At 35.7% G+C, this 237,526-nt stretch overlaps 14 protein-coding genes, 1 non-coding gene and 3 pseudogenes across 32 annotated transcripts; 11 read left to right on the top strand and 7 right to left on the bottom strand.

The window, feature by feature from the left end:
- Positions 1-10,813: 10,813 nt before the first annotated feature.
- Positions 10,814-18,630, top strand: LOC115959878 (homeobox-leucine zipper protein ROC2-like). 2 transcript variants are annotated; one of them, XM_031078516.1, is made up of 10 exons: positions 10,814-11,034; positions 14,189-14,370; positions 14,482-14,838; positions 15,801-15,914; positions 16,026-16,238; positions 16,389-16,566; positions 17,307-17,554; positions 17,659-17,769; positions 17,851-18,194; positions 18,395-18,630. In XM_031078516.1, the coding sequence occupies exons 2-9, from the start codon at positions 14,314-14,316 to the stop codon at positions 18,166-18,168; spliced, it is 1,596 nt and encodes a 531-aa protein (XP_030934376.1). In that variant the 5' UTR covers positions 10,814-11,034; positions 14,189-14,313; the 3' UTR covers positions 18,169-18,194; positions 18,395-18,630. The 2 variants fall into 2 exon arrangements, with proteins under 2 accessions (XP_030934376.1, XP_030934377.1); XM_031078517.1 differs by lacking the exon at positions 14,189-14,370 and having other exon boundaries at positions 10,815-11,034.
- Positions 18,631-42,173: 23,543 nt separating this feature from the next.
- On the top strand, positions 42,174-64,015 carry LOC115959637 (probable inactive histone-lysine N-methyltransferase SUVR2). Of its 6 annotated transcripts, XR_004084946.1 has the most exons (13): positions 42,174-42,348; positions 42,942-43,003; positions 44,552-44,786; positions 44,882-44,917; positions 45,020-45,581; positions 54,942-55,180; positions 55,385-56,215; positions 56,438-56,700; positions 58,105-58,171; positions 58,284-58,334; positions 58,954-59,050; positions 61,922-62,089; positions 62,559-64,015. XR_004084946.1 is itself a non-coding variant. In XM_031078102.1 (12 exons), the coding sequence occupies exons 3-12, from the start codon at positions 44,604-44,606 to the stop codon at positions 62,585-62,587; spliced, it is 2,358 nt and encodes a 785-aa protein (XP_030933962.1). In that variant the 5' UTR covers positions 42,175-42,348; positions 42,942-43,003; positions 44,552-44,603; the 3' UTR covers positions 62,588-64,015. The 6 variants fall into 6 exon arrangements, 3 of the variants coding, with proteins under 3 accessions (XP_030933961.1, XP_030933963.1, XP_030933962.1); XR_004084945.1 differs by having other exon boundaries at positions 44,587-44,786; positions 54,942-56,215; XR_004084944.1 differs by having other exon boundaries at positions 54,942-56,215.
- An 899-nt stretch (positions 64,016-64,914) lies between these two features.
- LOC115959636 (glutathionyl-hydroquinone reductase YqjG) lies at positions 64,915-67,773 on the bottom strand. The gene is made up of 3 exons (XM_031078100.1): positions 66,841-67,773; positions 66,218-66,467; positions 64,915-65,331 (listed from the first exon to the last, which is right to left on the bottom strand). Exons 1-3 carry the CDS (start codon positions 67,620-67,622, stop codon positions 65,143-65,145), a joined length of 1,221 nt encoding a protein of 406 aa, XP_030933960.1. The 5' UTR covers positions 67,623-67,773; the 3' UTR covers positions 64,915-65,142.
- Positions 67,774-71,176: 3,403 nt separating this feature from the next.
- LOC115959635 (60S ribosomal protein L23) lies at positions 71,177-73,212 on the top strand. 2 transcript variants are annotated; one of them, XM_031078098.1, is made up of 4 exons: positions 71,177-71,287; positions 71,395-71,679; positions 72,678-72,719; positions 72,917-73,212. In XM_031078098.1, the coding sequence occupies exons 1-4, from the start codon at positions 71,275-71,277 to the stop codon at positions 72,997-72,999; spliced, it is 423 nt and encodes a 140-aa protein (XP_030933958.1). In that variant the 5' UTR covers positions 71,177-71,274; the 3' UTR covers positions 73,000-73,212. The 2 variants fall into 2 exon arrangements, with proteins under 2 accessions (XP_030933958.1, XP_030933959.1); XM_031078099.1 differs by lacking the exons at positions 72,678-72,719; positions 72,917-73,212 and adding an exon at positions 71,746-71,801 and having other exon boundaries at positions 71,395-71,700.
- Positions 71,815-71,962, top strand: LOC115962384. The gene has a single exon (XR_004085424.1). It is a non-coding gene; the product is annotated as a small nucleolar RNA snoR137 (small nucleolar RNA).
- A 6,993-nt stretch (positions 73,213-80,205) lies between the features above and the next one.
- On the top strand, positions 80,206-103,980 carry LOC115960658. Of its 5 annotated transcripts, none has more exons than XM_031079614.1 (14): positions 80,206-80,476; positions 81,223-81,321; positions 81,410-81,879; positions 83,070-83,271; positions 85,733-85,903; positions 88,260-88,360; positions 89,115-89,183; positions 89,296-89,336; positions 90,682-90,781; positions 90,860-91,006; positions 91,559-92,548; positions 93,390-93,507; positions 94,304-94,414; positions 103,059-103,980. In XM_031079614.1, exons 1-9 carry the CDS (start codon positions 80,309-80,311, stop codon positions 90,762-90,764), a joined length of 1,404 nt encoding a protein of 467 aa, XP_030935474.1. In that variant the 5' UTR covers positions 80,206-80,308; the 3' UTR covers positions 90,765-90,781; positions 90,860-91,006; positions 91,559-92,548; positions 93,390-93,507; positions 94,304-94,414; positions 103,059-103,980. The 5 variants fall into 5 exon arrangements, with proteins under 5 accessions (XP_030935474.1, XP_030935473.1, XP_030935472.1 ...); XM_031079613.1 differs by having other exon boundaries at positions 91,547-92,548; XM_031079612.1 differs by having other exon boundaries at positions 90,860-92,548; positions 103,071-103,980.
- Positions 103,981-106,349: 2,369 nt separating this feature from the next.
- Positions 106,350-109,091, top strand: LOC115960722 (acid phosphatase 1-like). Its single transcript, XM_031079700.1, has 3 exons — positions 106,350-107,034; positions 107,856-108,065; positions 108,701-109,091. The coding sequence occupies exons 1-3, from the start codon at positions 106,649-106,651 to the stop codon at positions 108,876-108,878; spliced, it is 774 nt and encodes a 257-aa protein (XP_030935560.1). The 5' UTR covers positions 106,350-106,648; the 3' UTR covers positions 108,879-109,091.
- A 12,345-nt stretch (positions 109,092-121,436) lies between these two features.
- Positions 121,437-133,194, top strand: LOC115959415 (protein PHOSPHATE STARVATION RESPONSE 1-like). 3 transcript variants are annotated; one of them, XM_031077789.1, is made up of 9 exons: positions 121,437-121,797; positions 126,178-126,256; positions 127,462-128,095; positions 128,198-128,408; positions 128,492-128,568; positions 128,684-128,723; positions 129,841-129,895; positions 131,542-131,611; positions 132,425-133,194. In XM_031077789.1, exons 3-9 carry the CDS (start codon positions 127,469-127,471, stop codon positions 132,785-132,787), a joined length of 1,443 nt encoding a protein of 480 aa, XP_030933649.1. In that variant the 5' UTR covers positions 121,437-121,797; positions 126,178-126,256; positions 127,462-127,468; the 3' UTR covers positions 132,788-133,194. The 3 variants fall into 3 exon arrangements, with proteins under 3 accessions (XP_030933649.1, XP_030933650.1, XP_030933651.1); XM_031077790.1 differs by lacking the exon at positions 121,437-121,797 and adding an exon at positions 121,869-121,928; XM_031077791.1 differs by lacking the exon at positions 121,437-121,797 and adding an exon at positions 122,609-122,924.
- Positions 133,195-138,723: 5,529 nt separating this feature from the next.
- Positions 138,724-144,768, top strand: LOC115959649 (cellulose synthase A catalytic subunit 4 [UDP-forming]). The gene is made up of 12 exons (XM_031078126.1): positions 138,724-138,920; positions 139,013-139,211; positions 139,315-139,430; positions 140,051-140,108; positions 140,207-140,357; positions 140,890-141,502; positions 141,606-141,743; positions 141,893-142,018; positions 142,113-142,325; positions 142,442-142,951; positions 143,224-143,574; positions 143,941-144,768. The coding sequence occupies exons 1-12, from the start codon at positions 138,840-138,842 to the stop codon at positions 144,520-144,522; spliced, it is 3,138 nt and encodes a 1,045-aa protein (XP_030933986.1). The 5' UTR covers positions 138,724-138,839; the 3' UTR covers positions 144,523-144,768.
- An 11,176-nt stretch (positions 144,769-155,944) lies between these two features.
- Positions 155,945-161,500, bottom strand: LOC115961749 (probable leucine-rich repeat receptor-like protein kinase At1g35710). The gene is made up of 2 exons (XM_031080673.1): positions 158,275-161,500; positions 155,945-156,622 (listed from the first exon to the last, which is right to left on the bottom strand). Exons 1-2 carry the CDS (start codon positions 161,498-161,500, stop codon positions 156,240-156,242), a joined length of 3,609 nt encoding a protein of 1,202 aa, XP_030936533.1. The 3' UTR covers positions 155,945-156,239.
- A 9,378-nt stretch (positions 161,501-170,878) lies between these two features.
- Positions 170,879-173,384, top strand: LOC115961748. Its single transcript, XM_031080672.1, has 4 exons — positions 170,879-171,062; positions 171,138-171,246; positions 171,810-172,450; positions 173,377-173,384. The coding sequence occupies exons 1-4, from the start codon at positions 170,879-170,881 to the stop codon at positions 173,382-173,384; spliced, it is 942 nt and encodes a 313-aa protein (XP_030936532.1).
- Positions 173,385-179,729: 6,345 nt separating this feature from the next.
- On the top strand, positions 179,730-182,102 carry LOC115960441. Its single transcript, XM_031079348.1, has 2 exons — positions 179,730-180,972; positions 181,675-182,102. Exons 1-2 carry the CDS (start codon positions 179,779-179,781, stop codon positions 181,699-181,701), a joined length of 1,221 nt encoding a protein of 406 aa, XP_030935208.1. The 5' UTR covers positions 179,730-179,778; the 3' UTR covers positions 181,702-182,102.
- A 1,028-nt stretch (positions 182,103-183,130) lies between these two features.
- LOC115960437 (MDIS1-interacting receptor like kinase 2-like) lies at positions 183,131-187,179 on the bottom strand. The gene is made up of 2 exons (XM_031079344.1): positions 183,903-187,179; positions 183,131-183,686 (listed from the first exon to the last, which is right to left on the bottom strand). Exons 1-2 carry the CDS (start codon positions 187,123-187,125, stop codon positions 183,304-183,306), a joined length of 3,606 nt encoding a protein of 1,201 aa, XP_030935204.1. The 5' UTR covers positions 187,126-187,179; the 3' UTR covers positions 183,131-183,303.
- Positions 187,180-201,462: 14,283 nt separating this feature from the next.
- LOC115960439 lies at positions 201,463-213,682 on the top strand. Of its 3 annotated transcripts, XM_031079347.1 has the most exons (3): positions 201,463-202,592; positions 212,374-212,597; positions 213,320-213,682. In XM_031079347.1, exons 1-3 carry the CDS (start codon positions 201,623-201,625, stop codon positions 213,332-213,334), a joined length of 1,209 nt encoding a protein of 402 aa, XP_030935207.1. In that variant the 5' UTR covers positions 201,463-201,622; the 3' UTR covers positions 213,335-213,682. The 3 variants fall into 3 exon arrangements, with proteins under 3 accessions (XP_030935207.1, XP_030935205.1, XP_030935206.1); XM_031079345.1 differs by lacking the exon at positions 213,320-213,682 and having other exon boundaries at positions 212,374-213,011; XM_031079346.1 differs by lacking the exons at positions 212,374-212,597; positions 213,320-213,682 and adding an exon at positions 203,534-204,225 and having other exon boundaries at positions 201,463-202,816.
- On the bottom strand, positions 201,751-209,260 carry LOC115960438 (annotated as a pseudogene). Its single transcript, XR_004085182.1, has 2 exons — positions 205,544-209,260; positions 201,751-205,327 (listed from the first exon to the last, which is right to left on the bottom strand). The product of XR_004085182.1 is annotated as a probable leucine-rich repeat receptor-like protein kinase At1g35710 (transcript).
- A 1,167-nt stretch (positions 213,683-214,849) lies between the features above and the next one.
- On the bottom strand, positions 214,850-217,304 carry LOC115961747 (annotated as a pseudogene).
- A 2,448-nt stretch (positions 217,305-219,752) lies between these two features.
- LOC115959187 (MDIS1-interacting receptor like kinase 2-like) lies at positions 219,753-224,017 on the bottom strand. 2 transcript variants are annotated; one of them, XM_031077501.1, is made up of 2 exons: positions 220,731-224,017; positions 219,753-220,473 (listed from the first exon to the last, which is right to left on the bottom strand). In XM_031077501.1, exons 1-2 carry the CDS (start codon positions 223,978-223,980, stop codon positions 220,091-220,093), a joined length of 3,633 nt encoding a protein of 1,210 aa, XP_030933361.1. In that variant the 5' UTR covers positions 223,981-224,017; the 3' UTR covers positions 219,753-220,090. The 2 variants fall into 2 exon arrangements, with proteins under 2 accessions (XP_030933361.1, XP_030933362.1); XM_031077502.1 differs by having other exon boundaries at positions 219,753-220,446.
- Positions 224,018-226,292: 2,275 nt separating this feature from the next.
- LOC115961746 lies at positions 226,293-226,808 on the bottom strand (annotated as a pseudogene).
- Positions 226,809-237,526: the final 10,718 nt, after the last annotated feature.

The following is a 237,526-nucleotide window of genomic DNA, read 5'->3' as shown; positions in this document are numbered from 1 at the left end:
AAATGCCACATCACCCATGACACATCAGCATATAAATTTAAAAAATTAATTTATTAATTTTAACAAAATTTAAAAACATAAAAACAAAATTTAAAACAATAAAATCAAATGCCTATGAACACAAGAACATAAACCCAGAAAATCAAACCAAGAACACGAATTCAAAATTAAACCCATTGAAAGACCAATGCTGAAAGCCCATAAGTTTTTCTCGTTCTTCCCCAAAGATTCATAGCCAAAATCATAAAATCCAAGAAAACCCAGAAATCTCAAACACTCAAAAACCCAGAAACCCAAAAACTCAAACAAAACCCAGTTTATTTCAAACAATCAACAATAAAATCAACCGACCTGGCCAGCTCAGCTCATTGAATCAAACAAACACACAAACCCAGAAAAACCCAGAAAAACCCAGCCAATTCGGCTCACAACAACAGCAAGCCCAACCAATCCATAACAGATCTAAACTCAAATCAGCTATCATAGATCCCACAACTCCAACAGATTCAACATTGTGAGACAAAGAGAGAGAGGTGCTGTTATCTTTAATGCTTGGCTTGTCTGAATTCGGAACCACCGACGACGAAGAAGAAGACGAACAACAAGCCCCCGTAATCTGGATTTGATTTTTTTTTGTTTTTCTGGTTTCATTTTTTGGGTTTGGGTATTTGATTTTTGGGTTTGATTTTCTGGGTTTGGGTATTTGTTCTAGCCGTCACTCTTCTCGATCTCGTCAAGTGCAATATGCACGTTCGATTCTTCTAGATCCCTCGCTCTCTTCCGTTTTCAGCTTCCGTGTTAAAGCTTTTCTCCATGGGTCTTTGGCCATGGATCGGCCATGAGAGGAGAGAGAGCTCGGGTATGAGCCATGAGAGAAGAGAGTTTGAGATGGAAGAGAGAGTTTGAGATGAGAGAATAGTGTGTGGCTGTGTAGTTTGAGTTTGAGATGAGAGAATAGAGTTTGAGTTTGAGATGAAAGTGTGTGGCCGGTTTGAGTTTGGTGTGCTCAGGTTTGGATCTTATGTTAATTTTTTGGGTTTTAAAATTTTTGGGTTGGTGTTCTTTGTTCAAGAAATTTTCAGATCTTAATTCATGTATTTTTATGTTTTAAATTTTGTTAAAATTAATAAATTAATTTTTTAAATTTATATGCTGTTGTGTCATGGGTGATGTGGCATTTTTAATAATATTTTATTCCTCCGGCTGCCACCTCAGCTATTTCCATCGGTTGACTGATGGAAAGGACCAAAATGGAACGCGTTAATTGGTTTAGGGACTAAAAGTGGAAAAAATAAAATGTAGGGATTAAAATGGAAAAAAGCCAAAATGTAGGGACTAAAAGTGCATTTACGCCTAAAAAGTAAAACCACTGCCTTCAAGCAGCAGATAACACATAGGATGCTATGCCATTATTCTACAGCTACAACATCACAAACTATGACTGCAAAATGGGGATAGGAAAGGAATGCCACTATGGAAATACAGAGAGGTTCTAGAATGCTGAGGTAGTTCTGTTCAGTATGAAATTGGCTATATATGTGTAATTGATCAATCAAGTGAATCATATACACCAACAAAAAAAAAAAAAAAAATCTATATGCACATCCATGATTTCCCAGAATGTGTAAAAGTTAGATCAGATAAATAGTATGTAAAAATATATTGATTTCGCAAAAGAACTAAAAAAAATATAGGTACCGAGAACATGAATGAAGTAAATATTATTGAAACCAACCGTAATAAAAAATACAAAAAAAAAAAAAACATGCAGCAAGAAGCAGTGATTTTGGCAGACAGAAACCCAAGAGGAGTATGATTCTAAGCCAAAAACATGCAACAAGAACCTTCAAATCTATATCATCATCCACTTCAGATCTATATCATCATCCACAATCATCCACATTTTCAATTGACCCAAATCAATTTACACACCAACACTTCAAATCTATATCATCATCCACAATCAACTTGCAAATATTAACAAAGAAAAAACATATTAGAGGTAATAAAGTACCAAACGACGGCGACGGCAACGAGGCACAAAGTGAGCTGCGACGGTGATGAGGGAGAGAGGCAGAGATGAGCGTGAGAGAGTGAGTTGCGATCTGGGCTGAGCTGCGACAGTGACGAGGGAGAGAGGCAGAGACGAGAGAGTGATTGAGACTTTGAGAGAGTGAGGAAGAGATCTGGGTAGAGCTGCAACAGTGCAACGAGGAGGAGGGAGAGACAAGAGAGTGATTGAGACTTTGAGAGAGTGAGGAAGAGATCGAACAAGGGTGGAACGACGGCGATCTGGGCTGAGCTGCGACAGTGCAATGACGATGAGGGATAGAGGCAGAGATGAGAGAGTGATTGAGAGAGTGAGGGTTTCGGAGTGATTGAGATTTGAGAGAGGGTTTCAGAGTAAGGAAGACTGGAAGAGGCCGAGAGTGATTTTTGAGAGAGGGTTTAAAAAAAAAAAAGGTGGAACGACGTCGTATAGGAGGGGAAAAAAAAGGGTGGATGACGTCGTTTATAAGGCTGAAACAATGCAACTGTTCAAACCGTGTGAACCGGCCACAGTTCACAGAACTGGACGGTCAGACCGCGGTCCAGACTAGTCCATGCTTTTTTTGCATGGAATGGTTCCTTACCCTAAATGGACCGTGAAACTGAATGGTTCACGGGTTTCCCGGTCGGACCGTACGATCCGGTCCGGGTTTAACAACCTTGTAATACGCTCTTTCAAACCAAGAATCACAATGTGAAATTATTACATTTTACTGTAGAGTCTATAATTGTCTTATTGGAAACAGTTTATCTAGTTTTTTGTTGAAAACTTTTTACTAAAAAAATGCTAAAGTATACTTGTACCTTAATAAAATTTGAAAAAGTGAGATAATGCGGAAAAAAAAATGAAGTTTTAAAAAGTAATACATAAAAGTTAAGAGCTAAAAGCTAAGTTTATAAGTTGATGCCAAATTGCTAGCTCATAGAGGCATTCAAGTTTGCTGAACTTGTAGTCTATGTTCAGGGATTTCCTTGGTGCAACAAAATTTCTGGTTAAATTGTGGCTTCCCTAGTCCACTTATTGATTTCTCTAAACCAAATCTTACAGATAAGTATTCTCTTCCTAAAATCCTTTTGGAGTGTCTTTCTGATTGGAACATTGATTTGAAGTTGAATGCTCGAAAATGTGTTAAAACACAAGAGCTTGTTCAGACCCCCAAATAAAAGATTACGGCTAGATTGCTTTTACTCTAACTTATCTAAGTGCGGAACAAGAGTAAATAAAGCGCAATAAACCAACAAAACTATTCTAGTGCATAAGCATGAATAACAAGCATTAAAAGTAAAGTACAAGAGTAAGGGAATAGAGAATGCAAATACAAGATAACACACTGATGTGTTATCGAAAGGGAAACAGAAGTACTCGGCATAAAACCTCTCTACCGCCCTCCAAGCGGTAATCGATCCACTAGACAATGAGTTAGGATACATGGGTTAGCAGGAGACCCTCCAAGCCTAATCTACCCGATGTATCTAAGCCCTCCAAGCTCCTACTCCAACAAGACTTCTCGGAATCGTGTCTTGTCTAGCTCTCAAAATCCCGCAACAAGCTCTATGTTGCATCTGTCATTCTTAGCTTCTTCCAATACTTTCCAGCAGCACCAAAACCTCACTTAACACTCTGAAAGGGTGTGGTAAGTGTTTGGGTTTGGGTTATCAACCTCTCAAGGATATAGAAATGGAGAGGTAGGAATTGAGGAAAATCCATAAGCAAATATGTAGAGATATGTGGGTATAACAATCTTTAACTCTCAAGGTTTGTGGCTAGGGTTTTCTCTCTAAAGTACTCCTCAACATCTGTGGGTAATGTGGGTATATATAGTATGAGTAGAGAAAGTGTGTATTAGATAACACAGTCTGGCAAAACAGAATGTTTCACAAGTGTCTTGCGGGAAGGCCTTACCCGCGAGCTACTCGTGAAACACAGCTGTCTCCATCTGTCCTGACTCTTCGCATTGCAGTCATGTACAGGGCACTTGCATCATTTCGCAGGATGCTTAGTCGCGAGCTACTCACGAAAACTCTTCTATCTTCAATTGCTTGAGTCTTCACACTCTCTCTCTCTCTATCACACAACCCTTACAATTAAATCCCACAATAAATACAAGGTACAAAAGATTGAATAAAATTACAATCAAATTTGGCATGAAATTAAAACCAACAAAACATATAGTTATAAATTACAACTTTACAGAAGTTATCTGCCATAACTGTAGATAGTGCTTACAACAATGATGGCATGATGGAACTTGTTTTGAATAAGCTTCAAGCTAGTTCACTTATTTTAGGTGGAAAATTGTTGCATGTGCGTTATGTAGCACATATTCTGAATTTGGTTGTTCAAGAGGGTTTGATGTAATTGGTGATGATATTGAGAAGGTTCGAAGTAGTGTATATTTTTGGACACAATCGCCAAAAAGAGCCGAAATTTTTGAAAAAATATCTCGCCAATCACATATTGCAAGTACTAAGATTAGTACTTGATTATAGGACTCATTGGAACTCTACATATTTGATACTTTCAACTGCTTTGATTTATAAAGATGTATTTCCCCATATATTGTGTTGTGAGCTTCAATATCAATCTGCTCCAACTAATAGGGATTGGGAGGTAGCATAAATTGTTTGTGAGAAGTTGGGTTACTTTCATAAAGTTACTGAGTTGTTTTCTAGTACTACCTACCCTACGGCTAATCATTATTTTCCTTCGGTCTTTCGGTTGAAGATGGAATTAAGTAAGTGGCTTTCAAGTGAAGACGAGTTGGTTAAGAAAATGGCAGCAAATATGTCAGCTAAATTTGATAAATATTGGAGTGACGTTCATGATATCATGAGTTTGGCTTGTTTTAGATCCAAGATATAAATTGATGTTACTGACATTTTATTTTAATAAAATGCATGGTAGTAAGGCTAACAAAGAAATTGACAAGGTTAAGAACCTTCTTTTTGAGTTATTTGCGGAGTATGACATAGAAAACATTAATAGAGGAGTCGTTTATTCTCAAGCTTCATCTTCTACATCTATATCAAGTGCTGCACATGAACATGATGATACAATGAGGAATTATGATTTGTTTGTTAGTAATGCGACTACTAACATAGGCCAAAGGAGTAGGGATATTATATTGGAGTTTGAACTTTATACTAGTGAGAAAGTGGCACCTAGAACTGAACAATTTGATGTTTTGGGTTGATGGAAGCGTAATGGTAGTAAGTATCCTACTTTGCAAAGCATTGCAAGGGATATTTTGGCTATTCCTATGACAACAGTTGCCTCAAAGTCGGCTCTTAGCACTAGCAGGAGATTGTTGAGTCAACACCATAGCCGTCTTCATCATGATACCTTAGAAGCATTGATGTGCAGGCAAAATTGGTTATGGAGCGAACTTAAAGGTGTACCAAAAGATGCTACCATTCAAAACGTTCTTGATGATTATGAAGAAAATGAAATGGAGGAAAGTCATGCCATGGAGCTTTCAGACTAATGGACAGGTATTATTATCCTTGATTATCCTTGATTTTGGTCCATGTTTGGAAACTGGTACTTTAGTTTAGGTACAGTTATAATGATATGCATTTTATGGGGTTCCTGGTTGTATTGTGGCATTTTGTTAGTGCTTCTTACATAAAGATGTAAATAGAAATGTTGTGTTTATCAAATATTTAATACTCATGAATATATATTAGATCAGCATCTTTCTTTCCAATTTTTTTCTTTATTGTATTAGTTACCCTCCATTTGATTCTGTTGGATCCTACTCACCATCTAGCATCAAAATGACTTCCCACTGAGAGGCAATTGTCTACTTATGCTATTGATTAGTGTCTAGGCACTGCAATGTCTATTGCTTGAAGTTGACCCAATATGGTCTATAGATATTTAATTTGCCACTCTATAGATTTCACTATATGATCCACCATTCCTTGTTCTGTTTCTTGTCCTATCAGATATTTCATCTCCTCTTTGTATATGTTTAAACAAACCTTTTCGCATATTGTTGAAGCATCACCATATTGCGATCAAAAATAAATAATGGGTGGATATCAACTTCTGGATAGTTTTCCATTTCTATTTTCCCTTTACATTGGAACTCATCTCCTGCTTACGATAAATTGATTAATTTATATGACATTGATGATTATTTATGTTTGTTTTGATAGGTCTTGCGCTGTTAGTTGATGTTCCAAGGGATAAGAACATTACTAGTATGTTCTCTCTGCTTTAATTGAGATTGATTTTACTTTGCTATGTGCAGGCAATTGGTATGCTGGGTTTGTTAGTTGGCCAATGGGTTTGTGTATGTGAATATGAAACAATATTTTGGTATTGTGATTTTTTTGTGTATGTGTTTATTGTGTTGTATCACTATGTGTGTGTGTACGTGAAGTTTACAAAGATGAGATATTGTGGAATTTATATTGTGTATTCAAGCAAGAAAATGGAAAGTGTCCTGGGTAGTGTGTTGTTACTTTTGTTTTCTCTACTACCTTTTTTTTAGAGCTCTTTCTGGTGTTTGACTAAGGATGATGTCTGGTGTTCTCTGCTCTCTTATTTTTCTTGGTGTTCCCTTCCTTTATTGTTTCTTGCGTAGTGTTTGTTCTTTTTAATATTATTTATGTTTGTTTTGACAAGTCTTGCGCTATTAGAGTTCATGATGAGTGATTTTTCACCTATTCCATTTGTTTTTATAAATATGTGCAGGTAGCTGCTAGAGGGGAGGAGGGCATGACGCTCTTTTTTGTCCGCTGCAATCCAAACTGTGGCCATCGGTGGAGAGATTGAGAATCTAAGTTTTGATGATAGTAGTATTCTTTGATGAGAGTATGTCATATAGAGTTTAGAAGACTTTTTATTACTGATCCAAGGACCTTCATGTTAGTTGAAAACATGTTTTCAATATTTGTTGTTTTTCAAATAGTTTTATATACCATGGTCACTAGTTGAGTGTCGACATATGTTTTGATATGCTACTTTATTTTTTGGTGACCAAAATCTCCACCAATTTCTTGGTCATACTTGATACTTAATACATGGTAATGCTGATGAGTTTTATTTTGGATTATATTTCATTGGTAAATTGAAATATTATGTGTATTCTAGTTTGTTTCGAGCTGAGTGATATATATTTTCAACTTTTTAAAGATAAATTTATTAGTTATTTTTTAGTTAAAATGTTTTGGATTAAAAAAAAAAATTAAATGGGTATCGGGTTGGGTATGGATATTCATGGATAATAAATCCGGGTAGATATCGGGTATGGATGCTAATGGGTATTGCTATCCAGGTATCCATGGACAAATATTTCGGGTAGGGTATGGGTATACCTGATTCATACCCTACCTATGGTCATCCCTAGTTTGTGTTGTAACTCCACATTCCCAAAACCCTCTTTCTCTTGGAGTTCTTTTTTCACTTTTGTCATTTGAATCTTTGGTTAAAACATATAACAATTTTGATTTCCAGCAGCTTAATCCCAATCCTCCGCTTCATTTATTAGAGGTTAAGAGTGGAGCACTTGAATACTGCCTTATCATTTCACCAAAGTGCTTGGGTCTACTAGAGGTGTAACAAGAGTCAGTTGGGTCAAGTAAGTTTTGATTGGTTTAAAGTTCAAACTCAACACTGATATAGGGCAAAGCTAGGATTTTTTGTTCAGGGGCTAAATTGCGGTACTAATATATTAGACTAAAGTCAAAACAAATTATCGCACACATGCGTAAACACACACATATAAAATTTAATATTTTAATACTAGAGTATATCATAATTTATAAGTATATTGTATCAAAAATATGAACTTTAACATATGTACATTCAAGAGATAATTTGGTAGGAGAATTTATCATCTTTTAAATTCTAATGAGTATATAAAAGTTATCTAGTTTGATATTAGACATATACAGAAAATGAAATTAAGAAAACAAAAACTACCTTGTTTATATAACTACTAGACCATTGATGAAGTCTTTATTTTTAAGAGCATTATTGACTAACTCAAATATTTGGGGGGCTAACTCTTATTTTTGTAGTTAAATCTTTAAAGTTTTTAATAATTATACATAAACTAAAAGAAATTTTTGCTATAGCTCTGCCATTGCACTGGATCCTCCATGAGCAACCCAGGGCGGACGGCTAAAGGAGCATTGTCAAGAACCATTGTGGCAAATGGATGAGCCATTGGCTTCGGTACCTGTATCCTAGCTAAACTATGGGCATCTAGGGATGGGATCTCACTTTGTTTACAATTACTAGTACGACTTTGTCACCCAGAAGTAGAATTGTATGCTAAATTAGTTATGGGATTTCTTACTCAAAATCCTAGCCACTCAAACTCCTTTCCAACACTTACTGATGTTTGCAGGGTTCTCCTCAAATAGGATTCCTCAAACAAGGGTGAAACATTACTTTAGGGAAACTTAACGGCTGCGCAAATGCTTTGGCAAGGAGGGCAGCGAAGTTACTAGAAGATTTTGTTCTTTTTTAATTTTCGTCCTATTGATGTTTTGTCATTTATATTTTTAAATCAAGATGCCATGGTAATGGCCTAATGGCCACTTATGATAGGCTAATACATGCAAGAGTAATGCTAGGGAGCAGGACACAACCCTTCTCATACCCCAAAATCACACTTTAGTAAAAAGGTTAATTCTAGATTAGATTTCAACATTTTTACATGAGTCCACCACATATATTTGAAAATGCTAAAATCTAATTAAGAGTTGACACATAAATATGGCGTGAATTTTGGGTGTGGGAAGGGGTGTGTCCCTAGCATTACTCTATTACTATGCAATTGTTTTCTTGTGTTTTTAACAATGATTTTCTTTTTTGTGTCGACGGGAATTGAACCCAAGTGTTCGAATTGATAAAGTTTTTGACTAATCTCCAGCAAGTATTTTTGCCCAAGGGGCCTCATGCCCGTTGGCTAATCTCCAACACAATTGAGTTGGATGCATTGAGTGTTGTACATCCCCAACAAGCAAACAAAGCATATATATCGTGAAGTCAACCAATATGCTGATGCATTGGCTAAAACAGGGTTGAGCTCTAGTAGTTCTTTTCATGGATGGAGCCATTCATTGACTAGGGGGGGCAGTGGCCCCCCTTAATTTTTTTAAAAATAATATAATTATATAATTATATATTTAGGTACTAATTTTAGCAACTTCGTTCAATAAAATTACATTTTGTCCCTCTTATTGATCATTATAAGAGAAATGCTATAGTTGCAAATTTTTTTACAACATTTTTACAGACTATTGAGATTGCCAATTTTTACTGGCTTGCATCAAGATCCACTACTTACATCGCTTTTTTACTTATTAATAATCACTAATCACAACAAAAATTTGTAAAAAAATTTGTAGATCTAGTATTTTCCTCCTCTTAAAGTCCATGAAAAAATTTATAGATCTAAAAATCTAAAAAAAAAAAAATATGAGCCCAAAATATTATCCCAACAACAAAAATTACCAATAGGCAATAGCAAAGCTAAAAAAAAAAATTGAGACTAATCAACCGATTTTACCAAAAACAAACAACTTAACCCTTAAAGAAACTTTAAACAAAATAATTTTATCATTACCAACAAAAGACACACTCTACACACACATAAAAAAAATAATAATAATAAAAGAAAACCTTTGCCGACTAAGCAATAGAGCCAAAAGGGTTTCTGCATATAACTAACAATAAAACCGTCCCCCCTAACTCAAAGTCCTGACTCCGTTCCTAGTTCTTTTGTTGTATTGATAGAACCACGACCAAAATGGCCAAATGGCCATAAAATTCTAACTATATAGTTAGTAGTTCTGGTTACTAAACTATATTATTTACTAGCATCTCGAGTCTAAAAGACTCCATTTTGGCCTATAAATCGAGTCTTTGAGACTCGATTTCCATGATCTGATGTGGCACTTTTTTCCTACTTGGAATTTGAGTTTATAAGGCTCGATTTATAAACCAAAAAAATTTAAAAAAATTCTAACTCTCAAGTCTCTCGTACAAGCCAAAATACACAAAAAAATTTTAAGAAATCCAGAAACACAACAATCAGATCAAAGGGAGAGAGAATAAGATCAGATCGGAGAGGCGACCTGCCCAGAACATATTAGAGAAGAACTCAGAGAAAAAAAAAAAAAAAAACAGAGAGAGAGAGAGAAGAACCCAGGCCAGAAACAGAGAGAAGAACCCAGGCCGCGCCGCTTGCCATGCGAGACCCACGTCGTGCGCGACCTAGGCCAGGCCGCGCATGGCGTGGGTCTCGCACGGCGAGCGGCGCGGCCTGGGTTCTTCTCTGTTTCTGGCCTGGGTACTCTCTGTTTCTGGTTTTTTTTTTTTTTTTTCTCTGGGTTCTTCTGGATCTGGGTTCTTGTTTGACCTTTATAAGGTTTGTAAATCGAGTCTTAAAGACTCGATTTTCATGTGGTCACCACGTGGAAAAATATGCTACATCAGAAATGATTAGACCATAAAAATCGAGTCTCTGACACTCGATTTATAGGCCAAAATCGAATTTTTTAGACTCGAGATAGTAGTAAATAATATAGTTTAGTAACTAGAACTACTAACTATATAGTTAGAATTTTATGGCCATTTGGACATTTTGGCCTAGAACCACCATCTAACTTCTACAGATTCGTTAATTCCCAGTCTATGCTAAATCCCCTCCCCCTAGGCTATATATTAGAGAACACATCACGCGAGTATCACGTGAAACCCAGTAGTCCCAAAACTATATATATATATATATATATATATATATATATAGGCCTGGAGTGGAGAAGGAGAAACGCAAGTAACAAGCAGAAAACTGAAAGGGCACTCGGCGGGAAGTAAAACCCACTCTCTACTCTCTTCTACAAACACAAGAAGATAAAGAGACCAAACCCCAAAAAACCCAATTCTCTCCAAAAACCCATTTCACTCTCTAGAGACTGTTTGTTTTGTCAGAAATCTCAGGGAAATTCAGATTGAACAGTTCAGTGAGTACTCAATATTCTTTTATTCCTTTTCAATATCTTTTTTTTTTTTTTTTTTAATTTCCATATATCTCTGTGTATTTGTCTATTGTTCATTTTTTTTTCTTTGAAAATATTTGTACCCACTTCTTTGCACCAGTTGATGATTCTTGAAGTTTCTGATTGAGTTCTTGCATCTCTGATTTTTTGTTTGTATTCAAGATAGACTCTAGTCAATGCTTTAGTTTGATTTTTAGGTTAGGGTTTTCATGCTGGGCCTTCTTGTTCTCAATTTATCCTTTGATCAAGAATTCTGCTTCTACTCCTTGCTTTAAGTATCAGTATTAGGTTTGATTTTAATTTTAATTTCAATTTTAATTTTAATTTTTAATTTTTTTATTTTTAATTTTTTTTATAAAAAAATCCCAAGGTTTATCAAAACTGCTACTATGCGTTGCTTTGAGTATTGGGTTAGATTTTTTTATTTTGTTAATTTCTTTCTCTATGATTAAACTTTGTTTGTTGGTTTATTTTGCTCTTAAGGAATTGGGGCAGTGGATGTTTGTCTAGGTTTCCAATTAAGCCTTAGCTTCTTTATAAAATTTTTTGTCATGAAAACAGCTTCTTCTGATTAATGGGTTGGGGACTTAGAGTGTAAACAATGGTTTTAATTCTAAGTAAAGATTCTTGAAGATTTGTGTTTCCTAAATGTGCGTGCGTGTTTGAGTGTTTGCTTGCATGTTTATGTCTCTTTGCACAAATTTATTTTAATTTTTGTGAATTAGTTTCAATTGTTGATGATTTACTGTGAAGCAAATGCTTTGTAGTTAGGAAATATTTGAATACCCCGACCATAGGATGCAACCTAGGAAGTATGGACATGGACACGACAATACAAGCAATTTCTAAAAAATTGTAAAACAACACGGTGGGTATGACACTAGCATGACACAGGTAGGACACCCCAAATGAAGTGTGTGTGCTTCCTAGGACAACCCTCCTTAGAAGTGAAGAAGATCTTTCTCTGCTTTCCGGTTTGCAATAAAGCTCACTTTGATGTTCTGTTCTTGGATTCAACACTTCTCAATTTAAAATTTTCTACTTTTTCTCTTTTTGCGTTGTTTCTCCATAATATTGAAGAAATCTGCACGGACATTTAGTTTGAAGTGCTAAACTAATTGGTATAATAAGTTAATTTTCCTGTTTGGTGTAGCTGCCTATATTTACAAATAATTTTTCTTTATACCATAAGAAGAAATTGAATGGTTTGAGGTAATTTAGACTCCCTACCAATGAAAAATAAATTTTCATCTTGACCAAGGCTCATACCAATGTTTCCTTTTACATATATCAAGAAGTATCATATGGGCTTCCGTTATTTGCTTCCCACAGCCCACATTTCAAGTGTCACAAACCACAAAATTATGTATCATTATTGTCATGATTTGTAGTGCAAATTACATTGAAATCATTTCATAAAGCATTATTGAATATTTATAAGGTTATTCTATTTAGATCTTTTTCAATTTGGAACGAGATTACAGTTTAGTGCAAAAATATTTTTCCATCCATATATCAAGTCCATACCTCGTGGTTTTAAAATGACCCTGTTCTTTTTTCGTACTGCTCTATCAGAAAAATTTGGCCTATTTGTGCCCCCCAAGTTTTCAGTTCATAAAAGCTTACTTCAAGGAAGTAGTTAAATGCAACATTTGATGGTGGAGATCTAATAATCTATGATGGAAGTAGAAGGGTACAATAAGTGCTCAATTGGAAATTACCTTCTTTATATGAATGGCGGGTACATTCATCAACAGGTGTAAGCTTTTACACCTATCCAAACATTAAAAGGTGTAAGCTGTTTACAATTTGATGGAACTTATAATATGTGTAAGCTGAATGGAGAATACATGCGTCTTCAGTCCCTAGAAGTCAGGATAAGTTTTAGGTAGATTGTATTGGGATCCAAGCTCTCTCCAATCATTTGAATACTGTTTACAGGAATTTTTTTCTTTCTTCTTCTTCTTCATTATTAGGGTAAATGACATCACACCCCCAAATGATCAAAATAATTAACACTGCCCCCAAAGAAATTTAAAAAAGAGGGTGACAATGTCAATTATTGAAAGTTGAGTATAGCAATTCTTCTTCTTCTTCAATGACATCATACCCCCAAATGATCAAAAATAATTAAACCTACCCCCAAATTAATTCAAAAAAGAGGGTGGGGTTTCAATTATTTTTATCATTTGGGGGTGGAGTGTCATTTCTTGAAAGTTGGATATAGCAAGTTTAATTTCACTACACCTCAGATGTGTCAGTGTAACTTACCCTTATTATTATCATTTTTACAGGAAAAGTTTAACTTGTTGAAATTGATTAGTATCTTCTGTCCATTTTTGTTAATTTGAGAAAGTATTAGTTAAATTTGCTCAAGATTGACAAAAATCTGGTGAGATCTACCATTTTTAGCTATGATAGGAAGGATAACAGTTTTATTTTTCTCTCCATGTCATTGTATCTGTATATTCTTTTTCCATCACATGAATGGTTCGGCTTAATTTCAATGCATTAACCATAAAGTTACTGTTGTTGCAATATAAGATAGTGAATTCCATTAAGTTTAATTTTCTCAATGCTTCGAATTGAGTTCCATAAAGAAAAATCTCAATGCTTCACATGTCCTGTATCAAACAACAGTTGCTCCTATAAGTAATTTGCGGCATTGTGTTTGAGTTTTCCAAAGCCTAGACTAATCACCTGGTTAATCCTACCAAATTTCAGTTTGATGTTCCTCAAAAAGTAACCAAATCCTTGTATGGTTTATATATTAGAGGACTATAAATGCAATGCTTGTGTTGATTCTTCTATTATAAGAATCAACATTACAACTGCTACAGATCTGATCTCTAAGAAATTGGTCTTTGATTGGGCTTGAGGTAGTACCTTCACTTACATAATACTTGGTTGTTGAATTAGGTGTTCTGAAAGATGAATTACCTTAATTCCAAGATAGATGGACCAAAAGTTAGGGTCTATGCAGACCTCAATTGCCAATATAGGAACTTTTACTTTCTTAGTTTTATTATTAATAGTTATAAAAAAAGTAGCTTTTATGATTAATGTGGTATTATAGCTAATTATTATATTCATTGTTTACATTTCATTGTTGTCAAAGAGCTGCGGGGGGGTCAAAGTTCAGGGGAGGAGGTTGAGTCAGAAAACCGGTTACACAAGACAAATTTGTCAGAGCATGAAAAATTTAATAGTCGAAGTCATAATTACAGGAAACTACATATTAGAATGGAAGATTCTGACCAATGCTCCGGAACTAAGGCTGCAGGCAACACCAGAGAACTAGTCTGAGCAAACCGCATTTAACTTTTCTTTTTAATTACAGCCCATTTGTCTAGCTTACTGTGATTCGTATGCCATAGTAATAGTAACATGTAAGTTCTACTTATGTGCCAGGATCTTGCACTATCTTCCCTTGACATTTCTTCAAAGCCTGCTAAACTTCCTACGTCTAAGCTTCTGCATCCAGTTCAAGCACCCATGGCTAATCATTCTGACAGTAATTCTGTGGAGAGTAAGTTCCTAAAACTGCAAGAGGCAAATAACATCTCCAAGGCAGCTTACAAGGAAATCATGGGTATGGCTTTAGAAGCAAACACTTGGGTTGTTGGTACTCCAGCATTAGGTACAATTGAGGAATTCCAACAGATATTTAAGACTTTGCCTCCACCCGGAATGAGAGTCGAATGTTCGGTTGAGACTGCAATTCTTCCAATTGCCCCTGAGAACTTGGTTTCTGTCTTGATGGATGTGGTGAGATTTCTTAACACTAGCATTGAAATACTTGGAACTGGGCATAACCTGTCTGCCAAACATGAATGGTGACTAGTGGGATCTACTTTCGTCATGAATGTTCTTGTTATTTTTTTCTGACTTGCATACCTTTTTTTTATGCCTCTTAACCATGCTAGAGACATCCTTAGAAATCTGAACTAGAAAATACTGTGTTGGTCTATCCCAATGCACCATCTTTATGCTTTAAAAAGGTAGTTTTACTGAAGAAAGAAAGGGTTAAGGATCACTTATATTTCTTGTCTGTAATGTATGGTTTCTGGAAACTTGACAGCTTGTTGATGAGAGGTACTGCAGATGGAAAGCAAATAATGAACTGTTATATCTTTGTTTTTGTGTGAATGATGGACATGGCCATCTGCATTTAAGGAACTGCATGAATTATGCTGGTAAAGGTGATCAGGCAATCAGAAAGGGAAATTAAAGAGGGTCTATATTATCTGTATTATCTGCAGTTTAATAAGTGGCCTCTTAATTCAGATGCACTATGTCAGTCAAATCTTACATAATTGAGTAATATAGAAAAACCATAACTGAGTTTTGCATTGCGATGGTGAGGTCTAGCTTTTAACTTGAACCATTCATATATGACCTCAATTATTACTGCCTATAGCATGGCAGAATGGGATAACCTTTTATTCTACCTGTTTATGATTTATCCAAGGAAGAGTCTACTCAATCTTATCAAAGTTCCTATGAAGTTTAACTCCTAATGGACTGAAAAGATTATCCCAATGAAATGATTTGTGAAATTCTCAATATACTACTTGAAAGCATATCTGAGCACGTAATGCCATGCCATGTTACTTTATATTTGGTTAGGGAAAATGAACACCCGCTAAAGGATTGAATTTGTTCATCTTTCTTCTTTTCCCCCTATACATGTTTCATTTTTGCTGCCTTTTTTTTTTTCCTGTTTTAAGGATAGATGGGGTTCAACCTTGTCCCGCATTGCCCATTTTGGATCTAGCCATTTGCCAACTGGTGTTTTGCAGCAGTTGAGTCGTGCTGATGAAACAATCACGAAGATAGTAATGGTAAGATTTGGGGGGCTCTCATTTGGAGATTACCATGCTTGATTACCTTTTTGTTTCCTTACCGGTTATAGGTCAATTCTACCCTACTAGTACTTATTATCCTTATTGTAGGTGAATGCTGAATTTCAATTGCCCACACCACTTGTGCCAACAAGGAAATTCTGTTTCCTTAGATGCCTACGAAAGATCGTGGAAGATATATGGGCCATTGTTGATGTATCGAATGATTATTTCCACCATGGACCTTCAGATTCTAAATTGGAAGTAAAGTGTCGGCGAAGGCCATCTGGGGTGATAATCAGGAGGCATGACGAGTACTCTGAGGTTAGTGTAAAGGCAAACGATCCACAAAAAATTATGTTTATTAAAAACTTCATTTAAGAGGATATAGAAGGATTCTTATTACTGCCCTGGTTATTTTTAATATTCTTAATGATTTGTTTTCTCAAATTCTGGGTCTCTATCCTAGTGCAGGTTATATGGCTTGAGAATGTGGAAGTGAATGAGCACCAAGTCCAAGAAAATATATACTCATCAATAATTAACTCGAACCTTGCATTCTGTGCAAAGCGCTGTGTTAGGACATTGTTGCAGAAGTTAAAGCGAAATAATAGTAGATTTCTCAATCTTAGGATGCCAGTGGACCAGCAAGGTATGACATTTATAATTTATCCATAACCTTTACATGTTAGTGCCATTTTTAGGCGAGGATAGTGTAAGTAGTAAAATTGGTTATGCTGTCCAATAATGGCGTCACCAATATAACTCGTATGCTGATTTTTTTAAACCTATCCACTCATGACTCAAGATACGTTTGGAGATTAATGCCTTTCTACAGGCCAAATCCACCCAATCCATTCGATGGGATGTTGTCCTTTGCTGTGCCAATTCTCATTATGCATGAGAAACCTGACTTTCCCTCAAGTTTTAGTTTTATGTGAGTGAAATGATTAAATCTAATGATATGCACATCTGGTCATATGTTTCCTCTTGCTGTTAATGTAATGTTCATTGTCATTTTAATCAAAACTTTGAGCTTTTTAACTCACTGTTCATTTTTTACTGGCAGTTTTGGTTTAAAAGTTAAATAACTACTGAGGTGATTACGTAATGAAAGTTATGGAATTCTCATACCATGGCTGTGATGTTTACTTTTTTTTCCCAATGTCGTCTTCATTTACAACATAAAAGCTAGAGCTTGGAATCATCATTATAAAAGTTAGTATCATAAATGATTCTCAAATTTTGTGGGGTTGATAAATGTTCAAAGGTCAATATATCTAATGCATGTTGAGATACTATATAGCAGGGTTGGATGCTTTTTTATGTTCCACAAATTTTATGATTTAACGAGAACATGAAGAACTTATAATATTATTATGAGTTTTGCAGCTCGTGCATATTTGCTGAATTTAACTGAGTATATGGAGAAGAATTTCTTGGAATGCATTAATGAGGCTCCTAACAGAAGGAAATGGGATATTCTGTCTGATGGAGAAGTAAGGGTTTTGAAGGATGTGACCATGAATCATGTTGAAACACAGGGCTCAAGTAATTACATCGCCTTGACTAGCTTCCGTATTCAAGCACAACCATTCTTAGTTGTTCAATTTCTTCTCAAAAATAATGTCAAATTACAGGTTGATTGCTGTCAAAACAACTCTGCCAAGTTACTCTGTTAGTGTGTTAATTTGCTAATCTATCAATATAGACTGCTTAGTGTTTACATATTGGTTTGTTGCAGTGGCCAAGCCTTCTGGAAGAGCCTGAAGAAGTGATTAAGCTTGCCTCAGAAGATTATAATAACTGCATCACTTTACATAAGAATGTAGATTTACAGAATGATTTCACAAAGGTGATAATGTGATTTCACTGATTTACTTGTCGGTGGGTGCATGATCTTTTGCTTATATGAAATGTTGTTTTGATGTGACAGAATCACGACTATTTGTTACAAGAGGCTTCATGGGATGAATTTTGTTACTTCATCATATCATCACCAATGACCCAAGCAGCTACTAATGCACTTTTTGTTGGAGGATGTATATATGATCACTTAAAGCCTTCAGGGTTTGCCATATTGCCTGATGGATCTGCGGGCCTACTATCTGATTCGTGCTTAGTAACCATTGCCATGCAACAAGAGCTTGCTGTCCTGGAATCTGGTCAAGCCATTCAGTCCATGAACTTTATCATCAATGACATCGTTGAAGAGATATATGAAGCAATGCCTAGTAGACTGCTAACGAGTTAAATCACTTAATGCTTCAGATACACTATGTAAGAGATTAGTTGAAATCAAAATTACTTTGGTCATGACTCGACTGAATCTTTTTTACTGTCTTGCAATTCACATGTACCATCAAATTGCAGGGTCTCAATTACTGATGGTCTTGCTATTATGTAGTCATTTTCTTGTGAAAATATAGTAGCACTCATATCGTGATCTATTGTTCTAATTTTTTGTATCTATTTTGCAGTCACAAGGGGGAGAAGCATCAAGTTAGACTTTGAAATTGACTAATCTTGGAAGCCATAATGGTTCTTGTATAGTCTACGATTTGTTCTGTATGCGCTTCCTAAACCTCATTTGTTCAGCATAGAATTTTAATTCATTAGAAATGAAGTTTGTATGATACTGGTCATTCAGTTTTGACATGATTGACATGTTACTATGAATCTTATAGAGGATCGAAATTTAGTTCCCAGTTATCCATGTACCTGCGGCTCGTGATTAAGAAGATTAAATAGGAATTGACGTCTGATAGGTTTTTAGATAGTCACACCTCCAGGGAGTTGAACCCGCATTCTTCCCATTGGGGAGAAGTGGAAAAGTACCATCTGAATCAAACGGTTCAGTACATTTTATTTTTACCTGTGGCCTTTAGCTGCCTCTCTAGTAGGGGAGTAACTTCTGAAAACTTTAGTTTTATTGAATTATGGGGCAAATTCAATGACTATTGTACTTCATAGAGGTTATGGAATTAAGGTACAAAATGCAGCTTGCATGGGACCTTTGAAAAAGAGAGAAGAAAAAGAACTATTCATGTAGTTAAATATTTTGCAGCCTTTTATCTTGGTGACTGTCGTTTACTTTGGCTGCCATCCTTTCAAAGAATGTATTCTAAATTTTAAACCAAATAGTCATGAAAATGAAGAGCGGTTGCAGGTGTCAAGGGATGGTAACCTATTATAATTTGCGTAGGTCTGCCCAAGCACCAGGTTGAAAACAACGTCAAATTATGGCATCAAATTGTGACTTGCATATAGGGGCGGTAATTTTTACCAATATCCATGAACCCATCCATTACCTACTTTATTTGAATAAGTCTTAATCCAATCCATTTAAATATTTGAGTTAAATGGGTAAAGACTCATTAGGTTATTTAATTAGATGGGTCTAAATGAATAAATCCACTAATATCCACTAAACCCATCTACAATTTAAAATTAAATAAACCTACAAATACCCAACGCCGCATTCCATGAAGAACTTAGTGAGGAAGAGATCATCAGCCAACAGCCTCTCCTTGAACCCATCGAACTGCATCAACCACCGCAACACTGGCGACTTCTCCAGCTCCAAAAACCTCGACACCACCGCGCTGGGGACTCTCCTTGCCTCGATTGTCACCGTCAAGTCGTAGGGCAAATTCTTCAACGACCTCCCAGCCTCCACCAGCACCATTAAAGCCTCCTTTTTGTTCTTGTCCTCCGCCAACGACCCCTAATCACCTCCTCCTCCTCCTCCGTCGTTGTTTCCATTGTTGTTGGTGATGTCATTGTCTCCGTCGAGGAATGATACAGCGTCGTTTGCAATGGAGAAAGTGGTGAGTAGGTGGCGGTAGGGGTTGTTGTTGTGGTGGTGGAGAGAGAGGGAAGTGGGTGAGAGAGAGAGAGAGAGAGAGAGAGACGGATGTGGAAGGAAGTGGGTGGCGGTGAAGAGGAAGAGAGAAATGGACGGCGAGGATAGGGTTTGGAGAGAGAAGTGTTAGATGATGAGGGAGTGATGAAGCAAAATATCTGAAAGTGTAGGGGGTATTTGGGTCATTTTGGCTATTTAAGGGGATTTTGGTAATTCTAGAAGTCAATAGGGTATTCAACTAGTTGTAGAAGTATTTGGATCATATTGGATTAAATGGACGAGTTACTAATTAAATGGGTTGAGCGGGTAATGAATAATTAATTTATATATAAACAGGTCATAAATGGGTAAATGAGTAATTACACACCCAACTCATTTATGACCTAACCCATTTATAACTCAACCCGCCCATTTGCCACCCCTACTTGCATAAGGTCCAATTTGTACTTTCATAGCGAGTACCATAAGGCCCATAACTTAAAATGGAGGAACGTTGTAATGAGTACTGACAATAGTAAATGGTTTGCATATGAGAGAAGGATTGGCAGTTTTGGCAAGAGTGAATGGTTTGTTTGCATCTTTCTTTCTTCTTCTTCTTTTTTAATTATTATTTTTTGTATAAGAATAAACGATAGCTACATTTTTTTTTTTTTTGGTTAAATAGACGATAGCATTAAAAAAACTAAACTGAAAAGTCAGTACAGAGTCTGTTGAAATAGACCCCATTACAATCATCTTCTAAGGCCTTAAACAAGTCCACAGGCGGACTAGAAAACAAAATAAACTCAGCCCCCAAAGTTCAGCAACAAAGCTATTTGTTGATCCAATATGCCTGGTGTAGCCCGCAACCCAGTTGCCATGTTCCTCTCTAATGATGCCCCCATAGCCAACCCGCTCCATACAACTCATAGACGACCCATCTGTGTTCAATTTCTTCCACCCTGCTAGAGGCTTCTCCCACCTGATTCTTCTATTTATTTTTTGGACAGGATTCCTAGGTGAACACACATAATACAGAAATTCCAACGTTTGATTATAGATATCTGAAGGCAGACTTGGATTTGGACCTTTTCTTTTGAAAACATACAAATTCCTGCTTTTCCACAGACTCCACACACCAAAGTTGAAGGTAATACGCCACGATGGCTTCCCTTGAATGTAGCTGTTGCTTACTTTCCCATTAGCCTGAAGCCATTCCTGCAGATTGCTCCTCCAAAATTCTCTATTTGTTTCCTTCACTCCCAACTGAATCCATACTTGTTTGGCTCTAAGACAGTCTCTAAGAGCATGCAAGATGGTTTCAGGTTCCCTTTGACAAATGGGACACACTTCATCAACCACAATTCCTCTTTTAGCAAGGCAAAACTTGACACCTATACTATTGTGTACACACTTCCATAAGAAAGTTTTAATTTTAGGTAATGTCTCAGATTTCCAAATCCAGCTAGCGTTAATGGGATGCATAGTATCAGCCTCCCTAGCAAGTGAATAAGCACTCTTTAGATCAAACATACCTCTAGGATTACTTGCCCACGCTAGCTTATCCCTTCCTCCACCAACTATAGACATAGGAATAGCTTGAATGATCGACTTAATTTCAATAGGAAGATCAAAGGAGATTCGGTTCCAATCCCAACCTGCATCTGTCAGTAGGTCTTTTACCTCCCATTGACTTGCTTCACGGGTTAGTGAGCCGTGGATCATCTGGCGCAGAGGGTCTTTGCGAGTCCAATTACCCAGCCAAAAGTTGAGTTTATTGCCCTTATCAATCACCCACATACTACCTTTGTTAAAGGTCTCCCTTCCCCTTTTAATGGCTCTCCAAATTTGAGAACAAGGCAACTGATCTGAATTGGCTGCATTGATTCCTCTATTGCTGCAGTACTTTCGTTTAAGAACTTGAGCCTATAATGCATCTTCTTCTGTGTGGAGTCTCCAATTCAACTTAGCAAGAAGTGCAGTATTTCTGCCCTTTGCCTCTTGTAAACCCAGCCCACCTTCCTCTTTAGGCTTTGTAACTTTTTGCCACCTGACCCAATGAACTTTCTTCGACATCTCCGAAGAGCCCAATAGAAAGTTTCTATTAACCCGATCAATGCCATCCAATTTTCTTCCTAGTAGATAAGTGCCTTACATAACATAAGATGGGATGGATACCAATGACGCTTGAATTAAGACAGTCCGATCAGCTAAGGAGAGCATATTTGCTTTCCACCCCGCTAGCTTTTGTTTGACCCTCTCCAAAATGTAATTGAAATCATGGGAGGATGTACCCGAGTGCTTAATGGGAAATCCAAGGTACTTACCAAGTGAAGGAGTGGATGCAAACCCAAGGATATCGCACAATGACTCCCTTGTATCTCTATCCACATTTGGAGAAAAAAAAAAGCTCTTAACTTAGTGATACTCACTGATTGCCCTGACATGTTGCAAAAATCATCAAGGACATCTCTGATTGTGAAGCAATTCAGCCCATCTGCTTTCCCAAATAACATTAAATCATCCGCAAAAAACAAATGCGAAAGGCAGGATCACTTTGGGATGCCTTAACAGGTTGCCACATCTTTGCCTCACATTTTTCTAGGATAAGCTAACTGAGGTAATCCATACAAAGGATAAATAAATACGGGGACAAAGGGTCTCCTTGCCTAATCCCCCTTGATGGATAAACCGAGTCTAAGGCTTCACCGTTGACCAAAATTGAGAAAGTAGGGTCTAATCCTCCTTAAGTCATACACTCATCCCTTCTTGGCTGCGCAACAGAAGCTAACTTATATGAGCAGCTAAAAATTACAATTTAATCTAACCCATGTTGGAGAGAACTCATAGTCATAGGTGTGTCACTCGCTAGCACCATTTAACATCGTCCATGAGTAGACCCCCAATGCAGAACTTAAGAGTAAGATAGGGGAATCAACCTCTTGCATAATCTGGCAGGCGAATACCAAGTTCTTTAGTGTATTAATTGTTAGGCTCTCTCACCATAGCCACAGCCTTGCCTTGTATAGCATCTCCACCCCCATGCATAAATATAATCTTCTTACAAACTAGTGTTGCCACTGCCACCACATCACCTATTAGAGCCACAAATTAACACCACCTGCTCTGCCTTCCAATCACGAACTCCCTTAATTATTAGCAACAGATCCTGAAGAATATCTTAGGGTGAGGAGTTGAAGCTTTACGCTATGTTTCTTAAACCAACTCTGAGAATAAGAGATTTAGATTCAGTGACCTTTAACAGATCGGACCCAACAAAACTGGCATCCCACACTTCACCTTTGAAAAAGAGATTCAGAAGGGCAACTACACAGTACACACTACTTTCTCAATAGTCGCATGTGTAAAAGGGAAATCTCTTTTTTTTGGGTGGTCAAACAAGAATGTTTTTGTGGCAAAATTTGTTGTACACTAACTTTTTGGAAAAATTTTAGGTTAATAGCATGCGTTTTGTAAGGTTGAATTTAATCAACCATTTTGTTGGCTTTATTCCGTGCCAAATTTGCTTGTAATTTAGCATTTAGAAACTCTGTATTTAGGTGAGAATCATGTAAGGGTAATGTGTGAAAAAGTGTGAAGAAAAGCTCAAGATTGTGCACTCAACAAGGGACTCACAACTGGATCTTACGGCTTGCAAGTTGCCAAAGGATGCACACAAGTGAAGCATGCAGAAGAGCTGAACAGTCACGCCAGTTGGAGCACTACAGGACAAAAAGTCTAGTCTAGCCATTCAATTAACTCACAGCTTGGACTCGCGACTCAGTCAAGTCATGAGGCCAAGTCGCCAGTCCACTCTGTTTGGGAAAAACTGACTCTTCGCATTCAATACACACACCAAGTATAAATACCCCTTATACCCACGAAATGTAGAAAACTTCCAGAGAGAATTTTGAGAGAGAAACCCTAGAGAAAAACAAGATTGACTCATCCACAATCTTCATCCTTTGATTCTCCAAATTCCTCTACTTTCACCCTCTCCATTGTTAAATCCTTAAGAGGTACATTAGCCAAAACATTTTCTCACCATGCCCATATCTGTGAGGAGGCTTTTTGGTGCTTGGGAAGCAATTAGGAAGGGACCAATTGACATTGGTTGATGCTATAGGTTATAGCGGTATCTAGTAAGCTAAAGATAACAAAGGTTCGGCGTAACCTCGTTGGAGTAAGAAGCTTGAAGGGCTTAGGTACACTGGGTAGATTAGGCTTGGAGGGTCTTCTGCTATTCATGTATCCCAACTTCATTATTTAGTAGATTATTGACCGCTTGGAGGGCAGCAAAAAGGTTTTACGCTAAGGACTTCGGTTTCCTCTTCGATAACACATCGCTGTGTTGTCCTTGTGTTTGCATCTATCTTCCCTTAATCTTTGCCATTTAATTTCTGCTGTGGTTGTGATTTTATTTGGTTTAGATTGTTTTATCAATTCTGTTTTAACTTATGTTCATGTTCCGCACATATATTGTTTGATAATAAGCTTGAATCGGTAATTTGTAAATTGGGGGTCTAAATGTTCAAAGTGTTTTATACACTAATTGAACATTCACGTTTGAACTTATTTAGTTATGTAAACTGTTTTTGGAACTCAAGTTTGGCAAACTTCAGTTCCAACCCAAAATCGCCTTTACTAAACTCAAGGTCCAACTAGTATAACTCTGACGTGGTATTTAAAAATAAATAAATAAATAAACCACGTGGAACTTAAGTTTAGCAAACTTGAGTTCCATGCCATTAAAAAAATTTACCCAGATGGAACTCAAGTTTGCTAAACTCGAGTTCCATGCAGTAAAAAATTTAGTAAACTCGAGTACCAAGCGGGTAAGTTTTTTTTGAATGGAACTCAACTATAGTAAAATCGAGTTCCAATTAATTTCACACCTACCCCATTTGTCTTAGTTTTTAACTCACAAATCACTCATAACTCTCATAGATGCATAACTCTCAAAGATGGTGTCTGTCCCAACTCTCTCCCACGCCCAAAACTCTCTTGGTTTACTTCACAACCAGCAACTTTCATTTAACATTCTACAAAATTAAAAGCTTCCTTCTTCTTCAATTGTAGGTAAATATCTGAACCTTTGAAAAAAAAAAAAAATTGTTAGACCAGGTTAATATAATTAAGTTTTCATTTGGTAGATATATATACACATACCACTTTTATAGTGTTTATGAGTAATGTATTGTTTGTAATTTTTTTTTTTTTTTTTTTTTTTTTTTTGTATTTGTATTTGCATTTGTAATTGGTTGTTATTTGTTCTTTGTAATGGCTTGTTCTTTGCAATATGTAATGGGTTTTTCTTTGTAATGGGTTGTTATTTGTAATGTGTTTGGGTAATATGTTATTATTTACAATGTGTTGTTATTTGTAATGGATTGTTATTTGTAAGGTGTAACAAGTTTTTATTTTTAAAAGTTAGTGACCATATAAAAATTTGCTTGAGTATAAAAATTCGAATATTTATATTTACTTGAAGACAATATCTTATATTTGCTTGGTTGATCATATAATGCTATCTTCAATAAAAATTTGCTTGGAAATTTCAAAAATATTATCTCCAATGTTATATTTGGTGAACCATACAATGTTATTTTTACTTGGCGGACCATACAATATTTATTTTATATTTGCTTGGAGATAATAAAATTTCAATTGTTTATAATTGTTTGGTGGACTACACAATGTTATCTTTATATTTGCTTGGAGACAATATTTTATAGTTCATATCAGATAAAAGTGTTATATTTGTCACTGACTTTTATTAAACTTGTTTGACTTTAAATAGACTTGTAGTGAGCTCAACTGATTTATATATATATTATGGTGGGGAGCCCCATAGTGATGTGATTCATAGAGTGATGTATGAAGGGCCTGGTAAAAAGTTAAAGATTATTAAGCTAAAAAGGCGGCGGGAGATCAATTTGAAGAAGTTGAAAAATAAAATTATAAAAGAGCTGGATTTGGACCGTCGGTTTCATGACATAAAAATTATATATCGTGCTCCTCATGTAGTTTTCAATGACTACATTGTCTTCACACCTATTGAAATAAAAGGAAACAAGCATGTTAAGATTATGTTTGACAGGATAAACTCTACGTCCAGTTAAAAGCTACTGAGTTGTATATAAGTGTGGAGCCTCGTACAAAAGTTAGTGGTGAAGATGTGCAACAAACAACTTTGGAGGGTGGTGGAGGGGAAGAATTAGAATCATTACATGCGGATGGTCATCCGACTCTTACCCCATGCACCACAATAGGGGGTTATACACTACCATGTCACGAGACACCAACTCCAATGGAGGTTTGCGAATCTAGTTATCAACAGGAATGTATTCAATCTCTAGGGGAGGAAGACGAAGGCAATGTTGATCATGGTAGAGATGAGTATGAAGAGATGATTGGGAGAGATGACTTCTATGAGTATGTTGATCACTATGAAAATTCTGACAAATTCATAATGATGTTGTGGATGATCAAGATGATGATGCTATGGAGTTTCATGATGTATAGGCGATCAGATAGGTGTGCAACATGTTGCGAATAAAGTCCCTACCTACAAAGCTCATGGCCTGTCATTCCATGCAAACACTTGGGATAATATAGTTGATCCTTCAAATGTTGCGATACCATTTTCATCAAGTTGTGTGCAGAGAATGAATTTTAGCAAAGGGTTGATTTTCCCTAATAAAGAGGCGGTGAGGCAGGCATTAATAGTGTACTCTATGGACAATAACAAGAGTTATATAACCAAGTGGTCCAACCAGCAGAGATTGTGTGTGAAGTGCGTAAACGAGTCATGTGCATGGAAAGTCTGAGCATTCTCGCAACAAAAACTTAACGGACTATGGCCATCACAGTATACAGTGGTCATCACATTTATCCATCAATTGGGGTGAACAAAGATGGTAGAATGATGGATTCGAATTTTCTTACCAAAGAACTTCATAAATATGTACTTGAAGATCACACTTGCAAGTGAGCATACTGATGAACTTGCATCTCATTGGCATCCAAAGGCAGCGATTGTGCAATTCAGTCAACTAGCGCATTTATTTGAATCCTTTGACCATCTAGCATGGTTTTATTTTCATCTGGAATTTGAATTCCAAGCATTTCAGCACACACAGTTTTCCAAGTTCTTTTAGTGGTCCCTCAAGTTTCAAAGAATCATAATTAGTCCATCAAGTTTTAAAACTGAGTTGTATCAATCATTTTACTAACTGTTATTAGTTCTGTTATTTATGTGGCTAACGGAACAATAACTTAACATTTTTTTTTTAATGATGTGGTGTTTTTTTATTAAAAAATAACAAAATAAATTTACACAAAAGAAATTCACAAACCAATACCAAATTAAAACCAGTATTGCTACTAATTCACAATCCCACGGTTCCAAAAAGAAAAAAAAAATTGGGAATCTTATTTTGATTCCCAGTTCTTCTTCATTAATTTCCATTGATTTCCAAGGCACCTTGCTCGGAATCAAACCAGCATCAATCGTAACTTCATTTTCAGGTAGAGGATTAAATGGTTTGGACCCGAATATTCTCAAACCCGACATGATTGCGCCTGGTGAGAACATACTAGCCGGGGTGGATCGACACAATTGGCCTGACTGGATTAGACTCCAATACCCGAAGGACTGAGGTCAATATACACTTTGGTACTTCAATGGCTTGTCCTCATGTAAGTGGCATGGCAGACTTGCTTATGGAATACACACGGTCTGAGTGTAGCCCGTTATCATAACCTGGACAAACTAGTTATTGAAAATTCAAATAACCGACAAAGCAGCAAAATAGCTAGATAATGAATAAATTCGTTTATAATAAACCAAAATTCCTAATTCACAACGTTGAATTTGAAATACCTACCAAGCTCGTAGGTCTTCTTGAAAAATACTCAGCCAAACAAATACAAGCAAAATTGTGCATATTTTTATTAAAAAAAAAAACCACAAATTTTTTTCTTTGATCAGGCGGCACCCAAGTTACCCTTGAGAATTGCGCAATCGGTGATGATAGCTTTCTTATGTCCCATACAGAAACATCAAATAGTGATCTAGATGACTAGCCACTGTAGCAACGGTCTAGAAACATCAAACAGTAAGTCAATCTTGTCACCAGCAAGTGGTTAGGGCTTGGGTCCCCACCGATGGCAGGTCAGTCCCTTTCTCTCTTATGGGTGGGTTTGTGGTTTTTTTTTTTAGAACCATGGGTTTGTGAATCAGTGGCAATACTGGTTTTAATTTGGTATTGATTTGTGAATTTCTTACATGTAAATTTATTTTGTAATTTTTAATAAAAAAATGCCAGATCATAAAAAAATGTCAAGTCATTGTTCCGTTCGCCACATAAATAACACCACTAACATGGTTAGTAAAAGGACTAATGCAACTCAATTTTAAAACTTGAGGGACTAATTGTGCTCTCTTGAAACTTGAGGGACCAATTGCACATATAGAGTAAATTTGAGGGACGAACATTGTAGTTTCGTTTTTTTTTTTTTTTTTTAAGAAAATAAATTAATTTTCTAACTTCTCTTATTTAACTTGCTATGAGATAGAGTTATTTTCCAAAAAAAATTTAATGGAAAACAATCTTTAAAAATAAACCATATTTTTTCTGTTAACTAAAGATAGTTTTCCTTTGACTTATTTTTTATTATACTACTAAACACTGGAAAATACGGAAAACTATCTTTACATAAAGTTTTCTATCGAAACAAACAGAGCGTAAAGGTTATTAGTATAAATTACACCTATATGCGCATTACTCGTCAATTCTAGTGATAATGCCAAATAAATGGCACTGTTAATTTTTTATATATATATATATATATATATCTGTGGGGCCCAAATGATTTACGGGCCGGGCCCATCTACCTGGGGAAAATCCGAAGGCCCAAGCTGAGGAGGGCTATGGCCCAAGCTCGACAAAATAGCCTGTGGATATCGCCGAGGACGGCTCAGTCCTCGGCAGACCCAAAGTCCCCCCCTGAAGGAAGGGTAAAAACGGAATAGGACCGAAACCAGGACGAAAGATCTAAAATATCCAGGGAAAGCTGCTCTTACTGCCATTCAATGCTCTGAACCTGACAGAGCCGCAGTCTTTGGCTTTTACAACCACCCCCAACGACTTTGAATATGGGTTGATGGGACAAGTATCAATTTTGGAAAGGTTGACCTTATACGTGGACGAAGGACAATGAACGCAGGCGAATATAAAAGGAAAAAGGGGTAACCTAAAGAAGGGGGTTGGGAAAAATGGCCAAAAACCAGAGCCACCCAGTCCACCTCCAGGAGAAAGACTCCAGGGGTGAAGGAAAACCGAAACTTGTATGAATACCACAAAAAGCCCACCGCCTGTCGACCAAGGCCTAGCCTTCCAAACCCACGCTCTACAAATGATATTGTTAGGGGCCTTTTCACGTGCAAACCCGACACTGTTACGGTCCGCCACGAATCGCGTCCTTACAATTGGCGCCGTCTGTGGGAAAGGCTTGTGTGTTGATATAGGAAGTGGGTCGATAGAGTTTCTTCGATATATCTAACCGTTGGTTATAGAGTTCTAGTATAAAGTTCTGTTAGGGACTGCGTTTCTTGACGAGGGGCTTGGTAACGTTAACCGTATGGATAAACTCTAGGGGCTTGGCTGAGGAGCTAACTCCCCTAAAGCCAAGATCCCACACAAAGAGAAAACTAGGTTTTGGACAGAACCAAGGCATTGCATAGTCCACCGGACTCAAGCCTCTGGGGAAACCAAGTACCTGGATGTGGAAAACTAGGTTTTGGACAGAACCAAAGCATTACATAGTCCTCGGACTCAAGCCTCTGGGGAAACCAACTACCTGGATGTGGAAAACTAGGTTTTGGACAGAACCAAGGCATTGCATAGTCCTCGGACTCCTCGGACTCAAGCCTCTGGGGAAACCAACTACCTGGATGTGGAAAACTAGGTTTTGGACAGAACCAAGGCATTGCATAGTCCACGGACTCAAGCCTCTGGGGAAACCAACTACCTGGATGTGGAAAACTAGGTTTTGGACAGAACCAAGGCATTGCATAGTCCTCGGACTCAAGCCTCTGGGGAAACCAACTACCTGGATGTGGAAAACTAGGTTTTGGACAGAACCAAGGCACTGCATAGTCCTCGGACTCAAGCCTCTGGGGAAACCAACTACCTGGATGTGGAAAACTAGGTTTTGGACAGAACCAAGGCACTGCATAGTCCTCGGACTCAAGCCTCTGGGGAAACCAACTACCTGGATGGGGAACCAACTATTTAAAAAAAAAAACTATGGCACATAAACCTCAAAATCCATCCGAAGAGAGCTCCGCGTTAACAGATGGGTTAATACCTTGATTGCGTGGATTCTTCGGTCTACCCCCTGATCCCCCAATATCAAAGGGGTTGATGCGATACGGCGCAACATATTATCCAAAAGCACAACCAAAGCCCCTCGCTACTCGGCTACCCTCTCGGACGAATTACTTAGAGTTTATCGTACTCGGACATCGCTCTAGCACGCATCGCGCAGCACTCAGCCGTTATCCCGGTTAGTTCCAGGAGTTTAATTTATTGATGATTAATCTTGTTATGCTTGATAATATTTGTAAGTCTAAACTAGTAGGAATCTGTGTTAAGGCGTTTCTCTGCCTAGAATATCATTAAGGGCAAGCTCATATTTAATATTCATGCATAAAGTAGTGGTTACGGAGAAGAAAGATATGTATAGAAAAATAGACACATATTTTATTAAGACAAAGAAACGGTACAGTGTACAATGGAAAGTTGAAACAAAGCCTACATCGAAACCAACTACGTAAATAACGAAGAATACAAGAGAGTGAAGATAAAGCCGAGGAGGTAACACAGAGGAGAAGTTGACTACTGCCTCGAGACCTTATTCCTCCTCAGTACTTTTGCACGCCCATAACACAGGCAGCAAAAGAACCCAACTTGGGGCCTGCACCGATGAAGAAAAGGTGCAGGGAACCTGACCTCAGGCTAACACCATCTACAGAAAAGGTGCAGGGAAACGGAGAACAGCCCCAGTGAAGGAAGAGAGGAAGAAGTAGAGACACTTAGTCCCTGCCTCGATCCTGACTCCCAACACACTAGAGCCATACTAGGTATGCTCATAGGAGAGCGGTTGGTACTGATGATGGGTGTTCTCGACTCAGTCACGCCGAAAGTTTGACGTAACGAGTCCCTGCTTCGGATTTTGACTGAAAGAAGGGTGAGGTTGATTTTGAGTCTTCGCCATCCCTGTCCCGATCGAGCCATAATGAGCTTTATTGGAACATGGCGTTTATGGGAGGGGTTTGGCTCCTGCATCACTCGTTGTTATGATAAAGTGTACAACGATTTAGTTTGTGAACCAGTGGGTAAAATGAACCCTAGGGGAGGCCAAATATTTCAAATCTCAGAAAGATGAGAGGGAGTTCTTTACAAAAAACAATAACCTCCACTTTTCCTTCTTATACTGAGGGTGGAGCGGGAGACATATAATAGGTTCAAATATCCAAAGGAATCTGCCAACACAAACATGCCGATTCCGTTTCTCCACCCCATCAAAACAAACCGCCGAATTAAAGCAGCCTCATAAATAGTGGTCATTAAAAGCACATTTTGGAATACCCAAACGATAAGAGCGCATCAAGCGCGAAATCAAAAAGTTGCCTCATAGACCGGCGCATTTCTTGGACAGATGAGGAGCCGCCAGCATTATTAAAAGGCCAAGTTGATTGGGCCGTAGGAAGAGGTTTGGCATCACCAAAACCCCTCTTTCCGACCAAGAGGTTGGACAGCCGGGTTTTGAGGGCCTATTGTGGGGCCCAAATGATTTACGGGCCAGGCCCATCTACCTGGGGAAAATCCGAAGGCCCAAGCCGAGGAGGGCTATGGCCCAAGCTCGACAAAATAGCCTGTGGATATCGCCGAGGACGGCTCAGTCCTCGGCAGACCCAAAGTCCCCCCCTGAAGGAAGGGTAAAAACGGAATAGGACCGAAACCAGGACGAAAGATCTAAAATATCCAGGGAAAGCTGCTCTTACTGCCATTCAATGCTCTGAACCTGACAGAGCCGCGGTCTTTGGCTTTTACAACCACCCCCAACGACTTTGAATATGGGTTGATGGGACAAGTATCAATTTTGGAAAGGTTGACCTTATACGTGGACGAAGGACAATGAACGCAGGCGAATATAAAAGGAAAAAGGGGTAACCTAAAGAAGGGGGTTGGGAAAAATGGCCAAAAACCAGAGCCACCCAGCCCACCTCCAGGAGAAAGACTCTAGGGGTGAAGGAAAACCGAAACTTGTATGAATACCACAAAAAGCCCACCGCCTGTCGACCAAGGCCTAGCCTTCCAAACCCACGCTCTACAAATGATATTGTTAGGGGCCTTTTCACGTGCGAACCCGACACTGTAACGGTCCGCCACGAATCGCGTCCTTACAATATATATATATATTATTATTATTATTTTTATTTAGTCAACAATTTTTGCAATTTTTTTCAATCTATCTAAAATTTCTAAATTTATATAAAAAAATAAAAGAATATATACATAATGAAATAATTTGACTTTTGACCTCTTAATATTGGGTTATTTAAATTTTGGAGGCTTTTAAACTCTATTCTCTATATTTAAAACCTCAATTAGAACTTGTCGTATCATATTTCCTTTAAATGGTAAAATAGATAATTCCATACTTTTATGTACAAATATAATATAATGGATAAATTTTAGCTACAAACTTGGTTAACTTCCACTAAAAATATTAACATTGTTATTGTAGGGACACGATTATTCACGACCCAAGAATGACATTGGACTCGTATATAAAGGGTCCGAACAATATAATTTGTAGAGTGTGGGGGCTCGAAAGGCTTGATCTTGGTCACTGGACAGCGGTCTGGTCGTGGTTTTTATGGAAGCTCATACGAAGGTGGGCCTGGCGTGAATGACAAAACCTTTCTTCAGTGCGACCTATGGGGTTTTTATCCTCGAACCCCGTCCGAGGAGCTTAGTGTTCTTCTCATTCTCCCTTTTTTAGGACTTCTCCCTCTGGGGGATCCCCCTCTCCCTTGGTTCTTCTTCCCTTTTATACTAGTAGTTACTTTCATTTCAATGTCCACGTGTAAGTTTCACTTTTTGGGATGGAGACTTGTCTTATCAGCCCATACCTAAAATGGTTGGGAGTAGACGTAAAAGTTGAATAGCATGGTGAAGAGCATGGGCCTGTCAGACGCAGAGTTCTTTATTACAATATTAGCAGCTTTTTCACTTATCCTGTCCCTACATTAAGCTCGTCCTTTTTCTTTGGGTGTCTGATGGGATGCTGAGCGTGAGATCATCCTCGGCTACATCCTTGGGCCTTTTTGGGGCTTTCATTATGCGTCCTCGGCAATAGGTCTCCTCAGCTTGGATCTTGGGCCCTAATGTAAAGTGGGCCAGGACCACAAATTCCCCGGCCCCACAATAGCCCCTCAAAATCCTACTGCCCGACCTCGTGGTTGGGGAGGAGGGTTTTGGTGATGTTAGGCCCAAACCATGGCTTGCCCAGCTCTGCACTTCATTAATGTCGGGGTTTCTTCATTTGCATGGGAGGCGCGTCGGATAATGAGACATCCCTCTAGATTTACTCACGCGGCGTCCTCAACGTTTCAGTGCTCGAGGCGCGCCATTAATATGTCCCCTTCACGAGGCTATCCAAACTTTATGGTTGCAGACGGCGTTGGGAGTTGAGCAAAATCCGTCTCGTCTGTAACATTTCTTGGGAACCTGCGTAGATTAAATGTCTCCAACTTGCCTTCTATATAAGAAGCAAGATAGGAGGTTACTCCCTTCACGTACAAAATCCTTTGGCCCCTTCAAATTCTCAATCCTTCAACTGTGCTCCTAGTCTTCGTCTCCAGTGCAATCAAGCCTTAGAGTAATATGTTTGAAGCATGAGTGGGGGTGAAGGAACCACACCCGCTCCAGAAGCACTGGGTCTCTCCGAGTCTTAGGATGGCATGGTCTGGGCAGGGAAAGCAGAGACTCAAGGCAGCTCTTCGCTTTCACAAGATGGGAGCGATTCCTCCGCCTCTTTCAATTAAAATCCGAAGCAGGTACTGGTCGTGTCAGATTTTTGATGCGACAGCAGTGGGATTTTCTGTCATCAGCTCCATCCGCTCTATCGCGAGCGCTGCTAATAGGGAGGCTCATCAACTTCCTGTGTGGCCACCTACAAATACCCAGCTCCCTGCACCTTTTCTTCAAAAGTGCTAATCCCACGTTAAGTTCTTTTGCTGCCTGAGTTAGGGGCACATAAAAGTATTGAGAAAGGGTTTCCTTAGACAACATTTTGGAACTGCTGCATCTTTCTTCTCTGCAGCTCTTCTTCTGCTTCTCCTTTGTATCTTTTATCTTTGCTTATGTAGTTAGCTTTTAGTATAGGCTTACTTAAGCTCCTTCATTGTACGTTGTACATTGTACTAGTTATTTGTCTTAATAAAAGATGATTCTATTTCATTCTAAATATTGTTCTTTTCTACAGTAATTACTTTGTGGATGGATGTATTTCATGTGTATTTTTATTTAACGACACTCGGGGCAAGAAACCTTGTAACAAAAAGCTATTAATTTGAACCTATTGAGACTATCAAATATAATAACACCAACCCACAGCAGATCAAACTTATCAGACTAATCGAGATAACAGCTGAGTGCTTTGTAATGCGCGTGAGGTAGTCGCCCGAGAATGAGAAACCCAAAATAAACCATCCGAGAGGGTTGTCGAGCAGTGAGGAACTTTGGCCGTGTTTTTGATAACATCTGGCCTCTGATCCGAGGACTGAGGTATGATTGTACCGGGCCCTAACACATTCGCAGTAGTTCCCTCGGTATTGACGATCCGAGGGCAGACCTGGACTTTCATTCGGTCTAGGGATTAACCCAATTATTAATGGGTAACCCCTCCATGGGACAGAGTCAGGGGACCATATATCGTCCGGGTTGGGACCATATATCGTCCGGGTTGTGTCCAAAACTCAGTATTTTTCTTCTAAGTAGTTGGTTTTCCCATAGGCTTGAGTCCGAGGACCATACAAGGCTTTGGTTCAGTCCAAAACTTGTAATTTTTCTTTTAAGTAGTTGGTTTCCCCATAGGCTTGAGTCCAAGGACCATTCAAGGCCTTGGTTCTGTCCTAAACCTGTATTTTTTCTTTTAAGTAGTTGGTTTCCCCATAGGCTTGAGTCCGAGGACCATACAAGGCCTTGGTTCTGTCCAAAACTTGTAGTTTTTCTTTTAAGTAGTTGGTTTCCCCATAGGCTTGAGTCCGAGGACCATACAAGGCCTTGAATCTGTCCAAAACTTGTAGTTTTTCTTTTAAGTAGTTGGTTTCCCCATAGGCTTGAGTCCGAGGACCATACAAGGCCTTGGTTCTGTCCAAAACTTGTATTTTTCTTTTAAGTAGTTGGTTTCCCCATAGGCTTGAGTCCGAGGACCATACAAGGCCTTGGTTCTGTCCAAAACTGTAGTTTTTCTTTTAAGTAGTTGGTTTCCCCATAGGCTTGAGTCCGAGGACCATACAAGGCCTTGGATCTGTCCAAAACTTGTAATTTTTCTTTTAAGTAGTTGGTTTCCCCATAGGCTTGAGTCCGAGGACCATACAAGGCCTTGGTTCTGTCCAAAACTTGTAATTTTTCTTTTAAGTAGTTGGTTTCCCCATAGGCTTGAGTCCGAGGACCATACAAGGCCTTGGTTCTGTCCAAAACTTGTATTTTTCTTTTAAGTAGTTGGTTTGTCCAAGGACCATTCAAGGGTTCTGTCCTCCTAAACCTGTGTTTTTTTCTTTTAAGTAGTTGGTTTCCCCATAGGCTTGAGTCCGAGGACCATACAAGGCCTTGGTTCTGTCCAAAACTTGTATTTTTCTTTTAAGTAGTTGGTTTCCCCATAGGCTTAAGTCCGAGGACCATACAAGGCCTTGGTTCTGTCCAAAACTTGTAATTTTTCTTTTAAGTAGTTGGTTTCCCCATAGGCTTGAGTCCGAGGACCATACAAGGCCTTGGTTCTGTCCAAAACTTGTATTTTTTCTTTTAAGTAGTTGGTTTCCCCATAGGCTTGAGTCCGAGGACCATACAAGGCCTTGGATCTGTCCAAAACTTGTATTTTTCTTTTAAGTAGTTGGTTTCCCCATAGGCTTGAGTCCGAGGACCATACAAGGCCTTGGTTCTGTCCAAAACTTGTAATTTTTCTTTTAAGTAGTTGGTTTCCCCATAGGCTTGAGTCCGAGGACCATACAAGGCCTTGGTTCTGTCCAAAACTTGTAGTTTTTCTTTTAAGTAGTTGGTTTTCCCAATAGACTTTTGAGTCCGAGGACCATACAATACTTGGTTTTCTGTCCAAAACTTGTAGTTTTTCTTTTAAGTAGTTGGTTTCCCCACAGGCTTGAGTCCGAGGACCATACAAGGCCTTGGTTCTGTCCAAAACTTGTAGTTTTTCTTTTAAGTAGTTGGTTTCCCCATAAGCTTGAGTCCGAGGACCATACAAGGCCTTGGTTCTGTCCAAAACTTGTAGTTTTTCTTTTTAGTAGTTGGTTTCCCCACAGGCTTGAGTCCGAGGACCATACAAGGCCTTGGTTCTGTCCAAAACTTGTAATTTTTCTTTTAAGTAGTTGGTTTCCCCATAGGCTTGAGTCCGAGGACCATACAAGACCTTGGTTCTGTCCAAAACTTGTAGTTTTTTTTTTAGTAGTTTCCCCATAGGCTTGAGTCCGAGGACCATACAAGGCCTTGGTTCTGTCCAAAACTGTAGTTTTTCTTTTAAGTAGTTGGTTTTCCCCATAGGCTTGAGTCCGAGGACCATACAAGGCCTTGGTTTTGTCCAAAACTTGTAGTTTTTCTTTTAAGTAGTTGGTTTTCCCATAGCTTGAGTCCGAGGACCATACAATACCTTGGTTCTGTCCAAAACTTGTAGTTTTTCTTTTAAGTAGTTGGTTTCCCCATAGGCTTGAGTCCGAGGACCATACAAGGCCTTGGTTCTGTCCAAAACTTGTAGTTTTTCTTTTAAGTAGTTGGTTTCCCCATAGACTTGAGTTCGAGGACCATACAAGGTCTTGGTTCTGTCCAAAACTTGTAGTTTTTCTTTTAAGTAGTTGGTTTCCCCATAGGCTTGAGTCCGAAGACCATACAAGGCCTTGGTTCTGTCCAAAACTTGTAATTTTTCTTTTAAGTAGTTGGTTTCCCCATAGGCTTGAGTCCGAGGATCATACAAGGCCTTGGTTCTGTCCAAAACTTGTAGTTTTTCTTATAAGTAGTTGGTTTCCCCATAAGCTTGAGTCAGAGGACCATACAAGGCCTTAGTTCTGTCCAAAACTTGTATTTTTTTCCTTTATATCGTTTTTTTTTTTCGAAGATTAGCCCCTCAACAAAGGTGGGGGGCGTTAGCTTGGTGTTGGAAGCCCTTAAAGCTGCCCGTGCCATTGACACTGCGAGACGTAGCCCCTAGCGGAAATTTATGTCGGGACAACAACAGCGCGTTGCTGGAAATGGAGGAGTTTTCGTAGACCCTTGTTTGACAGAGGCTTGACTTCACCACCACCTGTGCCAACGCGCCAGCCTTCCCACAGATGGCGCCAATTGTAGGGACACGATTATTCACGACCCAAGAATGACATTGGGCTCATATGTAAAGGGTCTGAACAATATAATTTGTAGAGTGTGGGGGCTCGAAAGGTTTGACCTTGGTCACTGGACAGCGGTCTGGTCGTGGTTTTTATGGAAACTCATACGAAGGTGGGCCTGGCGTGAATGACAAAACCTTTCTTCAGTGCAACTTATGGGGTTTTTGTCCTCGAACCCCGTCCGAGGAGCTTAGTGTTCTTCTCATTCTCCCATTTTTAGGACTTCTCCCTCTGGGGGATCCCCCTTTCCCTTGGTTCTTCTTCCCTTTTATACTAGTAGTTACTTTCCTTTCAATGTCCACGTGTAAGTTTCACTTTCTGGGATGGAGACTTGCCCTATCAGCCCATACCTAAAGTGGTTGGGAGTAGACGTAAAAGTTGAATAGCATGGTGAAGAGTATGGGCCTGTCCGACGCAGAGTTCTTTATTACAGTATTGGCAGCTTTTTCACTTGTCCTGTCCCTGCATTAAGCTCGTCCTTTTTCTTTGGGTGTCTGATGGGATGCTGAGCGTGAGATCGTCCTCGGCCACATCCTTGGGCCTTTTTGGGGCTTTCATTATGCGTCCTCGGCAATAGGTCTCCTCGGCTTGGATCTTGGGCCCTAATGTAAAGTGGGCCGGGACCACAAATTCCCTGGCCCCACAGTTATATATTTTTAAAATCTAATTGTTGAATTGTGTGTTTTTTTTTATATTCTTAACACGCATGTCAAATTTCGTGTCAATTAAATGTTATTTACTATTCGATCAATAAACTTATTGCTTATGCATAGTTTTAGACTAAAACTTGAAATTTAAACATTTGATTAATGATTTAGATATTAATTTTTAATCTTCTAAAAATTTTGCAAGCATGGAGATATAAGAACAAAATATAATATAATGGTGGATTTCTTAAAACTCACATGTTTTTTTTTTTTAGAAGACTTAAACTCAAATCTAATAAAAGATATTGTGAGGTTGAATTTTATCAACCATTTTGTTGGCTTTATTTCATACCAAATTTGCTTGTGTTTTAGCAATTAGTAACCCTGTATTTAAGTGGGAATCATGTAAAGTTATGAGTGAGAGAGTATGAAGAAATGCTCAAGATTGTGCAAGAATGCAAAGACTCACGGCTAGGACTCGTGGCTGGCTCGCGACTGGCAAGCCGCCAAAGCTGGCACACGTGTGAAGCATGCAGGGGAGTTGAAGAGTCATGCCAGCTGTTGCACTACAGGACAACAGTCCCAAGTTGGCCAGGCCGTTAGCTCGCGACTTGAACTCGTGACTCAGTCCAGTTGCGAGGCCAAGTCGCCAGACCACCCTGTTTGGGAAAAACTGACTCTTCACATTCCTTTCTCGCCCCACTATATATAGACCCTTATACCCACGAAATATAGAGAGTTTCCAGAGAGAATTTTGAGAGAGAAACCTTAGAGAAAAACAAGATTGATTCATCCACAATCTACACATAGAGACTATTCAAATTCTTCTACTCTCTTCCTCTTCATTGTTACATCATTGAGAGGTATATTACCAAAACATTTTCTCACTATACCCATATCTATGAGAAGGCCATTTGGTGCTTTGGGAAGCAGTTAATAAGGGACCAATTTTATATTGGTCGATGCTATGGTCAAGTAGCGGAATTTGGTAAGCTAAAGAAGAAATAGGTTCGGCGTAACCTCGTTGGAGTAGGAACTTGGAAGGTTTAGGTACACTGGGTAGATTAGGCTTGGAGGGTCTTATGTTGTTCATGTATTTCAACTACATTCTTTAGTGGATTATTTACCGCTTGGAGGGCGGCGGAGAGGTTTTACGCCGAGGGCTTTGGTTTCCTCTTTGATAACACATCGTTGTGTTGTCCTTGTGTTTGCATCTCTCTTCCTTTAATCTTTGTCATTTGATTTCTGCTATGGATGTGATTTTATTTGGTTTAGATTGTTTATCAATTCTGTATCAAGCTTATGTTCTTATTCCGCATATTAATTGTTTGATATTAAGCTTAAATTGATAATTTGTTTATTGGGGGTTTAAATGTTCATAGTGTTTTATACACTTATTGAACTTTCACAACAAAATTTGTAACTAAACTTTGTCTCAATATAAATGGTTACTAAAAATTACCATAATTAATTCTTTAAAAATCATAATTATTAAATTTCATATTTAAACTAAAAATAAAAGAGAGAGAAACATTATTTTATTAAAGTGAAACTCGACAGTTTTATCTTCGGGCTCACTAAAATTCAATCCCCCAGAATGGTGACAAAATTTTGGGGGGGGGGGGGGGGGAGAGAAGGGGGCCGCTTCAATTTTGGCTTTATTATTTTTAACTTAATTTTGGTTTTTATTTTTCTTATAAGATATTTAAAAGAAAAAAAAAATTATCTACTAGAAATATGAGAGAAAATGTATACAATTTACAGTTTTTGTACACTCATTTTTATTTTCAACCAAATAAAAGAGCTTTTTTACACTTCACTTTTACACCCTTCTAATCAAACAAAATGAAGGAAAACTAAGATTATGTTTGGTAACAATTTTTATTTTCTATTTTCAAAATTTTGTTTTTGATAATATAAAGAAAAAAACAATTTTCTTGTATTTTTGAAATAAAAAACATGTTTGGTTAGTTGAAATTAAAAAGATAGTTTTTTGAAAAAAAATAAATAGAAAATACTAAAATATGTTGTTACTAGGATTTGAACTTTAATGCTAATTCATTAAATGAGACAGATTCATTAAATCAAATGCGTGTTTTCATTGACTTTTGAAAATTAGAGACTGAAAACAGTCTTTTGCATGTTTTCAGTTTTTTTCACAAATTGAGTTTTAAGAAAAAATTTTGTTTTTTGTCCATTTTGGGTTGTCAAACAAGTTTTTTAGTCTCAAAAATAAAAAATTACTTTTGGAAGCAGAAAAATAAGGGGAAAAAACAGTTATCAAACATACCCTAAATTTTTTTTTTCCTATTCTCTTACTTTTCCATCTCTAACCAGATGGGTCTTTAATTAAATCTATGTCTAAAGAAAGTTATTATAAGTTTTAGAGCCAATAGTCAAAAGTCTTATATTTCAATGGGTATATCTTAGTGTAGCAATATAAACATCCTTGTTCAAATCTTTTTACTATTAGAGCACGCGCATCAATGAGTATATAATAGAAAACTTTTGCTCAAAAACTACCCACATTAGTCCATCTACAACACTATATATTTACAGTTTTGTTACAGTAATTGTGTATAGACGACAACTGTAACTTTGTATTTTAATTTCCTAATATTTTTTCTCTCACCTCTCCCATCAAATTCTCTCTCTCTTCCCTGAATCTATTCCTTCTATATCTCCTCTTGATTAATAGCAACATGCTAAGCAAATCATCAAAATCTAGATCCCAAACTCATTAAACACATATATAAATCCATATGAATCATCAAATCCAGATTGCGAAGAAAAAGAAGCAGCAACGAAAAAGAAGCAGCAGAGTAACGATTATGACTAAGACAGAGGTGAGAGGCGAGACAGGTTTAGGATGAGAGGAAAGAGAGACTAAATGAAAATAATAATAAAAAAGAATAAAATTATTATTTAAATAAAATTTAGTATATAATAATTAATTTGATGTGATTGTTTTTGAAAAGTGATTGTATAAAATAAAAAAATAAATTTTTATGTTAAAATAGACAAATTTTTTTTACACAAATTAATACAAATGTTCTTACTTATTGAGTTATCAAAAATCTCAAAGGCCTATAATTTTAGAGAAAACAATAGTCTTAAGAAGTTTTTCTTCCTAATTATTGATATGATTTATTGCAATAGATTCAAAATAAAAATAGAAGTATGAAGTATAAACTATGAAAGTAATAATCATAAAAAACAAAAAAAAAACATGAAAAGTAATAATTCCCCCTATTTAAGGAAATGTAACGGTTCTCAAAAGGATTCCCGAAGGGACTGTTCACTGTTGTCTCTGTGCCTTATTAAACTTTATTTACTCTTTGAAAGCCCATTCTATCACCAATTCCCACGCACTCACTCAAAGCCCGTTGCCTCTAATTCCGATGCACCACTCTCGCACAACGCGCGTACAATAACGCGCCTTCCTGCATCACGCACAATCCAAAAATTTTAAAACTTGAAAGGGTGTCGTTAACGGATGCTGTACAGTACCCGTTAATGTGATAAAATTTAAAATAAATTATTCACTTTTTTTAGAAATGTGAAAAAAACTAAATATGTATTAAATGTGTGTCGGTTTAAATGGAGAAAATCAAATCATTTTGTGATAAAATACAGCTAAAAAATAAAATTTTGACAATTTTCTATGCAGGTAGCAATCACAAACATAGCTGAAAAATAAAACTTTGACAATTTCCTATGCAGGTGGAAAATTGCCACCTGCATAGAAAATTGCCAAAGTTTTATTATTAAGTTCTGTTTTATCATAAAATGATTTGACTTTTTCCATCTAAATTGACACACATTTAATACATATTCAATTTTTTTCATATTAAAAAAAAAGAAAGTGAATAATTTATTTTAAATTTTATAACTTTAACGGGTGCTGTACACCCGTTAACAGCTCCCCTAAGCTAGTTCATTTCCCATTTGAAAAAATCATTAACAGGCTCTTTCTCCAACATCTCCGATCAGTGCTCAACACGCGCTTCCAAGGCGCGTGACATATATTCTGATTCTCCCCTGGACGCAAATAGAAAATACTAAAATAATCTCAATGGGGGCTTCTCTCAGCTGAGAGTCCTTGAGTGTGACACTGTAGTCTCTCTATTTCTCACTTTCGCTCGCTCTCTCAAAAATCAAAAAAGACCAAAAATTTCCTCTTTTCTGGTGCCCTAATGTCTCTGCACAACAAAAAACCCTTTCAGAAACTCTCACTCTCTCCCTAAAATGCTGGTAAACTTTTTTGCTTCCAAAATATTTCACATTCTTAAAGCTATTTTTTTGTTTTCAATTTCTTTCACACAAGAAATTAAAGGTTTTCTTTTTTTTTTTTTTCAAAAAATGCTTCCAAATTTTTTAAAAGTGTTGTTTGTTTCCGTACAATTTGGTTCTTTCTAGGTTTTTCTTGCAGCTTTAGCTGTTTTTGATTTTTTGTTTGAAAATGTTTGTGTTTGTTTCCATACCATCGGTCTTGTTTGGTCCTTTTTCCAGGTTTTCTTGCTGACTGCATTTCTGTCTCTGTTTGGTTGCTGAGAAAATGTACCCAAAGAACACAAATTTGTTACACTTGTTGTTTCTAAAGCTTCATTGTGTGTGTGTGTGTGTGCATCTCTCTCTCTCTCTGTGGGTTTTACGGTAATTTATTTATTTATTTTTTGTGGTGAAAACGTTTGTGTTTATTTCCCTACGATCACGTTGTTTGGTTGCTGAGAAAATGTTTCAAAAGAAAACAAAATTGTTACTCTAGTTTTTGTTATTTTTCACAAGAATGTATTATACTTGTTGTTTTTAAGCTTAATTAATATTTTTCTCTTTGTGGGTTTTAGGGTAATTTTCAGGTGGTGATGGCTTGAGATCAAGGATCAAACTTGGAGAGGATTTGGGTTTGGTAAGAATATTCTTAATTTGATATAGTTCTTTTTGCATGTTACTTTTTTTGAGTGTATGTTTGTGTGAATAATCTTCCAAAAGCGATGTTGGTTAATTTATTACCCCAAATTAAGTGCTTTTTGCACCTTTGTAATTGTGATTTTATGAATTACGTACCCACGTTAAACTAATTTTTTAGTTAATTTCTTTTATGGTGAGGTTTAGAAGCTGTGATAAAGATCAACCATCCTCTTCTTTTCTTTTGGTTAAAATATTGTTTTCGTTCCTGAAGTTTGAATGAATTTTGTTTTTACTTTAAACTATTGAAAATGTTTCACTCTCTGTCTTAAAACTTTAAAAAGTATATTTTTGTTGTTGCTATTTTCGCCCCTAAATTATTGAAAAAGGCTCTTTACAAAGTTTAGGGACAGAAAAAGAAAACTTTATGCCAACTTTAGGGACAAAAAAATATTTTAGCCTTTTATTTATTTATAAGTTTTATTATTCAATTGTTTTAAAAGTTGGGGAGGGGGGAGTCGAGCCTTGGTTCTTCCCATACAGGAGACCAAGTAAAGAAGTATTGTATGTTATGGATTGTGTTTCACGTATTTATTTCTAATTCAAAATGTGAAATTGCTAGTGTTTTCTTCTTTTCTTTAGTTAGCTATGCAACTGATTTCTAGTGAATTAAGAGGGAGTTTTTTAGTTGCTGTGGAGTATGAAAGTGATGAAAGGTCATGAATACAGAAAGACTTTGAAGTGATACGAAATTCATATTTATCAAGTTCGGAATAATCAAATCTCTCTGTTGCGTGGTGGTTTCCTTAAAAGCATTGGGAAATGACAAGTGCACCGTGCACATGCAGCATTTATTTGCTGAGAACAAATTGAGAAATACATATTGATGTTTGGTTTTTGTTACCTTGGAAAGCCATTGCAAAACAAACTAATAAATATAAATTGATATTTCTTTAAGTGAAACTGGCACGCTTTGGCCAAGGCAATGGTAAACAATTCTAGTTTATGTAAAGACAGACCCCAATCAACTATAAATTGATATTTGGTGTTTTCCAACTTGAAAAGATATTTTTCCTGAGTTGATATCTTGTGATTGATCCCATTTTAAGAATGTTATCTTGATGCTTTTTTGATAAGTAAGAATGTTATCTTTGACTAGAACATGTAGAATGAGAAAATAAGATGATTTTTAATAAATACTATTTTTGGGTCTTGACATGTCTCAAGGATGATGCATTTTAGGGTCAATATTAAATCTACTTCTCTAAAGGGGCAAAATATACTGTATTTTCTTTCAGTTGGTACTCTTTCCCTTTTTTTGTGTGTGTTTTATTCTGTTTTCTCTATGGTTATTTCCTTGTTTCACTTTCAGTATCTTGACAAGTGTTTAAAACAGAGTTTCTGTTTTCTTCTCCACCATAGCAATTTAATTTTACTTTTACCAATAACCCAAAAAAAAAAAAAAAAAAAAACTTTTGAAAAAATTTTTGGACTTGTTTTTAGGATGCTTTTTCCCCCTCCCCATACTCATATACTTTGGAAAATTTAGGTGTATTTGGCATTTGTCTATCTCTGGTATAATAGCTGGTGGATGATCATCAATGGCTCCAAATCCAAAAGTTGCAGCGGCCTTTCGTGCTATGAAGGATATTGGAGTTAAAGAAGATAAAGTTAAACCAGTATTAAAAAAACTTCTAAAATTGTATGATAAAAACTGGCAACTTATTGAAGAAGAAAATTATAGAGTTCTTGCAGATGCTGTATTTGAAGAGGATGAAAATGAGGTACAATTCTCACTTAGAATTTAGTTGGGTCTATTTTAACCTTATTTTTCTTTCTCTCACATGTATGCTTATCTAACGTTGATCCTATCAATCAGGCTGTGGAGAAGAGGAAGATATGTAACAATGCTGATGTATGTAACTCATTTTTATTCCTTGCAATGATGTTGTTTATTTTGGGTTGTCTACTCATTTTTTTGCTCATATCTGCTAACCTGCCTACTTCCCTTTAACAGGAGGATGATTTGGAGGAAGAAACTCAGGTGCATGATGAACCTGAACGTCCTCTAAAGAGGTTGCGCTTAAGAAGCCAAAGTCAGGTTTCACCTCCAGTGAATGCCAGCAACCATAGTGCGGGTACAAGTTCGTTTAAAAGGCCTAAAGTGGAGGAGGATGAACTACCCAAAACTTGTTTGCAGCAGCAGCCTCAACCAATCTCACCCCATCAACCAATCTCTCCCCGTCAACCAATCTCACCTCATCATCAACCAATCTCACCCCGTCAACCAATCTCACCTCATCATCAACCAATCTCACCCCAACGTGGTATTATTAACAAGGGCAAGCAACCTCTCATACCTCAAGTTGCTTCTCTAGGGAAAAGACCTATGTCTGAGAGAGCATCTCATGCTGTGCGCATTAAAGAGCCAACTGTTGAGCCAGGCATTGTTCTTTTGCCCAAGCAGAAGGCTCCTGATATTCATGCATTGATAACGCCAAAAGATGAGCCCTTTACTGATGATACATATAATAATGATGTGTCACGCTATGAGGTTCCTATTGCAGTGATCCATCCAGGTGCATCTCCATTCCCCTGGATGAATATTTCTTTTTTTTTTCTTGCCATTTTGTTAGAATGAGTATGACATCTCAGTGGCAATGTTTTTAACTGTGAGCATATATAATGACATTGTGTCTTATCTTATGCATCCCTATAGATAGTTGGAAACTGGAGCTGTAAATTTGATGACATTATAGATTGGTGTTATATACTTAATGGCTTAGTTGCATTACAGCGAGCCTACAATGAGTAGCCTGAAATTTTGAATGCTTTGATTCCACTGCAGCAATTTCCATAGATGTGTGGCTAATGTGATTAGACGCATCAACTCATTAATGCGGTAAATTTGTACGAGCTATATATGCAAACTTTCTAGCCCTATCTTGAGTGTGCATTTTTATAAGCTTATAAGCTTTCTTAAAGCCTCGATATTTTGCCTAGCTACAACTGCACTTTTACACTGTTTATTTTTTAAGCCAAATAAGCCAATGAACAATTTAGCTATGCCAAACGGACTTGCCAAAGTTATTGAAAAAGTGGGGAAAATGGGATAGTTCTCTCTCTCTCTCTATATATATATATATATTTTCAAATTACCATAATTAAGACTTAACAGAGGCAGCTGCATATGTCATTTGTGTTTGTTAATTTTGATGCATATATGCATGCACTTTTCTCTTTGTTTGGTTGTTGTTGTTGTTGTTCCCTTCCCCTTAGGCTAACGTGGCCACCATGCAGCCCCCCCCTACCCTTCTCACCACCACCTCCCTCCCTGCCACACAGCCTTCACCCTTCCCTCCTCTGCTCCCCTCTCTACCACTGCCTCACAACCAGTCATCTCCTCAATTCCCTGGGTTCTTTCCTTTACCGTTTCCATCACCTTTTGGTTTTTTGCCATACCACCCTTTATGCCCACCTCTTACTTCTTCACTGCCCACCCCATCCTCCTCGGTCCTGCCGTTACATCAACCTTTAGTGCCTACACCAACCACTACCTTTTCACCCACACCTCCTCCCAACTTTGTCCCTCTCCCCAACTCAGCTCTCAAACCTTCTCCCCAGGTCAGGGGGGGCAGTAAAGGTTATTTTCGCATTGACTCCAAATCCTTTTCATTCTCCTTTGACGGAGGAAGGGCTGACTCTTATGCTATACACGAAAGTCGTCGGAATATTAAAAATTCCGTTTGGCTGAGTCGTAAGGGTTTGAAATGGATTCTCTCTTGTTTTGCCGATATCCGTGATTGGGTTCCAGGTAAGGAATTGTTTTATAAACGATATAGAGATAACAATAAGTTTTGTGAATTCCGGGGAAGGTCGAATAAGGCTGGTATTTTTGTGGACATTGCTGTGTTCTTTGGTGGAACTCGACGTGGTTGTGTTATGGTTCTTGCGAGTTCAAACCGGGCTGGGTGGTGTTTGTTTTCAAAAGAATTAGATAGTTTTCTATCTGGTTCTAACACTACTCAGGTGGAAGGGAGGAATTCCGTTGGAGATGATGGTGGTGGTCCGTCGGCTGGTGGTGGCCAGGATGGAAAGAAACTGATCAAAACTGGCAACCAGCGGAAATTAAGGAATTTTGAAAATTCTAGTGCTATTTTGGGACATAACGTGCTCAAGGGTGAAACGGTGGTGACAGTTTCTAACAAAAATGGCAAACCCACGCGTGATTTCTTGTTTAAGTTGACTACTGACATTTTGGCGCTGAAAGTGTCTGTACCTGAAGGGGGTAAAAGAGTGGTGTCTTGGTTGAACCCACAGAATTCTCTTAAGCCCATTAAAAGTGGGAACCCAGTAGGCAAAAGAGTTGTTTCATGGACGGACCCAGTGAAATCACAATGGCCTACGGTAGTGGGGCCTGTGGTTTCTCAGACCCAAACCCAAGCCCAAGCCCAAGCCCATGCCCATGTCCAAGCTCGAGCCCAAGCCCACTTAGCTTACCCATTTGTTAAAACCCATTTAGAGGCAATCTTAGATCCAAATGGGTTGAACGAGTCTCTGGTTTGCGATAACGGCATGAGTGGGTCAGGCGGGACCTCGACGGCACTTGGGGTAGCGGCGATGGAGCCGATGGTGGTTCCGGAGGTGCCGGCGGTGGTTCCTGAGGCTATGACGGTGATTCCCGAGGTTCCGACGGTGGCTCCCGAAGCTCCGACGGTGGTTTCTGAGGTTCCGTTGAGGGCTGAAAGTATTTCTTGCCCTGTCCCGGAGGTTCTCGCCCCAGTCTCGGTGGCTTCCCATTCTGATCGGGTGGCGGTGAGGCAGATTGGGGAAGACCAGAGGCAAAAAGTGGACTTAACCAGTCCTGGGCAGCTCGAAGGAATGGAGATGGGTCCACACCCGGTGGTGTTGTCGATGGATACCATCTCTGTAAGTGGTAATCCTCTCCATCGGCAACAGTGGATGGTGTCCAATCAGTTTTCTCCACTGAACCATTTGGGTAGGGAGGGGGACCCTTGGTCTGAGGAGGTGGACGAAGTTCTTTCGGAGGTCCAAAGCCTAAGTGACATTGAGGGGTGTGACTCCCAAACAGGTATGTCAGCGTCGGTAGTTGTGAATGCCGACGGTTTGCGCATTTGTGAATCTGAGGGGCTTAGTGGGGCTGTTACCAGAGGTTTGGGTAATGGGGAGAACAACAGCAGTCCACTAGAGTGTGTTCCGTTGGCTTGTTGGGTCCCTAGAGTGGCGGAGGAAGGTGAGATTGTTGCATCAGAGGCGGAACACTCAAAATGGGTGTCTACAATGATGAAGAGCTTCTGCAAAATGGTGGGCTTTCCTATTGTTAAACATGAGGCTCAGTGTGTGGCTTTATTTCGATTATTAGAGCAGGAGTGTCTTGAGGTAGTCCAAGAAGGTTGTTTTAGGCGACCTGATAAAGCTGGACAGAAAGGTCTTAGGGAATTGCGGGGTTTGTTTTCTTCAGTAAATTGTGAAAGGACTTACTCTCGGAACAGAGGTTTGTCATCTGGTTCAGGGGCTATTGGTAGTTATCAATGTCCTTAAGACTTCTTTCTTGGAATGTTAGGGGGTTAAATAACCCCCAGAAGAGGGAGGTGTGTAAGAATCTTTTGAAGGAATGGAGATGTGATGTTGTTTGTTTGCAAGAAACTAAACTTGCTTCTTTAAATTCTGCTCTTGTGCGGAGCTTATGGGGTAGTCCCTTCATTGATTGGGCGGTTCTGGATGCGGTTCAAACATCTGGGGGGGTTGTGCTGATTTGGGATAAACGGGTGGTCGAAAAAATTGATATTTCTATTGGTCAGTTCTCTGTTAGTGTTCTTCTTAGGGGAGTTTTGGACGGTTTTGAATGGGTCTGCACTGGTCTTTATGGTCCTAATGCTGATCACAATAGGGCTGCTTTGTGGGTGGAGCTGTCCAGGGTTCGTGTTAGGTGGAACACAGCTTGGTTTTTATTTGGTGATTTTAACATTATTAGATACCCTTGTGAGAGGCTTGGTTGTGAGTCTTTTAGCCCAGCCATGTTTGCATTCTCGGACTTTATTGAGAGCAATTATCTAGTGGATTTACCATTGGATGGGGCTGCTTTCACCTGGTTTAGAGATGCTGAGTCGCAAGCTATGTCCCGTATTGACAGGACTCTAGTATCTGTGGATTGGGTGGATCATTTCGGGAATGTGTCACAAAGGGTGCTCCCTCGTGTTATTTCTGATCATTGTCCGCTTTTGGTAGAAGCTGGGGGAGTGGGTAAGGGGCGATGTGCTTTTAAGTTTGAGAATATGTGGCTCAAAGTTGAGGGTTTTGTGGAGAGAGTTAAACATTGGTGGGAGGGGTATAGCTTTATGGGCTCCCCAAGTTTCGTCCTAGCTCAAAAATTAAAGTCTCTTAAAGAAGACCTTAAGAAGTGGAATAAGGAGGATTTTGGAGATTTGGCCTTTAGGAAGAAGTGTTTGCTGTCTGAATTATTGGGGCTTGATGCTAAGGAAGAATTGTTGGGCCTCTCAAATGAGGAAGCATCCCGCCGTACTCAGGTTAAAGGAGATATTGCAGCTGTAGCTGCTTTAGAAGAGACTTTTTGGAGACAAAAGTCTCGGGCTTTGTATGTGAAGGAGGGAGATAACAACACCCGGTTCTTTCATAGATTAGCGAACTCTCATAGAAGAGCTAATCACATTAAAAGCATCGAGGTTGATGGTGTCTTATATGAGGATGGGTCATCTGTTCAAGCTCAAGTGGTTCAGTTCTATCAAAACCTATACACTGAGACAGATACATGGCGTCCAACTGTGGATGGACTAGATTTTGCTTGCATTGGAGAGGATGAGAGGATGTCCTTGGAGAAGGAGTTCTCTAAAGAAGAGGTTACCCAGGTTTTGATGGAGATGGAGGGGGATAAAGCTCCAGGTCCAGATGGCTTCACTATGGCTTTTTTTCAAAAATGTTGGAGTGTGGTGGAGGTGGATGTCATGGCTGTTTTTAAGCACTTTCATAGGTATTCAGTGTTTGAACGTTCTTTAAATGCCTCGTTTCTCACTCTAATCCCCAAGAAAAATAATGCTTTTGATGTTAAGGACTTTCGGCCTATTAGTTTGGTTGGGAGTGTGTACAAGCTGCTGTCTAAGGTGTTGGCAAATAGATTGAAGGTGGTGCTAGATAGTCTCATCTCTGAGTCTCAAAATGCTTTCGTTGGTGGGAGACAAATTTTGGATTCAGTGCTTATTGCTAATGAGTGCCTAGACAGCAGATTGAAGAGCCATGTTCCCAGGGTGGTTTGCAAATTAGACATTGAGAAAGCCTATGATCATGTGAATTGGGATGCATTGTTCTATCTGTTGGATAGGATGGGTTTTGGGGTGAAATGGAGGGGATGGATTAAGGCTTGTATAAGTACGGTTCGCTTCTCTATTATTGTGAATGGTTCTCCGGTAGGCTTTTTTGGAAGCTCTCGTGGGTTGAGACAAGGTGATCCATTGTCCCCTCTTCTCTTCCTTCTTGTTATGGAGGTTCTTTGTAGGATTTTGAAGAAAACTGAGGATCGTGGTTTGCTTCGTGGTTTTCATGTGGGGCCATCTAACTCTATAGGGGTACGCATTTCACACTTGCTGTTCGCAGATGATACCATATTGTTTTGTGATGCTTCTAGAGAACAGCTGTTATCTATTAGGCTGGCTTTGACTTGTTTCCAAGCATTTACTGGTTTGAAAGTTAATGTGGGGAAGAGTGAGATTGTTCCGGTGGGGGAGGTTGGAAATGTAGATGCTTTGGCTTCCATTCTTCGCTGTAGGGTGGGTAGTCTGCCTATGAAATACTTGGGAATGCCGTTGGGAACCCCATTCAAAACAGCATCTGTGTGGAATCCTATTTTGGAGAGGATGGAGAAGAAACTTTCTAGTTGGAAGCGTCTTTATTTATCGAAGGGGGGGAGACTTACCCTGGTGAAGAGTACTCTTTCTTGCCTTCCTACATACTATCTATCTTTATTTGTCATCCCTGTAGCTGTGGCTGATAGATTGGAGTGGATTCAGAGAAATTTTTTATGGGGAACTTCTGAGGAGTGTTTTAAATATTCTTTGGTGGCTTGGGAGAAGGTGTGTTTTCCGTTAGAGACAGGTGGTTTGGGGATCAGGAAGTTAGTGCATTTCAATAAAGCCTTGTTAGGGAAATGGTTATGGAGGTTTGGTCGAGAAGAAACTCGTCTTTGGAGAAGGGTTATTGCATACAAATATGGAGAGGGTCAAGGGGGGTGGACTACTAATTTATGCAGAAGGGCTCACGGATGCGGTTTGTGGCGTGGTATTCATGATGGTTGGGAGAGTTTCTCCAAAAATGTGGCCTTAGTGGTGGGTGATGGCACTCGTATTCTTTTCTGGCATGATAAATGGGTTGGAGATTACTCACTAAAAAGGCTCTATCCTCAGTTGTATGTGTGTTCTAATGATAAAGAAGCTTGCATCTCGGATGTAGTATGCTACCAGGAGGATGGTAATGTTAGAATTTGGAATTTGAGATTTCATAGGGATTTTCATGAAAGGGAATTAGAGGATGCCTACTCTTTCCTTGAGTGCATTCAACCTCGAATCCCTAGGGGAGGTGGGAGTGACACTTCTCATTGGTGTCTCAAAGGGAATGGCAAATTTGATACCAGGTCCTATTATAATACCATTAGGGGTGCAGTTGTATCCATTTTTCCGTGGAAGGGTGTTTGGAAAGCTAAAATTCCTAAGAGGGTCACTTTTTTTGTGTGGACAGCGGTTCATGGGCAGATCCTTACATTGGATAATCTTATGCTTAGGGGTCGCATTTTGGTGAATTGGTGTTGTTTGTGTCATCGGAATGAGGAAACGGTGGATCATCTTCTCCTCCACTGTCCTATAGCTCACTCTTTGTGGGTTTATATGTTTCAAATCTTTGGGACGCAATGGGTCATGCCAGGTTCTGTGGAAAGTTTGGTGTATTGTTGGAGTTTTTGGCTGGGAAAATTTAATTCAGACATTTGGAATATGGTTCCTGGCTGTTTGATGTGAATTGTTTGGACGGAAAGAAATCGGCGCTCTTTTGAGGATACCGAGAAATCCTTGGTTCAGTTACAAGCGCTATGCCAAAAGACTTTATTTGATTGGGCTAGATGTTGGGGCTTCTCAGATTGTTCCACTATCTTGGAGTTTATTTCGTCTCTTAGTATTGCTCATTAAGTTTATTTTTGTTGTTTGGTGCTGTTTGTTTGTTTGTTGCTGTTTGTTTGTTTGTAGCATTTCTTTGTGTTCACCATCATGAACACCTTGTACTTGCTTTCTTCTATTTTTCAGTTTGATTAATAAAATTCTTATTACTTATCAAAAAAAAAGTATTGAATCTTATGATACATTTTAGTGTTTGGACTATTTTAAACTTGAATGTATCCATTATTTGTATCATGTTTTCTTTCTAGTGTCTATATGTTCAATTGTTCTTTGAACATAAGGAGATTAGATATTACTATTACAATAAGCTATGGCTCAACTAGCACTTCTTTCACCTATAATAGTGGTATGGAGGGAGAGATTGTGGGTTCAAGACCCATAAAAAAATTGTTTAGCTCAAATGGCACCTCCTCCTCTTATAAGAGCAAGGTGGAGTGTGAGATAAGATCTATGGATACAAAGCCACTGGGTTTAATTACTATTTACTTAATACCTTGGTTGAGTTTCACTCATATCTCAACTTGAGGTTCTCAACAAGGTATTGATCTTCCCATAATGAGTTTCTACTTGATTTATATAAATAGTTTTTATGATTATATTTATCTTTTTGTGTATTTAATTGATAGTAGGCTCCGCTCTCATCATCCACAGTTTTGAACATATTGTTTAGTGGGTTTCACTTCCATCATCCACACTTCCTGAAACAAAATCAGAGGGCTTAGCCTGCCGATATTGATTTGTGACAACTCTGGGCGACTTCTTCCGAAGCTTGGCTTATAGTTTTTTTGGGTCTGTATATGTGTGAATTTGATTGACATAACATGAATTAGGCGTGAAGTTTGTTACAGAATAAAACACAACTTTACCTAAGAAGATAGTGACAGAAAACTTCACCCCCTCTGCCCCTTTCCCATGTCCTGCATGATTTATTTTTCTCCTTTTGTTCCTGGGTCTTCATTAGACCCTTCATGAGTGGTCTATATTGGTGACATCTCGTTTCTGGAAAAGATACTTAAGTTGATGGGACCTTACTTTAAGCTGTTCATAATTTCTTATTATCCTTTATGTTTTGTTGCAACCTTCGCTATTTTATTGTTGCATTTCAAAAATTAAATTCGAGAAGCTTTATGTTATTTTTGATTCAATACTGCTACCTTATTTTTTCCATTATTATTGGTCACTCTTCTCCATTAAGATAGTTTTCTACCCTGTAGATTTGGGCTACACAAGCTTCTACAACTAGAATTAGAGAAGCCTGCCATTATCGGTTTGTGACAATACTGAGCCACTTCTACCAAAGTTTGGTATTTAGTGTTTTTTGGTCTGTATGTGTGAATTTGTTTGACATATCATGAATTAGGCATGAAGTTTGATACAGAATCAAACACATGATTTCAGCCTAAGAAGATAGTGATAGCAAAATCCACCCTTCCCCTTCCCATGTTTTTGCGTGATCTATTTTTCTCCTTTTGTTCCTAAGGCCTTCATTAAAAACCCCTTATGAGTGGTCTATATTGATGACATCTCATTACTGAAAAAGGAAATTAAGTTTATGGGATCTGGCTTTAAGCTGTTCATCATTTCTTATTAAAATTTTATGTTTTGTGGCAACTTTTGCTATTTTATTGTTACATTTAAAATAAATAAAAAAATTGATGGCAAGCTTTTTGTCATTTTTTATTCAGTGTACAAACTTATTTTTCTCAATTATTATTGGTCAACCTTCTCTATTTGGATAGTTTATTACCCTGTAGGTCTGGGCCACTTGAGCTTCTACAACTAAGTTAATCTGATTTGATTAATGGGCTTTACATATGGTGGTGACATAGTGATTTTTGGACAAACATGCATGCGTGCTTTCATTCTATGTATAAAAAGTGACAATATTGGTCTAGTTAGGTAATCAAAGTGATGCTGCAACCATAGCATGCATGGTTAGAGAATAAATATCCCATTTGGAAGCTTATGATTAAGTGAAACCTAAAAATAAGTGCCTATGTAGCTAAATGGGTTATGAGTATTTTATTTTACGTTTTTTTGGTTATTCTAGAGTCAAGGATATTTTAGTACTTTTGAAATTATTAGCTATGGGCCATGGTTGTGGGCCTTGGATTTTAATTATTAATATAGTTTTTGGGTCTTTATGTGTGGGCTTTTCTGGTCAAAGTAGAAGTCTTGATTGCTATTAGGAGAAGTTAAGATTTAGGGGGCTATATGAGTGTCTTATTTTGTTCGAATAAGAAGTTGATCTATAAAGTATGGTTTTTTGAGTATTAAGACAAGTAGGACTTATTTTATTTTTTCTCCCTTTTTCTTCTCTTCTTGATGTACTGTTCATGTGCACTATTCACATGTACTGTTCATGTTCTCTATACACACATATACTGTTTACAGACCATGTAGGAATTCAATTTTTCAGTTTCTTCTTACTTTTGTTTAACCCTAAATTACATATATGTTTTTTCCCTATGAAATCCTTCTTTTAAGTAATTAACCCTAGATCCATAAATCCTCTGTAACCTTAACCCACCACAAGCACACTAGACAAAGTCTTATTAGATTTATCATGCTTTGGTTTGCTTCTAATGGTTGGATCAATAATAATCTGAGTAATATGAACCGTGAATGAGACATGTAAATGACAGCTAAGCATTGAAATAAAAGGCTTGGTGCTGTTGGATGAATTCTGTTGGATATTAAAAGTGCAATTCATACTCTACTAACAGGTTGTTTTTCTTACAGATCCCTCGAGCAAGTTAGGTGCTTCAGTTGGGAATGATACAGTTGAAAAACAAGGTTGTCCAGAAATTCCAGCATCCCAATGCTTAAATGAAGGAAATTCTAGCGTCCCAGGTAAGTTGGGTTCTTCAGTTGATGGTATTCTAGCTTCATCCAGTGAGAGGGAAACCAACTGCAAGCTTTCAACTGTCCCGGAGGAATCTCCTGCTAATTTGGAGATTGGCTCCTCGCCCACAGGAGAGGTAAAAATTTCTCTGAGCTGCAACTCCACTCTTGGAAGGCCAGATTTCCATTTGCCTAGTCGAGATGAGGTTATAAAACTGATGGAGGATAAATGTTTGCGGACATATAAAATCATTGACCCAAATTTTTCTGTCGTGAATCTGTTGAACGATATGTGTGCGTGCTTCTTGCAATTGGCAACTGATTCCACTGATGAATCGCAGGAAGGATCACTAAATATAATTCCGACCCTGGATGTATTGAAGAAATCTTCTGTGCGGGATTCTTTGGGGATTGGAGGCAATGAACAAAGTTTGTGCACTCCATCCTGTACTCCAAATGGATCAGCCAATGTTCAATGCTCTGCTGCAGTGTCTCCCCCAAGAGTTCCATCATCTTTGAATGGACCTGGTAGCGACATACAAGCCAGTAAGAAGATGAATGTGAATGGTGGTGCTGAAAGTGAAAGTGAAAAGGAATCTGAAAACAATCAATTAACAAATTCGTGTAGTTTGGTGGTTGTCCCACAATTTCAAATAACTCCTAGTGATGTCAGGTCTATATATGATGCTAATGACCTAACAAAAGGAGAAGAAAGGGTCAACATTTCATGGGTCAATGAAATCAACAATGACTGTCTACCAGCCTTTATGTATATACCTCAAAACCTTGTTTTTGAGAATGCTCATGTCAACTTCACACTCTCTCATATCAGAGATGAGGATTGTTGTATGGCTTGTTTGGGTGATTGCCTTTCCTTATCCACACCTTGTCCCTGTGCAAATGAAACTGGAGGCCAGTTTGCATACACAAAAGACGGCCTTCTTAGGGAAGAATTCTTGGAAGAGTGCATCTCCATGACTCGTGACCCGCAAAGACAACAGCACTTGTATTGTAGAGAATGCCCAATTCGAAGACTGAGGAATGATGACTGTTTAGAACCATGCAAAGGTCACTTAAGGAGGAAATTTATCAATGAATGCTGGAGCAAATGCGGCTGCAGTAGAAACTGTGGAAATCGAGTGGTTCAGCGTGGCATTACATGCAAGTTGCAGGTGGGGAATTGTGGCTTAGTTTTTTCCACTAGAATTTGAAGTTACACTGTTATTTTTCTATGCTAATGTTGTAATAATCATTTGTATTTGTATGATCTTTGTGTAGATATTTGTATCTCATTATTCTTAATCTTTGCTCTTGGAATGCCCTATAATTGCTCATGGAATACCACCTAATTCTTTAATATGCAGCTTCCATGATTATTTCTTTCTGTATTTCAGGTGTTTTGCACTTCTGAAGGTAAAGGGTGGGGTCTCCGAACGCTAGAGGACCTTCCAAAAGGTGCATTTGTGTGTGAGTATGTCGGAGAAATACTAACCAACACTGAGTTGTTTGAGAGGAACACAGAGAGTAAGAAAAGTGGGAAACATACCTACTCGGTGCTATTAGATGCAGACTGGGGTTCAGGGGTTCTAAAGAATGAAGAAGCTCTCTGTTTGGATGCAACATATTTTGGCAATGTTGCTAGATTCATTAACCATAGGTATATGCTTAAACCTCAACCACACTGTGGCCTCTCTCTATCTATTTGTATATTTCTGTTTATTTTTTTGTTAATACTAAACTTTACATACTTCATTTAATTAGTTCAGTGAAGGTGCTGCTATGAATGCACCCATGAATTAGGTACCTGGCTTGTCTGTGCTTGTTTTGAAATATTAAATGAGAATCCTTATTTATTATTTTTGTGGTACTTTATTATTCACAATCAGAAAAGATGCAGTAGACAAGCTCCCTTCTCCCATCAGAAGAGCATGAATATTGAAATTTTTTTTTTTTGAATGAATAAGAATTCCTCAAATACTTAATTCCTTGCACCAAGATATTGTCAGAACTTTCTGTAGATAAAATGCAATATGTGTGTGTGTATATATATATATATTTATAGGGGTCAGCACCCAATGATAATTTATATTAATATAACAGATATTATGGTATGGCATAATAAAAGCAGGCTGTGCTGATAACACAGAAGAGGACCTGGCTGTCCCCTGGAAAAGTTGAGTGGACCTGAGAGTTTTTGAGGGTGTCTCCTGAGTTCTAGGATTCTTACACTAAGAAGACTATTTGACCATGACATAGAGCTGACAGTTGAAGATTTCCATCTGAAAATGGCTCCATTTGAACTGTCACAGGAAGCATAGTAGCTGAAGGGACTAATTAAAATGCTCCTTCCTTCCTCCCTTGGCAGCATAGTATCTTGTGCAGAGGACACATTAATGATCAATGGATAGCAGAAATTTTTTTTGATTGAATGATGTACGACCCGATATAAGACAGCATATGAGAAGACTGCATGCTATCCTGTCCACTTTGTGTGTGTGTGTGTGAGTCAACTGTCTTGTCTACTTTATTAAAATAAATTAATATTTATCCTTTCTAGAGCTGTTAACTTGTTGGCAAGGGTGGTTACTAATTCAGCATATAGAAATTTGGAGGGTGGTTCCCCACTTTTTAATGAGGTGTCTTTGGACGGAAAGGAATGCTCGCTGCTTTGAGGGGGATGTGAGAGGACTATTCTGGATCTGAAACTGTTTTCCAAATCTTTGTATGAGTGGATGCTAGCTATAGGCGAATCTTCCTTTTCTGCTCTTAAATTTTCTTGATCATTGTACTTAAGAACTTTATTTTAATGTACAAATAGTACACTCCATGTACTTGGCTATGAGTTTTTATTTAATAAACATTGTTACTTATCAAAAATAAATAAATACTGTTACTTATCAGAAAATATTCTTATTTATCCAAAAAAAAGAATTCATGCTATCTTTTTGAAATTGATGGTGGCAAATTGTGGCTTGTTCCTTTACTAGCTAGACAAATGCTTTACCAGGTTATAAAAATTCATTTTCAGAATATCTGATCATTTTGTTCTCCATTTCACTAGGTGTTGGGATGCAAACTTGATTGAGATCCCTGTTAAAGTGGAGACCCCGGATCTTACCTACTACCATGTATGGAATCTCTGAAACTTTTATTTGCATCTAATGCGATGCCCTTGCTTGGTGATAGGAGACTCAATTTTGTATTGTAGCAAGTCTAATGGAGTATTTTTTTCTTGTGTAGCTTGCTTTCTTCACAACAAGAATGGTTGCTGCGTTGGAAGAGCTCACTTGGGTGAGTAGGTTTTTGATCAATACAATATTGCTCATGGTCTACATGATATGCTTTTACTTATTAAAAAATATAACACGATTTGGTTTAGATTTTTGTAGCACATGTTCTTTTATATTGCCACTAAATGAAGGACATCGGCATAGTATTTCAGTTTTTAAGAGCTCATGGTTGAAACAAAATTATGTTTCATGCATGTACGAGATGTGTCATAGCACTTACATTGCCACCAAATGGACATTGACATAGTATATTGGTTTTAAGAGCTTACAATTGAAACAAAATTATGTTTTATGTATGGTATGAGATGTGTATTTTCATGTTCCTCTTACTGTTTGGGTTTAGGTTAGAAAAGCAACCCAACAATGTCTACAAGCCTTTGACTTTTTATGTTTTGGTGCATGTGCTTGCATACATTAGTTTGACATTCAGTCATGCAACATGGTCCTGGTTTTCTCTTTGGATATGTAGATTCAGTGGTATTGTTCTATCTGGTGATTTGAACTAATTTCATACTAGTATAAATAATAAACCAACCTTGAGCTTATCTTATGTATGCAATAAATCCATGGGTAATCTTTATTTGCCCTCTATTGAGTTGCTATACATGATGTGTCTGCAGGATTATAGCATTTACCTTGACGACGATGGTCAACCTGTCAAGGCATTCCAATGCCTATGTGGTAGCAAGCACTGCATTAACATGAAGCGTTCAATTAGTAAGCATATTTCATCAATTTTCTGATACAAGCTGTTTGTTTATCCTTCTTTTTGGAAACACCTACTTATTGACAGTTGTTTTTTTCTTCTTAACGATTTCACACACTTGTAGTAGCTTTAGTTCATTGCTTGTGATTCTAAGATACTTTGTATGTTTCTGCAATGTTATTATATGCAATGTTGCCTTTTATTTTTCTTAAGCGTTTGCTAGGATTTACAATGAAGTATTGGATGTTAAGTCTCAGAAATAACCTTGCCAAAAAAATATAGTTTCGGTTATTCACTAAATAGCATGTGTTGATTAGGATCTTGGTTGAGAATCACTGATTAAAAAATAAAAAAGGATCTTGGTTGAGAGTCAGTACTTCTCAACATATATATGCCTTTGTTTTGAAATTATTATTGGATAGGAAACTTTAATGTGGAAGCTGTGGTTTTAATCAGAGAGAGAATGGTGAACCTAGTATTTTCTTGTGAAATGTGTGTGCATATTCTGAATATAAATTCTACCATATTGAGTTCTACCATAGATACTGTTGGCACATTATGGTTTTGGCCCTTATAGAGTATTCTTATAAGTAGCTTACTCCTCTGGAAAATGTGCTTGGTGGTCTTTTGGCTTCAATGTTCAGTGTTGTTTTTTTCACCTATCACCAAAAAAAAATCAGCGTTTTCTCCCTATACTTTTTCAGCTCCTTTCGTCCATTTCCTTTTAAATTTCCCTTTACTATGCCCGTGCGATGCATGGGTTCATAAAACAACCCTGAATGTGACATCATTAGTAGTCCACCGGCGACCACACGATACTGTTTGATTGAGCTTGGAGATTGTGGGCAACAGTTCTTTGATCTCATGGGAGTTGTTTTTGGCATGCTCAAAGTGATTTGGAACTTTGAAGGGTCATTTGGTATCAAAGCCCATACATCTAGGCTTGTGTGTAGTTGAGGAGTTGTATTCCTAGTCTGCGTGTCCAAACAGCCAAAGCCACATCCAAGCAGGTCCTGGTTGGCCCAAATTAGCATAAGACAGCCCAGGTCCTTGATTCAATTATTTGCTGAAACTTTATTTTAGTGAACCATAGTAATATTAGAGACAACCCACATTTGATGGTCTTTTAGACCCATATATTTTCTCTAATTGGTTACATGCGACGGACTAATTCTTTGAACAAATAGGTTTATCAGATAATAAGAAGGTTGGGTTTGTCACAATGAAGCTCATAGGTACAGCTAAAAATACAGGTACGGAATTAAGAACCTTCTACAACTGGACAAGTCTACCAAAAAAGATTGGTAAAAACTGAAAGGGAAACTTAAAAGAGATATATTTATCCCAATACTATCAAGAGAAATATCTACCGTAATCTCATTCGGATGAATTTCTAGACTGAATAAACAATCTATGGCAAGGGAGAACAAACAGTTAGTAGCACAATTTGAAGAAGACTATTGCTTGTGTAGATTCTAGTTCCAATTCTTAGTCTGCCATTAAGCAAACCTTATAAAATATAGCAAAAAGCCTTTCAAAACTTGTCTGCATGGTTTGAACAAATTAGTACCCAACTTGCGTCATTGGAATTGCTGAGAATGACCTAGAGAAACGAAGGCGAAGCTTCCCACATGAGAGACAATAATGTTGAGCCACCAAAAGATAGTGATAGGAGGTGCACATGTGAAAAATGAGTTTGATCGATCCTCCTTGGTGCATAAAGTGGAAAAACTCGATACAATCATGTTTTTGTGAATCAAGATAAGATCCTCACTAATTGATTTTATTATTTTGGATAAATTTAATGATATGGTGGAACAGAAAACTTCTTTGTTCTTAATGCTGCCAAAAGTGTTTCAAGAGTTGTTATCCTTCAGCACTTCAACACTCGAGAGCAAATTTTGAGAAAACTAGAAGAGAATGATGCTGGAAGCACAAAGACAGTTTTACTTCAATACATTTTTATATAACTTTAGATGTCAATTGTATTTTTATTGGTCTAGTGGATTTTAGAAAGGTCTTGTTAGTTAATAAAGTTATTAGTATTTGTTATATTCCCAAGAGTCAAGGGTATTTTTGTAATTCAATAACTGAGCTTTCCTAAGTCAATTAGAATTAGGGCTTAGTTCTAATAATCTATATAAGCACCCTATTGTACTCCAATGGGAGATAGTTAAACAATTTGCTTGAGTGATAAAATTTATTGTAGTTCTTCTTTGATAGCTTGGTACTGATTACTAGGTTCTGTTTTCTCTTGTTTGGTGTCGATCCAAAGCAATACTAAAGGCTTTTTGGAAGGAGAGAAACTTCAGAATTGGAAGTTATCACTTATATATTACACCCTTATATATTTTGTAAAGGAGAGACTACCAAATAGACATCAGAAACTAGGTTATTTATAACTGTTTCACATGTCATTGTTGATAATGGGAGCATCGTAGCTGGGAGATTGATTCCAAAGTTGCCTTTGGTTGGCAGTTACCAGTAAGACATTGACTAGACTTCAGATTTTGGAAGTTAGGACTTATATATTACATGCTTATATATTCTAAGGAGAGACTGTCAGATAGACGTCAGATAAAACTAAGTTAGTTATAAGTGTTCCACATGTCATTGTTGATAGTGGGAGCAACATAGCAGGGAGATTAATTCCAAAGTTGCCTTTGGTTGGTAGTCATTGACCAAGAAAAAATGAATGTTGCAGAATAGATTTGAGACAATCACTTATTACTCAAAATTTTCTTTTCCTCTGCCTTTAGCCAGATTTTAAATGGATTTTAGTTTTGTTAATCTGCCAAGCTCTATGCAGGCTAGTGTATGGATTGGTGTATATTGTCTCTACTGTCGAAGATTTCATTCTCCAAAAATTCTCCCTTTTGCAGTATGCTCTTATTACATGGGGAGAACCAGGAGTGCCATAGGGGATCATAGCTCATGATTTAAATTTGGTATCCTTAGTGCTCTCCCAAAAATTAGGCAACCCTTTTTCATACTAAACGTTAACGCATGGACCTGCTTATCATGTTATAATGCAAGTTATTAATTAGCAGGTAATTTTTTAATTAGGAAATTGCACGCATGCCCAATCTGTTTTTGAGTCCATAACATCTCTCCATTTTGTTATTATGGAAGGAGGAAGTGGCATTTAGTTAGTGCTCATTGAATTGCAAAATTGAAATAAATGTCATTACTATTTTATAAAAAATTTCTTATATTTAGAGTATATAATATGCTTTCAAGGATGGGCACCAAATAGGGTTTTGGGCATTCTTGACAATGTGGATGATTAGTGGGGATCCATATGATCATTATTTGTGTATTTTTTAAGAATGTGATATTATTTAATAATAAAAAATAGAGTATGAAACACTATAGAGTTATAATAAGTGCAATAAGGAAAGCCATCAAAATTTCTTAAATGGTTTTGTCAAATATGGCCAATATTTGCTTTGATTCATGATTATCCTGGTAACCGTTGCTACTGCTGTTGCTAATGATCATGTTCACATCTTCACACAGGAACTAGATCTGCATCAATTGCAAGATAAACAGTGGGGATGCTCTATCTGCTATCTTTTTTTGTTGTAATTGCCTTCTGCTCTGTAGAAGAAAAAATGATGAAGCAGATTTTAGAGAACTGAATTGCTCCCCTCCGACCATGCTGTCTAGTGGCTGAGTATCAGGGTGCTGGTTACCTCGTTTTGTTGAACACGGGGTTAAATGCAAAGCCTTACATTTAACCCAACTGTTTTGTAGATAGAGGTGGTCCAGGGTTGTCAGCCATCTAGGCAATCTTGCTGCTAGTGCTAACTCTCAGGCTATTGCACTGCTGAAACGATATGGCTTTATAATTTTTGTCTGGTTGCTGCTTTGGATGGGTTAGAAATGTTTAGGATTTGTTCCATGATCCTTGTATAACGTGATGCAAAATATGGAAAGAGGGGGGAAGATGTTGCATTGTTGCCTGCGTTCGTTTCAATATGCCCTGGCCTTTGACATGATGTTTGATTTATGCCAATCTCTAGAGCTGATTTCAGTGGCTGATATTTTATTTATGATTTTCCTTTATCCTTATTACAAAATGGGCATCTACTAAATTTACCACTTATAAACAAATGTCTATATTACAAAAAGACTTATCTAAATTTTTTACTGTAAATTTTCCTGGAAATAGCTATCTTAACTGGCTGTTCCGAAGAACCAAAGTGTTCTCTAACTTCAATGGCTGTTCCGAAGAACCAAAAGTGTTCTCTAACTTCAATGAGGTGGTGCAACACGTGATAGATGAGGAGCGTAATTTGGATCTCTTTGCATTGGTGTGCTCGACTGTTTGGTATAGAAGGGACGAAATTAGGCTCAAGCATTCAGTTTATCCGATTTCTCAAATGCTACTGCAAGCTTCTCAAGCTCTTCAAGACTTCCTTCATGCGCTCCCTCCTGCTCAGCCATCAGTAACTTCTCCTAGGGTCAGATGGATCCCTTCACCAGCTTCCTCCTTAAAAGTAAATTTTGATGGTGCTCTGTTCAAGGACATTAATGCAGCAGGTGTGGGGGTGGTCGTTCGTGATCATCGGGGGCTGGTTCTAGCCTCATGGGCAGAAAATGTTTGCCTCACCCCGACCTCAGATGATGTTGAAGCAATGGCTGCTGCTAAAGCTATAACTTTTGCCTTTAGTTAGGACTGTCATCAGTTGTTGAGGGAGATTCCGAAATTATCATTAAAGCTTTGAGGAGTGAAGATGAGTCGTTTGCTACCCTTGGACACTTAATTTCTACTGCAAATTGTCTATGGATGCCTTTTGTTCTATCTCTTTCTCATACTTGTAGATTATGCAATTTTTAGCTCATAGCTTAGCAAAACATTTGAGACATGTTAGTGATTTTTCAGTGTGGATGAAGGATATTCCTCCACATATTGATGATGTACTTTTAATTGATTTTGTCTGATTTCTTTCTAATAAAAGTTTGTGGTTTTTCTTAAAAAGCTTAAAACAAAGCTACGAAGTATATAAACCTTTTGATACAAAAATAAGTCCTAAATTAATTGATTGGAAGGGTTTCAAAACGATGGCTCCTAAATGATCTAACATAAGGTCAAAGTAGAGATCCAAGCCATATAACCCTTCAAGCTTTAGAAGAAAAATCTGAGCTTCAGAAGAAAATTCTGTAATTTATGGATAATAGGATTCATAAATGGATAAACGATTTTCCTCATCAATAAAACGAATGGAAAAAATTTGCAAGATTGAGTTTTTTAATCTCAAGAAATATCATTAAACAAGAAGATGAAGCTGATTGTAGTTCTACAAAAGAACCTATAGGCTATTGCTATGAAAATGTAAAAATTCCTATAATCATGGATTCTTGGGAAACCACACAAAAGGAGCCATTACTCACTTAGAATCACAAAGATTGGCAACATGCATAAAAAAATGCTCTTTTTTTTTTAATTATAACTCAACTAGTAAAGTCTCTACTGATTATATAAGAGATCTGGGGTTCAATCTCTGCCTACATCAAAAACTGATTGGTGTCTTAATCAAATGATAAAGAGCTATTATAAGGAACGGATGCTATTGATTGAAACTCTTTCAAAAAAAAAAATTTTAGAGTAATTTTAGGAATGCTATAAATTTTGTTATTATAATAAGCCTTAAAAACTGATGCTTTATTAATCATATAAAAGTAGTCTTCATTTATTATGTTGTTGAAGTCCACCTATCATATTTATTGTCAATTTGTAGTAGATTCAACATTTTCCTCTATTATGTTAGTAATTTAGTATTCAGCACTATCCCCATTAATTGTGACCAATCAGACAATCTAGCAGAGAAGTAGCACTGCCGCGAAGGAGAAACTTTAGACAATGCTACTATATGCAAAAGAGGACATGCTTTATTAAAAATTTATGGTTTTGTGTTTTTTGATATGTACAAAAATGGGGGTTTGAAAAATGAAGGCTACATGGCTGTTGTAGTATGATTTGATGATGGAAAGAATGAAGGTGATACAAGAAATTACGTATAACTGAATACCAACAACATTATAATGAACTCTGTCCGAACTTGGAACTAGCTTCTATGAAACTTGAACCTATGTATATTTACTGAACCTGTACATATTTACTCTCTGTCGACGACAATGATTCTCTGTTATGAGGCCTGGAGAGGGCCTCATGCTCACAACCTGAAGGCATGACAGGTTGAATGCTGCCTGGATTCAGAGGAAAAAGTGTTTTGTAGTAACCATCCATAATTGCTGTAAAATTGCAAGTTGCTGCAACCTTAGGAATCTGACAGGAAATAGACATGCACCACTTAGCATACGGCAGAATTAAGTCATTAACTTCTAAGAGGTAACATACTTTTAATAAATTTTTGGTAGCTTGTATAAACAATGAACTCTTTGTTTTTAAAAAAAAATAAACGCTCCCACATGAGTATGCAAAAACTAGTGTTTGCAAATATGGTAGATGTGCCAGGCTTAGTGAGCAATCAAAGCAATACAAAGTTACAAACCAGATCAGATCATAAATAACTATTGATATATGTTAGCAGATATATATGTAAAAAGAATGCTGTTTACAAGCAAATGACAACTTATGTCTGCAACAAAAGGGATAAATAATGCATGATTTGGTAAAGCACGAATGCTGCTAGTGTGTAAATTTCTACTTGCTTTGTCCATCATTGATACTGAAAGTAGATTGCCATTTTTAGATGGTATGTTAAAGAAATTGTTTACTATATTCTATAACTATATTGACACGAAATGTTGCACAACTATACAACTATTGAGGTGGCATGTTATGGTTGGTGCATAATAAAAATGATGTCAATGATCACATGCAAAAGTGATACTAATTTGTACCAATCACAACTTGCTGCTTTAAGAAATTGTGTTCCTAACATTTATTCTTTCACCATATCACCTCTCCACCTCATAATTCCCAGTAGTTGTTATTCCAGTTTCCAAAGCACTAAGAATCCTCATTTGTCACCAACTTCTAAGCGCGCACACACATAAAAGTTTTTAAAGAAATATTCACATTTTTTTAACCCATCACAGTACCCAATTAGTCAAAGGATTCATACCATCGAACCACAACAGAGCACAATAGCTCTCATTAGCAATATCAACTAACAAGCAAGCAGGCCCTGAGAAAGAGTGAAGAGTACCTGGTAAAGGTCACGCATATAGGCATGAAGATTGGAATACTCAAGTAGCTTCTTCTTGGTGCACTTGAACAGAACGTTATACACAAGATCGAACCGAATCAAAGTGGTAAACAGGCATATATCTGCAAGGGTGAGTGTACCTCCACATAAGTAGCGAGACCTACCCAAGTGATCATCTAACTTGTCCAATGTACTGAACAGTTCACTCACTGCTGTATCATATGCCCCTTGACTTTGAGCAAATCCACATCTGCCAAATGCAATACCAATATCATGGCATTCATATACAAGAGCACTTAAACATCTCATAAGATTCATTCTATTCCTACCACTTTTTTGCTCAATAGGATAGGAATTCAACATATGGGGTTGTTCCAAGATGATTACAAAACAAAAGAACTAGTTGAGCTCACTGGACATATTCCTAGTACAGATTACGTGTCAGTGGCATGCAAGAAGTTCAAAAAATAATCAGAACACAATATTTTACACCATTCACAATTATTGAATGGATGACTTTGAGCAGTGGAAAAAAAAAGTGATGGGTCCATGTAAAAGGCAATATTAAATTACAAATAAAGCCAACATGACCCAAATAATCTAAGATGAATAAAAAAAATTACCTATAAACTCCATTGTTAACATTGGGATAAATTACACGATTCCACTCCTCGATCCTTCCCTTCAATTCCAATGGTGAGAGGTCCAAACCCGGATTACTTGCCAACCCATTTAATCCAGAATTGAAAAATTCAATAATATCATAACTCTCATTGCACACAACTTCTTTATTCTGCACATCCCAAAGCATTGGCACTGTGGTCCTTCCACTGTACCCACCTCTCCTAAGCCCGTAAACCTCTCTCAAATTTTTGCACCCATTTGCACTATCCTTACCCGGGACAAGGATATCCTTGTCCAGGCCAGGGATTGAACTAGACTTAAATTCCCAGGAGCCGTCTTGGCCTGGAGAGGCTATTGAGACAGGAATGGTTTCTTCGAGGCCTTTAAGGTTTCGGACTATGAGGGTCCTGTGGGCCCATGGGCAAGGTAGGGCCACGTAGAGGTGGAGGTTTTGGCGGGAAAACTGGGTAGTTGCCACGTGGCGAAATTTGGAGGTGGGTCTAGAGTAACTGCCGGAGGGATCGGAGGGGGCTAGCTGGGACATCATGAGCTGCCACGTGGAGTGCCATGCTGTACGGACGGTGGAGATTAAGAGGCCAGGAGGGAGAGATGGGCCCCAGAGGAGTTTTGGGAGGGAGGTGAGAAGGGAAGAAGGGTTTGGGGGTTTTGGGGTTTGGTTGTTGTTGTTGTTGAGGGACATTCTAGGGCTGACGTGGCATGGGGTTGTGTGTGTTGGTGGAATAATGGGGAGGTGGGAGATGAGGAGCAAAGAGTTGGGCATGTTTTGAAATTTGATGGATTGATATGATATGGGACTTGTTGGGGGTTCTTCACTTTTGCTGCTTTGTCACCTTAGTTGCAGTGGACTAGTGGAGTGACTAGTGTTTGTTTAGTTGATGACTTGCTGCAACATATTGGAAAAGAAAACAGTGGCAGTGGGAGAGAATTTTTGGTTATTCTCATTTCTAGGCAGCACCTTATATATTTTATTTTCTTAATGTAAAATAAAATTTCTTAGAGGTGACAATTTTTACAATGGTTGAATCAAAATTGTGAATTGTTAAGATTAAATCAAAATGAAATACTTTCCTTACTTTATCCTACCCTATTAGCTTAGGAGTCCTTAGAAAGGGATAGATAGTCTCGTGGCTCAGTTTCGCAAAAACTTCTACAATATCCATAGGAGTGTAGGCATGATCAATCACATTTAGAAAACCGATGGTTGGTGGTGATTCTTAAAAATTAAATAAGTAAAAAGACTCACTCACATGCACATTACCCTAGTGTCACAAATGCACACATGTCACCAAGTTAAAACTCGTAAAGGAATTAGGGGGCAAGTGGGTCTTGCGTTGAAGAGATCAAAATCCGATGTCCATAGCATTTTTGTAATATTTTACATTTTTATTACCATTTTCCTTCTCTCTCTTTCTCTCTCACGCGCGCATTAGGTTGCAGTGCTTGGACAAGTAAGTTGTAATGACCAAACCACTACAACATTGTGAAGCGCCGCAATAACATAGGCTTGACTTGTTGGAGCATCGCGACTTGTGCATCAATCTTGAGAACCATCATGCCTCATGCCACCATTCTCTCTCTCTCTCTCTCTCTCTCTCTCTCTCTCTCTCTCTCGGAAAAACCTCTCAATTGGATATGGGTTTTTTGTCCTTGATGTTTGATTTGGAGTATTAGGTTGTTCTGGTTAATTTAGTGTTATTTCTTTTAATTTTTATTTTAAATAAGCAGTTGTGGGTTAGGGATATGTAGAAAACAAACATTAAAAAATATTATTAAACAAGTTTTAAAGGCTAGAAAATACTAAAAAAACGTTTTTGATAACAATTTCTCAAGACACTTAAAAAACAAAACGCAAAACTGAAAGCACATACCAAATAGACTCTTTAACTTTCTGTTGCTAAAGGATTTGTACCAAAAGGAGGGAATGAAATGAAAAGAATAATTTTAAAATATTTATTCATTTTCTTGTTTGAGAGTTTTAATTGAGGGAATTGAAAACTCATTCTCTTATTTAGGAGTTTAAGTGAGAGAGAATTAAATGGGTAAAGGGAATACTCATTTCTCTCATTTTCCTTTAAAAGCTCAAATTTCCATTCTCTTCAAAATTGGGAGGAATGGAAGGGAATGAATTAAGTTTAATGAATTTTTCATTAGGAGGAATGGAAGAAAATGAATTAATTTCAATGAATTTTTCATTAAAACTCTTAAAGACTCCTATACATTCAGCATTTTAGCTTTTAATTTTAAAATAGGAATATAACTATAATAGTAATATTGTTATTAAATAATTTCATTCCATTCATTCTATATAATTCTCAAACAAGGTTATTTACATTCCATTTCTTTATTTTAAAAAATTAAAACAAGATTAATTTTATTAAATTAATTTATTTTCCATTACTTTGCATAACTCAAATACATTCCATTCCTTTATGATTCACTCATTCCATTCTTTTACGAACTTCTAAGCGAAGGCTAAGTTTTGCTAATTTTCAAAAATAAATAGATAAATGATACTACATAAGTGTCCGTTTGATAATAGTTTTTTGTTGAAAGTAATATAGATAAAGTCACTAAAGCTAAATTTTTTTTTTTTTAAAAAAAGGGCAAAAACATTCGATCTATTTATTTTAAAACATTAAAACATTACTTCTAGTCAATTAATTTATTTTCCATTACTTTACATAACTCAAATTCTATCCATTCCTTTATAATTCACTCATTCCATTCTTTTATGAGATTCTAAGTGAAGACAAAGTTTTGCTAATTTTCATAAATAAATAAATAAATGGTACTACATAAGTGTACATTTGAGAATAATTTTTTGCTAAAAGTACTATAGATAAAATTATTAAAGCTAAAAAAAATAAAAATGACAAATTACAACTTACTCACTTGTGATTTGATCGAAATTTAAGTGGTCTACCTATAGTTTGAAATTTGACATTATACCTACTTGAGGTTTGATAGAAATTTACGTTGCCCACTTGGGGATTAAAATCTCATGATGCAAGTATTCCATTAGATTATTTTTGATCTTATATTTTTATGTTTTTTGAGAAGAGAGACATAAAAGTGAATAAAAATTACATATTTAGCAATGTTTTTAACTGAGGTGAATTATGAAACTCTAACTGAGCAAATCTCATATGCGTAAAATGTCAAATTTCAAACCATAGATAAATAACTTAAATTTCGACTAAGGCTGTGTTTGGTTCATGTAAAATATTTTCTGGAAAATAAATATTTTCCAGAAATGCTATTTTCGGGAAAGGAAAATATTTTAAAGTGTTTGGTTGCATTTCAAAAAATGTTTTGAAAAATATTTTCTGGTGTTTGGTTGTATTCTTGAAAATACCATATAAAACACATTTTCTACTTGTTGCTCACATTTTCTCACATTTTCTCAGCTGCCAAACAAATATATAATAATATCATTCCTCAATACAGAAACACAAAAGAAACAAAACCCAGAAAAAAAATTCATCAAATTTGGTCATTCCTCAATACAGAAACACAAAAGAAACAAAACCTAGAAAAAAAATTCATCAAATCAAATCATTCCTCAATACAGAAACACAAAAGAAACAAAACCCAGAAAAAAAAATTCATCAAATCCGGTCAAATTGAGAGAAGAAGGAAGAGAGAGAGGCGACTGGGTTCGATCTAGAGGCGAGATTGTGCAGTGGAGACGAAGGCGAGATCGCGTGGCGGAGGCGAGATCGAGCGACGTTGGAGTCGATTTTTGCTTGATCGGCGCGGTGCTGCGATGGACGAGATCGGTGCGATCTAGTGTGATCGACGAGACCAGTGGAGGGTGGGTCGTCGGACTGGAGCTCGGTTTGTGGTCGACGAACTGGAGCTCAGTCTGAGGAGTGATCTGGGCTCTCTCTCTCTCTCTCTCTCTCTCTTTGCGCGTGAGTCTGGAAATGATTTGAAGTGAAAATTTTGACTGAAACCAATTTCCGGGTCAAACCAATTAAAACACACGGTCAACTGAAAATATTTTCCGGAAAATTTATTTTCCATGCGCAACCAAACACCCGCATTTACGGAAAAACATTTTCAGAAGTGATTTGAAACCAAAACAAACACAGCCTAAACAACAAATGGGTCGGTTGTAATTTGTTCAAAATAAAATTAGAAGACTCGTATCGGACCTGTAAAAAAAGAGACAACAAACTGACTTATTATCAAGATCCAAACACACAAAAGTTTGTGCGGATCTTTTCATTCAAAAAAAAAAAACCAAACCCATAAGAGTGTGGTTTTTAAGTAGAACAGGCTAGAACACATATCCAAACACCCCCGCTAAGCCAACCCAAACCCTAGTAGCCGTCAGACACGCCTCTCCCATATATAACCACCTTATTCTCCCAAAACACACACACAGAACGAGACACAGGCGATCAACCATGTCGAAGCGAGGTAACAATCATCTCACTCTTCTCATTTCTGATTTTCCATCACTTTCTCACCAACCAAACACCATTCCCTCACTCCCTATCTAAAACCCATATGAAAAATCAATGCAGGTAGGGGAGGATCGGCCGGGAACAAGTTCAGGATGTCACTGGGTCTTCCCGTGGCAGCAACTGTGAACTGCGCAGACAACACTGGTGCTAAGAATCTCTACATCATATCCGTCAAAGGGATCAAAGGTAGGCTCAATCGCTTGCCTTCAGCTTGCGTTGGTGACATGGTCATGGCCACTGTCAAGAAAGGCAAGCCTGATTTGCGTAAGAAGGTTCTTCCTGCTGTCATTGTTCGCCAGCGCAAACCTTGGCGCCGAAAGGACGGTGTTTTCATGTACTTCGAAGGTATTAATGATATCATGTTTGGTTTTTGTTGTTATTATTATTATTTTTTTTTTTATATATACCCAGGTTTCTTATTTGACAACAAGAGAGTTTACGAGTTGAACTAACTGGAACCCATGATTGGTTTTTATTGTTGTTGCTTCTAGGCTTGTTAAAATGAGTGGCCAAATAAATTGTTGGTCATTTGTTGTTTGTTAGAAGCATAAATTGATAGTTATGTGCCAGCATTTAACAGCATGATGTTCATCTCTTTGCATTGTGTTACCTGTCTTCTGGTAAATCTGATTTCTAATTGAAGGCCTCTACGGCCTTGATTTTAGAGTGTATATTTTTTTTATCTTCATCCATTTTGTGAGATCTAGACTTTATGAATTCCACATTAGGTGTTCAGATATTGTTGCAATCAGGGGAAAAAAAGTAATTCTAAATTCTATAGAGCTTCATTTGGCCCATTATCTACAAAGGGAGGTTTAACAATAAGTCTAGGGACACACCCAACTATGTTTTATGTGCCAAGTTGTGAAGGACGTGTCCATAGCATTGTTGTTAATCTAAATACAAAAGAGCTAGGCGAATGACCTTTAGTTCAATTGGCAATCTTATCAAATACCAAAGAAAAAGGATGTTCCAACAACTGAAAGGCTTGAGTTGGTTTTGAACCGTGTATTCCTGATGCTGGATTCAATGGTGAGGCTATTGTATGATTCAGGTTTCAGTGCTACATTTTTTATGTAGCCCTGCATTTCTGTATTGCCAAGCCGGGGCAATTTAAACTATTGCCTGGGAAACTTGATTAGGATCATAATGGGTTCCTAATCTACTAATATTGATCTATGTTAGGCTAGGTTTTGTTGGTTGCTATTGTCGATTACTGTTAGAAAGGCCTTTGCTATGGACATTTCTTTTTTACTTCAGTTCGTACATACTAAATTCATATTTGTGTACTTTTTACACACATGAACCTTCAGTTACTGAGTTTTAGTTTGCTGTTCTTTCAGATAATGCTGGTGTCATTGTGAACCCCAAGGGAGAAATGAAAGGTATTACCATCTCTGATATGTGATTATATAACATGTTGTATTCTGAAGTGCTGTATGCAAACCATTAAATTATTCATTCAATATTTCAGAAACATAAGAATCATACGGATTTTTGTCACTTCTTGTAGTTCTAGTTTTTGTTAACATTTTATGGAGCAATTGATTATAATATGAATTGGTGGTTGTGGTTATTGCAGGTTCTGCTATCACCGGTCCAATTGGGAAAGAATGTGCTGATCTGTGGCCAAGAATTGCCAGTGCTGCCAATGCTATTGTCTAAAAGTGAATTCTGTGCTCTTGGTGGTTGTAGGATTCTAATTTGGTATTTGGGAGTTTTGCCTAGCTTATATAATCATTTCCTTGTTTTATGGACATGTGATGAGATAGTTTGTCTTTTCTCATAATGAGAGCTGTTAGTGTTATTGCACTATTTCTATTTATGCAAATTTTTCATGGTGGTGCTAATTTAATTATATCATTTGCCTTTAGTTAAGCAAGTTGTGAATGCCATATTCTTTTGATTGTGCTGGACAGAAGCAGCTGATTTTGCCTTATGGTTTGACTAACTAAGCTGTGAATGGCTTCAGTTGTATGAATGTGGTCAAGGAAGGTCATTCAGAGTTTCTTCAGGACCCGATTTATATTCTCATCAACATGGCCAATTGTGGCACAGATTTGTTTTATAGTCTCATAATGCATCCAGACCTATTTTATATCCTTTTAGTGCATAAAGTTTGGAAGAGTTGCATGGATGTTCTCTCAATTCGAATCTAGATTCGAAGTCTCCTCCCGCCTTGGACAAAGGAGGGGGGAATTACATAAAGATTGTTAATGGAAATGGTTTGTAATTGTCAGTTAAATTGTAATGAATTTCCAAACCATCTTCGTTAATCTATTGTGGTGGAATTGTTGATAAAACTTTTTATTGTTTCATGGAAAATTATTAGATGTTCTTGGGTACCATGACGTGATATTGTCGTGCCATTCACAAGTTGCTATTCTCTCGCTATTATGCTGGAGTATTGAATGGTTATTTGTGACTCACTTGGGTTAATCACTTGAATTTACGGCAATCAATTTAATGACTTGAATTTACGGTAATCAATTTCTCATTCTAAGCCACTTTAACAATCAATACACTAAAATATCTACTACGTCAAAGCTTTCATATTGTCTTTTTTCAAACACTCAGTAATCACCTAGTTGAACAAGGACCATATCTAAGTGATTAGTGGCTTCACGTAAGGCTATTGAAGGAAGATTGTTTTGGTTGAGGAAGGAGAAGAAGTGATTTGGGAGAATAAATCCAGATACCTTTTTTCTCTTTCGGTTGGAAAATGATGTTAGAAGCTGTGTTGTTTAAACTTTAAAGAGTTTAGAGATGGTAAAAATTTTCCGGCTTGCTCCACTCAGCACATTATTTTGTGGCCCTAAGAGCACCCACACTAGATGTGGGATATGTGCCAAATGCTAAATATTTGGCATATATCCCACACCAAACCCAATTTTAGCCCATTTAGTAGATGTGGGATATTGTTTTTTTTTTTTTTGCAACATTGAACAGTACAGTGGCAAATTTGCCACGGTACGGAAGATATGTGGTATATTATTTGTTATTTGTTTATTGTGTTAATGAGTAGTAAATATTATTTTAATGTGTAGTAAATATTATTTTAATGTATAGAATTGAATTATAAAACATCTGATAAATGGAATGTTGTAAAATGATGTAGTCAAATAATAAAGTAGACATTTGATGTGATAAAATGACATAATTTTTAGAACATCTGCTACGGATGCTCTAAAGAGGAGATAATTTGGCACGTTATAATTAATTTTTTAAAACACTTTTTTTAGCACTTCAATATTATATTATCATATTCTAAGCACATTTTTTTAAAACTTTTTTATCACCACCTCCCCCTTATTTCTATCTCATTAAACCACCTAATAGGAATAACAAAATACCTCCATATTGTGCCTCACCCTGACTTACTTTGCTTGGATTTTTTCCATACAAAAAATGGGATGGGACACCCATGATTTAATTCTTATATCATCTTGTTATTCCTGTTTAATGTTATTTATTATCAAATCTTAAATGGAGTAAGTCGATTCTTTTGTTAAAGTTAGAGACAAAAATGATGAAAACTAATTGTTGACTAATTTTGTCAATCGATATAAGAATAAAGAGATTAAATTGAATTTTAGTGAAAAAAAATAAGAAACTATTGATATTCATGAGACTTTTGGTTGAGATAAAAATAAGCAACAATGCTACAATCACGGTAAATTTCGCAATTTTTCTCCACAACTTATCTAGTAAAGTGTTACCATTGACACACCACCTTAAAAAATGTTGTAAAATTTATTTTGAGATTTAATTATTTATTTTTGAGATGAATTTGCCGTGAGATTAGGGGCTGTTTGGTACGTGTGTTTAAATAATAATTTTTAATTTTTTTTGAAAATACGTATAAATAAAAAATTGTATAAAAATACATTTAATCTATATCATATTATATATAATAAAAGTTGGGCTTAGATGTTGTGGTTGCGCCAAGTGGCAGCACTAAACTGAAGAAATTTTGTTAGATTTTTAGATTTTAAAAAGAAAAAATGGATATAATTTTTTTTCTTATCTTCTTCTTCTAAAATTTTTAAGTTGATAAAAATATTAATTTAATTACAAACCAAACTCTTTTCTTCATCTATTTCTTCTTAATTTGATTAAAATCCAATATCTTCATCTTTATCTAATCCTTTTTTCTTTTTCTTTTTTCATTTAAATTACTACACCTATTGCTACACGTAAAATATTTTTAAAAAAAAGTGATATTTAATTGAGTTAATGGGATTATTTTTCACACCTCATTAAGTTGAATCCAAGAGAAATTGAGTTAAACTAAAACTCTAAGTCCACTAAATGGATATAATTTTTTTTTCTTATCTTCTTCTCCTATTATTTCTAAGTTGATAAAAATCTTAATTTAACTACAATCCAAATTCTTTTCTTTATCTCTATTTCTTTTTAATTTGATTACAATCCAAAATCTTCATCTTCATCTATTCTTTTTTCTTTTTCTTTTTTTTCATTTAAATTACTACACCTATTGCTACACGTATATATAAATAAATAACTAAAACAACAACATGATATTTAATTTTATTTTTTACACCTCCACCAATTAAGTTTGAATCGAAGAGAAATTGAGTTAAACTAAAACTGTACTAAGTCTACTTTACTCTACTATTTAAGAATGCTAAAATCAATCAATAAAAATTCAAAATTAAGTGAACAAGAATTGTAGAAGGAAGGATCTGACGGCTTTTTCCATGAGAATAGCTATATTTTTTCTTCTATCCTTTTTGCACAACTTTAGCACATCATCAGAGAATACATCTCTAATTCTGAGGTATGGATAGTGAGATTTTCTTTGGTAGTTCACTCCCAGTTCCTTTGTTTAATAGTTCCCCATCTTTAATACCTATTTTCCATCTTATATCTGGTTTTCTAATTTTGGTTCAGGAGCGAAGTGTGGATCCAACTGATTTAATTTCATTCCTATTAGAGCTTAGCTTTCATGTCACCGATGAGGTATTAGATATACCTTGATATTCCTTTATATATATATATATATATATAATTACAATTTTACTACTAATAGCTTTTAGAAATTTAAAACTTATCATAATTTTTAAAAATATTTTTACTATTTTTTTATTAGATTTGATTATATTATAAAAATTTATATGTAATTTTTTTATTAAGCCGTGCATCGCACGGGCATAATACTAGTATATATAAAAAACTGAAGCCTCTGCTAGCTCCACAATTTTTCACATCATCTTTTTTTTTTAAAAAAATTCTTTTTAACGATTTATTATATTAGAATTTATTAATTTAGAACCCCAACCCAATCAACTCCCCCTTCAGCCTTCACGTCACCTCCTCCTTCTTCTTCTTCTTCTTTTTTTTTTTTTTTTTTTTTTTTTTTTTTTAATTATTTATTATTAAATTATAACGATTTATTATATTAGAATTTATTAATTTAGAACCCCACCCCAATCAACTCTCCTTCAGCCTTCACGTCACCTTCTTCTTCTTCTTTTTTTTATTTTTATTTTTTTAAAATTCTTTTTAATAATTTATTATTATATTAGAATTTATTAATTTAGAACCCTAATACAAGTATAGTAGTATACAACTCCCTTCGGTCTTCACGTCTAAAACAACCTCTCTGTTTCCTAATATACGCTGGCACCCAAAACTCAGATCCTCCTGCTGCCGCCGCCACCATGGATCACCGCCACTGCATCGATTTCTTTTTGCCTTTCCATCGTCGTTCAATCCAGCCCATCATATTCTAGGTCGGCAAATTATTTTGAGGTAATTAAAACATGTTTTTTACTTTGCGTAATTTCTATATATTGCTCTCTCTCTATCCGCTTCAATTGTTCATGGAATTTTGTTAGTTTGTGGCTGTGGGTTGCTTTGAATTTAAGTTTTTTTTTTTTTTTTCATGGAATTTTGTTGGTTTGTGGCTGTGGGTTGCTTTGGATTTAAGTTTTTTTGTTTTTTTTTTTTTTTCTTTGCAGATTTCCACGTTTTCTTCTTCTTCCTTTGTTGTCAAAACTATGGCAAAGAAGAATCATGAAATTTTTGTTATTAGATTTTTATTTTTCCTTTTTTTTTGTATGCAATTTTTATTGGATTTTTGTTTTTTTGGGATTCTTCTATTTGGTTTTAATTCTGGGTTTGTTTTAGTTGATATATAGTGTTTTTCTCATCTTCATTTTACATTGGTTTGGATTTTCTTTTTCCCTTTTTTTTTTGGTTATGCAATTTTTATTGGATTTTTGGTTTCCTAGGATTCTTCTATTTGATTTCAATTATGGGTTTGTTTTGGTTTGATATATACTGTTATTGTCATCTTCATTTACATTGGTTTTCCCTTTTTATAAATTATTATAATCTTTGGGTCTTCATATATGATAGCCTATGGAATGTTATGTTGGGGTTGCCGCTATTTTGGATTCCGTGGGAATTTTTTTTGAAGGTTGGGGTTGGTTAGTATAGTTGCTTGAGATTGTTGAACATGTGTTTGATAGAATGCTCAGGTGTTTGTTCTCAGATTCATTTGTAATATGCCTTTTATTCTCTGTTTAAAAGAATTCAACTACAAGAAATTACAAAAGGTTATGGTTTGATATATAGAGTTATTGTCGTCTTCATTTACATTGGTTTTCCCTTTTTATAAATTATTATAATATATGGGTTGTCTTATATGATAGCCTACGAAGTGTTATGTTGGGGCTGTCACTATTTTGGATTCTGTGGGAATCTTTTTTGAAGATTGGGGTTGGTTAGTATAGTTGTTTAAGAGTTATATAACTCAGGTATATATGATTATGCAAGATGGGCATGGTATTAGATATTATAAATTTGAGGGAGAGATTCAGAAAGAGGCTTGAGAGAGACTTAACAAATAGCAAGCTTTAATGAATAATGGGTTCTCTCCATGGTTGAGGGCTGAGATAGGGGTGTCAAATGTATAACCATACACAATAATAATTGGGCTTCAACATTGTATCCTTTGCAAAGAAAGCATAATAGTTACTATGAAATTGTAGTTACTGCTCCTAAACCGCTAGATCTGACTTGAGTTCTAGAACTTGTATTTTATTTAGATTATTGTACAATGTTACTTATGGTTTGTGGTTTATCAAATTGTTTCTCATTTTATATGCATATAAATCTATCAACAGTTGTTTGCTATATGCATGGTATGTTTGATTAAATGCCTCAAAAAGATTGTATTATGTGACACAAATGAGGCAAATTTTGGTTTTCTTTAAAGATTGTTGACATAATTATTGTTCTTTTTTTGACTGATTTGAGTTGCAATATAATATTAACTTTGTGCTAGCATATTTTAGTTGCTATGACAACATGGTCTTTAGAAATCAGCTATCTTTAACGTTTTCATTGTCCCCTTCCCATTGCTTGCATTTCATTTGAACTGACATGCTATGGTTTTTGAAAGTTTTTGAGCACTATGCTTAGTCCTAAGATTGGCCTTAAGTTGAGGTTTTGTATTAGTTGCCTTGAGCTTCCCTTAAGTCTCAAGGGACTGCTTTTCTACTTCTATACTTTTTTACTTAATGCATAATGGGTTCTCTCCATGATTGCCTCTTTTGAATGTTTGAGTTTCATAAATTGTGCTTCACTTGGGAGAAAAAAAGTTTTTTGTTTAGTACTTAATGGTTGTTTGCCTTATACATGTTCATAATATTTTGTTATGGTACAAATTTATTCTGTCTTATTTTGAACTGTTAAGTTGGGTAAAACAAAATGGGCATGCCATGGAGATGGAGGTTGGCTATTATGGTCAAATCAAAACCAAAGGCATGTGGAAGAAACTTTGAAGTTAGTAGTGGATTTGGTGCAAACAACCTATACACTTGCTATGGAACATATGGAAGCTTAGAGAAATAATCAGTCTAGATAGCCTGTTGAAGAGTGTACATGGCCTCCTATAGGTTCATGTTACAAGGTAAATTTTACCATCAAGAAATTGCAAAACAATAGATGGTGTGGCTTGAAGGTACAATGATAGTGGAAGTCAATGTATAGGAGCTTTATGTGCAAGAATAGTAGAAGGAAATGATGTTAGACTACTTGGTTCTTCTATTAGGAATATATTTTTCTCTTATGGCCTTCCTTGAACAAACAGACCAATAGCGAAGATAGCATGTGAAGCAAAGAATTGGTTGGGTTGGCTAGACAATGATGTATTGGATGGAGGAGCGCCCTCCATGTATTAAGACTCTACTAAACAGTGATGTACCTACTCAATGAAAAAAAAAAAAAAAAACCAAATGTATTTGTAGCATTTTCCAATGGAATTTCTTGCTTCCTTTCGGCATTTTTACATTTTTTTCTACAGAAAGCTGTGCTATTACCCTAGTCCATTAAAAATCACTACTCATGTTTTAGTTTTAAAGTTGTAATATCTATTGGACAATATAGTATTTTGTGTTTCAACGTATTAATATTGTTCTTTTTTTAAAACAACAAAAAAAATTGTTATATTTGAATGATATCTTGAATAATCACTAAATATATATAGTATATTATTAATGTCAACTCTTATTCATAAGCATTTCATTTAATTATATAAGTTATTCCAACTAAAATAAAATGAAATGAAGATTTGAAATAATATTTTAAACTACCATAAATAAATATTCAATATAAACTAAAATTAATAAATTTTTCTTTTTTAAAATCTAATTTTCAATAATTTTCTGTGCATCGCACGAATTAGTGACTAGTATTGTTTAAAAACTGAAAAGATGTGTTTAACGCATGTACCAAACTTCCTAGACTTTTTGAAAATAATAAACTCTTTTTTTTTTTTTGAGCGGGAAAACCAGGAATGCCACCAAAGACACTAATGAATTTCCTCTATTATGAATTCTCTCTTTTACTTGAAAATATATTTTCTTTCTCGACTACTTTGCTTTACTTTCCAAGGGAGTTTTCTTTCACGGTGAAAGTGCTTTCCCGGTCGTCAAAGAAAAAGATGGGGTGGGTGCACCCTGATATAAGCTTGGAGGAAATGGTGAAACTGACAAAAGGGTTTGTAGATATACTGATTCTAGCATCTGGGTATCAGTCTTCTGGTCGTATTGCCCACTGGGACGCCCAAAACATCAAGAAAATCTTCCACTGGGGCCTCTTCTTCGAAAATGTCAGTAAACTTCCTCTCTTTAATTGTGTGTGTGGTTGGGGATTATCCGTTTATGTTATTGGATTATTGGTTTCATGGGATTTTATTAAGATTCTCTTAAGTGTTGAGATTTTGATGATTAAGCATATGTTTGATGTTTTGAAATGATTTTGTTCCTAGCACATGTTAATTTCGTAGGAAAATGTAATCCACATCATTTTTGTTCTTTTGTTGAGCCAATTTCTATGGTTCTACATAATGATTGTTGTCCCATTTTTCAAAATTTAACTTTTGGCAAGATGGTTAACTGACTCCTTATTTTATTTTAGATTTGTATCTGTGCTGTTCTATGGATTTTCCACAAGTCCTTTGAAGATAAAAAAAAAAAAGGATACCCAAGTTTGCACCGAAGATTTCAATCAGTTGATGATAATTGATATAGTATTCAGAAGTCTCATCTGTATGTCATGCCCCTTTTGATTTTTGAAACCCTTTTTGTTTTGTTAATGGGATACCTTAATCGATTGCTGTTTTTTAGGGTACATTTTGTTTGTTGTGTTGGTCATGGGGTTGAATGCTGTTTTTCACTAACAAATGTGTTCACATTTGTTATATCTTTGCAATTGAACTTTATATTTGGTTTTGCTTTTTATACAAGGATATGAGTCAGTTCTTTGTTTTTATCTGGCTTTGCATAATTTTTTTTTTTTTTCTAGAAATAATGTCTAGGTGTTCTTAACAATCCAAAAAAAAAAAAAAATGTCTAGGTGTTTAGCCGTTTGAGTGGCTCAGATGCTTACCAAGACTCGGTGGAGGAACTTGATGCAGCTCTATCTGAAATGACTTCTGATGCGTCTTTCCCTCAGGTTGTGGATAGTGTTTTGTTTATGTACCTTGATTTTAAAATTAATTATTACTTCTAACAAATTCTACGTGATTGCTTTGTTATATAAGGGTCTTGCACATTTATCATCTACTACTCTTGCTAAGGCGCGTGGATATGTATTAGAACATCTTATCCATACTTTGCCTTTGAGGGTTGCACATCTCAGAGAGTTTCTGACTGCAGTTATTGAGATGGAGCTTGATGAGCTATTAGAAACGGAGCATGATTGCCTAAATGCATATCTGAAGAAATTGACTCTGCAGAATAGGTCACTTATTTCAGTTCCAGATGAGAAGGATTTTTTGAAGGATTCAGTTATTTCATCTCGGGAAATGGCTCCAATTAAGAAGAATGAAAAAAGCATTGGTGATGATCTTACAAAGTATGCTCTGCAAGAGATTTTGAAGAGGAAGTGTGCAGTGTCTTGCATATCAGCAGTAGAGACAGGCTTAGATATTATTTTGAACACCATAAGACATAACAGTGAGTCTGACAATAAGTTACTCAATGAACAGCTAAAGCATGAAAAAGCTCCAACGTAAGTTGTATCTTTGTTGTTTATAAGTAAGGAATGAAAAAGCTCCAACATAGTAAACATTTTGTTGTTGTCGTTGTTGCTATGAAGTCTACAAAATGTCATAAAATTTTATATGGTTCAGGTGCCTAGTTACTTATTAATCAATGTGATTATTGCAAGTGTCAATTCATTAGACAAAAAGTCAATTTTCTGTTCTGCATCAAATAAATTCTTAAATAACCACTTTAAAGAAAGATTTTGCTTTGCTGTATCTTCATCCCCCCATTCCCCCCCCCCCCCCCCCTCTCTCCTTTTCTTCTTGAGGTTTTCATAGATGAAGATTTTTGATTGGAGTTTAATATGTTTGCAGTTGATCTGGTTGTAACAAATGTTTACTTATGTATTGGATCTTGGTTTAGCAGGGCAGAACCCTATGCATAATCAGAAATTTCTGGGCTGTCATTAAAAAATAAATGTTCAGATATAGCTACTGTTGCATTTGCTATTCATGGACATATTGAATGTAGATCATGCTTATTCTCATTAATATCACTGAATGTTGGCTATGGGTACTATTTTCTAGGCATAAAAGGTGATAAAATCTATGCTTCTACTGTTGCCACCATCATCTGTCCTGAGAAAATAAATTTCAATGTTTACTTGTTTCTTGGTTTTTGCATCATAAGACCTAGTTTTCCTCAATGATAGACACTAATAGCATAGTTGATGCTGAACTCAGAGATGTTATATGTTTGTTTCCATTATATTTACCATTTTCTGAGAATGCTAAAACCCTTGATTCACTTGGGAGCTCATTGACCTGCCATTTTAGCAGTTTTGACTCAGAGTTGTGTTTATATTCATTTTTGAGAAAAAACAGTAACTACTGAATATAACCAGACAAAGGTTTAGAGACTGAATATGGCACATAGTGCAACCTTAATATGGCATTATTCTTTCAGACAAAGGTTTAGAGACTGAATCACTGATACAAAAGAAATTGGCTCTTTAAGTTCCGATGATTAGTATAATGGCCAATTCTATTTCAGACTAATGTGAGTTTTATTTTATTTTTCTGGTGTGCTAACCAACTTCTCTACTGGTATGCAGTTTGTTGAATTTTTTCATGAAAATTGAACTCGAATGAGGATAAATTTTAGGATTAATTGTTGCTTGGCCTGAATGAATGTATTTGGCCTTTTTCTCCCCAGGAATGTAGAACCATTACTGGAGTTTATCACATGGAATCACTGGAAATCAAGAAATCTCTCATATTTTCTTGATAAGAGAACTGTTAGATTAGTCTCAGGTGCCAGCTTGATATTTTCTGCTCCTAAGGTTCAGTGGATACAAGTTTTTCAGGGACTGAATGTTTCAGCCAAAAGCAGTGATAATGGTTTTAGTGAAACAATTGTAAGTCGGTTAATTTCAATAAATAAATTACAGTAACATATTTGCCATAGTTTAATGAATATTTGTTAAAAGGTTTATTTTTTGTCTTCATATTGTTTGCAACTTTGCATGATTTTTATTTTTATTTTTTTATAGGTAATAAAAATATCTTATTAAAAAGAATTGAAAATTGAACAAAGAATCTAAGGGGTACACCGGTCACATACCCTTAGTTCAAATAAAATTACACAAACAAATTTTATAAAGTAATGGAGGGTAGAAGGTCTATTTGGCTCTACAGATGTCCAGTGAACAAGTGAAGTTATAAATTGCAAGTGAATCTTAGGGGTAGAGGCTACTTTTGTCTTAAAAAATTCTCCTATTATGCTCCCTCCAATCAAACCTCATTAAACTTCTTGGAACCGCATTCCATAGTCCATACCCTATGTCTGAATGATTTTGGTTGCCGTCGCCATACTTGTAACATTTCTTACACTGTCATAGGCACGACCCAAGTTACTCCAAAAGGTTGTAAGATGAAGTTCCATAACCCCATTGCCAGAGGACAATGTCACAACAAATGATCTATACTTTCTTCACTATTTTCACACAACTCATTTATTCTCCAACATTATGCCACTTTTCACTAATTTATACTTTCCCCCATGTTGCAGCCCACACAAAAAAAAGCAACCATGCTCAGGATTTTAACCTGCCAAATAGCTTTCCAGGGGAAATCCAAGTAGCCTGTCTCTCAACACCTTGTAAAAAGACCTGACACTAAAGCATCTGTCAACTCCTTACCTAGGCTCCAAAGCATTCTATCCTCCTCATCTGTATGAATCCATATTGAGTGAAAATGCCCAAGCACAAGCACAAGCACAAGCACATAAACATATATGTATGCTTGATATGTAGATGCACCAGAAAGCACAATGGACTTCTCAATATATTGCATGGCTGAGGAAAGAAAGAATCTAGAAATGATTCTAAAATTGCTAATCATCGACACCAATGAGCTCTAGCTCAAATGGTATCTCCTCTCCTTGTAAGAGTAAGGTGCAGGGTGAGGTTGTGGGTTCAAAACCCATTGGGTACGTTTGCAACTTACCAATATAAAACAAAAAAGAAAAAAAAAATTGAAGTATGGGTAATTGTGGTGCTTGTCTTTTGAGGTTCCTATACCTCTACAAGTCTCATTTTTGCTTGCACAATCATACTTCAATTTATTACTAGCAATCATGTAAATTTGCTCACAGATGCATCTAGGTACAATTGGTCCCTAGGTTGGCTTTTAAGGCTGCACAATTAGGTACCTTAGGGTGCATGCGTTTTGAGCTTCCTATAAGACATGAAAAAAGTTACTATTCTACAGGTTTTCATCCGTTATGTATTAGTGATCAAAGTAGTCAGCTACAGTACAAACTATCTTCATTTAGGTTTATTAGGAACGAGAACATTAAATTCTCTGTCTCTGTCTCTCTCTCTCTCTCACCTTTATGTTTGATGCTAATCTATAATGCTGTGATGGATTCTGTGATCTATGAGTTATTAGAGAGAGCAAAAGTGTTTAAACTTTAAATGCTAAGTGCTTACCTTACTATTAGAAAAGTATGGAACCCTATTTTTGAAGTGTTGCTCCTGGCCTAAGTTATGGGAATCAAGCCATATCTTGAAGTTTTATGTTTCAATTTCAGTGCATTGGAATGGAAAATATTTTCGTTCGACATAATCACATAATAAACTTTAAAGTTTACATCAGTGTCAAATAGAATCCTGAAATTTTAATTGCATCAATGTTTACCCTGTAGTTTTAAAATTCTTTCAGTTTAGACCCTTAGCAAGTCTTTGTCTTTGTTAACTAGAAGGGGGAAAAAAACCCAGGTAATACTTGAGACGTATCTGGGCAATAAAATTTTTTCATGTGAATGTTAAACAGTGTTTTGAAAACGATGTAAGAAAAACCGCTAATTGATGGATCTCCATTATACTATGTGTATTTGTTAGGATCTTTTACACAGGAGTGCATCGTTTTATGATCTTTTTTGGTGTCAAAGGACACCTATGATCTACATGGAAGTAATTTTAATCCTAAATAGGGCCCTAGGTATTTTCTAGGTTTCTTTTACTTTTAGTTACTACAACTAAGGGTTCAAAGTGTAATATTTTTGAAACTATGGGGTAAAACATTGTTGTAATTGAAAATTTAGAATTAATTCTGCAGCTAAGGTCAATCTGTGGGGTTTTTCATCTATGTACCCCTTGCTTAAGATATCAAACCTTTCTCTTAGATATGAACTGAGTTTGATTAATTAAAATATTTTTTGGTTCCTTGTGGGACGGCCAAGCTTAATTTTGGTCATATATGGTTTTATATGAACAGTTTGTTTCAAGACTTATTAAATGGATTGAACCTTCAAGAGAATATTTTTCAGAAAGTGATTTCCTTATTATATGTATACATGTTTTTTTCTTGAACCAGGAGCTCTTGTTACTTGGATGCATTGCAAGCAGATGGAATTGTCTAATTGAACATTTCATGCATGTTTCGTATTATTCCCTTGCTATCTCAGAGCAATATCATGAGTTGTGCAGTTTAGTTTTTGGAAGATCTCAAAGTCTTAATTCTACAGATGAAGCAATGATTTCAAAGGTAACTGTTATACTTAAATCTTAAGTCTGAAAATTGAAATTGAAAATAATAAAGCACATGCCTGTGTAGTCTGCTGATTCTTATTGAAAGTGTTTCCAGGAATGTATTTGCATTTTTTGATAAATCTAATCTTGTTGTGGCATTTTACATTTACTTCTATCTTCAATTCATTTTCTTTATAAGAGGCCTTCTATATGAAGGATTGGCCTTACTTGGCATATTCTTCCAACTTCCCTCAACTTTAAGTTTGATCTGAGAAAATATGCTGAACAAGACTGATGAATCCTTTCATTTCTCTGCTAATTTTCCAATCATTAGATACCTTTTCTGCTATTAAATCTTATGATGTTCAAGAATATGAGAAGAATTTGTTGGATTCAATGTTACAGATTCATTAGCTTATTTGTTACTTTAAGATTGATGAACTTTAGTTTGGATATTGTTGACACTTTTACTTCACTGCCTAAGGCATAAATTTATCATCATAAGGTATTAGGTAGAGCTAAGAAGCATTGACATGCTGGGGACACTTGCATGTGTGTCTTCAAAGTGTTGGGAGGAAAAAGCGCGCGCACACACACACACATATATTAAATTCCTGTTATTTTAGATATGTTTTTAAATATGTATATATTTTTAATTTTTTAAAAGATCCTATGATTTTAAAGATTTTGATAGTTGTTATTTATTTTGAAAACTTAAAATAATAATAAAATATGCTTAAAAATAAATAAAATATACCAAAAGATATTAGGGTAAATTCCATTAACATACCTTGAGGTTTCGGTTAATGCCAATTATGTCCAAGACATTTCAAAACTGATCAATTTGGTTCCTAAACCCAACTTGGTCCCTAAGACAATTGAGAAAAATGATTAATGGGCCTAACAATGTTTAGGGATTGAGTTGGTTTTAGGGACCAAATTGGTCAGTTTTGGAATGTCTTGGACTTGGCTGGCATTAGCCCAAACCTTAGGATATGTTAATGGAATTTACCCTATATATTAATTGTCATATCCCCACTATGTTGTGGCTTAATTTTTCAAGAATTGATATGTTCCATCCCATGTCATGTCATGTCCATGTTGCTTCTTAGTTCTTAGAGATAGAGTGGTTTCGAATAAATTTTTATATTAACATGCATGTTTCATGTGTATTGTTTATAGGCACTGTTCACAGATGGTAGAGAAATTGAAATTCTGCTCCTTAGCTTTTTTTAACTCTAAATCAAATATTTTCTCTTACGTACTAAAACCTTAAACCTCATGTACTTTACCCATCAAATAGCCATAAAAAACTCATCAAACACTAGCCATTTTTAAGCCCTAAATCCTAGATCTACGAATTCTCCTAAACCTTAGCCCACCTGAGGTTTTGGTGGCTAATGTTGGAGGCCTGCATGGCTGAATCCTTGCTTATGGCAGGCGTCACAGTCACCTCAGGTGAATATTGTGCTGCATCTGCAATTGCAAAGATTTTATATGATCAAAAGAAAAAAAAGTCTATGCCTGAAGAAATATGTATACCACCATACCAAATATTACAACCATCAAGATTTTTTCTTTGACGTAGCATACTCGTTTCAAGGGATGTCCCTTTTTCTTTCTTCTTTTCTGTTGTGTGTGGGTACCCTCATGTCATTTGGATATAAACGATATTTATTGGCTATATTTTGGTTATTTTATTTGACTGAAAATTGTTCCATTTTAAAAAATAGCCTGCGAGTCACGTCTTTCTTTCCTACTAGATTAATGTAATATCTCAAATTGTGTTGATTTTTTGGACAGTGATGGTGTTATTGGCTGTGTACTAGGTTGATTTGGATTGTAATTAGGCCTTTTTGGGATATAGCATAGGTGTGGCTGACGCATTTGTTGGGTCAGAATAATTAAACTCTTTAACAGTTGAAAGTTATTTGAGGGAAATGTTGGCATTTCTAAATGCAGATCATCATGATTTGCATCCTGCACTAATTTCAATATGAAATCATTTGAGTCAATTTGTACTTTGTTCTTCTCAGTCAATGCTGTAATCATCCAGCTTCAAGATCAACTTTTTTCTTTGCTTATGTTTACTCTTAGTGTGTGTTTGGATATCGCTTATTTTGTTCAAAACTGAAAACAATAAAAAAATAATAAAAAGGTTACTGTAGAGGCGTGGGTTACTGTTCATTGGCCTAAATGCACTGTTCATGTCCCATGAACAGTGCAAGAGGCGCTGAGCTAAAAAAAAAAAAAAACGTAAAAACGCAAACGCAGCAGACATGAGTCGTATCCAAACGGAGCTTTATTGTTTTAGCAGTCCAAAAAGGGCCACTGTTTGACTGTTTATTGTTGATTTTGGTGTTTTAAACCAGGAAAGTAGCATTCTTGAGTATCTGACTGGAGTGCTGGGTGGTCAACTACATCAACTATGGAAATTATCCCCTGCCCTTGCAGCAGCTGCAATTCCATCCTGGTATTCCAATGATTGTTCTTTGTAATTAATGCATGAAAGATGAAATTTGTATCGGTTCATTTTATTTTCACAGGGATTGGATTGAAACGAGATAGATTTCAATAATTTTTACTAAGGACCTAATGTTTAATGCATGGTTAATCACAATTTCAATCCTAAATTTTTGGTTGCATTTGTAATGTGCACCCAAAACTACAAAATTTTACATGAAGCATCCGAACATGAGATTAATTTGCATTTTTCACCTCATTGTCCAAATAAATGTCTAAATTAACAGATGAGTGGGTTGTTATCCATCTTAAACTACAAAAATTCTACAATCAACATGCTGGTCACTGATATGTTACATTAGACACTAATTTAGATGGTGGATGAACCTTGCAAATTAATTGAAAATTAGGATGTTGATTGCAAAAACAGTTTAAAGTGTACATTGTAAGTGCCCTCATATTTTAGGGGAAATAGGTGGGTGGGGTCAGTTTCCCATAGGTTTTACTGGTTAGAGGTGAGTTCAAAGGGCTCTTCTTTAGAAAGGTTCCCTATGTTATAAATAAAAAAAAGTTTAGGGGAAATAGTTGCAATTGATTGTTGGGTAATTGTAGTGGCATCTCCATATTTGACTAGTTCAGTTTCCATGAGATTTAGATGCCTTTTTCAAAATCAGCTTTGGAAACTTATGTTAAAACATTATATATTTTTTTTCAGTTGACTTTTTTTTTTTTTTTTGGCATCATATGATGGCAAAACTTTGCAGGTCACCATTTTTAAGGTTGTATTTGAGCGAAATTGAGACTCAGTTCAAAGGAAAATTTTCAATGACAAGGTTTTGTATTAGTTTCTTCTTTTCCCTCAGTAATGTGTTTCCACATATTTGATACTTGTGAAACAATACTTCCGTTTACAAATTAGAAATTTGCATTTATTCTGTTATGCAGATGCTGCAATTGTTCTAAAGATACGGAGGAACACAAGGACTGTGAGTATACTTAATCAATAACACCCACCTTTTCTTTTTTCCACCGCTTCTGTGTGGTACATACAGAGAAATCTGGGCATCCTCTGTAGATTTATCTTAGTGACGTAGAACAATGAGATTTGATACCAAAATTTCATGCAGGACAAAACCAAAACTGATGCAACACGGGAATTGAATAACATAAATAAGGAAAAATAACCTAGGATTTAGCACCTAGGCTTGCTTGGAATTGGCACCAAAAAAGGGAAAACAAAACATAGGAATCAACATTTAGGGTTGGCTGAAATCAGCATCAGATTATTGGAAAAGTTTCAATCGAAATTTTATTGAACAAGAAAACTATGAACTTTCTCCATTGGAGTACAATAGTGTGCTTATGTAGACTACTATGATACTCTAATTCTAACTGGCTTAGGAAATCCCAATTGCTGAATTACAAATAACCTCTGCTTTAGGAAATAAAATAAAATACTAATAACCTAATTTACTAAAACGACCTAACATAAAATCCAATTGACTTCTAAATTAAATATAACTATTTTAATATATATATGTCATCGTGCTTCATGCATCACTTAGTTTAGGATTCTGTGATTAGTATCTATAAATTGAACACCTCAGTATGTGATTTAATGCAAGGACATTGTGAAATAATCAGTAGATTTATCTTAAGATCGGTAGGCTATTCAGTATTCAGTAGATTTTTTGGACATTGTGATAAATATAACAAGTGGACTCGATGAGACACTTTGTGCTCATGGACACTTTTTCCATTCGATACATGGACACTTCTGTTGTTTGATAGTTACTTTGCCTGCACATCTTTTGCATACATATATGAAAATTAAGTTGAAATTGAGTCACAATATTGTTACTTTTAATAACATTTTTCTCATTCTGCCGTGTACTTGAACCAGTTGAACCTTGCCCAGTGAACTAGTGGAAATTGTCTGAATAGACCCTGGATTCTAGCTCGTGTGCACATGCGGAGAAAATAATGCATCTCTAATATTTTCGTACTCATTATTATTCCCATAAGTTTTCTATTCACTACGCCATGTGCTTTGGTGGTATAATTTATAAAAAGGGTGTAGCCAGTGTACAATACTTATATTTTTGCGGGTCTGGAAGAGGTGATTGGTAGGCAGCTTCACCCCCAATTGTTTTTGGAGAGGCTGATACCTAGACTCAAATCCACGACCTGTGGCTTTTGGTGTAAGACTAAGGCCTGACATTTTTTGGTAGTATAATTTATAAATGACTATATTCCATGTTCAAGTTTCAGATCAAAAAGCGTAATTTATTGCTAAAAGTATACAAGAAATTAAATTTCATTTCTTCTCAGGTGAACTTGCTGAGAGAATTTGGTGCCTCTACATCTTTCATGTACTGGGCCCTCATCTAAAGCATGATGCCAGTAGTGCTTGATAGTTGGCTAGATTACTGTAAGAACCTGTATTTTGTTTTTGAGTACTCTTTCTCGGGCCTTTTTGCTAATATTTTTTAATGCAAATTATTTGCAGTGCTCAAAATGTCCATATGGAGATGAGGTGACTTTCCTTTGGAGGATACAGATCAACAAAAGGGAAAAAAAAAAAAAAATTTTAAATTGCGTAATAAAGATACCCCATGCAATCTAAATGCAATGCGTAGGAAGGGATGTGTTTCTGGTATGTCGAACTTGAACTTGTTTAAATATCATGAATATGAATAGCTTACTAAACTTTTTATTTGTGTTTTATTTCAATCTCATGTTGAAATCGTTTTGATAAATATTTGCTTAAGTGGTTTGAATTCTGTATGCTAAATTTAATATATGTTTCAGTGATTCTAATTTTGTTACTTCCCTCATATTCATTCCATGTGCAGTAGTGATTTGCCTCTGTGTGTTTGGTAGGTAGAAAGGATTTTGTGTTGAATTACTATTTAGAGGAAGGTCATGTTTGTCTGTCGTGCATGTATGTGTGAAAAATCAATTCTATTTTATGCCTAACATTTCTTGTTCTGTATCTACTACTATCCTTAGATAAGATCTGTATATATTTCTTATTAATTTTTTTTTTATTCATTTTAATGCATCAGTTATCACTCTCTTCCAACGTTTTTCCTTTTACTTCGCATATTTTGTGGGCCTTCTTTATAAAAAAAGCATGACCAAACTTTCCATGCAAAAAGCCATAAAGTTAGAAAAAACTGATGTGTTTAAGCAGGCTATTTCATAGGTAATTTAGATATGGACGGTGTGATGATTTACGTAAGGAAGACCTCATCCTACTGCTTTAGTGCTTTTTCTTTGGTGACTCTTCTGGGGAAAGTTTACCATATCTTTGAGTAAAATAGAAGAAAAGATCACAAAAAACAAACAGTGCCAACTTTTTTTAAGGCTATCTATTCAAAAAAGTGCTCAATCACCACTACTGATGCTACATCACTAAAGCCAAGTCTTCAACACTCTCTCTCTAAGCTGGGGCCGTTTCTGACTGGGGAAAAGCTAAGTTGGATGGATAGATGATGATAAAGGGTCCTTTCTCTAATGGAATGGTGACATGTATGATGCAATGCTTGCTATTAAAAGTTGACAGTTACAAGTTGGAAGTGTAATCTTTATGTTTTCTCTGGAGTATAAGACTCTTGGTGCTTCACTACCTCTAGTTCTAGCAATACAAGCCCTCATTGAAATTAGTGGGAATTTGGAGCTAAAATGAAAATATCAACCATGTGTAGCTTCAGGAGAATGCAGTTCTGGAAGTTGAGGAAGAGAATTGCAAGTGCTGGGTCTGGATTCAGACTTTTGAGTGGCAAAACAAGAGCACCATTGGATTGTTGCCATGGATCATATGTGTTGAGGCAGTTGGTTTGGAAGTTCAAGTCACAGTGGAAGCAAGCTTTGAATCAGCAAAGGAGCAGTGCACAGTACAGCTATGATCTTCACAGCTATTCTCTGAACTTTGATGATGGTTTGCCTCATGGTTTCAGATGACTCTTCTTTTTCCCTTTTAAATAAGTAATAGATTACTTGCCCACAACAAGCAATAAACTGTTCCAAATTTTTTTTTTTAAAATTGTTTCAGAGGCCATTTGAGGCATATACTGTGCACAATGTTTGATTGAAGATATTGGAATAATATGTGAATAAAAGAATTCTTAAAGTTATGCAAGTTTGTTATCATGGCAGATTGTTAAACACCAACCTGTATCTTTTATAGCACCAGGTAAATTCTTTCATAAATTTTGAAGTACTTTAATTTATTCATGGAATTTTTCTTTATTTCTTCTTTATGTTTTAAAGTAGGCAAAGAAAAAAAAACACAGGATTTTTTGACAGTCTTCAAAATTTGCCCATTGTAGTTCTCTTCTTTGAAATGGATGCATACTTTCTTTCTTAAGTTTTCAATTTATTTTATTTCCAATTGTCATTTTATTTTTCCGATCACAAATTATTTGCAACTTCGCTGGCAAGAATGACTTATAAATAGTAACAAAAAAGTGTAGAGTCTAAACAAAATGTCTTTGTCCTATTTTTAAATGAACTCTTCTGCACTTCTAAGCCACAGCTTTGTAATAAACATCCTAAATTCTTTCCCAAGTGACAAAATTTCGTCAGTGCTGAATTGTGAATAAAATTTCGAAGTTGCAAATTCCATTACTACAGAGAGAGAGAGAGAGAGAGAGAGAGAGCGAGCATAATGTTACCCCTATGAAGAGATCAATCTTCCTTTCCCTTTTTTCTTTTTTAGGGGGATGGAAAAAGAGATTATCCATAAGAGAAAGAACAATCTTTCTTCAGCCTCACTCTTAAAAAAAAGAGAGTATCTTATATTCTTATTATGCGACATGGACCAAATGGATCATGGAACAAATCGTTGAAATCGCATAGACTAATGGACTCTTGAAGGAAGATTTCTCAGTCCATCTGATTGAGATTTCTAATAAGAGACTTTGGATTGTTTTTGTAATAAATCAATATATATATATATATATATATATATTTATATTTTCCATCAATTTTTGGTATTTATATATATATATATTTATATATTTTTTTAATTTTAGTGTAACAGGTTGACCATCAAAACATACTGATGCAGTATTAAAGCTCCACCAAATGCATCGCAGAAATCAGTTTTAGACTACTAGAAGTCAGTTAGTTTGCTAAAATTGGAATTGACAGGTAATCTAACTTGATACGATTTAGTTTTATATTTTATGTTGTTATCTTTTTTATTCACATTGGTTGTTAAATGTTATATTATTGCATTATAAAGATAGTATATAAAAATATAATATTATTTTATTACGTAGCATAACTAAAATAATATGGTGTTTATTGCTATACATTTCATTTTTATTATTTTATTCTCATCATATTTTATTCAACATTTAAATTTAGCAACATCCTCCATATCATAACTAAAAGCTGAAGCGTAGTATTTAATGTTGCTACGCTTCCATTGAGCCACGTCAGCAGCTATGTCATTATCAATTTTTTTTCAATTTTTTTATACAATTTTTTAACATTTAAAGTGAATTAAAAACTCTATTATATTACAATTATATTACAATCAAAATATCATATTTAATTTATCTTATTTTTAATTATTCTTATTTATTATTAAATTTTCAATTCCATTTTAACTTTTCATATCCCCACTACTCTCTACCTTAACTTTCTTCAACCTTTCTCATTCCATTTCAACTTTTCATATCCCCACTACTCTCAATATTAATATTATTCTATCTTTTTATCTTCCTTTATTTTTGACTCTTCTTATTCTTATCCTCATACTATAAAATTGTCATTCTCCCTCTTATTCCATGCATAATTTCTATTTTTCCACACATAAAAGCCCCCCCTCTCTCTCTCTCTCTCTCTATATATATATATATATTTATATTTTCCTTCAATTTTTGGTATTTATATATATATATATATATTTATATATATTTTTTAAATTTTAGTGTAACAGGTTGACCATCAAAACATACTGATGCAGTATTGAAAGCTCCACCAAATGCATCGCAGAAATCAGTTTTAGACTACTAGAAGTCAGTTAGTTTGCTAAAATTGGAATTGACAGGTAATCCAGCTTGATACGATTTAGTTTTATATTTTATGTTGTTATCTTTTTTATTCACATTGGTTGTTAAATGTTATATTATTGCATTATAAAGATAGTATATAAAAATATAATATTATTTTATTACGTAGCATAACTAAAATAATATGGTGTTTATTGTTATACATTTCATTTTTATTATTTTATTCTCATCATATTTTATTCAACATTTAAATTTAGCAACATCCTCCATATCATAATTATTTATATTTTGTCTCATTTTTTTTAAAATTAAACGTATAATATTTTATTCAATAAATAAAAATTGTTCTTATAAAGTCTTCCCATGAAATGTTACAATGCATCAATGGAAAAATGAAATACAAAACAAATATCAATTTAGAAACACTCAATTTAAAAAAAAAAGAAAAAAAGAAAAGAAAAAAGAAAAAACAATTTTCTTATAAAGTATTCCCATAAAAAGTTACAATGCATTAATAGAAAAAGAGAATACAAAAAACATGCTATTTTAGAAACACTAAATTTATAATAATAATTGAGGGGCCAGAGAATTTATGACCCCGGCCCACTTTACATGAGGGCCCAAGACCCGAGCTGAGGAGAGGCATTGCCGAGGACATACAATGAAAGCCCAAATGACTTAGGGATATAGCCGATGACGATTTTGTCCTCGGCATCCCAGAGTGCTCCTAAAAGAAAGGACTAGCACAGTGTAAGAGCGGCCCACGTAAAAGGCTGCCAATACTGTAATTAAGTACTCTATACCTGATAGGTCCATGCTCTTCACCATGCTCTTCAGCTTTTATAACCACCCCCAACCACTTTGGGTATGGGCTGAAAAGACAGGTATCAGACCTAAAAAGCGAAATCTACACGTGGACGTATAAGAGAAGGGAAAGACTAGTATAAAAGAGAGGGAAACAGCCAAGAAAAAGGGGGGGACAGATCATCTCCCAAACCATTTAGCCCGACAAAAGGGGAGAATAATTAGAATATGAAACTCCTCGGACGAGGTCTAAGGACCGGAGCCACTCAAGTCGTGTTGGAAAAGAGTCTTGTTAACCATGAAAACTATGACTAACCACTGTCCGGTGACCAAGGCCTAACTTTTCAGCTCACACTCTACAAATTTTATTATTTGGGCCTTTAACGTACGAATCCAATACCAGTTTGGGGTCGTTACGAATTGAGTCCTTACAATAATAATAATAATAATAATAATAATAACTAGTCGCTAACCTGTGCGATGCACGGGAAATGTATTGAGTACAATATATAATTTAATCTTTGTTTATTTTACTACAACACCAAAATTGAATTTGTAAAATAAAATCATATAGCTAAAACATTTGTTAACAGCTATACGTTTCAGACATTTATTAAACTATATTATTATTATTATTATTATTATCAACTTAACAGTATTTTAATATATGATACCAACATGCTTCAAGAAAATGTCCAACACTGAAAACAATTTCGAAAACAAACTCAACTAAACAGTTTGATGAATAAATATATTACAATCTATAATATAAGCCAAGAAATAAACTTTGAAACCAATATGAACAAAATCCACGTCAAATAAAACCATTTCGATCATTAAGAATATGACTCACTAAAGTCATGAAAAACACAGGATTCATTACAAAAGAAAAAAAAAAAATGAAGCATCTTTAGTCTTTATAGATTTTGCCTAAGTACCCAGATACGATGACACATACTCACAAAAATCATTAAAGAAAGAATCAAAGAACATACACAACATGTACATACGCTATGAAAGTAAAAATAAGAAAAACAAAAGAGACGTAAACACGGACAATTAAAGAAAAAATATAGGAAAAAAAAGTTAGGAATAGAAATATAAGATAAAGATGGGTTACCCTCAAAAAGAATAATCCATGGATATTCATTGAAATCTTCTAGATAATTTCTGATAATAGAAAAAATAAAACCCAAAAGTTATGATGTTAAAACTTCCAAAAGGCCAAAAAAAAAAAAAATTAAAAAAAAATCAGAAGATTCAAAGCTTCAAAAGTATTGAAATAAAACATATATATATATATATAATTACGCAATAGAGAAATACAATAGAAAGAAGGGAATCCATGATTATAGCTTTTCTACTATTGAAATTGGCCAGACAATTAAATGTATTGCAAAAAATGAACTTAAAAATTCATATGTAAACCAAACAATTAGAAGATTTTGAGCCAAGAATTTATTAAAACAAAACAAAAATTATGTGACTACACAATGGAGAAATATAATAAACAAAAAAAATATGTCTACACAACATAGAAATATTAGAGAAATATGAGTTACCTTTTAAATGTTAAAATTCAAAATATTAAAACTTTTAAAAGGTTAAAAAAATTTGAAGATTTAATTAAAAGATTCAGGCCCAGCAATTAAATAAACAAAACAACAATTGACAAACTTATAAGAAAAAGCAACAAATCTATAATTTTTATTGAACAAATCAAATAACTCTAACTTGATGCATTGACCGAAGAAGGAGAGGAGTCCAATACATAAGTGGAATATGTGAATTGTGAAGCATGAGCCGCCCTAAAAAAAAATCTTAAAGAAAATTAAGTTTTAAGGAGAAAATTGGGTTGCGGCAAAAATAAGTTTTTGGGACTTAAGTTTTCTACGCAAGCAATTCTTAAATAGGAGAAAGTAGAGGCGGTGGGAGAGTGTCCTTATTTGGCTAGAAGTCTAATTTGCATTGGAAAAAGAAAACAGTGATGAGGTGGAAAATTTAATTTAATTTAAATATTGTGCTGACGTGGAAAATTGTGGGAGTTTCAAAAGTTTCGGTTTTATATATATATATAGATAATATCAAACCAAACATATCATAAAATAATAAACTAATAGTTATGGATGTACTAACTTCATGGCAGCAAAATGGAGTAAAATAAAAATAAAAATAAATGTTACAATATGCATATTTAGTACATTAGAATTATCATCAAATTTGGGAAAACAATAGGATGTTAACAAAGAGGGAGAGAAAGAGATTAGTAAAAGAAATCAAATGTCAATTAAATAAATTAATTAGTAACCGTTAATTGGAAAACAATGAGACCGACGGCTAAAGGAGTAAAAAATTAATTAAAGATGACCCTACGAATGTTATATAAACTTTACAATGCAAATAAATAAATCGTTAAATTCACTTAATTAAATCATATAATCAACAATTAAATAAAATCATACAAAATTTAAACTTGAAACTAATCAAACTCTAATCTAGAAAATCATATTTATTATCAAAACTAAAAGGAAAACGTTCTTTAGTAATAATAGAAATATATAAGAAATAAAGATGAAAATTTTCAAAATCTTTTTTTTTTGACATTTCATTTAACATTATTTATAAATAATAAAATATATAAAAAAGTCCTTAAATGTTTATATTCTTCACACACCATGACTTTTAAAATCTAATGAAAAGTTTGAAGAATTTAACTCTCATTTAATGCCTCTATTATGAAAATCAATAGCCAGTAAAATATGATAATAGTAAGAAACATTATAAATGAGAACGTGAAAAAACTAATTAGCCACTATTATTGTAGAATAGATGTTTTTTTTTTATGCATCTAAGAAAATGAACTGTATAGGGTTTACTTATTAAGGTATATATAAAGATTCACGTTAAAAAAATATGTAAAGGTTTTTTGAAAAAAAAAAGTAGATGTAAGGTTTTTATTAACTTAAAAGACAATGAAAAACTAATTTTTAATTACTACAACCGTCGCTACTCTATAAATCACACACAACACTATATTCAATATCCTAAACAACATAGTTAGGCCATTTTGGATATACACTACTGTGGGGCCAGAGAATTTGTGACCCCGGCCCACTTTGCATTAGAGCCCAAGGCTTGAGTCGAGGAGAGATATTGCCGAGGACATATAATGAAAGTCCAAATGGTCTAGATGTAGCCGAGGACGATTCTGTCCTCGGCATCTCGAAGCACTCCTAGAAAAAAGGGCGAGTACGGTATAGGAGTGGTTCAAAGGAATAGCTAAACACCTCCGCATTGATGGGGAAAGGACCCCTGAATAGTGTGGCGAAAAAGGACAAGGGAAAGGCTGCCATTACTGCAATTAAAGTACTCTGCGCCTGACAGAGCAATACTTTTCAGTTTTTACAACCACCCCCAACCACTTTGGGTATGGGCTGATAGGACAAGTATCAGCCTCAGAAAGCTGAGCCTACACGTGGACGTTAGGGAGAGGGTAAAGGCTAGTATAAAAGGAGAAGGAAGCAATCTAGAAAAGGGGGCTGGGAAAAAAGGCCAAGAACCAGAGCCTCCCAGTCCATGCCGAGGAGAAAGACTTCTTGGGCAAGCACGGTTCACCTTTGTGCGATTACTCTGAACACCATGACTAATCACTGTCTGGTGACCAAGGCCTAGCCTTTCAGCCCACTCTCTACAAATTTATTGTTTGGGCCTTTAACGTTCGAACCCAATAAACCCATTTGGGGTCGTTACAAATTGAGTCCTTACAATTGGCGCCATCTGTGGGAAAGGCTTGTGCGTTGGCACAGGCGGTGGTAGGATCAAGCCCCTGTTAAACAAGGGTCTGCGAAAGCCCCTCCATCATTTCCAGCAGCCCGCCGTTGTTGCCCTAATATAAAGTTCCACTAGGGGCTACGCTTCGAAGCGTCAGTGGCACGGGCAGTTCTAGGGGCTTCCAACATCAAGTCAACACCCCACACCTTGGTCGAGGGGCTAATCTCGAAACTACTTTAAAGAAAAATATAAGTTTTGGACAGAACCAAGGTACTACATGGTCTTCGGACTCAAACCTATGGGGAAACCAACTACTTAAAGAAAATCCAAATTTTGGACAGAACGAAGGTCTTGCATGGTCCTCGGATTCAAACCTATGGGGAAACCAACTACTTAAAGAAAATTCAAGTTTTGGACAGAATCAAGGTCTTGCATGATCCTCGGACTCAAACCTATGGGGAAACCAACTACTTAAAGAAAATCCAAGTTTTGGATAGAACCAAGGTATTGCATGGTCCTCGGACTCAAACCTATGGAGAAACCAACTACTTAAAGAAAATCCAAGTTTTGGACAGAACCAAGGTCTTGCATGGTCCTCGGACTTAAACCTATGGGGAAACCAACTACTAAAAGAAAATCCAAGTTTTGGACAGAATCAAGGTATTCCATGGTCCTCGGACTCAAATTTATAGGGAAACTAATTACTTAAAGAAAATCCAAGTTTTGGACAGAACCAAGGTCTTGCATGGTTCTAGGACTCAAACTTATGGGAAAACCAACTACTTAAAGAAAATCCAAGTTTTGGACAGAACCAAGGTATTGCATGGTTCTCGGACTCAAACCTATGGGGAAACCAACTACTTAAAGAAAATCCAAGTTTTGGACAGAACCAAGGTCTTGCATGGTTCTCGGACTCAAACCTATGGGGAAACCAACTACTTAAAGAAAATTCAAGTTTTGGACAGAACCAAGGTATTGCATGGTCCTCGGACTCAAACCTATGGGGAAACCAATTACTTAAAGAAAATCCAAGTTTTGGACAGAACCAAGGTATTGCATGGTCCTCGGACTCAAACCTATGGAGAAACCAACTACTTAAAGAAAATCTAAGTTTTGGACAGAACCAAGGTATTGTATGGTCCTCGGACTCAAACCTACGGGGAAACCAATTACTTAAGAAAAAATCTAAGTTTTGGACAGAACTAAGGTCTTGCATGGTCCTCGGACTCAAACCTATGGGGAAACTAGTCACTAGAAAATGGCTTAAGTCCTAGACAGAATGGAAATCCCGCGCTGTCCTCAGATCCCCAACTCTAAGGAAACTAATGTAACCATGTGTTTAGACCCGGTACAGTCATATCTCGGTCCTCGGACCGGATGCCAAAAAAGGTTAGGGCTATGAATGTTGTCAGGAACATGGCAAAGCACCCTAATGCTCGGTGACTCTCTCTCGGGTAGTTCATTTTAGGTTACCCATCCTCGGATGATCACCCCATATGCAATACAGAGCATTCAGCTGTTATTTCAGTTAGTCTTATATGGTTAACCTATTTTAGGTTGGCATTATTGTGCCCGTTAGTTTTAATAAGTTCAAAGTGATAGCTCTTTGTTAACAAGGGTTCGACCCTAAGTATTGTTCAAAAGAAAAGGACACCAGCACATCTACTCACAAAATAATTATTGCAGAAGAGAAAGAACACGTAAAATGGGATAAAATCATCTTTTATTAGATAAAGAAATAGTACAACGTACAATAAGGGGCTTAAACAAGTCTATACTAGAAGCTAACTACAGAAGCAAAAAGAAAAGCAAAAAGAAAAAGATATAGGGGAACGATAAATCCTTCAAATGTGATGAAAGAGAAGAAGAAGCAAAGGCGCCTGGGTGGCACCAGTGATGGAAGAGAAGAAGAAGTGGAAGCATCTAGGTGGCACCGGAGATGGAAGAGAGGAAGAAGCGGGGATGCCTAATCCCCATACTAGCTCTGACTCCCATCAAGCAAGTGTCGTATTAGCAGCACTCGAGAGAGAGTGGATGGTACCGACGATGAGAAATCTCAATGCTGTTGCACCAAAAATCTGATGCGACCTCCACTTGCTTTGGATTTTGGCTGAAGGAAGAAAAGGCTCCTTTCCTGCCTTATCAAGGGGAAGAAATGTCTTGAGTCTTTATCTCCCTTGCCCTGACCGGGCCATCTTGAGTCTCTGGGAAACCCAATGTTTCTGGAAAGGGTGTGGTCCCTTCATCCCCATACTGGCCTTGACCATATCACTCCCAAGGGCTCAGTCACACTGGTAATGGGGACTATGCGCACAACTGGAGGGTTAGGGATTTGAAAGGCTTAAAGGGACTACAGCTAAAGAAAATGACCCCCCACCGTGCTTCTTATATGGGAGGCAAGCCTGGTGGCATTTAATCTGTACAAATCTCCAAGAAAAGTTACAAACGAGATAAGTCTCGCTCAACTCCCAACGCCGTCTTCAACCGTTGGATTTGCGTCGCCTCGTAAAGAAAACTTATTAAAAACGCGCCTCGTACACCGAAACGGTAGGAACGCGACATGAGTAAAACTAAAGGAATGTCTCATAATCAGGAGCATGTCCTAGGCAAATGAAGAGGCACCGGCATTGATGAAGGACAAGGTTGGGCAGGCCGTTACATAAGCCCAACATCACCAAAACCTTCCTCTCCGTCCGAGGGGCCGGACAGCAGGATTTTGAGGGGCTATTGTGGAGCCAGAGAATTTGTGACCCCGGCCCACTTTGCATTAGGGCTCAAGGCCCGAGCCGAGGAGAGACATTACCGAGGACATATAATGAAAGTCCAAATGGCCTAGATGTAGCCGAGGACGATTCTGTCCTCGGCATCTCAAAGCACTCCTAGAAAAAAGGGCGAGTATGGTATAGGAGTGGTTCAAAGGAATAGCTAAACACCTCCGCATTGATGGGGAAAGGACCCCTGAACAGTGTGGCGACCAAGGACAAGGGAAAGACTGCCATTACTGCAATTAAAGTATTCTGTGCCTGACAGAGCAATACTTTTCAGTTTTTACAACCACCCCCAACCACTTTGGGTATGGGCTGATAGGACAAGTATCAGCCCCAGAAAGCTGAGCCTACACGTGGACGTTAGGGAGAGGGTAAAGGTTAGTATAAAAGGAGAAGGAAGCAATCTAGAAAGGGGGGCTGGAAAAAAAGGCCAAGAACCAGAGCCTCCTAGTCCATGCCGAGGAGAAAGACTTCTTAGGCAAGCACGGTTCACCTTTGTGCGATTACTCTGAACACCATGACTAACCACTGTCCGGTGACCAAGGCCTAGCTTTTCAGCCCACTCTCTACAAATTTATTGTTTGGGCCTTTAACCTTCGAACCCAATAAACCCATTTGGAGTCGTTACAAATTGAGTCCTTACAACCACCATATTCAACTTATAAATTACAACCCAAATCAATCATACAATTACACAATCAAAACATGAACATGTAACATGTATTACCTTCTGAATTATTGCTTGGAATTTTCACAATTATTGAAAGAGAATCTCCAAATTTAATTTTTAGAAAACATCAAGACAAGGTGAATTTTATTCTTTTTAACTTCCATAGAAAAAAAAATATTACGCACATTATTTCAACCCTTATGGAAAAGAAGGTTTACATGTAGCATGCAAAATGTGTTTAATTGACTTAGAGATGTAAAAATTAGTCAACCAACTATGGTAGAATTAAGGTTTCAAATTTTAAATAAAACAATTCTACAATAATAAAAAATTATTTTGTGATAAATATGATTATGAAATGCATTACTTTTCATTAAATTAGTTCAAATTACAAAATAATAATAATAATAATAATAATGAGTTTAAATTACAAAATCAATTCTATTTTATGCCTAACATTTCTTGTTCTGTATCTACTATCCTTAGATAAGATCTGTATACATTTCTTATTAATTTTTTATTATTCATTTTAATGCATCAGTTATCACTCTCTTCCCACGTTTTTCCTTTTACTTTGCATATTTTGTGGGCCTTCTTTATAAAAAAAGCATGACCAAACTTTCCATGCAAAAAGCCATAAAGTTAAAAAAAACTGATGCGTTTAAGCAGGCTATTTCATAGGTAAGATATGGACGGTGTGATGATTTACGTAAGGAAGACCTCATCCTACTGTTTAGTGACTCTTCTGGGGAAAGTTTACCATATCTTTGAGTAAAATAGAAGAAAAGATCACAAAAAACAAACAGTGCCAACTTTTTTTAAGGCTATCTATTCAAAAAAGTGCTCAATCACCCCTACTGATGCTACATAACTAAAGCCAAGTCTTCAACACTCTCTCTCTAAGCTGGGGCCGTTTCTGACTGGGGAAAAGCTAAGCTGGATGGATAGATGATGATAAAGGGTCCTTTCTCTAATGGAATGGTGACATGTATGATGCAATGCTTGCTAATAAAAGTTGAAACTTACAAGTTGGAAGTGTAATCTTTATGTTTTCTCTGGAGTATAAGACTCTTGGTGCTTCACTACCTCTAGTTCTAGCAATACAAGCCCTCATTGAAATTGGTGGGAATTTGGAGCTAAAATGAGAATATCAACCATGTGTAGCTTCAGGAGAATGCAGTTCTGGAAGTTGAGGAAGAGAATTGCAAGTGCTGGGTCTGGATTCACACTTTTGAGTGGCAAAACAAGAGCACCATTGGATTGTTGCCATGGATCATATGTGTTGAGGCAGTTGGTTTGGAAGTTCAAGTCACAGTGGAAGCAAGCTTTGAATCAGCAAAGGAGCAGTGCACAGTACAGCTATGATCTTCACAGCTATTCTCTGAACTTTGATGATGGTTCGCCTCATGGTTTCAGATGACTCTTCTTTTACCCTTTTAAATAAGTAATAGATTACTTGCCCACAACAAGCAATAAATTGTTCCAAGTCTTTTTTTTAAATTGTTTCAGAGGCCATTTGAGGCACATACTGTACACAGTGTTTGATTGAAGATATTGGAATAATATGTGAATAAAAGAATTCTTAAAGTTATGCAAGTTTGTTATCATGGCAGATTGTTAAACACCAACCTGTATCTTTTATAGCACCAGGTAAATTCTTTCATAAATTTTGAAGTACTTTAATTTATTCATGGAATTTTTCTTTATTTCTTCTTTATGTTTTAAAGAAGGCAAAGAAAAAAAAACACAGGATTTTTTGACAGTCTTCAAAATTTGCCCATTGTAGTTCTCTTCTTTGAAATGGGTGCATACTTTCTTTCTTAAGTTTTCAATTTATTTTATTTCCAATTGTCAATTTGTCATTTTATTTTTCCGATCACAAATTATTTGCAACTTCGCTGGCAAGAATGACTTATAAATAGTAACAAAAAAGTGTAGAGTCTAAATAAAATTAATTTCTTTGTCCTATTTTTTAAAAGAACTCTTCTGCATTTCTAAGCCACAGCTTTGTAATAAACACCCTAAATTCTTTCCCAAGTGACAAAATTTCGTCAGTGCTGAGTTGTGAATAAAATTTCGAAGTTGCAAATTCTATTACTACACAGAGAGAGAGAGAGAGAGAGAGAGAGAGAGAGGGAGAGTGAGCTTAATGTTACCCCTATGAAGGTTGAATTTAGTGTCAAGTTTCTGATATTCCCTTTAAGATACCTTACCGGGTTATCCATATGCATGTTCTTTTTATTAAAAGAGATCAATCTTCCTTTCTCTTTTTTCTTTTTTAGGGGGATGGAAAAAGAGATTATCCATAAGAGAAAGAACAATCTTTCTTCAGCCTCAATCTTAAAAAAAAGAGAGTATCTTATATTCTTATTATGCGACATGGACCAAATGGATCATGGAACAAATCGTTGAAATCGCATGGACTAATGGACTCTTGAAGGAAGATTTCTCAGTCCATCTGATTATGATTTCTAATAAGAGACTTTGGATTGTTTTTGTAATAAATTTAAATATTCACATCATTAGGCTGGAATGGAAGTTGCTTTTATTTTTTGTTAGGTAAGTCCGGTGTTTCTTGAAAAATCTAGGTTTTCTTATATACTAGATTTTATTAATTTGACCATTCTCATTTTTTTTTTCTCTCTCAAAAACTATAGTTTAACAAAAACAGTGATTCTTGGGATTTTAGATTATTCCTAGGAATAATGTTTCTCAAGGATTAAAGCTAACATTTTCGGTCATGATTTTTTTGGGTTGGTGCGGTTGTTAATCTTCTCTCTTACAAAAGAAGAGAGGAATAAATAAAAAGATAAAACAAATATCATTCAATTCGAGACGAGTTTCATGGTTGGCATCTCTACTACTCCAAGTGTCTTTTCTTTTTGGGGTCCTCCACGATCCATAGGCATATCTTCTTCTTTTTTTTGAAAATCATAGGCATATCTTTCTTGTCGACCAAATGATGACTGCAATAATGCAACCCACTAGTAACAACTGTGGATTTGAAATTGACCCAAAACCATATTCATATCTGACTCCTGATGTGACAAAAATATCCCTCTTGAGGGAAGTTCATAAATGAGTAATGACAGTGGAAAAACTTGTACCAGTGTATGTAGAAGCCTTGACCTAACTACGTAGAATTATGTATAACCCACAAAAAAAAAAAAAAAAAAAAACCTTTAGTTTAATTTAGAAGAAAAACCAAGATTAATTTTTTTTTTTTTTTTTTTTGATTCCGACCTCTTCGTGTATTTGATTATTCTCTCAACTTAATGTTATTACAAAAAGAAATCATTCGGAGGTGACCCTAAGATGGGAAAAAGATTATGAATTTAAGATCTCATGAATATTATGAGATATTAGGAACTACTTAGCTAACTCTTGGGTTGTTTTTGTTTTTTTTTTATAACATATAATTTAGGCATTTAAAAATTGATATTGGACTCTTCTCAACAGCTAGAGTGACTGTTCATCCATGGCATGTCTTGTATCAGTTTCCATTATGGGCCAAAATCAACGTTGTGGGCCCTCCTTTGCTTGTAATCCTTAAACCTTTGCTTGTTATTAACATTTAGTGTTGAGGGACCTCCACGTGAAGCCCACAATGACTCCTTAAACGGAACAGCTTATAGTCTTAGATCGAACATCAAAGTCAATAGGCATGCTATTGCTAATAACTTGATAAGAACACCCGAATCTACGCACAATTTCCCGACTTGTTAACATATGCAATTCTCAATGACTGATAAAAACAAAAAATAGTGAATTTAAGAAAATAGGAGCTGGTAAAAAGTATCTATCACTTATAATCGCACACATTAACATATTGTGAAATTGAATGTATAATTGAGTGACATTCTTGCCTGTTAGTTTATACTTCCCACCAGAAAAAATTTAAAAAACAAAACAAAAGCTTAAACCCAAGTGTGGAGACTGTACAAAGATGACAATATGAGTTTGCCTTTTGTCATGGCACATAAAAAGTATAAAACAAAACAAAAATTAGACATAAGCACATGGGTAACAAGACAACAATTAAGAGTTGTAAAGCACGAGTTTGCCTTTTGTCTACTAGTCCATTATTATGTATTTCATTTAATAAATTAGTTTACTACAACTCCAATTCAATCAATTACCCGTGATTTTCGAAAACAGGCCATGACACCATGTCCCACTCTTGATCTCCTTTATCATGAACCCTCACTCACACTCCAAATAGTTGCATCAATTTTTTGCCTCTGCCTTGCTTTGTGAGAATGCAAATGGGAAAACTCCTAGGATTCCTACTACTCTCTTCAACCCTCTTCATTGGCTTAGTGGCTGCAGATTGGAACATTTTGAACCAAAAAAGAAAAAATGGGGTTGGATCTAGCTTGAAGAATTACTGTGAGAGTTGGAGGATCAATGTTGAGCTAAATAACATAAGGGGATTTGAAGTTGTACCCCAAGAATGCGTGGAGTACATCCAGAAATATATGACATCTTCACAATATAAAGCTGACTCTGAGAGGGCAATTGAAGAGGTCACCCTCTACCTAACCAGTTGTTGCAGTTTGAATGGTGATGGTAAAGATGCATGGATTTTTGATGTTGATAATACCCTTTTGTCGACGGTGCCTTACTTCAAGAAACATGGTTTCGGGTAAGTCCAAACTCATCTCATATGATTCATGGTACATTTTGATAGATCATATGGGAAACTTTTATGATTATTGTGTTTTTAATTAGGACTCTCCAAGTAAGTGCATTGACAAATTAAGGTCTGTTAATTTCAAATCTAGAAAGTGTCAGATCAGACAGTTTACCTTAAATAGAAATGCGTTTCTAATAAATTGTGTAATTTCTTACTTTAAATAGATATGGTGTTCTAAGAAATTGTACCCCTTTTTTATGCACTGCTATTATCTTGGCTTTGTTTTTCTAAAGTGAGGATGAAACGAGTCTAAGCAATGTATTGACATAACAAAATTCACTATATATATATATATATATATTTTAACAATTGTTGAGGCAAAAGATTATGATTTATGTATGATAAAGTGGTGTTACACTAATTAAAATCTATCACCTCAATAAATAGTGAAAAAGTAGTGAAATTTATTATGTCTGAACTAATTTTCTGCTCTATTTTGGTACAATGTAGAGAATTTTATTTATTTATTTTGTATTTGATTCATTTGTGAGGAATGATCCCCCCTAATTTAGGGCTGCATATTTATTTGACTGACTTGAACAAAATTGGGCCTCATTTTAATTTTCTAATTAAGGTCCGTTCAAAAGCGTTAGACTAAAGTGCTCAAATAAATTTATTTCACAATTTGTTGAAGTATCACATTAATGAGAAGTAAAACTTGCCACCTAAGCCAGTTGTGAATGCTCTTTCTTTTTACCAGTTGTGAATACATTAGTATGTTTTAGTTTTTTAAAAGACTAATTGATTTGGTGTTATAAAACTCAAATTAGGGGAAAGAAGTTGAATGCAACCTCTTTGGAAGCATGGATGAGAGAAAGTAAGGCACCAGCTCTTGAGCACACACACAAGCTCTTCCATGAGATCAAAGACAGAGGGCTTAAGATCTTCTTGATTTCTTCAAGGAAGGAAACTCTCAGGTCTTTCACGGTTGATAACCTCATCAAGGTTGGGTACCATGGATGGACAAGTCTTATGCTAAGGTATGTTCATCCTCTACAATGTTTGTAATCTCTTCTTAAATTTTCTCTCCCCTTCGTTGCTTCCACATGAACTCAGCCATGGCTTTAAAATGAACAATATAATTAACACACATTTTGTACATGATTTTTTTTTTCTTCTGTTTAATAATGCTTTACTGAACCAAATTTTATGAAAACTTAAAAAGTTCTCAGTATCAAGAAGATGTTAAGAAAATTCAGTGTGTTAGTCACATACAACCTAAATCATAATTATTCTGAAATAAGGGCAATATTTTACAGTGATATATAACTGTATGCTACATTATTTTATTAGAGAACTTTTCCATTGAATATTAATCCATTATTTAAAAAAAAGGCTGGTCGACATCTTTAATAAATATTTTCAATTAAAGATTAAAAAAAAATTGCCATTTTTTAAAAATTTTATAATTTAATAGTTATAACAATAGAAAAAGGGAGATCCGGACTCTGGATATCTCAATTGGAATCATGAGATCAATTGAGTTATAATTCTCTTAGCAACTTTTTTCCATTCTACCTTAAGAACAAAGGAAAAAAAAAAGGGTTGGAATAAAATTAGTCGATAAAAGCCAGACTGTATCCTAAAAAAGTATATCTACCAACTATAAATACAGGGGTCTTGAAGATGAAGTACTGGAAGTGCAAAGATACAAATCAAAAGCAAGGCAACATTTGATTAATGAAGGGTACCGCATATGGGGAATTATCGGAGACCAGTGGAGCAGTTTTGAGGGGCCTCCGAGTGCAAAAAGAACATTCAAACTACCCAATTCCATTTACTATCTAGCGTAGAAGTCTCAAGCTCATCATGTTCATTCAAGTGCAAGCTATTGTTGTTCTTCTAGACTGTCTCTTATAGAATAAATTTCTTTACCCCATCCTGCACCTTCCTCTTTGTTCAAGGCTATGAATATATATGAAGCATTTACTTTGGTAATGCAATGTTGTGGATGTTGTGGCTCCAACTTAAGCTTTAAAATTTGACAATGAACATCTTTTGAACAACAAATGATAGTCATACTTTTTCTAGTCTAATTTTCTCTGATTTCTAATGAATCACTATCGTCCGATCATAAAAAGGTCAAATTTCATTGTAAAAACTTATTAATTAAGGCATGAGAGCATAGCTTTGAAAGTCATCGTAGTTACTCTTGTTGCTAAAAGTTCTTTTGTGATCATGCCTTCATAAATATTCAATTAACGAGGCAATGATCCCAACTTGGCCATCTAACATGATATTGACAGGTTGGGTTGTGTTAGTTGAGATCATTGCCTCATTAATTGATCCATGCACAAATTTAAACCCAACTCAACTTGATCCATGCACAAATTTAATGCAATACATTAAAAGTTAATTTTGCAGTGCTTGTGATTAATTTTTTAATGAAAATTTTAGTTTAACATAAAATTTTATTTATAGAAGAAATTATTTTAAATTCACTTCATGAAAAAGTAGGTCACACATGATTAAGTTTTATTAAAATATTTAGTTTAGAATAAAATTCAATAAAAGAAAATATTTTAGAATGAAAAATGCTAAAATTACTACAAATTTTATTACATAAAACTTACAAGTTGATGTGATAATGAATACGATTGGTGAGTTTTAACTACCTATAAAATGTAGGGAGTAGGGTACAGTTAAAAAGTGTCGAAGTGCATTTGTTAACGTTGTGTTTTTTTTATTGCAATCATCAACTTTTTTTGGGAGTTGCACGACATTTAATTCAATGAATATTTGTTAATTTGCTTTTGTTATTTTTCAATATGGTGAGATCACTTGCTTTTTCCTTAATGAGTGCAATCGAGCACCCATTCACATGTTCAATAAAATGAATGTTTGATTTTTCTTTTAGTTTATTTTTGGAGATTGATAATTGTAAGCTTTAGAATATATATACTATTTCGTTATCATACTGTTCTCTCTTCTGTGACGCAAGAAAAAGGAAACAACCCAAACATCCTAAAAACAACATAACAACCCCAATCTTTACCCACAAATAAAGAAATGAAACGTACCATTGAGAAAATCCTGTTTTGGTGCCTTCTGGGAGATTGTTTTAGGTGTTTTAGTCCCTTCTTTATTATAGTTGTTCTTATCACATCAATTTCAACAGAAAAAAATTACCAATGTGCTACACCGGATTTTATGTTGTACTTATCATCATTATTGTATTTATCTACTTGCTAAAACCACAATTTTTTTTTTGGTGGGGGCCACAACCTTTTATAAAAATTCAAAATAACTCACACGAGAAGGTAGTAATTGATTTGTACCCATTGATCAAAGTTTGAATTAGAAAATTCTATTTATTTTTAGATAAACTGCAAACTTCTATATTTAATTATTCATAGACTAGGCACAACATTGGCTTGATACATTTTAAGCATAATACAATGACTTTAACCGAAACTTTTTATTTTTTATTTTCATATTTAAACTTAGGATTGAGGACCTGAAGGCTTTAAATTAAACCAACCAAATACATGCGACTGTCCATGCCTTAAAGAAACCCCAATAATTAGTAGAAATTCCTTACATTTTATATATTCTCCAATCCCACAAGCACAATTAGTGGTTAAATTAAATACCCTCACATAGAGAGGACCAAAAGCAAAAGCGAGAAAAACCAAGTGGCTATTTTGAGAGTAGGCCGGGTAGGCTAGGCCCAATGTTAACATGTTTTGTTCGTCTAGTCATTTTCTTGCAAGTGAACTTGCTTTATCCCCTACCACCATAATATTACAGTTAGATTGAATAATTTTGTTTAATATATCTAATTATGATTGTTCTTAATTATACTTGTGTATATGCGGAAAATATGAATGAATATCTTATAATAAGTTGTTAATCATTAAGGCTCTTTTGGATATACACCACTGTAAGTTTCTTTAAAAAACCTTATCCCCTCTCCTCATGTGTGTGTGTTAAAAAATACTTAGTGATGATCGTAAGAAATCGGTGGGCTGGATGCTCTGGGTTTCAATGATCAAAAAGGCCTGAAAAGAAAAAGAAGCAATCAAAGGTGACCAGGGAGAATCGTCTAAGAACCCTTCGATGGTAAAGTCAATATTTCTCTCAAATTCTGGAATTCCATTCTCTTTGGAATTGTTTGAAAAAGACTTACCTTATTTTGGCGTAGATGAGTGCTTATATAGTATACACTTGAAGCGGTTACCAGTCTAATAACTTTCCCTATCATTGAGGAGGTCGAAAGGTTCGGAGTTAACTTCCACAATTGCCATGGAAGTTATATTTTTTGATTTTATTTTCTGTTACAATCATTGGAAGTGGTCCGTAGTAATGAACCTCGATTTTTACTTGTGTTCCAAGATAGGAATGTGTAGGTCGTCCAAGACATGTATAGAAAAACATGCTCGGAATGTATGGAGGTCATCCAAACATCTTTTTGGATGGACGACCTTGTCAGGGATGAGTGTTCTCTCCAGTCCATTTTTCTATTCTTTCCCTGGACGACTATCATGGATGAGCTTGGAGTTGGGCCCATTTTATAATACACCATCACTTAGTATTCTCCAAAAAAAAAAAAAAAGTTGTTGATCATTAAAACAAATTTATCCATTAATAAACAAATGCTTAAAGGTTTCTCCACCAAAAAAAAAAAAAAAAAAAAAAAAAAAAAAAAAAAAAAAAAAACTTAAAGAGTGAGTGTTTAAAGTGAATCACATGAAACATGCTTTTATAAATATGAGAATTCATTTGAAAAAAAAAAAAAAATCTAATTCACACCCTGCATGATATTAGGATCTCGATCTCCATTTGAAATAAATTCATTTCATAGTTCAAGTTAATATTAAAATTCTTAAGCTATATCAAATACCAAATCATTTAAAATTTTAAATTATGTGACCCTCAAATCGAAGAAATAAAATGTTAACACTTTAAAATAGACTCTTAAAATGGAAATAATCATGTTCCCTCTACATGATACTCCAGAATCGAAGAAATAAAATATTAATCGTGAAATAGATTCTTAAAATGGAAGTAATCATGTTCCCTCTATGTGAAAATCTCAAATCGAAGTAATAAAATATTAATCGTTAAACCTTACTTCCCACCGATTGTGCCAACTTATTGAAGTGGAACTCCATCATGTGTTGCAATCGGCTACCAATCATTTCCAAACTCGTTGTAGTTATGAGATATTTTGGGTTATTCTTATTTATTTATTTTTGGAACAAAGTTCATGTAACAAACTTCAATCTTGTCAAAGGCCTTGTAATTGAATTGACATCTCTCCATGCACAAAGTGCTTGGGGATCTAGGGAGGAAAGGGTTCTAGTTGTGAGATTAGTAGCATATTGTAATTATTTCTCAAAAAAAAAAAAAAAAAAAAAACTTCAATCTTAAAAACCCAAATAAAAAAAGAAAAAAGGAAAAAGGGGAAGGGCTAATCGGATTGAACCTAATCTTATCATATTGAAAGTTCAAGATATGATGCAATTTGGAAAGAACATTTATTCGGACTTGACCTAACCAATTGTCCAGCCAGATGAGAGTGTGGTTTTGTCATATGAAAAGTCAGTTTCTATGCAACTTAGATTGTAGACGTTGTTCTCTAATCCAACATATACATGCATCAATTCGTGTGGGTATATATCATATATGGCATCCTATATGATTCCAAAGCTATTGCCATCTCTTTTTAGAAGAATTAGAATCAAAATCTATTTTACCCTTTAAGAAAATATTTCAACGGCTGTACTGTTCAAAAAGTCAGTTGAGATTGTCATATAAGAATCTGAGGTTTTAAGATAACTCTTTCACATTGTTGATGTGCTAAGAGCATTCTTATTAGGTGTGTCAAATGTCAAATATTTGGCATTTGGCACACCAAACACCAAAAAATTTTTCACATGAGATGTTCTATATGCCATAATATTTAGCACATATGAACAGTACCATTCTATCTTTGAAACGGTACGGACAAATATGCTAAAAAAAAAAAAATAGTTTTTTATTCTTTTTCTTTCTCTTCATTTATGACTTTCTTTCTTCTCTCTCTTTCTTTTTCTTCTTTCTTTCTCCACCTCTCACTCTCACTTCATCTTTTCACTTCTCTTCATTTTTTTTCTTCTTCTTTCTTCTCCAGAACCTCCACCTCCACCTCCACCTCTCCCTTTTTCTTTCTTTTTTTCCCCCTTTTTCTTTTTTCTATCACTTTCTCTGCACCTTCTCTCTCTCTCTCTCTCTTTTTTTCCCATTGTCACTCTCCCTCTCTGTCTTTTTTTTTTTTTCATCTGCCTAAGCCATTGCCACTGAGATTAGCCTCGCCGTGGAGTTTAGCCTCACCAATGAGGCCGTCGCCATGGAGATCTCTTATTTTGATCTCCCTTTTTTTTTTTTTTTTTTTTTTGGTTTTTTTTCACCTTCGGTTGTGGATTCCATGTGATTGTGATTATGGGTGAGTTGGTTCTTTTTAAAGCTCTTTTTTCTCATTTCTCTTTATATATTGGGTTGTATAAATGGAGTTGATTCATCTCTTCATTTTTTTAATTTATTTTTGGGATTGTTTTGTGTTGATTTTGGGGATTTTTTTTTAAAAGTAGTATTGGGTGGTGGTGGCGACTGGTGGATTTTTGTTGGTGGTGGTGGGTTATACCTGTGGGTGGTGGCGGCGGGCTGTGCTATGTATGGTGGTGGGTTTGTTATTGGTTGTGTTTGTGTATGGAGTTGGTTTTTATTTTGTATTTTTTATATTGATGGTTTTTTTAATGTTATTTTAATATTTTTATATATTATTTTAATGTTTAGAATCAAAGAATAGAACATGTGATGAATGATATATTGTAAAATAATGTGGTAAAATAATAAAATAGGCTTTTGGTGTGTCAAAATGACATTTTTTATAGAAGAGCTGATGGTAATGCTCTAATTTTTGAGGTGATATGTGTACACACAAATTTCGTAATGATAAATCACATCGCGAAATAGAGTAATAAATAATCAATTTATATTGATTTATATGAAAGTGAGCACAACTCTTTGTATGACTCTTTATAATGAAAGAATACAATAAACTCCTTTGATTCGATTTCCACAGTATTTTTCGATCCAAAGGACTATGAAACTTGATCTTGAATCATGCTTTGATGTCTCCAAATTGGAAGTGTGATTGGATGTATTTGATTTGAGGTCGAGGGGCTATTGGCTTGATCTCGAACTAAATCAAATGGAAGTTGAAGGAAAATCTTTACTTTGATTTAAAAAAGTAAGAATGAACCTTGATTTTGAAGGAGAAAGAGTGCTCTTATTGGACTTAGAGGTGACTCTCTATTTTGACAGAGTGTCAGTAGGATTTTCTCTCGAAGTTTTTGTAATTTTTCTCATATGAGAAGCCTCTATTTATAGGCGACTCAATGGTTTTAATTTTGAATTTTCTCTTAGCATTTATTGAGAATTAATTACAAATTTTGATTTTGAAGGAGCAAGAGCTCTCTTTTTGGACTTAGAGGCGACTCTCTATTTTGGTGAAGTGTTAGTAGAGTTTTCTCTCTAGGTTTCTGTCATTTTTCTTATATGAGAACCCTCTATTTAAAGGAGACTCAATGGTCTTTAATTAGGAATTTTCTCCAACATTATTAAGAGCTAATTACAAATTTTGAATTTAATTTTGATCTTGCATTTAATAAGAACATTCCACGTGCATCTTTTCTTCTGACCACATGACTTTCTTTATTTGAAGTTGCCACATGGCTTGGAAACATGTAATTTTATGTGAGACGTGGTAATTCAAAGATTTGACACTTGGTTTGATTTCATTTGCTGATTGTGCATTGTTAATGCATTATCAATTGAAAATTAATTTGATCACAAGTATTTGATCATGATCAATCGAAAGGTAGTGAATACATCATAAAATTTTGATGTCTACAATATGCATTATCATCGAATACCTATTTCTATTGTTAAATAATTATCATTACAATATACAAAACGTGCCCTAAAAGATTGTGGAAAGAAAAGAAAAGAAAAAGGTAAGAAGAAAAGGAGTTATGGGTTAATTATCATACTAAATTTTTTTAATATGACATTATTATTGAACTTTTTGTAGAGAAAGAAAATTTCTAGCCTATCACAAGCTATCACATCATATCATTGAGTTCACACGATATCATTAATTACAAAGTGCTACATACTACTAGTGGGTTCCATTGCCAATATTTAGAGACTAACATAAATTTGCCAAGTATCACTGAACAAAAGCATAAAAAACATGCAAAAGCCAATCACATATTGACACATATTGGCAATGACACAAGCATGCCAATTGAGTTTTGACTTGTGCCATCTTGAAAATTAAGACATTTCGACCAATCAAATGATGCTGTGTCTTGGAGAAAAAGTCTTAAAACTCCTCCATTCAAATTGTGACATATGACATCAATCAAATTCCACCATGTGTTGTTGCCAAATTAGTAGTGCTCCTTAGGGAAGGGGACATGCTTGGTCTCCCTAATCAAGTTGGATCGATGAGCAGGATGAAGGGGTAGCATGTGGGGGCATCTTACTCCATATGATGCTCCAAGGCCATGACAGAGTGGGGCCATGGTGGGTAGAGTTGGTTTTGAGGATAGGCAGCAGCAGGTGGTGTTAACCTTATTTGGTGGAGCATGGTAATGGTGGCTTGTTGGCTGGTTGCTTGTGTGTGGGCTTGGTGGCTTGTGTATAAGGCAGGGCTGGGCTGTTATGATGATTAGATGTTGTGTGCAAAGTATTAGGTTAGTAGGTGCTGGGTGATGCATGGACAGATGCTAGTGGGCTGATGATAGTTACTTGGTGTGCTGCATATGGACATGCTATGTGGGTTGTATTGTTGATAGGGGAAGACGTACGCATGGGCCAAGCCTCTTAAAACATGGGAAACATGCTCTGTGGGCTGAAGTGTGATGGGCAGAAGCCCTATGATTTGTTAAGACATGGGCTGTGAAGGTACTGTATGTGCACGAGCAATTATTAGGTAGTTACCAAGCAGTTTTTAGTTTTCTTGATGATTATACTTGTTGTGTAGGGGGTTGAAAATGTGAAGAGTAGACCAAGACAATATCAGTTGAAGGTGTCCTAAATTATACCATAAGTGGTAGAATGTCTAAGACCAGGCAATTACAAGGCAGTAACTACAATAACAGTTATTTATGTGTATATGACCCTAAGGCTATTGGGGGTGTCAACAGCAGAGTGTATTTTACCTTAGAGAAAATTCTGAAGTAAACACATAAATTATGTGATTGGAAGATTTAGAAATAAGCTTTATTAATAAAACTCTCTTTGGTTGATAATATTTATCAATTAATCCAACAATATAGTCTAGAAAATAATAATTTTGCTAGAAAACCCAAGAACATCGCATACCCTAGAGACAATACTATGGCAAAAGTAGTATCTAACAAGATTACCACGTTTTGCTAGAGAGAATATAAAACCCTATTCTAACAATAAGAAGATTCAAGGATAGACTTATGAAGAATTAGAAATTAAATATCAATCTAACAAAATAATTATAAAAAGAGTACAACTAATTTCAATAATCAAAACGTGAAAAACATGCTTGGATTAAATAGTGGACAACTTACAACATTGGGGATTCACCCTAACCCTAGCTTAGGTTCTTAAGCTTTAATAGAAAATAAAAACTCTAAAAAAATGATGAAAAATAAGGTTTCCCAGTTGCCAAAAACATGGCTGTCCTTGTATCCCTTTAATCTATATATAAAATAATAGGTGAAGCAGAGAGAGTATGAAATTGAATTCCAAATTAGAACTCTAATTTTGTGCCATGTGTCTAGAATCTGAAATTGAAGTTGAATTTTGCATCATGTGGCTAAATGTATGTGGACTCATTCTCATTAAAACCACTTCTATGTATCGGGTCAAGTGAGTTACTGTGCTAATTAAGTTTTTTCTTGATTTTGTAGTCAAACGTGAAAAGCAAAGAGATTAATATCGATGATAAGAACTTGGTTTAGGTACATTGCATAATTTCCAAAAAGATAGCAAAGCCAGAGTTTGCATCTTTGTTATAAATCGCTTACAAAGTTTGCATCTTTACATTTGCACTGAGTTTCGGGTTAAAGTGCTTTCTTCTTAGTTCTGACACTGAGTTTTGTTTACTATTCACTTACAAAGTTTGCATCTTTACATTTGTTATAAATTGCTAATATGTGATTAGATGCACATTATGTCTAAAATTCACTATCCTTATATTTGGCTTTTTGTTTAGGTTTGGCACCTATAACAATAAAGAAAGCACTGCTGTGGATCGATGGATGATGCTTTTTGCAAGCTGCAAAGGAAATTAGTGATCAATGGAATCTCACGCGAATTTGAGAGGACCCAGCTGTAGATGTCTAGATGGCAGATGTGAGTCACTATGTTTTTAAAATGTTCAGTGAAGGTAAAAGTTATGAACAATGTAAATTTTCCGGAGAAAGATTTATTATTCTATATTTACGCAAGTTTGGTCGCCTTCTTGGAGTGGATCACTCCACCCTGTCTTTCTACTGGAATTTTTTATTTAGATTGTTACAATTTAATTCGAAATTTTATTTGAATTTTCCTATTGTTGTTACTATCATATATTATCATTCCAATTGTTCAATTAGAATCTGAAATTGGAGTCCAATTTTACTATACACGTGTACAATCTAATTATTTTTAATTTTGCTGTCATGTGCAGAAGCCAATGAGATGAAATTAATAACACATTAAACACTCATGCTTTGGGAATCGGTAGTACCAATCTAAATCCATTGGACTTGCTTCGTGATAATACAACTATGAAGGATGTATAAAAACACGCACAAACCCCTCTCTCTATAAAAAGATATTGGAGAGAATTTCTTTTATCAGCCATGGAACTTCAGAGGTTTTTTCTTCACACAAATGCCCATCATGTTACAAAATGACCCATCGTAAAATTACAAAATGAGTACAACTCTGAGGGTTTTTTTTTTTTTTTTAATTAAAAATTTTTTAAGCTGCGAAAATTTCAATCACCAATAGAGATTGAAGATTCAAAAGCGTGAATGGATCTTTTGGATAAACATTGTCACCAAGGTTCATCTTTCTATGTAAAATATATATACTGCTAAGTTTTGTTAATGAAATTTTCTGCTTAATAATATGAATTTAGACTTAACTGAGCCTTTTAAACATGAATAAACTCATGATTAATAATATATCCATTCTCGTGCGGTAGCACGGGGCTACATACTAGTTGATAATAAAGAGAGTGAAATTTAATTGGGTTGATATCTATTGGGGGAGAACGAGGGAGATTGGGTGGAGATTCAAGGAGGAGAAAGGAAAAGAGAGAAGAGATAATAATTTTTTTTTGGGGGTTAAAATTTTCTTTTTACTTATCTATTTTAAAATAATGTGACATGTTTTAATTAGATTAAAGGATTTTTTTTATTTTATATATTTTGATTAGAATACAAATCACACTCTTTAAGTTTGGGATGATTTTAATTTTAGTCCTTATGTAACATTTAATTGTAATGTTATTAACAAAAATGAATAAAATGATGATATTCAAAATAGTGTCAAAGATTAAGAACTAAAATTAAAATCACCCCAAACTATAGTCAAATGTAAATAAGCAAATCCTATAATTTCTAGATTTCGTTATATAAATAAATCAATGACAATTATATATATATGCCATTTTTTTTATTTATAAGATATATTAGTTTACCTTAATTAACTTAATTTTAAATGAAGAGAAAAGAAAAAAAAATCAATTTCCATTATGGTAAAATATAAAATATATTTGTACATGTATATATAATGTTGGCACAATTACTTTTTATAATATAATGAAAATATTAATTATTTTGACAAGAATTTGATCTCAAGTCCAACTTTGCATTTCAGAAAAAAGAAAAAAGAAAAAAAAAAGGTTCAACTTTACAAGTAGGGATGGAAAAAATATTTGGCCTTGCCCTACTTAGTCCCATGCAGATTTTTCTAGTATTTATAATATTCAAAACCCTAAAATACATGCTCCCAAAAAGGAAAATATAAAATGTCAATTCATGTTTTTCAACTGTGTGTCAACTTCCAAATCGATTTTGGCCTTGAAAATAGCAGCTTTTGAAGTTTTGGTAAATTGCAAAGTTTTAGATCATCGAGTACTATTTCCGTAGTTGCAAGAATCAAGTCAATTTGATATCGGGGTAAAAAGATATGACCAAAATACCAAAATTGGTCATAATATTTTCATGTCAAGATGTTTTCCATCTTTGGCTTAAACGGATTTCACATATTCGTCCTAAAAAATAGTTGCATATTATTTCATATATTTTTATTAAAACCCATTAATAACATACGTGTTAAAAAAATTAACATCATACATTTAAAGGATTTTTTTTTTAAAAAAATGTTTTACTTTTCCCATAATTTTTATCTCATTATCAAATAAATTTTATTGTCATGTATTTTTCTTTCCTTTACATTAAGAACGATACTATAAATATTTTAATAATAAAATTTTATATATCGTAGTATTTTTTTTTAAAATAATATATATTATAGTTAAAAGATGTAAGGGTATGTTTTGATCCCTAAGCCCACAGGGTGAAAGGATTTAGGCCCAAAGAGCCAAATACAATGAATTTGTAGAGAATGGGTTAGAAAATTAGGCTTTAAGGAGTTGGACAACAATTACAGTAGGTCCAGATGATAAGAAATCAAAGATAAACTGGTTTTATTCAAAGAAAATTGTCCTTGGCACAATTCGAGGAGATCAGTTCTTGTATATATTTCTTTTGAATTTGATTACAAGTCTAGCTCCTGTTGTTACAGTATTTTTCCCTTAATTCCTTGATCCCCTTCCCTCAGAATCTTCTTTCTCTTTTATACTATCTTCCTTCTTTCATCTCCACCCTCCACGTGTAGACTAGGTCATTGGTGTTGATCCTTGTCCCATTAGCACCTTCCTGAAGTCTCTGGGAGTAGCTGTAAAACTGAAAATTACTGTTCAGGTATCACTTCTACATTAATGCAGCCAGAGAGTTAACTGCAAAGCATTCAATGCGGTGGTAGCAGCATTCTCTTAGATATTTCATAGCTTCTCTTTGTCCTGTGCTTTTATGATGTGTATCCTTATTAATAGAATCTCCCAAAACGTTGCTCTGGATGGTAGACCACACCTTCTGACTTTTGCTTTGCTTAGTCGAGGAGGCATTCCTCCTCGGCCCACCTTCCCAAACCTTTTCAGTCGTAGTTTGCTTGTGGAGTTTTGACTCTTACGTCTTCACTATCATTTATCTATCCTCGGACCACTGAGCGTCCTCGGACAAGGCCCACAGCCTAATATGCATTCTTGGGCCCTTTATTCCTACAAAAGAGATTTTAATAAAGCAAAGGCATAGTCTCAAATTTTATATAATAATATTTTGAGTGTTATATAAATAATGTTAATATATTGAAATATTTGTGTGGACCTTTTATGTAATATTATTCACCCAAATAATATAAATAAAATTTTATTCATTATTTCACTAATAATGTATTATTTATTTATTTATTTTTTATATAGATAGTTTCAACTTATGACGTATACTCCTAATGAACCTAATCGATTTTTAGTGTAGGCAGAGATTGAACCCAAATTATGGTGTTTGCTCTTTTATTATCAGACTAAGACACCTATCAGTTTTTAGTGTAAACAGAGATTGAATCCCAGATTTTTTTTTTTAACCATTAGAGATTTTATCAGCTGAGTTAACTAGAACCCACCACTAATAATGTCTATTAATTTGTAACGATTGTAAGTAGAAACAACGATTGTTTTTTCTTGATTATGCTTACGTTTTTGTTAAATTTTTTACTTCTACCAAATATTTAAAACAACAATACTTTTTTTCTCCAAAAAAAAAAAAAAAACAATACTTTTGAGTTTCCATGCATAACAATAATAATAATAATAATAATAATAATACTAATTATAGAAAAAAAATCTTTTAAAAAGAGAGTGAGCACACGAGCCTATTATTGATTATATTAAAAATCAACTGGCGTCTTAACCAAATAATGACCAACAATTATTTTAGATTAAACATTATACCTTGAAATTCTGTGTCTACATGAGGTCTTGGAAAGTCCAAAATGTCACATCTTGACATGTGTCCAGCCAAAATTCCCATGGACCATGTTTATTGTGTGAGAAGCAAAGACCCAAAAAAAAAGCCGCAGAAGAGAAAAATCCAATGTACAATTTGACCCCTCAGTGCCCTTGTTAGCTTTATAAGCAAATGAGAGAACATTTTTCTAATCAGATGGTGCAAAGGGCAACTCCTAAGCCCCACGTGCACCCCATCAGATATTTCATCGCCCACCAATCACAAACCTCCAAATGTAGGACCCACACCAATACTATTCCTTGACACTATTCACACGCGCTGTAATGGCGCGTGGTCTATCCACTGTTCCCTTATATTGTAGAGGCGAGTGGCCAATACTATAGGCCCCAAAGAGACAGAGAGAGACAGAGAGAGAGAGCTAAGCGCACTCGTCAGTCGTCACCATTCACTTCTTCCTTTCGAGCACGCCGGTGACGGAACTTAAAAACACCCGCCTGTCACTACAGCACTATCTCCATCGCGCTCAGCAAAAAATTTTCTTCATTTTCGATTCGATTCTGAGACTTTCGCTATCAATCTTTTCGAGCTATCTATGAATTTTTAGGTACGAATTCGATATACCCATTTGATCATTTTGTTCAAATTATGCATTTTTTTTTTGGGGTTAAATTTGAATTTTATGTTGGTGGGTACTGTATAATTTGGGATACCCATTTGGAGTTTATTTCCAGTTTGGTATGTATATATATATTTTTTTCAATCTGTGGGGTGCAAATTGAATTGGGTTCTCTCTCTTTAGTCTTTTCCGTGGATATTTGATGTTGTTTTGGTTTTTTGATACATGTAATGGCGTATTAGCTCTATAATTTTGATGCATATGTATTGGTTTGTTATGTGGGGATTGATTTGCATGTGGGGTAGTGTCTATTTTTTGTGAATTTCAGGTTGTTGGTGGAATTTGGTGTAGTGGTGATATTTGATTCTTGGAGCCAGTTACCACTTATTTTGTTAGTTTTTCTTTTGGTTGGTTGACGTATCTATGGTAGCTTATGATAGAGCTAAGGGTGGCCCTGTTAAAAGTAAGTGGTGATAGCTTTTGTGAATGATTAAGTTGAGGGATTGGCTGGATAAGGTGGAATGTTTGACTAGATGTTATGTTTGACCTACCAGAAATTTGTGAATTGGGGTGGGGTGGCTAACCTGAATAGTGCTTTACCTATTTATATATATATATATAGACTGGCTAGTGCTTTAATGATGATCTATAATATGAAGTTTTGGTTGTATATGTTTAGGAAGTGTGATATCATATCATTGTCTTTTGCTCATGGATTAGTGTTAGTGAATAGAATGTAATAGCATGTTACAGCTTTACTAGGGTTGCCAGTCTTGAGATTTTTATGTGAACCATTTCATGTAAAGCCAGCTTTAATGGCTTTGCTTGGTGTTATATACAAAGCTGATTCTGGAAATGGCATTGGTAATATACTGTTGCAGCACTAGAATCATTGATACGGTACCTCATCCAATACAAGGAAATCACTTCATTTTATTCCCCTTTTAGATAATCCAAATGAATCAATATGTGTAACTTATACTTCAAGGATCAATGGAGTAGTCCTAAGTATTCTTTGTTCAGGAAAAGGTGTTATTGTCCTCGAGATAGGTTTTAGTTAGTGCAGACATTGATTTTGTGGCAGAATTAGCACTTTGCAAGACTTGCCAAATAAGGTAGCTGCTGTTCTCTACAATTTTCCATCAAGAAGTTTTATAATGAAAATTCCTATTTTATCCTCTATTTTCTTATTTGTAGGTCTTGGGAGATTTGAGTAAGATGATAATGATTATTGAATATGTAGTGCTGTGATGGTTGTTTGATGCATTGTCATGATTGTTCTAATTTTCTGATCTGGGTTTTGCTGTTTTAACCGTGGTTAAATCCTCCATGGTTAATGTACAGTATTATGACAGTTGACCTTTATTCTTGTTGCATTATGTGCAAGGTACATTAATTAAAGAAATCATGAAAATATTTTGAACTTCAATTTGTTCAGTGCGTTATATTAACTTATTCCCACCTGTTTCTCACCATATTGGGGTGATTCTTTTGCTTTTTCTCCAAGAAATGGAGGAGTTCTTGGATAATGCTTCCTTGTGATAAATGTTTGAGACTAATGATGAAGGTAAATGTTACCTACTAGGTGGAAGAAGATTTTATTTGACTATTTTGCATTTTTCAAGGCCTAAGGACTTGGTGAATATAAAATGTGATCCTTCATTGGAGTAAGCAAAACTGATTGTGGCAAGGCTAAGGCAACTCCGTATGGATTATTTATTATTACCCTAGATATCATAGTTTGGCATGCTTGGGTTCCTTCTATTAGGGCATGGTTGATTTGGGATTAGTGTCTTATTAAATGTCCTGCATCCTGAGCTTTTCATTAGGCTATTATCCATTTGAGAAAAGCTTGAATGCAACCTTCATTAATCTCATTCCAAAAAACTGCAGTAGTAGAAGTTAGGGACTTTTGGCCTATTAGTCTTGTTGGGGGTTTATAAAATAATTGCTAAAGTTTTGGCTACTCAACTACACACGGTCATGGGAGATATAATTTCAGCTTCAAGAATGCTTTTGTTCTAAATAGGCAGATTCTCGACCCTGTACTTAGTGCTGATGAATGCCTTGACAATAGATTGAAGATTGGTCTACTAGGGTTACCTTGTAAACTAGATATTGAGAAGGCTTTTTACCATGTAAACTAGGGCTTTCTTCTAAATTTGCTAGAGCGTAGTGGTTTCTCTAATAAGTGGAGGAGATGGATTTTCTTTTGTCTATCTATTGTTTGTTTTTCCATTCTTATTAATGGTTCTCCATGTTGTTTTTTCGAGAGCTCCAGAGGGTTAAGACAAGGCGATCCTTTGTCTCCTTTGTTATTTGTTTTGGTCATGGAAGCTCTTGGAAGAATGTTGGATAAAGCTGTCTATGAAGGTCGCATGTTAGGTTTTCGTGTGGGTGATTTAGAGGGAAGATCTTTGGTGGTGTCTCATCTCGTTTTTGCTGATGACACTCTAATTTTTTGTGATGATGACCTTGATTAGATTTTGATTCTTTGTATGATGCCTATTTGGTTTGAGACTGTTTCTGGTCTAAAAATAAATTTGGGTAAGTCAGAATTGGTACATGTGGGAGTGGTTCATAATATTGAGTTATTGTTGAATGTCCTTGGCTGTAAGCAAGGTACTTTCCTAAGGAAATATTTGGGTCTTATTTTGGGTGCAAAATTCAAGGATAAGACAATATGGAACCCGATTCTAGAGAAGGTGGAAAGGAGTTTAGTGGGATGGAAACATTCGTACTTATCCAAGGAAGGTAGAGTCAATTTAATTAAAAGTAATCTATCAAATCTACCTACTTATTTTCTCTCTTTATTTCCTATCCTTGCTTTTGTGGCTAACCAAATTTCAAAACTTCAATGGAATTTCTTATAGGTGGTCTAGGGGATGAACCCTAGAGGTGAAATATGGATGTGTATGGGGTGGCTGGTGTATTGGTTCAGTTTCTGGTCCCTATGATGTTAGTTTGTGGAAACATATTATACAGGGATGGTCTTCTTTGTTTCATTATATTCTATATGAAATTGGTGATGGTTGAGGGTGAAGTTTTGGCGAGACTGATGGTGTGGGGAGACCCTTCTTGCTGTTAGTTATCCAGAATTATTTAGAATTTGCCAAGATAAGGAGACACGTGTGGTTGAGCTTATAAAGTTCACTAATGTGGTCCTTCATTGGGATGTAAGTTTCTTTAGGGTTGCTAATGATTGGGAATTGGAGGTTGTGTCGAGCTTCATGGATACCATATATGTTTTTTCTGTAAGGGGGATTGGGGAGGATGAAATGAGCTGGAAACCAGATAGAAATAAGGGGTTTATGGTTAGTGCTTATTATTGTCTTTTAGTGGGCTCTAATGATTTCAGTTTCCCTTGGAAAAGCATATGGAAGCAGAAGATCTGTTCTCGAGTGGCTTTCTTTGTCTGGAATGTTGCTTTAGGGAAATGTCTGATGATTGACAATTTAAGAAAAAGGAAGGTTTGGATTTTGGATTGGTGTTATTTGTGCAAGTGTAATGGTGAATTGGTTGACCTTTTTTTACTTCATTGTCCAGTGGATTTCTGGTCTATGGTTTTGGGTTTATTTGGAGTAAGTTGGGTTATGCCAATCAATTGTGGGGCTCCTTGCTTGCAGGCAAGGTCGGTTTGGTCGTCATCGAAATGGTCATATATGGATGCTTCTTCCCCATTGTTTGATGTGGTGCCTTTGGAGGGAAATAAATAGTAGGTGTTTGAAGATAATGAGAAATCCATATCAGACCTCAAGTTAATTTTCTTTTGAACCTTATTGTATTGGTTGTCTGCTTTACGAAACCAATCATTTTCTTCTTTTCTTGATTTATGTAATTTTTGTACTTGATTTGTTGACCCCTTTACACTCCCTATGTACTAGGGCATCCCGTTTTTTATATCAATAAATTTTATTACTTAACAAAAAATATACGAAGGATCATCAAGCCTGCTTGGTGAAGTGACTAAAGTCTGTCCTAGAATATTCATGAGTGCCAGAATCTGATCTAGAGTTTAAACTTCAAACCAAACACATTTGTTCATGTGAGATGATGAGGTGTATGATAATTAATTTTCTTTCCACTCATAGTTTCATGGGAGCTGATCTCATATATATTGTTTATGTACGTATCTCTGTATATTTTTAGGTTTGTACATATGTATATTGTTTATGTATGTATCTCTGTATATTTTTATGTACGTACATATGTATTTATATAATCCTGGGGTTGTATGTGAATTATGTGATTGTGCCTTATTTAGGTTTCATGGAAAGCTTCTCATCTTCTTCTCCACCAAGAAATACTTGTTACAGCATGCTTCCATTTGGTTAGAAGTTTACATTAATGTTGTACTTCTGTTTGCAGATGTAAAACTTGATGTCATTTTCGTTGGTGTGGATATTGAGAACAAGCAACCAGGGTGGTTTCTGTAGCTTTTCAGTTGGTGAGTATTAATAGCGTAATAGGGTGGACAGCCCATACTAAGTTAATAGTGTAAAAGTTAATCTATCTAATATAATATATAAAAGTTGAAGCTTAGAGAAAGTGTAGCCCTAGCATTCTTAGATTTGTATGCCACATGACTAGGCTAATAATACACCATTGTGCTAGCTTAATTAATAATACAGTTATTTTAAATAATAAATACTAACACCAAACTAAAAGAAAATCATATATGTATTAATTGTAATATTCCACTACCAACATAATCTAAAACAAAGTTTAACAAAAAACAACAGAAAATAATATCTACTTTGACTTCTATAAATTAAAAAAAAAAAAAAAAATGAGAGACCTGAAAATCAGAAGATACTAAAACCCAATAAACAGCCTATACTGAAGGAAATTTTGTTACAAATTCCATATGAAATCACTACAAATTGTAGTAAACCACCCAAATTGGAGATATATCCAAGTGTCAAATTTATTAATAGGTGTTTATAATTTTATAGAATTAAAAAGCATCTTACATTTTTAATTGATTTCATGGAATTTTACACCCTTAACAACTGAAAAATATGTAGGTGCTTGTTTTGAGTTTGATTCACATTTTAGGGCTAGCATTTTTTTGCAAAAACACATCAACAAATTCAACAATAGGGAAAAGAAACAACTTTAATTGGATATGACGTATTATAGAAATGGACTATTCTGATTCAGATTATGTATATAAACAATTGATAGTCACTGTGAAAGTTCAACAACAGAATTCAGATTTTGTGAACAAGAGACAATAACATGTATGTTTTGTTTATATAGTTTGCAAGTGATTAAAGCATGAAGAGAGAGAGAGAGAGAGAGAGAGAGAGAGAGAGAGAGAGAGAGAGAGAGTTTTAGATGGGTCTTCATTCTTATAATCAATACTTATTTGCAATTTATATTGTAAATTTGTACTAGGTACAATTTATGCTGTTATAAAACTAAAGAAATTTACAATTCAATTCAGTAAAATATATGAAAACTTGATTAATGAAATTAACTAATCTTTTTCTACATTTTTTTATATATAAAAAGTAATTACAATGAAAATTCAATTAAATATAACCAAATTTTTTCCTGTAAAAGAAAAATAAATAAATGTACTGAAGCAAAGTGTGGTTATAAGCTGGTTGATTTAATAACTGACACACTCTTTCTTTTCTGATTTAAGAAAAAAATGGAGGCACGCCCTGCCTTATCCTTTCAAAGTTCAGGTGCAAAGCAGCTTAGTAGCATGGGGATGTCTGGAGCACTGTCTTCATCTTTACCAGTACTTCCAACCCCTTTGGAAGAAACATATCCCAAATTACCGGACTCTCAACAGGTTTCCATGGAAAGAGAACTTGTAACAAGGCCTCTCAACCATGCAAGTCATTTATCCTCCAACAGTAGCGTAGTTGGTCACATGTTTTCATCATCCTCAGGATTTTCAACAGATCTTCATTACTCATCTCTTTCAACCCATGAAAAGCATTCAAGACACAGTCCTTTTATTTCTCAGTCATCAACTAATGCGGGATCTTTGCCAATAACACATTCTTCGGGATCTCTCCAATCTACAGCATCAGATTATGCCAAAGAAAACAGTGCTTCCTGGCAAACTGATTCACTTTCAAGTTTTCTTGATTTTCCTGTAAATACCCCTATCGAGAATAGTCAGGTAGAAAGCAGTAGTTGTAATGCTGCACTAGCATCTGAGGAATTTACTAAATGGGCTGACCAGCTAATCGCCGATGACGATGCTTTAGCTTCTAATTGGAATGAGCTTCTTGGTGACACCAGTGTTACAGATTTGGAACCAAAGGTTTGGTCCTTGTAAGATGTCATGATTAATATTAGTCCATTAGTAAAAATGGGTAGCTTTTAGTATGATTAATTATGAAACATTTTGGGTTTGTTTCTTTAGATGGTATTCCCGGTGTCCAAATCATCTCCAAATTTTCAAGCACACCAGTCCCAAGTTCCTCTGCAGCTTCCTGCTACTTCTGGAGAAATTCGTGCTGTTGCTAACCCCACTTCCTTGGCAAATAGTGCCCCAGCCAAGCCACGCATGCGTTGGACACCAGAACTTCATGAAGCCTTTGTGGAGGCTGTCAATCTCCTTGGTGGTAGTGAACGTATGTAACTCTCATGCCCTAACTGTGGTCTTTGCCTTAAGTATGAAAGTTTCTCATCAATTTATTTATTGCTCATTTTACAGGCGCTACTCCAAAGGGTGTGCTGAAGCTCATGAAAGTTGATGGGTTGACCATCTATCATGTGAAAAGCCATTTGCAGGTATTTATGCTTGACTTCTTTTAACTTTAGATTAGCTTTCTACTGAAATACTGTGTGAGCATGCATTTGCGTGTGTTCTTACTTTTAACTGGAGATCTTGCTCCATGAACTGCAGAAATATAGGACAGCCAGATACAGGCCAGAGTCGTCAGAAGGTATATAATAAGTACCCGTGTGTCTGTGTGCGTGAGTGCGTATGTGCGGCATGTGTGTGTACAGGCACACTCAATGCATGTATCTGTTCTTTTTTTGGATATATTTGTTATGCCTTCTTTATTCCTTGCTCTATCAAATCCTTTCTGTTTGTATGTTTTCCTTTGCTGGGAAGAACAGGGGTGAGATGATAACTTCAATATATTAGCTCCTTTCTGATTGAATGTTTTCTTTTGCTGGGAAGAAGGTGGCTGGGATGTTTAAGTACGCATTTTGGCCTCCCAATTAACTCTAAATCAAATTTCATCTCTTTCTTTTATAAGTGTAAGGTGGAGCGAGAGGTCTTGGTTTCAAGACCTACTGACTGCATGTATGCCTTACCAGTAATACTAGTAGTAAAAAAAAGTATTCATTTTGCCCTCTGTTTATGTTTTCATGGAAATTTAAGATTCTAAAGGTAGGAAATGTTTTAGGAAGAGGCTTTTTAAAAACTTTTTTTACCTGAATGTCTGTGTTATGTCATTGGTGCTTCTGCATATTGTGAAAGAAAAGACAAGACAGAAAGTAGTGTAATTTTTGACAGAATTGGTCATCCCAAATATGCAATGGGACTTATTTTTAACATCTGGAGAATTATAAATTTGTAATTAGCATTTTGGCAGAATATTGTGTACTTTAGCTCTAGATGGTGTGGGCTTAAGTACCATTCCCAAAATCTTATGTCATTCTCTTTGTAGTTTGTTATGTTCAGTTACCATCAAATGAACAAGTCTTACTCATTTCTCAACTCAACCCAACTAATTCTTAAATCCCAATTAAATAGGGTCAGTCTCTTAATTGTTTCCCACTCACATTGAAATGTTTCTCACTCCATTTTTTTTTTTTTTGTGTGGGAGTAACACATATTGACTTCTGTCAATGAAGGCACTGTCTTTGATTAAAACAAGCAGCTATAAATATCTTCTTACTAATCCTTTCTGGCTTTGTTGGTTTTCCCTAGCTTTGGCTTATGCTAGTTTATCGCAGATGTTTTTGGCACAGAGATGATGACTTGTTTTACTATTTACATATTAGATGTAAAGGATTTAATATAATGGCTTGTTAAATTTCAATATGCAGGATCATCAGAGAAAAAATTGTCTCCAATTGAAGAAATGTCTCTTGACTTGAAAACGTAAGTCAATTTATTAAAACCTGGAAATTCTATTTTATCATGTGGTATGTTACCTTTATTCTTGGGCTTGGAGTATTGCTTAATCTAGTCTAGTTTGAGAAATTTATTGCAACATGTAAGTACACCTTGGATTGCTTTATACTACTTACTATGTTAATAGGCATTTTGCAATTAGATGAGACACTGCAATGGTATTACTTGGAAATTCTCATTTTTATAGGATTTTTTAAGTAAGTAATAAAAACTTCTATTAAAAGATAACATAATGTATACGTCCTTTTTTTTTAGGAAATGGTGAAATTCAAAATATTTTAGGCTGCAAACCTTTAAGACATCTAAGGCTCTGCTAATAGTAAACATTGACCTAGAACCCTAAGATGATGGATCTAGAAATTGACAATGATCAAATGTAGTTATACTGTTCATATTACTTATGAAAAGTATTTATTTAAAAAGCACAAAAAAGGAGGGTGCAACTGTAGTAAATGGAAACTATACAAAAGAGCCAAAAAGAAAGAAAAAACAAGAAAAGACAAGGTACAAGAGTTTTATAGAGATTTAAGAAGAATTTCAATTGTACTGAAAAATGTCCTTTCCCTCAAAAGTGTGCCTAGTCCTTTCTCTCCAAAGAGTCCACATTAAGCACAAAGGGATTGACCTTCAAATTTCTTCACTAGTATGCTTTCCAAAATACCCCTTCCAACATGATCAATGATCCACTACTGAGCCCGGCATCACCCAACTTTCCCCAAAGAGGCTTAGCCCTACTGTCCACATCTCTAGAGCTATTGAACAATGAAGAAACACATACAACACCAATCCCTCAGAACTATGTCATGTCTCCATAAATTATCAGTTAGAATTTTCTCCAAAGCTGTGATCCAAGTGAAGAATGCAATCCCCAGGCAGAGCTTTTACCCTCCATATGCTTCTCTAAGGTCATTCCTTGATCACAACACCTTGTAATAGCCTTTGACCCGAAAACCCTTCATTTTTGAAGGAAGCCAAACCATTCTATCTACTCCATCCTGTCTGAGTCTGATAGAATATAAATCCTTCAAGAAATTATCCAATGATTCAACTTTCCAATCTTGAATTACTCTTAGGAATGAAAGATACCAATGAGTACTTTCGTTAGCCCTCTCCATGTAATCTATCACTCTTTGTTGCATGTCTGTCTGTCTCTAGCAATCAGAGGTAGTTTTTATACCAATTCATGTTATGCTTTAAGTTGTGTCATCAATAAGTTTTCATAAATTTTCTTCAGTGATTCTACTTTTTGGTTAGGGTAAGATTGCATGTTCAATTACACTAGCTAGCTGTGGCACTTTTTCAGACTGAAGTCAGCCATAGCTGAACTTGCTTGTAACTTCTACTGCAACTTTAGCCCCTTGAACGTGTTCTGAGCAGTCACTATTGGCAATCATTCATGATTGTTCTCTCCTGCCAATTAACCTTAAAATAGTTGGTTGATCAAACTATGTAAACAAGTGAAACAGCTTTACAAAAAAGGATTCAAAAAATCCACAAAAAGTGGCTTTGTGAGCCAGACAGATGGTTATGGGCTACCATGATGGGTTAAGATCTGTAAAATTATTATGCTCAATTTATTTTGATATCTGAACTATGTTCTGTTTGGATAACAGGGGTATTGAGATTACTGAAGCTCTGCGAATGCAGATGGAAGTTCAGAAAAGGCTGCACGAACAGCTTGAGGTATGAAATATTTCCTGAGAAAAGGATTTTATTTTCAATTTATATTGGAAATCTGTTTCCTGTTTAGGTCAGCTTTACTTTGCCTTTGCAGCCATCTATGGCAGTGTGAAAAAAGTGACATGGTACGAGAGATCTTCTTATGCCCCTGTTTAGCACTGTTGGCATTGCTCAACATGGTTGGAGCATGTGACCTTTAAATATAAAATATATATTTTTTCTTTTATCTAAGTGGTCTCCTTTCTACTAAATTATACAGGAATTGCACCTCATTGTTGTTTTCCAATATACTTAATTCCTGGTTTTCTGTATCTGTAGTTTGTGGTGTAATATTATATCTCTAACTTCTGAGCAGATTCAAAGAAATCTACAATTGCGAGTAGAAGAACAAAGAAGGTATCTGGGGTTAGTGTTGACACTAGGTAATCTGTGTATCAGGGGTATATTAGATTGCTGGGACTTGTTGGCACTGGGAAATACTAATTTAACTGACCTGGGAAAAGTTGCTGCTGCATTGTTTGTTTAGAAATTAGGTCTCTTTGCAACATTTAGTTTGCAATTTTACTGGCCACTGCTATAATTTTGGTTGCTGGATTGCTTTTGCTCGTTGAATTAAGGATGAAAGCATAAGGTGTTCTTGTGAACATTCATAACTACAAATATTTCAGGTTGTGCTGTGCATGTGCAGACATATGTATCTCAGCTTTAGTCCCCTCCCCCACCTTTTATTATTATTATTATTTTTCTTCCTTATATTGCTGGTTTGCTGTATCTGTAGTTTCTGGTTTAATATCGATATCTCTAACTCCTGAGCAGATTCAAAGGAATCTACAATTGCGAATAGAAGAACAGGGACGGTATCTCCAAAAGATGTTTGAGAAGCAATGCAAGTCTGGTGTTGACAAGCTGAAGACATCAGCAACCACTTTGGAGAACCCCTCAACTCCATCATTGGATACAGTCCAAGAGTCCCCTGCCAAAAGTGAACTGGATGCCTCTCAGGTAGACCATGGTAAAACAGGAACTGATCCAGTCAATGCCAACACTGCATTGGAAGAAAGTTCACAGGAGCTGGGTGGAAAGCATAAGGTATCTGAAGCCAACGATCCAGAGAACTACGAGCCAGATGCTTGTGAGTCTAGTTCCCAACCCTCAAAGCGTCCAAGAACAGAGGAGTAAATTACATTGTCTGCCAAATCTGCATTGGACTGACAAGGCCATAGTGATTATTGGAAGAGTTCATTGTTTGAGTGAGAGACATAGCTGACCGATGGATAGAGCTTTGGACTGGGATCTCTCGTCTTTTTATTATCATATATTCTCAAGGATGATTAGCGTTTGAAGTTGAGTTTTGATCATAATGTTCTTCAACCTTCTTAATTGCACTCTTTGAGTTAAGCGAGGATGAGGATGCATAAAGAATTGTTGAGAGAACCCCGGCTAATTATGCCTGCATAGGACTCTATTTGTAGTAAAAAGACATTATCCTTAATTTTAAGCTGTCAACAATCATGTTACTGCCAAACAATATATATCTCATGATTTATACCACAATGCTCGGTGGCGTGTTCATTTTGACCAGTCAATCATTCAAGGCTTTCTTATTTTCAGAAGATGTAGTTTTTGCTTAATCAACATAAGATGTGGGTTCAGATATGCAAGCATGGATGCCATACAAACCATTTAGTCTATAAGCAAGTCGTTGTGTAATTAGGGTGGACAAATCGACTAAATTGGTTAAGGCACTAGCCACTTTAAAGATAGAAAATGATCGACCAACCTATTTCATCATACAATATATGTAGCTTTAAAGAGACATTTGTTAGTGTTGAACAAGTTTAGAAGGTGTAAATTTTTTTTTTTTTGGGTTGAGAAAAAGAGGGTGTCAGGCTTCTCATTGACTCATTGGCATTTCACTATCATGATAAGAACTGCAATAGTAAAAAATGTGGAATGTTTGCACTCAGTACAAATCTAATGAAACAGACACGAATATTTAAAGTGGTTTCCAAATGGAGAACCGGTGCCTCACATAAGTGACGTGAATTGAGATGCTTAATGCATTAATGTAAAAAGAAAGAATGATGCATTATGGTCTCTGAATCATAGTAGTTCTGTCTGGTCTCATTCTGGAATGGATGGAATCCAGTGGTTATGGTGAAAAAGATGAGTTTGTATGAATTACTAAAATCCAGTGGTTATGGATTGGTGTTAGGGATATTAGAAATTTTATTACATAGAACTTACAAATTGACAGGTTATCAATTCAAACATTCACTTATTATGTGGTTGAAGCTCACAAATCATATTTATTGCCACGTTAGTTTTTAAGTTTCTTGAAGTGAAATTTGTAGTACTTTTAGCATTTACTACTTTTAGATTTTGATTGAGTTGTAATCTGAAATTAGATCTCATGAAGATCTTAGATTAGTGGGTTTGACCCCGTAATATACTCTTTTTTATGCCTATGTTTTTATACCTTTGAATCATGTGTATATGTAGTACGGTCATAAATATTATCAATTTTTTTGATGTGTCAATGTCTCACATTTTAATTTTTTGAACCTGGTCATAACTTGTAGAAAGAAAGATTTGTTTTATTTTTTCAAACAAAACATTGTACGTATGAAATATGATCTAAATATTGTTTACAGGATACTTGGTATACTCGATTAATATCAATGGAATAAATTTGATATTCTTGGACCTCTCTAACATTTTTAGGCTGTCAAAGGAAAAAAAGAAAATGCTTAAATTTCCAGTGGATGGGTTGCCTCCATTTGAAATATGAGTGTGCTAATCCCAACTCCATGACCTGATTGCTTTACACTAGAGTCTGCAAAAATGCTTTAATAGATTTGTGAGATTGGAAGCGGAATCAGTAGGCCTAAGCTGTTTCAGCGAATGAAAGTGCTCTCCTTCAAGGGAATAAGATAAGGTGCCTTGCTAAGTTGAAGCACTTTCCTACTGGAAGGAACTCGTTGATAATGAGTTGCTCTACACTACAGTAATAAGAAGTACTCTTTCTTAGTTGAATTTCCTCCCAATATATGACACTATATATAATAGCTTTTTGAGTAGCAGAGGAGGATATCATTATAAAATGGACTCTTCCATGTGGCTTTGAATATACTCTCACCCATCAAATTAATCAACGCTGTGAGCATATCAGCTTCCATGGTTTAATTTTCACCTCCTTGCTCGAAGGACAGTTATTTGCCCCAATGTAAATGTTTTATAGGGCTCCAAAAAAACATAAAATAAAATAGAGCTCTCTAATGAAAATTGGAGATTATTTTGGTCACCCAAACGTACACAAAAATGAAGTTTTGTTGTGGTTTTCATGGTTGTTGATAGGTTCTTGTCCCATGATGTTGATGTTTCTCTTTCTTCTTTGCTTTTAATTTCAGTTCTTTTCAAGAAGCATATATTCTTTTTAATTTTAAAAAGAAACCTTTTGGAAATATCAGATTTGGGTGGAGTATATTGTTACTAGCAAACTTCTGGCCGGTTGGTTCAGATAAGGTGAGTTCAGATTCGACTTCTTTGAATATATGTCAAATTAATTGGGTACGAGTTAGAATTGAAATGGGTTGCAAAACTTATAACCGTTACTCTTATCATTGTTTGGCATGGTCGGGTTAGAATTGAAATGGGTTGCAAAACTTATAACCGTTACTCTTATCATTGTTTGGCATGGTCGGGTCAAATGACTCAAATCTAGTATAGCTTGTATTTTTTTTTTTTTGTTTCACATACAAAAGATTTAAATAAGCAATAAAAAAGTAGAGCATATATTTTGTTGTCTTCCGTTTAATACAAACAAGAGAACAAAGAAACCAAAACACTAAAAAAAAAAAAATAATAATAATAATAATAATAATACATAAATTCTTAAATTTGTGCTTAATTTGTTAGTATAATATTTTCACAAAAGAATAAATGAAAAACCGGATGTTGTAGACCAAATATCAACCTTAGATGCCGTTGTTGTAATATATAAAACATTAAATAAAGTTATAAGAGTAAGAATCAATATTTCAAATTTTATCTAAAAAGGCAATCATGGTAGGATTATGGATATGTTACGTAGAACAGTATTTGTTTAGTCCAAGTAATTTATCTAGAAATAATTAATGCTATAGACATACTACAGATATTCTTATTAAAAAAAATGTGATATTTAATTTTTTCTAATAGTTAATTCCCATAACGATTTTTAGTGGTTTTATGTAATAAATATGACTGAAGAAAGCATTGATTTAAAAGTCGAAAGCAAATAAAACAAACAAGTAATTGAGGCTTCTTGCTACCGTTTAATTTGTTTGCACAAATTTTCTTTCTTTTTGTTGGAAAAGTTAAGGAATAAATAAATAAATAAATAAATATATATATATATATTGTGGGGCCGGGGAACTTATGATTCGACCCACGCTCTATTAGGACTCAGGGCCCATGCCGAGGAGGGTGTGTGCCGAGGACGAATGGTGAAAGGCCGAGGTGTCAAAGGGAACAGCTGATGACGACCTTATCCTCGGCACTCCAGGACTTCAAGGGGAAGTGCAACTTCTCGACGAAGGCCGCCCCTAAAAAGCTCCCTGAAGGAGATACGAGTGGAGTGGCACCCACGTGGGGGCACGGTGCAAAACTGGTTCAGGGCCCATGCCGAGGAGGGTGTGTGCCGAGGACGAATGGTGAAAGGCCGAGGTGTCAAAGGGAACAGCTGAGGACGACCTTATCCTCGGCACTCCAGGACTTCAAGGGGAAGTGCAACTTCTCGACGAAGGCCGCCCCCAAAAAGCTCCCTGAAGGAGATACGAGTGGAGTGGGACCCACGTGGGGGCACGGTGCAAAACTGGTTCAGGGTAAATATGTCCCCTCCACATTAAATGCACTCGCCAGCGTCCTGACCATGTTAATGAGAAAAGACTCCTGGACAGGGTGACTTCGATCATCGCAACTAACAGAAAGCAAGGAGGGACAGCTGATGGGACAGGTACAAAAGCAAGCACCTGCCTGACTAACAAGTGGAGGGCTAAGATCGACCAGGAAGGGCTATATAATGAGAAGGTTAATGCGCCAAAAAAGGAGGCTGGGAAAAATGGCCAAAAACCAGAGCCTCCCAGCCCGCCTCCTGAATAAAAACTTCCAAGGCGAACACGATTTAACTATGTATGACCACCACGGAAAACCACTGTCTTGTGACCAAGGCCTAGCCTTTCAAACCCACGCTCTACAAATGATATTGTTTAAGCCTTTTTACATACGAATCCAACACTGTTACGGGTCGTTACAAATCGTGTCCTTACATATATATATATAAAAGAAAAATAAGGTATGAGTGGAAACAAACACATAAAGTGTGCGTTTGACTCCAGCTTAAAATGCCAGCTTATTTTACTATTCAGTTTATTTTTCTACTATTTATGTGTCCAACTGCACTTTTTGATACTATTCATGGCTCTTATTATACTATTTTAGCTAATTTTTACTTTTATCTATAGTACTTTTAGCAAAAAGTTTTCAGTTTTAGCAAAATAAGCGGATCCCAAACAGATCTGATGGGTGCTTTGAATGAAAAAAAATACCTCCATAGTCAATGCTAAATGCAACGATATTTTGAAGGTTGATTAGGGATTGACAAATTTACGGCTGCTAAGCGAGAGTATGAGACTGATGAGGTGAATGAATTGTGCACGGTGTTGATGAAGGGAGATTAGCCTTCACCAGATTTAGATAAAAAAGAAAATTGAGAAGGGTGAAGAGGTGAAGAAAGTGAGAATTTAGAGAATGAAATATTTGATAGTCTAAACTTGTGAAACAAACAAAACCAGACTGAAATAAGAAAACGATTTTTTTTTTTTTTTTTGGCGCAAGAAACATGTCGACTCAACTTGACCCGCCCTATTCTCAGGCCGGTTCGAGTTAAATAGTTCTTTTACAAGTCTAAAAAATACTTCCATAGACTTTTAATCCTCTAATTTTTGGCAGTTTATCATCTAGGTCTAATTTCGCAAGATCTACACGCTCTTCCTTAGATGCAAAAGCAAACACTTTGCTTTATTGAAAATGTAACTACAAATATTTCAAAAATTATATATATATATATATATATATATGACGGGTAGCGATAAAATGCTAGTTCATATTGCAAACCGTCCAAACCAATGACGAATAAAAGTATGGACGAGTGTAAACGTATTAATCCTAGATAGCATTTAATGACCAAATGATGAATGAACGCACAGTCGTAACAGCCATCCAATTCTGTGCATTCAATGGCCGTTACGAATATTAAAGGGTTGGGATTAAGTGATCATTATTGAGCCATTAATCCTCCTGCTTAGGTGCAATGTAAGGAAATGCCAACATATTGGATATTTACTTGCACAAAGGCTATATAAAGCTAGGTAAGTGATTCACAATAAACACACAAATTTATAGATTACTGATTTCTAAAGAGTTTAAGTTAATTTAAGTATCGGAGGGTCCTTGATAAGCCCCAAACCAGTGTCATTATCTACTCAATGTTTTCTGTCATATAGGATCTCAAGGTCGTCCATCGCACTGACGATGAATATATTGATGAGGTGAAATCGTGTTTTATCAAATATTCTTTGTTGGAAACATGACAAGATAGTTATAAGATTTTTGGCATTTTTTATTTCTAAAAATACATGATATTTGAACCAAAATCATCTATTTTATAACTAATGTAAGCATAAACATACATACATACATATATATATATATATATATATATCAATTCATACTGTATTTTTTTTCATATTATTTACGGAATCATTTTTTTGTTTTTGTTTTTTCAAGTTGAAGCTAGGCCGTCCCTCAAAAAAAAAATAAAAATGTTGAAGCTAGGCCATAATGTGAAATGGGGTTGGTGACACATGCAAGGTGTGCATATATATAAAATAGTATACAGTTGTTGGTTTGTGTCAGAAGAGGTTAGCTTAGCGTCAGCCTTAAACGCCTTTGAATCCAAGCTAGCTATGCTGCATATGCATATTTGACACCGCAAGCAAACCAAACTATGCCCTCCTACCTATCGCTCGCTAACGTCTCTAATACTCAAACATACGACTTCCCAACTCACAGTTGGTAGAGCAACACTATTTTCGAACTCAACAGTACTTGCACCCAATAGCTTTTATAATACCTCATTCCCCTCCTCTCTTCTCACTCGCTCTCATTACTCTCTTTCATTTTGCTTGCCATGGCTTCCAACACCATGGCTGGTGGCTTAGTTACTGGTTCTAACACCCGAAATGAAGTCAATGTTTTGCATGGTGACGAGGTATCTCCTCTAAAACTCTCTTTTGTGTTAAAGTTACTCTTAAAAGTTTTAGCTGTTAGGAAACAGTGTAACAATTCACTTTTATATGGCAGCAACGGCCTCCAACTCGTCAGTCCGTGTCAAAAGTTTGTCGAGTTTGTGGTGACGAGATTGGATACAAGGAAGATGGTACGTTGTTTGTGGCGTGTCATCTGTGTGGATTCCCGGTTTGTCGTCCTTGTTATGACTATGAAAGAAGTGAAGGGAACCAGTGCTGTCCTCAGTGCAACACTCGCTATAAGCGTCAAAAGGGTTAGCTTATCATGCTCTAATTTAGTCTCGTTTTTATATAAACATCATGTTTTCAATGAGAATGGGATTCATTACATAATGTTTACTGGTTTTCTCTCTCCAGGATGTCCTAGAGTTGCTGGAGACGAGGAAAACTTTGATGCAGATGATTCTGATGATGAATTTCAGATTAAGAGTCGCCCTGATGACTCGGATAAGCACCACGCCATTAACCATTCGGTAATTTCATATAAATTTCAAGCTATATACTAATTCATGTTGTGGGATAAATAAGATTTATAGTTGTCTTTGAAATAGAGAGCCTATAAGTTGGGCCAATGTGATGATCTGTAGCTATTTTCCATGCTGCAGAAGATAGGCCAAAAGCTGGTGTTTTCCCCTCTAATATTTAAAACCTTTCAATACATCAATTATCTATTTAAACTGGTAATACATAGGTACAGTTACTTGGATTCCTCAATTGAATTCAACAAATAAAGAAAAAATAATTTTATTCTTTTCAAGAACAATTAAAATCAATCACGCGGTTTATTGGTTAATACAACAATATTATTGAATTCAATTGGGAGAAACCAAACTACAATATTGTACCTAAATTTTACCTTTTAACTATAACACAATGAAAAAAGAAAAGAAATGAGTAATATTGGCTAACAAATTATATACGCGGGCTTTAATGGCTCAACAACCAAGTTTCTTTCTCTTTAAAATAGATCTCAAAGATAAAAAAAATTAAGAAATTAAGTCATTTATGGTCCATTTTCATCATACATTCAAAAATAAGAGTGAACTCAAACGGTAGGGAAGGACTCTTAAGGTCAAAGTGATGAATTTTGCAGGAAAATGGGGACTATAATCATCCGCAGTGGCATCCTACTGGTTCGTTTGCTGGAAGTGGTAGGTGATCTTTCAACATGTTTCAGTTTTTCATTTTCAAGGGATTAATTTGTTTCTTCTATTTATTGATTGATCTATGTTTTTTGGATGGGGCATAGTTACTGGAAAGGATTTTGAAGGTGATAGGGAGGCCTACACTAGCGCAGAATGGAAAGAGAGAGTAGAGAAGTGGAAAGTTAGGCAAGAAAAGAAAGGTTTAGTAAGCAAAGATGATGGAAATAATGATCAAGGAGATGATGACGAGTACCTGTAAGTGGTTTATGTTTTCTCCTCAATTTTGTTGGCCTTCAATTCTAAGACACCATATCTTAAAAATATGCTAGCCATTCCATTTTTTTAACCTCTCCAATCATGCTATGCACACAATAACCTGCTAAATCATTTTTGAACAACTAACACAAATGTTTTCCTTTGCCTTGAAGAAAAAATTATTGCTATTTAAGTTAGTTTACCCTCCACAGCAATTTCTACTCATCCCACAATGAAATGCTTATTGTATTGAGAAATTTTATATTTTGAAGTAGATGGTTACTATAAATTTTATTGTATAAACTTGAAAAAATTAATGTGTCAACTTTTGAACATATTACTTAAAAGGTAATTCATGGATCTTTTTATTATGTTGTTGGTGTTACACCTATCACACTTATTACCAACAAGTTTTCAAGCATTTATTTGTGGTAAAATTGGAAGTACTTCTAATGTTTTTCTGTTTGGAACTATGCACCAACTTAAACACTTTCCTTTATCGACAAAAACTTAAAACACTTTCCTTTTACAGTTTGGCTGAAGCCAGGCAACCATTGTGGCGAAAAATTCCAATCTCCTCAAGCAAAATCAATCCATATCGCATAGTCATTGTCATCCGGCTTGTGGTTCTTGCTTTTTTTCTCCGCTTTCGAATTTTAACTCCAGCATATGATGCTTATCCCTTATGGCTCATCTCAGTAATTTGCGAGATATGGTTTGCCTTCTCTTGGATACTTGATCAATTCCCTAAATGGTTCCCCATCACCCGGGAAACATACTTAGACCGCCTGTCCTTGAGGTTTGAGCGTGAGGGAGAACCAAACAAATTAGCCCCAGTTGATTTCTATGTCAGTACTGTTGACCCCCTCAAGGAACCACCAATCATAACAGCAAACACAGTTCTTTCCATCTTGGCTGTCGATTACCCTGTCGATAAAGTGAGCTGCTATGTATCAGATGATGGTGCATCCATGCTACTTTTCGATTCACTAGCAGAAACTGCTGAGTTTGCAAGAAGATGGGTTCCATTTTGCAAGAAGTATAGCATTGAGCCCAGGGCCCCTGAGTTCTACTTCAATCAGAAGATTGACTACTTGAAAGATAAGGTTCTGCCCACTTTTGTAAAGGATCGCAGAGCCATGAAAGTAAGCAAACAGATCAAAAACAAATATTTCTCTGTATAAAATTTTTTCAACAGTTCCCCAACAACCAAATGAGGCCTAAGTGAATGCTTGTGATGTATTGCAGAGAGAGTATGAAGAGTTCAAAGTAAGGATTAATGCATTGGTGTCAAAGGCTACAAAGAAACCAGAAGAAGGATGGGTGATGCAGGATGGTACCCCATGGCCTGGGAACAACACTCGTGATCATCCCGGCATGCTTCAGGTTTTCCACCCTCCCTACTCTGTTTTTATCAGATGAACTATATGTTATCATATGTGACTCTTTAAGTCCTAATTGACTCTTAGCGTCTGTCTGGATTTTGGGTTGAGTTGCTGTTAAAAATGCTTGTGGAAATGCTACTTTCTTTGCAGGTATATCTTGGAAGTGAGGGTGCACTAGATGTGGAAGGTAAGGAGTTACCACGGCTAGTGTATGTTTCCCGTGAGAAACGTCCTGGCTATCAACACCACAAGAAAGCTGGTGCCATGAATGCTCTGGTGAGTATATCTTGAAATTCAAACAATTTTAAACTGAGTCCAATTGGGATAACTACTAAATTTTATAACTTGGCTCCCCAAAAATTATCAATAGGTTCGAGTTTCTGCAGTGCTTACCAATGCACCTTTCATGTTGAATCTGGATTGTGATCACTACATCAACAATAGCAAGGCTGTAAGGGAAGCCATGTGCTTCTTGATGGATCCCCAACTGGGAAAGAAACTATGTTATGTCCAGTTTCCTCAAAGATTCGATGGTATTGATCGTCATGATAGATACGCCAATCGCAATATTGTGTTCTTCGATGTAAGTAATACAAATTATAAAGATTTTGTCATCTCAAAATTGATTATCATTACTAATCTGCATCAAAATTTGTGCAAATGACTCAGACTAATGCTTTCAATGTTATGTGGTTACAGATCAACATGAAAGGCCTAGATGGCATTCAAGGCCCGGTATATGTTGGCACTGGATGTGTCTTCAACAGGCAGGCATTGTACGGCTATGATCCTCCAGCATCTGAGAAGCGGCCAAAGATGACATGTGACTGCTTGCCTTCATGGTGCTGCTGCTGTTGTTCTGGTTCAAGGAAGAAGTCAAAGAAGAAAGGTGAAAGAAGCCTGCTTGGGGGACTCTACACCAAGAAGAAGAAAATGGGAGGGAAGAGCTATGTGAGGAAAGGGTCTGGATCTATGTTTGATCTTGAAGAGATTGAAGAAGGGCTTGAAGGCTATGATGAGTTGGAGAAATCATCACTCATGTCTCAAAAGAACTTTGAGAAAAGGTTTGGACAATCACCAGTTTTTATTGCTTCCACTCTTATGGAAAATGGCGGCCTTCCTGAAGGGACTAATCAGGCGTCACTTGTTAAGGAGGCCATTCATGTTATCAGTTGTGGGTATGAAGAGAAAACTGAATGGGGCAAAGAGGTGAGTAGCTCCTAAATCCCCTATATTTGGATTCAAAGGTTCCTAATAAATTTACCTCCCCTCAATTTACCCTTTCTATTTTTAACGACCCAAATATACCAGAGAAGTGCCAAAAGAATTTGGACAATTTTCTAGAATTTCAGCATTATGGTATTTGGTTTAACAAATAGTAAGGTTGGTAAAACCAGAAATTTGAAATTAATAGCATGATTAAAAACAACTATATGGCTTGTAAGATTGATTACACACAATGACGAATTTTCCTATTACAGATTGGGTGGATATATGGTTCGGTCACAGAAGATATTTTGACAGGCTTCAAAATGCACTGCAGAGGATGGAAATCAGTGTACTGCATGCCAAAGAGACCTGCATTCAAGGGATCAGCTCCAATAAATCTATCAGATCGTTTACACCAAGTTCTTCGATGGGCTCTTGGCTCTGTCGAAATTTTCCTTAGTCGCCATTGCCCACTATGGTATGCTTATGGAGGAAAGTTGAAATGGCTAGAAAGGCTGGCTTACACTAACACCATTGTTTACCCATTCACTTCCATTCCTCTACTTGCATACTGCACCATTCCAGCTGTCTGTCTTCTTACTGGAAAATTCATCATTCCCACGGTAAGCATGCTAAAATTTGTTTCAGCAATGACAATTATGAAGGAATGATTTCTAGGCATTTTGAGCATAACAAGCAATATGCTAATCAATCACCTTGATCCATAAAAAAACTGCTTGGCCTTCAATTTTTTTGTGGACAATGTTAGAAGAAATATTCGAATGGGTGAATCTAGACATCGAAGAAAAGTATCTTCTACGGATTAAATATGCTGTTAGTTAAACTGGAACACTGAAATAGGCCTTTGGAATTTATTCCCCCCATATTGGATGTCATTAAAAAAAGTTGCACACTAACATATACCAATTCTGATGCAAAACATTTTAGCCACAGAAGCTCTAATCAGATTCTTATTATTTGATCTGCAGCTGACCAATCTTGCTAGCGTATGGTTCTTGGCTCTTTTCCTGTCCATCATTTTCACTGGTGTGCTTGAGCTCAGATGGAGCGGCGTTAGCATTGAGGACTGGTGGCGTAACGAGCAATTCTGGGTGATTGGTGGAGTGTCAGCTCACCTTTTTGCTGTATTCCAAGGCCTCCTCAAGGTCCTTGCTGGAGTTGACACCAACTTCACCGTGACATCAAAGCAAGCTGATGATGATGATTTTGGGGAGCTCTACCTCTTCAAGTGGACCACCCTTCTAATTATACCAACCACTCTTATAATCATTAACATGGTGGGAGTCGTGGCTGGAATTTCAGATGCTATTAACAATGGCTATGGCTCATGGGGTCCATTATTTGGGAAGCTATTTTTTGCCTTCTGGGTCATTGTTCATCTTTATCCTTTCCTCAAAGGTTTGATGGGAAGGCAAAACAGGACTCCTACCATAGTAGTCCTTTGGTCCGTACTTCTTGCATCAATTTTCTCACTGGTTTGGGTTCGAATTGATCCTTTCCTGCCTAAGCAAACCGGCCCTGTCCTTAAACAATGTGGGGTGGATTGCTAAACAGTCTTTTGGTCACCTTTGCCTTCAATCGTTCTCATTATAGGTTTCTGGCTTTATGACACCTTTCGATTGTTTGTTTGTTCAAATATTCATATGCTTCCAAGCATAGTGTGATGTGTATAGTCATGAGAGAGAGAGAGAGAGAGAGAGAGAGAGAGAGATTTTGATGCTAAATGCCAAAGGGGGGGGGGGGGTACTTTCAATATGTACAATTGAAAACTATATACGAAACACTGAGATATTACATATATGTTTGTGCATTGCATCTAACAATGTCTTCTGGTTATAAACTACCTCCCACATACATATATATATATATATATATATAGATAGATAGATAGAGGACATAACTTAGGTATAATACTTATTTAACATGTTTCTAGGATTTTTTAATTCAAATAACATGTTCACAATGCTCTTAGATTAGGGTTTATCACCTTAGACACCCATATTCACTATGTTTTAATTTCAATCATTTTACTCCATGTTTGCAAGCTTAGAATAGGGTTTTCACCATGCCTATCATGAGTGCTTGTTTTAATTACACATGATTGGATGCTATAACTGTTATTCAATGATGTGAGAATTGTCACCAAAGTCTAGAAGACTGTTTTAACCAGGCAGGGTGGGTGTCTAAAACCTTTCCATCTTGTAACCTAGTCTCTGAACTTAGATTAAGGGTTAGTAGATTATACTTTTCTTTGTACTTTTCAATCTCTAGATTGTAATTAAGAAACAAAGCCATATACTTTTCTTAGATTGTATCTAAAACTAAAGCCATGTAATTTTTTGGTTATTTTCATGAGATGTACAATTTCAATTCATCAATAAAGAGAAGTATTATTTTCAATTTTAGTTTATTATTGTCCCTATTAAAACAAGTGGTGACTCCATTGTAAACCTCACAAACATTTTGGGGATTTCATTTGTAATGACCCACATTTACGCTAGCCATATTTGCACTATATTCCAAAATGACTAGTCTAGTTACATTTGACACTCCTCGTAATCACTTATATACCCAAGATCCACCTAATAAACACCCACTGCTGGACTCAACCCACACCTACAACACAACACATACTCATACAATCCAATCTAATCACATCCACAAAATTTGGGGTATCACAATCTTCCCCATTTAAATTCTTGTGTCCTCATCGAGCCCCACATTGTGATGTTGTGCCTCTGAGCCACATGACATTATTAGGTTGCCACATGACATTATTTGGGGTACTAATGCCTTAAAATCCTATTGTATGACATTACCTATTACATTAACATGAATATTTGAACATAATTTTATAAGTCCATGAGATGCATAGTGTGTGATTTAGGCATGGAGATATGATTTGTATGCAGAAAATCAAAATCAAACTTCCTTGTAAACTCAGAATCATAGTTCATAGAGGTGATGAAATTGAGTTTTTTATCTGCGAAGACTCAGCTAAGATGATTTATCTTAGTCATGAAAGTAGAGACTTCTAGTTGATATGTTGGTCTGTCTTAAATGTGTAAGACACATAGAGCTGGATAGCTATGAGATTTCTTATTCTATTAACAACTACCATACGTATAATTAATCTCATGACTTCTATTTTTATAAACTCTTAATCTTGAGAGGATTATAAACCTAATCATGAAATGTAGGTTGTTTTGTTATATTAGGAGTCAGATCCTAATATAACGGTAAAATCTAAATCTTTCCACTTGTTTAACAACATGGGGACCAATAACTTCACTTATTATCCATAGACCAATCCTTGAGGATGCCTAAAGCTGCAATAAGGCCCTCCTATCAAATCTAACAAAACCAAATTTCAAGCATCTTGTTCTACCCATGAAATCCTAACTTCAAGTTAAAAGCCCATATTCAGCAACTAAAGAGTTACAACATTATGAGGTCTTGGGGTGAACATAATGACATTAAAGAGTCTTCACCCTTTTCCTTACCACGGCTATCAAATCTCCTTCTTGTTGTATATGAAAAATAATTTCAAACTTAATGTATTGTGTATATTTTTCAACCCTTTGTTGTTTAGCTCCTTGATTTCCCTCTTGTAATGCACCACTAGCTGAATATTGGAATTTTGGGCTTCACTCTCTCAATTTAATCATATTATAAAGAACCTAAGAGGAGTTTTAGGCTAAATTTACCTATTTTTTGGCAATTTCAAAATTTTCCTCGACAATAGTCACCCAGTGATGATTTGTATCAAGAAGTTTTATTTTCATTTATTTTTTTATACCTCATAAATGAGATAATATCATGTAATAAATTAAAAAAAAAATACGTCACACCATCCAAAGGTCATGCATTCAAGTTTGTTTGGCCCTTGTAGACACCTCATTTGTACCCCTTACGACTTGAGCCCCCGTTTTCCAATAATGATATCACTAGATGGGTCTAGGACTGATCTAGGCCTAGCCAAAGGAACTCTTTAGTTGAAGGATTTTTTGGGAGAGAAAAATTTTACATAAACCCTAAGCATAAGTATGCAACCTCAAGTATGAGTACGCAGCCTTGAGCATGTGTATGCATATACTTAAGTCATGCGTATGTAGCCTTGAGCATGCATACGCATTAAAGCTATGTAAGGAAAGTTTTTTTTATTATTTTTTATTTTTTTTATGGAAAATGCAACAGAGCTAATTCCATATCGCATGGTAAAAGCCCTTCCCCTTCTCTCTGAACACTATTAAAAGGTTTCAAGTTTCCCTGTTCCTAAAACACACAAAATCTACTCCAAAAAAGTGATTCGCAAGAAAATTTTTACTTCAAAAAGCATCATAAACTAAAGTTTCTTGGTTGAGATCTATTTCAAGTTTAAGCCTTCTAGTTAAGCTTACTAACCTTTTGGTTTTTGTCTTGATAGATTGACTGAGGGGAGTGGTTAAAATCAATGCTCCAAGAGCTCTTGTGTTTAAGGTAAGGGTCTAACCTAATCTCTTTCATTTTATTGTTTTCATTTCCTATTTTGATTGCTTTGATAATCTTCTATGTAGTGTAGGTTTATTGTTGTATAATTAGGAGCATGCCAGGAGTAGAATAGATGTAGTTTCTATGCTGCCTACTGTGTGTTTTTGGGTAGGGATACATATGCATGCTTCTACATGCGCACACATGTTCAAACCAAAAACCTAGATTTGTTTGTTCTTTGATTTTTTTTTTTTTAATTAGCTTTTATGCATGTTTAGGTTTTGTATAGTTTAGTTTAAGTTTATTTAGTTCAGTATGTAGTAGTTTAATATGTTTTACATGCTTTGATTCATTAGATTAGAAATTATAGTTTATATGTTCTTGAATGCTTGGATGAATACATGAACATGCATTTGAATATGGTCATGCATTGATGCATAGATGTTGAGGTGTTGTGATATAGTGAGGTAAGTCATACATTATAAAATGATTATACATGCCCGCTTGATGATGAACATAATGAACATGATGTGCTTAACGAACTTGATAAGCATGATTGATTAATGCAATGAATGTTTGCTGCCTTTGGATAATGAGATGCTTGCTACCATGTGAGCATGTAATACGGATGATAGCATGTGACAATGATATGAGATGTTAGATGAATGTTAAGGATAATGTATGTCATACGATGATAAACGAATGCTAGGTTGTATGCTAGATGCATGGTAGGATAAATTTTACTCTGTGTGTGGGTATAGGATGTGTATTAGGAGACTCATTAATAGAATTAGGATGTTGAACACAATAAGTGGACGCCGACCCACGAGTTGCATGGAGTTGGGTGTCTAACATCTTTTCATCCCCATACCTAAATCCCGAACATGTGCTCTGGTAAAATCAGTCCTTTTATGAAGGGCACTATATTTATGGTTTCTAGACTTAATCTAGGTGGCAGCTCCATTTTTCACCTTTCACCTGGTCCACTCAACCAAGACATACTCCCTCATCGTGGGCGCTTGCACTCACATCCCTCATATCATTCCTAAATTGTTCAACAAATTTAGAATTCTTTAATATACAATCCATGTTTCCCATAATCACAAATTAAGGGATTTTTTTTTTCATAAGGCACACTATTCAAGCACTTAGGAGAGAGTGGTTAGGAAACTATCAATGTTGATTTTCATGACAATTACATTCATAGTTTTCATAATTACTTAAGAATTATTGTCTAAAAAATCATGCAAACAATTATGGAAAATTCAAGAAAAGAAAAACAACATATTTTGCACACAAAGAATCCCACAATATTCATAATTAATTCAATGTGTCTCATAATTTCTGATGAAGCCAGAAATTGACCTCGTCAGTATGTTCCTCGTCAGTGCTGGACGAGCTACGATACCTGTTATTAAGAAAAGAAGAGCAAGGAAACTTCACCAGCGTGGTGCCAGTGGAGAACACTCCAATGCTTAAGTCAGCTTATGGCTCTCAATAGATAGTATAATTGTTGTTTTCTGAGTTTTTCATGAAAAAACCTTACCCTGGTTCCATTGCCTTTTATAGTTTGCTTTTGGGCGAGCCGTTTATGCTTGTTAATGCTCCTCTAGGCGTTTTTCTCTTGAATGAAATGCAGCATTTAATGGCAATGAAGTTTCTGTTTAATGTGTAATGAGTGACCGTTGGCTCATCATTGCTTCTGTAATCGTTCCGGCGCATTTACCTGTTGTCAGCTGGCATGATGGAATTAACTCCTGATTTTAATACGCATAGGCTCGTCTTGTTCATACAAACGACCTTTCTTTGTTTCTCTCGTCCCCGACTTAGATGCAGTTGTGGTCATCCTTACATTGGACAACCTTTAATTGATACTCGTCAGTTGCCCCCTCATTCCTTTGTCGTCAAGACTTTGGACGATCATAGGAATGTGACCAGTTGTGACGGTTTGTATCTTCCCGATTCCCAAAACTTCGCTTCTGTCTTAAATGCGAAACGACTGCTTCACAAGAAAGAACCACGTGTCTATTCTCTATTCGTGGCGTGTGCGAAATTGCCTTGATTTTGGCATGCTTTAATTTCAGTTTTTTCTTTTTTAGGAAAACTATTTCTCTTCCTCCGCCTTATTTGGTTTGAACTTCAAAGCACTGAGAAACTTCTATACTTCTGTTGAGGACCAAAATTTCACAAGAAAGCCCATTCCATGAAAAGTAAAGAAAGACCATGGGTCTTAACAAAAGAAGGCTTAATTCATGAAGTTCTTTGGCTTAATTCATGAAGTTCTTCCGCCCTATTTGGTTTGAACTTCAAAGCACTGAGAAACTTCTATACTTTTGTTGAGGACCAAAATATCACAAGAAAGCCCATTCCATGAAAAGTAAGGAAAGACTATGGGTCTTAACAAAAGAAGGCTTAATTCATGAAGTTAAGAAGGATCATGAAGGCCCAGAGAGAGCCAAGGAGTAAGAATTCGTCCCATATCCTTGAGATTATTCAAAATATCACTTAGCCTCCAAAGAAACATATGCCAAAAGCATGCACACATCAGATATCATTCTCTCCCACAAAATCCTCTTCACTTGACTATCTTGGAAGGCAATGCCCAAGCAAAACAACTTGGACTTGAGTTCCAAATCTCAAGTCTTGTGCAAAAGCACTAAATCTATGAGAATTGGAGCCAGGATCCTCGTGGCTGATTCATTCTCATGAAATTCATTTACATATATGTATATGCATTAAAATGTATATCTTAATCTAAGAAACTAACGATTATTTGAAGATATGTGTATTGTATAGTGTGTTCTTATGTAGGACCTATAAAGGTAAAGGGAAAGGACAAAAAACTCTATTGCATAATTAGCATGGAGAAAGATTGTATAGTTCAGAGAATCAGCATTTTGGGATTACAGGCCTAGTACGTTCTGGGTACCATGACAGTACATCCGGGGTACCACGACAGTATGTTCGGCGTACCAAGTGAATGAACTCTTTTAAATGTTTACACTATAAAAGATAAGCCTTAAATATTCTATTTCAATCTCTTTCTCATTGTGAATATTATGAATAATTATTTTACTTGTTTCGTAAGAGTAAATGGTCATTTTATGACACTAAAACACTTATAATGGTATTTTATTGCTTAGGAGGAATCACCTTTTCGTCTTGAGGAGCTTTATGTGACTTGTGCACAATTTGATTTGTAATTAGCCCCATTTAGTTGTGGTGAACCAAGCCCAGTCCACCAAAACAACAAGTAAAGGGCCCAGGATCCTTGTTTTTACTTGGGCCTAGGTATTGTCCAAAAAAGGACCCACACAACTTCAAATCTTCATAGTAAGGTCTCTTTTCTTTATGTTTTGATGGTTAGTTTTGAATTCTTTAGCCAAGAGTGCCCCTCGGTTTCCTTCTTCTTTGCTAGGTTAGAGGTTTCCCTTGAGTACTCCATTGGTCGGTGTCCTCATGTTGGTTTGTTTGTGTCGCATTCTACTAGTGACTATTAGAATTCCATATAATAATGACATCTGAAAAGTCTGGGCTAATGGAGAGACACATAGTAAAGTTGGAAATAGAGTAACCCCTGCATTTAAAGAGATGCTTAATAAATGTCAATTGGTAAATAAAAAAAATAAAAAATAAAAAAATGAAAATAAACGATGATGTGGCATTGATGTGGCTTAACTGGAGTGTAGCAACAATAAATGCTACGTTTCAGCTTTTAGATATATATAGATATAAACTAGCATATAACCCGCGCAATGTGCAAGATACTTTAATTCTTATTCATGGTAGAATATGCAAAAGTAATAATAATAAAATATTCTATTTTTAGGAAATTGCTATTTTTCACTAAGTGTTTAATCCTACCAATATCATTCTCTAATAATGTAAACATGTATCATAAAAACTCCATGATAGCTCCTTAAGCCAACTAATCATAAATATGATATTATAAAAATCTTAGGATGACTCTATAGATGATTAATAAAAAAACTAAATACTTTTGTCAAAAAAGAAAAAGACAAAAAGAAAAAAAAAAAAAACTTCCCTATTATTATTATTATTTTTTATAAACTTCCTTTTTTTTAGGAGATTATAAAATCCCTCTGAATTTGTGTTTATGCATGAAATATATTCAAATGAAACATAATGAGGAAAATACAAAACACCACTTCACCATTATAGGGTTCTTACTGTAACTCCCCAATTTACATTGCAAAGAGGACAATTCATTCCAAGAATACAAAGTCAAACAAAATATATATTATGAGGTAGGGGGGAGAAAAAAAGAGACCCCTTAAAGCCAATCCTTATTTTGTATTTGCACTGATTGAAACTAAAAATTGGTCCCCCAAGATCAAATGTCCAAGCCTATGTAAGTGCAAAGGAAGTGGCTATGGTAGGTGTAAGGACACGATTCGTAACGACCCGAAATAGTGTTGGGTTCGTACGTAAAAAGGCCCAAACAATATCATTTGTAGAGCGTGGGTTTGAAAGGCTAGGCCTTGGTCACCAAACGGTGGGTTTTTCGTGGTGTTCATACATGATTAAGTCATTTTCGCCCTAGGAGTCTTTCTCCTGGAGGCGGGCTGGGAGGCTCTGGTTTTTGGCCATTTTTCTCAGCCTCTTCTCTGGATTGCTTACTTTTCCTTTTATACTAGCCTGTGTTCCTTATCCTTCGTCCACGTGTAGGATTGGCATTCCAAGACTGATACTTGTCCCATCAGCCCATACCCAGAGTGGTTGGGGGTGGTTGTAAAAGCTGGAGAGTATGGCTCTGTTAGGTGCAGAGTATTGAATGGCAGTGAGGGCAGCTTTCCCTGGTCGTTATACTTTCCAGCGTACCCTTTTCTATTGACACAGATATTTTAGATTTTTTCCCAAGCTATTTTCTATACCATTTTTGCCATTCCTTCCTGTGAGGTCTCGGACATGCCGAGGACTGAATCGTCCTCGGCTGTGTCCCAAGGCTATTTTGTACTTGTATTACCGATCCTGGGCTATAACCTTTCTCGGCTCGGGCCTTAGACCCCAATGAATAAATGGGTCAGGGCCACAAACTATTGGGCCCCACAATAGCCCCTCAAAATCCTGCTGTCCGACCTCTTGGTTGGAGAGGAGGATTTTGGTAACGCCAAGCCTCTATTATGGCTCGTTTAACTCTGTCTTTCATTAATGCTGGTGTCTCTTCATCTACCCAGGAAACATACCGGACTACGAGACATTCCTATGAATTCATTCACAATGCGTCCCCGTCGTTTGATTATCCAAAACGCGCCTTTAATGACTTCCATTTACGAGACTATTTAAATTCGACGGTTTGTTGACGATGTAGGGAAGTGGAACGGGTACATTCTCATTTACAAATTTTCTTGGAAATCTGAACAGATTAAATACCCTCCGTTTTGCCCTTCATAAAAGAAGAAAAGCAGGAGGCTATTTCTCTTGTACAGAGACCCTTTTCATCCTTCTGAAATCTGAAACCCTTAGTCTCCTTTAGAGTTTACTTTACTCGCTAGTTACACTTTAAATTGTGATACGTTCGAGATAGGAGTAAGTAATGAGGGAACCATACCCCTCACAGAAACACCATATTCTTATGAAACTCAAAATGGCTCGGTCAGGGTAGGGATGGCGGAGACTCAAGATCATTTTTACCTTCCTTTCAGCCAAAATCCGAAGCAGGGGCTCGTCACGTCAAACTTTCGGCGCGACTGAGTTGGGGTCACCCATTATCAGTACCAGCCGCTCTCTCATGAGTATAGCTAACATGGCACCAGCGTGTTAGGAGTCAGGATTGACGCAGGGACTAAGTGCCCCTGCTTCTTCCTCTCTTCGTTCATTGGTGCTTCCTTTTGCCTCTCTTTCTTCTTTTTTTCACCACCAGATCCATCCTGGTGTTTTTCCTTCTCCATCCTGGTGTTCTTCTCCTCCTTCTTTCTCTTCATCTTCTCTTTCTTTTTTTGAAGAAGGTCCTCCTCTCAATATGGGAGCTACTGGGGCAGAGTTTGGAAGGATTTCGGAGACGAGTTTAAAAAGACATCTGACTGTTTATTTGTCATATGTTGTTTTTGTTTTTGTTTTTGTTTTTTTTTTTTTTTTTTTTTTTTTTTTTTTTTTTTTTTTTTTTTTTTTTTTTTTGTTTTTGTAACCCACCTTCTATATAGGCTTGTTTAAGCCATTCTTTGTACGTTGTAATACCCCTTTATATTAATAAAAGTCGTTATTGCTTTATTTCATATGTTCTATCTCTTTATTTCTGAAATGGTTATGCCGTGAATAGATATACTATCTTGTGAGTTCTTTTTATTTTTACACTTTGACCGACGTTTAAGACCGAAATCTCAGTTAATAAAAAGATCTTACTCTATGTTTATTGAAACTATCTGACTTAATAATACTGAATCGAACAAATGATACTTAGGGCTGAAACCCATATTAAGAAGAAAAAGACAGGATATTATGATGAGTTTATTGGGGCGGTCTGGCACAATACCACCGACCTGAGAGCACAATACTTAGGGTCGAAATCCCTTATCAAGGAAAAAGGCACTATTATGAACTTACAAGTGCTGTTCGGCACAATAATACCGACTTGAACAAATGATACTTAGGGTCAAAACTCTTGCTAAGGAAAAGATATTATCATGAATTTAATAGAGTTGTCTGGCACAATAATGCCGACCTGAGAAAACAACACTTACCCTAAAATAGCCGAGATGACAACTGAATGCTCGGTGCGGTGTAGGAGGTAATCATCCGAAGACATATAACCCAAAAATGAACAGCCCCTCCAGGTTGCTGAGTAATAGGGTGTTTCACCATCTTCCTAACAACTTTCATAGCCTTAACCTTTTTCTGGTATTTGAGCCGAGGATTGAGCAACTTAAAATTTTTATTTAGTAGCCGACCTTTCCATAGGTTTGAGTCCGAGGACCATGCAATACCTTGGTTCTGTCCAAAACTCAGTTTTTCTTCCAAGTAGTTGGTTTCCCCATAGGTTTGAGTTCGAGGACCATGCAATATCTTGGTTCTGTCCAAAACTCAGTTTTTCTTCCAAGTAGTTGGTTTCCCAATAGGTTTGAGTCCGAGGACCATGCAATACCTTGGTTCTGTCCAAAACTCAGTTTTTCTTTCAAGTAGTTGGTTTCCCCATAGGTTTGAGTCCGAGGACCGTGCAATACCTTGGTTCTGTCCAAAACTTGATTTTGATAAGTAGTCGGGGGAAATAACCCCTCGGCTATGGCATGAGACCTTGGTTTTGAGGGAATTAGCTCCTCGGCCGAGCCCCTAGAACCATCTGTGCGGCTGACGCTACAAAGCGTAGCCCCTAGTAAAGAAACATAGCCCCTAGTGGAACTTTACGCTAGAACACAACAATTGGCCGCTAGAAATGACAAGGGAACTGTCTCGACCTACCGCCTATGCCAACACACAAGCCGTTCCCACAGACAGCGCCAATTGTAAGGACACGATTCGTAACGACCCGTAACAGTGTTGGGTTCGTACGTAAAAAGGCCCAAACAATATCATTTGTAGAGCGTGGGTTTGAAAGGCTAGGCCTTGGTCACCAAACGGTGGGTTTTTCATGGTGTTCATACATGAATAAGTCATTTTCGCCCTAGGAGTCTTTTTCCTGGAGGCGGGCTGGGAGGCTCTGGTTTTTAGCCATTTTTCCCAGCCTCTTCTCTAGATTGCTTACTTTTCCTTTTATACTAGCCTGTGTTCCTTATCCTTCGTCCACGTGTAGGATCGGCATTTCAAGACTGATACTTGTCCCATCAGCCCATACCTAGAGTGGTTGGGGGTGGTTGTAAAAGCTGGAGAGTATGGCTCTGTCAGGTGCAGAGTATTGAATGGCAGTAAGGGCAGCTTTCCCTGGTCGCTATACTTTCCAGCGTACCCTTTTCTATTGACACAGATATTTTAGATTTTTTCCCAAGCTGTTTTCTATACCATTTTTGCCCTTCCTTCCTGTGAGATCTCGGACATGCCGAGGACTGAATTGTCCTCGGCTGTGTCCCAAGGCTATTTTGTACTTGTATTACCGATCCTGGGCTATAACCCTTCTTGGCTCGGGCCTTAAATCCCAATGAATAAATGGGCCAGGGCCACAAACTATTGGGCCCCACAGTAGGCCTAACCATGTCTTCCATTATAGAATTTTCTCAATACCAATCAATAAAAGATAAGAGCTGGTACCAATAGAAATCTGCATTGCCTTGCTCTTTGCTTGAGCCGTGTACATTTGGTTTTCAATTTCTTGATGCTTCCTACCATTGTCTTTTTCCATCAACTCCTATTTCATTAGGATCTTGATAATATTTACACTTTTCTTAGTTTCATCAGTATTCATTTTCTTATCTGTCTCTACCTTTTTTCAACTACTCTTTGGCTCTAAGTAGCAAAGACAATGGAGAAAAAGAAAAAGGTTTTCTGGTACAAGTGAATTTAGGTTATGACATGTATTGTATATATACTGAATCAGATTGTGTACAAGAAATATTATCTAAGAAGTATACATGTGAATACATATATTAGGAATCAAGATTGCCCTCACTAGTGCTCAATTTGTGGTCAGCCCCACATATTATTAAAAAACTTAAAAAAAAAAAAGAAAAAAGAAAAAAGGCTTATTGTACTAGGGACCTCAAGGTACAACATTCTCATTTACTAGTTCCTATCTAGAACTAGAAGCTAGAATGGGATTAAACATCTTGAACAATCCATTCCAGGCCTGGCAGTACCTCATCCATCCACTAATCAGTGATCACTACTCTAGCTTTGATTCCAATTTGTACTATTTCTGATGCCCTGTAAGCTTGCTAATCGTTATATTGTCGAATTGGTAGGACAGGCAAGCTTGGGTTTGAGCTGATAGTTCTTGTGCCAGAAAACGCATGGTGGGTCGTGCCTCTGGAGTGTCACGCACACATGCTAAGGCTATGGTCACTACAAACACCACCTCCTCTGCTGTTTGGCCTGTGGGTGGTGGGAGTCTTTGGTCTAGAACATCCTTTAAAAGAAATTCTGTAGTGTCTGAAACTGGTGTTGCTGTTCTCGACTTTAATGACAAGGAAGATAGGATCTCCCTAGGGTGCCTTCCCATCATAACTTCCAATGTCACCACCCCAAAGCTATAAACGTCACATTTATCTGTTAATCGCATTGTAAGCGCAAGCTCTGCACATTCATAAAAACAAATTCAATCCCATAATGAAACGTTGCCATCTAAAACATCTATGATACTAATCAAAGTTAACAAATGAAAGAAGAAAGAAATACATTTGAAACTAATCAAGGTTAACAAGTGAACATGGAAAGACAAGCATTTGGCAAAAGGATGAAAAAAAAAATGCATCTATATATTTCTAAAAGTTAAAGCATAGCGTTTATTGTTATTACGCTTTAGTTAAGCCACATCAGCGTCCACATTATTATCTTTTTTTTTTTTTTTTTTTTTTTTCCAATTTTTCTATAATTGTTTTTAACATTTATTTTTTTTAATATTTACACTTCTCCAACCTTTCTCCCTCCCTTACCGTTTCATCTTCCTACTACTTCTCCAACCTTTCTTTCTTCCTTACTTTTTCATCTCCTCACTACTCTCTAAATAAATTTCATTCTTTCTCTTTCCCTTCATCTTCCTTTATTTTTTGTCTTTTCTTATTCATACTTTCTTACTATAAATTTGTCGCTATCTTTTCCATTCTATGTATAGTTTTCTCTCACAACAAAAAAGTTCTCTCTCTCTCTCTCTCTCTCTCTCAATTTTTTGTGGATTTTTTTTTCTTGTATATTTGCTTTAGGTTGATAATTTTTTATATTTTTTAAAACTTTACTTTGGGTTAATGCGATTTAGTTTTGTTTATTTATTTATTATTAAATATTATCTTATTGCGTTATAGAGAATTGAATATAGCATATAAAAATATAATATTATTCTATTACATAGTATGATTTGGATAATTTGATATTTATTGTAAATTGATATTTCTTCTATTACATAGCATGATTTTTTATAGTACTAAATTTAAATGTTAAACTATGAGACTTTACTAATTTTTGTATATTCTTTAATCCTTTGTGGTGGACAAAGTACTCTTAATAATTGTATTAAAAGCACATTATAATGCCATTTATTTAGAGAAAAGTAAAAGTTAACCAAACGAAAATAATCGGATGGGTGAGAAATTTTAGCTTTTGCAATTTTTTATTTATTTATTTTATTATTATTATTATTTTATAACAATGCATATATTGAAATTTAATTATTAGATTTTGCAAATAATTGTTTATTTGATAATATGCTTTGGGTGGATGAAATTACAACAAATTGTTTTCCTAATTGGTCCAATTAATCATTGTTAAGTTTTATTAATTTTCTTATTTACATTTTCAGTGTTTTGGATTGTAGGTAGAAAAAAATAAGGTTTGAGAAAGTTTGTTTAAAACTAAAAGAATAATTTCCAAATTTTATATTCTTTTTAATGATTCACAAAATGTTATAAATAAATTTTATTAAAAAATGAATATTTTCATTAACTTGCCTTTTGAATTTCTGGGAAAAATTGTATTGTTTTCATTTTGATATGACAACATTTATATTTATAATTTATGATTGTTCCTATATTATATTTATGATTATTCCTATAATAAATAAAAATATGATTATGAAATACATTATTCTTTATTAAATTAGTTTAAATTATAAAAAAAAAATTTAATAAAACTACCATAAAATAATTATCATGCTCATGGCAGGTTTGTGGCTAGTACTAATGAGAAGCCTTCTTTTCTTTTCGGAACATGTAGAAGTTAGATTGTTAGCTTACCTGGAGCCATGTAGCCGTAAGACCCAGCAATTTTCGTCCAGTTACTCGTATCTGGGTTCAACAATCTTGCAACGCCAAAATCTGAGAGTCGTGGCTCGAACTCAGACTCGAGCAATATGTTATTCACAGTTATGTCTCGGTGCACAATTGGTGTAGAGCAATCATGGTGCAAGTAAGCAACTGCATGAGCCACACCTTGCACAATTCTCACCCTTGTGTCCCAGTTCAGCTCCGCTTTCCCTTCCAACCCATACAATGCATTTCCCAAACTGCCTCTCTCTACATATTCATAGACCAAGTACATGTACCCCCTCATGGAACAAAACCCATAAAGCTTAATGATATTCCGGTGCCTAACTTCTGTCAACACACGAATCTCAGTCTCAAAACTCTGGCGATTGACTGCTGTTATGTCAGTGGAGTCTGACATGTTGAGCCTTTTAACAGCGACAATTTGACCTGTTGGCAATGCTGCTCTGTAAACGGTTCCAAATCCACCATTTCCAATACAGTACTTCTCATTGAAGTCCTCAGTGGCCTTCACAATATCCCCGAATGTGAATTCACCTTCTCTTACCCATATCAAGGACTCAGAGCTGACATGGGACTCTCCAATTCTTCTGTTTTCTTCATAGTGAAATTTAGTTTTACGGTAAATTATTATGAATCCAGCAACAATATTTGCAAGCAATAAGAGGCCACAAACCGGAATGAGGACAGCAATTAGTAGTGTATTTGAATGCTTTTGCTTTGTGAAATCTGTGTAACAAGTACTTAGTTTTGCTGCATTTCGACACAAACCTGAGTTTCCAATGTAAGCTTTTGCAGGTGCTTTTTCGAAAACTTTAGCAGTTGGGATTTGACCTGTTAACTTGTTATAAGAAAAATCAATAGAGGTGGAGATTAGACTAACCATGCTGATAAATGATGCGGGGATTTCCCCTGAGAGCAGGTTATGTGAAATGTTAAGGCTCTCCAAACGTGTAAGCTTTGCAAGGTTTGAAGGAATCATTCCTGAGAGTAAATTGCTGCTGAGGTCTAACAAGATGCTCAATGCATTTAAGTTACCAAGTTCGGACGGTATTTCACCCGATAGGTTATTGTTGCTCAAGTCCAAGCTCAATAATCTCCCACAATTCCCAAGCTCTTTTGGTATGTTCCCTGTTAACTTGTTCTTAGACAAATTCAGTTCTTCAAGCTGACCCAAACTGCCTAGACTTTGAGGAATCTCTCCTGTCAGAAGATTCTTGCTCAGATTGAGCTTGTACAGGGTTAGATTTCCCAATGCAACTGGAATTTGCCCAGACAATTCGTTTGAGTCAAGAATTAAAGAGTGCAATTGAGGCAACCTCCCAAGCTCAGCAGGGATTTCACCCGAAATTCTGTTTCTCCCCATCTCTAAAGTGGTTAGAGATTCACATTTTGTCCACTCTGGTGAAATTTTGCCAATAAATTGATTGTCATTAAGAGAAATGAAATAAAGATTTGGATGAACCCCAAATGCATTTGTGATGTTGCCATTGAGGTTGTTCCCATCAAATCGCACCCTCTCTAGTAGCGAACAATTTCTCAAGCACTCAGGCAATGGACCTATGAAGTTGTTACTATTCACTGTGAAATGTTGAAGAAGGAAGCCGCTACACAATTCAGGTGGCAGTTCTCCTGAGAAGCTGTTGTTACAAAAGCTAACACTGCTTAGAGAAGGACTAAATTTCCCAAAGTCGCTCGGAATATTACCCGAGAAGTAATTGGTGAAAAGAGATATGATCTGTAAATTACTGAGGTGAGAGATGTTTTCTGGCAGCTCCCCGTATAGCTGGTTAGTGCTGAGATCAATAATCTGCAGCGAAGTCATATTTCCAATTGCTGGTGGGATTGTGCCAATGAGATTGTTTGAGAAAAGTTGTAAGGTCTGAAGGTTTGTGAGGTTCCACAGTGCTAGAGGAATTGGACCAGACAGGCGGTTGTTTGATAGGTCTAGTTCTGTCAAATCTTTCAAGTTACCTACCTCAGAGGGAATTGAACCTGTGAACATATTATTGAACAGAAAAAGACGTTGGAGCTTGGTCAACTGGCCAATTTCCAGTGGAATCTTTCCAGTGAAAAGATTGTTCTGAAGCTCAAACGAGAGTAATTCTGTCCAATTGCTGAGAAAGTACGGTGAGATCTCACTGGAAAGGTTATTTTCAGATAAACCCAATTTGGTAACTTTGGTCAAGTTGGTTAAAGACAAAGGCACTTCCCCAGTGAGTGAATTGGACGCCAGGGACAAGTAGGTGAGTTTAGTACAAAAGCCTAGCTCAGAAGGAATTGTTGAATTCAAGGAATTCCATCTAGCATCAAGATACGAGAGCTCTGTCAACTGACCAATTGAAGAAGGAATTTTCCCTTCAAATGAATTGTTGTACAGTTCTACAATTTGAAGATTGGACATTGACCCAATATCTTCAGGAATTACACCACTGAACTTGTTTCGTCCTAGACGAAGATCTATGAGTTTGGAAAGCTTGGTAATGTTTGGGGACAGTACTGGTCCCTGGAACAAATTGTGAGTTAGATTAAGGTACTCAAGCTTGTCAAGATTGGTAAATACCATTTCTGGTACTGTTCCATTCAACTGATTCTGGGCCAAATCCAAGTAAGTCAAGTTTTGGCAATAAAGTATAAATCCTGGGAACCCAGAAGTGAGCTGATTATAACCAAAGCTAAGCCAGGTCAACAATGGCATGGTCAAGAACTTAGACCAGTCAGGTGTTTCTAAGTAGTTTGATCCAAGGTCTAAGTGCCATACCTTTTGAAGATTTCTGAACTGATAGGGAATTGTACCAGTAAGATGGTTGTTGAGGAAGCTTACGTAATGGAGCTTTGTTAACTGGCCTATTTCCGAAGGTATAGGTCCGCTGAGATTGTTGTTGCCGAGGTCAAAGCGAGTGACATCAAGAAATGGAGTGAAGTTGAACTGGGCTAGTGTTCCGTTGAGTTTGGCGCCAGAGATGATTATTTCAGAGACTGTTCCGGTTGAGTCGCAGACAATGCCATTCCATTTGCAAAGGTTGGTAAGGTTGGTAGAGGACCATGAACTGAGAAAAGAAGAAGGGAGGAGGCTGTTTTTCCATTGGATAAGAGCTCCTGCTTGTGTTGCAGGTGATGCTGTGGTCTTTAGTGAAAGTAAGAAGAGCAAGAAAATGTGAAGGAGAGGAAGAGGAGACTTTAGAATTTTTGCCATGCTTGGTTTTTATGTTTCACATGTCATTCCTCATGATCTAGTTTACTTTTAATAGCAAAGAGAGGTGGAGATATTTCCAGTGGTATGAAAGTGAAACTTTTGGCATCCCAGTCTACATGTTAGAAGTCCTTAAATTCCACGAGAGAATGTTCAAATCTGATGGCTTAATAAGATTTATATATTTTTGTCTATTTTCTTGGAAGGAGAGAAGGAGAGAATTGAAGATGGGATTAATTCACTTACAGGCCAATTTTACTCTAACCAGAAGCTGATCAGACTGGGATGTGCTGAATTTGATGACTGTATCAAAGTGAAAATTTTCCTACAATTTAAATATAGGTTGTATGTGACTTCTCTCATGATGCATACCCAATTAAATCCATACCCACATACCCCATATCAAGATGCTTAATTAGAACCAGATTGGGGTTGGCTGTTGTTCGTTTTACATATTTTGAAAATGTAACATGTATCATTTATTTTAAATTTTCTGTATATGAATGTGCCGAGTTTAGGCTGCATGTACTAATTAATGTAATGATTTAGACGATTTTAAATGTATGTGTGGGGCAATACGAGCCGTGTATACGCGCATGTTTAAGTATCACATTACATGTGTTGCCTCTTGTTAATTAATGATATAAAGATTAGAGAACAATTAATAAAGGTTTTGGTATTACCTGGTCTCTAATTTCCGAGATATCACAAAAGCATTGAAAAGTCAGGTTGCGTAGAAAAAGGTTAGAAAACAATTAATAAGATTGACTAGAGGAAAAACTATTTGGAAGTCAAGTGATGAACTTTCCAGGAAGGAAACACAATGGAGAAAAAGAAAAAAGTTTTCTGGTACAAGTGAAATTAGGTTATGGGCCTTATGGCACGTCAAGTATTGTATAAAGTGAATTGGATTATGTTCCGGAAATACTCTCTTAGAATTATACTCGTGCATACACTTCAGGAATAAAGATTGCCCTCGCTATGCTCAATTTGTGTTCCGCTCCACGTGTATATATATATATATATATATATATAATATCATATTATATTATATATAATAAAAGTTGGGATTAGATATTGTGATTGGGCCAAGTGGCGACACCAAATTACAGAAATTTTCTTAAATTTTTAGATTTTAAGAAAAAAAATATATAAGTTTTTTTCAACTATAATTTCTAAGTGGATATAATTTTTCTTCAACTATAATTTTTAAGTGGATAATAACTGAATAAAACTAAATAGACAATCCTATGAAAAATAAATAAATAAAAAAGAAGAAGAATTTGATCACAATTGGAATACTAAACCCAGCAGTATTAGGAGACCAGCAGACAAATAGTGCTAAAAAGAAGGATTTGATGAATACTAAACCAGACTTCTTGCTGAGGTTTCTTTATCAGAAGCAAGGTTTCAAGAGGTAAAGAATTGTGCAACTTTCTTATTTTTAAATTACTATACTACACGTTTATATATATAACCAAAAAAAAATGTCATGCGTTGATTCTCAAATACCAATTACAAATAGATAATACTAAGACAAATAAATAAATCTACCACTTATCAAGCAAACATTTAAAAAAAAAAAATTGTTTTACTAATAACCAAATATCCGAACCATGCATATTATACAATATACAATAATTGACCTATAAATCATTGTAACTTTTTTTCTCCTCTTTATCCCTTTTTTTTTTCCTAAGCTCTTTTTTATCCCATTGGACCATGCTAAAGAAATGTCTTTGAAAATGGGAAGTTTTAGCTTGAAGTTGAACACAATCGAGTTTCCCCGTTAGTATGGAATCTATGGCCAGGAGAAAAAGCGAGAACTTCTAAACAGAACAGACTCATGGGTCAATTCGTCAAGTAATCCCAAATGAGACGGCACATAATTCTGTCCTCATGTTTAAATTACTAATTGCTTTCATAGTCACCATCTGTTTGTGAAATAATCATATTACTAAGCATGTCATGCGTTGATTCTTAAATACCAATTTCAAATAGATAATACTAAGACAAATAAATAAATAAATAAATAAATAAGAATTTGATCACAATTGGAATACTATAATCCGCATCAAATACGGCAAAAAAAAAAAAAAAAAAAAACTTTCAAAAAGTTCCTCTCTTTCTCTCTCTCAAAAGAAAAAGATGATTTAGAGTTGTCTCTAAATTACAATAGAAGATTACTTACATGGAAGAAATCATCACCACTACTGAACTAAAGGCAAGTATTTTTTTCACTTTACAATTTACATTGACTTGATTCGTCTTACAAATATACAAAATGTTAGTTTGGTTGTGTATATTATAGTTGTTTATTTATTTATTTTTAGTTAAATAGTTGAACAATGTTGAAATAACAAGAGTTGCAAGATTAAAAGGAAGATCTATTATGAATTTACGACGATCAAGATTTGTAGATTTAGCCAACAAAAGACAAAGAATCATTATTCAAGAATCATCAACTATTTTTGCAATAGACCATACTAGCAATGAACAATTGAAGGTAACCAATATAGTTATACACTAATTTTTTGATTTCAAGTAAAACCTAAACGCGTAAATTATAAATATTCCAATGAACAAGGCTACTAAGGAAGCCTTTTTAAAAAAAAAAAAATAGTTGAACAATGCTGAAATAACAAGAGTTACAAGATTAAGACAAAGATCAATTATGAATTTGCGGCAATCAAAATCTATAGATTTAGCCAACAAAAGACAAAAAATCACTATTCAAGAATCATCAGCTATTCTTGCAACAGACCATATAAGTAATGAACAATTGAAGGTAACCAATATAGTCATACATTAATTTTACATAATAATTTTTATCAAATTACAAACCCATCTGCTTGAATTGTTTACATTTATTTCATAAACATCCTATCCACGTAGATTATGGATATTTCAAAAAACTAGGATTTTAAGGAAGTTTTTTTTTTTTTTTTTCTCCTCTAAAATTATTGAATAATAAAGTCTTTGTTTGCAACACATAAATTTTTTACTTTGCTTTAAATAGTTAAACAATGTTTTTTTTTTTTCTTTTTTCTTTTTTGATTAGAAGTTAAACAACATTGAAATAACAAGATGTTCAAGATTAAGACGAACATCCATTATGAATGAACGGCGAAAAAGAGAGCTACAAATTCAGCCACCAAAAACCATATGAAGGTAATGAAAATGGTCATACATTTATTTCATAATAATTTTTATTTTCATATGAAGTTAATCATGTGTTTTTTATTTCAATATTATTTATCTTTACAAAATTTATTTTCATTTTTTTTAAAAATTTCATAATTCTATATAGACTCCAACTCAAATGCGTAAAGAGACTGCCAATCCACAAACGATGCCATCATATGACAAAGGTTACTCAACTCAAATTTCATCATATTTTTGTTAATTTTTTGTACACTTTTTTAGCAGGTCAAGAATGTGTTAATGAAGATCCACAAATCTCTAGAAGCTGTGACACTAATGACATCAATAGTTTAACAAGAAGTAAGAATCAAATAATAATGTATATATTTTCTATAATTAAAATTTTTCTATATTTATAAAAAACATTTCATTTTTAATAATCTAAAAAATTATAAACAGGAATGTCTCTTCAAGCATGGAACTTTGGAAAACCAACATTTGAATGCCTATATTGCGGTTCACTTCTATGGTATATATATATATATATATATATATATTTTAGTTATTATCATTTTATTACTTTTGTTATTATAATAGTTATTTATTTCATTATTGTTTATCAAGTAAAATATATATTATATGAGTTTATGATAAAACCGTGCAACGCAAGGGCCTTTAACTAGTATATATATATATATATATATATATATATAATAAAAGTTGGGCTTATAAGTCGTGGTTGCGTCAAGTAGTTTCACCAATTCGCAGAATTTTTTTTCACATTTTTAGATTTTTCAATAAATTCATTCACTTAAGTTTTTAAATAAAAACAAAAAGTTTTTGATCTTTATCAACTTCTTTGGATAAAGTAACAATGAGTGTTCTAATGAACTTCTTCTTCTTCTTCTTCTTCTTCTTTTATTTTTTTATTTTTTTTATTTTTTTATTTTAAATTTTATAATGTAACAATTTTACTAGCTTACGTTAGTTTTTTTTTTTGATAAACATTTATCCTCTATCATCTATTTCCTAATAATAAAGTAACAAATTTAAACGTATTATTTTTTCTTCTCAATTTTTTTTTCTTTTGGAATAAATAACTAAAAAATAGCTAATATTTATTAACTTTAACGTGAACTAAAAAAAAAAAAAAAAAATCTAATGACAATCTAATAACATTAACTATTTTTTTGGGATAAGGTAAAAAAATAGAAAGAAAAAGTGGGGGTATATATCCTTTCTTTCTTTATGTTCATATCAAGTTATCAACTACTTCACAACTTAAAATTATCTAATATAAAAGTGGGGGCATATGTATGGTTTGGTATATTTTTCCCTTTTCCTACCGTACGGTTTATAAAATTTGGGCTTAGAAGTTGTGGCTGCGCCAAGTGGTTTCACCAATTTGCAGAATTTTTTTCACATTTTTAGATTTTTCAATAAATTCATCCACTTAAGTTTTTAAATAAAAACAAAAAGTTTTTGATCTTTATCAACTTCTTTGGATAAAGTAACAATGAGTGTTCTAATGAACTTCTTCTTCTTCTTTTTTTTTCTTTTTTTTTAAAAAAATTTTATAATGTAACAATTTTACTAGCTTACATTAGTTTTTTTTTTGGATAAACATTTATCCTATATCATTTATTTCCTAATAATAAAGTAACAAATTTAAAAGTATTATTTTTTCTTCTCAATTTTTTTTTTCTTTTAGAATAAATAACTAAAAAATAGCTAATATTTATTAACTTTAACGTGAACTAAAAAAAAAAAAAAAAAAATTTAATAAAAATTTAATAAAATTAATTATTTTTTTGGGATAAGGTAAAAAAAAAGAAAGAAAAAGTGGGGGTATATATCCTTTTTTCTTTATGTTCATATCAAGTTATCAACTACTTCACAACTTAAAATTATCTAATATAAAAGTGGGGGTATATGTATGGTTTGGTATATTTTGTTTCTTGATGTATGGCTGCATGTATGTATTTGCCATCTTCTTTTTGTTTTTCCATAAAATCCCCTTCTTTATTTATTTTTTCATCAAATTGAATATGTTTTGTGTGCGGGTTGCCTTTTGTTTAAGTTATTTTTGTTAACTTTGATCTAATTTATATGCTTATTATGGTCTTCAGAATCAATTGTATATCTTCCAAGAAAACTAATAGATTAATTTTAACAAAAATCTTATTCACTTTTTGAAAGATCTGTTTTTCAATATGTGTAGATCCCACAGACGGTTTCTTGATGTATGGCTGCATGTATGTATTTGCCATCTTCTTTTTGTTTTTCCATAAAATCCCCTTCTTTATTTATTTTTTCATCAAATTGAATATGTTTTGTGTGCGGGTTGCCTTTTGTTTAAGTTATTTTTGTTAACTTTGATCTAATTTATATGCTTATTATGGTCTTCAGAATCAATTGTATATATCTTCCAAGAAAACTAATAGATTAATTTTAACAAAAATCTTATTCACTTTTTGAAAGATCTGTTTTTCAATATGTGTAGATCCCACAGGTAGCCATGAGACCAAGATTTGAGCATCCAAAACCATGATAATGAACATCACTCCACAAAGAATGAAGGCAGAAAATTGATTAAATATAAAAAGAGTGATGTAAAAACAATGGATATTTTAGGTGATGTGAAATCTCTATGACTTCGCTGCCTTCCCCTTGATGTCAAAGTTAATTCAATTTTCATGTGAGTATCTTTACTTTAACTCTAATTCCAGATTTTTTTTAATATTTAGAAATTAATATTGTTTGTAATTATTGAATTCAAAGTTTCTTTGTGTCTATATATTTATGTGTGTGTTATTGTGAATTTTGCTTTCAATTTTTTTTTTTTAATTTTATAAATTTGGTAGTTTTAATTTGTAAATTCTAGATGATTGCTTGGGATTAAAGTAAAAATATTAGGTCAATTTTAATCATAATTCATGTAATAGTAGGGTGTTAGATGTTGATATTAATTTTATGCTCATTTACATTGATTAACATAAACATCTTAGTATGTTTAGTGATGATATTAATTTGACATTTTGAGATGCAAGCACTTCATTATAATTAAATATAAATGTTATTATACCGATATGTTATAATTATTATTTGTTGTTCCTTACCCTACTTTACCTTAATTGTTATTTGAATAAGTAAAAGTTATGCCTTAGTTCGACCGGGTACAACATTTCTCTTCAATCATTAATTAGTGTTTCTCAATAAAATTATTCATGTTATAAGTTTATGACCAAAATCGTGCAAAGCTCGGCCCGTTTACTACTAAAAGCTTTTAGAAATTTAAAACTTGCCATAATCTTTAAAATATTTTTACTATTTTATTTGTTATTAAATTTAATTATATTATCAAAAAATATATATTTTTAAAATTTATATATAATTCTTTTATATATTTTAATGTATTTTTTCTTTACTATAATTTCTAAGTTGATAAATATCTTAATTTAATTACAATTCAAATTCTTCATTTGATCCATCTAATCCTTATTTTATTACTATACTACATGTAAAAGAAAACATTTATATATAAAAAAAAGGTAGCAACATGTATTATTAAAAAAAAAAAAAAAAAACAGCAGCGTGTATTATAAAAAAATATATATAATTTTTCTTCTCCTATAATTTCTAAGTTGATAAAAATCTTAACTTAATTACCATTCAAATTCTTCATTTGATCCATCTAATCCTTATTTAATTACAATACTACATGTAAAAGAAAACATTTATAATTTTTAAAAAGTATATATATAATTTTTCTTTTACAATTTTTAAGTAGATAAATATCTTAATTTAATTACAATTCAAATTCTTCATTTGATCCATCTAATAATTATTTAATTACTATACTACACGTAAGAGAAAACATATATATATATATATATATATATATAATTAAAAAAATGTAGCAACGTCTATTAAAAAAGAAGAAGCCACATGTATTATAAAAAAAAAATGCAGCAACATAGTGTAATCTAATTCTTCTCAAATTCTTCATCTAATCCATCTAATCATGATATAGGAAAAAAAAATTAGTAACATGTATTATTAAAAAAACATTTAGCTATTATTTTTTTTTAATAAAATTATGTCTTCTCTCATTCTTTCAAGGACAAAAATTAAATTCTCATGTTAGTCTCTCTACTTCAAAAATTTAAATATTTATTAATTTAGATTGTTCTTAATTATTTAATTGAGGTTTCCACTTAAATATAATTTCAATTGTTGCTTTTGATAGTTTCTAATTATAAAATTCAAGGTTTATCCATTTAAATACATGTGATTAATTGAGCCTTAAAGTTCAATTTATTATTGAAAATCATTTTATATATATTTTTAAGGTATTTCTACCATCTTCTATACAATTTTATATACATACATATATATATATATATATATATTTATATTTTATGATACCTTAAGTCTCACACAATATACATTCATTATATAACTTAAAAGTAAAATATTCATTTATTTTTATTATCTAATTTTAAGTAAATTAATAAAAAAAAATTATTTACATATGAATTTTAATTAAACCATGCATCACACAAGCATAATGCTAGTATATATCTAAAAGCAAAGATCTCATGCAAGAGTGCATGAGCTCCTGCCATATAGCACTCTAATATTGCATTTAGCTTTTTTAACATTTTCTCATTAAGTTTTATTTATTTATTATTATTATTATTATTTTACTGTTAACAGAAAGATCACGTTAACTTCTTTTTACTATTATCTAAAATATGGGCAGTTGTTGAAAATTAAACCAAATCAAACCAAACTTTATAAAAAGCCCAAGTTCACTTATTCCTTTACATATTAAGACCTATGCATGATCTCTTTTTCATGTGTAGATTAAAGCCCAGACTCTAAGCCACTTAAAAACTCTCTTTCTCCTCCTCCATGAGGAAAATTGAAAGCTAAGATCCTGACTCACTTAGAAGCTCTTTTCCTTTGTACAAGCTTTCCTTCAGACTACACACACTTTTCAACTTCTTTACAAATAACGGTTTGCAATTTGGATTCACTGATCCTATCTGACCAAAGACCTACCATGTGGCGTTCTAATATTGCATTTAGTTTTTTTAACCTCTTCTCATTATTTTATTTTATATTTTTTTACTGTTACCCAAAAGATCACGTTAACTTTCTTTTACTATTATCTAAAAGATGGACTATTGTTGAAAATTAAACCAAATCAAATCAAACCAAACCAAACCTTATGAAAAGCCCAAACCCACTTATTCCTTTACATATTATGACCCAAGCATGATCCTTTTCCATTTGTAGATGATAAAGCCCAGACCCTAAGCAACTTCAATCTTAGTTTTATTTAGTTAATAGTTATTACTTATTACTCATTGTGATTTGTGAATCTGTGAACTTGGGTTTGATTTATTATTAATTTATTTAGTTAATACTTAATAGTTATTATTTGTAGGTTAAATTGAATCTATTGAATTTGTAATGGATGAAGTTACTAGCATAGAAACTTCATCTCAAGAAGTGCCAAATGCAAAATGTCCTCTTTGGTAGTATGTGAATAAAGTAGAAAAATCACCTGGTGCTACTGTTAAAAAAGGTGGAAACACATACTTTAAGTGCAACTATTGTGGTGTAGTTTATTTGGGATCCTATTCTAGGGTTAAGGCTCATTTATTAAAAATTCCTAATAAAGGAATTAAAGCATGCCCTGGTGTAACACCGAGCCATAGGCTAGTAATGCAGCGAATGCACGATCAAGTTGAGAATGATAAGTTAGAGAGAGAACAGAGAAGTCAAATTCCCTTACCCCCATCTCTTCTAGGCCGTGGGCCTATACCTATTTCCCCATTTCGGAGATAGGAAGGGAGTGATAGTACAAATCTGGTTAATGGTAAGAGGAGGAAGGTGACTGGGAATTCTCCTTTAGAGAAAGCATTCCAGAATAATGCTAGACATGAATTGGATAGTAGAATTGTTAGGATGTTTTACACCGGTGAGCTTCCATTTAACTTTGCAAGGAACCTATATTATTGTAATTCCTATGCATATGCTACTACCCATAGCATCCTAGGTTATGTTCCTCCTGGATATAATGCCTTGAGAACAACACTTTTGCAAAAAGAAAGAGCTCATGTTGAAAGACTTTTGAAACCAATTAAGGACTTTTGGCTTAAAAATGGTGTAAGTATAGTTTCTAATGGAAGGTTAGATCCACAAAGGAGGCCTCTTATTAATATTATGGCTATATCAGATGGGGGTCCAGTGTTTATAAAGGCAATTGATGGGTCAAGTGAGTTCAAAGACAAACATTATATTGCTGGGGTGTTGAAGGATGTTATAAAAGAGATTGGACATGAAAAAGTTGTCCAAGTCATCACTGATAATGCTAATGTGATGAAGTCTGCCGGAGTTCTTATTGAAGGTAAGTATCCTAAAATATTTTGGACACCTTGTGTTGTACACACTCTCAATCTAGCTTTGAAGAATATTTATGCAGCAAAAAACACTGAAAAGAATGAAGTTACATATGAGGAATATAGTTGGATTACACGTATTGCTGATGATGCATCCTTCATACGTGTTTTTATTATGAACCATTCGATGAGGTTGGCAATGTTTAATGAATTTTGTCCATTAAAACTACTCCAAGTTGCTGATACTAGATTTGCTTCAATGGTTGTAATGCTGAAAAGGTTGAAGTTGATAAAAAGATGCATTTAAGTCATGGCTATTAATGAGCAATGGGCTTCTTATAGGGAGGATGATGTTGGAAAAGCTCAAAAGGTGAAAGATATGATTCTAAGTGATCTTCAGTTGGATAAAGTTGATTATATCCTTGAATTTATAGCACCTATTTATAATATGCTATGAGTAGCTGACACAGATAAGCCGTGTCTTCATCTTGTGTATAAAATGTGGGATTCAATGATAGAGAAGGTGAAGGTAGCAATATATTGGCACGAAGGCTTGGAAGATGATGAGTATAGCTCATTTTGGAGTGTGGTGTATGATATACTCATTGATCGATGGACTAAAAATTGTACACCACTACATTGCTTGACTCATTCCTTAAATTCTAAATAAGTACATTTATTTTCTATTTTCCTTAGTTCCCCCTTCTAGTAAAACACATGTTTCATTTATATTTGTTTTTTTTATCTTTAACTAGGTATTACTCCATTGAATGGCTTTCGGAGAATCCAAAACGCATCTCTCCACATCGGGATCATAAAATTTCTATGGAAAGGAGCAAGTGTTTGGATCGATACTTTGAAGATGAGAATGAATTAAAGGTAGTGAAGTTTGAGTTTGCTGCATTTTCAGGAGGGAGGTTTCCTTCACCAGATGCCTTGACAGATAGGTGGGCCTTACTCCCTTTGGTTTGGTGGCAATACCATGGCTCTGCATTTCCAACTCTTCAAACCCCTGCCCTTAAACTTCTTGGACAACCTTGTTCATCCTCATGTACTGAGAGGAATTGGAGCACATACAAATTCATTCATTCCTTAAAAAGAAACAAAATGCCTCCTACATGCGCTGAGGATTTGGTATATGTGCATTCTAATTTTCGACTCTTGTCAAGGTGCAATGAGGAGTACGTAAATACAACAACAAAGATGTTGGATATTGCAAGAGACTCTTGGAATGAGAACGACATACATGGAGGAGCTGGAATTCTTGAGAATGCAGCCCTTACACTTGATGAGCCAGAGTTGGAGGCCATGGTTATTGGGAATGCTAGCACTAGTGTTACTACTAGTGAAAGTGAAGTTCGAAATGAAGCTATTGATCTTGATGATGATGATGTTGGTGTTTGATTGTCTTGTTGATTGTCTTGTTGATTATCTTTTATTTTGTTTTAGTTTCAAACTTGTGAGTTGTATTCTAATTTCCGAACATTATGGAATGTTTTAGTTTCAATCTTATGGGTTGTATTTAATTTATGAACATCATGTTCTAGTTATTATCTACTATTGCTCTTAAATTTGGTATATGTTTGTATAATGTGAAAAAGTATGCTTAGCAATATATTAAAAATATAAATAAAAATATTTTTAATAATTTTTTAATTGTCGAGTCCCACCGCATCCGCACCCACCTTTTTCAAAAATTGCCGAGTTCCGCACCTGAGTCCCGAAACGCACTTGTGCTTCATAGTGTATGATCAAGGAAGATGTACAATCACTCTAAAAAATAAAAATAAAAAGGAAATGTATAGTCTAACCTCAGTAGTCGCACCACTCTATTTTCTCTTCTTCTTCCAAAACTTCTCTCTCTCTCTCTTACTTACACACACACACACACACACACACACACACACATTTTGAGTGCTATATTAGGATTCCCCAAATTGAAGATAATGGGCTACACATTGGAAGGATTGTCTACTAAGATAATGAGGGTTTCTCTTGCTGTGTTACATGAGTAATTCTTAGATGCTCTTGAAGCACGGTGAATAATGTTCCCTTATCTCACATTTATGGTAAGATCCACTCATTAAATTCATGGTGGGGTCTATCATGAATGTGAGAAGAGGGAGCACCATTTTACTATACTCTGGGAGTATCTAAGAATTTTCCATGTTAAAAAAAAATTCAAATGGTGTGTGATATGGAATAATCACCAATAATCATAATGCATTCAACTATATCCATATTAAATTTTGAGTCGATTGTAATGGTATGGTACTAGGTATGAAGACCAATTTGTTAATGACTTTTGATATGCTTTTACAGCCGATTAAGAAATTCACAAAAAGTCGGACCAAATTGTTTGTGTGCCTTTGAATTGCTTGTTTTTTATTTTTTTTACACAAATGCATGAAAGTGGTGGGTCCATCATAAGCATAAAAATGATTATATGTTCATATATTGACAAAAAATTGAGATACTACAGTCGTAGATTCTAATAGCATTTGTCCTTTCTGAAAATTTAAACAATTTATAAGATTTTAGCCACAAATATTTAGCATATAATATATGATGCAAAAATAATTTTGGTATCCCACGGTAGAAACTAGAGAGGACTATAGAAAATTTTTGTTAGATGCACACCAATTGTTTTATTTATTTATTATTTATTTTTTTATTTTAAGTCTTCCTGTAGTATTTATTGTTTCAGTTTGAGACCAATATAATTTAATTGTACTTCTTATGCAAAGCTTGAGACCAACATACTTTTAGGCAAAGTTTTCCCGTGCATCGCATGAGTTTCCGACTAGTATATCTAAAAGCTAAAGCTTAGCATTTATTGTTACAAAGTCAATATTTTTAGGTTGACAACTGTAAACAAATTATAACCTTTTAGAACTTAGTTTGTTTAGGGTTTTATTCTTAAAAATAGTTTGTCCAGGGTTTAGTCTAGAATCATTCAGTTAAATAAGACAAATGAAGTTTAGCATAGTTGAAGATTCAAGAAATCAGGATATATATATATATATATATATATCTATATATATATTTCTAAGTGCATATAAGTTTCACTTATCTCGACCGATCGAGATGCACATCTCAACTAATCGAGATTCATGCAGATTTCAGATCTGACTTTTTCTCTCAGTCATTTGATCTAGGGTTTTAATGAAACTTAAGGATATTTAAATAAACCCTAGAACATGTTTTTATACATTTGAGAGGGGAGTGTTTTGTACACAAATCTAGAGATTTTTCATACCCTTTTGGAGCTACAGCTGGAGACTTTGTATAAACAACAGATCCGATTATAAAACAAAGTTACTGCATCCAATCAACCATAGTTGTTGATATAAATCTTTGAGTGGAGATCTCAAAATCACAAGTGAGTAAGTAATACTTGAAGTAGCAGTAGATTTATGGGTAATTCCATTTAGGTTCAATAAAAGTATTACTATTAACACTTTTATTTTTATTATTTATTAGGTGAAAATACACTTTTGGTCCCTACATTTTGGGCTGATTCTCTACTTGGTCCCTAAATTGATTTCCCTCCTAGGTTAGTCCCATATTTCAGAAAATCATTTTTATTTTGGTCCCTGCCGTCAACCCAGTAACAAAAAAAATTTGCGGTGGCAAATGAAATGCACTGTATCCACAGTAAATGTTGACGTGGCTAAAGAAATAATATTAAAAAAAATTTGATTTCACATTTTTTTAAATGTCACGTTAGCATTTAAAATGGCACATCATCATATAAATTAATAATAAAAAAAATAATTTCTTGATTTTAATTTAAACTAGAAAATTAAAAACAAAAATGCTTATCAATTTTTAAAATTGATAAAAAAAATTTATAACAATTTTCTTAAATTTTCTTAGTCAACTAGCATAACATCACAAAAATTAAAATTTCAAATATTTAGACCAAAAAAAAAGGAAAAAAAAAAACCTAATACTTTACTAAATAAAAAACCTATTGTAGACAGTTGATTTTGCACTCATAATTTAATCTTGGAAGATGGCTAGAGTGACCATTCATATACCCAAAATTTACAGTTGCATTATATGCAGTAATTCATTCATTGCATATCATAAAAATGATCTTGAGCATCTAACGGTCTCGACGGTATCCCCGATTTCCAAATCAGACTGTCGGATTGAAAGATATCACATGATCATGTTTTCACAAATTGCATGCATTTTGTTTGGGTAGAACCGATCACGCATGATTAATTTGAATTAATTCTGATTGGTTAAAAAATTAAAATTAATTAAATAATTTTGTGATTGATTGTTGGTTAGTGTCTAAAATAAACCTGCTTGCATGAGAATAAAGTGGATAATCAGATAACAAAGAAATTGTGGATAATTAAAATTTTTTAGAATATTTATCTATAAGATAACTATCATTTTAAAGACCTGAATATCAAGAAAAAGAAATTAATTTTTAGAATACAAATTAAAAACATGTCTAGGTGAAATTCCCAACTCAAAAATCCTTAAAAAAGGAGTCCAAATCGAACAAACCTGAAAAGCGGGCTCGGCACCTAAGAGGGCTTGTCAGCACTCTTGGAGTGTCAATCGGCACATTGCAAGTGCCAATTGGCCCAAATGCCTGGCCCGGCCTGGGTACCTCTTGATTGAGATAAAACCAATCTTTTTCGAATTTTTGGAGATAAGGACGCATTCCAATTTGTATATGATCTTATTCAGCTTTTTTTTCAAGCATCCTAACCTCTATAAATAGAGGAAAAGATCAAAATTCAGGGCCCTTCTTTGCTAACTTTTTTGCTCCCCTTACGTTAAAGACGTTCTGGAAGCCTTAGCTTTAAGAATTTCTATTTTGTAAGTAAAGTATTTTAGACCTCAAAGAAGTGAACATTTCTTTGATTTCTAAAATATTCTTCCATTGAAGGGTACGCCCATGCAAGTTGGTATTTGATCTTGTTCTTGTGTCTATTTTTCTTTTCACTTAAATAATATGTTGTGTTGTTTATTCCATGAATTTTGTTAACATGTGTTTGATTTAATCATGATCTTGTTCATAATTCATACATGCCATGTTTATATGCTTAATTGGAATTGTCATTAACATGTGTGTGATTTAATTCTTTCCTCAATTTCAAAATCTACAATTAATCAACAATTTTTTTTTAAAAACAAAAACAGATCTGTATTTTCACTAAATACAGATCTGAAATTTTTTCTGGTCAAAAACATATTTGTATTTTCACTAAATACAAATCTGAAAATTTTTCTGGTAAAAAAAGGTTTGTATTTTCCTTAAATATAGATCTAAAAAAATTTTCTAGTAAAAAACAGGTCTGTATTTTCATTAGATACAGATTTGAAAATTTTTCTAAAAATTCTTTTAGTCAAAATAGATCTGTATTTTTATTAAATGCAGATCTGAATTTTTCAAGCATACAAAATAGGTCTATATTTTCATTAAATACAGATCAGAAAATTTTTCTGAAATAGTTTTCTTCTTAAATAAAAAATTGCATATTTTAAATTTTAAAGAATGAATTAATAGATAGTTTAAAGTTTTTATTTTTTTTATTTTTTTATGTCATTCCATGAATATGTAAAATATGTAATGCATGCATAATAGATTTGAATTATGAATATGAATAATTTTTTTAAAAAAAATCTCATTTTCTCAACCTTTCAAAACAAATTTGATTTTTATTAACCAAACCTCCTTTTTTTTTTTTTTTATCCTCTACAAAACAAATCTGATTTTTACAAACCAAATCATTTTTTTTAACCCTTTCAAAATAGATCTAATTTTTGTTAACCAAATTTCTCTTTTCTCAACCCTCCCAAACAAATCTCATTTTTTTTTTTTTTTTTATTTTAAAAAAGATGGCATATTCATAAGACAAATTTGTTTAAATTAATTTTGTTAAGTGTTTGTCACATGTGTTATACCATATCATTCAACATCATACAGAAGGGTATATAATGGTCAACAGAGTCTAGAAGACCAGACTTTGTCTGGGTGGAATGGGTGCCTAACACCTTCTCATTCCGTAACTTAACTCCTGAACTTAGGTTTTTGGATAGTAGACTAGTGTTTTATCTTTTGTTTTGGTAGATTGTAATTAGGATCAAAAGTTTGTAATTTTTACATAGATTGTGCTAAGACCAAAGCCTTGTAAAGTTATTCTACCAAGATGTAATTGCATAGTCAATTAATGAAATTGAGGTACTTTTTGGACATATAATTGTATTTTATTTTTTCTTATTTTTTTTAATAAGAAATAAGTGGCGACTCCACACAATTATCTAAAAGAGAGGAGCCTTAAGCACCCAAATCTCTTTTTTGAGAGCACCCCAAACCTTGGCGGTCTCTCACACCTACTATAAAAAATAATAATAATAAATACAAAAAACCAAACCCACGAACCGAACCTAGATATCTCTCTCTACCCCTTGAGTTCTCTCACTCTCCATTTCTCTCTTTAATCTGCTCCACTCCAAACCGAGAGACCATGGCAAAAGACATCAAGCTCCAAACCCAGACACCTATGGCCAAATAAAACAAACTCTTTCTTTGATCTACCCAAAAACCCACCTTGTTCTTCCTGATCGAGTTCATGAATTCATTGGGGACTCTCTTCATGTCATCGTAGCACTCGAAGTAGAACGGCACGTGCATCGCCTCCATTGCATAGGAGCAGTGTCATCGCGTTGGAGCTCCATCACCAGGTCGAGGCATGTGGGTCACAGATCGGGTTTGGTAAAGGGTTACGAAATTGAAGGAGATGATTTTTTTTTTTTTTTTTTTGCGTGTTTGTTTGCTAAGAGAGTGGGGAAAAGAACCATTCAGATCACTCTCTCTCTGACTTGGGTTTGTTTTTCCCTATGGGTGTTGATTTGTTTTAAATTTCTGGGTTTGGTTTTTTCATGTGGGTTTGATGATTTTTTCATGTTGGAGGTTTTGGTGGGAGATAGGGATTTTGTATGAATTTTTGCATGTTTATTTGCTAAGAAAATACAAGAAAAGAGAAGAAAATTTTAGATTATTTTAATTTTCTAGGCAACCTTAAAGAACATGTTACCCCTTGTTCTTTTGAAAATAATTAAATGTATGTTTTTTTTTTAATAATATTTAAATTATTTATTTTAATTATATTAATGTTTATTTTTAATTTTTTTTTTAAATTTTATGACCTAGTTTTTTTATTAATTTATACGCTGATGTGGCATTTTAAATGCTGACGTGGCATTTAAAAAATGCCAAATAAATTTTTTTAATATTATTTTATTAGCCACGTCAACAGTAAGTGCACACAGTGCATTCCGTTTGCTACCTTGGATTTTTCTATTACTGGATTGACAGCAGGAACCAAAATAAAAACAATTTTCTGAAATTAGATATTGACTTAGGACCAAATCGAGAATTGGTCCAAATATAAGAACCAAACAGTGTATTTTCACCTTATTATTTTTATCAAAGATGGCCGACATAACATAATCCTAGTCTTGGGCTCCTAGTAAACCCTAAAAAAAATTAATAATAATAATAATAATAATATAATAAATAAAAAGTTTTTTTTTGAGAAGCTATAAATAAATAAATAAAAAGTAAACCTTAAAAATTGGGATGGGAATTTGTTTTTTGCCAATGCATAGAACTAAAATTCACAAACCCATGAATCATAGCTGGATTTTTTTTTTTTTTTTTTAAATAACTATAAAATCCAAACTATTTTATTAGTTAGCTAAGGTTTGAAACTATTTTGGTATCTAACAAATCGAGTCCAAAGGAGTTGATTTTGGTGTATAAATCGAGTATATTGCACTCGATTTCCCATTGCACAGCAGCTGAGCTGGATACACTGTCCACGTAGGCTGGAAATCGAGCAGAAAAGGACTCACTTTTCCTCCATGAAAATCGAGCTCAAAGGACTCGGTTTTGTTTAATGGAAACTGAGCCCTCTGAACTCGATTTCAGTTAAGCCAAAACATGGATTTTTTTCTATCTTCCTTTCCTTTCTCTCCAAATGTCGTCCCACTCCACTTCCAAGCCCTAAAAACCCATGAACAAATCAAATCCAAAACAAAAAATCGAACCCACTCTCCAACGTGTTCTTCTCCTCCACTGGAGCGGCGGCGAGAAACCGTGTGTCCGATCAGATTTCCATCGCCTGAGTTTGGTAATTGGCGAGAAACCACCTGGGTTTGGTAATTGGCGCCTGGGTTTTTGCATCGTTGCTTCTTTCTTCCACTGGAGCGGCGGCGAGAAACCACACGGTTGCTGGGTTGCTTCTTTCTTCTACTGGGTTTTTGCTGGGTTGCTGGGTTTTTACATCGTTGCATCATTGCTTCTTGCTGGGTTTGGTAATCGGTGCTTGGTTTTGCTTGCTTCTTTCTTCTTGTTCATCGCGTTTTGATCTCTGTTTCTGCGTTACTAAATCAATTTCCACGAATTAAAACTGAGTCCAATGGACTCGATTTTTATGACGAAAACTGAGTCTATTAGACTCGATTTCCAAGCCTACATGGATAGTTCCTCCAGCTTAGCTGCTGGCACAAACCCAAAATCGACCCTAACGTGCTCGAATTGTTAGATAGCAAAATTGTTTCAAACCTTGGCCAACTAACAAAATAGTTTACTTTTTATGGTTATATCTGAAAAAATGCCACTAACTACTCGCTGAAGAATTATTCAGATAACCAACCCAATTTGTCTGAGGCAAACTCGGTGAGTCAATTATGTTTAGCTTTCACTCTTTCAGACAGCTACTATTGCTCAAACATAAGATGACCCAACTGGGTTTTCTTCAGCAAAATGCTTTCTTTATTGTGAAATCGTATGCATCAACAGGTTTTTCTGAATCAAAACACCAACAATGGCAACAAGAAAAGCATTCTTTTACATTGTCTTACCTCATAAACTCTTGTGGGTTGTCCTCAAAATCTGCTATTTTAGCATCACAGAAGGTACAATTGGGAAACCCAGATCGACCAGACTCAGTGCTTAGTCTTCTCAAAGAGCATGGGTTTACCAATACCCAGATCGCCAAACTTGTCAGAACGCACCCAATGTTGCTTTTATCTGATCCTGGGAAGACCCTTTTGCCCAAAATTGAATTTTTCCTTTCTAAGGTAGGGGTTTCAAGCTCTGACCTCACTCGGATTCTCACTTCAAGTCCTTTACTATTGGTTAGGAGTTTGGAAAACCATCTTATCCCCTGCTATAATTTCCTCAAGAGTGTACTTGTGGTGGACGAGAAAGTTATTACAACTTTGAAGCGGTCACAGCTTTCTTTTCTATTTGATGTAACTAATAATATGGTTCCAAATATTGCACTTCTGAGAGAATTTGGAGTACCTGAATCAGCCATCTCTTTCTTGGTGACCAATTTTCCGGGTAGTGCGTTCATTAAACATGCCAAGTTTGTTAAGGCTGTCCATGAGGTTAAGGAAATGGGATTTGATCCTTCGAAATTGGTATTTGTCCTAGCAATCCAGGTGATTTTGAAGATGAAGAAGCCAATGTGGGAATCTAAATTGGAAGTTTATAAGAGGTGGGGTTGGTCCAAGGATGTAGCTCTGTTAGCATTTAGAAGGAATCCAAATTTTGTGCTTTTTTCAGAAGAGAAGATCACAAAAACAATGGACTTCCTTGTACACAAAATGGGTTGGCCGTCAGCAGACATTGCTAAAAATCCTTCAGTTCTAGGTTTAAGCTTGGAGAAGAGGATTATCCCTAGGTGTTCAGTTGTTCAAGTTTTGTTAGCCAAGGATTTGATCAAGAATAAGTTCTCCTCAGCAACCTTTTTACTACCTAGCGAGAAGTGTTTTTTGGAAAAGTTTGTGATTAAATTTCAGGCCAATGTTGCTCAATTGTTGGATGTGTATCAAGGCAAGATGGATCTTCTGGATGTAGGAATTCAATCGGGGAAGGTATGTGGGATAGAACAGTAATAACATTCTGACTTCCAGTTTAATGTCTTTAATAATTTAAAGTTGATTAGCATTTTTTCATTGATTGTGATCTCCAATGAAAAAAAATCTGATATATCTAGCTGTGACATGGTTTGTCAATTCCAAAGTCACACACTTATCACTCCCTGTGTTCAACATATTCCTTTCCTTGCCACCCCAAAAAGAAGGATTTTGAAATAGGAGTCTCTCTGTTACAGAGGGGATGAGTAATTATGATGGCATTGGTATTTGATTGTATCCTGTTTTTAAGTGTTATGGATCTCTTAGCTTGATCCCAAGATGATTATATCATATGTTTGTTGCTTATGGCACTAGTGCGCTCAAGGCACAAAGTGCTGTGCACCCAGTGAATTCACCATTATGCCAACCTACACTGTGTATTGTAAGCATTAATGGAGAATTTGGAAAATTTTGAATTCTCTTAACGAGTCATGCTCTAAGCCTCAAATTAGATAGAGAAATTGGTGGCATTCTTGAATTGAACTTCTGTAAATGGCTGGTGTTTCCTGCTGTATTGCTGCATATTTGACTTAAACCTTTTGTGCCCCAAATCCTTTGATTTTAATTTACTGTCTTTGTGCATTGTTAGTTTTGTTGATTCTATTGGTGGGTGTGCATTGCATGGAAGTTTAGTGCTTAATGTATATAATGTGATCACAGACACGTCTCTCGAAAGTCACAGGTTGACTTCTTCAATGCCACTGCCTGGAACTATATTTCTACTTGGTGTTGGACCGAAAGAGAAACACTGCCGCTACAACAGCTGCTAACACTACTACTCAGATCAACAATCTAACCAACGACAGGGCTAAAGAAATAGTTTGAAATAACATTTATGTATATTGTGTCTGCTGTTTTTGTGGTGCAGGAATCCTCTCCATTTGAATACTCTGGTACTGAGTTGTTAATTAATTAGAGGAAATGCAAATTCTTTAGGGATGTACCCAGACTAATCAAGAGAATAAAGCTGGGTATCTCATAAGTACATCTAGTTTAGGTATTTTATGGCAACTTTCCAAGTCATATAGTTTTCCATTCTTCTTTGTCCTCGAACACCAACTCATGAGCATTAAAAGGTTTAGAAACCTTGGAATATAACCTAGGTGGATTGCCTTTTATCCATGCATATTCTGCTTTACATTTGTAAGTTTGGAGGTATATAAGAGAGGGAGTAGAAGATGTTTGTCAGTTTGAAGTTTGGAGTCATGGAGAGAGAGTCCAGTAGAGTAGAAGGTAAGAGATGTTTAGGGAGGGGAATGGTATCCTGGTATCCCTCTCCTTATTTAGACGTCTTAAAAATTAAGAGGGAAATAGATATCTTTGCCCTTGATTTGAATGTATTAAAAATTAAACGGGGAATAAATAAAAATGACAAGATATCATACAAATTAATAATTATACTCCTTTTATTTTATTATATTCCAAATTCTCCAATTTTTGAAAATTGATAGGGGCTTGGAGAACCCTCCATACCCTTTTTTATCTACTCCGCTTTCCTCCATCCAAGAACACAGTTAATAAGAGGATCCCAATTGTTCTTTAAGCCTTTTAGCCTGTCCCACCCACAGGCCACAGCCATATTGGCTTGTTTATTCCGTCCAGGAACAATGCATGAGGTGTCCCATTCACAGCATGTTGACTAGTGCATGCTTTTCAAGAAGCATCGTGGGAAGCTGGCGAGTTTAACTTGAAGCCAAACAATTCCATTTAGTCAAAAGCTAACATTGAGCAGCCAGAAAAGAAAAAGGACAAAGCGGATGAGGAGATTCTTCAATTCACATGCTTAATAAGAAAATTCAACTAAAGATAGAAAATTGCTAGTAAACAAATAATGAGATTGACTAGGGGGAAAATGGTTAGCAAGTCATGAACTTTCCAGGAAGGAAACATAAGGGGGAAAGGAAAAATCTGGCAGGTTATGGTAGGTGAAGTAGTGTATATAGTAAAAATTAGGTTCTTTACCTGAAGAACTATGTATATGTATTTGTATATAATGAAACAGATATATAAACTATAAAAATGCATCTCAAATGGAAAAAGTATCCATATAACCTTCAATGGTGCTCAACCTGGGGTGACCCCTGCATTTATTCCAAAGAAATGAAAAAAAAAAGAATAAAAAGAACCAAACTAACTTGTTATTCTTGGGACATCAAAATCCAACATTCTCATTTACTAATTACTTCATGGGATGAGACCAAAAATATTGTACAATACTCAATACAATACCGGACCTGGCAACACCATTGCCAAACACTAATCACACTCAACTTCTGATGCCAATTTTTACTATTTCTGAAGGCCTGTAAGCTTGCTAATGGTTATCATGTCGAATTGGTCGGACAGGCAAGCTTGGATTTGAGCTGATAGCTCTTGTGCCACAAAACGCATGGTGGGTCGTGCCTCTGGAGAGTCACGCACACATGCTAAGGCTATTGTCACTACAAACACCACCTCCTCTGCTATATGGCCTGTTGGTGGTGGAAGTCCTTGGTCTAGCACATCCTTTAATAGAATTTCTGCACTGTCTTCAATTGATGTCGCTGTTCTCGATGTGAATGTCAAGGAAGATATGAGCTCCCTTGGGTGCCTTCCCATTATAACTTCTAATGCTACCACTCCAAAGCTATAAACGTCACATTTATCTGTTAATCGCATTGTAAGCGCAAGCTCTGCACAATCATAAAACAAATTCAATAATCTAATAAAACATTGTCACCAAAACATCTACCAAACTAATCAATGTTAACAAATTTACGCGGACACATTCATTTGGCAACAAGACAAGAAAAAAACTAAATAATATGGGAAGCCTTCTTTTCATTTAGGGAAACATTTTTAGGCCAGAACAATAATTCAGATTCTAGGAAGTTAGATTGTTAGCTTACCTGGAGCCATGTAGCCATAAGATCCAGCAATTGTTGTCCAATTAGTCGTATCTGGGTTCAACAATCTTGCAACTCCAAAATCTGAGAGTCGTGGCTCAAACTCAGACTCGAGCAATATGTTATTCACAGTTATGTCTCGGTGCACAATTGGTGGAGAGCAATCATGGTGCAAGTAAGCAACTGCATGAGCCACACCTTGCACAATTCTCACCCTTGTATCCCAGTTCAGCTCCGCTTTCCCTTCCAACCCATACAATGCATTTCCCAAACTGCCTCTCTCTACATATTCATAGACCAAGTACATGTACCCCCTCATTGAACAAAACCCATAAAGCTTAATGATATTCCGGTGCCTAACTTCTGTCAACACACGAATCTCAGTCTCAAAACTCTGGCGATTGGCTGCTGGAATGTCAGTGGAGTCTGACATGTTGAGCCTTTTAACAGCAACAATTTGACCTGTTGGCAATGCTGCTCTGTAAACGGTTCCAAATCCACCTTTTCCCACGCAGTACTTCTCATTGAAGTCCTCAGTGGCCTTCACAAGATCCCCAAATGTGAATTTACCTTCTCTTTCCCATATCAATGACCGAGAGTTCCCATCAGTCTCTCCAATTCTTCTGCTTTCTTCATCATGGAATTTGGCTTTCCGGTAAAATATTATGAATACAGCAACAATAATTGCAAGCAATAAAAGGCCACAAACCGGAATGAGGACAGCAATTAGAAGTGTATTAGAATGCTTTTTCTTTGTGGAATCTGTGTAACAAGTACTTAGTCCTGCTGCATTTCCACACAGACCTGAGTTTCCAATGTATGCATTTGCAGGTGCCTCTTCGAAAACTTTACTAGTTGGGATTTGACCTGTTAACTTGTTAAAGGAAAAATCAATGGAGCTGGGGAGTAGACTAACCATGCTCGTAAATAATGCCGGGATCTCCCCTGAGAGCTGGTTATGTGAAATGTTAAAACTTTCCAATGATGTAAGCTTTGCCAGGTTTGAAGGAATTGTTCCTGAGAGTGAATTGCTGCTGAGGTCTAACAAGACATTCAATGCATTTAAATTACCAAGTTCAGAAGGTATTTCATCCAATAGGTTATTGTCGCTCAAGTCCAAGCTCAATAATCTCTCACAATTCCCAAGCTCTTTTGGTATGTTCCCAGTTAATTTGTTCTCAGACAAATCAAGTTCCTCCAGCTGAACCAAACTGCCTAGGCTCTGAGGAATCTCTCCTGTCAGAAGATTCTTGCTCAGATTGAGCTCAAACAGGCTTAGATTTCCCAATGCACTTGGAATTTGCCCAGACAATTCGTTTGAGTCAAGAATTAAAGAGTGCAATTGAGGCAACCTCCCAAGCTCAGCAGGGATTTCACCCGAAATTCTGTTTCTTCCCATCTCTAAATTGGTTAGAGATCCACATTCTGCCCACTCCGGTGAGATTATGCCAATAAATTGATTGTCATTAAGAGAAATGAAATAAAGATTTGGATGAACCCCAAATGCATTTGTGATGTTGCCATTGAAGTTGTTCCCATCAAATCGCACTCTCTGTAGTAGCGAACAATTTCTCAAGCACTCAGGCAATGGCCCTGTGAAGTTGTTATTATTCACTGTGAAATTTTGAAGACTGAAGCCACTACACAATTCAGGTGGCAGTTCTCCAGAGAAGCTGTTGTTCGAAAAGCTAACACTGCTTAGAGAAGGACTAAACTTCCCAAAGTCACTTGGAATATTACCCGAGAAGTTATTGGTGAAAAGAGAGATTTTCTGTAAATTACTGAGGCCAGATATGGTATCTGGCAATTCCCCGTATAGTTGGTTAGTGCTGAGATCAATAATTTGCAGCAAAGTCATATTTCCAATTGCCGGTGGGATTGTGCCAGTGAGATTGTTTGAGAAAAGTTGTAAGGTCTGAAGGTTTGTGAGGTTCCACAGTGCTAGAGGAATTGGACCAGACAGGTGGTTGTTTGATAGGTCTAGTTCTGTCAAATCTTTCAAGTTACCTACCTCAGATGGAATTGAACCTGTGAACGTATTATTGAACAGTAAAACAAGATTGAGTTTGGTCAACATGCCAATTTCCAGTGGAATTTTGCCAGTGAAAAGATTGTTCTGAAGCTGCAAAGTGGTTAATTCTGTCCAGTTGCTGAGAAAGTAAGGTGAGATCTCACCGGAAAGGTTATTTTCAGATAAACCCAAGTCGGTAACTTTGGTCAAGTTGGTTAAAGACAGAGGCACTTCCCCTGTGAGTGAATTGGAAGCCAGGGCCAAGTAGGTGAGTTTAGTACAAAAGCCTAGCTCAGAAGGGATTGTAGAATTCAAGGAATTCCATCTAACATCGAGTTGCGAGAGCTCTGTCAACTGACCAATTGAAGAGGGAATTTTCCCTTCAAATGAATTGTTGTACAGTTCTACAATTTGAAGATTGGACATTGACCCAATATTTTCAGGAATTACACCACTGAACTTGTTTCGTCCTAGATGAAGATCTATGAATTTGGAAAGCTTGGTGATGTTTGGGGACACTGGTCCCTGGAACAAATTGTCAGTTAGATTAAGGTACTCAAGCTTGTCAAGATTGGTAAATACCATTTCTGGTACTGTTCCATTCAACTGATTCTGTGCCAAATCCAAGTAAGTCAAGTTTTGGCAATAAAGTATAAATCCTGGGAACCCAGAAGTGAGCTGATTATAACCAAAGCTAAGCCAGGTCAACAAAGGCATGGTCAAGAACTTAGACCAGTCAGGTGTTTCTAAGTAGTTTGAACCAAGGTCTAAGTGCCATACCTTTTGAAAATTTCTGAACTGATAGGGGATTTTACCAGTAAGATAGTTGTTGTAGAAGCTTACGTACTGGAGCTTTGTTAACTGGCCTATTTCCGAAGGTATAGGTCCGCTGAGATTGTTGTTGCTGAGGTCAAAGCGAGTGACATCAAGAAATGGAGTGAAGTTGAACTGGGCTAGTGTTCCATTGAGTTTGGCGCCAGAGATGATTATTTCGGAGACTGTCCCGGTTGAGTCGCAGACAATGCCATTCCATTTGCAAAGGTTGGTAAGGTTGGTAGAGGACCATGAACTGAGAAAAGAAGAAGGGAGGAGGCTGTTTTTCCATTGGATAAGAGCTCCTGCTTGTGTTGCAGGTGATGCTATGGTCTTTAGTGAAAGTAAGGAGAGCAAGAAAATGTGAAGGAGAAGAGGAGAAGACTTTAGAATTTTTGCCATGCTTGGTTTTTATGTTTCGCATGTTATGCCTCCTGATCTAGTTTACTTTTAATAGCGAGGAGAGGTGGAGATATTTCCAGTGGTATTGAAAGTGAAACTTTTGGCATCTCAGTCCACATGTTAGGAAGTCCTTAAATTCCACGAGAGAATGTTCAAATCTGATGGCTTAATAAGATTTACATATTTTTGTCTATTTTCTTAAAAGTAGAAAAGGTGAGAATTGAAGATGGGATTAATTCACTTACAGGCCAATTTTACTCTAACCAGAAGCTGACCAGATTGGGATGTGCTGAATTTGATGAATGTATCAAGGTGAAAATTTTCCTACAATTTAAATATAGGTTGTATGTGACTTCTTTCATGATGCATACCCAATTAAATCCATACCCACATACCCCATATCAAGATGCTTAATTAGGGGTGTGATTTAACCAGATTGGGATTGGCTGTTGTTCGTTTTGCATATTTTGAATATGTTCCATGTAACATGTATCACTTATTTTAAATTTTCTGTATATGAATGTGCCGAGTTTGGCTGCATGTACTAATGTAATGATTTACATGATTGTAAATGTATGTGTGGGTTAATACGAGCCGTGTATACGTGCATGTTTGAATATCACGTCACATGTCATGCCTCTTGTTAATGATATAAAGATTAAAGAACAATATAGGTTTTGGTACTACGTGGTCTCTAATTTCCTAGATATCACAAAAGCGTTGAAAAGTCAGGTTGCCTAGAAAATGGTTAGAAAACAGTTAATGAGATTAACTAGAGGAAAAATTATTTGGTAGTCAAGTGATGAACTTTCCAGGAAGGAAACACAACGGAGAAAAAGAAAAAGGTTTTCTGGTACAAGTGAAATTAGGTTATGGCATGTCAAGTATTGTATAAGAGCATTCTCATCAGGTCTTGTATATGCTATAAATGTTATTTTTTAGCATCTTAAACACAAAAATCCACTCCATCAAACCTAGTAAATGCTATAAAATTTGCAATAGTGCTACAATGCACTCTCATTTTTGAGAGCATACTATAGTAAGATTGTATAATATTTTATTAATTAATTTATTCTCTCTCTCCAGCTCTCTGTCTCCCACATCTCTCTCTTTCTCTGGTTCTCTCTCCGTGTCCCACATCTCTTTCATTTCCTCACTCCCTCTCTCTTTCTCATTTCCTCACTCTCTCTCTCTCTCTCTCTCTCTCTCTCTCTCTCTCTCTCTCTCTCTCTCTCTGTGTCAACAAGATCGTATGTTTGAGATCAGCTTGCTGGCGAGGAGTACGGCGTGATGGCGTGAGATCGGTGTGGAGGAGATCGATGTGGAGACCGGTGTGGAGATTGGCATGTTGTGTGTTTTCTTGTGGTTCTTGTGGCCGGTGTCTTGTGGTTCTTGTGGCGGTTTTTTGTGGTTCTTGTGGTAGTGGTTTCTTGGTGGTACTTGTTGTGATTGGAGCTATGGCTGTAATGTTTGGTGGGTATTGGTGGTGCTTGGCAACGGTTTTGATGGGGTTGAGATTGGGGTGGTGGGTTTTGGTTGGGGTTGAGAATGAGGTGGGTGGGAGGTGGTGGGTTTGAAGCAAAGTGAAAAGTCAGAGCCAATGATAGAGATCAACGGTCTGAAATTCACGTACTCGGGAATCGACGGTCATCCTTCGCCAGGTTTCACTCCTTTAATCGAAGATTTCTCTCTCTCTTCACTCCGGTGATCATTGCCTCCTTGTTGGATCCAATGACGTTGGTTCGTTCTATTGTTTCTTTTTTCATACTCTGTTTTTTCGTTAATACTAATCTTTGTTTGGTTTCCCAGAAAATGGAGGGAAAGAAAAATCAAAATTAGAAATTGAGATATTAATGTATTGATTTTTAGGTTCAACTAGTCGCTAACCTGTGCAATGCACAAGATAGTTAAATTTAAAATCACTTACATTTATAATAACAAAGGTAAAACAAATGTGTGACTGCATTAAAGATAAATTAATATAAATGAATCTTTTTTTTTTTTTTTTGAATCTAAATGAATCTAAATGCTTAGAAAGGCTTTTAGAATAATTTCCCAAAAATTGAAGAGACCAATTTGATACTGTTAAGGTCTAAAAAATAATAATTGTGACTTCTTAGGATCAAGCATGCTATCTACTCTAGTCAGACCTAAAACACTATTATGCCATCATAAAAAATAAAGGATTTTCAAATTTTAACATAAATATGATTCTAGAATTCCATCTATTCTTTTTATTCTTCTTAAACATGCACCTCTAAATTCTAATTAACATGGAATATGAGCTTAAAGGAAATCAAATATCAATAAGAGCCTAATTAGTCTAGCAAAAATAAACTAAAAGAAAAAAGAGAATACAACATAAAAATAAAAATGGTCATTTTTTTTATAAAAAAAAATAAGGCAATGAGAGAATTTTATGCAAAATCTACATTCATTTTTGCACCAACAAATCTATACGACTTCATATTACATATAAATTAACGTTATTTTCTAATATAAATTATTACATATAAATAAACCTCATTACATAAATATATTCTACACTTATATGATTTTGGAGATCATTCACCTAACAATCTTCACCGAAGCATCCTCTTTCTAGAGTCCCATATCTTTTCTTTAAACCTACATATGAACAATTTTAAGTGAAATAGTTTTAGCCAATGAATTCGAGTAAATAAAAGTCACTTTTGCCCAAATCTAAGTGCCCTTTTTTTCTCCTTTTGGAGTGTGGGTGGGTTTTGCCTTTTCTAATTGCATGCTCTTACTATGCAAAACCAAAAACAAAAGATCCTAGAGTTTCTTATTTTCAACATCTTATAGCCTTACACATCATCAAACACCATCAGCATGAGATGTTAATTCTGTGAAGCAATGTGAAAAAGAGTTGGAAGACATTATCTGGCAAATTGACTGAAGCCATCCTGTTCATATATTCATTGCATGCATGTGTGCAAAATAAAAAATAAATTTTGTTTTCTTTGCTCACCATGAACAATATATATCAATCTTAATTGAGCACATATGAGTTCAAAATAAAGATAGCAATATCAATTTTTGTCTTTGGTGATTTTTCACTTTCATCAACCAAGACCATTTGTTATAATGAGGAGCTACGTCATTGTAGAGTTTATATATGGTATAGAATACTAGAAATGGCAATTGACAACACAACCACATGCATCTTATTTCATTCATATATACTTTAGTTCATCTTATTCATTCAAGTCAAAATTTACTTCTCAAAGAAATGAAGGGGACACCCCAATGATGCAGTCATTTACAGTAAACTTAATCCAAAAGTTCAAACTTTGAATCTGAGTATCATGAATAACCTAAACTTGAAACAATAGATTTTCCATGAAAACCGAACAAATTATGGATAGAATTTGAAGCATTCAAAAGCATCAATCATTGCTTTTTTTATAATAGATATATAGAATCAAAATGGGTAAAATATTATTTTGGTTCCTAAACTTTATCAAAAGTTTGTTTTTCATCCTTGAACTTTAAGGAGTTCATTTTTCTTCCCTAAACTATTGAAAAGTTCGTTTTTCATCCCTAAACTATTGAAAATGTTTTATTTATATTCTTAAACTTTACTTTTCATCCCTAAATTATTGAAATCAATTCCTTTTACATCCCTATTTTTGTCTCTAAACCATTAAAAAAACTCTTTACAAAGTTTAGGGATAAAAAAATAACTTTTTAAAGTTTAGGGACGAAAAACAAATTTTTGTCAAAGTTTAGGGACCAAAATATTATTTTACCCAATCAAAATTCATGGCTATGTATAGTAGATTGCTTTATAGTTCCTATGCTACAATAAATTCCATGATAATTGTTATGCCAATTCTTTGAAGATAAAAAAATCTCACCAAAGTGTACTTATAGGAACTTGTTTGGACTCGTCAAACTTCATAAGGTCGGAGATGTGAAACACAATTTATACATTATAAATAAATTGAAACTAAATAAAACTCACCAACATTCTACCTTTTCATACTGGAAAACCTATCAGCATCAGCCATTGTAGTTGGCTTTGATGCTTCAACAATAGGACATCATTCCAAATTTAGAGGTTAGAGCAAATGGCTAATAATTTACAAAGGGGCACAATAATCTCATAAAATCATAACAGTACATTTAAAAATATAAATAAAAAAATAAAAAGCCTACCTATTATGACCCACAGCCTCAATTCTCCCTTTTTTTTCTTTATTTTGTTGGTAATACTGCTCTTTGATGAAATCAACAATAAGCAAAATTAGTCAAAGCAAGCAATGAAAAGCCTACCTATTATGACCCACAGACTCAATTCTCCCTTTCTCTTTTTATTTTTTATTATTATTTATTTTATTGGTAATACTGCTCTTTGATGAAATCAACAATAAGCAAAATTAGTCAAAGCAAGCAATGAAAAAAAAATTTAAACCATTCCTAGGAAGTGCAAAGTAGCAAGAAAGAAAATTAAACCTATAAACAATATGCACAAAATTTGCTGTCTATCATAGTAAATGACATATTAGTTAATTCATGGAGTCATAAAAGTAGTTAAGTGCCCGTTTGTTTCCACATTTTGAGCCCAAAAAGCGCTTTTTGAAAAAAGTCAGGCCTAAAATTGCGTTTGGTTAAGCCAAAACACAACTTTTTGATAAAAGTTGTGTTTTGGGCATAGGCCAAAAACGCGGACTGAATGTGGAAATTTTATGGACCTCTAAGAGTCCATAAATGAAAACGCACACTGCGCGTTTTGATGGGTTACCGTTGCTAATGATGAAATTACAGAAATACCCATGAACAAACACAGAACAAACATTACAAATCATAACAATAAACAATCTTTCTCTCAAACATCTCTAAACTCAAGCATAATCAAATTACCAGAATACAAACTCAAAACACAGTTTTAAAATTAATCAAATCATAACAATAAAAGCAAAAAAAGAAAAGAAAAAAAGACAAAGGACAGAAGCCAGCTGACCCATCTGGACTAGGTTGGGGACGAAGATGAGCAACAGCACGAAGATGAGAGCTCCTTGGAATGTTCTTGAATGAGGGAGAAAAGGAAAATTTTCTTATCACAGAGAGAGTTTTGGAATCAAGTAAAAAAAAAAAAAAAAAAAAAGAGAGGGAGCTGGGGAAAGAAAGAGCTCCTGGAACGTTCTGATGAATGAGGGAGAATAAGGGAGAAAAAGAGAGTAAAAAGAGAGGTAGAGATAGTGGAGAACGTGTGGAGGAGAAAAAAAAAATAAAACTAAAACGTATGGTTGAAAGTGAAATGGAAAAAGAAAAAATAATATAAAAAATAAAAAATCCTAATTGAGAAATGCTACTGTAATATTTTCACAATATTTTCACAATAAATTTTAAGTAACAGATTGTTATTAGTTAATATTGGTTAGTAAAAAATAATTTCAGTTGTGGGTTCAAATTAGAACTAGTAACAACTTTCCACATAAATTTTGTTGTGAAAATATTGCGAAAAATGTTGTGAATGTAACATTTCTCATAATAAATTTTACACAGTAATTTGTTATTGGTTCTCATTTGAACCTACTAATGACATTAGTATTTTTCTTATCTACCATTAACAACTTGTCATATAGACTTTATTGTGAAATTTTTGTAAAAATGTTGTGTCCATAACTTGCATTAAGAGAGATAATTTAAACAAAAAATTCACTTATATATATATATATATATATATCTTGTCCTTTTTGGTAATTTATAACTCAAACCTCCACTTTTATAAGTGCTAGCCAAACACTCAGCTTTTTCAAAAAACACTTTTTAACAGTTTTTACCAAATATTCAGCTTTTTAAAAATGCACTTTTTCATTATGCACTTTTTGAAAACTTCACTTTTTCATTATGCACTTTTACAAAAAGCTGAACCAAACTCACCCTAAGTTGTCTACAATCAAATTAATTTTTTATTTAAATAAATATATTTGGGAAATTTATATTATAATCAAATTAATCATTTGCATAGAAAAATTAATTTTTTACGACCATAGTATAGCTACTTAGATTTATCACAACATGAGGATGGGAAAAAACTTTGAATGGAAAGGTTTCACATAAAATTTAAAAGAGATTTCACCAAGCATATGTTTTGCAACACCAAAAGAACACCTATAGAATAGATTAATTCAAAGCAACCCAAAAAGAAGATTCAAGAGAAAATGCTAACCATTTCATCTCATTAAGCAATTAAGTTCCCAACAGATAGGCCCATGACTGTAGGATATTGGCCAACAACTTTGATGACCTTGAAATAAACTGAATTTCTGCATTTTGATTAAACAATGAGAAAAATAGTATAAGACCCAAGATAAATAAATAAATAAAACAAACAAATTTCATCCAATAGTAGAGAGAGAAACCACCCCCTTAGAACCAAACACAATCCTGAACATCTGCTAGATTAATGAATGACTTTAATTACCAACCTTAAAACTATTAAAGGTAGCTTTTGCTTGCTTGCCAATTCAAGATCTGTCAACCAAACCAAAACTCACAATTGGAGAATGTATATGTTTTCTAAAAGAATAGAATCAAAAGAAACCTAAAATCAAGTTCAAAGAATAGGTGCCATCCAAAGAAGCCAGTAATTCATTTTAAGTTGGAGAAACATAATCCCAAAAAAAAAAAAAAAAAAATTGTTGGCAACTTTTGTTATTTTGTATGAAAAATGCCATTTTAAAAAAAGGCCAATGAAACATCACTTAAGAATTTTATCAAACTATTTGTGCACATGTAACACTATGAAATTTATCCAAGTTTAAAGTAGGGGTTTAAATAGTAGCACGAAAATTATGAATTGATGCATAATTCAAATGTAATAACAAAACTCTAAATAATCACTATCTAACACAGCCAATTTGCTTCAAAATAAAGGATACCATTTAACCACATATTAAAACAACTTTAAATATAACAACTTGCTAAGCATGGCCTCCAAATTATTTGCAAATTAAAGATTTATCAACCAACTAATTATTGCCATAGTCTCCATATATATTCACACATCCATTTCTTGATCCCAAAAAAAACTACTTTCTATTCTTCCCATATGTTTCAATTTGCATTTCCATGAATTGGGCTTTATGTAATACTACAAAATAAGTAAAAATTCTTCAAATCCCACGTTTAGAAATAAAACATTTCATTCATATAGTAAATTTCAACGAAACCCACCCTTTAAATCATTGTGCAGGACAACTCAGTCTTCGAGGTTGGAGAAACGAATAGCCTAGGAGGCGATCATCAAGGCCACTCTCGCCTTCAACAACACCGTTATCAATAGCTCCAATTTAAATAGCTTGGATTCAACCATCATGCTTCTTCATCATTGTTAGATTCAAAGAAAGGCGAGAGGTAAGAAGAAGGAAGGGTTGTAGAATGAGAGAATGTGCTTTGGTGTTTTAGATAGACGGACAGAGAGAAGAATGTAGAGAGAGATAAAGAAAGAAGTTGAGGGAGAAGGAATATGAAAAGTACAAATTTGTTACTTCTTAAAACCGGAATGTTGTGTTTGTTGGTTTTTAAGGGAAAATGTTAGTGAGAATTAGATTAAGAGTTTGAAACTGTAGGTTTTGGCAAAGATGAAGAGAGAAACTTGTTAACGTGTATTAGGGTATGTGGGCTTTAGGCCCACCTTGTTTACTTGTATAGCACACTTACTTGTACTGCACACTCTGCCTCTTATATAAAGGCACTTATGTATATTCTATTACTTGAGAAATACAATACAATCATTCAGTATTTCTAACATGGTATCAGAGCCATTGCTCTAATTTTCTTGTGTCTTGCAATCCTGTCTTCGTTGGTATTTTTCGCTGCCTCGACTTCATCGGTCAGTAAACCTTTTCCGTGCCCTCTCCTGACTGTTCCATCGTCGTCAGAGGTGCAAAGGTTGAATCTTCACCGCCAGAAGCTCGATCACCGCCACCAAGATCACTGCTTCCGTCGGATCTTCCACACCGGATCTCCGATTAAGACATAAGACCTATCACCGGGTAGATCTTCAACCGATCTACACAAAGCCGCCAGAATCACCACCAGCTGACCATTCACGCGCTTCCACGTGCCGGTCAAAGATTCCGCAGCTTGTCCACGCGCCTCACGTGCCACCACTGTTGCTCCGATCAACTCACCGCCGACTTCATCGGAATCGTCTTTCTCCGATCTACATAACCGGAGAAAAATCGGCCTGATCGGAATCTCCACGCGCTCTCACGCGCCGACCAAAGTTCCGGCGAGATTGACTCACACGCCTCACGCGCTCCACGCGCCGCTGTGCACCTGCTGACGTCATCGTTGACGTCATCATCCACGTCAGCCCTAGTTGAGGTCTTCAGCTTACGTCATCATAGTGGTTGACCGTTGACTTTGACTTTGATCGTTGACTTTTCTCAGGGTTGACTTTTTGCAGTCCAGGTGCTCCTTACCCAGTTTTCCGCGTAGATTTCATTTTTGCAATCATTTTTGCATATTTTGCTTCTAAATGAAAAATAAGGACAGGTCTTCTTCTTGTTGCAATAATCGTCGCCGACAATCCAGCAAACGTTTTTGCAATTTTTGCAAACGTTTTGGCCACAATATTGAGACTTGCTATCATCGCAACAAATCAGCTGTGTCAATTTCTGCTGCTACTGTTGCTAACACTGAGAGTGTCCAACCAATGGCTCCCATCTTTGCATAGTCTAAGTCTTCAGGACGCACTTTCACCATGTCCACAGATAACCTTAAAAATATCTTCGCCAATGTCATTCGTATGGTTGGTAATGCATCTTATTCCTCTTCTCTCTCAACTTTATCTGGTATGTCTCCTTCCTCTTGGCTTATGGGTTCTGCTTGTTGTAATCACATAACTCCTCACTCGTCCTTATTTTCTGAACTTAAACCTGCACCACACTCTCTTAATATTCACACAGCAAATGGTTCCACTATGTCTGGTCATAATATAGGTTCCATTTCGACCTCCAATCTCTTGGTTCCTAGTGTCTTTAATGTTCCTGACCTTTCTTACAATTTATTTTCTGTGGGACAATTAGCTGAGTTAGGTTATCGCATTATCTTTGATTATTCTGGGTGTATTGTGCAGGATCCAAGGACGGGACAAGAGCTTGGGACCGATCCTAGAGTTGGGTGTATGTTTCCCGTGGACAACCTTTGTCTTCCACTTGTTGCTCATGTTTCTGTTGTTGCAGCTACTGTAGTTTCTTCTACTCCTTCCCTTACACTTTGGCATGCTCGACTTGGTCATGTATCTTCCTCTCAAGTACAACAATTGGCTTCTAGAGGTTTGTTAGGTTTAGTGTCTACAGAAAATTTTGATTGTATTTCATGTCAGTTAGGAAAACAACCAGCTTTGCCTTTCAATACTAGTGAATCAATATCCACTGATATCTTTGACCTTATTCATTCTGATGTTTGGGGGCCTTCCTCTGTCTCTAGTATTGGTGGATCTCGATATTTTGTTGTCTTTGTTGATGATTACTCTTGCTATAGCTGGATTTTTAATATGAAACATCGTTCTGAGTTATTGCAAGTATATTCTAATTTTGCAAAAATGGTTGAAACTCAATTTTCCAAACGTATCAAAAATTTTCGATCTGATAATGCTCTTGAGTACACTCAATATGCTTTCCAAGCTGTTTTGCATTCCTATGGCACTGTTCATCAACTAACTTGTCCAGGTACCTCTCAGTAAAATGGTAGAGCCGAACAAAAACTTCGTCATATTCTTGACACTGTTCGTGCTCTTCTTCTCTCTGCCAAAGTTCCTACTCCTTTTTGGGGTGAAGCTGCCCTTCATGCTGTTCATGCTATTAATCGCATTCCAAGTCCTGTTATTCAAAATCAAACTCCATATGAGTGCCTTTTTGGGTCACCTCTAGACTATCACCACCTTCGCTCCTTCGGTTCTGCTTGTTTCGTTCTTCTTCAGCCACATGAGCATAACAAACTTGAGTCTCGGTCAAGGCTTTGTTGTTTTTTTGGCTACGGCGAAACTCAAAAGGGGTATCGGTGTTATGATCCTATCTCTCATCGTCTTCGTATCTCCCGCAATGTTGTCTTTTGGGAACATCGCTCCTTTGTCGAGCTCTCTCACTTCCGTGCCTCCCTATCTTCCTCCTTTGTTTTAGATCTTTTTCCAGATGAGGCACATATTCCTTCTGTAACTGCTCCTGATCCTCCTATAGTTGCTCTAGATCCTCCTATAGACTTTTCTATCCAACCACCAGATACCTTTGATGCCTTTTCGTAGTTCACCTTTTAATGAACAGGTGGAAGATGCACAGGTTGAAGACGAGCTACCCAACCCTGAGCTTAGGTCCCTTGCTCCTGCTTCGCCTGAAGATCTTGCACAAGAAATTCCACCTCGTCACTCAACTCAAGTAAGATCCATTCCTACACATTTACTTGATTATCATTGTTACACTGCTCTTGTTACACTGCATGAGCCTCACACATATCGTGAGGCTTCCACTGACCCTTTGTGGCAGATTGCAATGAAAGAGAAACTTGATGCATTATCTAAAAATCATACTTGGGATTTGGTGACTCTCCCCCCTGGGAAATCTGTGGTTGGTTGTAAGTGGATCTACAAGATTAAGACTCGCTCTGATGGGTCCATTGAGCGCTACAAAGCTCGTCTTGTTGCAAAAGGTTTTACACAGGAGTATGGGATTGATTATGAAGAGACCTTTACTCCGGTTGCTCGTATCCCATCTGTTCGAGCTCTCTTAGCCGTTGCTACTGCCAGAAAATGGGACCTTTTTCAGATGGATGTCAAAAATGCATTCCTTAATGGGGATTTAAGTGAAGAAGTTTATATGCAACCTCCTCCTGGTCTCTCTGTTGAATCAAATAAGGTTTGTTACCTTCGGCGTGCTCTTTATGGCCTTAAACAAGCTCCACGAGCTTGGTTTGCCAAATTCAGCTCTACCATCTCTCGCTTAGGTTACATGACCAGTCATTATGATTCTGCCTTATTTCTTCGTCGCATTAATAAAGGCACTATTTTACTTCTCCTGTATGTGGATGATATGATCATAACTGGTGATGACCTTAGTGGCATTCAAGAACTCAAGGGTTTTCTTAGTCAATAGTTTGAGATGAAAGATCTTGGACATCTCAGCTACTTCTTGGGTCTTAAAATCACTCATTCTACAGATGGACTTTATATTACTCAAGCCAAGTATGCCTTTGAACTCTTGTCTCGAGCTGGACTCACTGATAGCAAGACTGTTGACACTTCAGTTGAGTTTAATGCGCATCTAACTCCGTCAGGGGGGAAACCGTTGTCTAATCCTTCTCTTTACAGATGCTTGGTTGGCAGCCTAGTTTATCTTACTGTCACTCGTCCAGACATTTCCTATGCTGTTCACCAGGTGAGTCAGTATCTGTCTGCTCCATGATCGACTCACTATGCTGCTGTTCTGCGCATACTTCGATACCTAAAGGGCACTCTCTTCCATGGTCTTTTCTACTTTGCTCAGTCTCCTCTTGTTCTCTGTGCATTTTCTGATGCTGATTAAGCAGGAGATCCCACTGATCGCAGGTCCACCACTAGGTATTGCTTTCTTCTTGGTTCTTCTTTGATTTCTTAGCGAAGTAAGAAACAAACTCATGTGGCCCGCTCCAGTACTGAAGCAGAATATCGTGCCCTTGCTGATACCACATCTGAGCTCCTTTGGCTACGGTGGCTTCTCAAAGACTTAGGTGTATCCACATCCTCTGCTACTCCTCTTTATTGTGACAACCAGAGTGCCATTCATATTGCTCACAATGATGTCTTCCATGAACGGACTAAACACATCGAGATTGATTGTCATTTTATCCGTTATCATCTTGTCCATGGTGCTCTCAAGCTGATCTCAGTTTCTTCTAAAAATCAACTTGCAGATATCTTCACCAAGTTTCATCCTAAAGGACGTCTTCGCACTTTGGTTGACAACCTCAAGTTGGTCTCACATCCACCTTGAGTTTGAGGGGGGCTGTTAACATGTATTAGGGTATGTGGGCTTTAGGCCCACCTTGTTTACTTGTATAGCACACTTACTTGTACTGCACACTCTGCCTCCTATATAAAGGCACTTATGTATATTATATTACTTGAGAAATACAATACAATCATTCAGTATTTCTAACAAAACTGATATAAATAAACATATAGATATATAGATATAGTGGTGGAAATTATGGTGAAGATAGTGGTGGGAATTAATAAATGGGCTTATGGTGGAGATGGTGGTGGGAATTAAATTAATAAGAAGTAGGCTTTATAATGGAAATAGAGGTGAGGTTTGTAACTTCCTAAAGCCAGAACGTTGTGTTTGTTGGTTTTTAAGGGAAAATGCTAGTGAGAATTCGATTAAGAGTTTGAAACTGTAGGTTTTGGCAAAGATGAAGAGACAAACTTATATAGATATAGATATAAATATATAGATATAGTGGTGTGAATTATGGTAGAGATAGTGGTGGGAATTAATAAATGGGCTTTATGGTGGAGATAATTGTGGGAATTAATTTAATAAGAAGTGGCCTTTATGGTGAAGATAGAGGTAAGATTTATTCTATTATTTTAAAATTGATAAAATCTATTTTTAAATTGTTGGGAAAATACAAAAAAAATATTAAGGAAATAACATGATTGCTGACATGGCTCAATGTGAGCGTAGTAACATTAAATGCTACACTTTAGCTTTTAGTAATATATAGATATAGATTATAATGGGGTTCATTCAATTTTTGTTCTTTTTCACATTCAGAGTTTCCTTGAATCTCTGTTTACTTGCCAAGAAAATGGAGGAAAAGAAAATATAAAATTGGAAATAGAGATTTTGATGGTGTTTTTCTTGGGTTAAATTATAATGGGGCTCGTTCAATTTGTATTCTTTTTCACTTTTAGAGTTTCTTTTATGCTCTGCTTACTTTAATGCTTTGTTTGGTTGCTGAGAAAATGGAGGGGAAAAAAGAGTCAAAGTGGAACTAGAAACTTTATTGTTTGTTACATACTTATATTGTAATGTTTTTGTTCTATCTATAGTGCTTTTCACCTTCAGAATTGTTTTGTGGTTGCCATGGTAGTGCTATGACTTGAGGCGGTGGTGGTTGTGGTGGGTTGTGGTTGCTACAATGGTGGTTATGGCAAGTGGAGCGGTGGTAGGGGTGGTGGAGGAGGGGGTTGGCTGGTTGCTATTGATTTTTGTGTAGTTGTTTTATTATTATTTTAATAAGTAGTTTATATTATTTAAATGAAATGGTAAAAAATATAGAAACTTTGATTATTGATGTATCTTAAAATGGGATGATATAATAAATAAAGTAATTTTTTGAAGTGCTAAATGCTAAAATTTTTAGAATTATTGATAGGAATGCTCTAAAGTGAATTGGATTATGTACACGAAATACTCTCTCAAAATTATACTTGTGCATACACATATTAGGAATAAAGATTGCCCTCATTATGCTCAATTTGTGTTTAGTTCCACGTCTACAATTATATATATCTAAAAGTTAAAGCTTAGCATTTATTATTGCAAAGTATATATTTTTAGGTTGATAACTATAAACAAATTGTATCCTTTTAGAACTTAGTTTGTCTAGGGTTTTGTTCTCAAAAAATAGTTTGTCTAGGGTTTAGTCTAGAAATATTCAGTTAAATAAGACAAATGAAATTCAACAAAGTTAAAGGCTCAAGAAATCAAAAAAAAAATAATAATGATAAAAGGGCAGATAAGTTTCATTTATCTCTACCGATCAAGATGCACATCTCAACTGATTAAGATTCATACAAATTTTAGATTAGACTTTTTCTCTCAGCCATTTGATCTAGGGTTCTAATGAAACTTAAGGATATTTAAATAAAAACCCTAAAACACGTTTTTATACATTCGAGAGAGGAGTGTTCTATACACAAATTTGGAGATTTTTCAAATCCTTTTGGAGCTACAACTGGAAACTTTGTACAAGCAATAGATCTAATTATAAAGTGAAGTTGCTACATCCAATCAACCATGGTTGCTGATATAAATATTTGAGTGAAGATTTCAAAATTACAACTAAAGTGTTTGTATGCAACAGTTTCATAGTAGAAGATTCAATAAATTCGAGTTTGTATATAGTCAAGTAAATAACTACTACATGAGATAATAATAGATTTAAGGGTAATTTTATTTAGGTTCAATCAAAGTATTGTTATTAATACTTTTATTATTATTATCATCATCATCCATAACATAATCTTATTCCTAGGCTCCTAGAAAACCCCCAAAAAAAAAAATACTAATAATAAAAAATAAAACGTAAACCCTAAAAATTGGGATGGGAATTTGCTTTTTGCCAATGCACACTAAAATTCACAAACCCATGAATCATAGCTTAGTACTCGTACGAGTCCAAATCTTCTCTACTACTCGCTGAAGAATTATTCGGATAACCAACCCAGTTTGTCTGAGGCAAACTCGGTGAGTCAATTATGTTTAGCTTTCACTCTTTCAGACAGCTACTATTGCTCAAACATAAGATGACCCAACTGGGTTTTCTTCAGCAAAATGCTTTCTTTATTGTGAAATCGTATGCATCAACAGGTTTTTCTGAATCAAAACACCAACAACGGCAACAAGAAAAGCATTCTTTTACAGTGTCTTACCTCATAAACTCTTGTGGGTTGTCCTCAAAATCTGCTATTTTAGCATCACAGAAGGTACAATTGGGAAACCCAGATCGACCAGACTCAGTGCTTAGTCTTCTCAAAGAGCATGGGTTTACCAATACCCAAATCGCCAAACTTGTCAGAACGCACCCAATGTTGCTTTTATCTGATCCTGGGAAGACCCTTTTGCCCAAAATTGAATTTTTCCTTTCTAAGGTAGGGGTTTCAAGCTCTGACCTCACTCGGATTCTCACTTCAAGTCCTTTACTATTGGTTAGGAGTTTGGAAAACCATCTTATCCCTTGCTATAATTTCCTCAAGAGTGTACTTGTGGTGGACGAGAAAGTTATTACAACTTTGAAGCGGTCACAGCTTTCTTTTCTATTTGATGTAACTAATAATATGATTCCAAATATTGCACTTTTGAGAGAATTTGGAGTACCTGAATCAGCCATCTCTTTCTTGGTGACCAATTTTCCGGGTAGTGCGTTCATTAAACATGCTAGGTTTGTGAAGGCTGTCCATGAGGTTAAGGAAATGGGATTTGATCCTTCGAAATCGGTATTTGTCCTAGCAATCCAGGTGATTTTGAAGATGAAGAAGCCAATGTGGGAATCTAAATTGGAAGTTTATAAGAGGTGGGGTTGGTCCAAGGATGTAGCTCTGTTAGCATTTAGAAGGAATCCAAATTTTGTGCTTTTATCAGAAGAGAAGATCACAAAAACAATGGACTTCCTTGTATACAAAATGGGTTGGCCGTCAGCAGACATTGCTAAAAATCCTTCAGTTCTAGGTTTATGCTTGGAGAAGAGGATTATCCCTAGGTGTTCAGTTGTTCAAGTTTTGTTAGCCAAGGATTTGATCAAGAGTAAGTTCTCCTCAGCAACCTTTTTACTACCTAGCGAGAAGTGTTTTTTGGAAAAGTTTGTGATTAAATTTCAGGCCAGTGTTCCTCAATTGTTGGATGTGTATCAAGGTAAGATGGATCTTCTGGATGTAGGAATTCAATCGGAGAAGGTATGTGGGATGGAACAGTTATAACATTTTGACTTCCAGTTTAATGTCTTTAATAATTTAAAGTTGGTTAGCATTTTTTCATTGATTGTGATCTCATAGAAAAAAATATGAAATATCTAGCTGTGACATGGTTTGTCAATTCCAAAGTCACACACTCATCACTCCTTGTGTTCAACATATTCCCTTTCCTTGCCACCCTGTAAAAGATGGATTTTGAAATAGGACTCTCTCTGTTACAGAGGGGGTGAGTAATTATGACGTCTTTGGTATTTGATTGTATCCTGTTTTTAAGTGTTATGGATCTCTTAGCTTGATCCCAAGATGATTATATCATATGTTTGTTGCTTATGGCACTTGTCGTGTGCTCATGGCACAAAGTGCTATGCACCCAGTGAATTCACCATTATGCCAACCTACACTGTGTATTGTAAGCATTAATGGAGAATTTGGAAAATTTTGAATTCTCTTAACAAGTCATGCTCTAAGCCTCAAACTAGATAGAGAAATTGGTGGCATTCTTGAATTGAACTTCCGTAAATGGCTGGTGTTTCCTGCTGTATTGCTGCATATTTGACTTAAACCTTTTGTGCCCCAAATACTGTGATTTTAATTTACTGTCTTTGTGCATTGTTAGTTTTGTTGATTCTATTGGTGTCAAAATTTATGGGTGTGCATTGCATGGATGTTTAGTGCTTAATGTATATAATGTGATCACAGACACGTCTCTCATAAGTCACAGGTTGACTTCTTCAATGCCACTGCCTGGAACTATATTTCTACTTGGTGTTGGACCAAAAGAGAAACACTGCTGCTACAACAGCTGCTAACACTACTACCCAGATCAACAATCTAACCAACGACAGGGCTAAAGAAATAATTTGAAACAACATTTATGTATATTGTGTCTGCTGTTTTTATGGTGCAGGAATCCTCTCCGTTTGAATACTCTGGTACTGCGTTGTTAATTAATTAGAGGAAATGCAAATTATTTAGGGATGCACCCACACTAATCAAGAGAATAAAGCCGGGTATCTCATAAGTACATCTTTTTTAGGTATTTTATGGCAACTTTCCTAGTCATATAGTTTTCCATTCTTCTTAATCCTTGAACACCGACTCATGAGCATTAAAAGGTTTAGAAACCTTGGAATATAACCTAGGTGGATTGCCTTTTATCTATGCATATTCTGCTTTACATTTGTTTATGATGTTTGTAAGTTTGGAGGTATATGAGAGAGGAGTAGAAGATGTTTGTCAGTTTGGAGTCCTGAAGATAAGTCCAGTAGAGTAGAAGGTATGAGATATGAGTAGGGAGGGGAATGGTATCCTGGTATCCCTCTCCTTATTTAGAATTAGATGTCTTAAAAATTAAGTAAGAGGGAAATAGATATCTTTCTCCTTGATTTGAATGTATTAAAAATTAAACGGGAAATAAATAAAAATGATAAGATATCATACAAATTAATAACTATACTCCTTTTATTTTATTTTATTCCAAATTCTCCTATTTTTGGAATAAAATGGGAGAATTAGCCTGTCCCACCCACAGGCCACAGCCATATTGGCTTGTTTATTCCGTCCAGGAACCATGCATGAGGTGTCCCATTCACAGCCATTTTGACTTAGTCAAAAGCTAACATTGAGCAGCCAGAAAAGAAAGAGGACACGAAGGATGAGGAGATTCTTCAGTTCATATGCTTAATAAGAAAATTCAGCAAAAGATAGAAAATTGTTATTAAACAAATAATGAGATTGACTGGGGGGAAAATGGTTAGCAAGTCATGAAATTTCCAGCAAGAAACATAAGGGGAAAGGAAAAATCTTGCAGGTTATGGTAGGTGAAGTAGTGTATATAGTAAAAATTAGGTTCTTTACATGAAGAACTATGCGTATGTATTTGTATACAATGAAACAGATATACAAACTATAAACATGCATCTCAAATGGAAAAAGTATCCATATAACCCTCAATGGTGCTCACTTGTTATTCTTGGGACATCCAACATTCTCATTTACTAATTACTTCATGGGATGAGACCAAAAATATTGTACAATACTCAATACATACCGGACCTGGCAATACCCTTGCCAAACACTAATCACTCTCAACTTCTGATGCCAATTTTTACTATTTCTGAAGGCCTGTAAGCTTGCTAATGGTTATCATGTCAAATTGGTCGGACAGGCAAGCTTGGATTTGAGCTGATAGCTCTTGTGCCACAAAACGCATCGTGGATCGTGCCTCTGGAGAGTCACGCACACATGCTAAGACTATTGTCACTACAAACACCACCTCCTCTGCTATATGGCTTGTTGGTGGTGGAAGTCCTTGGTCTAGCACATCCTTTAATAGAATTTCTGCACTGTCTGAAATTGACGTTGCTGTTCTCGATTTGAATGTGAAGGAAGATAGGAGCTCCCTTGGGTGCCTTCCCATTATAACTTCTAATGCTATCACTCCAAAGCTATAAACGTCACACTTATCTGTTAATTGCATTGTAAGCGCAAGCTCTGCACAATCATAAAACAAATTCAATAATCTATTGAAACATTGTCACCGAAACATCTACCAAACTAATCAATGTTTACAAATTTACGAGTACACATTCATTTGGCAACAGGATAAGAAAAAAAAACTTAATAATATGGGAAGCCTTCTTTTCATTTAGGGAAACATTTGTAGGCCAGAACAATAATTCAGATTCTAGTAGTTAGATTGTAGCTTACCTGGAGCCATGTAGCCATAAGATCCAGCAATTGTCCAATTAGTTGTATCTGGGTTCAACAGCCTTGCAACTCCAAAATCTGAGAGTCGTGGCTCGAACTCAGACTCGAGTAATATGTTATTCACAGTTATGTCTCGGTACACAATTTGTGGAGAGCAATCATGGTGCAAGTAAGCAACTGCATGAGCCACACCTTGTACAATTTTCACCCTCGTATTCCAGTTCAGCTCCTTCCCTTCCAACCCATGCAATGCATTTCCCAAACTGCCTCTCTCTACATATTCATAGACCAAGTACATGTACCCCCTTATGGAACAGAACCCATAAAGCTTAATGATATTCCGGTGCCTAACTTCTGTCAACACACAAATCTCAGTCTCAAAACTCTGGCGATTGACTGCTAGTATGTCAGTGGAGTCTGACATGTTGAGCCTTTTAACAGCAACAATTTGACCTGTTGGCAATGCTGCTCTGTAAATGGTTCCAAATCCACCTTTTCCAATGCAGTACTTCTCATTGAAGTCCTCAGTGGCCTTCACAATATCCCCGAATGTGAATTTACCTTCTCTTTCCCATATCAATGACTCAGAGCTGACATGGGACTCTCCAATTCTTCTGTTTTCTTCATAGTGAAATTTAGTTTTACTGTAAATTATTATGAATCCAGCAACAATAATTGCAAGCAATAAGAGGCCACAAACCAGAATGAGGACAGCAATTAGTAGTGTATTAGAATGCTTTTGCTTTGTGAAATCTGTGTAACAAGTACTTAGTTCTGCTGCATTTCCACACAAACCTGAGTTTCCAATGTAAGCTTTTGCAGGTGCTTTTTCGAAAACTTTAGCAGTTGGGATTTGACCTGTTAACTTGTTATAAGAAAAATCAATAGAGGTGGAGATTACACTAACCATGCTGATAAATGATGCAGGGATTTCCCCTGAGAGCTGGTTATGTGAAATGTTAAGGCTCTCCAAACGTGTAAGCTTTGCAAGGTTTGAAGGAATCATTCCTGAGAGTGAATTGCTGCTGAGGTCTAAGAAGACACTCAATGCAATTAAGTTACCAAGTTCAGATGGTATTTCACCCGATAGGTTATTGTTGCTCAAGTCCAAGCTCAATAAGCTACCACAATTCTCAAGCTCTTTTGGTATGTTCCCAGTCAATTTGTTCTCCGACAAATCAAGTTCCTGAAGCTGACCCAAACTTCTTAGACGCTGAGGAATCTCTCCTGTCAGATGATTCTCACTCAGACTGAGCTTGTACAGGCTTAGATTTCCCAATTCACTTGGAATTTTCCTGGACAATTCATTCGAGTCCAGAATTAAAGAGTGCAATTGAGTCAAATTCCCAAGCTCAGCTGGAATTTCACCTGAAATTCTATTTCTTCCCATCTCTAAAGTGGTTAGAGATTCACATTTTGCCCACTCTGGTGATATTTTGCCAATAAATTGATTGTCATTAAGAGAAATGAAATAAAGATTTGGATGAACCCCAAATGCATTTGTGATGGTGCCATTGAAGTTGTTCCCATCAAATTGCACCCTCTCTAGTAGCGAACAATTTCTCAAGCAGTCAGGCAATGGACCTGTGAAGTTGTTACTATTCACTGTGAATAGTTGAAGAAGGAAGCCGCTACACAATTCAGGTGGCAGTTCTGCAGAGAAGCTGTTGTTCGAAAAGCTAATACTGCTTAGAGAAGGACTAAATTTCCCAAAGTCACTTGGAATATTACCCGAGAAGTTATTGGTGAAAAGAGATATGACCTCTAAATTACTGAGGTGAGAGATGTTTTCTGGCAGTTCCCCGTATAGCTGGTTGGTGTTGAAATCAAGACTTATCAGCGAAGTCATATTTCCAATTTCTGGTGGGATTGTGCCAGTGAGATTGTTTGAGAAAAGATGGAAGGTATAAAGGTTGCTGAGGTTCCACAATTCTAGAGGAATTGGACCAGAGAGGAGGTTGTCTGAAAGGTCTAATTCCATCAAATTTTTCAGGTTCCCTACCTCAGAAGGAATTGAGCCTGTGAACTGATTACCGAACAGTAAAAGATATTGGAGCTTGGTCAAAAGGCCAATTTCCGATGGAATTTTGCCAGTGAAAAGATTGTGTTGAAGTTGCAATGAGGTCAATTCTGTCCAACTGCTGAAGAAATAAGGTGAGATCTCACCTGAAAGGTTATTGCCAGATTAACCCAAGTCTGTAACTTTGGTCAGGTTGGTTAAAGACAAAGGCAATTCCCCAGTGAGTGGATTCGTAGCAAGGGCCAAGATGGTGAGGTTAGTACAAAAGCCTAGCTCAGAAGGAATTGGAAAATTCAAGGAATTCCATCTAACATCGAAATGCCAGAGGTCCGTGAGCTGACCTATTGAAGAAGGAATTCTGCCTTCCAATGAATTGTTGTACAGTTCTATAATTTGAAGATTGGACATTGAGCCAATATCTTCAGGAATTACACCACTGAACTTGTTTCATCCTAGATGAACATCTATGAGTTTGGAAAGCTTGTTAATGTTTGGAGACACTGGTCCCTGGAACTGATTGTCAGTTAGATTAAGGTACTCAAGCTTGCCCAGATTGGTAAATACCATTTCTGGTACTGTTCCATTCAACTGATTCTGGGCCAAATCCAAGTAAGTCAAGTTTTGGCAATAAAGTATAAATTCTGGGAACCCAGAAGTGAGGTGATTATAACCAAAGCTAAGCCAGGTCAACAAAGGCATGCTCAAGAACTTAGACCAGTCAGGTGTTTCTAAGTAGTTTGATCCAAGGTCAAGTGCCATACCTTTGGAAGATTTCTGAACTGATAGGGGATTTTACCAGTAAGATAGTTGTTGTAGAAGCTTACGTACTGGAGCTTTGTTAACTGGCCTATTTCCGAAGGTATAGGTCCGCTGAGATTGTTGTTGCTGAGGTCAAAGCGAGTGACATCAAGAAATGGAGTGAAGTTGAACTGGGCTAGTGTTCCATTGAGTTTGGCGCCAGAGATGATTATTTCGGAGACTGTCCCGGTTGAGTCGCAGACAATGCCATTCCATTTGCAAAGGTTGGTAAGGTTGGTAGAGGACCATGAACTGAGAAAAGAAGAAGGGAGGAGGCTGTTTTTCCATTGGATAAGAGTTCCTGCTTGTGTTGCAGGTGATGCTATGGTCTTTAGTGAAAGTAAGGAGAGCAAGAAAATGTGAAGGAGAAGAAGAGGAGACTTTAGAATTTTTGCCATGCTTGGTTATTTTGTTTCACATGCCATGCCTCATGATCTAGTTTACTTTTAATAGCAAAGAGAGGAGGAGATATTTCCAGTGGTATGGAAGTGAAACTTTTGGCATCTCAGTCCACATGTTAGAAGTCCTTAAATTCCACGAAAGAATGTTCAAATCAGATGACTTAATAAGATTTATATATATATTTGTCTATTTTCTTAGAAGGAGAAAAGGTGAGAATTGAAGATGGGATTAATTCACTTACAGGCCAATTTTACTCTAACCAGAAGCTGATCAGATTGGGATGTGCTGAATTTAATGAATGTATCAAAGTGAAAATTTTCCTACAATTTAAATATAGGTTGTATGTGACTTCTTTCATGATGCATACCCAATTCAATCCATACCCACATACCCCATATCAAGATGCTTAATTAGGGGTGTGATTTAACCAGATTGGGGTTGGGTTGGCTGTTGTTCGTTTTGCATATTTTGAATATGTTCCATGTAACATGTATCACTTATTTTAAATTTTCTGTATATGAATGTGCCGAGTTTGGGCTGCATGTACTAATGTAATGATTTACATGATTGTAAATGTATGTGTGGGTTAAAACGAGCTGTGTATACGTGCATGTTTGAATATCACATCACATGTCATGCCTCTTGTTAATGATATAAAGATTAAAGAACAATATAGGTTTTGGTACTACCTGGTCTCTAATTTCCTACATATCACAAAAGCGGTGAAAAGTCAGGCCGCCTAGAAAATGGTTAGAAAACAATTAATGAGATAGAGTAGAGGACCTAGAAAATGGTTAGAAGACAATTAATGAGATAGAGTAGAGGACCTAGAAAATGGTTAGAAGACAATTAATGGGATTGACTAGAGGAAAAATTATTTGGAAGTCAAGTGATGAACTTTCCAGGAAGGAAACACAATGGAGAAAAAGAAAAAAGTTTTCTGGTACAAGTGAAATTAGGTTATGGGATGTCAAGTATGGTATAAAGTGAAAATTGGATTATGTACAAGAAATTCTCTCTCAGAATTATACTTGTGCATACACATATTAGGAATAAAGATTGCTCTCACTATGCTCAATTTGTGTTCAATTCCACATCTATATCTATATAAATCTAAAAACTAAAACTTAGCATTTATTGTTGCAAAGTATATATGTTTAGGTTGATAACCATAAACAAATTGTAACCTTTTAGAACTTAGTTTGTCTAGGGTTTTGTTCTCAAAAAATAGTTTGTCTAGGGTTTAGTCTAGAAATATTCAGTTAAATAAGACAAATGAAGTTCAACAAAGTTGAAGACTCAAGAAATCAGGAAAAAAATAATAATAATAAAAGGGTAGATAAGTTTTATTTATCTCTACCGATTGAGATGCACATCTCAATTGATCGAGATTCATGCAAATTTTAGATTAGACTTTTTCTCTCAGTCATTTGATCTGGGGTTTTAATGAAACTTAAGGATATTTAAATAAAAACCCTAGAATATGTTTTTATATATTTGAGAGGTGAGTGTTCTGTACACAAATCTAGAGATTTTTCAAACTCTTTTGGAGCTACAATTGGAAATTTTGTACAAGCAACATATCCAATTATAAAGCGAAGTTGCTGCATCCAATCAACCATAGTAGTTGATATAAATATTTGAGTGAAGATTTCAAAATTACAAACTAAAGTATTTGTATGCAACGGTTTCATAGTAGAAGATTCAGTAGATTCAAGATTGTATATAGTCAAGTGAGTGACTACTACATTTAGGGATAATTTTATTTAGGTTCAATAAAAATATTACTATTAATACTTTTATTTTTATTATTACTAGTCGCTAACCCGTGCGATGCACGAAAAATGTATTGAGTACAATATATAATTTAATCTTTGTTTAGTTTACTACAACACCAAAATTGAATTTGTAAAATAAAATCATATAGCTAAAACATTTGTTAACAGTTATTAGTTTCAGACATTTATTAAACTATATTATTATTATTATTATTATAAGGACACGATTCCTTTGCGGCCCATTAACATTTTTGGGCTCACACACGAAAGATCCCTCACAATATGATTTGTAGAGAGTGGGCTTGAAAAGCTTGGGTTTGGTCGCGGGGCGATGTTCCGATCCTGATTTTGGAGGGATTCCTATAGGAAAAGGAGTTGGGATTGAACATTTAAGCCCTAAGGCGTCGCGCCCTAAGGCGTCGCACCCTATGGGATTGGACTCCTCGGAGTTGATCCGAGGACCATTGAGGCCTTATCCCGGTTACCCAACGACGGACTTTCTTCAGTGAGGTCCGGTGTTGTTGAGAGGTTCTCCCCCATGTAGTCTTTCTTTTTCGGAGGTGGGATGGGGCTCCCCTTAGATTTACTTACTTTCTTCTTTTATACTCGTCTGCGTTAATTGTCCTTCGTCCACGTGTAGGGTCAATCTTTACCAGACTGATATTTGTCCCATCAGTCTAATCCCAGAATTGTTGGGGATGGTTGATAAGGCTGCAGAGTACGGCTCTGTCATGTGTTGGGTCTTATCTGGAAGGGTAGTAAGGATAACTTCCCCAAGATATTTTGGATCTCCTTACAAATTTGTCCCTATACCAGTTTTACCCCTTTATTCCGGTGGGATTCAGGATCTGCCGAGGACTGAACTGTCCTCGGCTGCCTCCCAAAATTGTTTTGTGCTCTGTATTGTAGAGCTTGGGCCACAGTTCTCCTCGGCTCGGGCCTTTGGACTCTCTAAGGGCAAATGGGCATGGTCCATGAATTATTGGGCCCCACAATTATTATTATTATTATCAACTTAACAGTATTTTAATATATGATACTAACATGCTTCAAGAAAATGTCCAACACTGAAAACAATTTCGAAAACAAACTCAACTAAACAGTTTGATGAATAAATATATTACAATCTATAATTTAAGCCAAGAAATAAACTTTAAAACCAATATGAACAAAATCCACGTCAAACAAAACCATTTCGATCATTAAGAATATGACTCACTAAAGTCAAGAAAAACATAGGATTCATTACAAAAAAAAAAAAAAAGCATCTTTAGTCTTTATAGATTTTGCCTAAATACCCAGATACAATGACACATACTCACACAAAAATCATTAAAGAAAGAATTAAAGAACATACATAACATGTACATACACTATGAAAGTAAAAATAAGAAAAACAAAAGAGAAGTAAACACGGACAATTAAAGAAAAAATATAGGAAAAAAAAAGTTAAGAATAGAAATATAAGATAAAGATGAGTTACCCTCAAAAAGAATAACCCATGGATATTCATTGAAATCTTCTAGATAATTTTTGATAATAGAAAAAATAAAACCCAAAAGTTATGATGTTAAAACTTCCAAAAGGCCAAAAAAAAAAAATTTAAAAAAAATCAGAAGATTCAAAGCTTCAAAAGTATTGAAATAAAACAATATATATATATATATATATATATATAATTACGCAATAGAGAAATACAATATAAAGAAGGGGATCCATGATTATAGTTTTTCTACTATTGAAATTGACCAAACAATTAAATGTATTGCAAAAAATGAACTTAAAAATTCATATGTAAACCAAACAATTAGAAGATTTTCCTTCAGTTCTAGGTTTAAGCTTGGAGAAGAGGATTATCCCTAGGTGTTCAGTTGTTCAAGTTTTGTTAGCCAAGGACTTGATCAAGAGTAATTTTTCCTCAGCAACCTTATTACTACCTAGCGAGAAGTGTTTTTCGGAAAAGTTTGTGATTAAATTTCAGGCCAATGTTCCTCAATTGTTGGATGTGTATCAAGGTAAGATGGATCTTCTGGATGTAGGAATTCAATCGGAAAAGGTATGTGGGATGGAACAGTTATAACATTTTGACTTCCAGTTTAATGTCTTTAATAATTTAAAGTTGGTTAGCATTTTTTCATTGATTGTGATCTCCATAGAAAAAAAAATCTGAAATATCTAGCTGTGACATAGCTTGTCAATTCCAAAGTCACACACTCATCACTACTTGTGTTCAACATATTCCCTTTCCTTGCCACCCCAATAAAGAAGGATTTTGAAATAGGACTCTCTCTGTTACAGAGGGATGAGTAATTATGATGGCTTTGGTATTTGATTGTGTCCTGTGTTAAGTGTTATGGATCTCTTAGCTTGATCCCAAGATGATTATATCATATATCTGTTGCTTATGGCACTTGTCATGCGCTCAAGGCACAAAGTGCTATGCACCCAGTGAATTCACTATTATGCCAACCTACACTATGTGTATTGTAAGAATTAATTGAGAATTTGGAAAAATTTTAATTCTCTTAACAAGTCATGTTCTAAGCCTCAAACTAGATAGAGAAATTGGAAGCATTCTTGAATTGAACTTCTGTAAATGGCTGGTGTTTCCTGCTGTATTGCTGCATATTTGACTTCAACCTTTTGTGCCCCAAATCCTGTGATTTTAATTTACTGTCTTTAAGTGTATTGTTAGTTTTGTTGATTCTATTGGTATCAAAATTTATGGGTGTGCATTGCAGGGATGTTTAGTTCTTAATGTATGTAATGTGATCACAGACACGTCTCTCATAAGTCACAGGTTGACTTCTTCATTGCCACTGCCTGGAACTATATTTCTACTTGGTGTTGGGACCAAAAGAGAAACACTGCTGCTACAACAGCTGCTAACACTACTACCCAGATCAACAATCTAACCAACGACAGGGCTAAAGAAATAATTTGAAACAACATTTATGTATATTGTGTCTGCTGTTTTTGTGGTGCAGGAATCCTCTCCATTTGAATACTCTGGTACTGCGTTGATAATTAATTAGAGGAAATGCAAATTATTTAGGGATGTACCCAGACTAGTCAAGAGAAGAAAACTGGGTATCTAATAAGTACATCTATTTAAGGTATTTCATGGCAACTTCCCAAGTCATATGGATTTCCGTTCTTCTTTATCCTCAAACACTGCCTCACGAGCATTACAAGGTTCAGAAACCTTGTGGATTGCCTTTTAATGAAGCTATGCATATTCTGATTTACATTCTTTTACGAGGTTTGTAAGTTTGGAGGTATATGAGAGTGGAATAGAAGATGTTTCAGTTTGAAGTTAGGAGGCTGAGTCCAGTAGAGTAGAAGGTATGAGATATGAGAAGCGTATGGGAGAGGGGAGGGGAACTGTATCCTAGTATTTTAGATGTTTTAAAAATTAAGAGGGAAATAGATCTTTCCCCTTGATTTGAATGTATTAAAAATTAAATGGGGAATAAATAGAAATGATAAGATATCACCAAACTAGTTTGGAGAGAGCTTGTCCATTGATTTGAATGTATTAAAATTTAAATGGGGGATAAATAGAAATGATAAGATATCACCAAACTAGTTTAGAGAGAAAGTTTGTCCATTGTTCTTTGAGCCTTTTAGCCTGTCCCACCCACAGGCCACAGCCATATTGGCTTGTTTCTGCCCAGTAACCATGAGGTGTCCCGTTCACAGCCATGTTGCCTTGTGCATGCTTTCCAAGAAGCATCGTGGGAAGATGGCTAAGTTTAACCAGAAGCCAAACATTTCCACTTAGTCAAAGGATAACTTGCAGCCAGAAAAGAAAAAGGACAATGAGGATGAGGAGATTCTGCAGTTCATATGCTTAACAAGAAAATTCAGCAAAAGATAAAAAATTGTTAATAAACAAATAATGAGATTGACTAGAGGGAAAATGGTTAGCAAGTCATCAACTTTCCAGGAAGGAAACATAAGGGGGAAAATAAAAATCTGGCAGGTTATGGTAGATGAAGTAGTGTATATAGTGAAAATTAGGTTCTTTACATGAAGAACTATGTATATGTATTTGTTTACAATAAAAAAGATATAAAAACTATAAACAGGTATCTCAAATGACAAAAATATCTATATTAACCTCACTGATGCTCAACCTGGGGTGATCCCTGCATATACTCAAAAGAAATGAAAGGAAAAAATAAAAAATAAAAAAAGATTGTTTTTCTTGGGACATCAAGATCCAACATTCTCATTTACTAATTACTGCATGGGATGGGACCAAAAATATTGTACAATAGATACCAGGCTTGGCAATACCTTTGCCAAACACTAATCACTACTCAACTTCTGGTGCCAATTTGTACTATTTCTGAAGGCCTGTAAGCTTGCTAATGGTTATCATGTCTAATTGGTCGGATAGGCAAGCTTGGATTTGAGCTGATAGTTCTTGTGCCACAAAACTCATGTGGGTCTTGCCTCTGGAGAGTCACGCACACATGCTAAGGCTATTGTCACTAGAAACACCACCTCCTCTGCTATTTGGCCTGTAGGTGGTGGATGTCCTTTGTCTCGCACATCCTTTAATAGAATTTCTGCAGTGTCTGAAGTTTATGCCACTGTTCTCGATTTAAATGACATGGAAGATAGGAGCTCCCTTGGGTGCCTTCCCATTATAACTTCTAATGCTACCACTCCAAAGCTATAAATGTCACATTTATCTGTTAATCGCATTGTAAGCACAAGTTATGCACAATTATAAAACAAATTCAATATAATCTAATAATACATTGTCACCAAAACATCTACCGAACTAATCAATGTTGACAAATTTACAAGAACACAAGTATTTGGCAACAGGATATGTAAAAAGTTACTAATATGGGAAGCCTTCTTTTCATTGAGGGAAACATTTTTAGGCCAAAACAATAATTTAGATTCTAGAAGTTATATTGTTAGCTTACCTGGAGCCATGTAGCCATGTAGCCATAAGACCCAGCAATTGTTGTCCAATTACTCCTATCTGGGTTCAACAATCTTGCAATGCTAAAATTTGAGAGTCGTGGCTCAAACTCAGACTCGAGCAATAATTCACAGTTATGTCTCGGTGCACAATTGGTGGAAAGTAATCATGGTGCAAGTAAGCAACTGCATGAGCCACACCTTGCACAATTCTCACCCTTGTATCCCAGTTCAGCTCCACTTTCCCTTCAAACCCATACAATGTATTTCCCAAACTGCCTCTCTCTACATATTCATAGACCAAGTACATGTACCCCCTCATCGAACAGAAACCATAAAGCTTAATGATATTCTGGTGACTAACTTCTGTCAACACACGAATCTCAGTCTCAAAACTCTGGCGATTGGCTGCTGGTATGTCAGTGGAGGCTGACATGTTGAACCTTTTAACAGCAACAATTTGACCTGTTGGCAATGCTACTCTGTAAATGGTTCCAAATCCACCTTTTCCAATGTAGTACTTCTCATTGAAGTCCTCAGTGGCCTTCACAAGATCCCCAAATGTGAATTTACCTTCTCTTTCCCATATCAATGACTCAGAGTTCACATCAGTCTCTCCAATTCTTCTGCTTTCTTCATCAAAGAATTTGGCTTTCCAATAGTATGAATACAGCAACAATAATTGCAAGCAATAAAAGGCTGCAAATCGGAATGAGGACAGCAATTAGAAGTGGATTAGAATGCTTTTGCTTTGTGGAATGTGTGTAACAAGTACTTAGTCCTGCTGCATTTCCACAGAGACCTGAGTTTCCGAGGTATGAATTTACAGGTGCCTCTTCTAAAACTTTACTAGTTGGGATTTGACCTGTTAACTTGTTATAAGAAAAATCAATGGAGCTAGGGCGTAGACTAACCATGCTCATAAGCAATGCCGGGATCTTCCCTGAGAGCTGGTTATGTGAAATGTTAGGACTTTCCAATGATGTAAGCTTTGCCAGGTTTGAAGGAATTGTTCCTGAGAGTGAATTGCTGCTGAGGTCTAACAAGACGTTCAATGCAATTAAATTACCAAGTTCAGGTGGTATTTCACCCGATAGGTTATTGTTGCCCAGTTCCAAGCTCAATAATCTCCCACAATTCCCAAGCTCTTTTGGTATGTTCCCAGTTTATTTGTTCTTAGACAAATCAAGTTCCTCAAGCTGAACCAAACTGCCTAGGCTCTGAGGAATCTCTCCTATCAGAAGATTCTTGCTCAGATTGAGCTCAAACAGGCTTAGATTTCCCAATGCACTTGGAATTTGCCTAGACAATTCATTCGAGTCAAGAATTAAAGAGTGCAATTGAGTCAACCGCCTAAGCTCAGCTGGGATTTCACCCAAAATTCTGTTTCTCTCCATCTCTAAATTGGTTAGAGATACATATTCTACCCACTGCGGTGAGATAATGCCAATAAATTGATTGTCATTAAGAGAAATGAAATAAAGATTTGGATGAACCCCAAATGCATTTGTGATGTTGCCATTGAAGTTTTTCCCATCAAACCGCACCCTCTCTAGTGGGGAACAATCTCTCAAGCACTCAGGCAATGGCCCTATGAAGTTGTTACTATTCACTGTGAAATTTTGAAGACTGAAGCCACTACACAATTCAGGTGGTTGTTCTCCAGAGAAGCTATTGTTAGAAAAGCTTACGCTGTTTAGAAGCTAATCAGATTGGGATGTGCTGAATTTGATGAATGTAATAAGTGAAAATTTTCCTACAATTTAAACGTGGGCTTTATCCGACTTATTTCATGATAATCCATATATACGTACCCCATATCAAGATGCTTAATTAGGGGTGTGATTTAATTAGATTGGAGTTGGCTATAGGGCTGTAAATTAATGAATTAACCAAGCTATTTATGAATAGCTCCAACTCGGTTCTAGAAAAATCTTGTTTATGTCTGTTTGTTTAATAAACAAGTTAAGCTCAAATCCAACTTTAGACTTGATTATCAAGCAAATCAAGCTCAAATATAATAATGTGTTCATGAACAAGCCAGTGAATATGAGGGCTTGAATTAAATATATATAATACTGTCTATTTATATGTATACTTGTCTAAAAATATACTGTATTTATATAAACTTCAAATTGGGTTGTATAAGTTTGTAAATTGATTCATATGATATAAAATCATTATTTGTAGTTTTTCATAACATAATTAATCAATTTGTAGGAAAAATTCATAGATTTGTGAAGAGGTATAATGTTTTAGTCATTATTTTACTATATATAAGAAAATAATAAGTTAATCAAGTAGCTTGATTTTAATATATATAAGACAGTAATAAATTAATCAAATAGCTCGTGAACAAGCTCGAGCTCAGCTCATGTTTAAAATAAAATAAAATTAAAAAAACATGAACTTTTAATACTCGGCTTGACTCAATTTGTTTAATCATTTTGTACATTTTGAATTTGTAAGATGCATCACTTATTTCAAATTTTCTGTACATGAATGTGCTGAGTTTGGTGTTATTCTGCATGTACTAAGATAATAATTTAGATGATTGTAAATGCAGGTGTGCGGGCAATAGGATTCGTGTATACGTGCATGTTTTACAATCACATGTCATGCCTCTCAGTGGGGGCTCCAGGAATATTTTCCAGGGTGGTTTTTTTTTTTTTTTTTTTTTTGTTGAATAAGACATATATTAACACAAAAAAGAGAGCAGAAACAAACAGAAGCAGGGGAAGGGGAGAGACTTAGCTATCACCACCTTCCACCAAGCTAGATACAACAGAGAGAGGAGGGGATCCAAAACTATTACAAAAATAAGCCCATTAGGCAAGGGAATGAGCTACACAGTTAGAATTTCTAAATACAAAGGAGGCATATATAAGCCCAGGGTGGTTATTAAGAAACTTAAATTACACAAAATTTAATTAAAAGAGAACTTCATATATTGACCCAAAAAAAACACACACACACACTCACACAAATACATAAAATCTTAAAATTTCTTTCTACAAATTTTTTTATTTTGAAATTTTTGTATGATAGTCTCATTACCAATGTTAAAAGTTACATATCTATCAAAATTTTAGTTAGATAAAAATTTTCTTGGGATTTTTTTTTTTTTTTTTTTTTTTGTAAGGACCTAATATATTGTTAAGGGGACTAAAGTTTAAGGACAATATTTGGCTACAAACTTAATTATACCCAAAGGCTACAACTCTCATTAAATAAATTAACATGGTCAATTTTGAAAATCCAATTGTTGAATTGCATGTTCTTTAATTTTTACATTCTTAAGACGCATGTCAAATTTCATATCAATTGTATGTTATTTACTTTGGTCCATAAATTTATTTTGTATGTATAATTTTAGACTACAAAAACTCGAAATTTAAAGATTTGATTGATGACATGACTATTAATCTATGATCTTCTTGAAATTTTACAAATATAGAGGATATAAAAAGAAAATGTCTCTATTTGTTAATTTGTCAAAATTCATATACAATAATTAAAAAATAATAATAATAATAAAGTAGAGCTATAGCCTTAGTTTACAACCAAATTTGTTACCAAATTTTGTCCAAAATTTAATTATGTTGGGTCTAAAAAAAATTTAGGGTGGTCACAAATATTTTTTAAGGGTTAAAAAATCATAAATTTTTAAAATTTATATATAATAAAAAAAATTTCAGGTCAGGGTGGTCACAGACCACCCTAAATTGATCGTAGAGCCACCAGTGATGCCTCTTGATAATTATATAAAGAGCCATAAAGGTTTTGGTATTTCTACCAAAAAAAAAAAAAAAAGGTTTTGGTATTACATGAGGTTGCGATGGGGAAGTTCAAAACTTTTTTTTTTTTCAATTACTACGTAGGAGGAAAGATTCGAACCTAGATGTCATAGTTGTAGGTACACTAGGAAGTACCAACCAGTATGGTTTTCAAACTTTATTGGTAGCAACGCTATCAACATGATTCTAACTCAGAGGCCTCTCATTGAACGCTTTCCAACCGACATTCATAGGAGCATACATACACTTGTTCAAAAGTCAACTTTGAGCAGCCAGAAAAGAAAAAGGACAATAAGGATGTTGAGATCCTTTAGTTCATGTGCTTCGTAAGAAAATTCAGCAAAAAATAGAAAATGGTTAGAAAACAAATAATGAGATTGACAGGAAAAATGATTAGGAAGCTAAATCATGAACTTTCCTGGAAGGAAAGACAATGGAGAAAAAGAAAAAGGTTTTCTGGTACAAGTGAATTTAGGTTATTACATGCGAAGTATTGTATATAGTGAATCAGATTAAGTACAAGAAATACTATCTAAGAAGTATACATGTGAATACATATATTAGAAATGAAGATTGCCCTCACTACTGCTCAATTTGTGGTCAGCCCCACATATTATTCAAAAAAACTTAAAAAAAGAAAAAAAGGCTTATTGTACAAGGGACCTCTAGGTACAACGTTCTCATTTACTAGTTCCTACCTAGAAGCTAGAATGAGATTAAACATCTTGAACAATCCATTCCAGGCCTGGCAGTACCTCATCCATACACTAATCAGTAATCACTACTCAAGCTTTGATTCCAATTTGTACTATTTCTGATGCCCTGTAAGCTTGCTAATCGTTATATTGTCGAATTGGTCGGACAGGCAAGCTTGGATTTGAGCTGATAGTTCTTGTGCCACAAAACGCATGGTGGGTCGTGCCTCTGGAGTGTCACGCACACATGCTAAGGCTATGGTCACTACAAACACCACCTCCTCTGCTGTTTGGCCTGTGGGTGGTGGGAGTCTTTGGTCTAGAACATCCTTTAAAAGAAATTCTGTAGTGTCTGAAACTGGTGTCGCTGTTCTCGACTTTAATGACAAGGAAGATAGGATCTCCCTAGGGTGCCTTCCCATCATAACTTCTAATGCCACCACTCCAAAGCTATAAACGTCACATTTATCTGTTAATCGCATTGTTAGTGCAAGCTCTGCACATTCATAGAAACAAAAATTTCAATCCCACAATGAAACGTTGCAATCTAAAACATCTATGATACTAATCAAAGTTAACAAATGAAAGAAGAAAGAAATACATTTGAAACTAATCAAAGTTAACAAGTGAACAAGGAAAGACATGCATTTGGCAAAAGGATAAAAATATAAAATAAAATAAAAACGCATACTAATAATATGAGAAGCCTTCTTTTCTTTTTGGGAACATGTAGAAGTTAGATTGTTAGCTTACCTGGAGCCATGTAGCCGTAAGACCCAGCAATTGTTGTCCAGTTACTCGTATCTGGGTTCAACAATCTTGCAACGCCAAAATCTGAGAGTCGTGGCTCAAACTCAGACTCGAGCAATATGTTATTCACAGTTATGTCTCGGTGCACAATTGGTGGAGAGCAATCATGGTGCAAGTAAGCAACTGCATGAGCCACACCTTGCACAATTCTCACCCTTGTATCCCAGTTCAGCTCCACTTTCCCTTCCAACCCATACAATGCACTTCCCAAACTGCCTCTCTCTACATATTCATAGACCAAGTACATGTACCCCCTCATTGAACAGAACCCATAAAGCTTAATGATATTCCGGTGCCTAACTTCTGTCAACACACGAATCTCAGTCTCAAAACTCTGGCGATTGGCTGCTGGAATGTCAGTGGAGTCTGACATGTTGAGCCTTTTAACAGCAACAATTTGACCTGTTGGCAATGCTGCTCTGTAAACAGTTCCAAATCCACCTTTTCCCACGCAGTACTTCTCATTGAAGTCCTCAGTGGCCTTCACAAGATCCCCAAATGTGAATTTACCTTCTCTTTCCCATATCAATGACTGAGAGTTCCCATCAGTCTCTCCAATTCTTCTGCTTTCTTCATCATGGAATTTGGCTTTCCGGTAAAATATTATGAATACAGCAACAAAAATTGCAAGCAATAAAAGGCCACAAACCGGAATGAGGACAGCAATTAGAAGTGTATTAGAATGCTTTTTCTTTGTGGAATCTGTGTAACAAGTACTTAGTCCTGCTGCATTTCCACACAGACCTGAGTTTCCAATGTATGCATTTGCAGGTGCCTCTTCGAAAACTTTACTAGTTGGGATTTGACCTGTTAACTTGTTATAGGAAAAATCAATGGAGCTGGGGAGTAGACTAACCATGCTCGTAAATAATGCCGGGATCTCCCCTGAGAGCTGGTTATGTGAAATGTTAAAACTTTCCAATGATGTAAGCTTTGCCAGGTTTGAAGGAATTGTTCCTGAGAGTGAATTGCTGCTGAGGTCTAACAAGACATTCAATGCATTTAAATTACCAAGTTCAGAAGGTATTTCATCCAATAGGTTATTGTCGCTCAAGTCCAAGCTCAATAATCTCTCACAATTCCCAAGCTCTTTTGGTATGTTCCCAGTTAATTTGTTCTCAGACAAATCAAGTTCCTCCAGCTGAACCAAACCGCCTAGGCTCTGAGGAATCTCTCCTGTCAGAAGATTCTTGCTCAGATTGAGCTCAAATAGGCTTAGATTTCCCAATGCACTTGGAATTTGCCCAGACAATTCGTTTGAGTCAAGAATTAAAGAGTGCAATTGAGGCAACCTCCCAAGTTCAGCAGGGATTTCACCCGAAATTCTGTTTCTTCCCATCTCTAAATTGGTTAGAGATCCACATTCTGCCCACTCCGGTGAGATAATGCCAATAAATTGATTGTCATTAAGAGAAATGAAATAAAGATTTGGATGAACCCCAAATGCATTTGTAATGTTGCCATTGAAGTTGTTCCCATCAAATCGCACTCTCTGTAGTAGCGAACAATTTCTCAAGCACTCAGGCAATGGCCCTGTGAAGTTGTTATTATTCACTGTGAAATTTTGAAGACTGAAGCCACTACACAATTCAGGTGGCAGTTCTCCAGAGAAGCTGTTGTTCGAAAAGCTAACACTGCTTAGAGAAGGACTAAACTTCCCAAAGTCACTTGGAATATTACCCGAGAAGTTATTGGTGAAAAGAGAGATTCTCTGTAAATTACTGAGGCCAGATATGGTTTCTGGCAATTCCCCGTATAGTTGGTTAGCGCTGAGATCAATAATTTGCAGCGAAGTCATATTTCCAATTGCTGGTGGGATTGTGCCAGTGAGATTGTTTAAGAAAAGTTGTAAGGTCTGAAGGTTTGTGAGGTTCCACAGTGCTAGAGGAATTGGACCAGACAGGTGGTTGTTTGATAGGTCTAGTTCTGTCAAATCTTTCAAGTTACCTACCTCAGATGGAATTGAACCTGTGAACGTATTATTGAACAGTAAAACAAGATTGAGCTTGGTCATCATGCCAATTTCCAGTGGAATTTTGCCAGTGAAAAGATTGTTCTGAAGCTGTAACGAGGTTAATTCTGTCCAATTGCTGAAAAAGTAAGGTGAGATCTCACCTGAAAGGTTATTAACAGATAAACCCAAGTCGGTAATTTTGGTCAAGTTGGTTAAAGACAAAGGCAATTCCCCAGTGAGTGAATTGGAAGCCAGGGCCAAGTAGGTGAGGTTAGTACAAAGACCAAGCTCAGAAGGAATTGTAGAATTTAAGGCATTCCAATCAAGATAGAATTTCGAGAGCTGCTTGAGCTGACCTATTGAAGAAGGAATTTTCCCTTCAAATGAATTGTTGTACATTTCTATCATCTGAAGATTGGACATTGAGCCAATATCTTCGAGAATTTGACCACTGAACTTGTTTCGTCCTAGACGAAGATCTATGAGTTTGGAAAGCTTGGTAATGTTTGGAGACATTGGTCCCTGGAACTGATTATCAGTTAGATTAAGGTACTCAAGCTTGCCCAGATTGGTAAATACCATTTCTGGTACTGTTCCATTCAACTGATTCTGGGCCAAATCCAAGTAAGTCAAGTTTTGGCAATATAGTATAAATCCGGGGAACCCAGAAGTGAGGTAATTATAAGCAAAGCTAAGCCGGGTCAACAAAGGCATGCTCAAAAACTTAGACCAGTCAGGAGTTACTAAGTAGTTTGATCCAAGGTCCAAGTACCATACCTTTTGAAGATTGCTAAACTGATATGGAATTGTACCATTCAGATAGTTGTTGTAGAAACTTACATATTGGAGCTTTGTTAACTGGCCTATCTCCGAAGGTATTGGTCCGCTGAGTAAGTTGTTGCTGAAGTCAAAGCGAGTGACATTAAGAAATGGAGTGAAGTTGAACTGGGCCAGTGTCCCATTGAGGTTGGCACCAGAGATGACCATTTCGGAGACTGTTCCAGTTGAGTCGCAGACCAAACCGTTCCATTTGCATAGGTTGGTGACGTTGGTAGAGGACCAAGAGCTGAGAAAAGAAGAAGGGAGGAGGCTGTTTTTCCATTTGATAAGAGCTTCTGCTTGTGTTGCTGGTGATGCTGTGCTGCTTAGTGGAAGCAAAGAGAGCAATAGAATCTGAAGGAGAAGAAGCAGAGGCTTTAGAATGGTTGTCATGCTTAGTTTTTGACTTGCACATGTCATGCCTCTTGATCTGGTTTAATCTTATTAGAGTGGGAGAGGCAAAGATAAGTCCTCAAATCATCCTCAAGATAATGGTCAAATGAGACGGCTAAATATTAAATAGCATAACTTAAGCAGTGAATCCGAGTGATTTTGATTTATGATTACGAAATAGCATTTGCAAACAACGGAGAACTTAGTTGACTATTATACAAACAGAATGTGAACAAGGATGCGTATCTCTTTAAGCAAAACAGAAAGTTGGACTTTTTTATGTTTTCTTTTATTGTTTTTTGCCTAGTCACACAGGCTGACAGTGACTCTCTCTCCTTAAGTATTTTCTTGCTGAATCTCTCTCTCCTTAGAATGTTGCAGATAATATACATGCACCAGATAATATACATGCACCAGATACATGATGTTATATTTTCTCCAACAAAACTAATACATAGTCAATGATTTGGGATGGCTTTGGAGTTTGAATGGGGAATCGATGTCTTTTTCTTTTCTCTTTCTAATAAGAACAATAGAAGATACTAAAAATAAAAACTACACGTTTCTAAAGATCATTTTATATATTTGTTGATGTTTATATGCCCTACTCAAATTAATTAATTGAATAAAATTAATCACCATATTGTTCTTAACCTAAGTTCCTAATATTTAATAACGAATTCAACCTTAATTATTGTGGAAAATATTATCGCCAGTGTTGCCAATGATTGAATTCAATGAGCGATTATTGAAAAAGAAAGATTGAAAAAATAATAGAAGAGTTTGTTCTTGTGTGAGAGAGAAAAAATATGAGATTTGAGAGGTTGAAATTGATGAAAATTGAAAAAGGGTGTTTCCCTCCAAAAAAATCCTGATAAATACAACTTGACTCTCTATTAGTTGATGTAGCAATAAACTATTTTTTTAATTTTTTTATTTTGTTTATTTGCCACGTTACAATTTTTATCCAAAAGATAGCAAAATAGGAACTAAATGGATATGATACTGAAAGGTTAAGGACCAAATTAACACAATTGAAAGATTATGGAGCGAATTGAAATATGGTGTAAAGGATAGAAACTAAATACGTAATTTACCCTTATAATAAAGAAAGACGCTCACAATTCATAAACGCTTATTCTTTACTCTTAAAGTCGAATATACATGTGATGAGGGTGTGTAAGATTTAAGTTAGGGTGTGCAAAAATATTTTAAGAGTAAGTATATAATAATATATATATATAATTGAAGTCCAGGATGGCCCAGCTGTGCCAAGTAAAGGAATAGAAGAAGCATCTGACTCCTTCATGCATGCTCCACCTGGCTCGGGGGATAGAGCTCCGCTCTTGCAATTGGGTCATTGCGATTACGGGTTGGATGTCTAATTGTTCAGGCGATAATGATAGTATCTTTTACCTAAACCGATGGCTTACTTTTTCTAGGTAATGGGAAAAAGGACCGAAACATTTGAACCCCTAAAGATTGTGTGGCGCCGCCCTTGTGTTAAAGTGATCTTGGAGTTTATTTGACACATAAAAGAGAAGAGACAATATTTTAATACAAAAATACACCATAAATTAAAAGTTCGAAAATAATTTCTCTGTCCAAGTTTGATTGGGTTAATTGGGGGAATCTTAATTTCAATTTCTCCTTGGATCAAATTTGTATCCAAATTTAACTTTCCTAAAGGCCTTTAAGGTTGAACATGGTTTTAAAAATCGGACCAGCCGACAAAATCATTTTTGCCCCCCGTTCTTGGTTTAATCTGATTTTTGACTAGTTTTGGACCAATTTTGGGGGTTTTTTAGACCAAATTGGTGCTCGGTTCCTGGTCAGATCTACTGATCTGGTCCGGTCCAGTATGTTTTTCAACCATGAGGTTGTATTTGGGTTTGGACTTGGTCAACCTTAACTCCAAATCCAATAATATTTTAACATAAGTCAATAGGCTAATTTATTGTGCTCTCAACGTGTAAATTTAGTCTCCATTATCTTTTTTTTTTTTTTTTTCCCTCCATGAGAGGTGGCAAAATAAGCCCAAACCCATCCATTCTAATTGAACCCAAACCCACCCAATTATTATTTGGGTTAAATGGGCATCAATCCAATTAGACCCAGTGATTATTGGGTTTTAACTAAAAACCCATTGAGCCCCATTTAACCAAAAAACGATATACCCAAATTCAACCCAATCCTTCCCATAAAATAAAAATAAAAATAAAAAACCCAGCCCTCAAACGTTTCACTAGGGTTTTCAAATTTTCTTTCATTCTCTCGTCCTCCAATCATGTTTTAATTGAAAACCTAGCAGCTTCAAAAGCTTCGGAGATTGCTTTAATCTAATGGAACTCATGATTAAAGCGATTAGTACCTTTAGGACTAGCTTTCACAGCTTTTCAGTGAGCGAATCTCGCAGAAACCAGTGGTTTCTCATTCTCATTATTCAAAAACGAAAGCTCCATTGAATCTTTCCTCTCTACTGGGCTCGATGCCACCACCTTAGCCTCATCATCACCGTCATCCATCACTTTCTTCTCCGCCGCATCGTAACCAACATTGTATCCTAATCCTCCGCCACTCAAAACGACGCTGTTTTCGTACACGTCACTGTAATCGCTGATCCGTACGTCATCGGAAACCTTCACAACTGGCACAGGAGTAAGCGGAATCATCTTTGGCGCCGAATCTTCTTCAGTCCTCATGTGGAGCTTGGAGGAAGCGATGATGATGCAGTTGATGACAATGTGGAGGTAAGGAGGTCTCAGCCACATCAGCACTATGCTCCAAATGGAAGGGACTTCCGAGATCACAAAATCCGATACCACAGGGACCGAGACCTTCAACGCCATGGCCATGGTTCAAAATGAACCCATTTTGGTCATTTTAATAATTGGGTAATTGGGTGGGTTGGTGTTTACCCATAATAATTGGGTTGGTTTAGATTTGGGTTAGAAGTAATTAGTTAAATGAGTTTTAATGGGTAAATGGATTTTATATATCCAACCTAATTATGCCCACTTCAAACCCACCCATTTGACACCCTCCACCATTATCATTCATGGACTGAATGTTAAGTGAAGTTGGGATTTTTTATTATAATTTTTTTTTGCATAATTCGATAGATACAAGGCTCCTGGACTAGTGAAGTAGGGATTAGAGCACTCACAACCAATGAGGAATTTGGTAAGTATATTATTATTATTATTATTTATGTTTTTTTTTTTTTACGTTATCTTACTGTTGACTATTGTACATCCATAATTAGAATTCCACTAAGAGGAGTGCTTTTCAGCCTCACTTCACGTTTTAAATTTGGAGGTGCACGGATTGTTGTCCATGGTCTATGATAGTAATTTTTTATTGAGTAAAATATTAAATTTACTATTGGGGTTTGGAGCTTTTGGACTAATGGCAGGCACTACCGCACTACCAATTTTTTTTTAATGATTTATTGATTTGCTATTGGTGACTAGATGTGTCCAAACCAAGCGAGATAATATACATATACATGGTGTTATATTTTCTCCAACTAAACTAATACGTAGTCAATGGTCAAACATCTGGGATGGCTTTGGTTTGGAGTTTGGATGGAGAATCGGTATCTTTTTTCTTTTCTTTTTTTTCTTTTTTTTTTTAAATAAAATAAAAACTTCACGTTTCTCAAGATTATTTTATATTTTTGTTGATGTTAATATGCCCTAACTCAAATTAATTAATTGATATTAATTGAATAAAATTAAGTTTAAGTGAAATTGTTTCTATGTAATACTGCGGACTTACAGCATCCCTTGTAGTAGATTAGGCATTTTCTCACCCAAAATTGGAGAAAAAAATTTATTTTTTTTATTGGGTCTGGATTATGTACCCTCAAAATATTCTATTTAAAAAAAATTTATATGAAGAACTGAAAAAGTTGTAAAAAAAAAAAAAATTATTCACTTTTTTATTTTTTCATAAAAAATTTCTTAAAATAGTTTTCTAATGTATGCTTTAAGGGCATATGTTAGTAAAACCTTTTTTTTAAAAGCTAAATTACAAAATACACCATCTAACCTTGTTTAAAATTCATTTTAGTCCTATGATCTAATGATCATTTTAGTCCTCTAACTCTAATAGTTATTCAACGTAGTCCTGTTAAAAAGTTCATGGTTAGTTACCAAAAAACTGAGGGCATTTTTTTCTATTAAAAAAAACCTAAGGGCATTTGGAATTTTGAAGCTTCTTAAATTTTAAAATAATCCAAAAATAAAAATAAAAATTACCTTTTAAAAAAAAAATCTCACTCTCCCTCTCTCTCACGGTCTCACCAACCTCCATCGCATATTCGCAAGTCACTCATTCCTTAAACTTTTCACTCTACAAGTTCGACCAATTGCATAATCAAATCTCAAAAAGTATGATGTGGAAGTCAATGTCGAGACTGATGATTTCATCAATAGGTTTACACAACAGTTATGTTTGCAAAGGTTGTTGACAACAGGTTTGTTTTAACTTTTTCAGCCCAAAAGTCACGTTTAAGAAAAAAAAAAAAAAAAAAACCAGCCCTTTTAACTGCGTTTGGTTAGTATAAAACGCTTGAAGAGAACGCACAATACTTGAAAGGAGGTCTTCATGTCCATTTTGCCAAAAGTCCATGTGTGTTTTGATATATCCATTGGTTGAATTGGGCAATTACCAAATTAACCCGAAAAATAAAGGATGCTCATGTCTTCGTCTCAAGCATAGTTCCTCATTCCTCTTAATAACAAATTTCCAAATCCAAACACAAAAAAATCTATAACAAATTCCCAAATCAGCTAAAAAAAAAAAAAAATCAATCCCTTGCAAATTAGGATTCCTTAAAATAAAAAAAAATAAATAAATAAAAAAAAACATCAGAATATAGCAAAATCTTTCAAATGGAGTTTGTACCCATCTATGTTTGCTCTGCTCTGATTCAATCTTCCCAATTTGAATCATCCCGTTTGTAAGTGGTTGAATTTAGAGAAAAAGAAAAGAATCAAGAAGATCAGGGTGAAGAATTGCATGGGTGTTGCACATGAAGTGCTTAGAGAGAAAAAAAAAATGGAAAAAGAAGGAGAGTTGGAATGTTTTGGAGTTTGGAGGAAGTGGTAGGGATAAAAAGAGGAAGGAAGTAAAATAAGAAAAGTGTAAGGGTACGTGTGTGGAGGAGAAAAAAAGAGGGGAAAAAAAAAAAAGAAAAAAAAAAGAGAGAAGGAAATGGTATCACATTATTTTCACAATAAATTTTAAGTGGTAGGTTATTATTAGCTAATATTGGTGAGAAAAAAATAATTTTTTTAGAAAGAGGAAAAAATAATTTTAATAGTACGTTCAAATGAAAATTAGTATCAATTTTTATCACAATATTTTCACAATAAATCCTAAGTAGTAGGATATTATTAGCTAATATTGGTGAGAAAAAAATAATTTTAATAGTACATTCAAATTAAAATCAGTATAAATTATCAAAATACTTTCACAATAAATCTTAAGTGGTAAGTTATTATTAGCTAATATTGGTGAGAAAAAAATAATTTCACAATATTGATTTAAGTATGAAATAAACTTTATTATATATACATTGTCCTTTTTGGTCATTTATCCCTCAAACTTCCACTTTATAAGTGTTATCCAAACACTCAGTTTTTTCAAAAAACACTTTTTAACAGTTTTTACTAAACACTCAGTTTTTAAAAAAAAAAAAAAATTTCATTATGCACTTTTTGAAAATTCAACTTTTTCAAAAAGCTCAACTTCAAAAAGTTGAACCAAACTCACCCATAGTACGTACTTTTAGAGAGAGAGAGAAAAAAAAAATGTTTCAAGGATGTTGGGTTTTGGCTGAATGGAGATTTTTCCCATTTCTTTTTGCTGTTTGGTTGCTGAGATTCTGAGAAATAGTTACTGGGCCTTTTTTTTTTTTTTTTTTTTTTGAAACCTGATTGGGAATTTCATTAACTAGAAATAGAAGGGAACAACCAAAGTTAATTGATCAACAACAACAAAGGAGGCTCTTCAAGCCAAACTAGTTCAGCAGAAGATAACTTTGGACTATTTGCTAATGTACTGCACCATTTGCTTGTTTGCGTCTCCACTGGAAATCAATCCTTCGAAACAGCCAGAACAAGCTTTGCATTTCTTCTACTATGTGGACTGTGTTAGATAGATCATAGATGAGGCCCTCTAGATTGGAGAGCTTTTATTACATTGCAAGAATCTTACTAATTATTTTGATAAAAAAAATTTAGTTTGCTGGGTAAAGTTAGTCTGACTAGATATCTTCTTCCTTTTTTTTTTTTTTCCCCTTAGCGGTTCCTTAAAAAAAAAAAAAAAAAAAAAACTTGTTTTTTTAGAAAATATTTTTTATTAATTATTGGGAGTTTTAATTTTCCAAAATTAAAATACCAAAATGCCCTTGTATTTTAGATTACTTATATTATGGTTTTGAAACCCGGACCAAACCGTACGGTCCAACCGAGTTAACCGAAAACCGTTCATCAACAAGGTTCTTTAAACCCCAAGAACCGGCCTATGTGAGAAAGTCAATGAATCGTTCCAACCGCAGTTGAACCTTCCGGCTTACGGTTTTCACAAGTCAGACCATTAGAAGTTTTTTTTTTTTTTTTTTGGATACTTAAAGATTTATAGCCATTGTTGAAGGCTGAAGTTTCAACCACGTGAGATGCTATCAGATGAGATTATACCGCCGTCTTTCTGTTCTTATTCTTTGTCTTGCTTGCTCTCTTTCTCTCTCTGCATTTTTCATTTTTGCCGATGTTGTTTCTGCATTTTTGGCCTCTGAAGTATTCAGTCTTTTTCTTCGCTGCTTGCTTTATTTAACTTTAACCAATTTTTAAATGCATTGACATCTTCAGATCTTCTAGCTTTTGATTTTAATTTTTATTTTATTCATAATAAATGGTGAACATTGACCATTCAAATGGGCTTGGGAAAAAAAAATGATCGACAGTCAAATGGGCTTGGCCATTGCCCATGGGCAAACAAACTAATTTGTCTCTTAACTATTTTATTGGGTTTCATAAAATAAAAATAAAAATAAAATTTATTGGGTACTAAATTGTACTTTGTCATGACTTAAAAATAATTTAGAAACTCTTACTTGTATTATGAAATTTATGTTATAAAAAATACTATCTATATGTGTTTTGGATTATTTTAGTTAAATTTTCAATTTTTACTAATTTAATATATTTATTTATAATTTAAATAATTATTAAATTAATTATGATGTCATCATGGTTCGATCTCAGTTTGACCTTGGTCTAACTTTAAAAACCTTGAACCACTTTTTTACGGTTTATTGAACAGTCCAGATTTCAAAACCATACTTATATAGTGCATTTTTAACGAAAGCACTTTATTGAATAACGGTTAAAGTTAAATAACTAAAATGATCGAAAAAATGTTACAAGACTTAATTGAATTTTAAACAAAGTTAGAGGATAAAATTTATAATTCGGCCTTTATTTTATTTACCTATCTTTTCAAACTCACTTTTCTGCATACTCTAATTTTTCTTTATACCTTTAAAAAAAAAAAATCATTATTTTTTTTTATATTTTTTATTTAATCTGCTTTCTGTATTGAAAGTCACCTCCTCCACCCTTTTCACTTTTAGTTCACTCTCAAACAAGGGAATACCCAACAAATCAATGGATAGACCCTTAGGCAAACCCACAAAAAGTCCATCCTAAAACCCACCAGCAAGACCCACACACGAACCAATTCATGGCTTGTCTCTAAACACAAAAGCACCAAAATAAAAGATATAGAAAAGAGCAAAACTAATCAAGGGCGGCGATGAGTTTCCTAGTAATTCGGTGGAGAGGGGCTGAGGGTGATGGGATGTGTGTGAGAATCAAAGATTACCGTTGTGCTCCTTTATTTTTATTATTTATTTTGTTGATCTTATTAGTTTTATGAGAAGAGGATTGCGTGTCTTCCTCTTGAATGTGTTGTGTTGACTGAGAGAGACGTTTTAGACACGGAGACGAGGGTTCTGTATTTACGTGAGAAGTGAGAGAGACATTTTAAGAGGAAAGAGAGAGAAACAATATCTTATTTCACCTTCAGGAATTTTTAAGCCAATAAATTATTTTACCAATCTACAACTGCTCTCTTTGTTTGAACACCTAACCAATTTTGGACATGTGGCCAATTTTGAATATGTGTCATGTTTGTATCATGTCTAATACTGCACTATACTGGACAGAAATTAAACCATTTCCAAATAACAATTTGAGTGAATATTAGAGCATTAGCATCAACTTCTTCAACATTTTACCTAAGCTAACAAAAGAAACTATTTTATTTTTTTTGCTACTTTAACAAATACACGCATACATCAGTCTCAATATTTATTTCTCTACTTCATTTAAATATTATTTTTTTATCTCTCTAAAAATAAATAAATAAACAAGTATTTTTTTTATTCTCTTCCCAACCCGTTTCCTAGTAACCCAACGAAACCTCCTTTTGCGAACCCAATAATAGTCTTTAACAACATCACTAAGCACTCCTGTTGTCTAGCAAAATCAACACATTTTCACAATCAACAAAACAAAATCAACAAGTTGAACCCATCTCCCATCGTTAGTCGAACAAATTCCCTATTTCATTTCACATAAAACTCAAATCGAAATTAATTAAATCTAGCCACCACTGTCAAACTAAGATCACCATCGAACTAGACCAGCCACCACTGCACCCACCGTCGGAAAGCACCACACCCTTCGCACAAATCAAACCAAACCCATCAACCACCACAACCACCGCCCAAATCAATGCAAATATCAACACAAACCCACAAAAATCAACTTTCAAACAACCAAATCTACCACCATCAACCAACTATGACCATCAAATCCAAGCGTTGTGGTTCACAACAGCTATGACTACAACGAGAGAGAGAGACAGAGAGTTAAAAAAAAAAAAATTAGCACTAGCAAAGGATATTGTCTCACTACAAGTGACAATTAATGTTAATTTTATTTTATTTGTTAAGTCTAATGCATGGAGTTTTTAAGGGTTTCTTGCTATATTTTTAATGTTAAGCTAGTTTGACTAGCCTGATGCAAGTGCTCTAAAGGCATCATATTCCTAAATCTTTCTAACTTGTCCCATTCAATTTTAATATTCAATATTGTAAAGAAAGGACTTATAGTATATCAATTATTTGATGGTAAAAGTTAACAGGTGCTATAATTCTATTGGTTTAGAAAATATTTTTAGAAATTTTATGAGAACAGAAAAGAGTAATTGATTTTTTAACTTTTTTTTTTTTTTTTTCCATAAAAGTAGTATTAAAACTTTCCGAAAATGGTTATGTACGGCATTGAGATCCCAAAGCCCATACCGGCATTGAGCCCAGGCCCATACCGGCCTTGGGCGCAGGCCCAGCGGAAAGGTCCAGTTGCCCTACGTCCTTCTTGAAATTGCCTTACTGTAAAAACAAGTTTTGGGTTTTGGATTCCAAGAGGTGATCGGTTAAACGTTCCCAGGCAAGCATATGAGCCGTACTGAGTTGCCGAACATAATCAATCAAGCTGGAACCAAGTTCCAAGGCCATAAATGCTGCACCGCCCTCTCACCTAAACATCCACTTTAACCAGATAATATTGGACCTTCAGTAGCACTAACGGTGGCTGTAATCATAATCTCCCCACTAACCTTGGTTATAAATAGAAGAAATTTGGGAGAAGAAGGGGTTCAGAAAAACTGAGAGAAAATAGTCAAGTGAGAAAGTATTAACTAAGTGTTGCTTTGAGTCTCTCTGCCGAGAACGACCTAGAGTAGGAAATCCTCAAGCCCACTACAAATAAATTGTGAGCCCAAGTGATTTAAGGCCCAGAAGTCTCATACTTGGTTCCCACAATTGGCGCCCACCGTGGGGCTCTCCTACGAAGCTGTGGTTCGACTGAGACTCAAACGAGGGGAATGTTTGAGGAGCGTTCAGGAGGGCATGCACCGAGCAGTTCCATAGGATCTTCTCGGGGATCAACGTGGAGGGAGAGAAGGCAGAAATGGCGGGAAGATAGGGAGCACCCAAGAGGAGAGGAAAGGTCCGGATTGGGAGAAGGGTCGGCCCAGACACACCGGACGGTTTCAGGCGTCTCCGCGCATCGGCAGTATGATGATAGAGACCGAAAGCTGGAGCGGTTGGGCAGACTGGTAATGGATTTAGAGCTGGAAGCAAGGGGTCGGCGCCAAGAAAGGAATCGCAACCCCCAGCAAAGGAGAAATCGAGGCGAGGAGGGCTCCAGCCGATCTGGTACTCAACGATCCCGAGATCGATCACGCTCTCAAGAGTCACACCGGCAACCACGGGAACCACGTCATCGGCGGGACCGCTCACGGTCGCATGGTTACGATGACCAAGGATCAAAATCGCCGGAGGAACGACAGCACCACAATGCCGCCATGGACGCCATGAGCCGAGCCTTGCGGATGGCGGCCCGGTCTCCATTCTCCGATGAGATTGAACGGGCCCCTATGTCGAGCAGATTCACGCGACCGCCATTCAATTCGTATGAGGGGAGGACAGACCCCGTGGAGCATGTCAATCATTACATCCACATGATGTCTTTGCATGCACACAATGATGCATTGATGTGTAAGGTATTCCCCTCCAGTCTCGGCTCTACTGCACTGAGATGGTTCAATGGGTTACGGAAAGGTTCTATACACAGCTTCGCTGAGCTGATTCAAGAGTTCGGCAGTAGGTTCGTGACCTGCAGCCGAGTGCAACAGCCGGTTGACGCACTACTTTCCATGAAAATGAGGGTCGGGGAAACCCTTCGGAGTTATGCCAGTCGATACTGGGAACTCTACAACGAGATTGGTGGAGGAAACGAGAAAATTGCGGCAAGCACCTTCAGGATGGGGCTCCCTGAAGATTCTGAATTACGGGAGTCGCTGACGAGAAGACCCCCCGAGGATATGAGGCAATTGATGAGACACATAGAGGAGTACAAATGCCTGGAGGACGACCGGCTGCAGAGCAGGGGGAAAGCTCCATTAATGGGGAGATCTCGGCAAAGCATTTTTCTGACGAAACCAAAAAAAGACTTCAGAATGCAGGAACCAGAGGTGCAAATCGAAGGGGTTAATGTGGCGTTTAAAGAGCCCGTGCACAAAATCTTGGAGCGGATCAAGAACGAGTCATTCTTCAGGTGGCCAAACAAAATGGGGGGCGACCCATCTTGGAGGAACCAAAACCTATACTACACCTATCACAGAGACAAAGGGCACACCATCGAGCAGTGTTGGGTATTAAAAGATCATCTCGGACAGCTAGTAAAGGCAAGGTACCTAAAAGAGTTTGTAGTAGACTCCACTGACCGAGAAGCTGGACAGGGCGTCCAACAGAAAAGGAACCCCTTCCCCCCTCCACTGGGGGTAATCGAAGTCATCCATGCCGCACCAAAAGGAACAACAACAGTAAAAAAGGTATTGACAGTGGCTTGCACGGGGGAAGAATCATCCGAGAAGAAAAAGAAAGTTGAACGGCTAGCCATCTCGTTCGGAGAAGACGATTTGGAAGGAACGGTCCAACCTCACGACGATGCTTTGGTGGTGACAGCCAGGATAGGCGGATTCCTGGTGAAGAGGGTAATGATTGATCAAGGGAGCGGGGCTGACGTCATGTACTCGGACCTCTTCAAAGGGCTCGGGTTAAAGACCCAGGATTTGGCGAAGTATGACACGCCGCTAGTCTCATTTGACGGAAGAGTCGTAATTCCCGAGGGATAAATCTCTTTCCCGGTGGACATGGAAGGCAAGGGAGTTATAGTTACCTTCATAGTAGTCCGATCATTCTCACCGACACCGCAATCCTGGGGAGGCCGTGGATTCACGCCATGAAGGCTGTTCCGTCCACCCTCCACGTGAAAGTAAAATTTCCTACTGAGTATGGAGTTGCCGAGGTAAGGGGGAACCAACAAGTGACGAGGCAGTGCCTTGTCGCCGCGGTCAGATGGAAAAATGAACAGCTCGGTCAAGTCGAGCATGCCAAGAAAGAGACTTCATAGCAATTACAGAAACCCCAAGGGGAAACAGGGGCGGACGTTGCCGAGGAGGTGTTGAAGGTTAGAATTCTTCCAGATACTGACAGATATTTCCAGATAGGTACAAGAATGAATGGCCGGGAAAGGGTAGAGATGTTGTTGTTCCTTTTGCAGAACGTAGATGTTTTCGCGTGGAACCCATATGAAGTGCCCGGCGTAGATCCCGAGTTCATTGTCCACAAACTCAATGTGGACCTATTATTCCCCCCGAAGAAGTAGAAACCGAGAAGAGCGTCAAAAGAACACGTCGATGCAGTAAACCTGGAGGTCCAGCGGCTGAAGGAGGCCGGAGTCATAAAAGAAATATTCTTCCCGAGATGGTTGGCAAACACTGTCGTAGTGAAGAAGAAGAACGGCAAATGGAGAGTTTCTGTGGACTTCACAGACTTGAACAGGGCGTGTCCCAAGGACCCATTCCCAATGCCCAAGATTGATCAGCTAGTAGATGCCACATATGGGCACCCGAGAATGAGCTTCCTGGATGCCTTCCAAGGCTACCACCAGATTGCCTTGGCGCCCGAGGACAGAGAAAAGACAGCATTTATTTCCCCGAATGCAAACTATCACTACGAGGTCATGCCGTTTGGATTAAAGAATGTTGGAGCCACGTATCAGCGAATGATGACGAGAATGTTCCGAGAAAAAATTGGATGCACGGTTGAAGTTTATATTGACGACATGGTGGTAAAAAGCAGAATTGAGTCACAGCATACCGAAGACCTCCGGGGAGTATTCGAGATACTACGGCGGTACAAATTGCGCCTGAATGCCGAGAAGTGCACTTTCGGAGTGGGGGCTGGTAAGTTCCTGGAATATCTGATCTCTACTCGGAGAATAGAGGCTAACCCCGACCAAATAGAGGCTGTGAACCACCTCAAACCACCAAGCAATCCTAAAGAGGTGCAAGTGCTCACTGGAATGTTAGCTGCCCTGAACCGATTCATCTCCAAGTTTGCCGATCACTGCCGGTCGTTTTATCAACTTCTGAAGAAGTGGAAGGGGTTTCGATGGGACGAGGGATGTGATGAGGCTTTTCGAGAGCTGAATGAATACTTGGCAAAGGCACCGAGGTTAACGGTCTCGGAGCCTGGGGAGGATTTGTTTATGTACCTCTCAGTCACCGAACATGCCGTAAGTGCTGTGTTGCTAAGGGACTAAGGAGTACAAATGCCAGTGTATTACGTAAGCAAAACCTTAGTAGATGCCGAGACAAGGTACCTGCCCCTGGAGGAGTTAGTTTTAACCCTGGTGCATGCCACGAGGAAGTTGCCACATTACTTCTAGGCTCACACGGTGTTCGTCCTCACCGAGTATCCATTGCAGTCACTGTTAAAGAGATCCGACTTCACAGGCCGAATTGCCAAATGGGGGACTCGGTTGGGATCGTTTGACATAAGATACCGACCTAGAAGCTCGGTGAAGGGACAGGTTCTCGCTGATTTCATCGCAGAATTCACACCCAAGAACGAAGGCAAGGTAATCTG

This window comes from Quercus lobata, chromosome 9 (genome assembly GCF_001633185.2).
Source record: "Quercus lobata isolate SW786 chromosome 9, ValleyOak3.0 Primary Assembly, whole genome shotgun sequence".
Classification (NCBI taxonomy): domain Eukaryota; kingdom Viridiplantae; phylum Streptophyta; class Magnoliopsida; order Fagales; family Fagaceae; genus Quercus; species Quercus lobata.
This window is presented reverse-complemented; position numbering and strand designations above follow the sequence as displayed.

What these genes read in the sequence shown, in the direction of transcription:
- LOC115959635 (XM_031078098.1), top strand. An exon ending in TGTTTTCATGTACTTCGAAG is followed by an intron (nt 71,680 to 72,677) that starts GTATTAATGATA and finishes CTGTTCTTTCAG; the next exon opens with ATAATGCTGGTGTCATTGTG. An exon ending in CCCCAAGGGAGAAATGAAAG is followed by an intron (nt 72,720 to 72,916) that starts GTATTACCATCT and finishes TGGTTATTGCAG; the next exon opens with GTTCTGCTATCACCGGTCCA.
- LOC115959636 (XM_031078100.1), bottom strand. Translation starts at nt 67,622, where the DNA reads ATGCCCAACTCTTTGCTCCTCATCTCCCACCTCCCCATTATTCCACCA. An exon ending in GTTAACAATGGAGTTTATAG is followed by an intron (nt 66,468 to 66,840) that starts GTAATTTTTTTT and finishes TGCATTTGGCAG; the next exon opens with ATGTGGATTTGCTCAAAGTC. An exon ending in ATATGCGTGACCTTTACCAG is followed by an intron (nt 65,332 to 66,217) that starts GTACTCTTCACT and finishes ATTTCCTGTCAG; the next exon opens with ATTCCTAAGGTTGCAGCAAC.
- LOC115959187 (XM_031077501.1), bottom strand. Translation starts at nt 223,980, where the DNA reads ATGACATGTGCAAGTCAAAAACTAAGCATGACAACCATTCTAAAGCCT. An exon ending in TTACGGCTACATGGCTCCAG is followed by an intron (nt 220,474 to 220,730) that starts GTAAGCTAACAA and finishes ATGAATGTGCAG; the next exon opens with AGCTTGCACTAACAATGCGA.
- LOC115960441 (XM_031079348.1), top strand. Translation starts at nt 179,779, where the DNA reads ATGTTTAGCTTTCACTCTTTCAGACAGCTACTATTGCTCAAACATAAG. An exon ending in TAGGAATTCAATCGGGGAAG is followed by an intron (nt 180,973 to 181,674) that starts GTATGTGGGATA and finishes ATGTGATCACAG; the next exon opens with ACACGTCTCTCGAAAGTCAC.
- LOC115961749 (XM_031080673.1), bottom strand. Translation starts at nt 161,500, where the DNA reads ATGGCAAAAATTCTAAAGTCTCCTCTTCCTCTCCTTCACATTTTCTTG. An exon ending in TTACGGCTACATGGCTCCAG is followed by an intron (nt 156,623 to 158,274) that starts GTAAGCTAACAA and finishes ATGAATGTGCAG; the next exon opens with AGCTTGCGCTTACAATGCGA.
- LOC115959878 (XM_031078516.1), top strand. Translation starts at nt 14,314, where the DNA reads ATGGAAGATTCTGACCAATGCTCCGGAACTAAGGCTGCAGGCAACACC. An exon ending in GATGCCAGTGGACCAGCAAG is followed by an intron (nt 16,567 to 17,306) that starts GTATGACATTTA and finishes TGAGTTTTGCAG; the next exon opens with CTCGTGCATATTTGCTGAAT. An exon ending in AAAATAATGTCAAATTACAG is followed by an intron (nt 17,555 to 17,658) that starts GTTGATTGCTGT and finishes GGTTTGTTGCAG; the next exon opens with TGGCCAAGCCTTCTGGAAGA.
- LOC115960439 (XM_031079345.1), top strand. Translation starts at nt 201,623, where the DNA reads ATGTTTAGCTTTCACTCTTTCAGACAGCTACTATTGCTCAAACATAAG. An exon ending in TAAAAATCCTTCAGTTCTAG is followed by an intron (nt 202,593 to 212,373) that starts GTTTATGCTTGG and finishes CTTCAGTTCTAG; the next exon opens with GTTTAAGCTTGGAGAAGAGG.
- LOC115960658 (XM_031079614.1), top strand. Translation starts at nt 80,309, where the DNA reads ATGGGGTGGGTGCACCCTGATATAAGCTTGGAGGAAATGGTGAAACTG. An exon ending in CTGATGCGTCTTTCCCTCAG is followed by an intron (nt 81,322 to 81,409) that starts GTTGTGGATAGT and finishes TTGTTATATAAG; the next exon opens with GGTCTTGCACATTTATCATC. An exon ending in GGAAAATTTTCAATGACAAG is followed by an intron (nt 89,184 to 89,295) that starts GTTTTGTATTAG and finishes TCTGTTATGCAG; the next exon opens with ATGCTGCAATTGTTCTAAAG.
- LOC115961748 (XM_031080672.1), top strand. Translation starts at nt 170,879, where the DNA reads ATGGCTATATCAGATGGGGGTCCAGTGTTTATAAAGGCAATTGATGGG. An exon ending in TGCCGGAGTTCTTATTGAAG is followed by an intron (nt 171,063 to 171,137) that starts GTAAGTATCCTA and finishes ATATTTATGCAG; the next exon opens with CAAAAAACACTGAAAAGAAT. An exon ending in ATTATGAACCATTCGATGAG is followed by an intron (nt 171,247 to 171,809) that starts GTTGGCAATGTT and finishes ATCTTTAACTAG; the next exon opens with GTATTACTCCATTGAATGGC.
- LOC115959637 (XM_031078101.1), top strand. Translation starts at nt 44,604, where the DNA reads ATGGCTCCAAATCCAAAAGTTGCAGCGGCCTTTCGTGCTATGAAGGAT. An exon ending in CGTTGGAAGAGCTCACTTGG is followed by an intron (nt 58,335 to 58,953) that starts GTGAGTAGGTTT and finishes ATGTGTCTGCAG; the next exon opens with GATTATAGCATTTACCTTGA. An exon ending in TAACATGAAGCGTTCAATTA is followed by an intron (nt 59,051 to 62,558) that starts GTAAGCATATTT and finishes ATCTTCACACAG; the next exon opens with GAACTAGATCTGCATCAATT.
- LOC115960437 (XM_031079344.1), bottom strand. Translation starts at nt 187,125, where the DNA reads ATGGCAAAAATTCTAAAGTCTTCTCCTCTTCTCCTTCACATTTTCTTG. An exon ending in TTATGGCTACATGGCTCCAG is followed by an intron (nt 183,687 to 183,902) that starts GTAAGCTAACAA and finishes ATGATTGTGCAG; the next exon opens with AGCTTGCGCTTACAATGCGA.
- LOC115960722 (XM_031079700.1), top strand. Translation starts at nt 106,649, where the DNA reads ATGCAAATGGGAAAACTCCTAGGATTCCTACTACTCTCTTCAACCCTC. An exon ending in TTCAAGAAACATGGTTTCGG is followed by an intron (nt 107,035 to 107,855) that starts GTAAGTCCAAAC and finishes AACTCAAATTAG; the next exon opens with GGGAAAGAAGTTGAATGCAA. An exon ending in TGGACAAGTCTTATGCTAAG is followed by an intron (nt 108,066 to 108,700) that starts GTATGTTCATCC and finishes CTATAAATACAG; the next exon opens with GGGTCTTGAAGATGAAGTAC.
- LOC115959415 (XM_031077789.1), top strand. Translation starts at nt 127,469, where the DNA reads ATGGAGGCACGCCCTGCCTTATCCTTTCAAAGTTCAGGTGCAAAGCAG. An exon ending in TTACAGATTTGGAACCAAAG is followed by an intron (nt 128,096 to 128,197) that starts GTTTGGTCCTTG and finishes TTGTTTCTTTAG; the next exon opens with ATGGTATTCCCGGTGTCCAA. An exon ending in ATGTGAAAAGCCATTTGCAG is followed by an intron (nt 128,569 to 128,683) that starts GTATTTATGCTT and finishes CATGAACTGCAG; the next exon opens with AAATATAGGACAGCCAGATA.
- LOC115959649 (XM_031078126.1), top strand. Translation starts at nt 138,840, where the DNA reads ATGGCTTCCAACACCATGGCTGGTGGCTTAGTTACTGGTTCTAACACC. An exon ending in TCGCTATAAGCGTCAAAAGG is followed by an intron (nt 139,212 to 139,314) that starts GTTAGCTTATCA and finishes TTCTCTCTCCAG; the next exon opens with GATGTCCTAGAGTTGCTGGA. An exon ending in AGGATCGCAGAGCCATGAAA is followed by an intron (nt 141,503 to 141,605) that starts GTAAGCAAACAG and finishes GATGTATTGCAG; the next exon opens with AGAGAGTATGAAGAGTTCAA.